Source organism: Drosophila subpulchrella, chromosome X, assembly GCF_014743375.2.
Source record: "Drosophila subpulchrella strain 33 F10 #4 breed RU33 chromosome X, RU_Dsub_v1.1 Primary Assembly, whole genome shotgun sequence".
In the NCBI taxonomy this organism is placed as follows: Eukaryota; Metazoa; Arthropoda; class Insecta; order Diptera; family Drosophilidae; genus Drosophila; species Drosophila subpulchrella.
Window position 1 is genome coordinate 20,279,041 of NC_050613.1, and position 257,503 is coordinate 20,536,543.

Consider the following 257,503-nt stretch of genomic DNA (forward strand, 5'->3'; position numbering starts at 1 on the left):
TTATCGCTTTATATGCCCTTCATATTTGATTAATTGGACTTGATTCAGGGTTTTCTTGCCTCTAAATGACAATATACATACATACATATAGTGTTACATTTAAAAACAAGGAAGAACGCTATAGTCGAGTACCTCGACTATCAGATACCCGTTACTCAGCTTAAGGGAAATGGAGATATGCAAGCAGCAAAGCGAGATTTAAATACGCCACCTACCGGCGGTAGACAGATTTAAGCGTTCTGGGCGTTAGAGTGGGCATGGCAAATTTGTTTTTGGATCAATCGATAGGTATTGACGAGATCAATACATTTCAGTTAAAATTTTTCATCTAGCATAACAATTGTGAGCGCCACAGGTTTGGGCGGTTTGTGGGCGTTATAGTGGGCGTGGCATATTCGCGTGACAAAATTGCGCTGCGTACAAAGCTACAGAATCTAAATCTGAGATCCCGATTCTCTATCTTTGATAGTTTCCGAGATATCCACGTTCATACTTACGATTTTTTGAAGTTTGTGGGCGGTTTGTGGGCGTTAAAGTGGGCGTGGCAAACTTTTTTTTGGGTCAATCGATAGGTATAGATAAGAACAACACATTTCAGTTAAAATTTTTACTCTAGCATCAAAACTGTAGGAGCCACAGTTTTGGGCGGTTTGTGGGCGTTAGAGTGGGCGTGGCACTCTACTGAAACAAACTTGCGCTGCGTAAGAAGCTCAGGAATCTGCACGCCAAATCTCAATAGCCTAGCTCTCATAGTTTCCGAGATCTCAGCGTTCATCCGGACAGACAGACGGACAGACGGACAGACGGACAGACGGACATGGCTAGATCGACTCGGCTAGTGATCCTGATTAAGAATATATATACTTTATGGGGTCGGAAACGCTTCCTTTTGCCTGTTACATACTTTCCGACGAATCTAGTATACCCTTTTACTCTACGAGTAACGGGTATAAAAATGTAATATTCCAAAATAATATATAAATTGTAATACTTTTAAAAGCTTTTACAAACCAAATTGTATTGACTTGGCTAAAAGCTTTTCTGCAATGCCTCTCAAACTGTCGGCAGCTGTTGTCTTTGAAAGTGGCTAACAGAGTAGTGTACTCACCACTCGACTGTGGTGTATTCGAGAAATGAAAAATTATGTCGTTGTGGTTTTCACACCGTTAATAACGGATAACCTTTTAATGTATGCTTATACATATAGAATATATAGAATATAGAATTTCAGATTGATGATTATATTTGTTTCGGGTTTTGTTCCAATTTCAATGAACACATTGCCATCCCTTATCGCCACCTTTTGACTTACCAAATTATATTTATAAGCTTGAAAAGCACACATGCCCAAATATTAACTGAATGTTGTACTCGGAAAAATAGATGGTAATAAAGTCCCAAATTTGTCATATGTTTGGGGAATGGCTATTTCTGTTGTGGATTATGAGGGCTAAGAGTTTTCATTAAAACAATTTGGGTATTTGGGATTTTTGTGTTTAGATATATCTTACTTTTTAAACTTGTTACTGTACTTTTAGTTAGAAGATTTAGTTACAGGAATTGAAAATACAATGGACGTTTTATGGATTCGTTTTTTGTTGGTTTTCTACCTCTTCTCCAAGTGTAGCCAGTTCATTGCCATCATCATTTGGCGTAATTAACATATTTTCTGTGTGTATTTTTGGACCCTACTCTTATCAGCGAACGGAAGCTGTGGCAATTTACGGGGCCGTCACTATTTAAATATTTTACATTAGACTACATATACGGTAGGAAGGGCGAAAAGGAGGTGAAAGGGGGCCTGGGCCCTAGGGAATGACCCAATTGTTTTGGGGGAGGGGGTTCTGAAAAATAGCAACATGTCCATTGGTCCAACATATGGGGCGTCGGCATCCAAGTCCGGCAATTCATCCACACGCATGCGTCGTTTTCGGATGTCATTTGGGTCAGGCGCCAATGGGAAGCCGTCTTTTTGGGGATGGCGGTGGGGGGGGGGGGGGGGATGTGGGCTGAAGGTCATGGGTTGCGGCAGGTGTAGCCCATGACCTATGACCAGTTGACAACTGACTTAACCGCAAAAGACGCCAAGCTCTAAAACCCCATTACAGACCCCATTTCCTTGTAAACTTGCATCGTTTTGAATATTTAAATAAGGCAGGATATAGGTTTTTTGTATTTATTGAAATATATAGGGAATCGAAAGGTTAAGAGTTCAATGTTTTATCCTATCCTAGCTTCTATAACTACAAGATCGAGCATTAAATGGGCTTTGATCAAAAAAGAAAGCTAATTAAAATCATATTTTGAACAGATTTCCTTGTAAACTTGCATCGTTTTGAATATCTAAATAAGGCAGGATATAGTTTTTTTTGTATTTATTTAAATAAATATATGGTATCGAAAAAATTAGAGTTCAACCTTAACTTGTTCTCAATGTTTTATTCCATACAGCTTCTATAAACATAAGAATGTAGCATTAAATGGGCTTTGATCTAAAGAAAACTAATTAAAATCATATTTTGAACAGACGAAAATGTGTTAACTAAATAAAGCATTCAAATCACGACCAAAATAACATCATGACCAATAAACGTTTTAGAATTGTGCTTGCAAACGAAAAGTGAACTTGCAGACGAGATGATTTTATACCGATGACCGAATTTTGACGATGATGATTGTTGCACCTGCTTTTTGCCCATTGTTGGTGTTAGTGTTTAGTTTCTGCATTCCGAAGAAATCATAAAGCACAAATATTCTGGGATCCAGAAAGAAAAACGCTATAAAAGCGGAATTTCCATAGTGTTTTCCATTCTATTTGGAGTTCTCTCACGCATTATATGATCGTTTCGTATATTTAGCATCCCTATTTTGGGTGTTTTTGATTGATTAAATTTTTCCTAAGATTGGAATATTATTATTTTTGTAAGTTAAAAAACAGGCGCTTAATTTTTTAGAGTGTCGATTGCCAAGAACATTTAGGAAAAAGTGAGAAGTGAGCGCTGTTTTTCGTGGGAGTGAGAGGGATAATTTGCAAACCGGCTGCCCCAACAACAACAAAAGGTGACAAGAGAGCAAGGAGCAACGGTTTTCACTTGTTTATCGGTTGACCCAGAGAAAGAGAGAGAGAGGGGCGCAGGGGCGGGTGTTGATTAAACTTTTTGGGGGTCTTACCTTTTTAGGCAATACAATTAACCTCGTGACTGTCTCTCTCTGTTTTTACTTTTCCAGCAAAACATTTTACAGTAATTTGCTGGCCCCCCCTTTGTTCAAGTCCTGACGCCCTAGTAAGAAGTAGAAAGGATAAGGAGGAGGAGGAGGATAAGACACCCACGCATGTGAGCGGTGAGGGCGGCGAGAGAGGGAGAAAGAAAGCGCAGAGCGGCGAGGAAAACGAGGAGAGCGGTGCATCCAATCGACGCAACAGGCTTGCATCGGCCATTAAGCGCCGTTATAACAATAACCAGAGCACGCAAAACGCTTCGGCTGCCGTCTCGTTTTTATACCCATTACTTGTAGAGTAAGAGGGTATGCTCGACTTGTCGGAAAGTATGTAACAGGTAGAACGAAGGGTTTCCGACCCTATATAGTATATATACTTTAGATCAGGATCACTAGCTGAGTCCGTCCGTATGAACGCTGATATCTCGGAAAGTATAGAGATAGTTTCTAAAACCCGTCTAATTATCAAAATATATTTACATGCCAAAAATTATTGAAACCGGAATATTCATTAAAAGGTTATTATCAAAAAATAATTAGTATTTTGCAATTCCATCGAGATTGCACAACATAGTTGGCGTTGTAGGCTAGGTGGCGCTATTGGCTAAATGTGTTAGCGAAAAAAGCGAAAATCTCTCCAAATCTCGCACTCAATTAGGCTTAGCAAAGGGTATAAACTAGTCGAGTCCATCGACTGTAGCGGTTTCTCTTGTTTTCGATTTCGGCCTTCGTGCGTCTTCGGGGCGACGCCGACGCCGGCAGAGCAGAGGCAGCGATGGGAATCGCGACAACGGTTCTTAGACATTAGGTTGCGCGCCATCGTTCCAGGCGGTCGCACATTCACGGTGCGCTGTCGCTTTGCTTTATGTGTGACTCTGACTCTCTTTTTGGAGCGTTGATTTTTTTTTTTTGAGTGCCCCCACATCCACTAAGTGCCGAAATTTTAAGAAATCCTTCAGAAATTATCCTGGTGATATCGGTTCAAGGATAACAGTAACACCTTTCCTTTGCTCCTTTCCTTCTTTTTGCAACTGTGATCCGAAAAGGAACCGCTATTTTTCGAAAAAAAAAAACAGTGATACGCGCGTGTGAAACAGAATTAACGGGAAAGAAGAGTGGCACTCCGAAGAGAAGGGGGAAAACGAACATCAGCTAGGAGTGAAAACGAAGATCTAACGGGGATCTTCCAGCCTTTTCGGAGGAACTTCTGAGACTGGAAGGTTTCGGGTTTTTTTTTTCGAGCTTTTCGTTTTACCAAAGTCAACACTTTTTGCTGATATCGGGAAACGTGTCCCGTTTCTGTGCTCTCCGATGTGTTTACCCTTTCTTAAGCGCACCGAGAAAAAATCCTCCCTAAGAATACCAAAAAAAAAAACAAGCCAAGAGAAAATATCCTTTAAGAAGAATCTAAATCAGAATGATTTATTTTAAAATCATTTAATCACTGCACAATGTCAAATTAATAACATATTTCGGGGGGCTTTTTTCTCTGTGCAGTGCCATAGCCGTAACAACAACCTGCCAGCCGTTTAAAACCATACTCAAATACGAACCGAAACTGCCTTCACACACAAGTACCTATACCAAAACCCAAATAGCTGCCAAAAGAAACCAAAAAATACAAGAGACGTCGTAGCATCCGTTCCCCGGAAGAAAGAAGATGGGATCGCCGGGATCCCAAGCGCCCGCGATCGCGACCTCGGTCGGAGCCGGAATCAGAAACGGGCGGAGAGGTCACACGGGGTCGCTGCTCCTGCGCCTCCTTGTTGTGGTCTTCGTCCTCAACGCCTGCCACGTACCGCTGACAAATGCCAAGGTGAGTTTCCCTGGGGGTATTACGACTACGATATCTGATATGTGCGATATCGGGGAACTCGTAGCGTCCGCTGTCGCCCGCTTTGCATTGATTAAGGCGGTTTCGGAGGTCTTGGAACCTTGGTCCGGGGCTATAAAACGGATACTAAAACTATTAAAGACAAAAGTTCAAACTCTGCATACCGATAGCTAATTGAAATTTCCCAAAAATCAATAGCCCTTTGTGTGCTATATAATTTAATTTACAAGCTTTTGTTTTATGAGTTGGTAAATGTAGGAATTTATACATTTGAATCTTTAAAAAAGCTAATTAAATACTTCACTAAGGTTTATACCGCTTCCAAATAATCTAGCAATAATATTATCTCAAAGACCATTTCACTTACCATCAACCGTTCCGTTTCCATTTTGGGATCTCTAGACCAACGATCGCTTATATTTCAGATGACACAACTCGGGGCCCTTCGACGAACTTGAACTATTTTACATGACACACATATTATTTTCCCAATGGAAAGACGAAAAACAAAACGAGCTTTGCGATTAGCATAAAAATTAATTGATGCCCTGAGGGTATTTTAAGTGGATTTGAAAATAGTTTCCCCCTTGGCATCTAAAAAGTTAGGAAGTGCTTGGAATTCGAAACTTGAACGCTCTGTTAAGGACCGGATTTCGAGTTGACCAGAGGCCAAAAAAATAAATTCATCTTGGGCATTGAGCCCAGGTCATCGTCGGGGGTTATCACTGTCTCAAAAAGACAGACGCTGAATTCATTTCTTTTTTTTTCTTCCAAAATCGAAACGACTTCAGCTGCGGCTTTTGAATGATGCGATTGTGTACGGTCCTCTTTGCCAATTATTATGAGAAGTCGATTGTTCCAGTTCTAAATTCTATCTATATGCAGTCGGTGTGTGTGTGTGTGTGTGGGTGCCTTTCCACCATAATGAGCGGCGATGATAGGGCGTTATCAGCGCGTGTTAATGACATGTTGCCCACAGACGTTGTCTTGCAATGAAATAATTTCCTAAATTAACATTTCAAATCACCCAATGTATGTATATGTATAAGAAGGTCCGATTTTCTATGGGTTTAAGTACCTGCTGTGGACAGTTTTGGTGCTCTACTTCATTTTGTCGACTGTTGTTTTGATTCGATTTGTTTTGCTGCAGCGCTCACAGCGCTTTTTTATCACATCGGAAGTTGCGTAAATGAGGCCAAATTCGAACATATGTATTTTCATTGTACACAATGTAGCCAGTTCGGGGCTTATCGGTGGGACCCACACTTTCAAGAAGGAACCACTGCGAAACGGTCTGTAAACGAGGTCACTGCTGCCCTGCAACTCGATAACTCCATCCTCCAAACTCCGCTTTCGCCCATCCGGCGTATGCGTATTGCCGGTCATCGGAAATCGCGCATACGATCAGGTGGCCCGGCAACTTAAGGTGCCAGATATCGGTTATCTTGGTTTTTATCCGTTCAAGACTGATGGCTGTGCTTGGTTGAGCTATTGGTACTTCCTGAAAGACTATAAATACTTTTTATCAATAATATTCTCACTATTTTAGCGTCGTTGGCATTCCATATATTATGTCATTATGGTTTCTCTCAACTCAAAATGTTAAATATAATTAACTATCATAAAAAAATTCGCAACATTTAAGCAAATTGTAATCATTTAGTAATTAAATAAGTGTTGCTTAATTTGCACTTTAGAATTTTAAGTTTTCCCCTGCCTTAGGGTATATGTAGGAAGATAAATTTTAAAACAAAATGCAGTGAAATATGTGCAACCCGGCAATTATCTACGGAATTACTTTATTTAAGAGCTGAAATGTGAAACTTTTTCCATATGGTTTTTCTGCTGTTTGAACTGATCTTCGCCTGGCAACCGAATTGAGTTGTTTACATCGACAGATGGAGATACTTGCATATACAGAGGGATCCCCATTCGATGGCCCTTTCCCGGCCTTACAAGGTTATGCCCTTTTCTCCCCAATCATCTTTTGGCTTATATCGCTCATCATGCCCCCGAGTTGCATTCAGATATGTGTTCCCCGATATCTGTCAAACAAACTGTCAAAATATTTGCATCATCAACAACAACTGCAGAGCAAACAAGAAGGAAAATTAAAGCACCCAAGCCCCGACAAAAACGGCAGGCGGCAACCAAACGGATGAGAAAAATATTCATTTCGCATCTTTTTTTTCGACTTGGCCGTATCGTTTTTGGTTTCTTTTTCAGCTTTTGGGATTATGTTTTTTTTTTGTTTCTTTGTTTTTCTTTGGGTTTCTGTGTAAAGATGCGTCCGTTGGCACATTCCCTTCGGTTCGTTCTCCTTGTTTTGTGTTTTTTCTTGCTGTTTTCGTGTCTTCACGGTTTCTGCCTCGATTGTTTGTTTGTGCAACATATGGACACAAGATGTTGGACCCTCGATCACACATGTAACCGGCTGCCTATATATCAGCCATTCTGGCTTTATTGGATCACTGAGAAAATGGCCTTAAAGGAGGGGATCTTAAACTTATTATACATATGGATAATATCACATTAATACGATATTTTGCATTATTGTAATATCATGTCATGTCATATCATATCATATCATAACATATCACATCATATCACATCATATCATATCATATCATATCATATCAAATCAATATTAACTACTGAAAAGCGGAAAGATCAACAGAAAGAAATCTGAAAACCCCAAATTCGGAAATATTTTCAAGATGCGTTGCCCCAAAAGTCTAGTATATTACATAGATCTTCCTCTCAGCCATTTCTCCCTGTGTACCTGTGTACATTCGCATACCGATCACATGCAATTTTCAGTGGAAGCGTCATGCGAGCATTTGTTTAAATATCACACTGAGGCTGCCTAACGCACACCCCCCGCTTTTCCACCCACTTGAGCTCAAGTTCAGCCATTGACCAAGGGGCGGGGACTCGATAGGGGGCGGGGCCGCGGAGCAGGGACAACTGGCACACTTAAAACTGTTTATATGTACATACGAGATGTGCGAAGTGCGAGTCAAGTGTCTGGTGTCTCGTTTTTTAACTTCCTATTTCTAGTTTTTTTTTAGTACTATTCATATACATTCATATATGTATATATCTATGTATAATGCTGATTGGCGATATCGCCGAGTGTTAACTTTGTCAAATTGGCTTCCATTACCATTAGTCATTAGGGCATCCGAATCTGACCTGGTCGGGATTCTCAGATTCTCAGATACTCAGATTCCCAGACTCGGCGGTTCGGTTCTGCGGATCCGGAATCTATTTTCCCTGGCTGACGTATGCATTTTTGTAAGGAAAAAAAAACTAAAACTAGGGGAATCGGGGAATCAATTGGGGAGATGTTGGCTATGAGGCAAGCATTTATAAATAGATGGCGACAAGATACCAGAGACGAAAGTTTCTAACTCGAGGCGGGGCAGGAAAGTTGGGAGTTGGGAGTAGGCAAGTCGTACAATACCCTGTAACGCAATTCGCAATTGTCCTTTAAAAAAGGAGTTTCCTCTTTGTTTTATCTGATACTTTAAAACTTTCTTATATACCTATCCCATCTATAGATCTATCTTAAATATTTAAAAGCAAATTTTATTAGAGGTTCTCATTATGAGCAATCTAACATTATCTGATAATAGAAATAGATTTTGTTACCCCCACATATTTAGCAATGATGCATAGCAATGAATCCAATCTACTGATAAATACTTGAAAATCGAAACCCCTTCGACCCCTTTTGCTTCTAACACCTGATACTCGTGTTCTTTGACGTTCATTTGAAATATTTGCTCGTCAAACTTATGGGTAAAAATTGAGGTGAACAGTGATCCATTCAACTATTTGCCGCATAGACTAAACATTGAAAAATAACTCCAAAGTGTAGGGTAAACTAATTTCTCAGCCTGACTTTTCATTTCTCACTTCGTAGCCCCAACCAACTTTTGTAATTTAATATTTGCATGGCGCGTCTGTGGGGGCAAAAATATACTATATATGTATATATAGAGTCTGTCCCCGGCATATGAACAATTATTGTTTGAATATTGCATTGCGTAAATGTTGAAAATAGAAAAAAGCAGCAAGAAAATAAAAAACATATAAAAAAAATACATCACCCAACACCCATTAAAAGCATTTTTGGGATGGGGAAATTTCTAAACTGTCGCAATTTGCCTTCTAAGTTTTGCAATATGCAGGAGCCAGTGTGGGTGAACTATATATATATTTATATATCCATTGTGTCATCATCCCAATCTTACTGAACAAAAGCCATACAGAAAGTAAAGCAACATTTTATGCGCAAATGACGCCATTAAAATGTGTTTGAAAATTGCATTTAAATTTTTTTCTCTTATTTATGCGAAAAGTGATAATAAAGCTTAGGAAATTGTCTGCCAAGAAACAAAGATGATGATCCCATCGCAAAACTTAGTATGCAAGGCAATCGGCTTTTTTGGGTAGGTCTCATTCCAAATTCACGGCATCGCAGGGCCCATCGATAGAGGTGATTTAAGCTCTAGAGGTTCGGTTCTAAGATCGTTTGACTTTGATTTAGATTGCCCATCAAAATAGATAGTTATACAAATAGGGAAAAGGATGCAAATGATTTTCATTACATTGTTTGAAAGTGATTATAGCATACCGATCACGTTGAAATGCATTACCATTCCAAGAATTGTATGCGTTGTTAAATTGAGTTTCTTAAATTTTTTGTTCACTTTATCATAGAAATCTAATAAAAGCATCCGTAAAATATTAGTATCATGTTGATGTACCTCTTTTAAATCGTTAAAGCCGACTAACAAAAATATCTTGCCACCTAAAAGCCTCTGATTGATAAACAGAAATAGATATAAATTTCTAAAGAATATACAAAACGGGTTTAAACTCCAGGGGCAAATTAATGAGTGAAATTTATTTGAATTCGTAGTCGAACGATGGATTTAAATTTGGGCTTAGTCAGCGGAAATGCTTGAGGCGATTTTTCAATTGACGGAATTGACTGCCAATTACAGATCGATCGAGATGGCAGCTTCTTTGCGTCCTAATCGTTAATCATAATCAGAGCGACGGAAATTGGGATGGGCTGTGAAAAAAAATGTTAAAAAATGAAAAAAAATTATGACTATGCGGGTGACATCAGCTTCTGTTCGGCAATCGTCTCCATTAATCTTAAACGCTTTTTTATTTCGGGGGAAATTAAAAAATGCCTGCACAGCATCGCCGCAGATCGCGATCGAGATATACATATATCCATGTGGCGTCTCCCCAATTTCGATGCCAATGGAGTTGCATCATCATGATTCGGAGCATGACGGAGTCGGGGAAAAAATTAAGAGAAATAAAAAGGAGGCACCCATTTCAATGGAAATCCACATCATTTCAATTTGTTTTAATTGCTGCCAAAGACTAAATGGTGAAATAAATTCAACAATCAATTCCAAATCGCCTCCAGTGGCTTTCAAACTGCCCCAAAGTTCGAGCCAATTAATTAGTAAACAAAGCATAAAAGCAGCAATCAAACAAGCCAAAAAAATGATGCATAATTATGCAAATTTAGTTAATTTGCCATTGCCTTACGCGACTTGCATATATTTATGCTTTAATAAGCTCGCCAAACACTTTGATTTTCAACTCGATACGATTCGATTAAATTTGGGATCCATTTGAATCTGAATCTCTGGCATTTTGGATACGTTTGTCATGGCCTTTCGGCAGCTATCAAACAATATTTGAGCTTGATTTTATTTATATATACAAAGACAAATTACAAATTTTTAACCAACATTTCTGGAAGCAAACAAAAAAAATTAAATAACAGAGATAAGCAATTAAATTAATAACAAATTTGACATAAATAAATAAAGAACTACACAAGCCTTAATTATTCAGTCGAGGACAGCAATTAAATAAAGCACATTAAAGATATATAAAAATTAAAGATTGAAGCAGACAATGATAAAAGAGTTCGAGTATATGTTAATTAACCATTAGTTTCTAATGACTTAACGTAATAAAATGTAAGTAAATTATAGATTTCGTTACTGAAAAACGGAACAAGTTTCCGATTTCACGGATTATTACAATACAAATATGTACAATGCAATGAATCGCTCGTTTTAAGCACTATAACCATTTAAAGTGGGGATTCATCAAAAAGGAACTCTTTAGCTCCATAAATTAAGTAAACATTACAGCACCAAAGAGTTAATTAAATCGATATTTTCGATAGTATCGATTTTCGATATCAAGTTGCTCTGCTATTTGATCAAAATATCGTTAGGAACTTAAGTGTGTTCGCACTTCGAGGTGAGAACTACTATATCACATAAAATATTTATATATTTTCGGCGTGTCAGCTACTTTATTGATATTTCATCGGAGAACAAAGGCGCAGAGGTTTCAGCTAATAGCCGCCAAAAGAGGCGAATGGAGCAGTCAATTAAAGAAAAATGTTCCCCATACAAAGTCGCCTATGTAAGCCACGGGTATATCTGGAAGAAACCCCAGACCCGCCAGATAAGATATAGAGTCCACATACATAGGTGGCATAGTTTTCGATGCTCATGTTGTTGCCAAGTTGATAAGGTGTCAACTGACTGATAGTGAGACCAGGTTACGGGATCGGATCGGGAACGGAGTACATACATATATGCCTTGTATATATTGTGCCTGTCAAACTGCCGGCACTCGTGTGCTGATGAATCTTAATTTAATGCATATGCGGCTGACATTTGCATGACCAAAATCGTGTGAGATCGTCACTATAACCAAAACAGGTTTTTCGTTTATTTTTTTTCGTCGACTTTGCCCGCAGAAGCTGCCACAGTTTATGATTATTTTATTTGTGGCCAGAACTAGTTGCCTTATCAACGCCATTAGCAAGACCTTTTTTGGTTTTTATTTTTTTTTATTTTGAGCCCAATATTGAAAACTGAGGACTGACTAAGCCCACAAAAATGTTCGGAGCAGGGTGTGGGCAATGTGTATTTGTGTACATATTTCCCTACGAGCCCATCAGATTCCATAACCATCCGATTCAGTTTTCTGTTTGCCAGCAAAACGGTGTCCAATGCAGAAAATGTTTCTTTTTTTTTTGCCCAGATCAGCGCTTTCATTAGCGCAAGTTCATTAGCTTCTGTGGAGCGTGTTGGATAGCTAGGTAATCAGCTGATATTCCCAGACTACCCAAATCGGATTTCATTTCAGCAATGTGCGCCAAGCTGAAAAGTAGGCGAAAGTTCTAGGGAATTTGGGGAGCTGATAATAAGGGATCGTAACTCGAGTTTCTTGTGAATGAATGGTATCACTGGTAAATAGACACATGTGTATATTAAGTGTTGAGGTGGGAAAAAGAATTCATTTACTCAGAAATGTAAGAAATGTAAGAATTGAAGATTTAATAAAATCACATGATATAGGCTTTATAAAGCCAGTCAAGAATCGCAGAAAAAACGGATGTTTAAGAAATGATTTCATATGTAATCCGCATTTTCCATGACTGTTACATATTCTCTAGCTTAAATAAAATGTTTCCACTTATTGAGAAATATCATAACCTTTTAAATGACTAATTGTATGACAAATCTGGATGTGGATTAGCTGCATTTATATATTTTTTCTTTGCAAAACGGAAACGAGTTTGCCGATCATCACCCAGCATCATTATCGCGATTATCCGCTATTATTGATTTATGCATTAATAATTCAATTAACAAACCCCTCTTCTCTGTTCATTTTTCAGGTATGTGACGATTTCAACGAATATGCAAACCGAAATCTATTTGCATTCGATTCGGTTCGATTTAAATCGAGATTTTAAAGCAAAAGAGGCAAACAGACTGCTTGACGCTGGGGAGCCGCCCCTATATCACCCATATCCCCCTGATCCAGCGATTTCTGGCGATCACTAAATGAGACCCATTAGCTGTCAAAAGACAAATATTTGTCGCTGTCACCGGGCCAACAACAACGCTGACTCTTGACCAAAAGCCAAACTTGATTTATTTCCTGTTTCTGTGTGTGTGTTGCTGTTGCTCTTGTTGAAATGAAACGTGCCGCCAAAAAATAGAAGAAAAAAACATAGAAATAGCCCAACAAAAAACAAAAAAACCGAGTATAAACTTCAGACGGCAACGATTTCTATTTTTTTTTCGGCCTGAAATAGTAAAAAAGCAGCAACAGCCACTTGACCTTGTAGCTCCAAGTTGACATCCCGCAGACATTGGTCACAATTTTTAGGGAACAAGTTGGGCAGATAGATAAGAAGGAAAGATAGAAAGATAGATGTGCTATTAAATTGAAAGATAACTTAAGATAGAAGGTGGATAGAAATATATATGTAGGTACCAAGGCAAAACTGAAAAAAATTGAAAGATAACTTAAGATAGAAGGTGGATAGAAATATATATGTAGGCACCAAGGCAAAACTAAATCAAATCAAACTATAGATATATAAAATCTATACAACTAAAAAACTTTAAAGCTCATTACGCTTATAAATTGAAAATAATTTTCCCAGTGTATATGGTAATGCTGCCATCTAACCCCATGTTACACTTAATCCGAAATGCTTAAGTTAACTACCTCATTACACCCGAACATTTTCTCAGAAATTTCCATAAAAAGCATACATATATGTGTATGTTTTTTGCTATAACTTGTTGCTTTTTAGGACTAGCAAATGGTTTTTCTCTGGGTCATAGAACTTGCCAAATGGCTAATGTTAATGGTCTAGGATGGTATATTATGCGAGTGGCCTTCCAGGTGACAGGGCTGTCGAGTGAAAAAGCCTCGCACTTTGGACCTCCATCGGCAGTTTGACAGCCATTGATGCATTGACAGCTGGAGAGGAGACTTTGTAGGCAGACTGAAACTGAGACTGAGCCCGAGGCTGTTTTTTACCAGACCCAGTTATGCAGTTATGATGGATAGAAGATGTCTTTTGGGGGGGCTATGCCCATGTAGGTGCAGCTTACGCTAATGCAGTTCAAGTGTTGGAATCATAGAAGAAATAACTTTTCTGTTTTGCTGACGGTGCCGCGGAAAATGTGCAGCAATGCGAGTCGAGTCCACACACACACAGTCACCCCTCTCGAAATAGAGTCCCTTCATAGCCCCTCCAAGAAAAGAAGAAATCAACAAGCCGCAAGTCAAGAGGTTGTCCCCTCTCAAGACCCCTATTCCCCCTGTCTTTGAATACTATATCATCTTGTGTGTGACAATGAGAAGGAGGCCTATAGCTAACAACAACGGCACTGTTCAAAATCGACGGGTGTTAGAAAAAGGTATTCTAGTTATAAAGTTCTTTAGAAGAAATATATCTCAGGACTCTACTGGAACTTCGGTTTAATGTTATATGATATGATATAATACGAGTATTCATATATAATTGTTGAAATATCTCTATTGATTTGAATTTCTTTTTATAGAAAATAATTTTAACTCCTTTATTATAAAGTTAACAATGTTTTGCATAGCCAAAAAAATAATGAAATATTTTCCTTTTATTGATGGTAAATTAATTTTTTTAGAAAATAATTTACTCTTTTGGAACATAACAGTTTAGAACGTTTTTATTTACCCAGTTTATGATTTTGTACCTGTTGCCATGCGTTTTCGTATAGTAGTGACACTATTTTCTCTCAGTGTAAAATCTTAGCAGATTTTCAGGCAGTAAAAGTAACAGAGTCTGTAATTACGTTTACTTGTTGTCTGCTGTTGCACTCTTTATTTTGTATTTTTCCCTTTCGCATTGTAATACCTTTAATAAGCAGGATGACGTTGCACTTGACAACAACTGCAGCATCCAGGAGCAAGGGAGATGGCCATACGGTGCGAGAGGGACAGCGTGAGGGAGAGGGCACGAGGTTGCAGGAGGTTACCTTTGTTGCAGCTGGCGGGCTTTTGTTTTCTGGGTGCCGCACTTGAGGTCACCTCCATCTAGTCTACCCACATAATGCCAGCCCATTCTCATCTTCCAATATTATATTCTCTCTGGGTTTTTTTGTTTTTTAGGTTAGTTTGGTTAGCACCGCCAAAACAACAACAACAACAGCAGTCAAGAGTTTACGCACTGCGACATTATGGTGAAACTTTAAATCTTAGTTTGGGAGGATTTATTCTACTTAGTTTTGGGAATAGAAGTAGTAGACGTTTCGTTATAAAGTCAATTTCTATCATTAGTACTTCAATAATAATAAGATAATAATAATTTTTATAAGATTTTGAGATATTCACTTCCTATTTCTTTACTTTTATTTATATAGCAACCAGACCTATATCAAGTCATAAATTATCCACTAAGTATGTACTCCTCATAAGCTCTCAACTCTTTTTAGAGGCAAGTAATGCATTAAAGTCACTCTTATCTGATCCACATTAGTGTCATTATGATCCCCCAAATGCAGAGTGAAGCTCTTGACTTCCCAGTACCCCTGTTTTTGGTCATCGGGAGCATATAGGCCTATCGTTTGGGGATCGGATTGGATCGGGAAACGTGCTTTGCATATTGGCCGCGCCCACTTGGTGCGCCAAACACGTCGCAATTGCTGAGCCCAGACAAAAAGCTTTAGAAAAAATTGAAATAAAAAAGAAAAAGATACAAAAAACCCGGCAGACAGTCCTCAAACTTCGATTCGAATGGCCTAAGCCGGATAATTTATGCCGCTTCCAAGACAGTTCCTATGCTCATTCCACGACGCCTTTTGCATACGGCGAAAATCAAGAATAAATAAAAAATAAATACAGCCATGGGTAAAATAAAAAACCAGAGCCTGAAGAGGCAGGACAATTGGTACAAAATTGGTCAGCAATAATAATGTTTTTGGGGCCCATTTGATTGATACCTCGCCTAGGTTGTTCGGTTATTTCGGCTTTTTTACGATTAGCGAGCGATGAGGTAATATCTGGGTAAGGCGATAAGCCCGATCCGAGGTCGGTGTCGTCAGCGGGGAACGATAGGTCCGCCGGTACGATACGATTACGATAAGTTAACCGCCGGCTACGTCAATATTTAATTTATAGATATTGTACCGGCTTCACCGGCCAAATTCGCAGCCAAATTCTTTTTAGCTTTTCTCCACAGCTCTTTTTGCTACACAGAGAAAAATTGGTAATCAGATCATTTTTATCTACAAGAATTATACTTTAAGTTTTACCGTTCGTTGAACGATATTAAATAACCGAAATGATATGAATAAGTTTATATTGAGTGCTGAACTTTTCAAGTGTTTATCACTACCATATTATTTGTGTGATTTGGTGTCAAAAAAGTTGGAGATCTATGGCTTTGATACAGTTTTAGATTAATCTTCTTATAATAAACCCAATTTTAAATTAGTTGTGAGTCGAGGATTTTTGATTTCTGATCGAAGTCTCGTTTCTCAAAACATACTTATTTGAGTCATCATAAATATGTTTGCCTAAGTATTTATGGTACACGTGCCAACGACTCTGCCCATAAGGAAGTTAGGAACACGAAATTGAAATGGAAATATAATAAAATAAAAAGTGATGTGGCTATTAAACAATCTGCGGACTACGAACTACGGACTGTGCGTAGTGCCCACCGCCTCCATATATCTGTACATACTCACTCAGGTAATTAAGTTTAGAGTTGAGGCACAAAAAGCATTTAGCTAAAAAAGCTGAAAACCCAAACAAAACTAAGAGAAAATCAAGTTGAAAAACCGGCAAAAAGCGACTGAACTGTAAAGCACTACCCGAGTCGCAATTACGTTGTACACTGAGAAAAAATAGGACGATACTTATCAATATTATTTTAGGAAATGTAATGGATTTTGGCATGTTTTGTTTTTGATCTATCAAAATGATAGTCTTGACTTTAAAAACGAATATAATACACTTTTTCTAGGTATGTTATAAGAATCAAATACCATAGATATATTATAAATGATATCTATAAATGATATAAGTCTTGACTTAAAAACGAATATAATATATTTTTTCTAGGTATGTTATAAGAATCAAATACCATAGATATATTATAAATAGTGTTAAACTACATGCATAATATAATAACTATAAATATAGTCTTGACATTTGGTGTCTGCTGCTATTGATATGCAAAGTAATCAGATTTTAGTGCTGTGCAACTGCAGCGCCGTCGCCGTCGTGCTGACCTACAACGAGGCGCCTTCGTCACCAATGCCGCCCCTTTGTCGTTCGTTACTCGCCTGTCGTCTCACGGCGTCTGTGCGTGCCTAATGAGTTGCTGTAATGCAAAACCAAAAATTTTCATACGACCGTCTGCCCATTGTGAGTGGCTGTAACATATAGCCTGGCCCACATAGGCACAGATCGCCGGGCACAGTGGGCCCTTAGACTAGGGGAAAATTCAAAGGAAAGGAAAAGTCTTCTGTGGACTTTTTTGCATAGAAGTGATATTCATATCCTATCTACATATATACAAATTTTTTTTTTTCTACAAATTATTTTTGTATTATTGTTAAAAGTAAACAGAAAGAGAACTTGATGTTCTCAATATCAGAACAAAATGGTGAGTAGAGAAAAGTTAAATTGAGTTTATTTAACAACTTTTTAATAAACATAAACAATGTAAATGCCGCCAGATCAACTTGATTTAAGTATACTGAAAATATTTTCATTCCAAAAAATGTCGTTCTACTTTTAAGAACATTATCAACTCAGATGAGAACGTCAGAATTCTCACTTTGTAAATCAAGACAAAATAACCAGATAAGGCTAATTTGGTTGAGCTGCAAAATCCAATTGTAAGGAATAGTTTTGTTTATTTATCTAGGTAAAATGTAAATTCGTCACTGACCAATCTCCACTGTGGCAAGTGTCTGGCTTAGGTAGCCGCGGAGTGTCTAAAACAAATTGCACGCAATTAAACACGCTCCATGTCGACTGAATCTTGCCCCACTCGGTGGTGCAGAATACGCTGGTGGTGCAGCATTCTTATGGATGACGTACACAGAAAGAAAACTGATATAATATAATGATGTAGTAGTCTGATAATTGCTTGAACGAATACAGATGCTCTATGCATTGTAAAGAGTTTTTGCTGTCTGATGCATATATATATATGTTTTTTGATTTATCATTAACCCATTAGAAGTATATCGAACTGCGTTTTTATCTGTGTAATGCATCATGCAGCGTCACCCGCCGGCGGCTCTGCCATTTGCGATTTGCATCGCCCACCGAGATACATAAATATATATATATGTATATAAAATATGTGTATATATTTGCATGTGGAAAGGAAGGAGGAGGCTGTACCTATTTGGCTGTCTTAAGCGCCCCAAAAGTCGCTCCACTCGCTTGCAGTTCTTTTTTAGCTCTCCATTTTTATGACTGTGTAATTTCGATGTTAACATCTTGATGGCCGAACTTTGATTAATGGCCCCTGGGGTCTTCGTCTTCGGATTTCGGATTTCGGGGACCGATGATAATGATTGGTGCACTCTGCAAACTGCAAACTGCAAACTGCACACTGCAAACTGCACTTTGCGCCACTGGCTATCTGATTTATGCGGCAAATATTTAAGCGGATAGTCATATCATTTTTGCTCCCTGAGCCTATGACATCATCCAATTGGGAGTCCAACTTTGTGCGGTCTACTCGTTTTTATAATTTTAGTTTTTTGCACTTATGACTGGCTCTACGGGGTACTTTTTTAATTTTGTGGGTGTTTTCACGGGACAAAAGTCACATCTGAACTTACACTTACTATTTGGGGATTACCTATATCTAAAAAATGGTAATATTTCGACTTAAAAGTAAATGTTTATAATTGTAAAATTAGTTAAATGAAAATTTCAGTAGAAAATGATTAAGTTATGCCACTTTAAAGTCAAATGTGAATCAGTCAAGTGCAGGGTTTGGGTCACCTATATTTAAAAAATGTTAATATATCGACTTAAAAGTAAACGTTTATAATTGTAAAAGTAATTTAAAGAAAATTTGAGTAGAAAATAATTAAGTTATGCCTCTTTAAAGTCAAATTTAAATCAGTCAAGTGCAGGGTTTGGGTCACCTTTTTGGATATCATCAAAATCGGTGAGAAATATACCAAATACTGAACCTTTTAAGTACAACAGTAATTTAAGAGAATCGAACTGCAAACCTTGGTTATCTTTTTCCAACTCCTATGAAGGAGATTTGAAAAAATACCAACGAATTCTCAGTAGGGGATATCACCGAGTCGATTAAGGCGTTTAACCATACAAACTTTTTGTTCGACTGACTGCTGGGTTGGATGCAAATGACACAGTTTCGCGACTTGGTCGCCTGGAGTTTGCATAAATCTCGCTGATCGCTGATGGGTATTAGTATTATCGCAAAATGTGGCCCATGGGCAAGTACGGGGTGACCTCACTCTTACAACAGACGGATGGACGGACGTCAGTCGTGCGGTCACCTTTTGCTATTTGGGGTCCGCAGACAGACGATAAGCTACCAAGAATAATGGTCACCTCCTTGAGCTGCCTTCGTGATGAATAACCAATATTGGTTGGGCCGACTTGCAGCTATCTGCTCAAACTAATCTTCAGTCATATACATATAGGTATATATTTGTATAATATACATTATCAAGAATCCTATTTTTTGAGCTACCGTGAATAATTATCACAGATAAATATTATGCTAACATATACATTTTATTTTTACACTTTTAATATACCTCGCTTAAGCTAGTTTGTAATACAAATGATGAATAATCAATATTGGTTGGGCTATCTGCTCAAACTAATCTTCAGTCATATACATATACGTAATATAATATAAATTATCTAGAATCCTATTTCTTGAGCTACCGTGTATAATTATCACAGGTACATATTTATATTTACACTTTTAATATGCCTCGCTTTAGCTAGTTTGTAACTCAAATTAATGATAGCTGCCTAGCATTTTTGTAAAAACTATCCAATAATTCAATTTTTCTTACTGATTTAAGACCCTGCTACCTTAAGCACCTGTTGCACTCATCGGTTTTCCTCCCACGTTAACTCTTCGTAAATTATGAAAATAAATCTTTCTAGCCGTGATAATTATAGTAATCCAATGGATAGTGACATTTAAATGCCAGCAAATGATGATAAATGACGACATGCGCGAATTCAAGTGTGCTGCAATCTTGATTTTGGCGAATTTGAAATCTTTCTTTCGGTTTACAGGGGCAGGGGAATCCCCCGATTTTAGTGTTCCTTGCTGTTGCTGTGGTTACAAGGTCGCCTCGCCAGCTTTTCCCGGTTTTCCGGCATGGAATGGAGGCGGAGGGGTCCGTGTGCCAAGGGGTTAAAAGGTCAGATTGCAAATTGCGGTAGTTGGAAGGGGGTGAGAAGGGGGGGAAGGGCTGTGTGCGCGGGGGCAGTCAGTTAAAACTTGCAAAAGTTTAGATAAATTAAAACTGAATACACACGTGGCCACAGAAATGTTTCTGCCGACACAAAACTTTAACTGATACTCTCTCAGTCTGTCTGTTGTCTGTTGTCCCGATGTTTTTGTTGTCGGTCAAATGGAAATTGTAGCAGAAGCACTCCAACAACGGCAACAGGAAGCCAAAATGTTTTCCCGGTGAAAATTTTGGATTGGAAAATGGTGCCGGTGGCAGTCGGTAGTCGCTATTCGGTAGTCGCTAGTCCCTCTGAACTTGCCTTTTCTAATTGAGCTCGGGTTTCAGACAAAAACAAAAAAAAGAAACGCCATGATGCACAGCAGCTCGAACTCTCTGGCCAAAAAGGGTTAATTATGGCAGCACTTCTTGGCCTAGGCCCCATTAACCTGCTAAAGATCCCAAATGCACTTGGGGAAAACATATTTTAATAAGAAGATAAGGAACAGCAAGGAGAATATTAAGAGTCTATAGTTCTTAGGTGTTACAACTATTTAATATTTTAATAAGAAAGAGCTAGGAAAGTAGTATGAATATGTAGTTCTGAAGTGTTATTTATTATTATCATTATTATTATAATAAAAATAAAATATTTTAATAAGAAAGATCAAGGAAAGTAGTATAAATATGTAGTTCTTAAGTGTTATTTTTGTTTTGTTTAACAATTGATTATTATTATTTATATATGCAGCTTTAACTTTTTGTTGAGCCTTATACTACCTTACATTTTTCTCACCTCACTCATTTGATTTGATTTTAAAATGATTTGAATTTTTTCCAGTGTCGCTTTGACCAATTTATTGCCATTAATTAATATTCATTCAATAAAACGCAATCAATAATCAGAAGTTGAGGTGCCTTTTTACTACTTGTGGAATATTGAATATCGCTGTAGCCGAGTGTTTTGTGTTATCAGCCAATGTCTGACTATAAATAAAGGCTAGCTAAAATGTGTGTAATAAAACGCACTGAGCAGTCGTCGGTTCACAACAACAAATTGATTCAGCAGCCTGAACAGCTGAAGAACAAATTGCGTAAATGCTTTTTATAGAAGTTCAAGTCATTGAAATTCGAATTCACTTCCTCGAACGCCGAATGCGACCGATCCACAAACAGCACACGCATTTTAATAAAATACATACATATGTGTACGGGGCAATTCGCCTGCTGCTTTCATAATCAGCTTGTACAAAATAAAAAAAAAAGAAGAAAAAGAAAAATATCAAGGCACCCGGCAAATTGAGGCCATTGGGACTCTAAACTAAACGATAACCAGCCAAAGAGGAATTCTTTTTTTTTTTTGATGAATATGCAGGCCTGCCAATAAAGCAATTCAATTTCATTTAAACAAATAACCAACAATCAGAGGGCAATACAACAAATTGTTTTAAGCTATTTTCGGGTCATGAAAAAAAAAAGGAACAGTCAAAAATAAATGACGAACATGTGTAAACAAATTGGAAACACAAAATGTGTTAAATATCTCAACATATTTATCAGATCAGCTTTTTGTACAGAAGAAAGCCAGCACAAATTGATGGGGCTGTCAAAATAAAATGGATATAATGAAAATATAACCCTGACTCTTACGCAATTTTCGCCTCTATCTGAAGTCATCACTACAAATATGGGGGTTTGAGGGCACACACACACGAACACACGTGGTCCCATAAAATCTGATACCAAACCCCTTCCAAAGGGGTTATTACTCAGCTTCAGATTATTACAAAATATGCGCGAATGGCCAAAACAAGAGGGCAATAAAAGCATTGGAATAAAAAATACAAAACAAAGTGTAAAGAGCCGCGAAAGTGCCGAGAACATGGCTCATAAAAGTTGGCAAACGATCGTAAGAGCAATCAAAATGTGCACAAAAACCAGCGAATACTTTTGGACCGTGATTCAGGAAATATCCAGGAAAATAAAAAATCATAATATACTATATAAACTAAGAATTTACATCTAAACAAGCATCCGTGCATTAAATGAAAATTAATTTCTAGTGATAGCAATTAATGCCTGTAATATTGGCAAGAAATTGTTTGGTACTCATTACATTTTTTATTACATTTTTTTTCTCACCAAATTTGTAACTTAATTAGACACATTAATTACGCGCAATTGTTGGAGGGCCAAAAAAGTCTCGGTTCAGGTAGATGGGTAATGCAAATTGATGGACTGCTCCGCATACCGCCCTCCAATTTTTTTTTTGCCTTCTCTTGCCTTTGCTAATGCAGACAAATGACAGCCAAAGGCACCTGAAAGTGGCAGGATGAGGACAGGGACATCCGCAGGAGCATCCGCATCATTGTCACGTAGCTTCTAAGTGCCACAAATTACGCACGCAAATTGGCTTTGTTGTGTCAGCGGTTGGGTGGGTGGTTTTTGGGTGGTTGGGTGTCTTTGGGGGCGGGCTGCAGCATCGATAGTTTCCCTGCAATCGACCCCATCAACAGGGAGAAATAATTAACACCTTGCAAAGGAGTTTCTTAAGTCCTAAATGATTCCCTGCAGCAGTGTTCTTTTGAGATTCATTTTAGAAAAACTTTCAATACCAACATTTTATAAAGATATCCAAATATTTATATGTTTTATCTGTGTTAAACTCAATGGGGAGATAAAAACTATAAAACCCATGCTTTTAGAACTCTTAAAAAATGTTAAAATGCTAATATGAAAACTACACAGAGAAAATTCTGACGTTCTCATCTGAGTTTAAAATGTTCTTGAGAACATTGATACTAAAATGTACTTATTTAAGAACGAATGTTCTCAATTCAAGAACAATATACTTGAACAATTCTCTCTGTGTAAAATTAAAAATATATTTAAAGTTTTTAATGAATCATAAATATAATTCCTTGATAAGAAATTTTAGGAGCAGGAGAAGAAATATTTTTTTAATTCTTTAAACTCATAAAAAATGGAAATATTTATTAAACTGATTTATTTATGATTTTTTAAGTAACTTTCTAAATTAAGTTTATAGATAAAGATATATTTTAATTGTATAAATTTATGTTTTTGTGATTTCAGAACTCTTAAAATATATTAAAATGCTAATATTTAAACAAAAATTAAAAGTATAATTCCTAGATTAGAAATTTGAGGAGTAGAAAACTATAAAAAAATATTTTTTAAATTCTTTAAACTCATGAAAAATGGAAGTATTATAAACTTATTTATTAATGATTTATAAAGTAACTTTCTAAATTAAGTTAATAGATGAAGATACATTTTATAAACACTATACATTTTTTCAATTAAATTCGAATAATATGACTTCGATTAATTTTTTTTTCTGTGTGTATGCAGCCCTGAAGAAAGAACAAATTTTCGACCATTAAACGGGGCTTAGGACCAGCAACAACAAAGTAACTGCACTTCCTGAGATATATATATACATTCTGTGGGCCGAAAGCAGGGGGCGGGGGGAGTGGCTCAAGCTGGCTGACAACTTAATATGAGGCACGAACCAAGTCAACCAAGCCAAGCTGGCCAAGAAGCCTCAAGTATCAAGCCTCAAGCCTCATGTCACAAAAAAAAAATAAAAGAAAGGAGGGGAAGATAGTGGTGCGGGGGGTGAAAAGCTGGCGAAATGCTGCCGACAACTTAAAGGCGTTAATGGTCGTTTGTTTTATGAGAAATTGCCAAAACGTGAGTGGCATCCTGAATTTTTCCTGGGGAGAGGAATCACACAGAGACATCAAAGCGCCCAGGATCAACAGTCGCCAAGCGTGCTCCTCTATATTTTTTATATTTTTCTGTGTTTTTCTGGCGTTTTTTCTTCTTTTTTTTTTTTGCCTTAGGACGTGACAACCTTGGAGTGGCTTCAACATTTAAATGAGTTTGTGCAACATAATAACAAAAAGAAAAAAGGGAAAACAAAACATAAATATTAGCGTCAACAACATTGTCAGGCTGCGCTGAACTTTGACTTGCTTTTTGCCACAAATCACAGCTCAAGCAGGTGTCAGTGTAACCGCTTTGTTGACTGTGGTTTCTGATACCCTGGAAAGGGTATGATGGGCACTTGGAGGGGGATATGGATATTTTTCTATAAAAAAAGAATTCATTTTAATGTGAATACTATAGGGGGATTTATTTTCCTTACAACAATCTGAATAAATTGCCCTTGAATGGGTATAATGAAAACTGAAACACGGAAGCAATCTATTATTATGTACATTCCTTAAGGATACTTTTGTATCCCTACAATCTGTGCTATAAAAAAATCAAATATTTTAAAACAAGAAGCTGTATAAAAATCTAAAAAAAATAACCTCTACAATTAATAAATATTTTAAAATAAAGAGCTTATTGGCTTAAGATCTCAGTAAACATTTTAAATCCAAAGCTAAAAGACCCCACAATATATCCTCTCATTTCCATGTCCCTTGCTCTTAACCCATTGTTGTGTGGAATTTAATTTCCTCCCCATTGTAAGTGCATCCCACACGAATCTCTGGATGAGCAGGTGGTCCAGGGTTCGAGATCTGTGCCCCGGGTAAATAATAATAATGGAAATAAAAACAACAGGTCAGTTCACAGTGGCAATCAACAACGGGGCAGCTGAATTGAATTATTTGTTTATGTCAGCGAAATGAAAGGTTTCCATGGGAGAATTAAGCAGAAAGAGTAAGTGAGTGAAGGCAGGAATGTTTGCCTTGCAGCTTTCCTTTTGATTCACTTTTACTATATTTTTGTTTATAAACTGAGAAAAAGATATATGGTTGGAACTTTACCATTAATATTTTAAAAACCATTAAAACATACGTATTACAAATCATCGAAACTCAAAAGGATCTAATTTTCCAGCGAAAATCCAGTGTTTAGAAAAATCTTTATTTGATGTAAACGAAATTGCGAATCATCAGGATGATAACCATATATGATGATCATCGCCCGAGTTCTATTGACGCCCACAGAGAAGAAAAACGATAAAGAAATGGGGGAAAAACTAATTAAATCAAAGCAATTGCTCAAAACGTACAGTTTAATTAAGCACATGAGACATAAGAGTGCAGCGCTAAATATTTCCTGCTGAGCGGGTTCTCGGCATTGCAAATCCAAATCGGAATCTAAGTCTTCAGTATATGTATATATAGAAATGTGGGTCCCCCAACCGTATAACCGTATAACCCGGTAACCGGGCATTTTCTTACCCAGGTCGCTCCCAGCGGAATTTCTGGCTGAATCTCGGAATGATGATTGACGGCCATCATGTCGCGTAATCTTCTCTAGGCGGAGGATTATGGCGTCAATTGCTTTGCACTTGCTCCACAGACCCAGATTCTTAAGCTTGATGTCACTCGATGCACTTTCTACCTCTTCCTTTAAATTTACAATTTTTGTTTTATTTCTGTTTTCCGTGTATTTTGGAGGCGAGGAATAGGAATTTGTCTGGCAATTACCTTGACGCTAGTTTTTAATCAAATTTTCACATGTTTCAACCCTCAATTTCCTTTCCATTTCCCGCTTTCCACACCGTCTCGCTTTTCAGTGATAATTGTGGCCAAAACACAAAGTTGGCCACATGTGTGCTTGGTAGACAGTGTCTGTTTCAGACTAATTCTTGATACCCTTTGTGGCAGGGATGTACGTAGTAACTATGGATAACAAAAATCAGAACTTTAATTTTTATGATTTTTGTATTTATTGTAATGCTTTTTGTTTTAGTAAAATATTTTAGGATGTCATACTATTATGACTATTAGAGTATATATATATATAGGATATCATATGGATACTGAATATTATATAGATGTATTTAAGATCCCAAACTACCATTATTATTTCTGCCCGAAATAATATAATTAAATGTTTTAATGAAATAATCTCTAATTTTTGACTCCCTGCAAATAAATACAATTTATGTAAAGCCATTTAGATCTTATAACCTTCTGTATATGCATCCCGAATTCCATTTTGTAATCATCAGAACTTTAATTTTTATGATCTTTGTATTTATTGTAATGCTTAATGTTTTAGTAGAATATTTTAGGATGTCTTACTATTATGACTATTTGATTATATTATCATATAATATTATATAGATACTGGATATTACATAGATATATTTAGTGCAATATTATAAGATGCCAAACTACCATTATTATTTCTGGCCGGAATTGGATATATGGATACAGGATATTGCATTGATATATTTAATGTAATATTATAAGATGCCATAGTACCATTATTATTTCTGGCCGGAATTTGTAAAATTAAATGTTTTAATGAAATAATCTCTAATTTTTGACTACCTGCAAATTAATACAATTTAGTTCCTATAACCTTCTGGAAATGCATCCCGAATTCCATTTTTTTTTCGCCTGCGTCCTAACCTACGTTGAATTTGCTCTTTTTGTATTTTGTACCTTTGTGTGTTGGTTTTATTTTTGTGGTCTATTGTGGCCTGCGAGCTGAGAGTTTTTGGGCCTGCCACGCCCCCTGGACAGCCGCCCACCGTCTGGCGTGCCTTTTGGCCACAAATTGTGCGCAGTCAGTCAGTCAGTCAGTTAGTCAATAACTTTTTCTTTCGGTTTTCTGTCCTGTCCCTGTCCCTTCCCCCCCCCCCCCCCCCCCCCCCAAAAAAAAAAAAGAAATGTATATACGATCGATTTAACGAGAATTGGCCGGCTGTCTGCTGCGATTTTTGAACATGATGAAAATAAATTGCAAGCACACATATGTGCGCCAAATTTATGACTGGCCCAAAAGGGGGGAGTGGCCCAGGCCCAGTCTCAATGTGTAATTTGTCTTGCAGGAAATGAGCCCGGCCAGAAATAAAAATCCAAAAAATCAAAAAATCTAAAAGAATGCCTTGTCCATTTGAGGGTTCAATGCACGCATACTGATTTTATTGGGCGTGGGTGGTGAAAATCGCGACCTTCCGCCCCGAACTGACCCACTTGATGTAGAAAACCCCCCCAAAAACAAACACATGAGCAACAAGTTGAGACAATTGACAGTAGCCAGGCATTCTGTCTGCTTATTTTCCCCCATTTTCTTCGCCTTTCCCCGGCTCTGTTCCCCCCACTTTTCACTTGCATAAATCTAGATACAGATGCAGTTGCAGATGCAGATGCATTTCGCAATGCAATGGGTTCAAGGACACTGCGTTGTCATCTAATTGGGCGGCCACATAAATTTAAACATTTCTCATTGTTTCCACGCCAGCGTATTTATTTATTTTCACCGCTAGCCGTTCGCACGTTGCGTATGCGTAATAATTCATTTCGACACTCATTTCAGATTGCAAATGGCATTTACAGTGGTGGCCGGATAGATAGCATTAAACTCTCTTAAAATACTTAATTTAAGAAGACTCAATTCCAACCCTTATTGAATAAAAGCGAAGATTCTTAGTTAAATAGATCACTGATCCTAATTACTGGATTCTAATATATCAAAGCTAAGAATTAAAATGATAATTTATATTACAAATAATAATAAATATTAAATATTTGAAGTTTACCGAATTGTAATTAATTCCTTTCCTTGGGACTCCACTGTGCATTTAATACGTTGTGGGCGGCACAGTTTGGAAGCCACTGCAGTGATCAGGCCATGCTGTTTTTTGCATTAGCGAACAGCTCGAGTAATCACAATAAACGCTAGGAAAGGAATCTGTGTCAAGCATGCCGACTGTCCGTCCGCCGGAATCGAGGCTACAAACGGTCAGCAGATGGCACCTCATCAGAAAATAGGAAAGGAATTGGTTATAGATCGGTTAAAAATGATGAAACCCCTTGAAAAATGGCCAGGGATTGCATGGGATTTGATAGAGCAATGTTTTAATTTGTTAGTTTAGAAATGGTACCTTGTTATTCTTTAATTTATGGCTCTTAAATACTTTATAGCTTGGTTTTTTCCTATTATAGTAACAATTTAAAGCAGAAACATTTACTCAATCCACATTTAATGTTAATTATTAGAGCTAATCGATTGGAGGTACTCTTTAACGTGATATCGATAGCTTAGACCTGATTTCGACAGCATTATTATGTGCAACACACACCGAGCAAGCACAAACTTGCCGAAAAACATGGGACAACTTCAAAGTCGTGGCACGTGACTATGCAGCCTCATAAGACAGCCGTTCAGCCGAAACCACACAAAACAAACCCACTTTCCACCCATCCACCCTCGATAAAGAAAATCAGACACGGCGTAGACAAGACGCAGACAACGCTTAAAACTCAAAGCAACTTATCAAACCAAAACAATCCGGCGGAATTCGTCACTGAAGTTTGTTCAACTTTGATTTTAAACATTTTTGAAGTTTAAATATTGTTAAGTATTGGTCAAAAGTTTACAGTAATTAAAGATTAATATCTATTTTAAATACTTTCTTAATTCGATTTGTTCTAAAACGTTTTCCAGTTTTTAGTGTGCTAACAAATTTAAGATCCATATGTTCTTACCTTTCTTCCCACCTCCAATTGCTATCTGCCATTCCTGTGTTTTCCATTATCTTTTTAGTTTATCAAAGTATTTCGATAAGAGGATAGAAGGTTCCCGGGGCAATGCACATTTGGCCCACATACCATTCATTACACTAACAGAAAGATATAAATGATGAAAATATTTGTCATATTGAAGTAAAACTTATTATATCTAATATGTAAACATGGTGGGTCCTAACATTTTAAATAAATCTATGTAATATATATGTAGATATATTATAACAAGTAGTTGAAGTCAAACTATAGTTAGACCCGGTGGTAAACATAGTTTTGAAAAATCTTTATATAGTTGGTTTTGGTTTTTTCAGTGATACATTATTTTCTTTTGTGCATGGGAAACGTGGGAAGAGCGGAGCAGAAGAAAAGCTTTCCTTGGGCAAAAAGAGAGCATAGAACATCAATTTTGTGACCAGATATGATCGTTTGGAAGTTGAGGGGTCGTCAAAAGAGGGCGGTGGCCAAGTGAAAAGGGGCGGGGCACTATTTTGTGTGTGTGTGTGGCACATGTTGAACATGCGGGGCAAGTGCTTTTAATCAGCCAAAGGCAACAATCAATATGACGTAGCACGCGTCTTTCCCTAACACTTCCACTCCAAAGAAAAGAATAGGTTGGGAAACTATAAAAAAAAAATGCTGGGCACGGGGTAAACCGAAAATAGTGCCAGAACCTATTACCGAAGGAAAAATGAAATGAAATTGACACTTGAAATCAATGCTCAATTAAAAAGTCGACCGAAATAGATCTGAAGTGGGTAAAAAACAGGGGCGAGGGGAATTGAAAAGGGAAATGACAAAAAAGGAACATAACTTCTGAAATTCTTTATGGACTTACTGAAATTTAAGAGCTTATATGATACTATACATTAAACCAAATGTTCTTGTTTTAAGCCTTCGAAAAATATAATTTAGATAACAGAACTCCGAAAGATAAGGTACATTTTCTGAGCTCCAAATTATGTTAAAGCTAACAGAAATGTTATTTTCTGCCATTGTGGGGAGAATCTAGCCAAGACACAGTGCTTGTCAAACTGCAGCTCTGCACCTTGCTACTTAGCAAAGACAACAACCGCTTGTAAAAGTTTTTCTGCCTTAAAAAGGAAACTATATATAAAGTGCAATACTTAATAATTTTACAACTCTTGTGGTTCTTGCTTCGATAGATTTATTAATATGGATTATTTCTATCGTTTTAGCAAATTAAAAATATCGACGATGATGGGGACTTTGTACTGGCAGACGGACACTCGCTGCCGGACAGTAACGAGTTCGATGATGACGATGACGAAGACATCTTTCAGACCCATAAGCTTATTCATGCCCCAGAGGAGGAGGAGAAGGACTCGTCCTGGCTTAGCCAGAAGATCCATCGCGTCCGCCGGTCCATAAATCGTTTCTTCGGCGCCGACGACCAGCAGGAGAAGGAACGTGAGTTGCAGCTGCAACGGCGACGTAATCGCGAGGCCCGGCAGAAGGAGCTTCGCCGCCAACAGAAGGCGATTCAGAACCAAGAGAAGCAGCTGCGAATGGAGCGCCAGCTGGAGAAGCAACGCCTGGCCAAACGGGCCAACCACGTCGTCTTCAATCGCCTTACCGATCCTCGCAAGCGGGCATCCGACCTTTACGACGAGAACGAGGCATCCGGCTACCACGAGGAGGAACCCACTATCTGTAAGTCAACTTTTTTAACGTAAAGTCACACTTCATGGAATGGCAGAACTCCTCACAAAAATAATCACAACGCGAATTCTTCAGGATACTCTGTAATCTAATATTACATTAACGTTATAAGCAGAACTTCTCACAAAAATAATCACAACGCGAATTCTTCAGGATACTCAATAATTTAATATTACATTAACGTTATAAGCAGAACTCCTCACAAAAATAATCACAACGTGAATTCTTCAGGATACTCTGTAATTTAATATTACATTTACGTTATAAGCGCCTAAGAACTAATGTGAACTGAACCTTAAATTCTTTTCAAAATAAATGGACTGGCAGAACTCCTCATAAAAATAATCACAACGCGAGTTCTTCAGGATACTCAATAATTCAATATTACATTTACGTTATAGGCGCCTAAGAACTAATCTGAACTGAACCTTAAACACTATTCAAATATCCCAATTATTTGAATACATTTTAAAATATATAAATATATATAATAAATAAATTTGTTATGTTTTCTAATTGTTCTTATATTTATTCTCTTAGATCGAACCTACTTTGTCGTTAGTGAACCATATTCCAGCAATTTGAAGGATCCGGAAAGCATTGAGTTCCAAAACCTGCAAAAACTTATCGACGACAATCTGCGCACTTTCTTCCATAGCAAATACGAAGGTAATGATGATGAGGAGCAGGAAATTCACAGCATTCTAGAGCGAGTCGAGTGAGTCAAACAACATATTATATTACTATAAAAAAAACCCCTTGTTCATAACAATTTCTAATAATACTTATCCCCCCTTAGACCCACACAGGACCGTTTTAAATACCGCGTCCAAGTTAGGGTAGAGCTGCCCAGTTCTATCAACGACTTTGGAATTAAGTTGGAGCAGCAATTGAATAATTTCGAGCGGATTGGCGAATTGGGCGCCAGCACTGGTGGCGTCTTTTCCTTCACCGAATCGAATGGTAAGTTCTTAAGGATCCATTTCCCATAAGCTTATCTCTCTCTCTTTTCCTGCAATATGCTTGGGTGTGAGATGCCGCTTGTAGAAACCTTTGACTTCCTTTTTCCCGCATATGGGATGCAAACTAGTTATCATAAATTCAACAACAAAATTGCAGTTTTAAAATCACCCATAAAGCTTTCTAGAAGTATGCAACCAAAAAAGACCGTCTCCATATTTCTCACATTTTATACAAACTTTCGTTTGCATCTATATTCGTTAATTCAAATCACGGATATCAACATTTTTTCTTTACCCAAAAAACCCCTAAAACAACCCCGGAAAATAAACACCCAGAAGATAATATTGCCAGTAGGCGTTTCAAGTTGGTAAGACCGAGAACGAGTTTGGGTGTGGATCGTGATGCAAATCCAAGACCAGGACTCTCAGGTTTGTCCACCGATCCGCGACAAGCCGGAAGTTTCGAGATTGCCCTTCTGTGATTAACCTGGCAATTTTCAAACCGAAATAAAAAAAAAAAACTAGTAAACAGCGCTAACATAACCTATGGGTCTGCTCTGGTTTTTATTATCTCATTATTTTTGTTGAGAGGGACTAAAAACCGAATACATTTTGATATTTTAAGCCAGTTTGCTCATATTTTGTAGAGCTCTAGTCCTATTGTAGCTATCAAAATCTTGAAAATAAGAGTATTTTGAGGGTATTTAAACAAAAAAATGAACTAGTTCTTTTCAAAGCGAGATAAGATGCAAAACCAAATGAAATCCGGAGTGGACCTTTATGTGTGCTTAAGAAGGTGACCTGTGTGTACGTGACATTGTGACCCCTTGACCTCTGTGAATGTCTCTCTCATCATCGAATCTGTGCCGCTTTCATTGCCATCCGCTCCACTCTGTCTTCATTCCTGTGAACTCTGTCTCCAAATTCTGTCTCTACGTCCTTTGGGAAATTGCCCAGAACTTCAATGTCCCTATCACTAATCCACTTTTTGACCTCACAGATTTCTCTGTGGAAGACACCATTGTGGCATTGCCCACGGATGAGGTGGAGGGCTCCGGCAGCGAAGACTCCGGAAGCTGTCGTGGAGATGCCACCTTCAAGTGTCGCTTGAGCGGAAAAACCATTTGCGATGAAATGCGATGCGATGGAACGAGCCAGTGTCCCGATGGCGAGGACGAGGAAGGCTGCGGTAAATGTCCTAGGAGTTCCATTAATAGATCATCCCCAGAGATCTCCACCTTATCATCGATCGTTCTAAATCGTTTAATCCCCCCCACATCTCTGTACTAAAACAACTCAGACGAGGGGGTCTCATCTTATGGCTCAACATTTCTTCTGATCGCTAAATAGAGCTGCAAAACAATCGATAAATCTAGAATTCAAGATCTCAAGAATTCGCGCGCTCAAATACAAATAAACATATAGAACTTATATGTTCGTAATTTTGATATTCCCTCTTTCTAAAGCAAAAGTCATTCGATTCGATAATGTTTTTGCAGCTCTATATTTTTTTCCCGACATATTCATCAATTTCGAGAGTACCCGGCCAAATCGTTTGTTCATTTCCATTTTATTTGGCTTTTTCTATTGCTTTGATTTTAATTTTGATTTGTTTTTTTGTATTTCCTTTTTAATTTCGCGTCCCTTAGCTTGCAATGAACTCGAGTTCAAATGCGATAACAGGTGTCTGCCGCTCACAAAACGCTGCGATAGAAATATCGATTGTCAGGATCAGACGGACGAGGCTGGCTGTCCTCGTGAACAGGAGCCTGAACCGGAACCGGAACCAGAACCAGAACCAGAGCCTGAACCAGAACCAGAGCCTGAACCAGAGCCTGAACCGAACTACGAACGAAGACCTGAATACGCACCTGAACCTCAACCTGATCTCGAACCTGAACCCGAAACTGAACCAGAACCAGATCAAAAACCAGGTAAGTTTTTTGATTCTTTTGCTTCATTTCATTTACGTTTTTTATAATTGATTTTATGTTCTGGCTAAAAATGGTTTGTTTCATTTTAAGCGTCTGCAACAGTACAATAAAATGTATTGGAATTGGTTGGGATTTAACGGTTTTCAGAAAACCCTTTTCCCTGGCTACAACCCTCACATAAATACAATATTTCTGAATATGTCCTTATGCATCTGCAAAAACCTTTGATGGTTTTATTATCACACTACTATAGACGTTTCCTTGCAAGAGTTCGAAGGTCCGATGAAGGTGTGCTCTCGCTTTGGGGCCTTATTTTTCTTGAAGTCCCTTTGCTCGATTGCATTTCCCCATTTTCGGTGATCTCATTGCTTTAGTGTCTGCGTTCTGTGATCGTTCAGTGGTCCGCTCATTCAAAACTATGCTCTTTGTAATGGCCAAATAAATTCCGCATATTAATTGGCCCGATAAACGAATATTTCCACTGAGTGCCACACATGCCATTCTGTTCATTTTGTTCTATGCGGTATCTTTTGTATTTTATTTATGGCCATTTGCTCGTTGTTCTGCTCTTTCGACTTGAATTAAGTTTTCCCTCGCAGGCGGTCAATTGGGTTAAATATTTGATTTTCTAATGGATTTCCAATGCAGTGGAATTCATTGGTCCCCGATGAGGCAGCGTCTTTTGGCACATAATCGAATGCTATCCATATATTCATTCTGGTTAAATTATAGAAATTTCCACCAGGCAGATTTCGCATTACTGTTCGATATTTCACTTCCAATTGGGGAAGGGAATTCAGAAATTATATGGAAATCCACCCGATCTTTGCAGAGTTATGCATTTTCGGCATGCCATTCATGAATTTTTCAATTTATTGGGATTGCATTTTGTGCAAGATTTACTTATAGCTTCAGAAAACAAAGTTTTTTGTGATATATTTCCAAAAAACCTTCTTTAAAATTGTTGTAAAAAACAAAAAGGTAATTAAAAATTGTTTTAAAAAAACCTTTGGCATGCTTCATGCTTTCCAAATGAATTCCATGCTGCTTTCTCAGCTTCGGACTGCCGAAATGTATTCAAATTTCGCACAATCGTGTCCTCCCATTGACCCTGAACACTTTACATCAACACTTGCCACCCCGCAATCTGTTTATTATTTTTATTTTTCTGCTTTCTCCTCAACCAACCTCATGCTGTGCAAATTGCAGTGAGAAAGGAAGCGAATACAAAAAGCATAAATGTAAATGGCAGCGGAGACAAAAAGACGAAGCAAGCGTGTTCTACCAAAAAGTGAAATTACAAACCCATCTTCCCACCCACATCCACATCCACAGAAACCGCAGTTCTAGCAAACCAAAAACCAGATTACAATATCCATGAAATATGCCACAAAAGTCGGGGAGCGCAACGAGAGAAAAAATATGTTATATAGATGGTGATTTGGGGTCCAACAGTCAGTGAGTGTGTGTGTGTGCCCATAGAGAGTGTGGCTGGTTTGTTTTTTTTTTTGCTGTGCAATGTGTCGACAGCTAACAGCAAAAACAATTTGCAACAGATTAAAATTACCCCTAAGCGTATTATAAACTTAAATAATCCTCTTGCAGTGCAAGAACAACAGGAACCACCCCGAAATCCTGAATCCTGACTCCTGACTCCTTATATCCAGCTCGCAGCTCCCCAGCTCGCTTTTACTACTTTGGGGGCGTGTTAAGTGCTGTCAACGAGATTAAATGCAATGCCAGAGGTCGCCACCCACCAAACACCAAACACCAAAAAACACACACGCACCAAGCATGAAAAAAAAGTTGTGTCCTTGGAAATTTAATGAATTTTCAACACTCCACTCCAGGGCATTCGAAAATAAAAACAGAAAAGCAGCTGAGAAAGTGGGTTAAAATGGGGATGCGCTGGAATTAGTTGGGATAGTATTTATAAAGGCTTTTGACATACATAATACTGTCTTTATGATAAATAATAATACCAAATTGTTATAGTAAATCAAGAGTAAAATATTCTTTATATTTATTTATTTATTTTTTTATAAAAATTGAAAGTGCAATTTTTTTTTTTAGAACTTATAAACCCACACAGAGAAAATTCTGACGTTCTCATCTGAGTTGAAAATGTTTTTAAAAAGAGAACGACATTTTTTAACTTTAACATGCTTCTATTTTGCTCAAATCAAGTTTAATTGGCGGTATTTACATTGTATATCTCAACAAATAAACTATTAGTTCAGTTTTTAGTGTATACTTATCAAAAAGTTGTTAAGTAAACTCAATTTAACTTTTCTGTTCTCACCATTTCGCTCTAATATTGAGAACACTGATACCAAAATGTACTTACACGGTTTTTAAGAACGAATGTTCTCAATTCAAGAACAATGTATTTAAATATTTCTCTCTGTGCAGTTAAGGTCAGTGCTTGGTGTTTATTGACAGCCCTTTCAATTGTTTTTCTACTGATAAACAAATATATTTTTTTAAATGAGCTCGAGTTCAAATTCTTGGCCATCGGCCAACAGAGACCTTGAGTCGGATTCTTCAGCTCGGTTCCATGTTTGCCATTTGGGTTAATGAAGGCAATATTCGTGGATTTCAATGCAGCTATTTGTTTTTTCTACACTCCTCGCAATTTTATGCTTTTTTTGTTGTCATTTGTTGCTGGTATTGCACTCGTTGTTGTCATTCTGAAATTCGAAACTTCCGTGGCTTTTGGGATGGTTTCGAAAGTGCGTCAATGGAAGCTGTGCACAGCTTGCACTTGAAGCTTGAATTGTATTTTCTATTTTGTATTTTGGTATTTTGTGCGGCCCTGCTTTTATCATTATGCAATGTAGTTGGGAAATGTAATTACAACACCCCCCTTTGTAATTTGGTATTCAAAGTTGAATTTATGAGCCATATGTGCATAAACATATATATATTTTTTGTGCGCTTTTGCGGCTGCATTGGGTTTTTGTTGATTAAATTTGGCAAAGACAACTTGCACTTTTCCCTCCCCTCATTTTTATTTTTTGTTTTGTTTTTTATTTTTGCGCGCAAGTCAATTAGCGGCTTCAGTTTGCCTGAACTGTGTTAAATGGCTGCAGATTTCAATGTGCTCACCCAGCAACCACACAAATTCAAAACAAAAAAAAATCGAAAAAAGCTCAGCAAAACAAAAAACAATACACAAATGGACAAGGAAAGTGGGCAACATCTAGGTGGCCACACATATGCAAATTGAATTTGCCAGCCAACGCTTTTCTTTTCTCGCCAAGCGCCAAAAAGGGCGAAAATTAAGCCAAGAAAGAAGTACACAAACCAGTAAATGCAAAACAAAAGAAGGGGAAGACAAAATATAGAATGGTGCATATGGGAAATGTGAAAGGAGACCCAAAGACACCCTTTTAGAAAATATGGAGAATAATTGTATCACTAGTTTTACAGGAATTCATAGTTTTAGATTGGTAGGTATTTAAATCATATGCAAAATATAGAATGATGCATATAGGAAATGAAAAAGGAGACTGAAAGATACCCTTTACAAAATATGGAGAATTCTTGTAGGACGTATTTCAGTCATATACATAAAATTAGAATGGTACATATAGAAAATGGTAAAGGAGACCCAAAGATACCCTTTACAAAATATGGAGAGTACTTGAATTACTAGTTCTAAAAGAATTTATCATTTAGTTTGAAAAGTATTTCATTCATATACAAAAAAATATAGAATGGTGCATATAGGAAATGGGAAAGAATATGGAGAATATGGAGAACAAATTGTATTACTAGTTTTATAAGAATTTATAGTCTTAGCTTGGTAGGTAGGCATTTCAAATCATATATACATATAGCATGAACATGACTCTTTGCTTTTTGTAATTCTAAGCTTTTCGAAAGGCATGTTTATTGTTGACAACTTTTGACATCTGTCCTAAATCATGTTCTATGGGCCATATATTATTCGTTCACTATGCAAATGCTGCGGGGTCAGTTAGCCATGTGTCAGTCACATTTTACATAATATATGAAATTCTGCAATATTTAGTTCTTACTTTAAAAAAATGTTCATAAAGAATTTTTCCTTTTTAAGAATATAAAGATTTTTCCTAGCCAATTTTACTACAATTTGCAACGACCCTTTGGCCTTAGAGACCTGGGAAAAATCTGTTGAAATCATAAAAAAGCATAACAGCAAACAATGCCAACACCTGCCACGCCCTCCGACCTTCGCCCACCGCCCACCGCCCCTCGGGGGAGTTGTGCATGTCTGATGAGCTTCGCTTGGGTGTGTGCCAGTGTGTGTGGGTCTGTTGTTTACACGTCTTTTATTCTTATTTTTCAATTGACCTCAGTAAAATATACCTTTTTATATAAATATGAACAAGATATAACATTTATTTCATTTATACTTCATTCGCTCAAAAAAGTTCCATGGCGCAAAGTTAGGCACCCCAATTGTTGTGAGTTATTTAATTACAGATAAGAAATTAGCGCCCCATTTAAGTATTTATGGGTCTTGCAATATTATTTCTATCGAAACATTTTTATTCGAAACTAAGGCATGCGTATAAACGAAAAGTGTGTTGCAAAGAAAAAGTGAAGAGCTTGGCGCGTCGGTGTTGCTTCCTATAGCTGCTGCTTCTTTTGTTTAATAGGCAATATAAAATGCTAAAAATAGTATATACAAAAAAAGGATACAATATTTATTAAAAAGAAAAGGTTAAAAGTTGGCATGCCAAAAATTCAGTTTAATTTGAGACTTTGGCGCAAGCGCAGCATATTGTAGTTTTTCAATTTGTCAGCCAACCTGGCAACATGTTGCAAACACTGGGTTGGCTTTTAAAGTTGATTAATATTTATTTAAGTGTAATAAATATTGAAGTTATATTTTTTTGATATATTTGCTCAGTTTTTCCGCCAGCAACTTAAGCCTTTGGAAACACTTTGAAACCACCTGGTTGGCAGTTTGTACTTAACTAATTCAGTTGAAAGTATATTCTAATAAAAGTAAAGAATTTTGGATTCAGTTAAAAGTATTTTCTAATAATAGAAAAGAATTTTGGTATTGTTTTTTTGTTTATTATTCCTGGCGTTCTAAGAATGGGATCCCAAAACTGCACTTCTATAATCCATAACTTGAGTTAAAGGCTTACAATTTTAAAGTGTGATACCTCTATGAGTTTTTGGTTGAATTCTCTAATATTCCACATTTAAATATGTCTTTTTACAGGGTGTCCAAATTTTGACCCATTTTCATGTTCTATTTTTCCATAATTTCAATGACTTTTTTAATGGGAACCCAAAACTGTACTTATAAGTTTTATAACTTGGGTAATTGGATCCCGATTTAGAAGTGCGATACCTCTATGAGTTTGTGGTTGAATTTTCGAATGATCTACATTAAAATATTATCTTTAAGGGAGAGTCAAAATTTTAACCTGTTTTCATGTTACATTTTTCCGTATTTCTAATGGGTTTCAGTATGGGACCCCAAAACTGCACTTATAGATTCCATAACTTGAGTTATTGGATCCCGATTTGGAAGTGGGATGCCTCTTTGAGTTTGTGGTTAAATTCTCTAATAGTCTTCGTTCAAATATGTATATTTAAAAATAGTGCAAATTTTAGCCCATTTTCATGTTAGATTTATTCGTATATCCAATGGTTTTCAAAATGGGAACCCAAAACTGAACTTTTAGATTCCATAACTTTAGTTATTGGATTTTGATTTTGAGGTGGTAGACTTCTGTGAGTTTGTATTTGTATTCTCTAATGTTCTACGTTAAAATATATTCTTTTAAACAGGGGTCTAAATTCTATCCCACTTTCGTGTTCGATTTTATCATAATTTTAATAATTTTGATTATTTTTTGTAGCTAATTAGGTATGATTTTCTATTTTGGTTGCCATTCCGACAAAGTCTTGTTTGTTTTTATCCATCCGCCAGCAGCAACATGTTGCAGCCAGAACCTTTGGCAACTTCTGCCATCATCTGGTTGGCTGTTCGCTCGGCTTTTCCCACGTCGTCGCTTTTCTTTTAGCTTTTCCGCACTCGGGCCTGGCATTCGTGTTTTGTGTGCGCCACGAGCGATTCCGCTACGCCTGCTCAACGAACGCTTGCGAGGCTTCTGAGTTTTTGGATTCAGTATTCAGATTCAGTTCAACGTGAAGCGTTTGCGTGTGCGATACGTTGGCGCGACTTTGGCTCCAGCTCATTAGTACCACAATATCCTTACTTCTCGGATTCCCACACAAATCGTCACCAGTTATAATACAAGAAAAGTGTAAACCCAATTTTTTTGTTGCCATTTTTTTTTAACAATTGTGTTGGATACTTTTAAAAGAACATCAAAGCAAAATAATACCAGCCTTTTGGTGTGCAAAATCCTCTGCAATTTTTGTTCTGTGTGCGTGATCTCAGCTCGTGCGAATCTATCTCTTCCCAGTGACTCCTCCGTGTTGATTTTGGACTTACTTTTCACGGCATTTGTAGATAAAATTCTAAGCAAGTTTAAAAGATTGCTCTATGGAATGTAGTTTATCCCCTAAATTTCTGTAAATTCTTATAGATTTTCTACTTTCAAAGGTTTCTTTGTGGTAATATTTTAAGTTCTATGAAACAAGCAGTCAAGTGTTAAGAACGGAAAGTCATTTATTCTTTTTGATGCATTGTGGTTTTAACTTGGTTACTCTTTTTTTTAGGTATTTGATTTTGAAGTCTTTAATTTTAAGTTTTTTATATGTGTTACTTTTAATTGGTCAAACAAGTAGATTAGGCATTTTTAGTGGTCTTCAAAGTTGATAATTTTTTTAAAACGTTACATGTAGTGGGTTAGAAAGTTTTACAAAATATAAAAAGATAAGAACAATTTGGTAATTATGCCTTTATTGTTAAAAATTAAATGCTTTCATCTTTTTCTTCTGGTTCAATAAGCCCTATACGTATTCTTCTAAACTTCATATATTTTGAGAGCTGCTTTCAAGAGTAAAATGCCAAACAAGATCAGTTGAAGTCGAGCGATAAACTCATCCAAACAATGTTTGCTCAGCTCACCCATTGCGAATGGATAAAACCAAATATTTGCCATCGGTTATTAATTTAGCTGGCTGACATGTTGTGGTGCCCCAATGTTATTGTTGCTCTTGCGGTTGCATTTTGAGGTGATTGCTATTAATGCCATTAATGTTGTGATTGTTGTTGTGATTTCACATTGCACATTGCCTGTTGCCAGGTCGTAAATCTCAATCAAAGAAGTTTAGAGGAGCCAACGGGAGAGATTGGGCATATAAATCTCGTTCGGCGGAGGCAAAAAACAAACAGGCGAGGTAAAAATGTTAAATATCTCTGACACTGATTGCTCACTTGATATAGCAACACGCCCTCGAAACACCTCGGCACTACGAAAGGCCCCGAAAATAGCTGGGTTAAATCGGAAAAATCGGGGGAAAGGCGCTGACAAATTTCCCGACGGAGGCTGACAAAAATAACCTGCCAAATATGGATGAACCAAAGCTATTTTCGGCATACGCTCTGATTTTCCTTCTGGAATCTGCATTCTGCGGCTCTTCAGTTCTTCAGTTATTTTTACTTCATTGGCTGTCAGAAAAAAATGCAATTTGCTTGGCTCGGCACAATATTATTGCTAATTCCAATGTTATAATGTCAGGATCGGCGGGATCGTCTTGCGGAGTTTGTGGGAAAACAAGTGTGCAAACTTTCTGCAATTTCAGCACTTTTTCCCTTGCCAATTTGGCCAATATTTGTTGTTAGAGAGAAGTATTTTTGTTGATTCAAATAATTGTATTCAAGGAAGGGGATTTTTCAGAATTTATCATCTAAACTTTGAAGTTTCAAGGAATTTGAATGGTATACTTTATACCCATGGCGCTTTGAGAATTTAATATAATATCATTGAAAGAAATTAGATTACGGTGTTTTGTGAAATGTATTTCCATGAATTAAGGATTTAAGCTTTAAAGATCATAAGAAATTTTCACGATCAGCCGATTTAGAATGTTGTTTAAACCAACCTAAAGCTTATAGAATTATGATCAGTAATATGTGTCATACTGTAGAGGCTTGCATATCCCCAAATAAACTTCCTTTTTATCCGTTGAATAACCATAACGCTTTTTCGCATTGAATGCACTTGCCACTTGGCGTTCTTAAACGGACATTAGATAAAGCATGATATGCATCATTAATTTTAATGACGGTTAATATGAAGGCATTGTGGGTGTTGGTCGGTGGTTGGTGGGAGTTTGGCTAAAAACTTGGCCGCAATTTGAGTTTCTAATGACTCCGAAAACTCATCATTAACAACCAAACGCGGATCCTGGCTGCCGGACCCGTGGGTTTTTGGGATGAATGCATCTTCGGTGAATGGGATCTCTGCCGGGGCATCTCCATCTCATTAACGAAAAGCCTTTATTGTGTGTGTTTTGTGGTGTTGGCGGCGCTGCAATCCACCAATTTATTATGCGTAACATGTTGGGTAACTCGAAACTTGGCCAAAAAGCTGCTGGCTGGAGGCTGCATACTGAGCACTGAATACTGAATACTGACGACTGAAGACTAAAGACCACTTACCGTTTGGACAAACTACAAACTAAAAGCATTCCTTTAATGCTCGGTTAATTGAAACATACTCTCTGGGCCCGGCGGCAAACAACTTTTTTGTTTGCGATATAATAATTGAAAAATGCAGGCATCTTGCCAAAACCGCATAAACAACAAAGCTTTTAGGCGCGTATCTCACAGATACGTTTATCTGCCCCTCAAAAAAAAAAAAAAAGGAAAAGAAAGAAAAGGAAAAGGAAAAAAATTAAATAATCCAGAAAAATAAACTAAAACTGAAACTGAAACGAAAACCTTTCACAATCGACAATCGCCACTCGACTTTGCACTCAGTTGTCCGTTGTCCGCCAGTTTGCTCTATATTATCCCTCAGATTCATATGTGGCACACACATAAACATCTCAAGTTCAAGTTCATTAGGGAAACAAAAAAAAAATGCCAGCAATTTGTTGTAATTTATGCGCAAAATTTTCATTTTTTTTTTTGTTTTTTGCCTGCCCATTTTGCGAAAATTTGCACAGCGGGACGGAAAAGAAACCGCTGATTCTTCGGGAAGTGGATTATATAGTGGGCCATACGAAATGGGTATTAATTGGTCACGTTTTGGATATGTTTGCTCGGTAATAATTCACGATAAATGCAGTGAGTCAGATCCAAATCGATATGTACTTTGGTATTATGCTCATTGGAATGTTTGCTCTCCAAAGTGGGATTACGTAATTCATGGAGAATCGTGTTTGAAAGATCATGAAACATGTGGCTAAGGCGATTGGAATAATTTTGAAGATTTGTAAAAACGATACAAAACCAAGGCTAATATTTAGCATTAAACATGAGAACATAAGAAATGCATTTCCCTAGATCCCTGTAATATATTTAATTTGCACATAAGAGTTGAGGAAAATCAGAAGCAATATTTACCATTACAATATAAATATATATATTTTCCAGCAAGCTGATAAAGGTTTTTTTTATTTTATTGTCATTTCTGCTTCAATTTTCATTTGACACCCCTGCAAAGGACGCACACACAAAAAGAAATGGGAATCTTCTTTATAATATGGAAATATACATATATATTTGAGAATGTTGTACAGATATGAAGGCCGAACAATTGAATGCTGATGAAGCCTGCTCCTGGCGGGGGGCCCTTCATCCTTGAAAAGGGATTCTCTGGCGTTGCGTTATTTAAAATTAAGCAAACACTTAATGGCACTAGGTTCGCACTTGCTCTTTTGGACTTTACACAGGGAAAATTAATGAGTGAAATGATATTATAATTAAAATATTAAAATATTTATTAATTCTGGGAAAGTAGATGGCTTTGTAATCATAAAACGAACCACATGGGTTGAGTTATATTTCCTCTATAGATTTGTTGTTATATATGATATAATCATATGTTTTTTTCTGAGTGTAGCCCAGCCACTTCTCGACTTTTGGCCGCATAGACAAAGACGGAAGTCCGGAGTGGACTTCACTAGTGGGAGGAGGTGGAAGTGTGTGGGTCACCATCGAGTGGGTGGCAGTGTGTGTCGGTCACCCGTGGGCGGGTTGTTTTGGGTCCTTCATTGCTTTCATTTGTAACGGAAATGTTTGTTAAAGTATCCTTCTTTTTGTTGCTGTTGTTGTTGTTGTTAATGCGTTCAGTTTGCCAGCGGAAGTGTCGCCGCTCGCCGGGTGCAGTCACCACGCCCACCCCTTTGCCCCTTGGCCCCTTTGTCTGCCTCTTTCTGACCTCTGAACCTCTGAACCCCCCTGCTGTGATTTTTATGCGCCAGAACAGAAGCAGAAATTTTCGCACAATTCAAAAGAGCTGCTCGAGATGAAAAAAAAATGAAGAGAATACCAGGCTTGAGGCTTGAGGAGCCCAGATTGAGCTGGAAATTACTCTTCTTCCAACGATGTTTTTTTTTTTAGTTTTTCACCCTAGCTCGCGCTTCCGCATCCGCATCCGCATCCGAATTTCGCATCCGCGATGGGACGGCGCCTGAGGGCAGCTTTTTGGCTGCTGGCGGTCCTGATCGTCATTGAAAAGCCCCAAAAAAGCTATGCCCGCGGCACCTATGTCGCCTACGGTGGTAAGTTCCAAAAACCAAGGGAATTCAAATTTATTAAAAAAATTATAATTGGTTTTAAGTCCTTACAATATATATATTTATAAATGTTGTACACTTTATGACACCATAGAATCATAACCAGTTTACGGTTGCCAGAACCATTTTTCAAGATATGAAAATAGAATAATGATCTCTCCCTCAAATTACTGATAATTTCCTTGATAAAAAAGGTATTCTGATGGATTAAAAACGTTAAAAGGATTATAAGATTTATTAAAAAAATAATAATTGGTTTTAAATCCTTAAAAAAATATCTTTATCTATAATTGTTTACACTTTATAACACCATAGAACCATAACCATATTACGGTTTCCAGAACCATTTTTCAAGATATGGTATTAGAATAATGCTCTCTGCCTTAAATTACTGATAATTTCCTTGATAACGAAGGTATTCTGAAGGTTTAAAAACGTTTAAGGGATGTTAAGGGCTTAATAAAATTAATTAAACGTTTAAATTGATTCAAACTGCCCCTGCTGGTGGGCCTGGGATATAGATATATATATATGGATATATATGGATATGCCCTGGCACTCAATGGCAATTCATTTCAATCGGCCCCATCCCCTTTTAATTGCCCCTCAAGTGACAACAATTGCCGGCTTGATATCGAATTGAGGAATTGAGGAATGCAGCTGCATTTGCAGTTGGCGATGATGCAGAGATTGGAACTGCCAGTTCATTCGGATGAGTTGGGTTGAGTTGAGTTGAGTTGAGTTGATTTGAGTTGGGTTGCATTGCATTGCGTTGAACAAATCTAGGCTAATTGTTTGTCGCTGCTGTAATAATGATGCCAGCGACCAATTAATTTGCACAAACATCTTAATTTAGGCAGCCGCGAAGAGAGAGCGCACTCGACTCAACTGGCAACACTTGATAAGTTAAGTTGCCTGGTGGTCTAAGAATAGAATAATTATCTTGATAAGCCCCGATGAGCTGACAAAGAATTTACCCCTTGCGATAGGCGCCAGTGCGATCATCCATGAGCAGAAAATGGGGCAAGAGATGAGATGGAGAAATGCCAGGATGAAAGTGAAATTTATGGGGAGATCGCCAATTGATTAGAACATATTTTTTTGGTATCTGAAAAACACAGCTAAATTTATTTATCAAGATGTTTTTATTTAGTTTGCCCAAGCAAAAAAAGATAAGATCAAAAGTGAGCTTGCTGTCTTTTAAAAACGATGATTCAATGATTTTTTAATAATATTTACGCAACTGCTTACACTTTACAAGGCTCATTACTCACTATATTATTCATGCGATAAGGAAAATAAACTATTTTATTTAGAGGAATGCCCGCTTATCAATGATTTTATAGTCTTGACTAACTGGCACTGCATTATTTATTGAAAATAATTTGTGGTACCTACATATATGTATTTGTTTTTAAGGGTTTTCTTAAATAGTTTTATTCTTCTTCCAAGTTTATTGTAAGAAACTGTTAAAAATGGCCAAGATAATAAACTTGCAGGCTTTTTTGTGAGAGCAAAAAAAACCTGATGGATGCTTTTTTTTAGTGGCTTAACCCTTGGTAACAAAAGTAGCCACCTTTCATTGCCATTGTCTGGTATTTCAGTGCCTTGGGGCCCTTTTGTGAGATCGCTAACTGTTTTCTAGGCCTTTGGTCACGGTCAGTGGGAGAAAGATTTGAGATTTGAGGCTTGAGAGACAATCAGAATGGTCACCGGATACTCCAGGAACCAGTCGTCGGTCGTAAGAGAGAAATTAAAAACGGTTAACTGCATCTGCAGCCATTGCATTTACAACAATGTCATCCTTGACTTCATTAACCGTAACCCGATCGCATTGAAGTAAAAACCTCAGGGGGAGCAGCAAACAAACAGCCAACCAACAAACACAAACAAACAAACAAACAAATAAACAAGCAAGCAAACCAGCAAACCAGCAAACCAACAAACAAACAAACGAAGCCAAGCCCTCAAGATAATGCGAAACTATTATTTTGCACTACTGAAAAGCACTCTGAAGTCATCGCCACTTGGGCATCGCGTCTGACTCAGGTCCAGATTAAGATTCAGATACAGATTCAGATCTTGTTTGCACACACTACTATATCCGACTAGCTGCAAGAAAATTCTCCGACCGACCCACTAAGATGTAATCAAGAATGTATATTTTCTGAGTCATTTGATAGGTATTCGGATATATCAGGAAATTACAACACTTACTTGAACTACTGATAAATAAATGTGTATCATTCTGCTAGTATATACTAAATATTTGTATTTGCCTGGGAACATATGTTTAATCACTTTTTCAAGTCTTAAAAATCAAATAAAAATACTACAACTACAAATTAATAATAAAATATATAAATCTTATAAATAACTTAAGACAGCTTGTTTTAACACTTTTTCAAGTCCTTAAAACTAAATAAACCATAAAATATATATATCTTATGCTCATCGAAACACATAAAATAGTTTTAGATTTGGCTACTACTTTTTTACAGAATATAAATATTTGAACATTTTGCAAGCCTCTAAAAAGTTAAATAATTAAATAATAATTTATAAAATATACTTATCATAAGCTTATCAAAATATAAAATATAGCTCACTTAAAAAGTATTATTTTCCATTCAGGGCAGAGTATTCAGGTTTCGCTTTTCGGTTTTTTCCTTGGGGTCCTGAAATCAACTTTTCAATTCGGGACTCTTATTTACTTCGCTGCTTGCAATTGCTAGAAGAATGAATTGAAAGATGTTTATTTTTAGTACAATGTGCCACACACACTGGCTGCTGCTTAACCCCCGTTTGGCCCCCCTTCCCCTCTTAACCCTCTGCTGCCCGAGCTTCCATTTGAAGCAAGTTTTCTTTTCTGGTTGCCTGCTCTTTGAGCGCTTCCTGAAAGCCCGAGAAAATGAAATGAGATCTGCAGAGGCTCTTGAATAAATAAATGGAAAAGGAGTGGGGCGAGGGGGGGGGGGATATATATATGTGGATAACTGAAGAATAGGAAGGCGTCGAGCTGAATGCTCATGCGCTGATGTAAGCGCCTTTTTCGAGAACAATTAGAAAACGCTTCCACTTGCAGTTGCACTATCCAGTGTTTGTTCTCTTTTGATTCTACTTCACTTTTCAGGGTTAACTTAACGCTTGTTTACCGTTTGGCCAGAATTGTTTGCCATTGGATTAAAGTTTTTCTTGCTGGCATGCTGAGATTTTCCTCTTTTGTTGTGTGTGTGTGTGTGGAAAACCCTTCACTGATTCTGTGTGCTGACTTGTATGTAATTTGATGCTTATGCCATTAACAAAAATGTCAAAACGTCTAAATGCCATTGGGCATATGACTATATACACCAGCTTTTCACAGTTTTTCCAACCCCCCCCCCCCCCCCCCCCCTCCCCCGCCTTCGGATTTTCCAGGCACGTAATTTGCTTGTTGAAGGCGCGTGCGAAATGTCAAGAGAACCTAGAGAAAACTCGCCTTGCAGATTATACGAAAAGAAAAGTTTTTCGCAATGAGATTTGATATTTGCGCCTGGACCGGATAGAAAAAAAAAAAACCAAAAAAATAACAAAACTGAACTGAAAACTCGAGACGGAATCGAAATGGGATCTGAATCTGGATTGGTAAGGGGAAAATGGGAAATGGCCAGACATTGTTGCGTATGCGGAAAAGAGGAAAATCTGTTTAGCTGATTAAATACGTGACTTAATTCCAAGTATCTTTAAGATACTTGATTTATACAAATTTATGCAGTGGCAGCGCAATTAAAATTAACATTTGATTGGCCCGATTGACGGACGAGTGACGATTGCAAGTCAACTTGGCCTCGCTCGCCATTCAGATATATCAAATATCCCCCAAGATGTTGATTCGGAGCATTATCTCCCGTGCACACATATATATGTATCTACATATATGTATCTACATATTTGCACAGAAAAAAGTCAGTTTCGTTAAACTTACTACGCCTGTGGGGGGTCCCCTTTATATCAAATTATTATAAAGGCATGCAAGTGCAATATTGGTTTACGCAGGAGCCAGCATACGCATTTCATTAAATAATTGGCAAAACGGCTTGGGGTAATCCAAAACCCAAATAAAATAATTGCTGGCGAAATATTAAATTGATGGTGATTTAAAGAGGCCTTAATTAAATTTATTTAGAGATATTCTTTGCAAGCAATGTGTCTGCCTCAAATGTGTCTTGAGAATTCGATAACAAAATGAGTTAATTGCTGGAGAACTATTAAAGTAAAAATTCTATTACAGAGGTAAACTATTTTTTTGTTCTGCCCTTCTTCTCGCAGTGTATTGCACCTAATGCATGCCATTAATTGCATTAACTGCATCTCAGTTCGAAACTGTCTTAACTGAAGTGTTTGGCACGTGCACTGCACAAATGTAGCTTATTTATTAATTTGTTTTACCAGCATCGCTTGTCAGCGATTTAGATTGTTTTCTTTTCTTGCCATTTTTTTTCTTAATTTATTTATGTAGTTTTTTTTGTCCAGCACTATGCAAATGACAGAAATGCTGACAGACTTGCATGACAACTGGAACAACGAACAACGAACAACCAACAACCGACAACGGGACAGCAAAAGTGAATTTACGAGCGCACTGCAGATGCGGTCAGATACCGCATAATGCATCCAGCAGATACATTCTGCGATTTCCCAGTGATAGGCCCTCGGATTTAGATTCCGATTCCGTCCATCGAAAAGGGAAACTGCGGCGGCACTTGAATTGCGAAAAAGGAAATCAATTTGCAAACTGAATTCAGGCGGGGAAGTGCAAGATTCGTATATGGCTTAAAGATAAGTTTAGGCAGTAGGAAATATTTGAAAAAGGTATAGAGCGTCAGGATATAATATATATAATATATATTATAGGACATATGTATGCAACATAATGACATGTCTTAAAAAAGGTAACCCCATTTAAATTCCTGTGACTCAATAATCATATATACATTATTCATGAGTTCGATCACACCTGCGCCTAATTAGCTCAGCTGATATTCAAGGCAAATTGCTGGGTATTTGAGCTGTCGATAATCTACTCAAATTGCGGCTGCACCCACTTGACTCCAAGATGCAGAATTTATGAAGGGAGAGGGGGGATGGCGCTTTGAGGTGGATTTTACTGGGTTACTGGGCATGACCGCCTGCGTTTGCGTTTTATGATATTTTATCAGCAATGCTTTTGCATTTCGCATCTAGAAAAACAGCAAAGAAAAAAGTATAATGGCCTAGAGCACTTCGTTATCTAAATGACGTAAAGAATTTTAATCGAGCATCCAAAACGATAAACGATGTCGGCAAAACGTCAGCGAAAAAGCAAAAAAAAAAAGATATTGAGTGGTGGAAAAGAGGGGAGGAAGTGCCGATCACACACTCCCGATAGCTAGTGTACTGAAAAAAAAATATCACTCAGTCGGGCTAAATATTTTTGCAGCACCTAATAACTACACACAGAAAATTCTATCGCTCTCATCTGAGTCGAAAATGTTCTTGAATATAGAACGACATTTTTAAATTGAAAATGTTTTTATTTTGCTCGAATCAAGTTGAATTGGCGGTATTTGCATAGTATATCTCAACAAATAAACTAGTCAGTAGTGTAAACTTATCAAAAAGTTGTTAAATAAACTTAATTTAACTTTTCTCTTCTTGAGAACGAATGTTCTCAATTCAAGAACAATGTTCTTGGATATTTATCTTTGTGTATGTATTGAAAACCTATTTAGCTGTTTTAAATTTATAAAGTACAAAATTAAACTACATTTTAAGGGTTTTCAAAACATTCAATTTAAACGTCTTTGAATTATTTTTAGATTTTCTGTTTTTCTTTCAGTGTAAGAGTGCAGGCACGAAAACATACGTAAATGCATTCGAACAATTTGTAATTGCTATTACAGGCAGCTTGACATCATCGGCCGACAGCTGATGCTATAAGAAAGACGACGATGATGATGAAGATTAGAAAGAGAACGAAAACTAGCATATGAAAGAGATAGACAGAAAAGTGTAGAAGGAAATAGAGACACACAAAGCGCCGCCGCATCGCAAGAAATCTGAATGAATAGCATACAAAAATGTTGCACCATTAATATTCCGCTGGGGCATCCGAAAGGGGAGTATTCTATATAGATCGTATCCGATGTATTCCAGTTCTTTTATGGGCAAGCTTTACGAATCGAAGTCGGGAATTGAAAGTGCATTCCAATCGAGTGATAGGCTAGGAATTTGAATATGCCACGAGCTTATTCATTAGCCATTCATTGAGTGAATCATTTAAGAGTCGAAGATGTAGAGGGTTAATAGCTAAAAATAGCAAAAAGAACAGGCCATAAATGTGTGGAAGTCTAGTAAATATAAGATTAATGAGTGAGCAATGCGCTTAATCAAAGGCAATTAAAGGAATGAGCTCAAAGTCAAAAAGCGACTTTGAACCATATTTGCACATGGTCTTTGGAGGCTTTCGAGGAAAATATGATATGCATTTGATAAGCGAGAACAAATATATACATATATATCTAAGACCTTAGGGTTTTGAGTCATTAAAGACTCTATAATTTCTTTGTTTCTTAATTATTTTTTTTCCAAAGCATATCCCTGCAATAAAACAACTTCATTGCAGAAATCATATTTCTCCTTTCTTATTTATTAACTTTTACCATTTATAAATCCAGTTAAAGGCTCTATCCATTCCCCTTAATATCTTTCAATTAAAAGTGATGCAGGATTTTCGATTGCCATATCTTGAAATGTGACTTTAAAGTCAACCTCATCATTTTGGGAAAACAACACAATCTATCTGGGTGAATCGACAAATCTCTAACTTCGTGACTCCCTTCCATTTGCGTCATTTGTTCCTCCTTGGCCATCGATCAGCCGCATTTTCCGAATTTTCCAGCCGCCGCCGCCGCTGCATTTGCATATTCCATATTGGACTGCATTTGGCAATGAACTTCATGATACAGCGGGGTGTTTTCGGGGGAATTAAGGGGACTTTTGAAGGGGGAGGTCCTGGAACCGAAACGGAAACCGAAACTGAAGCGTGTCCTGGCTCAATCATAGAAACTGTTTCCGCTGGCCGCGGCCAACAAATATTTGGCCACAAAATGGTTATTATGGTTATGTCTGCCCGCCCGCAATGATTAATGACAATCGCTGGATTGAACGTGTCTCTCCAATTTCCCTACTTATGGCCTGCTACTTGCTGCTATATATATAAATATGTACATATATGTGTATCTCTACGGATATCCACATCCGCATCCATATACATTTTTGACGTCTCTCTGGCCGATAGCATTTAATTGCTCAGCGATATATCATAAGATAGCGGCCACTCGCGTCCCCTCTCAAGACTTGAAAATTAAATAAATAAATTGTATAAAATATTTACATATCCACTGGCTGCTGCATACATATGTGCATATATCTTATATATATTTACATTGCATTTTATGTCACTGTTTCACGAATGCAGTCCAAAGTCAGCTCATAAACCAAAAAGACAGAAAACAAAAGCAAAAAAAAAGGTAGTGAGAGGCCAGCCAAATCACGCATACGACATGCTGTGCAAACAAATGGACAGCAGGCGACCATGTGCTCTGTTGTTATTTTCTAGACAGTTGCGGTGCAAATAATGGCAAATAGAAGGGGTTTCCGGGTGCTTGGATTTGAATAGGGTTTGTTTGGGGGGGGTCTAAATATATATATTTGGTTAAAATTTAATACATAATTGGGCAATAAGCCCGATGAAAAGGAAAAAGCTTTAGCAGAATCTTTAAAATGAGTGTTTGATGAAGGCAATTACTTCAGTTTACTTTAACCAAAATCCAAGATAATTCAATACATTTATTGCTCGAACATGAAATCATATTTCCCATGCAGTTTTGCCTGTAGAAGGCAAAAAAGCTTTAATTAAAGAATTATTCAAATTACATTTGGAGTTTTATTTTTAGGAAACGACTTGAACAAATATTTTTCTTGAATAGTTTTAAAGGCTATTCGGTTTACCGCAACTGTGTGGCATTTTGGCTAATTTCCCATTCGAACGTCATTAATTGCTGCCCGTTGACTTTTGTTGGTTCTGTTGCCACCGACGTTTTGTGGCTCCTGTTGCGGTTTTCCCGCCCCGCTTTCCCCATCAATTTTTCCGCGGCAAAAGTATTTAAAAACTTCCAAAACCAAATGCAAAGGGTGGTAAAAGTTGCGATTCGTTTTTGGATTTGTCTTCCACTCTCTCAGGTTGGATTTCTTGGCTATCCTGCTGCTCCGGCTCCTTCTCGGGGGAAAGCTCTTGGTTGGGAAAACTCCTCCTGGCCAGAGAACTCCTCCTTCGGTTTTCGGTTTCCGTTTGCTGTTCGCCGCCTTCCGTTTCCCTTTGTCACTGGTGCCTGGCACGCGCTGACACTTTTACTTTGTCCACGGACCACTGAGGGCGGCAACCAGCAACTGGCAACCAGCAACTGGCAACCAGCAACCAGCAACTTGCGACAGGCAAACCGGCAACCGGCAACCTGCAACTACAGCCCAACGGAAACAACTCTGTTCGCGTTGATCAGGCACTATCCTGTTGTCATCTGGAATCCAGTTTGACATAATCCCTCAATCAAACAGAAGAACAGAACATTTGATTATTCGCTAATATATATTTTCAAAAAAAAACATTTGCTTATTTATGTAGTTTTATAAAATGTATATTCTTAGTTTTAATCAAGTTGAATATCTTCTGGTACAAAAGATAAGTAGTCATATTACTCTTATATTGTTTCCTCATACCAAAAAGGTACAATTCAAATATCCTGTTGTCATCTGGAATCCAGTTTGACATAATCCCCCAATCAAACAGAAGAACAGAACATTTGCTTCTCAATATTCGCTGGATTATTCGCTAATATATATTTTCTAAAAAAAACATTTGCTTATTTATGTAGTTTTATAAAATGTATATTCTTAGTTTTAATCAAGTTGAATATCTTCTGGTACAAAACTTAAGTAGTCATATTCCTCTTATACTGTTTCCTCAAACAAAAAAGCTATAATTCAAATATCTTTGCATAATCCCTCAATCGAACAGAACATTTACTTATTAATATTCGGGGGATTATTCCTTAAATATATATTTTCTAAAAAAACATTTGCTTATTTATGTATTTGTATAAAATATAAATTCCTATTTTAAATCAAGTTTAATATCTTCTGGTATAAGAAAGCTACAATTCAAATATCTTTGCATACTTTTGGGCTCTTTGAAACGATAATATCAATGATATGATATTTAATCCTATAATAATTTATTTATTTTGGAAAGGCCTCTTTTTTTAGTTACCACGAAGTTTGGCTCTTTAATATAAACTCTATTTAGAGCTGCGATTGTGTGCGACTGTGGCCGCAAATGATAAATTTATTTAATTTGCCATAAATTGGCGGAGTAACTAAGACGACGCACGCAATGACAACGCAACCCCTGGGTTCAGAATTCCGAACCCTTAACCCCTGGTTACCCCTCGTCCTTTTGAGGAGAGTATGTCTTACAGCAAAAGTTTATGCAAAACAAGCCACAAAAATTAACGTTTGTCACATTGCGCATGGAATGCGACAAATCAGTGGCAAAACTTTAACCCGCAGACAGGTTTTTTTTTTTTTTTTTGTGTGCAGGAGGAGGAGGGGGCGTGGCAGGCACACATGCCAACGTCAAACAATCTCATCGATTTAGCAGGGAGTATCAAAAATAAAAAGTAACGAAGAGTTTTGGGCCAACAAGTTGTTGTCGCCGCTTCGTTTTTTTTTTTTTGGATCGTTGTTTTTGTTTTTGAGCTTATTTATGCGACATTTTCATTGTGTGTTTACGGTTCCGAAATGAATAAGTGAAATGTGGAATAGATTGAAGAAGCGCCGAAGTGATGGGGTGGTGGGTGGTGGTGGGTTAAATGGGGTGGAAAATGGGTACTACGAGGTGGGCGATGGTAAAAAAAAAAAAACCGCGGCTTGCGCTTCTGCAAACAGAGTCACATGCAAAGGCGCACTTAAAACTGCAGACGCCACATAATTGTCGCCCCCTGCAGCAGCTGCTGCATAAAAAACCCCCCTGCTACCCCCTTTTGCAACCTTTAACCACCGCCCCTTTATCATCTCTTTTGAGACACACAGATTAAAGGGAAATCGCTTCCAAATTGGTAAAAAATTAATTTTGTTGTAGGTTTTTTATAGCCTGTTTTCTAAGGTTCAATTCACCATCTGCTAAAAAAATATGATATCTTGCCTAATGTTAAATCTCAGAAAACCAAAATATGTATAATAACCAAGCCAAGGAATCAAGGGATGTTTGGTAACAAATATTTTTTTTATTATGATTCCGCTAGACGTATTTATACATTCCTTATAAGTTAAATTGCTTTAAAAAATATTTCATAACACTAACATATTTTTTGAAGGGATTGAGACAGAAAAAAAAACAGTTTAAGCGTAGTATAACATATAATTACTAATAAATGTTGATAATATTTAACAAATATTTATAGATTTTCGTACAAACAATATTTCTCCCAGTGCATTGCCGACAACTGTCACTGGTTTTTGACACGGATTCCCTCTCTTTCTTTGCGGCGCATCGCGAGTTAAGCAAACTGCAACCAAAAACTAAACGCTCGGGGGCAACCTTTGCGACCTCCGAAACCCCTGAACCCCTGACCCCCTAACCCTTAACCCTTAACCAACCCCACCTCCCCTTCTTCCCGCCGCCCAACTAATGACTCATTAAATAACCCGCTGCACCAAGGGGTTAAGGCGCTGCAGGAATGGGAATGTGTGCATATTCATGAGCTTCGTGTTAAGCTGCCATTTTGACGTCAACTGTTGGCAGTGTTTACATAGCCGAAAAAGCCGAGCGAAGAACAGTGAGTGCACACACGGGTTTGAGTATGTGAATATGAATATGAATATCAAGCCATCAATCAGTGTGTGTCCCTGTGTCTCTGTGTCATTCGAGTGCGTCGCTCTGCAGCCACTTGACATGCATTCGGGCATTCGAGAATTCGAGCATTCGAGCATCCTAGGATCGGGCCAACTCTGCCCAAAATAACTAAATGAATATGATCATGAATGATGGCCCAAGCGGCATTTGAGTGTTTTGAGTGATGGAGATTGATTTAACCGCAGCTACTTAGGCCGAATGAATCGTGGCGAGCACTGAAGCATACATTCTGGCTGTGATTATGCAAATCATTCGGATTAGATAGATCCTTGAAAAAAATGCAAAAAAGCTGGGGATACCTAAATATTTACAAATCATATATCCTTATAGTACTAAAACGAAGGCCATAGATGTGATAATTCTTTGATAGGAAGGATAGGATAGGAAGGATAGGAGGAAACTAAGGAAATACACTTGTTCTTTCGAATCTATTTTTTTTTTAGTTTTGTTACTATAGCTTAATTTCCGATTGGGAAAACCATAATTAAACGAACCGACAAGGTTGTCTGGGCCATTTCCCATATTCCGCTGCCCCCAACCTGCATTTATGCTAGCCAATTAATAATATGAGACATCACGCATACGCCACATATGCCAGATTTGCATCAGGACATGGCCCCCTCTTCCTGTTTAACCCCTTTCCTCCCTCGGTTAATTCCCATACCCATGGCTCCCGGCAACGGAAATCGATTAGTCATAGCCATAAAACCGAAATGGATGTTTATCGCTGATAGTTTTTTGGGGACCGTAATTAAGAGGTTTTCCGATTGGGTGGCGGGTGAGTTGCAAGGTTAAGGTAATAACACTTTTGCATGCCAGACGATTCACCAATTTCGGTAGATGTTTACTCGCCTTACTCACTTTTTTTTCGATTTTGTTCCCTGGTTTAAACTAGACTATAATGCTGGCATTTTCATTTTTTTTTTGGCGCCCCCTCCAAAGCACTTTGGCTGACTTTGTTGATAAAAGCGAGTTAATGATTCGATGGAACGCTAAGCGCTAACGAGCAATAATCAAATCAAAAATACTTTTTACAAATTGCTGTTAAACAGCTTTTCCTCTCGCGCTGGAAACTCATCTGAATTTTTATACAATTTTCGAAGCAACATGATGGCAACCTTTTTTAGCACCCATATTACAGGGGGGGGCGTTGGGGCGACTTTTCTGGCTCCAGAAAAGCAAACCAGACCACAACACACACCTCTTAACTTGTTTGTTTGCGGCTTTTGGCCTGTTGGCGCTCTTTTGCGTTTTCCATGCGCCCGCGCGTATCAATTATCGACTCGAATTTAGCCCTCCTTTTGGATGACTCGTCTTCCCAGCTTTTCCGTACCGCATTCACCGCCTTTTTTTTTTTTGTTTGCTCGGCAATTTGCACACCAGCAGCGGAAATAACAGCACTTCTTACACATTTTAATGACAAAATACCTTCACAGAGAAAATTCTAACGTTCTCATCTGAGATGAAAATGTTCTTAAAAAGAGAACGACATTTTTAAATTGCTTGAATCTCAACAAATAAACTATTAGTCCAGCCAGTAGTGTATACTTATCAAAAAGTTGTTAAATAAACTCAATTAAACTTTACTCTTCTCACCATTTCGTTCTAATATTGAGAACATTGATACCAAAATGTACTTACACGGTTTTTAAGAACGAATGTTCTCAATTCAAGAACAATGTTCTTGGATATTTCTCTCTGTGTTCACATTAGAAAGTTTTTAAGGTCATATTCGAGGCTGAACCATATTATACCGCCATAGTTATTTAACAATAATTTAAATAATTATAATAAATGAATAACAGCAATTTTAGGATTCTACATCCTGTGGGAAAAAAAGTTACTTACCCTTTTTAGCACTATTTTTTCTGCCGCAATCGTATGTGTGTTGCATACTTTCTGGCGGCGCTTTAAGTTCAAGTGCAAGTCAGCGGCGGAAAAAGGGAAAAAACCGTCTGCTATCCCATCCAAACTGATCCCATTTCAAGGAAAACAGGGGAAACAGAAAATAACACAAAGCTTCGATGGGGTGGAGAAATTCCATTTGACACTCAGCGAAGAAGACACAATGCAACAATGGAGGTGAAGATGAAGCCAAAGGAGCTGCGAAATAGTGCAATCCGGGAATGCGGAGAAAAGTACCAGTCATTAGGGATAAATTTATGGGCATTGGGAATAGTAAAAGCCGTAATTGATATAACCAATATTTATGAAAGTCAAATGGGGACTTAATCAAAAATGTATCAAGTTAAGATACAAGGGCAGATGTTCTATTATTTGTGATAATGTAAAACTTTACTTTTCTTCATCAGTAGCAGTTTGTAAAGGAATAGCTTAAATAATATTAGAATAATAAAATTGAAAACTGCAAATAAGAAATCCAAATAATAGGAAAAAAGTGAAAGCCGGAAATCCCCAGCTGGACGATAAACCCAACCCCCCTTGATTTTCACCTTTATCAAGAAAATGCAGGAAGGAAAAACTTGTTTTCCGACTTGCGGATTATAATTTGTTGTTTGTGCGGGGCCGTCAAAAGGATTAGGATCACACGTCTGGCCAAATAATTGGAGCCCAACAACCTTTGGCAGCCGAAATCCTTTATGTGCCCTTCTGCCCATCTGTTTTTCTCACTTTTCCCCCCACTATTTGAATCTTTAATGTCAATAAGCGGCAGTTGAAAAATAAAAACAAGCAGAGGCCAAGAAACAAAAATCATATTTGCCTCCGTTTGCAAATTGACTTGAGGCGCCTTCGCCTTCGCCTTTCCTTTTTTTTTTTTTGTTTTCGCCTGTCTGTCTGCCAGTCCACAATGAAATTGTCAAATTGTTGCCCGGAATTTTCCTCGCCTTCGTGTTGAAAATTGCCGAAAGGAAAACTTTGGCGATTTGTGTGCGGCCCAAAAGTTGCTTAAGTTTTCGCCACTGCAGTTCCACATTAAATGCCACATTGGCGATGACAAATCGTTGACTTACGGCGGCCAATGGCCCTAGACCACAGAAAAAAAACATATTAATTTTTATTGTTTATATAGATTTTAGCAATATCATAAAAAATATACAGCTAAGTTGCAAAGGGTAAAAATATGGGATTATTAAGATTAAGGTCTAGAGTTTAAATCTGCGCATACTGTGAAACATCAAGAGAAATCTGCGCTAATTGTTTGCTCCCGAATTGGCTTTTACTTTAAGCCGCTCTGATTACGACACCCACTCCCCCTAATGTTCACTTAACTTTTCTTTACTTTTAATTAGCCCCTGCTCGCGGCTCTTCTGTTTTTTACCCCAGCCTCTCTCTCTCTTTGTTATCTATATCCCTCTGCGCGATTTTCCCGGCTGTTTGTAATCAAATCCGCGTTGTGTCACTTTGTATGGGAGCTACATAAAGAAAAAAATTATCCAAAAATATTTCTGAAATTGCTTAAGAGTCTTGAGTTGCTGTTGCTCCTGTATGAAATATTAAGCGTAGTCCGGCGGAAAAAAGGGTTCAAAAGGCCAACAAACATGCACAGGAAACTGTGGCTAACGAGGGAAGGGGATTTCAGAGTCCTGTCACACAACAAACACCTAACAAACTTTTGCTTTCAAGTTGACGAGAGAACTGGCTCCATGGGTCGGCGGAAATCCTTGTTAAACTGCATCCGGTTGTCATCTAATTGCAGGCTGTCAAATCCATCTGACATTCCTAAATATTAAATTCACCCCTTCTTTTTTTTTGTGTGTATTTGCAGAATGCCTGACCACCGAGTTCAGATGCAACAATGGGGACTGCATTGATGCCAGGAAGCGTTGCAATCACATTGCGGACTGTAGCGAAGGCGAGGACGAGAACGAGGAGTGCCGTAAGTGATACATACATGTATATATAGGGCTTTGATCACCATTATCTGGTAGAGAACACAGTGCTAATCAATCTAAGGGTGTACCTATAAGACACCCCTTAACTATGATTAAACTAGGCGATTATAGCATCTAAGATGTAGGTTAAGCCGGTAATGCGAAATCCCTTAATTACCGAAACAGTACTATTAACATGACCCCTTTCTCTTGTTTAATCCTAGTATTATAAATCTAAGCTTATAGTATCTAAAATATGGACTCTTAGTTTCAGTGGTCCTTCAAAATCTGTCGGTTAGTTATACAGCAAAACTAACCCGACAACGCTTTCTTTGCCGTAACTCCTAGTTTGCTAATCAGTACTGTTTAAATTACCTAAGCTTATAATATCTAAGACGGTATATACATCTTTCTTCGACATCCGTCGGTTAGCCAACAGCACTACTAACCGCATCTCTTTTCTCTCGTTTAACCCCCAAAACACGCTAACCGCTACCACTAACCCACACTACTAACAGCCGCCGCCTGCAGCGGAATGGAGTATCAATGTCGCGACGGCACGCGCTGCATCAGTGTGAGTCAGCAGTGCGACGGTCATTCCGATTGCAGCGACGCCGACGACGAGGAGCATTGCGAAGGAAGTGAGTAATCACCCATCTGTATCCATCTAACCACATCCGCCCTACTACCTAAACATATCTTTGTCTACGCAGCGTTGCTAAAATTGAACACCAAAGTATCCAATTAAGTTTCCGAAATTTTTACAAAATATAATTGATTCTTAGTTTTAAATGTTTGCGCAACACTGCATAGGCAAAGCACAGTTTCTCCCTACCATCTCTCCATTTCTTCATCACTTTGTATATCCATTCGAATTTCCCTTAAATGCTGCTGTGGTACAGTTGTGCCCAAGCTACGATACACATGCCCCAAGGGCAAATTTACCTGCCGGGACTTGAGCTGCATATCGATTGTCCATCGCTGCGATGGCCGGGCCGATTGTCCGAACGATCGATCGGATGAAGAGGGCTGTCGTAGGTGTCCGATATTGGATTAATTATCCCCGATAGTGATCAATTCTGTCTCTTTTCCTTCCTGCTTCTCGAATGGGAACGCAGCCTGTCTGTACGACAAGTGGCAGTGTGACGATGGCACCTGCATAGCCAAGGAGCTGCTCTGCAATGGCAACATCGATTGTCCCGAGGACATTTCCGATGAGCGCTACTGCGAGGGTGAGTAAAAATACGAAGCGTTGCTCTTGGCCATTGAGAGTGGTAAGTCTATTCCTTTCCCTGTCACTTCATCTCAAATCCCGCCTGAATCATCTCACCTCACCGAAACAATCACAAACACTCGGCAGAAAACTAACAAACGCATGCTTTCGGTATCGATAAATATCGGTCGTCGTCGGCAGGTGGTTTCGATGACGGGGAATGTCGGCCCAACGATTTCCGTTGCGGAACCGGTGAGTGCATTCCGATGCGTCAGGTGTGCGATAATATCTACGATTGCAACGATTATTCCGATGAGGCCAAATGCGGTAAGCGTTTCATGTTATCGAGGAGTTTGTTTTCTTCTCTGCTATGCTTTATCGTCGCTTCTTGGGTAACTAAAATCGATAATTGGTGTTGGTCTCTTTCTCTCCCTCCCTCTACCTCTCTATCTCTGTCTTAGTCCCTTTTTATCAGCTGTCCTGTGTGTGCTGTTTTTGCTGATATCGCTTTTATCGCTTTTTGTGCGATAGCCACCTATCGAAGTTTGTGTGTCAATCGATATCTGTTTGATTTTGATTTTAACTTGAAATATTTTATTTTTCTTTTTCCCCTCCAATCCGAAAAAAAAAATGTGTATTGAACCCCCTGGTTTTGGTTATCGAATGCCCACAAATTAATCGATTAACCGCACGTCAACCTTTTTTGGAATCAACCTGCAACACCGATGATCTACGAATTGGCCCAACGATAATATTAAAAATTAAATGCATGTGCTAATGAAACCCCCCCTTAACCCCAAAAAAAAACCCGTGGTCTGTATGCGGTTGTCTCATGTGTCGTCTATCGTAAATCGTAAATCGTATATCGTAAAACCCACAATCAACCAACCAATAATTGGACGATAACAGCCGAGGAGGAGGATAGTGTGGGCATACCCATTGGCCACCAGCCGCAGAGGCCCAGGCCCAACGACTGGCTGAACGGAATGGATGCGATCGAGTACGAGGTTTATCAGCCAAGTAATGTCTATGGGACGGCCAATTCCAAGAATCCCTGTGCCAGCAATCAATTCCGCTGCACCACCTCAAATGTGTGCATACCGTTGCATTTGCGGTGCGATAACTTCTATCACTGCAACGATATGAGCGATGAGATGGGCTGCGAGCAATACGAACGACGCAGCACCACCCGACGCCCTTTGACCTCGGCCAGGCCCCACTTCACGACCGAGGGGCCAGGGCAGCTGGAGCGTCGCAACACCACTGGAACCACAGGCGGCACCTCCAGAGCGACCGAATCACTCCACTGGCACTGGCCAGCAGTAACGAGAACGACACCCGCAGCCAGAACCACCGAGACCACCACCACTAACCCAATAACAACAGCAGGCGTAGCGAGTAGGTGTCCTTGAGAATCGGTGATAAGCGTAGCATACTTAAGTGGTTAAAGAATAACCTGGTTATCGACAATAGAGGATCGTGTGCAGCACAATATGAGTGGTAAAACGAACATTCCTGGGAAAAGAGGGACAATGAAAGACAGTTAACTTTTTTTTCCCGGGATATTTTCGTTTTCCCAGCAATTTTGCTACACTGATACCCCGAGCATGAATGGTATAATAACTGGTATAGGGTAATTGGTAACATTACCTTAAATATCTAAGTCGCGATGATGGTTTAGGCAGCGTAAAGTTAAGTAAAAGTGCATGCCACATTTGAAACATTGAAACCTACTTTAGTCCGCCGCACAAAAACACCCACACACACCAGTACAATTTAGTTAGTTAAGCATTTCATTTATAAGCTCTTTTAATTGAATTCATGCAGCTCATACATGTACATACATATACATATTGCTCACTCACTCTTGCTCTCTTTCTTTCCGTTCTCGTTATGGCTTGTTTTACTATCATTGCGATTATACATATGCCCTATTGTGTCACCCATCATCAACACCCACAACAAAAAAAAAAAAAAAAAAAAAAAAATGTAATGCCACACATATAGGCAACCCACCCCAGTCATGCCTCGAAAACATCGAATTCGCGTGCCACAATCGCGATTGCATTCCGATTGAGAGCGTCTGCGATGGCATCCCCGACTGCGGACGCGATGAAGACGAGGACGACGCTCTTTGCAAGTGCACCGCCGACAAGGTGAGCCACCCAACCATCCACCACCATCCACCCACCACCTCCCAGATTGACCCACACATCCTCATTCCCATAACCAACTGAAATATATTCAGAGTGCTTGTTAGGTAGAACCAAATGGCCTTATTTCATTAGGGGACTTATCCTAAAAAGCCAACCGTTCAAGCAGATATCTGTGTCCGTGATTTCAGACTATATTCTATTAATTTAAAGATTAACTGAATATGTATTTAGTAAATAATCATATCTTTCGGAAAAAGCTGATTTAAATCTTTGTAATCTTATTTTACGAGACCATATATCATAAAAGTTCTAGTAACAAGCACTATGAAGATATAATCTCAAACTCCCACATTCCCCATCTACACACATCTGTTAGAAATGGGAAAGTATCGATATCTTATCGATATGCGTTCCCATTTCTAACATCTGTACACAAAAACACGCACACTTTCATGTTTTCTTCAGTTCAAATGCCAACGCGGCGGAGGCTGCGTTCCAAAAACCCAGGTGTGCGATGGCAAACCTCAATGCCGCGACCGCAGCGACGAGAGTGCCTGCCGTAAGTAGCATCTCTAGCATTTTTTATATCTCAGGGTTCGTAAAAAGTAACTATTACTTTCAAATACATATTTTACATTCCCATTTTGGTGAATGCTTACGAACCCTGCCATCACCCCTCTTTCCATTATCGATTATCTGTCCCTCTCCATCTTTCTAACAAGCTTTTTGGTTAAATTCACCCTTGTAATTATAGCTCTAGATAAAGTTTGCGTTCGATGCTAACTTAGATAAGTAAGCAGCTCCTTGCGAATTGGCTTTACATTTAACTGCTTTTGCCACGCCCACCGAATTTGCCCACCTTCCACGTTTCGATTTTTGTTGCTAACTGTACTTTCTGTTTTGTTCTCTCTTCGCCCCAAAAACGAAACGAATATCCCGTGTACAAATCTTTCCCGTATTTTTGACACCCCGAAACGTAATACTCTGCTATCCCCGCTATCACACAACATACATCGCCCGCCCCTGAAAAACTACGATCTTCAGATCTTCATGGAAGATCAAATAAGACCCGTTTGGGGGTCCAGTGCCTGGAGAACCAGTATCAATGTGGCGATGGGAGCTGCATCTCCGGCTACAAACGATGCAACGGCATCAGTGATTGTGACGATGCCGCCGACGAATATGACTGCAACTACAACTACGGTAGCCCTTCCCATCCATCTACTCATCATTCATATCACTCGGCAGTTGTTTTTAAAGTTGCGGACTACTAAAGAGGTTTCTTAACAAGTGTTAATGGCAGGATCACAATCTTAAAGGCAATTTAAAAGGGGTATAGAAAAAAATTAATTATAATAAATGCAAATTTGGAAGTAATCATTGATATTACAAATTATACACCTTAAAGAAGCGTATAGAAAAACCATATGAATTGCTTTTAAGAAACACCCCTTCATTCGCATTTCTTAATAGCCTAAGAGAGTCATGCTGCAATTTTAATCTCAACTGCATCTTTCCGTCTGACTCTACGAATCTATCGATCGACCTGTCTGCGGAACCCGCAAATCAACATAACATTTATCTTTTATCTTTCCAACTTTTCATACACCTTAAACACACACTCACATAAAACACAAAAACAGACAACTATCCGGATCCACTGAATGAATGTGATATCCTTGAGTTTGAATGTGACCAAGGTCAGTGCTTACCGCTAGAGAAGAAATGCGATGGCTATGCAGACTGTGAAGACTTGAGCGACGAAGTCGAGTGCCAGTCGTATACAGGTAAAGACCCCCAGAATCGGGGCTAACCTAATGGCTCCAGGTGCTACTTCCACTAAACCTAACCTAATCCTAACGAACCAACCCAGCCACCCATTCGATATCATACAACCCTCATCCACATTCACAATCCACATTCGCTCCTCATCATTCGCAGAGAATTGTCTAATATCTGAGTTCGAATGCGATGGCTACTGCCTGCCCCGCGATCAGTTATGCAATGGAATTATCAATTGCCAAGATGGCAGCGACGAGCGCAACTGTACCTTCTGCCGGGAAGATGCCTACCTGTAAGACCTAACCACCAAAGCTCCCCATTCGTCATAACTATCTATTTGGTATCCCAGGTTTTACGATTCAAGTACAAGAAAAACATTTCATTTTGTTAATTTATCAGTTGTTTAAGCTTGCAGAAATATCGAAATTTTCGATTGTGCTTTAATGGTAATTGATAGTTAAAGTATATATATTTTTTTTTTTCAATTTGATAAACCGTTTTTATATAGTGAAAATCAAGTCGAAAGAAGTTAAGCATAATTTGCTTTTACTTAGAATTTAAAAAAAAAATGCACATTTGATTTTATTTCAGAAATAGTATAGACACAAGTAATTTTGCAAAGCAAAAAATAAAATAGTATCGTCAGGGATATTTACCTCTAATCGATAGTATACATCCAATCCATCCATATCCTATCCGTTTTACTCCTTTCATATCATAATCATTTCTCTACTCTTCCATGTTATGGCTCTACTCCAACACTACTCTACACAACACATAAACCAAATCATCCACCATATACAACATCACTCCCGCGACCATCGCTAACCGATTTATATCGTCCATCGTCCATCGATCATCGTCTAACGTCATCAGTTGCATCACTGGAGAGTGTGTAGCCGTAAATCAGAGATGCAACGGCATCGTCGATTGCGTCGACGGCAGCGACGAGCGTCACTGCGGTAAGAAGTCAAAGAAACTGGGCCTCCGAAACCACTGAAACTGATCAAAAACCTAGTCCAATATATCTTACTCCACCCTAGAATTTAGTTATAGTTCCCTGCTTTGCTTTTGGGTCGCTTGATTTGGTCTTAGAATGTAATCGATTGGCTTCGACTCGAAAAAAATCCAACTTGGTCCTTCGAAAATTTGTTCTCATGGTGATATTATCTTTCTGAATTCAAGGAAGGATATATTGTCCACCTAATAAACTAGCCTGCAACGGCACATGCGTCACTCGGAGAATAAAGTGTGATGGCAAACGAGATTGCCTAGATGGCTACGACGAGATGTATTGTCCGGGTAACGAATCCATCCGATAAATTGTATTTCTTCCGGTCTTCTTTTCTCTGACTGCACTTCTTCAATACTTTTGAAGCTCAAACCCTCTACCTAAATACATTTCCAAGTTTTTATTACCCCTTTTTTTAGATTTGAGCTACTGATACTCTCATTCTTTTCTCACTTTTTGAAGATCTCTTTAAAAGTGCATTTGTCCTTAAACTTAAGATGTCACTGATTGTGATAAAACTTTCTTAAATCTGAAACCAATCTATTGCTATTTCTACAACTTAAATGCTTTCTTCCTAATACTCTGCCTCTTCATCATTTCAACGTCATATGTTCTACCAACCCTGTAACCCAGCATTCGTTTATCGTTTGTCTTGTTTTGTCGTTCCATCTTTTCGCTAACCCAAATACACCAACATCACCGCCAAACAACATCCACGCCACATATACAGTACTCAACACCACAGAGACCAACTACCATTATCCCACACAAAAACCGAGTCCTAGACCAAAATCCTGCCGACCCCATCAGTGGCAGTGTGCGAATTTCGAGTGCATCGACAATAGATTGCAGTGCAATGATTTTAAGGATTGCTCGGATGGATCCGATGAGGACCTCAGCATTTGCTTCGGCACGGGTAATCGAGTCAAGTCTTGCAATCTCCTAAGGATACACATAAAAACAACATAGATATACCTGAGGTTAATTTGATCTTAATAAGATCTTGATTAATAACCAATATTGCCATTATCACACTATCACGCCAATTATCCATTAGCTAAAAAAAATAAGATCAAGTTGACCCCACTTTAGAGGCATTATACATTAATTCCTAGTTTCGTAAGACTCTCCGACCGGAAACAGGTTTGTACGTGGCTATAGAATTAGGAGCTATCTAAACTAAGACATAAACATAATCATCCCGCTTTCTTGTCTCTCTTTCTTGCTGCGCCATTTACACATCCATAAAACCACACACAATGCACTTTGCATGATGTTACCGATGCCATATAAACATATAGCCACTACTCGACTAAAACCCAGCGACTGCAGTACGGATCAGTTCTTCTGCGATGAGTCATGCTATAATCGCTCTGTTCGATGCAATGGTCACATGGATTGCTCTGATGGCAGTGATGAGGCGGGCTGTTCCTTGCAATCACTGCCATGTCCACAGCACCAGTGTCCCAGTGGCAGGTGTTATTCGGAATCTGAGCGATGCGATCGCCACAGGCACTGCGAGGATGGCTCCGATGAGGCCAACTGTAAGTCTCCGTCTCCATCGCTTCATCTCCGATAAACATCTCCCCCCCCCCCTCCCCACTCCATGATATAGAGATTTGGTATTCGGTATTACGGATCAGTGATCATAAATTGGTATTGGGATTAGATCAATGAAGATCTTCAACATTTGGTTGGGTGTCGCGACTAATTGTCTCTTTAAGGAGCAATTGAAGTCTATAAATCTTTGTTTTTAAGCACTTAATCTTTGTATCTGTATCCGTAAGCACAGCGCTTTTTTTAAGCAGCACCAATATCAGTAAATATGAACATCGTATTTATGTTTTGAAAACAAAATCAAACTTCAAATTAATATTCAATTTTAACAACCTACTGAAGATCTATTTTTAAATATCGTATTTACATACTGCACATTCAAAAAAATTTCTTTAAATTTCAAAAGTGAAGTGTCATGTTTGTATGTGTATTTTCTTTGTAATATCGAACTCTGAGTTTTAATACAACCTTTTTTTTGTTAAATGTAAATGTTCTCATTGGATATTGAGTATTTTTCGAAATATCGTGTTTCTAATTTTCATGATTAAAAAACTCATGATTTTAATACAATAAACCTATTTGATAATTACAAGGGTATAGTCCAACATCGTATTGCATCCAATATAAATATCGTATGTGCTTTTTCAGTTGCTAATCTCTTTCTTTTATCCGTCTCTCACTCCAATTCTCTTTCTCTCACGCTTTCTCCACTCTGCTTTTGATCGTGTGAATATATATTTTTGATTTTGCGTGTATTCAACTTCACTTGAACTGGTCTGCACCACCAAAACCAAAACCATAACCACACCAAACCACCAAATATCGTATACAGGTACTGCCATCCTGTGCAAGGATAACGAGTTTCTCTGCTTCGATCGACAGTTTTGCATAAATGCAACGCAGCACTGTGATGGCTTCTACGACTGTCGTGACTTTTCCGATGAACAGAACTGCATTGGTTAATAAAACAGCAATCGATTTGATTTAATTTTGGTTTCTTGAAATTGTTTGCCCTAGCTGTAGTTGACCTATTATTATAGAAACGTTCATTAAAGTAAATATACCAACTTTAAAGTCATGATTATTTTTAAGAACAATTGTTATATCAATAGCTAATCCAAAATAAGGTAACATTTGCTATTTTGTTTTTTGATTCCTTATTGTGGATGTTAGATGTTCAACATTGATATGAATATTGGTTTATTGTATTTATTCGGTCTATAAGTTTGCTTTAAGTCGGCCTGCATGCTTCAAACATTATATGCACTGTTTTTGATACTTTTTGTAATCTTTTAAAACGAAATTGACTTTACCCTTTCAGCAGTTGTAGCGAAGTTTAGCCCAGTTATTTGTAGAACTGTTTTTGACCTGTATTTTCACCTTATTCCACAGGCTGTTACGGGGATCAATTCCGCTGCAATAATGGTGATTGTGTTTCTGGATCGGCTCATTGCGATGGAAAAGTCGATTGTAGCGATCAGTCCGATGAACTCGACTGTGGAGGAGACGTGCAATGCCTGGCCAACCAATTCCGCTGCAAGAGTGGCCAATGTGTGAGTGCCACAGCCCGCTGCAACAGACGGACCGAATGCCACGATAGTTCCGATGAGGAGAATTGCGGTAAGTAAGAGGGCATTAGGTGACCGCCAAACACCAAACTCCACCACGATCATTAAACCCATCATCGCTCGAACACTGCATCATTCGCTCGCTTATACATATATGCCATAAGGTCTTCATCATGTTGAGGTCAACCAAGGAACCACTGGAAGTACCACCACCACCATCTCGACTAGCTCCACTGCCATGACGCCACTGAGAATCATCTGCCCGCCCACCTCATTTAAATGCGAAAATGGACCCTGCATTGCGCTGGGTCTTAAATGCAATGGTCAAGCGGATTGTCCATATGATAGTAGCGATGAGGCGGATTGTGGCCAAATCAGCAATGATATTGATCGTAAGTGGGCGACCCACCGAACCACCGAGATGCCACACAACCAAAGATAATAAATAACTGTCTGACTTCCCAAATAGAAGCTACTAACTGCGTTTGAGGGCTAAGGCTACCACACATCTATCTATCTATCGACCTACTTATACCCCTGCCTCACCCATAGACACACCATATTTTACATGAGACTAACTCTAAATTTCTTTCCATCCTCCTCGAAAACAGCCAATGAACCTAACAGTCCTGGACGTGGATCGTACCAATTTAAACTTAGAACCTATCCCGCCAGCCAGACCATCAAGGAGAGTAAGTATCCTAAAGGTCAATTGCGAGAACCTTATTGTTTCCTAAATCTAAAATATGACAAATCTGTTATATGTTCCGTGAGCAATTCTTTAATCGTAACTCTCGTTGTTTTGGACAACCCTAATTGCTGTTCTTTGTTCTCGTTAATGCTTAACCCAACCCAATTCTATAAACCAAAATAAAATATATAAAAACCGCAGGATATATTAGGGAGGGTAAGTTGGCCTAACTACAATCACTTTATGCATATACGTAGTAGACAATATTTCGACCAGCACTTGGAACCCAGCACTACCAGCACCACGAAATTGCACGAACAAATTTGGCCAGGAGTGGAGTTGTACATTGAGTCGAAATTTATCAATCACCGAATCCCTAGAGAACCCCCGTATAGCTATAGCATTGGTTATTATAATATTATTTTTATTTGAGTGTCATAAGAGTGAGGTTTACTGTATGGATAGCTCGTTAGAACAACGTACATATTTTGAAACAAACTAAGATATGATTGAACTAGGATTGTGAACATAAATATTTCCAAAGACTCAACTTTTCTATTTTACTTATATTTTTTGTTTAATATGCGATCCTTACTATTAAGGAATCTTTAATATTGTTTGCATTTCTTAGGCTTGATTAATGTACGTTGATAAATTCAAACAAGAATGTCATATGCGTAAATCCCATTTAGATCGAATTATGAGTATCGTAGCGTATTGCATTTAGCCACCTGCAATCCCGTCACCTTTCTTTGCTCGTCCGCAGATTTCCATTACTGTTGGAACCCTTATTAATTAACCTTTGTATCACAGGTCGCGAGGTCATCTTCCGTTGCCGTGACGAAGGTCCCACCCGCGCGTCGGTCAAGTGGTCCCGACCCGGCGGTCGACCTCTGCCCCCCGGTTTCGTCGATCGCAATGGCCGCCTGGAGATCCCCAACATTCGGGTAGGTTTCTTCTTAAACTAATTACCCCCAGATTGTATCGCCTAATATATAATTATTATATATCAACAGTTGGAGGATGCTGGACCCTACGTTTGCGAGGCTGTTGGATATGCCAACTATCTTCCCGGCCAGCACGTCACCGTGAACCTTAATGTCGAGCGCTGTGAGTATGAGTCAGAGTTTAAGTGAGTCCAAAGTTTGGGGTTTCTGAGGGTTAAAGATATTTTAAATTCTGTGCAAGCAGCCTGGGGCGAACACAAGTATGAGGAGCTGCGGTCGAATCGTATACGATATGGAACTGTTCCACACATCGATCTCGAGTTCTTCGGACTAGGTAGGGCAGAAGTTTCGGGTTCCCAAGGGGGTTACCAACACTTACAAATCTTACAGTCATTGTTAGGTTTTATTATAACCTAAAAGTGTTGGTAACTTCGTAAACTTCGTAAATAGAATTTAGCAAACTTTTTTAATAACTTTATAATCTCCATTTTGCCGCTTGGCTCTATTATTGGTAAGCTGGTTAGCCCTTCAATCTTTCCAGACCCCCCCACTAATAAATCATTATTTTTCTCCACAGCGAACGATCTCGAATCCCGACCGGACTCAGCCTGCACAGAATACCAGGCGACCTGCATGAACGGAGAGTGTATTGATAAGTCGGGCATCTGCGATGGCCATCCGGATTGCTCGGATGGCTCCGATGAGCACAGCTGCAGTTTGGGTCTTAGGTGCCAGCCCAACCAGTTTATGTGCTCCAATTCCAAGTGTGTGGATCGCACGTGGCGCTGCGATGGCGAGAATGACTGCGGGGATAATTCAGATGAGACCTCCTGCGATCCGGAGCCAAGTGATGCTCCATGCCGATATGACGAGTTCCAGTGCCGCAGTGGTCATTGCATCCCCAAGAGCTTCCAGTGCGACGGCACGAACGATTGTACAGACGGTACTGATGAAATTGGATGCTGTAAGTACCCAAATCATAAGTGTAGCTAGAGTTTTCCATAGCTCATTCGCCAATTGGTACATTATTGTGGATATTAATAATCTAAAAGCTCAACTTCGTTTTCAAAGAAGAATCCAAGTTTTTCTCCTCTTTCGTGGATGCCCCAACAATCTTTACTTCAATCTTATGTTACTTAAGCTCTTCAAGCATTGCTTACCAATTGGTCCTTCATGGCGGATATTGGTAATCTACACGTTTCCTCTCATTGTTAAAGGGGATCATCCAATTTTTTTTTTTTTTTTTTTTTTTTTTTTTTATATAAAGCTAACTTACATTGTAAAACTATGAGCTAACTTATATTTATAGCGCTAACAACTAGGGCCTTCGGCTCGTCTGGGAATAGTTGGTTATACGCTCGATTCATTCTTGTTTTATCCTCAAACTTTTAATCTTTGGTGAACTATGTATCAACCCATGAGTCATCTGCTAACTGCTATAACTGGTATTATCTTATTCACAGCGGAGCCCTCTCCAATGAAGCTGTCACCGCCTGCGGTTGTCGTGATGGAGTACGAGGTGCTCGAGTTAACCTGCGTGGGCACCGGAGTCCCAACGCCGACGATCGTATGGCGTCTGAACTGGGGCCATGTGCCCGACAAGTGCGAATCGAAGAGCTACGGTGGAACTGGATCCCTCCGATGCCCGAACATGAGGCCACAAGACAGTGGAGCCTACTCATGCGAGTTTATCAATACACTCGGCACCTTCTATCCGAAAACGAACTCCATTGTCACCGTGACCCCGGTGCGAACGGATGTCTGTGAAGCTGGATTCTTCAATATGCTGGCCCGCAAGTCGGAAGAGTGCGTCAAGTGCTTCTGCTTTGGAGTGTCCACCGCTTGCGACAGTGCCAATTTATTCACCTACGCCATCCAACCACCCATTCTATCAAAACGCGTTGTCAATGTGGAGCTCAGTCCACTACGCCAGATTGTGATCAACGAGGCAAGTCCAGGTCAGGATCTGCTGACCCTGCACCATGGCGTTCAGTTCAGGGCATCGAATGTTCACTCTTCGGGCCGGGAGACGCCCTACTTGGCCCTGCCCTCAGATTATATGGGCAACCAGTTGAAGTCCTATGGTGGTAATCTGGTCTACGAGGTTAGCTACATGGGCAATGGAAGACCAGTCAGTGGTCCCGATGTGATAATAACCGGCAATCGATACACTCTAACTCATCGCGTTCGCACTCAGCCGGGTCAGAAGAACAAAGTGAAAATCGCCTTCCTGCCGGGTGGATGGCAGAAGCCCGATGGTCGCAAGGCTACGCGAGAGGAGATCATGATGATACTGGCCAATGTGGACAATATTCTGATTCGACTGGTCTACCTGGATACCACCGCACGCGAAGTGGATGTGGTAAATATCGCCTTGGATTCGGCAGGAAGTTCCGATACGGGATTGGGTAGTGCATCGCTTGTAGAGAAGTGCACGTGTCCGCCTGGCTATATGGGTGATTCGTGCGAGTCCTGTGCCTCCGGCTATGTAAGGCAGGCCAGAGGACCTTGGCTGGGACACTGTGTGCCGTTTACCCCGGAACCCTGTCCGTCCGGAACGTACGGAAATCCCCGACTTGGTGTGCCCTGTAAGGAGTGTCCTTGTCCCCTAACCGGCAGCAATAACTTTGCCAATGACTGCAAGCAGAGTCCCGATGGCGATGTGGTTTGCCGATGCAATGAGGGTTACTCGGGTAGAAGGTGCGAGCACTGCGCCAGTGGCTACCAGGGTAACCCCCTGGTTCCGGGAGGAATTTGCCGCAAGATACCCGACACCTCGTGCAACGTGGACGGCACCTACAACATCCATAGCGATGGCACCTGCCAGTGCAAGGATAGCGTGATTGGCGATCAGTGTGACACCTGCGCACCGAAGAGTTTCCATCTCAATTCGTTCACTTACACCGGCTGCATTGAGTGCTTCTGCAGTGGAGTGGGTTTGGATTGCGGTAGCAGCACGTGGTATCGCAACCAGGTTACAAGCACATTTGGACGATCGCGCGTAAACCATGGATTTGCTTTGGTCACCGACTATATGCGTAATACCCCGGAGACCGTACCGGTGTCCATGTCCCCACAGACCAATGCGTTGAGCTTCGTGGGATCCGCCGAGCAGGCTGGCAATACGCTCTACTGGAGTCTGCCAGCCGCCTTCCTGGGCAACAAGCTAACCTCTTACGGAGGCAAGTTGAGCTACACCTTGAGCTACAGTCCCCTGCCCAGTGGCATAATGTCTAGGAACAGTGCCCCGGATGTGGTGATCAAGAGCGGCGAGGATCTGCGGTTGATCCATTATAGGAAGTCTCAGGTTAGCCCCAGTGTGGCCAACACCTATTCGGTGGAGATCAAGGAGAGCGCATGGCAGCGTGGCGATGAAGTGATTGCCAACCGTGAGCACGTCCTAATGGCCCTGAGCAATATTACGGCCATCTACATCAAGGCCACGTACACCACTAGCACAAAGGAGGCCTCGCTGCGGCAGGTGACTTTGGATACGGCCACGGCCACGACTCTTGAGACTGCCCGTGCAGTGGAAGTGGAGCAGTGCCGCTGTCCCGAGGGCTACTTGGGTCTCTCCTGCGAGCAGTGTGCCCCTGGCTTCACCCGCGATCCGGAGGGCGGAATCTATCTAGGACTCTGCAGGCCCTGCGAGTGCAATGGACACTCGAAGTATTGCAACAGCGAAACCGGCGAATGCGAAGTAAGTATCCGGCTCGAGGGACCAATATTTTAACGCTTACTAACCATATTTCCATTTTGATTTCCAGAGCTGTTCTGACAACACTGAAGGCCCCAACTGTGAGCGATGCGCCGCCGGCTTTGTGGGTGATGCCACCCGTGGGACTTCGTACGACTGCCAATATGAAGAAGGATACCCTAGGCCGCCTTTGGTACCGGGCAATCAAACGGCCGCCTGCGCTGCCATTTGCCAGCCGGAGGGAACCTACGCATGTCGCGGCAGCGAATGCCAGTGCAAGAGAAATGTGTATGGGGATCGATGTGATCAATGCCGCCCCGGAACCTATGGACTGTCCGCCCAAAATCCGGAGGGCTGCAAGGAGTGCTACTGCTCCGGACTGACCACCCAGTGCCGCTCAGCGTCTCTGTACCGCCAGCTGATACCCGTTGACTTTATTCTTACGCCACCGTTGATTACTAACGATTACGGTGAAATCGTGGATACGCTGAACCTTATTCCCGACATATCCAACAACATATTTACCTACGCGCACGAATCATATACTCCCAAGTACTGGAGTCTTAGAGGTAGTGTGCTGGGCAACCAGCTCCTCTCGTACGGCGGACGCCTGGAGTACCGTCTAATAGTTGAGTCTTTTGGCCACGACCATCGTGGTCAGGATGTGGTGCTGATTGGCAACGGACTTAAGCTGATCTGGTCGAGACCCGACGCGCATCTCAATCAAGAGGACTACCATGTGCGACTGCATGAAGATGAGCAATGGACGACCCAAGAGCGTGGATCAGCTCGAGCGGCTACCCGGTCCGATTTCATGACTGTCCTGTCGAATCTAGAGCACATACTGATCTTGGCCACACCCAAGATACCCACGGAAAGAACCTCGATAAGCAATGTAATCCTGGAGAGTGCGGTAACCACAAGGACGCCGGGAGCTACGCATGCCTCCGATATCGAGTTGTGCCAGTGTCCACCCGGATATACGGGCAATTCCTGTGAGTCCTGCGCTCCACTCTACTACCTTGATAACAATGGAGCCTGCAGCCCGTGTCCTTGCGAGGCTTCCAACACGGAGTCCTGCGGTTTGGTCAGTGGCGGCTTCGTCGAGTGTCGATGCAGACCACGCTGGAGGGGTGATCGCTGTAGGGAAATCGGTGAGTGAAGAATATAAACGATCGGAAACCGCCAAACCACATTCGTCCTTTCACCACTCTCCCTATTCTTTATTGCTGGCCTTCTAGCCCAACTTCTGCATATCGAACTACATGAAATACTCACAAGATAATGTGCTCGTATTTTAAGCAATCTCCCATGTCCAAATTCGAGTTCCAGGTTATACCGTATTTGTGTAGATATACTAGCAGAAGAAAGCCTCTCCTGTCCTTTAGTCTATATGAGCATTATGTACCCACTTAGATTTCGTTATTCGATATAAAAACTTGGTTACAAGTAGTCCTGTCCGTTTAAGGTCCCAGATCTATGGACATTCAAGAACTAGAGCAGAACCTTTTGGTAAAATTTAAAAGTTATATATGTTAGTGTATCTATTCGATTATTTTTTAAAACATCAATTCCTTCGACCTTCGGTTAACATCGAAATCTGAGGAGTGGGTACAACGCGATCGGAGAAACCGATTATTAAGATCTTACCTGTTTGATTTACTTTCTCCTTTCTCTTGGACTTTGTTTTTGTCATTCCACCTTCGTCATCAACTTTAAACCCGATCGAAATCCGAAAAAAAAACCAACATTAAAAATTGCAATCACCAAAACCAACAAACATCCCATCCATCCACATTCTAGACACATCGCCCATTATCGAAGAACCGCCCCAGATATGTGATTTAAGCAGGGGATTCTGTTGCAGCGGCTTTCAGTTCGATATCGCACCGAACGAGACAATTTCGTTCAATGACACACTGCAGATATATAAGGGCAACAGAATCATAGGAAATATGACCAAGCTGCGCTACGGCTGTCCATCGCGAGGTTCGCTCCAAACTCTCCGATCCACCGAACTGAACCACTGAAAACCACTTAGCCGCCTACAAAACACCACAACTGTTGCTTTCCTAATACTTGATCCTCTATATCTGACACCAGCACACCCAAAACTCCATTCTACACCCTATATATATATATATAGTATTTTCCCAGCTTAGATATGTGTAAAGATCTGTAGATCTGTGTGTGTAGAGCGAACCTAACTCGTATATCTGTGACCTAAACCCTAAAAGTAGACCAAGTGGGAAGATTCCCAGACTCTTGTAATTGGGTTAGCTCCTGTATTATCTCCACCTCTATTTCTCCGACTCTGTGTCTGATCTTTCGGTTATCTAAAAACCACTTAGCTAGTCTATGTGTCTTAGTACTTGTCTTACCCCAAAGTAGTTTTTGTTCTCTGTGTACAGTTGCCGAGCTAGTGCCTCTGATCCTCCGAACCCCCTTTGACAAGCAAATCAATAACTCTCTTGTCCCTCTGTCTCTGTGTGTACTATATATTATGTGTGTCATAGCTGCCAGTCTATAACGTCAGTGACCGCAAAGCCAATCAATATTGGCCCAGAAACGCGTTCAAGTAGTCCATGAATTTACCATACATAATCATAGCCACTAACCCAAGGTTAGAAACTGACTCTTGAATCCCATAGTGCGCTTCACAACTTTGGGACACAGATTGGGCAAATCCAATTTAGTCTTGACTAACAAGTACCTGTGTCGTTCATGATCACATATCACTTAATGATTTATTTTAAAAATAAATCCAATCCAATGCAAGAATGGATTTCACTATTTGATTCTACGATGTATAAAGATGGATCTCTTAAAAGTAGTACATAGATTACTTAATACAAAAGTTAGCACTAACATCTTTAAATAAACTTTAAAAGTTCTGAAACGCACTATCTTAATGTTTGTTAACCAATCTGTCGCCTAACCCTCGGAACTGTAGGTCAACTGGAGTAGTCCCGTATTCGGGATGGAGACTCCAAAACAAAACACTAAACCCTTATTACGATCTATTGACTTCGTGGACCAAATAGGAGTCATTAAATCGCAACCACCTGTCACTAACACACTCTTAAGGCCTCTTTATAAGATCCCAGTTCTCATGTGAGTTTTTTTTTTTAATTAACCAGAACGTAAACAAACTTTTAACATGTAGTGTTAGAATATATATACAATTCTATATATCTATATTCCATATAAAAAACTCAGATGAGAACTCGCTTCGATTAGAGAGGGCTTTACTCACACCGCAAGGAACTCAATTTGTGGGAACTGCCAAGGGTGTTAAAGTATTTGTCTAATCAATATTTCCCGCCACCCTAGAAACTAACGAACCAACTCAAGGACCTGATAACAGTACCGACGATAACGTGCGCAGCCAGATCATCGTGTCGATTGAAAAGCCGGAGATTTCCATTGTGCCCGTTGGTGGATCGCTGAGCCTTAGCTGTAGCGGTCGAACGCGCTGGAGCAATGTGAGTTCCCAGGGATCTAATTTTATCAAATAAGAGATTAATTACTGACAGTACTGTATCATAAATCTCTTAAGACATCTACATTTTAAGATATTTCTCATAAATATATCGTATGTAATTTATCGAATTTTTGCTGTGATTATAAACACCTTTAATTTATTGTCGCGCAGAGCCCAGTCTTTGTGAACTGGTACAAGGAGAACAGTCGCATGCCCGTGAGCTTCGATCTGGAAGGCGGTGAACTGCGTCTGTACAACCTGCAGATCAGCGATTCTGGAATCTACATCTGCCAGGCCAAGAACAACGAAACCGGACGCATCTTCACGGACAACGTCGTCATCACCGTTACCCGTGAGTACTGGGTGTCCATACCTAAATATACTAATAGCTAATCATATTCGTTATCTCATAAAAATTGCGGCATTTATCAAAGGATATGCCGAGAAAATGTTGGCACGATACGGTACTTAAAATTCCCAAAAAAAAATATATTTACAAATGGTTTTCAAGCTATAAAAGAGGTAGTTCGAAATTGAAAAGAGGTTCAAGTTTTCATCTTAATAACTACTGTTTGGCATCGTTATATATGATTTCTAGCCTCAATAAATTTCTGTGGTACCTGCAATAAGAACCCCATGAATATATGAAACCTATGTTGACGTACTGCATCTTTCTCTTTTGCCCACAATTCATCCTATAGCCAAGGACCAACGCTCAGCGGCGGAGATTGTGGATTTGCCCAGCCAGGTGACCTTCGAAGAATACACCAGAGATGAGATCATCTGCGAGGTGCGGGGTAACCCACCACCAACTGTCACCTGGACTCGGGTTGATGGCATTGAGGCCCAAAGTACACGAACATACGGCAATCGCCTGGTCTTCGATTCGCCCAGGAAATCGGATGAGGGTCGCTATCGCTGCCAGGCAACCAATGACCAGAATCGGGATGAGAAGTACGTGATCGTTTATGTGGAGAGTAATCCTCCCCAGCCGCCGCCGCCGCAGGATCGTTTGTATATCACACCGGAGATGTATAATGGCCTGGCCGGTGAAACCTTCCAATTGCAATGCCAATTCACAAGTGCAGCATCACTGCGCTACGATTGGTCTCACGATGGTCGCTCCCTATCCTCGTCGCCCTCGCGAAATGTCCAGGTCCGTGGCAATGTCCTGGAGGTCCGTGATTCCACTGTCCGCGACTCCGGCGTCTACACCTGTGTGGCCTTTGACCTTCGCACCCGTCGCAACTTCACCGAGAGCGCACATGTTTACATCGAGCCGGCAGGCGAGCCACCAATCCTTGGGTGAGTCCAAAAAGAGATAACATTATTAATCCGTACAGATTACAGATGTGCGAAAGGAGAATATATAAGAATCAAAGCTTAATGATCTCAGAGTTTAATATGTGATGCCTATCTTCATATCATCCACAGCGACAAGCCGCAAATCCTGAGCTTAGAGCAGAATATCGTGGTGGTGCAGGGCGAGGATTATAGCATCACCTGCGAGGCCAGTGGATCGCCATATCCCTCCATCAAATGGGCTAAGGTTCACGACAATCTGGCCGACAATGTCCACATCAGTGGCAATGTGCTGACTATCTATGGAGCCCGACTTGAGAATCGTGGTGTCTACTCCTGCATCGCCGAAAACACTCACGGAAGCGATCAGTCCAGCACAAGCATCGACATTGAACGTAAGTTATCAGGGATCCGGTATTTGAAAAATACTATTGTGACCAGTTACTACCCTAAGCTAATATCAGCTGCGGTTAAAGATACGTGCATTCTAATCTAAGTTCCATAGCTACAAGTTCTCGAGGACTGGAGTTGGATCTTATTAAATACAATCTTTAACCGCAACTTATCTAAAATCTTCCCCCACCCCAAGAAAGGTCCAAGCTAACAATGCCTTTGCTCTATTTCGTATTGTTGTCTCTCTTCCCTCACAAACACTGATTATCTCGCCCCCCTCCCCCCAAACCCGAATATTATTTTTGAAAACACTCGAACCCCTTAATCTAAATTAAAACCTTAACTTTGCCATGCAAGTGCACAAGAGTGGAGTTGGTAATAAGACAGGTCCGCACAGTCTGATCCTAATACTAATTGGTGCCACCACTGTGGTTTACTTGTTTGCAGCCCGGGAGCGGCCGAGCATAAAGATTGATTCGCCCCAGCAACCGGTTTTGGTTGGCTCCCAGGCGTCCCTCTACTGTGCCGTTGATGGCATTCCCGAACCGACCGTCGAGTGGGTTCGTGCTGATGGCCAACTCCTATCGCCGCGGCACAAGATCGAGGGACCCGGCTACGTTGTGTAAGTCCTAGATACCGCAATGCCCTATTTCTAGCTATATCTATATAAATATTCATTCCCCCCCCCGCAGGATCGACGACATTCAGATCGCCGATAGCGGCGCCTACGAGTGTCGGGCGAGTAACGTTGCTGGCCAGGAGACCGGCACGGCCACCATTAGCGTCCATGAGGCCACCATCGTCCAGATACAGCCCGATACCCAGAGCATCCGGCTTACCGTGGGCGACGAGCTGTCCCTGACCTGCGTTGGCAGTGGTGTCCCCACTCCTTCGGTCCAATGGAGTTATCCGGAGCAGGATCGTTTCCCAGTTGAACCTCTCGAATTTGGTCAACGTGCCGCAGGCAATTCTGCCGACGTTAAAATATACCGGGTGACGAAGGAAGATGAGGGCATCTACACTTGCCAAGGAAGTAACTCGGCCGGTGACGATCAACGCTACATTCGCGTGGAGATTCAAGAAAGACGAGGTGACATTGGAGGAGGTGAGTCTATAGTCCTTTCGAATTTAAGTAACCGGAGGTTGTATCAATAAGTCCCCAATCGACAAAATTTACCCCACGGTTTTCATATCACTTGTAAGCCAAATTTGACGCTGGCTTAAATTTCGACTAGCTGACTGGATATCTTTAAAAAGAAACTCCTGACAACCTACAGAAAAAGTGGTCTTTAGCTCGAGAAAATTTTTTGAATTTATATTAATAGAATTCATATTTTATTAATAGAAATTTAAGTCAGTGTCATACCGCCATTACATACATAGACACTTTTACAAGAGATATTAGGAAATTCTTAAGCACCAAAGCATAGTTATCTTGATAAAAAAGTCCGTAAGTTCAAGACTTTATTTTAAGGCTGCTTTCCAATTAACCTCCTCTGTAGACGAAGATCCCGATGTAGATGGTGATCGCCGATTTCCCGGACACCCCAACCGCCCCATAATCCAAGAGCCTGCAAACGATCGCCTTGGCGCCAGCGTGGGCGATAATGTGACCCTGAGGTGTGATATCGAGAACGTGGATGCACAGTGGGAACGCGTCGATGGCGCACCCCTGCCCTCCAATGCCTACACCATTAGAAATTCTCTGGTAATTGTGTACGTGGAGCCGCACAATCTGGGCCAGTACCGCTGCAATGGAATCGATCGCGATGGCAATGTGGTGGCCCATGTGGTGAGGGAGCTGACCCTCCTGCCCCTGCCCAGGATCACATTCTATCCGAAAATCCCTCTGACCCTGGATCCGGGCCAGAATTTGGATGTCTACTGTCAGGTGGAGAACGCGCATCCGGATAACGTGCGTTGGACCACCGACAACAATCGACCACTGTCCAGGTTGGAATATCTATATTTAGATATTAAAAAGTAGAAAGTCTTGTGACCCCTTTACCATCTTTTTGATCTCCAGTTCCGTTCGCATCGAAGGCAACGTCCTCCGCTTCACTTCCATCACTCAGGCGGCTGCCGGTGATTATCGCTGCACTGCCAACAACGAATATGGCACTCGATCGGAGAGTGCAAGGGTTACGGTGAAGAAGCCCGGTGTATTCCATCCGGTTGCCCCGGTGCCAGGTTCCCAGGTGCAACAGCGCCGCGTGGGCGAGACCATTCAGTTGCGCTGCAGCTTGACAAACCAGTACGGCGGGGACCACCGTGGCAACATCCAGGTGAGTGGAGAGCTTACGATACATCTTGTCTAGAGATACATTTGTCAAATGAGACTGCTATTATGAAGAATACCTTCACTGAACCCGTTGAGAGCTATTATTTTCTATATATCGGCGGGCATCGAATATATCTCTGCCGTCACACAAACGGTGTACAACAGCGGTCGGAACAAACACAGCAAAATGGGATTATATTGCTTTCCCACTGCTGAATTTTACCAAAAGATTGTTCAGATACCTCACCTTCAGTGATTGGTAACCAATGCGATTTTTGTTGCAGTTCAACTGGTACCGTGAGGACAACCTCGCATTGCCCCACAACGTCCGTCCCGACACCCAGGTTCTGGAGCTGACCAAGTTGCAGCCCGAGGATGAGGGCCGCTACATCTGCAACTCGTACGATGTGGACAGAAGGCAGCCACTGCCCCCCGTCTCCATCGACTTGCAAGTACTAAGTGAGTAATCGCCACGCGATAGGTTCTCTGAGGTCCCGGGACCTCGTGCTCCGACTCCGGCTCAGAGGTGGAGTCGGATCCGGAAGTCCTGTCCCATCTCTCCCCCGCAAAAAAAAAAATAAACACATAAAGTAGCCCCCATCAAAACGAAAAGGACCCTCTTCAAAAGGGGTTTACTCAAAAAAAAAAAAATAAAACATTTGAACAAAATCTTTGCTAGGCCAGCCCGAAAATCAAACGAAATAAGTAAGATATCTTGCAAAAAAGATAAATAATACTTAAATCTATAAGAAAAGGAATCATTTTCCAGGATTAGGTTTTGTTAAGCAGGTTTGATCGTTCGCTGATTTTACTAATTCCCCACTCAATTTAAATATATATATATATATATGTATGAATACGCCTATATATAAACACATCAATGTACTCGTATCTGTTAACCTAAACTTAAAAAACCGACAAAAGAAAAACAAACGACAAAATCGAAAACAGTTAAAACACCCTGTAAATACGCAAACGGAAATTGTCAGTCCCCCAACACCCAAAAACAAGCAATATTTCCATGTATATATGTCTAGCACTGTAGGCAGGGGTACCAGGGTCCTACGAACACACTCTGTATATAACAAATGAGCAAGTGAAGATATCGAAATCATTGCAAAAACTTTGGTGGTGGAGTCACAAACGAAAAAGACAACTGCCAATCATGTAATAATATAAAGTACACACAGTTTCATTGCATGCAAAACAAAAACCGAAATCAAAATTGATTTTTTTTACCAATTGAAATTGTAGCAATCTAAGATCTGGAAAAACGAATTGAACACCACACGCACACTTTTATATATATATATACGAACATTCTACCAACTTGATAAATCTTAAGCTTACCAAAATGGCTGCCAAAACATTTCTAATACGATACATTTAAGTAAACCCCACTAAAAGTGAGAAATAAAACATAATATTAACATTAAAAACTTGCACAGCGAAATGTGTGAAGCAAATTGTAACATATTCTTTTTATTTATTTTCCAAGCCCTTGCAGAGGCCAAGTTTCAAGATTTATTTTTTTTTTCAAATTTTCTATCCGAGCTTAAAAACAAGAAGTGCCTCGACTATCAGATACCCGTAACTCAGCTAAATCGATAGGTAATACATCGTAAATCGAGAGTAATACATTTCAGTTAAAATGTTTTCTATCTTTCCGTCTATTTGTTACATACTTTCCGACGAATCTAGTATACCCTTTTACTCTACGAGTAAAGGGTATCAAAACGTCTTAAAAATAATAATCTTAAAAAGAGTATTTCAAACTTTAAATACAAATTCATCGTAAATTTTGTAAAAATGAAAATAAATTGGCATTAAAACATATAAATCTGCAAGGGTATTCAGAGCTTCGGTTGACCGATTCTGGTCATCTTTTGTTGCGTTTTTTAACATAGAAACCCTATTCTGGTTACGGCTCCTCTTTCCTCATTGATACTGACCCTCGGTGTTTGTCAATTCTAGTCCCACTTAAAGTTTTGTTATTTTTAGTTAACATTCATTAAACGGTTATTGTTTGTCAACTGTTTGTTTGTGTTTTTGTGTATTAACAAGTGTAAGTGGCAAAAAAAACAAAAAGGCACTGCACCAAATCTGCCATTTTCACCTCTTTGTTCCTGAGTTCCTGCAACATCACTGAACTTGCACCCCGAGCACACTGAAAAAAAAAAATACAAAGGAAACCAGCACAAAATAAATTGTAAATAATAAACTTAACTTTTTTTGAATCAGATAAAATCAGTCAAACCGTCAGATGCAGAAGAATCAGCTTAATGAATTTGTTGAAGCCGTAGGTTTTATAGTTCCACCTACTTTTTTAATGCAAATGGAACACATTAATTAATTTCATATTTATTTCTTTCTCTCTCACGCTTTTCTCTCTCTCTCCCACTTTCTTACATGTGCGCTTGTTGAAATATTTTAAATTACCCCTTGATTTGGCTTGACCTAAACTGTTTATTTGGTATATGCTATATGATATGATATGATATGGTACACTGTGTGCGCTTTTGCTGATCCTATGTCGAAAAAAACACACACAAAACACAAACAAATTTAATGGTATGGCATGCAACTGCAACTGCAATCAATCAATCAATCGAACGACGAAACTACGACTGCCCAGGAACTACTACCCAGTATCCTATCAATCGGTTCAAGGGCGGTGTCTCCCCAAAAGAAACGCCCTGCATGGTTCTGTATATTTGTGCAGGTGTGTTACAGCCACCGCCGCCTAACCAATTCTAATAGCAGCGATCCTCCATTATATGATATCTATATTATTTGTATTTTATTTACATTCTTTTAATTTGTTTGACCTTTTTTTTTTCGTTTATTTTGCATTTGTTTTGTATTATTAATCTAATGATCTTTAAATCTGTATTATGAACTGCCTAACCCTAGAGCTAAATAAGTTTTATAAAAAAAAAAGAAACAAAAATAATAACAAAAAACTGTAAAAAGTTGCTTTACTGAAAAACCCTCCCAACCCGCCACGCCCACTAATGCACAAAGCCCCACATTAGACCCTCGATTTTCTATTCGATAAGTAGAGCACCATGTTAACCTTTCTAGCATGCGTGGATCCCCAATAATCAATATCATTACTTGTGTAAAGGGCAGGATACCTTAGTTTAAGTGGTTTTTATAGGGTTTAGGGCCTACTACTACTAACCAAGGGCTTTAGTGCTGCGGAGGCTGTATATTTTTGCTAATTTTTTTACTTTGCGCCTTTCCACCAAAAAAATTCAAATATTGCGAAAATAATACTGAATATACCGAAAACGAAAACGAAACGAACACACAAAATTGCAAATAAAAAACGCCGCAGACTTCAAGAGCAGCAAATTCTCGCCGTCGAAGCCCCTGAACTCTGGACCAGCCACGATTCGTACTCCAACTATTTCGTACACCTGCCAACCCAACGACTTCAAGTGCGTTTCGCATCCGCACACTTGCATCAGGTCCAACATGGTGTGCGATGGGATTTACGACTGTACGGATCACTCTGATGAATTCAACTGTATCGCCGGCAAGGGGAGCGGAAAATCGGGATCCAACTCGGGATCGGGAAACTTTAAGCGCTGGAAGAAGGACCAAAAGCTGCGAAGGAGGAGTCTGGTGAAGGCCATCAAGGATCGGAAGCTGAGGAAGCGCAGCTCCGGTTGGTCCCAAAGTTTTCTCTCTTCACTTTCACCACAGAAGCTTTCCCTCACTCTCTGCCCTGGTATCGCTATATATAATACTCAACTGTACTTATTTGTATCCAATAGTGTCCTTCCTCCTCCTACTTTCCTATTTCCCAGTTTTATCCTCTATCCCTTCCAATCTCTATATACCTATATTATCCACTATCCCTACGCCTCTTTCTGTCCAATTCTTCCGTATTGCTTGTGGGTGCACAAAATCGTAGAGTTGATGCGATTGCAAATGGCACTGAAATGAAGGCAACCGAATTTCGAAAGCCGACCGGCGATAACCGACCAACTGCACCAAATAAAATCAATCGAGAAGTAAAAAAAAGGAGAAACGTCGCACAAGCACCTTAAGGGCTTAGAATAACATATAACGATAAACGATAGCCAAACGATCGATATTTTTACAGCGTTCAGCGGGTTGGCAATTTAACAGGTTTTAACCTTGGATGTATGAATTGCATGCGGCAGGCTACCATGTAACTAACTTTATAACCGTACATAGACTTACGAAATTTATGTAAATAATACAAAACACTCAGCAACACACATACACACACGCGCACATCACACGATAAACGTTAGTTAAGTAATCGAAATTTTGTACAATGTATCTTTAACTGTATCTATATACCCCTGTATGTATATTTGTGACTCAAAAAACCGAAATAAGACATCTGTGATTTTAGTGGTAACCCAAGTCCAAATTAGATCTGTAGAATTCGACATTTGAGATGAGAAACCAAAAATGAAAACCAGAACGAAACCAATCTAAACGATCCCATTCGTAACCCCACATGTATTCGTATATTTGTGTGATTCGATTCGTAGAAGTATTGAGTAAAAGTAGCTCCATAAAAAGTAGTCCACCTCACCAATCCACAAAGTCCCCTCTCTGTCGCCTCTCTATATGTAAATCGTATCGTATCTATGTATTGTCTAACTAGGAAACGAAATTCCAAATCGAAACAACTAAAAATCCCAGTGCGATACGAATCGAACGATAAGCCTATCGACCAATAATCGGTATACAAAAAATAAATAAATAAAATTGATGTGTCGATATAGAGTTAATACCACCGATTAACAATTACAACTTATCGATCGATAACTATCGCCTTATTTCTGTTTGAAACGCCTCTTTTGACCTGTAATTTTGCTAACCGTTTTCTCTCTCTCTTTGTGTATTTTTTACTATCTTATTCCCATTTCCATGACTCACACACAAACACAAACACACCACCCACACATACATACATATAATTACACACATAAACACACACGCACCCATGCACTTGTGAATTGTCGCTGAATTGTGATCGTTCCGCCGACCATCCTTGTCGTCCTTGTCGACCTGTCGCCCCCTTTCAATGTGTGTGTGTGTTTGATCGGATGTCCTGTTGGCGGTTGGGCGGTATCAGTGGCGACCCCGCCCCCCATCTACCTGCCGCCAGTGCCAACAGCGCCCCCACGTTCACCTGGAGGGATCCGCGAACCCCAATTGACCCTGAGCGAACAATCCTCGAACCTGCCAGCCGGTGAGGGCACCACCATCGAGTGCTACTCCTCCGATGATTCCTATCCAAACGTCTCGTGGGAACGGGCCGATGGAGCTCCGTTCAGCGATAATGTCCGGGTGAGTACGGTTGAAAATATTCCATAATAATAATTAACCCATCCTCCACTATACGTTAAGACCATTCATTGCCTTAACATCTTATAGCGGTTCCTTTAATTCCACTATGTCCAGTAGTTATTCACCTTGTTCTTCAACCTCTATCCCTGTTTGGTACTGAGCGCAGTGAATCAACGTTCTACAATATTTAAAAAACTCATATAGGATCTCAGATTATTATTATAATAGAACAGTTTTTTTTTTAATCTTAAAACTATAATATTTTGCATATTCTACTGAATCCCTGCAGCAAGTGGGCAACAATCTGGTGATTAGCAATGTGGCTTCAACTGATGCCGGCAACTATGTGTGCAAGTGCACGACGAAGATCGAGGGAGATCTGTACACCACCAGCTACCAACTTGAGGTCGAGGACCAGCCCCATGAACTGAAGAGCTCCAAGATAGTCTACGCCAAGGTGGGCGGAAATGCCGACTTGCAGTGCGGAGCGGATGAGGGTCGACAGGCCAGCTACCGATGGTCCCGCCAATATGGACAACTCCAAGCGGGACGCAGTCTACACAATGTAAGTTCCAGAAAGTTAGCTCTAAGACTTATAATGACGAACCATTTTTGGAGGAAAATCACTGGTACCTCCTTGTATTAGAGAAAATGTGCTCTTTCAAAAACTGATTGATCCTAATTCCCATTTCTGGAATTCCAGGAGAAGCTCTCGCTGGACCGCGTGCAGGCGAACGACGCCGGAACTTATGTTTGTACGGCCCAGTACAGCGATGGCGAGACGGCTGACTTCCCCAACATTTTGGTTGTGACGGGGGCGATTCCGCAGTTCCGGCAGGAGCCGCGCAGCTACATGAGCTTTCCCACGCTCTCGAACTCCTCGTTTAAGTTCAACTTCGAGCTGACCTTCCGTCCGGAGAATGGCGACGGACTGCTGCTCTTCAACGGACAAACCCGCGGCAGTGGTGACTATATCGCATTATCGCTAAAGGATCGCTATGCGGAGTTCCGATTCGATTTCGGTGGTAAACCGTTGCTGGTGCGAGCGGAGGAGCCACTGGCGCTTAATGAGTGGCACACGGTTCGCGTGAGTCGCTTCAAGAGGGACGGATACATTCAAGTGGATGAACAGCATCCTGTGGCGTTCCCCACCTCCCATCACCAGCAGATACCCCAACTGGAACTGATCGAGGACCTGTACATTGGCGGAGTGCCCAACTGGGAATTCCTGCCCGCCGAGGCCATTGGCCAGCAGTCGGGCTTCGTGGGCTGCATCAGTCGATTGACCCTGCAAGGACGCACCGTGGAGCTGATCCGAGAGGCCAAGTTCAAGGAGGGCATCACCGATTGCCGGCCCTGCGCCCAAGGACCGTGCCAGAACAAGGGCGTCTGCCTGGAGAGCCAGACGGAGCAGGCCTACACCTGTGTTTGCCAGCCGGGATGGACTGGCCCGAATTGTGCCATCGAGGGCAACCAGTGCACACCTGGAGTCTGCGGCGCCGGACGCTGTGAGAATACGGAAAACGACATAGAGTGCCTGTGCCCCCTCAACCGAGCCGGCGATCGGTGCCAGTACAATGAGATTTTGAATGAGCACAGCCTCAAGTTCAAGGACAACAGCTTTGCGGCCTACGGGTTAGTAGTCATACCTCAATTTTTATTAATCCCCTTATCAATATATATATTTCCCTGCTTACCGTAGAACTCCCAAGGTCACCAAAGTAAACATCACTCTGTCTGTGCGCCCATCAAGTTTGGAGGACTCATTGATTTTGTACACGGCCGAGTCTACTTTGCCCAGCGGCGATTATCTGGCTCTGGTACTCCGCGGTGGCCACGTGGAGCTGCTGATCAACACGGCCGCCCGTTTGGATCCCGTGGTGGTGCGATCGGCTGACCCCTTGCCCCTGAACCGCTGGACAAGAATCGAGATAAGACGTCGCCTGGGCGAGGGCATCCTGCGGGTGGGCGATGGACCAGAACAAAAGGCCAAGGCCCCTGGATCAGATCGCATTCTGTCCCTCAAAACGCCCCTTTATGTGGGTGGCATCGATCGATCGACGGTCAAGATCAACAGGGATGTGAACATCACCAAGGGCTTCGACGGCTGCATCTCCAAGCTGTACAACTTCCAAAAGGCCGTTAATCTGTTGGCGGACATCAAGGATGCGGCGAATATCCAGAATTGTGAGGAGACGAATGAAATAGGCGAAGAAGTGGATGGCGTTGACAATGAGCCACCAGTTCCGCCTCCATCCCCAGAGGTTCAAGAGAGTGAACGGCAGGAGTTGGCTCCCTGCGCCAGCGATCCCTGTGAAAATGGGGGAAGCTGCAGTGAGCAGGAGAACCTGGCCATATGCTCTTGTCCCTTCGGCTTCAGTGGCAAACACTGCCAGAATCGTGAGTTAAACCGCAAGAAGTAAGCAATCCCATACTCATCTTTGTTTACTTACAGACCTCCAGCTGGGCTTCAATGCCTCGTTCCGCGGCGATGGATACGTGGAGCTGAATCGCAGCCACTTCCAACCCGCCCTGGAGCAATCGTACACCTCGATAGGCATCGTCTTCACCACCAACAAGCCGAACGGACTGCTGTTCTGGTGGGGCCAGGAGGCCGGAGTGGAGTTCACCGGACAGGACTTTATCGCTGCCGCCGTTGTCGATGGCTATGTGGAGTACTCCATGCGACTCGATGGCGAGGAGGCGGTGATCCGGAACAGCGATATCCGCGTGGACAACGGCGAGCGGCACATTGTGATCGCCAAGCGGGATGAGAACACCGCCATGCTGGAGGTCGACCAAATTGTGGACACGGGTGACACCCGACCCACCCTCAAGAAGGCAATGAAGCTGCCAGGCAATGTGTTTGTCGGTGAGTGTCCTGAATCCCTAATCCTTGGGTAATGAACTCAATTTTTATACTGTTTAACCCACTCTCTTTTCCAGGTGGCGCTCCGAATGTCGCGAGTTTCACGGGTTTCCGCTACAAGGACAATCTCAATGGCTGCATAGTGGTCGTCGAGGGCGAAACCGTGGGCCAAATTAACCTTAGTTCAGCTGCCATCAATGGAGTGAATGCCAACGTGTGTCCGGCGTAAGTAATCTCCAGCTCTTCTAAAATAAAATCCCTAGCCTTGGTAACGTGTTGATCATCCTGCCTGCATGCCTGCAATTAGTCACTGGAGTCCTTCTAGCCTCGTTTACCAGGAGATCGGTAATGATGTAGAAATGGATAACCACGTGGTTGGCAGGGATCTGAGTTTCTTCGACGAGCTGGATCAACCACCACCGGTACATATATTCTATCCGCGTCCCAAGATCAATGAGTTCGCCACCAACAAGGCCCATCAAGTGGCACTTTCGCTATCGCTTGGACTTTCGATAGTCCTTTTGAGTTGCCGCCTATCGGTGATATCCCTGTGTCTGTTGCCCGCCCCTAGCTAAACTTTATTAATCAGGGTCGTAACGGAAATGATATCGAATCAGATGGGGGAATCGTTATTCGCCGGCAGTTGACTATTGGCAACTGTACCCATTACTTAAACATGAAAGGAATCTTCTTCCATTTTTGTTAGCCCAATAGAAAGGGGACTTTGACACTTAAGCCCATGTCCTGTAAAAGGTATTATACCTGAAATGGCGTTATTATATTTGAGCAAGTCAAGTTTGAGAATTTCCGGATAAAAATTGATCCACCTAACTACATTCTAAAATATAAGAAATTCGAATCAATATTATTTCAAACTTCAACAAAGTCAATGTAGAAAATTTTTTTCCTGAATATCATCTGTTTACAGGACATATATAATTACTAGGACAATGTTCTAAGCCGATGTATATTTTTTTTTAATAAAAAAAGTATTTTCCATTTAAAAATATAAAATCTAGTTAGTGTCATAGCTACATAATCCAAATCGATTAAGAAATAGTCAAAAATATTTGGGAGTGTTACCATTGAAATTATCGTGCCATATCATTGCAGAATATCATGTTATATTATACAAAGTATGGTTAGAACCGCAGTCAGATAAACGAACATAGATAACCGACTAGTATTAAGCGATCCTAAAGGATACTAAGAATGTAAGCGTGTTTTTTTTTCATAGTCAATTAGTTAGCACCGAATTGAACATATGCAGAATACACATATGTATATGGTAATGTTACAGATCTTATTTAGTATTAGCCACTTCTAGCTGGATTGTTCCCGTTTCGAAGCTCAGGAAATACAATTCCAAAGCTATATGCTGAACACACCTGGGCACTATTTATCAATGGGTAGATTACTCTGGCATAGATAGATAGTCGAACATTGATATACATATGCTACAGGAAGATCCCTCGAAACAGATATATGTGCAATCTATCCTGCGATACTAAATCTAGTCGAAACTGATCCTGCTTCGTGACCATAGCTATAAAAACTGAAAAATATTACTATATTAATACGAATCTTTGTGTTTCTGTTCCATAAAGAACCCCCATAAGTTATATATAAATAGCGATTTTTTAAAAGCATTTATTCTAACCTGATCTCAATTAATCTAAAAAAGACGACTTGAGCCGCAGAACAATATTATTTATTATAGCTGAATATTATCCAAGATTAATATCTAGACGTTCCGATAAAGAAACGCACAGTTGCTCTCTTATTCTTACGTATATACATATATAAATGTTTAAAGTCAGATATACATAAATAATATATTTACATGCATATTATAGGATCAGTAAATATTGATATCGAATGTATGGAGAAATCAAAGTTCTTCGCGTTGAGGCAAAGTCTGAAAATGCAGTTTAGCGAAGCTTTTAACAAACTTTTACACGACTCTGGAAACACAAATGTAATAGATTTTACAGTTCGGGCAAAAAATATGTTTATACTTTTTTTATTATACTCATTTTGATTACTTCTGTTATGATTTATAATTTTTTTCTTAATTTATTTTTAATTTCCTTTACTTGTTTATTGTTTACACCAGTAACGACGAACCCCTGGGAGGAACCGAACCGCCAGTCGTCTGAGGAAACATCCAGCAACCGAAATTAGCTTTTTAATTAAAAATTAACAAATTAAACAAAAAGAAAAACAATTTTTATATATACAACATACGCATAAGCCCCAAGCAAAACAAAAAAAATTGAATATTATATGACGAACAGATAATATTAAAACAAAAAAAGAGATAAACGATCACTTCTACCACATGCTACATTGCTTCTTCGATCCTTAAGTCTAGGTTAAAGATTGTAGCAAGAAAAAAAGCGATTATCACAAACATTTATTTACCAAAACGCCATGCGAGAAGTGAAACGAAACAGAAACAATAATGCAATTAATGCAGATAATACAGATAAAGCCTAGAACCCTAAGAACTAACTAACTAACTAACTCGAACAACAACAACGCATACTAGCCAACTGCAACCACAACAACCACAATAGTGAAGGCATTTTAATTATAATTTTAGTCTCTAGCTATAACTATGACTACGACTCTTTTTTTTGTGAGCCCAGTGTAAAATGTTGGAAATCGGAAATTGGCCCTACACACACACACACACAAGTTATTAATTAAATACCAATTGATACCATATAATGATAAATGAAATACTATGAATGCAACTATTGTGAACGAACGAAAACCGTTAAGTGGATAAAAAGCAAAAGCAGAAGATATATTAAAATGAAATCAACAACACTTTGGAAGGCTTTTAATTGTGGGAGGAACGTGTGGGTGATCCAATCATAATATTACATTCCATAAACTTTATAAGTCAAGGAATTTCCAGGAAACAGGTATTTATATTTACAAACCAAAATCAATCACCGCAGCTTTAAGGTTTATTTGCAAGTAAATGAAGGATAGGGTAACTGAAAATTAAAAGAACTCAAGCAAAGTTAGGGATGACTTAAGAACTACTAATACTTATTCATTGGCTTATCAGGCGAAACAGATTAGATCTGCCATTTAAATATGTTTCTATATTTAATATATTGTATATATGTACATACAAACGGAAAGTAACATCCAGGGACCGAAAACAACAAGACTTATATTATTTATAATCTTTAAATAACTATAATTTATTGACTTTTTCAGTAAAGTAACAGTTAAATGAGACTTTCATCAATAGTTATTTTCTAGGTTTATGTATTAACTGTTATTACTAGACATTTATTTTTCCGATCAGAGAACAACTGTGTTTTCTGATTTTTATAGAAAAGTAGAAGACTTATAAAAAAAAGGTGATGAAAAACGATTTCAATATGATTTTTAAAATAAAAGTTATACCAGTTAAGGTGCTTATAATAATTATGATATATGATGTGATATGATATATTATGATACATACATATATATGATATGATATATATGATGATATTATGATATATATATGTATAACAGTCAGATCTCAAAATGGGAGTGCAAAATAACGGTGGGTGGTAGGATGGAGAGGTTAAGGAGCAGCCCTGGATGAGAAGCCCTTTACGAAGCCCCTCGCGCAGCTTCCAGGGCTCTCTCCGCCCCTCTCTTCGCTCTTCGGCTGCGCACCTCTGCTCTCCTCTCCTCTCCTCGGCTCTCCTCTCCGGTGGTCTCGTCTCGTCGCTCAGCTGAGCAGCCGAGTCCATTCCCATACCCATTCCCATTCCCATGTTCACTTCACTTCCAATCGCGCCGCCGAGCAAGAAAGACGTGTGTGCTGTGTGCGGAGAACGAGTGCCGGGCCGTCGGACAAGAAATACCCAGCGAAATATCAGAACCCTTGGCGCCCGCGTCGTGCTAACTAACTACCTTATTATTTTCCCTTTTTTTTGGCTGTTTCATCTACCCTGTGAGTCAACGTAAGGTGTACAAAGATTTAAAAAAAAAGAAAACCTCTAGTGCAAGAGTCTTGAGCATTCCCAAATCAGAGAGCCAGCGAGAAAAGTGCGTGTGCCAAGTTTGTTTTTATTTTTAAAACAGCAACCGGCTAAAAAGTCAGCGGCGTCGCGTAGAAAACACCTAATAACTATAAATTATGCTCCCTACCGGTGGAACATCAATAATTTTCGAATGTTTGTCAAAAGGCGGGGAAATTCGGCCAGTAGTGATCCCCAGATACAATATCGTATATCGCGCATTCGGCGGATGTGACTAAGAGCCACGAAATTCAATTTAACCCGATCCAATCGCCGTGTTCTCGTGTGTCTCTTTGGAAAGGCTTTGAAAATGCCATAAAATCTTAATAGGTCTATTTAATTTGGGTTGCCTTTCCTCTCGGCTCGCATTGTTCTTATACTATTTGTTTTTTTTTTGGTTCGATGGGAAAAATCGCAAGAATGCCGCTTCAAGTGATCAAAATCTCTAATCAAAATATTTACCGTTCGTTTAGCGTGCGACAAGAAGAGAGCAAATTGAGGATTTACCTGCCCTTCGAAATTGCTGAAAAGCCAACAGGTGAGTTTTTTTAAAACGGTAAAAAGCCAGTAGTGGCTCGAAAGTAGTTCATCTGGTCAGTACAGTCCGTAAAAGTCGGTAAATCAGACAAAATCAGGCAAAATCACCCCCTCCACCTCCCCCCCTCCCAGAAAAACCACTGCCATATCGATCGATTCCAGTTGACAAGTTTTTCGCGATGGCCATGTGGACATGTCCTTTTTTGGCCAACAGGCGATGGCCAATGGCCAATTGCCAATTGCCGTTACTTTTATGTGTCAGCGGGCCCCCAACAAAAATAACAACAACAACAAGTGTTGCACATCAAATTCAGCGCGTACTCAAACCAGAAAAGTGGGGAACCAAACCATCCTTCATCCCCCTTTTAGCTCGTTGGTAACTTTAATGAACTGTCTATGTGCTAAGCACCAGAATAGAACCCGAAGTTGGGGAGAGGATGAGCAACAGGAGGGAGAGGTTGCCCAACTACAGTGGGGCCTCGATAGCTCAGACTCAGGCAACTGGGAAATAATAGAACGCGTACACAGAGGGAAGTATTTAAGTAAATTGTTCTTGAATTGAGAACATTTGTTCTTAAAAACCGTGTAAGTACATTTTGATATCATTGTTCTCAATACTAGAACGAAATGGCGATTATTTAAGAACTTTTTGATAAAATATAAATACCGCCAATTCAACTTGATTCGAGCAAAATGAAAACATTTTTAAACTCAAAAATGTCGCTCTATTTTTAAGAACATTTTCAACTCAAATGAGAACGTCAGAATTTTCTCTGTGTACTATATTATACTTAAGGAGACATCTTATTCTAACCTTTTTTTAAACCAAAATTTGAATTCAGTAAGGAGACGGATGTAAAATACAAGACGCGATTACGCGATTTTCTTCTTAGCCAAATCCACCTGTAGTTTGAGCACGCACGTTTTTGTTGCCATTGGCAAGAGGTGAGAGAGCGGAATGCAACAGGCAGCTGGTCGCAGAACAAGATCATCTGGGAGAAAAAAGAGATACAGAGATATATCCAGAGAACCGGACTTAACCCATGGCCAAAACCAATACCGAAACCCAAACGCAAACCGAGAGCATTCCCATTTTCCTGCCTGTTCCCGCTAACAATAAATCAAAGGGCAGGGGGAAAAGCCCAACAATAAAAATCAAGGCAAGTGTCGTCGTCTCATTCTGCAGGCCAAAAAGGGGAAGGGAATGGGAATGGATGTGGAATGGGAAGGGGAATGGGAAGGCGAATGGGAATGGTCAGAGAGCCTTTGTCTCGTTGTTGATGGGATTTCATTATTACTTTCGATTGTGGCCCATTGAGACACAGTTCCTTCGCTCCGCCTGGTTCCTCATCGAAAATGCAGACAAACAAAAAGGTCTCTGCGTCTAAACAAAAATAAACACACCGAGCAGCAGCATCATCATCATCATCACCATCACCATCGCCGTCATCGTTCCCATTCCCATTCCGAATCCCAAACCCAAACCCAATCTTATACCTTCCACCTCGTCATCTTGCTGGGCTCCTTTGCTGCAACTCTAATCGCATAAGCAGATAGACCACGTGAATTAAGGATGAGGGGAGCAAAAAGACAGGGCCACACTGAAAGAAGGTAGAAAATAAATAAAGCGATAAATAGAAAATAAATTTCAAAAAAATTGCTTTTCAAGTGGCCCAGCATCGGGACCCCCGCCCTTCGAAACCGAAATCGGAGGTCTATTCGATGTGGGGTCCATGCTAACTGACGACTCTGACGTGCTACCTATCCGAAACTTGACCAGAACAAGTCCTTTTCACTGGGGAATCGATCTATAATGAGTCCATTTGAAATGGTTTAGCATAAAACGAGATAATTGGGTTGGACGGTAACAAAGGCTACACGTTGGCCATACCAATCAATTGGCCCACCCATGGTTAGAACATAGAGAAAGGAATGATCTTATACTACTCGTAATATTATGAATACGTTTATATTCATTTTATAATGCGTATATGCAATCCCAAAGATCTGAACCATCATTTTCCCATTCTTTGTGCTCAAATTTCATGGCCAAAACGATCGCGATCGATTCTCGCACTCCATTAGTACTGATCCACTGATCTAGTTTCCAGCCAGCCCACATTCTACCATATCTCACAGTCATAATGAGGAAAACAGAATGCTCCGAGTGCATTCGCCATCAAAATTAGACATTGACACCTTTTCCCCTTGGGATTTTGATTTTCATTTTGATTTCGATTCCAAACGGATTTTTGGTTCCGTAAAAACGGCGCATAAAAATTATTTCACGCCACGCCGAAATGGGCCCCCAAGAAATTATGATTAATGTTGAAAACATAAATTGGATTTGATTTCTGTTTGTTTGCCGCTTTCGTGCAACTTTGTCTCGCATTTATCTCGCTCTTTTTTCGGTGTTTTGTGTGTCTTTTTCGGGGTTATATCTTGGTCTCGGTTGGTCTTCATGGATGTGTTTTTTTTTTCTTTTGATTTTCATTTTTGTATTTTTTGCTAGGTAGCCGCCGCCTGTTCATTAGCACAGACTAATCATTGGAGCACAAGAGGCTGCCGTGGGGCAGGAGAAAAAATATCGGGGAAAAGGTGGCAATCAACGTGAATGAATGAATGGTTGAACCCATCGTCTCGACTTTGAATCTTGTGAATGAGCCTGAAACGCGGAGACGGCATGAATGGGAGGTTTCTTGTTCGGAGTATGGGTTATGTTTCTCCTCGCCTTTTTTTTCTGATCTTCGCTCTCCCCCAGCGGAAGTGTAATTGCAGGCTGAATTGGCCCGGATTCCGATTCGGATTGGGAATGGGAATGGGTATGGTAGTCATCTTGGCCCATCTTAGCCCTTTTTTCAAGCGGCGCCTTTGCGTCACCGTGTAAATTAGCTCCGACAAAAAAGACAAATGATGGGCAAAGAAGAATCGGGGGCTAGAAAACGGAAGCGCATTACAAGCTGCCAACGTAATGTGATCACATATGTTCTTCTAAGTGCTGCCACGCCCACAGGACCCGAAATTCTGGGTTTAATGGAAGTGAGGCGATCTGAGGCACGTAGATCTGTAGCTTATCGCAGAGACAATAAAACAACTTTTGGATTGATACTTGGATATGGAGAAACAAGAAAAAAATGTATATCTTAAATCTTAAATGTATATCAAACAAACCTCAATTGGTAAAATATATCATTATAGATATGGCTAAGTATACATATAACAAAAAAAATATATAACAAATTATTACTATTTAATAGTAAAACAGCTATAAAAAAGTAATGTTTGTACATTAATGTTGTTAGCTTAACTATACTATTAGTCAAATTGACAATTTCATGAGTAGCTCCCATTTACCAATTAGGTTAATCCGATGGATTGTTTTGTGTGTACAACGATTACCGCGATGTTCCCCAAACAGCATCGAATGACTTTATAGAGAGTAATATCATCAGCAATCCAGAACTAACCGCAGTAGTTGGAACAGAAACGGAGACAAAGACAGTAGTGCATAAATAAATGTTCCCCCGTTTCCTAACCGTAGCACTCCTTATCAGCGGGGACATCGGCGGTCCGTGACGATGACAACGGCAACTTTGGAGCGGCGACACTCCAAATCACCGGCAGACAGAGAGAGAGAGAGAGAGAGAGAGAGAGATGGACTGCCGACGAGAAGAAAGACTGAGATGGCAAACAGAGACAGACAGGAAGTGGGCTATTTGCACTCCAATCCCAAAACAAGTCATAATTTTCGACAATAGGCCGCAGACGACAACACTACGGTTACGTGGAATTCGGCTACCTCCGCCCTTTCCTCCTTTATCTCTCCTATATCTCCGCCCTCGGGAGTTTTGATAAAGTGGCTCGTCGGCGGGACGAAAGACATTTAATAAGCGACAATTTAGCGCTGAAGTCTGACATTGACACAGGTAGGGAATCGCAGTAACAATGCCCAGGTAGCCTCCTCCTCCATCTTCGTGTTTCTTCTGCCTCTGTCGTGCTCAGTGGTTCAGGAACTCCGGCAAGTGTTCACCGAAAAAAACAACAAGAAAACGTGGAGGGATGTGCGGATGTTGATATCTTCAGCGGAGATCGGCTAGAATGGGTCGCCTGGTCTATAAAACCAATTTTAAACGCTTCAATTCGCATCACAAGAGTGCTGACAAAGAAAATCTAGGAATATCGAATCACGAAGTATTGGAAATCAAGTGTGGAATATTTCCTGAAACTAGTGGGACGATTTCGGAATTAAAGTACTTACTTTAAAGTTGATTAATGCCAAAACATGTTTTAGACCATGATATTTTACAAATACCCGAGGCAAAGGGAATATATGTATATGAATATATTGTGAATGCATTGTTGAATATTACCTGAAACTGATATAACGATTTCGAAACTTAAAGTAAATACTTTAAAGATGATTAGATCGATAACATGCTGTAGACCATTCACACAGAAGAGTTACAAATATCCGAGGAAATATATTACAAGTTTAAATATAGTTGCTCTGCTGATCGTAGAAATTTAGATAGCTTTTTATAAGACCCTCAGATAGGAATCCGATGGCTCACCATCACATGATTTTCATCGACCCCATTGGAAAACTTTCGGTTAATCAATGAACCAACATAAAACCAAAACTGTTTGATGGATTAGAGTACAGCTTTCCCCTTTTATCCCGCACACACCTGTTTCCAGCAGTTTTTAATTAGAGCCTTCCCAAGAAGGGAATCTCGGGATCCGAGGGGTTTTGGGGTCTTGGGATGGGAGACCTGGGGCCACGATGATGTATTAATTTTCCACAAGCCCTGTGAAAACATTGAATAATCGAACTGCTTTGATTTCCGACTAACTAACCATCAAAGCACTTGGTTCCTCAGGGCCAGGGGCGGGGAACCAAAGGGTGCCTGGCTCAGCACGTAGCTGTCAGCGTTAGATGGGGGAAAAAAGGGGGCGATCGCCAGCTGTGTGAATGGGGTTCGGTTCAGAACATTTGTGAACTCAATTAAAATAGCAGACGATCGGTATTTCTACGGCCAAAACCCATCCCCCCTTTATTTTCTCTCTATCTCGGAAGATCCATGCAAATGCTGAAAACCGAGATTCCAATGCCTATTCGAACTTTGCACGTCTCAAAGCCCCCTCTATGTGGTAATTAAACCTGCGTGGAAACAGGAAAAAACGAAACGAAATAAACACATACCAGAGTGAGCAGTAACATGAAGAGTAGGAGACCGCGAATGAATAGACAGACATTCCTCGGCCACCGTGGGGCAATTAGAAAATGAGTTCGAAGCCAAGGCAGCGAACGCGAATGTTCCATTCCGAGATCCAAGATCCAAGATCCAAGCTTCGAGCTCCATTCGTAGGCCAACTCGAGTCATAGATCAGCGTTCATGATAAGCCAGATCTGGAAATAAGTTAAGGCTCTCGAGACGCCATATGCGGACTGTGGAGTACCTATGAGGGCGATTCTGATCCACCAGAACTCTGAGGTCTTTAAGGTCATTCTGGCACTATAAAGCCTTACTTAAATAAAACTCTTTTTGGAAACCATCGATTTTCACCAAAAAGGATCAATAATGTAAGGATTATAATGATATTGTAGTGATGTGGTATACTTAACCTGAAAAGTACAATCTTTATGTGTGTCCTACGTTTTTCTAAGAAAACTATAAAGTTGACCTTGTTGAAAAATTAGTTAATTGGAGTTGAAAAGAGACCTCGGATAAGTCACATTTCATAAAAAGGTTTTACTAATGGTTTTACTAAACACTTAAATGAAGTACTTATGCTAGCCCCCAAGACCTTTTCGTACTTCCATTAATGGTTTTAAGTTGAAAGTACATAGGTATGACATACCCTTCAGCTGATCAAATAAACAGGGTATCAAATTTGCTGCTGCGTGAGTAGAAAGCAAGCTTTATGGGGATGGAGAAGAGGGAGATAGTTCCCAGCTTGGTATTTTCTTGTCTTTCTCTCGGTTTTCTTTCATTTGATTTTTTGAAAGTCTTGCACCGGTTTAGAGAAGTGATTAGCAAAAGAGCGAATATAGGTATGTTGGCTAAAATCTGTAACAGTAACTCTGTAACGGTACCGATCCACATTTAACTCGAGAGCTTAACCCTTTTGCAACCGTTTTCAAAAGCAGAAGTTCAAACATCGATCATTGTGGAGCCCCGAGCAAATGATGTTGTTCGCCTCATGCCTAGTGTTTTTAGTTTTTTATTTCCCCACTTTCCTTAATTGGAGGATCAATTTGCTCACTCAATCGAAACATAGTGGGTTGAGTGGGTGGTGTGGGGGAGTGAGCTAATTTGGCATCTGCAATGTGCAGTGAACCGTGAACCCTGAACTACGTTCCACTGCCAGCTGCTTCTACACCACAAATTTTCCTCAACTCTCGCACGTTCATTCATGGAAATCGGTAAAAATGGTAGCAGAGTTTTTGAAAGAGGTTTAAACGGATTTCATTCATAAACAGACACCGCACAAAGTTCAAAACCCAGGAAAGGGAGATGGGTAAATGGGTAGCATCGCCCACGTAAGAAAAAGAACAGGGGGTGTGGTCTTGAAATAGCTACCTGGCAACAGGAGATACGAGAGAGAGCGGAAAGTGGGAAAGAGAGGTTGCATTCTTAACTGCTTTATTACAAACAATATAATACAGTGAAAATTGACTAGAGAATCCGAGTTACAATCAGTTTGAGATCACAGAAACAGTAGTCAAAAGTATGAAGGGTCGCATCCCAAACCGAAACTTCTATCACATTAGCCCAGTTTGTATTGAGCTCCTTGGTGTGTAGAAGAGTTCCGTTTATCCAAGTTCAACCGTAGTCAAAGAGAAGAAAGGTAGGCGTTCTGGCCGAGATGAAAAGGGGCTCCAAACAGTGGCTGCTGCATCCGTATTTGCATAAGGGCCTGACAGAGGGAAGGGTAAAGATACACATATATATATATAGGTATATACATAGATGGAGAGCCGACCCACGGTCACGTTTGTCATTTTTTGTTCCCCCTGTCTCGAATTTTTGTAGTTTGTCCCTGGTCTTCGGTTCACCTTGAAGCGCATACCAAAGATGAGGAGGAAGACAAAGACACGGGTCCAGAGACCCAGGGCAACCTTTTCATCGATTGTGTCTCTGTCTCTGTTTCAGTTTCAATCCCCACCGTCTTCTTTCTTCCCGTTTTATTTCGCTGGAAATCCGAACTGCATTCCAAGGCATCGCTTACCGCGATCATTGGGCATCAGAGAAGTCTCCAAAACCCGTACTACCCCCGCACTCCCTTCCTCCGCTAATTGTTTCCGACTTTTGACTAGACCCCACTTCTTCTACCGGCTTTTTCTTCAGCTTCGACGCTTCCAAAGAGCAGGAATATTTGTTCAAAGGGGGACTTGCGGATAGATTCCTTCAGGCAAAGTAAAGAACCATTTCCGGACCGAAAAATCCGACCAATTATAAGCAGTTCCAAACCACCCACTTTAAAAGAAACCCTTTTGTTGCCAATAATCGTTTCAATGCATTCCCAAGTATGTATACTTTTTTGAACCTATTGACAATCGAAATTTCTACCATGTATACCGAAAATTATAACTTCTGGGTATAATGTCTTTGAACAAATATGTACACAATAGTTGTATAAAATCATATTAGTAAACACATACTTGTTTGGGTGCCATAAAGCAATATGGTATAATACCAAATAAATAACAAAACGGAAATAAAAAGTAGCAGCAACGTAGGAACTAAGGACCCCATTGTATTATCCCCAAATATAATATCGCACTCAAGATCCCTGAGGCGAGTCAACCAGTTAAAGCCGGCTGGGTTTAGCCCCCACCCGAAAAATCCAGAACATTCAATGAACCCCGAAAAATGGGAATTTCGCCTTGTACTTTAAATTTCTAATTCTTTTCGAATGCTTAGTTATTTTTTGTTGTTTGGCCTCTCGTTGTTACGTGATAAAAACTTTGTTGTCCATTGATTCCGGGGGTCTGATAAGAAATCCCCTGGACCCCGAAGTTTATATTGGGGGGGCCTAAAAACACACACGTCCGTCCGTTCGAGTAAATAAGCGAAACAAATAAAAACAAAAGTTAAATTGGGTTTATTGCATTTCATGTGAAAAGCAAACCGAAAAGAAGAAGCTGAAAATGAAACCGAAAACGATCCACACAATTTACCCACTCTTCGTGCCCCAAAGTCTTTCCTCTTTTTCGGAATCGTTCATCAAATCAAATGCGCTCAACAATGTTCAATCATTCAATCAAGCAGCTAGGCCACAAAATTGGGCCAACCCATCCATTGGGCCCCGAAAAGCCCCTTCTATGACACTAGTACCCCTTTTACGCACCGCTAAGCTGCGTCTGTTTTAATTAAATGCCAAAATGCCAATTAATTAAAAGCCCATAACGGTAGGAAGCCCACTGAAAATTAACCCCTTTCAGCACCCGACCGACGCCACTGCTGGTTGATCTAAATTACAAATTTGTCGTACCCGAAAATAGATAATATGATCTAATAAAACTGAAAGAGCAGTCGCACAGCAATAAAAAAGAGCGACACAAAGGCGGAGCCGCCTCAGGTGAGAGGGGGGGTGAAGGGCGGGAAAGGGGGGCATGGGTTGGGGGTCTTTCAATAGGGGCCTTAGGAGGGGAGTTACGAAGAAAAAGCATTTTAAAAAACCAAAAAAAAACTCAAATGTATCACAAGCTGATGTAGATTCTACATTGTAGAATTGAAATTCTTTTGCTCTCTCCCCACCGATTTCGTAACTCTTCTCTTCATCCGTTTTGCTTTGTTCTCTTTCTTCTTCCTTTCCCACTTTCTGCTCATGTTTATTTCTGTCTGCCACGCCCCATTGCGCCTACGTGTCTGAATTTCTGCATCAATTGCATTTTTCATGGGAAACCAACTTGAGACAGAAAGGAAATCTTCACTTCTTTATGCCATTGCAGTTCGGTCTTTAAGAACCATCCTATACCATCTCATACGGTCTTAAAGCCGCAAGAGTTCTGAAAGCCTTGGTTTAGTTTTTTCACTTATATTACGTTTAGAATACCTATTGGGACTTAATGAATATTTGTTTGTTAAAGATCCAACTGAATAATAAATAATTGCTTAACCATAGGTATTTCTTTACGCCTCTAAAGACATTGACTTCTTTCTGAATCATTTTAAAAATAGTTATCCGTTAAATTAAATGAAAAAATACCATTATTATTATTAAAATTGTCTTTCCAAATTCCCAATTACCCATCAACCCCAGTAATTTAATGTAATATCTTTTGCTTTGTGGTTATTATTGTGACAGATTGCGGCAAAAACAACACATAACGAACAACGACGCGTGCTTAATTGCATAATTAATCTGCATCTCTCCCTTGTTGATTACACGTTTTGTTTATTTTTGGCCAGACCAATTGAGTTGTGATCTCTGGGTTTATTTTGCCAACATCAATTTTCGACTGGCCATCGATGACGAAATTCGCGTCGGAGAATCTTGGATTTCAGTCGCCAATATATTTCGCTACGTCTGTCTCCCCCGAAGGGAAAAGTGTGCAAAAACCCGAGACTCGCAAAATTTATGGTATGGAATTGTAAGTCGACACCGCTGCACGTTCCTTTTTTCCAAGTGAGTGAGTGGGCAGATTCAGACTTATCCTTCAGTTTCGATGGGTAGGAAATCGGGTAAATGGTATGCGGGACCACCAAGGAATATTCATAGTTGAATAATGAGCTAAAGATTTTTTGAATTACACATTTAGTACTCTTTTCAAACAAAGTGCATACTTTCTTTCTCTAGAAAAAAGAAGTAAAGTTTAATCATAATTATCTTTACGTTAAATAGTTTTTAAAAGTTTATAGCGCTCGGCAGGGTTCCATTTACCGGGCATAGAAAATAGCTCTGCTCAACCTCTGCCGACACACGTACAGCGTATAAAAGCAGTCGTCACATGTCACATTTGAAATGGTTTCTAAATAATACTATCGAAAGTAGGGTATCTGCTAGTCGCTAGGCCCCCAGAACACTTGACTGGCTTCTTTCCTTTTGACTTTTTCGAATCGCGTGCCCAAACCCCAAAAATGCCAATCCCATTTATTTCAATATTGCTCGTATCAAATTTTATGCGTGATGTTTATTTCTTCAAATTTTTGGTAATTTTATTCTCGATTTTCGTTGTTGTTCCCTTGTTCTTTTGACACCGACTATTTATGCATAATTAAAATTAATGAACATATTAGGGGACTTCAAGAAGAGTGGGACGATGGGGGCGCCGAGGGGGAAGACCAACAATGGAAAAAGGTGACCATTGTTTAGCCCGCAGGTAATCGAAGAAGTTGGCGCGCGTTTTGAATTACCTGAAACAAAAAGAAGAACAAAGCTAAAAAAAAACAGGCGAATATTGTGACGCAAATTAAGGCATCCAAAAGCGAAAAAAAGCGAGGCAATCCCAAGTCGAGCCCACAAAAACTTTACCAAATTGTTGTATTTGCTATATATTTCAAGAAAATGAAAAGCTAAAAATAAGTTAGTAATTTATATTTACGTTGTAAATATTGGATGACATTTTCCCCATCACCCTTTTTAATAATTTCAATTAAAAAGCCCTCAGCAATTGCAATTCTCCCACTCCGAAACCCCAAATCCAATTTGCTCGGGCCACCGAGGAAAACCCGAGAGGAAAATTGAAAAGGCAGCCAAATGTGGGCCAATTTGGATGCCACCCGGCTAGTGGCAAAATGAAAATGGAAAACGAATAGGAAAAGCGGCGACTTTTGTGGCCGCCTGCCAACCGAGCAAGAGAAAAACGAAAAACAACGCCAGAATATGATCAAAAATTACCATGAGAGTGTAGAGAGGGAAGCACAAGGTGTGCGATGCCATTTTTTTTTTAAAGACTTTTTTATATTTTTGTTTTTGTCTGCCTGGGCGTTTTTGTCGTGCGAAAAAAAAGAGATAATAATTTTTTATACGCTTGCCCCACATGCGAGAGTCTTGCATTTCCTGTTCGCTGCCAAATTAGTTGATATTTTCCCGTTGATGAATTTCATATTAATTTGCGCAATTTGCCAGAGTTTGTGTGGGCAGAAAAGCTTAAGAGACTCATTAGTCGAGGGAAACGGGGGGCGGGCATGCTGGAAAAGCCGTGGAAATGCTGGGAAATCTAACCTCTTCCCATTAGGGCGCCAACATCTAACTCAATTTCCGATGAAAAGCGGTTCGAAAAGCGATCGCCAAAGCTTAAAAAGTATAAAACTGGCAAATTACACTGACAGAAATATCATGTAACACATGTTTTAGTCGACGAAACAATAGAAACTTCTTAATTCTAAAATTCACTTTAAGGGCTCTTTAGTTTTTATTATTTCCCCAAATTACCTTACTATCATATCAACTCTTTTTTTATTTTTAAGGTTTAAAAGCTTTTATTGATGGTTTTTCTGCCACTGCAGTTGGAAAAAGGGGGCTAGTAAAAGGGAGACCATATCGTTTGGTAACTTCAGAGGCCGGCATTTTGGCCTAGCTGTAGGGCGAGATGGAAATAGAGATGGAAAGGCCCAAAAACAAAAATATCTTAATGACGGGGCAGGAATTTCCCGAGGGGCGTGGGACAGCTGACGAATGTTTATGATAAATGGCTCGACAAGCTTGTTAGGTGGAAAACCAGAAGACTGGAAGACCAGAAGACCAGAAGACCGGAGACCCGAAGAATTCCCCCCAAATGCAGACAGCAGAATTGCGCAAAGGCCAAGAAACGAAACGCAAATTGAAATTCCAAGATCAGAATCGAGGCAAACCAGAAAGGAGACAACAAATTATGGCAACGCACCACCAGGAAAACAAAAGCAAAGAGACGGCGCAAAAATTTAATGCAATGAAAATCAAATAAATTGCAATGAAAAAGCCAGGCCCAGTAAAAAAAAAAACAAACAAAAACAACAATGACAAAGATAGCAATCACTAAACATGGTGGGCCATAAAAAAAACAACGAGGGCAGCCCAAGACAAGTATTTGAAAAATTTATAATAGGCATGCAAATGAGGGAGACGGCGGGACTTTTGGGGGGCAATCGAAAATGGATAAGACTTGCCATGAGCCAAAAAAGCAGGAAAGGAAAATAAGGAATGCTATGCCGATCGCAGAAAGCAAGACAGAGCGAGAGAGATAGAAAGAGATGGAGAGAGAGAGATCGCAAATTGAACGATATTCAAAACTGGACTCGAGCCACCCATCCAAAGCATCGAAAACCGCAATTCCCCCATCCAAATCCCGAAACCCAGACTTCCCCCTCAAATCAGGCAACGCATAAATTTCGAAGCATGCTCTGCAAGCATGCTCTGGAGCATAATACCCTGGTTTCAACAAGGATACTTGCAAGTCAGACTAAAACCAAAGTGCAAATATTTTATAAAACGAGATATAAAATATAAAATCTATCCAAATCCCAAAACCCAGACTTCCCCCTCAAATCAGGCAGCGCATAAACTTCGAAGCATGCTCTGCAAGCATTCTCTGGAGCATAATACCCCGTTTAAATAGGGATACGAGCAAGTCAGACTGAAAGAAATGTGCAAATATTTTAATAAACCACATATATAAAGGTAGAAAATATAATGAATTGATAAGATGGGATAGAATCTATAAGGATTTATATGGGGAAATGCAAAAGTGCATTATTTCCAGGGTACTAGAGTCTTCGATGCCCAAATGCACCCCTCTTCCTTGCTGACTGTCGTTTCTTATTTTTATATGAGTCTCTTTTTTCTGCATTTTGCATTTGGCAGAATGGCGCGTACTGCTGTGAAATGTGAATGTGAATGTGGACGTAAATTTAAATGGGAATGTGGATGTCGATGGCTTTCACCCGTGGAATGCGAGCAGCGGGAAAATTGGCTCAAATGTCGTTTGCTGCAGGGCGGCTAATAATAATAAGAAGAAATGTGAAAATGGAAAAGGGAAAAGGCAACACAGGCAGCCGGAGAAATTGCACATTAATTATGGCAAAAGTAAGAGGCAGCAGCAGCAGCAGTTGGACATCTGTGAGATTCTCGAGACGCCGGTGTCAAGTTAAAAGGCATTGCTGTCACTTATTTTCCGCTGCAGTTGCACCCATTTCTAATTTGCTCGGTCAGCCGACAAACAAAGACAAGAGTGAGTCATTAGCAGCAGCAGCAGCAGCAGCGACATCAGCAACATGTTGCTGCCGCGCTAAACTGCTGCCAATTCTGCACAAACGCCGATGCGAAATATAATATTCGCAGCTGACATCGAAAATCTGAGGAACCTAAGAAACAGATCGAAGATTCTATATAAACGAAGATCACAATTGAAATTATGCAGAATTTAGAAGGTCTGACTTCATGTAACTAGACCAATGAAAGCCGGTATTTAAAGTGGAATCTGTTTAAAAGTTTTCAAATATCTTATCCATGGCTCCGCACTAAAATGTTACCCATTTTAATTTGATTAAATATGACATTGACTTATAGAATTTATTTGTTATATCTGCTTTTGAAACTGGCTTGTGCAAATAATCAAATTTAACAGCCTTTATTAAGTCGTCATTTTAAATATTGAGCTATAAAGTTATTAATTTAAAAGCAGTCTATAGAGAATTCACTTAAGTTGGCGCACATAAAATTTCAAAATTTATTTATAACGTCTCAAACTTGATTCTATTTGCTGCCATTATCGCCTCATGATGACTGACAACCGTCATAAAAGTTATGAAATTATTCATGATGAAATCGGGGGATAGGATCGCCACCTGAAGACCTGCCGAAATTACCCCAATGGATCTGCAAATGGCATTCCAAGTTTATTTCTCTGTTTTGTGTCTGTTTTCATCGTTAATTTCTCACTTGGCTTTTAGAAAATTGGAAAATATTTATGAAAAATGACAACTGTCACTCACCAATACACACAAAAGTCGCTTTTTGGGGTGGCGCTCGTTTTATTTTTATTGTTCTCTTTCACATTTTTGTGCTGTTAACTTTTTGTTTTTTTGGGCCCTGTTCGACTTGGCGACTTTTCAAAAATTCTAGAAAAATTATAGCCCAACAACTGTGTGTGTGGGTGGGTGGGCGAAGTTCCAGGGAAATGTGAGAGAATCGCATAAATTAATTAAAAGTATTGGATGGAAATCGAAAGACTTCACCTCCTCTCGTTCTCCTTTCGTTATTATTTATGTGCTTTTTGGCATAATTTTTAGCCACTCGCTTGGAAATGTTGTATTTTCCGGATATTTATGACATTTGTTCATTTTGGAATTCTTGTGTTCTCGGTCGTAGTCTTAGTTTTATGTCTTTTTAAATGGACAGGCAAACACTAAAGGGGAGTTTTTGGCTTAGCCCCAGGTACGAGGGGTATTCCGAAGTGAGAATTAGTTTAATGGTGTGCGATTTTGATGATTCGACGGTTTTTTCAAATAGTCCCAACTTCCTTTACCCCGTGAACTATGGAATCTGTTAATATTAACTACAGATAGTTACCTTTTCTTTATCCTAATCGGGTTAATGAGATCTGTAGTCTTCAATTCTTTTAAGACATAGGTACGAAAGTGTATCTAAAGTAAAATTTTTATTTCTTTAAAAATATATAATCCAAAGAGTTTGAGTAACCCCAATGCTTCTAGTGTTATTCACACGCACGTGTTAGGTTTTCTTTTTACCCATCCACTCTCCCAGTTTTGTGTTTTATTTATAGGCTTCGCATTTATTTGCTGTCGCCGAGCTTTTTGTGCCACTTTAGGCCTCAATTATTTTGAAATTCATAAAAAGTGTCGTCTATTTTCAATATTTATGTATACCCATAACGTTTTGATTCGTTTTCTGCCTTATTTACAGTTGACAGCGGCAAAATGCAGCTCTAAAGCAGCAGATCTGACTGGAAAAAGACGGCGATACAGCAGAAGAAAGAGACGGAGGGATTAACGAGTGACAAAAAGTACAAAAGGTAACTAAACTGCTAATCTTAATCCTGACCGCGGCGCCCACGCAACTCGAGAGAAGAATACAAAATATGATTGCATCCCCTTTTGTGGTCCCCGATTCCCAAACTTCAGTTGGTGGGCGTGCAGCTTCGATTCCGCACCCATATGGCCATAACCCTGACTCCAGTTTTGAACTGAAAAGTGACTTTTGGTTCTGGCTCCTAGCCCATACAAATCGTTTTTGGGGCCCACGCACTCTCGTGAAAATATATTGGGCCAATCAGGCGGAAGGGGGTGGTGAGGTTGAGGTCCCCTCATCCCATAATCCCATCCTATCCTATTCGATCTCATCCCATTCGAACTCATACCATTCTATGCCATCTTGAACCATTTCATTTCGTTCCAAGCCAGAATGGCAAAAGAAACAGGTGGGGCAAACCCATCCAGCTTCTTCATCATTGGGATCATTATGATCTCGAAGATCATCATGAGGATGATCATCCTTCTTTGAGTCGCAGTAGAAAATCCTGTTGGCTGTCGGTGGAATGCAGATTTCGAACTCGTTTACATGCGAGTTTCTTCACCTTCTGCGCCACCGCCCTGGCGCTTAACCTGCCCTCCAAAAAGACCATGCACTGAGAGAAAATGGTTTCTAAAAGAATTCACATATGATAATAATTCAGGGTAATGTATTAGTCTTGACATTTTTTTGCAAATGAAAGTTCTGCCCTTGAAGTTCTTTGTTCTATGTCATATTCTTTAAGGCCCCACGTTGGGCGCCACTTGTTGGTCTCAGAGGACGACTTTAAGGCCCCACTTTGGGCGCCACAGCGCTCCTGTTGTCTCCCTCTCTCTTTGCTGGATATTTCTGTGTGTGTGTGTGTGTGGTGTAGCTTAGCTTGGCATCTTGTTTTTGGGCTCCGGTTCCGGTCGCGTTCAAAAGAAGATTTCAGCTGCTGCTTCTCCTCTCCGGCTGGCAAAACAGGTTCCATTGCTGAAGAATTTTCGCCGATATCTTCTGCCTGTGTGTGTATGTGTGTGTGCGTACAGTGAAGACCCTCCGCAGTGGAACACTGAAGCCCACTGAAGGGAATGACCATGACAAAAACCGGGTAATGGGGAGACTTTAAATTGTATTAGTGTCATGACATGTGATTTTAATAAGACTTAATAATAATATGACCGTCTTTCCCTTCAGCAAAATATAGTTTAAAATTCACCCAAGATAATTCAACGTATATTATTTCTTAAGCCCACCATCGTGACTCTTAAGGGTGACGCTGCAAAAACTACTGTTCCAATAAGTAGACCATAATTTTCTCTCGCGGAATTTAATAACCCCAGATGGGTCTGCCTTAATCATCTGCCACTGTGATTGGTGATTGGGGGTCTTGTAGTTCGTGATTTTTCTATTGCTCCTTTTCTGCCAGCAACTGTTGCCGATGATCGCAATGATGATGATGAACTGGCTCTCAGGTTTTATTGAACCCGGTGTAGCAGCAACCACAAGACACAAAACACAAAACAACGACAACTTGTAGCAGGTGTTAGTGTTTTACAAGCTGTTAACTGCCGCTGCTAATGGCCAAACGCAGTAAGGGATCAGGGGGATCGGGATTGGGATACGTATTCGTATTTGTCTTGGGGAAAGGGGTAACTCTTATGACAACAGCAATTCATATAGATAAATTTTAACCACCATTGTAGATGTTGCTTCGTTACGCCTCGCACTTATTTAATGAACTAACACACAGTCTATGGCCTGAGATCTAAGACCCAGACCCAGACCCAAGACCTAAAACCCGAGACCCGAGACCTTCTCCAGATCTGAAGACCCCTCCCGTCTTCCGCTATTCAATTCAATTGTCTCAAACACTGGGCGCCACGCCCAGGCCATCGCTGAATGGCTTTTCTAACAGTTTTATGCTAATTTTTGACAGGCAAACAGACAGCCACTAAGATAGTACACAACAAAAAACAAATACACCATTTGAATTCATAAATTTCTCATATTACAAAGCTGAACAAAGAGGCAAAAGACTTAATCAAGATCGCTGATTCTACAGCTGTGGACTTATATGACTCTATCTAGTACTTCTGAATCTATGTTAAAAACAAAATAGAGGCCAACTCTATCTTAAAATGCTTGTCATTTAATATAAGTATGGCAAAATCATTTTAGCTCATTAGTTGAGGGGATAAACTTGGACTTTCTAATAGGTAGTGATAACCATAAATCATTTTCTGTAGGGCAAGATCATGTGCCTATTCCCGTTTGCTCAGTGTATCGCTGGTGATGGTTTTTTTCTGACCAAGATGACGTCGCTCAACATATTTATTTACCATTAATTTTTTAATTTGGCAGCCCGCTTTGATTAATAACCCTTCTTAGTCGCGCCTTGTGATGTCCGTGAATAGATCGCCAAATGAGTCAACAAAAGGAGACTGTCGTTGTCCGTGGCTAATCAAATTAACTTCTGGCCCGAAAACAAAGAGCCAATTAATTGTGCTGCCAACAGACTGTGGAGTCTCTCGATTAGCTTAACAAAATAAGGGAATATTAATAATATTTTTAAGAAATATTAATATTATTATTAAACTTAAAAAGTAATAGCCAGAAGGGGATAATAGAAAATGCATTTGGACAATCCCATTTCGAAAGAGATTTCCAAAATATCCTTTGATATTTCTTATCCTCATATCCACTGACGATTATCAATGAAGCTGCATCGTAAATTCTCGAAATTCCATGACTCGTGATTAACCTAGTAAATCATGAATGAAATCAAATTTTTTTAAATGCTGAAATAATAAAGTTAGAAAAACTCGATTAAGGACATGCAAAAGAATATTTCTCTCCCATAATAATAATCCGATAACAAAAATGTAAAGCTTGTGACAAAAACTCCTAAAATCAAACTAAAATGCGTCTTTACCTCTGAGACTATTTAAATCGTGCACAGGAAAAAAACATATCTTTAATAATATGAAATTTAAATAAATTCTTGCATTCTTAAAACAATATGTACATAATATCAGAATGATATAAACTTAAACTACTTACTCACATAATTTTTTTTTCCAATTTCGATATTCTCAAAAATATATCTTTGACATGTTATTATAAGCATTTTTCTTTCTTGTATCTTGTATATCTTGTTGATATGTTACCAAATCAAGTTGCTCACCATATGATACACATTTTTTTATCAGTGTGGGCTAATGGCAGCGCATCTGTCCCAGACTTCTTCGTTCTGCTGGTTTATTGACTCTTTTTCCACTTTTTTTATGGATTCTTGCAGCCCAAGCTCCCCATTCATTTCCTCTGCTTCAGTTTTCAGTCGTTGTGGGGTTTTTGTTTTGTTTTTCAGTCTGTGTTGCCTGGGCCCAGGAATGCGCATTAATTTTCAACACACGCAACCAGCAACAGCAACAAGTGGATGCGGATGCGGATTGCTGAAGGGGCAGGCACAGAAACAGAAACCTGCGTCAATTTCGCGCTTTACTTTTGTTGTCAGATGTTTTAAATCAGCGACGAGCTGGTTTTTTTTTCGACTCCGTGTTGCTGTTGCATTTGCGCTTCGATTGCCCGTGTGTAGGCAGTCCGGTTTGCAGTTTGCTCCTTGGGTTAACAAGTGGCCACCACCAGCAGCAACATCTGCAACAGCAACAGCAACAGCAACATCGGCAGCTGCACGCGCCTTCGGACCAATAATGACTATCAAATGGGAGCCGCTTTGCGATTTATGTGCGTCAGGAGTTTCGCTGCAGTGACTGATGCACTTGCAAAAAATTCGATATGATTTTCCACATTTCATAATTAATTTTTTCATGTTTTTAAATTAGTCTTATTTAAGCGAATTTCGCTGTGCGTAATTAACTTAGTTTCGAGTGGTTACCTTTATACATGGATATTATGATTTGGGCAGCCCTTATATTTTACACCCATATACTCCATAACTGAGATGTTATTTTTTTATCTGTATGAGATCGAGGATTCGAGGTGCAGGAAAAGGAGGAGGAGGAGTAACCGCGGGGCAGGACCGAGGTGGATCCCTAACGACTGGGCGGCCGTTTTCCTGGAATTCCGCGCGCGCTTTTGTGTTGTGGCATCGTTTAAATTTCAAATCGAGAGCCCCCAAACTGTCGCAGGCCAGACGTTCGTCCAACCCGTTCTGGATCCCCATCCTCCCTGCGCTACCCTGCCCTGCCCTGCCCTGCCCCCTCTTCAAAAAAACAGGGCAGGGCAGCTCATAATAATGACACGCCATTAACAATCTGGGATCGGGACGACGAGTCCTTGGGTCCGCGGAGATGGAGATGGAGCTGGAGCTCCAGTTTAAATGGCACATTGCCTGGCCCGACTGCTTCCGTTGCCACGCCCCCTTTTTGTGGCAGTTGGCGAGGTAGCTGCCCCATCAGAAGGAGCAGGTTGAATGGTACAGTAGGGCCCAAGACACTGTCGCATTCCTCGCATGTCAAATGGTCAGAGATCTCTTAAGAACCGAGCTGGGGATGGGGTAATAGAGTCATCTTGCTGAGTTACGATGTACCGGAAATAACTTGGGCACCACCATGCCATATTGAAACATATATGTCACTGTGGGACGGCAGTTCACGTAGTGACAGAGCGCATCTATATATACACGAAGAAATTTAAATCGTAACGAGTGAAAGGTATCGCAAAATCTAATAGGATTTACATTTACCAGTTTAGAACAACTAACGCTGACTGAGCAGCGTTTCCTAACTCTATTTTAAGGTCCTGGGAACATTTAAATGGTTTTAAAAAGCTCGGTATAAGAAACTTTGGCTTAAAGAATTTTGGAAAAACCCGCTAGCTTAGCGAGAAAACAGCTAAAAATAGCTTCATTTTGTATGAGACAATGAGACAATGAGTCACTTAATGAATCGATTCTATGATCCGATTCAATGATTCAATTCTTTGATTCGATTCAATAATTCGATTCAATGATTCGATTCTGTGATTTTTCTCATTCGGCACACTGCATTACAGCATTCCTGTGGAGGCAATAAGCTGTACGTATTTTATAAAGTGTGCCCAATGAGAAAAATTTAGAATGTAGTTTGATTTAGTAGATCGAATAATACATTTTCGTCATAAAAGTTGATATCAGAACCTGTGTGTGTTGAAGGTGCGATCGTCACTAGTTTTTTTACCTTGTTAAGAGGTGTTTTTGTTTGATATTATAAACACCAATATTACAATCCCAACTTTCCCACAACGGTTCTTTCCCCTTCACAGACCTACTTCATAGATGGCTGGAATCAGGCTAGTTGTGGTCCTCCTACTGACCATCAGTTTACACACCATCCTCGCCAGCGACAATGGTTCCTCTTCAGGAGCCAACTTGGGCGTTCTGTTCGAGCGAGCTCCCGAATCGGCGGTGGCTCCCAAGGGAGACGAGGTGGTCTTCGAGTGCGAACTGAATCTGAAACCGGATCGCCTGGAGTGGCGGTTTAGACGCAGTGGGTTCACCGAGCCCGAACCCTATCGGTATCTCAGCCCCTCGGCCGGATACAATGTGACCAGCGGCAATGAGGGTCTGGCCTGGAGACTCCGAATCTATGTGAGTGCCCAAACGGCGGGCGACTACCAGTGCGTGGCTTGGTATGGTCCCGGTGCCCTAGCCTCCACGCCCGCCCGCCTGGCCCTGGTCTCGATTGCTCTGGATGGAGGTCAGGCGCCCGTGGGCTCCAGGGGTTCCATCCGCTGGAGTGTGGCGCCCAAGAATTGCCTGCTCATTCGTTGTGGCAGCGTTATATCCAATCCCCCGGCCATCTGGAGCTTCTACAGGAATGGCAAAAAGCTTCCCCAGTCGGAGTTGCTTCCTGGAGCCGCGGGGGCATTGGTTTTGGACACGGTCACAGCCAAGGATGCGGGTAACTACTCGTGCGTTGCCACAAATTCCATAACAGGTGATGAGCTGAGACTGCCGCAAACAATTGAGCTGAGGGTAGACTACACGGATAGAACCCCACCGTACTTTCTGCAACGCCCACCCACCGAGTACTCAGCTCGTCCCGGTGAAACAGTGGTGCTGGAGTGTCCCGGCGTTGGGTCCCCCAGGCCCAGAGTCATCTGGAGTAGTCCCAATGTGGTGGGGATCAACAATAATAGGAGCAAAATCCTGCCCTACGGTCTGCAGATCACCGATCTAAAGCCCGAGGATCAGGGATCCTACATCTGCATGCTGGACAATGGAATTGCACCACCCATCGATCACACCATCAAATTGAGTGTCCTGCAACGTCCCACGATTTTGAGTGGACCTGCTGCCACTCTGACGAACGAGAGTAGTCCGCTGGTTTTGGTTTGCTCCGCCGCGGGGAATCCCCAACCGGATATTTACTGGCTCATAAACGGGGAAGATGCCACCAAAGATCCAGAGGCCATGGTGGATAACCGAAGTCTACGGCTTCTGCACGTTCAAAAGCGCCACGCCGGCGTGGTTCAGTGCTTCGCAAAGAACATTTTGGGAGAGGTAAGTTTTGGAGTGGAGGGCTTACAGAGCTGTCAGGTCTGACCAAACTATCGCAATCCCTTACAGACCAGCAAGGGCAACATCCTGCGCGTGAATCCCCTGGAAATCACTGGCGAGGATGAAGAACCACTAGGCGGAGTTCCAATGTGGCCAGTTCACGAATCGAACGGTGGCATGGGATCCTCGTCGACACCATCTGGTGGTTCCAAAAACAAGGGCGGCAGACGGAAGTACAAAGGTGAGTGGAAATAAAAATTAATTCGAAAATTTGTTAAAAATATTGGAACAATTAGAATTTCATGTTTGCGGACCAGTTATACAAGCTATTTTTCACATTTTAGTACCTTTTTTTATACACTTTATTCATACTTTCAAGTCAATACGTTTTCTAGTCTCTTAACTCTATAATCCCTCTTAAAAAAATTAACTTTTCTATGTTTTCATCGTGGATAAACTGGCCACGCCCACTATATTTTGCTGTGTGTTTTGTGTGTATGTATAATTGATTGATTGCGATTTACAATTAGTGATGGCTTAGTCGGTAATTCTGGCCAGCGGTGGACTAAAGTCGCACCAGTGTCCCCCGCCCCGCGACAACTATAAAAAAAACCTAAACAAAAAAATTGTATGTGTGGAAAGTGAGAAAGTGGAAGTTGGGAAGTGGAATTCGGGATTGGGGATTCGTGATTCAGGAAAGGTGTTGATGGTAGTTTTACGCTTAAAAATATGAAACTAAAAGCCCCCAGGGGTGAAGCGATCCAAGAAGGCATCCGTGTCCTCGTCTTCCTCGTCGGCATCGCTGATGTCCTCCAGATCTCATGAGTTGGAGCTCTTGCGCAGCTGTTCCTCCTCCTTCTGCAGGATGCGTATCTTCATCCTGAGCTCTTCGACTCGCAGTCGATGCACCTCCTTCATGTACTTGAGTTCATCCTGCGCCTTATTGAGCTCAATGCGCTTGGCCTCCGTGGACAGCTGCTGCTCCTTGCAGCGCAGCTCCGCCTCGCGGATCTTAAAGTAGTTCATCCGCTCCTCGAAGCTGTCCGCTGCGGCAGTGGGCGAACTGTTGACTCCGTTGCCTCCTCCTCCTCCCAGGCTCGTATTGTTGATACTCACGGAGGTGGCTGTTGATGTATTCACTGCCGCCGAGTTCCCAGAAGCCGATGATGCGGTGGCCACGGGCACTGGAACTGCCGTGGGCACCGTCGTCGCTGCCGTCACCGTGGGCAGGGCGCTGAAGGTGAACGTGGGTGTGGCAGCCGTTAGTTGCATCTTAACTGCCGCCGCCGCCGCTGCTGCCTGTTGTTGCTGCTGGACGGCAACGGCCGCCTGTTGCTGTTGCTGCTGCTGTTGGTGCACTTGGACGGCGGCGGCCAGCTGCTGATGTTGAGCGGCCGCCAGCTGCTGCTGGGCGAGCTGTTGAGCCTGCGCCTGAGCTTGAGCCTGTGCCTGCGCCTGAGCTTGGGCTTGAGCCTGGGCCTGCGCTTGAGCCTGCTGTTGCTGCTGAGCCTGGTACTGGGCCAAAGTGATCTGCTGCGGCTTGATCTCGCTAATGATCTGCTGGTTGTAGCCGCCGGCGGTGATGGTGGCCATCGGGTGCTGCTGCGGCGCGGCGGGTATGGTGTGGATCTGGGTGGCTAGACAAAGAAGAGGGTTTTAGTTGGAAGGGCTATCAAACGTTGGTTTCCTATCTCACCAGTACCCTCTGCTGGATGCTTGATCTGCAGTATGATCTCCTCGCGGGGCCGCGTTGTCTTAAAGTGCAGCAGGTCGTTCAGGGTCAGTTTCTCAGCACTGATCTGATCCACATTGATCTGGTGGGTGTTGATCATGGTGGCATTGGCAGCCGCCGCCGCCGCCACAGCCACCGCGTTCACCTGTTGCATTTTCTGCATCTCGGCGGCAGCCGATTGCACTTGAGCCTGCGCCTGAGCCTGGGCTTGGGCTTGGGCCTCCTGCTGCTGTTGCTGCTGCTCCATGGGATCCTCGTCGATCTCGCTTACATCGTTGCCATCCATCTCGATCTCGTCGAAGGTGTCCGCCTGGGGATTGTGCTCGGAGGCATCGGGACTGATCTGGTACTCCGGCTCCACCTTCACGCCGTCGTGCTGCTGGTGCAGCTGCTGCTGTTGTTGCTGCTGTTGCGGCACCGCCGATGCGACGGACACGGATACGGAGCTAATCTTGGCGCTGCCAGAGTTTAGATTGGAGGAGCTGCCGTCCCTGTACGGATACTGTTTGCGAAGTCTGGGAAGGGAGAGGGGAGATCATTAGTCGGGGGGTTTTGATTTGGATTGAATGGGGGATAGGGTGTGGAATGAAATGTTCTGGGCAAGATCCGAGTGTCTCATCTACACCATGTCGCACCTGGAGTTGAGCCAGAACTTCTGGATCTGTTTGATGTTCCGCATGGCGCTCACATGCGGATGCGAGTTGAAGTCCTTGACGATCTTGTCCCACGTTTCTCGGACGGAGTACTTGTTCCGCTGCTTCTTTCGGTGCTTGATGTCGATGACCTCCTCGTGCAGGTGGAACAGGGTGTACAGCACCTCCTTCTCCTCGGCGGTGAAGCGCGGGGTGAGTGGCAGTTGGTTCTTGGCGGACGCACTGCCGCCGTTGGTGACCACCACGGTCCCACTTCCGGCAGAGCTTTGGCCTGCATTTCCGCCGCCGCCACCGCCATCGGAACCAGCCCCGCCCCCTCCGCCTGCACCGCCCCCTTCGCCCTGCGCCGACATTTGAGTTTGTTTTGAGTTTTTCACTTGAGTCCCTGCTTCTTCTTCCTCACCCTCTTCGCGCTATACACTTATACACACACAGCCACTAGCACACGCACACACACAGACGCACCAAAGCGCGCGCCCGTGCGTTAGTGTGCGTCAGTGTGAGTCGAGTCTTTTTTCTTAGTCGCCGTTTTGCTTTCCCCCGCACACGACATACGGCCCCCAATTCTATATTGCACTTTATTCGCTAAGATGGTGGTAAAATATTTGCACTTAATAAATATTAATAAATAAACGCAAAGCGCCGCTCAATAAATAAATCAACACGCACACATTTTCACTCGAAATCAATGTGACCGCGGAGCCATCGAGCACCAATACCATGCTGCTCTAAGCAATATACTTTAAATACCAGTTTTTCATAAACGGTCATACTGAAATGACAGGAGTATGTCTTTGCTGACGACAGCGGATGCAACCTCCGGTTACTGCACAGACATCCTCCTGACATAGCGGAGACACAAGTGGTTTATTTTATTAATACCATTTTCATTTTATTTAAATGTAGCACATTTTTTCACGATGCCCCTAAAAATATGGTGTATTTTTAGTAAATCTTTTATAAAAAATACGCATAGAAAAAATAGAAAAGAGTAGCAACATAAGATTTATTTTAAAACTGTTAGCCGAATGCTACAAAATGGTATTATTATTATTATAAAAATATAAATATTCGCCAAATGCTTGTCTAAAATAATAAGGACTTCAAAATGTATATATTTTTTAAAATTACAGCCAGCATGGTTCCCCCATCGCGACCCAATGTCACTCGTTTGTCGGACGAATCCGTAATGCTGCGCTGGAGTGTGCCCCAAAACTCGGGACTGCAGATTACCTTCTTCAAGGTGCAATATCGCCGATTAGGTGACGGGAAGAATCGGCGGGAGAACTGGCAGACGACGAGCGACAATATACCGTACGGAAACAACTACGGATCCGGATCGGGATCGGGAAATAACCACTGGCGACAGCGGAACAGGGACCGGGAGTACGAGATGGGCAATCCGCCCAAGAACTTCACCTCTTCAGTGACGGGACTGACCGCGGGGAAGTACTATCGCTTCCGGATCGTGGCGGTTTATTCGAACAATGACAACAAGGAGGGCAACACTTCCCTCAAGTTCTTCCTGCAAAACGGAACGGCCAAGTCGAATCTACCAGTTCCCGAACTTCGCGAGGTGGAGACCCTTAGCGAATCCACCGTAGTGCTCCATTGGTCGCTGGTTTCCTTGAGCCAAAGTGAGGATATCGATGGTTATTATGCCTACTATAGACCAGCGGATTCGGCTGGGGAATATCTGAAGGCCACGGTGGATGGTGGAAGGAGCAGAAGCTTCAAAATAGATCTCCTTCGTCCCGGCACCGCCTATGAGTTCAAATTGCAGTCCTTCAACTCGGATGCAGCCTCTGAATTCAGTGCTATAAAACAAGCCAGGACCAAAAGTGAGTAATTAAAATATTACTCCCTTTTTACTAAACCTAATTTACACTTTACTTTTTTTTAGACCCCAATGATCATACTGCGTCCACTTCATCCACCCCAGTGCCTGGCAATAAGACAGCGGATCAGCAGCAGAGCTCCATGTATCCTGTGATTGCAGGAGCTGCTGGCGGAGGACTTTTGCTCCTTATCGCTTCCTTGGTGGCCTGCATGTGTCTTAAGAGGCGGGAGAACAGCCAACCGGAGGGTAAGTTATACATAGTACCAGATGGTAATCATTATATTGAAGTTATTCCCCTCCACAGATGAGAACAAACCGCAATTGGAGCACATCCAAGCGGACTTTGTGACCTCCGCCGTTCTAGGAGTGGGTGGACACCACAAGAGTGGCGATGTGAGGCGTCTCAACGGGGTGATTCCCCGAATGAACATCACGCCCAATCCACTGGCCCAGGAAACGGGCTCCGATAAGGTAAGCCATGCACTTCCGGGACCTAAAACGAGCCCTCTTTTCACACAGCTTCATCCAAAACTTTTCGCTGGTTGGTTGGTCAAAATTCAAAATCAAATTCAAATTTCAAACTGAAATTATTATCACCCCTCCGAATGTGGTATCTCTGTCTCGCTTGCCCTTCTCTCTCGCTGTCTCTGTCTCTTTCGCTTGGTTATTCTGCCAAATCTGAAATCTCTGGTAGAGATTCAATACGATCCGTTCCGATCCGCCCGCCAATGCTCGCGTCCAATGTTCCAGAACCGCAACGTGATGGAGCTGCGTTTCCTGCCGCCGCTGGCGAACGGAAATGGAAATGGACCCGGAAACGGAAATGGTAATGGCAACTGCATTGCCAGGGATCTGGCCCTGGAGCAGCCGAATGCAGAGGAGCAGCTCGATGAGGACGGCGAGGAGGACACGGGATTGCCGGCAGTTGCCTCCTCCTCCTGCGAAACTTTGGAGGCTTGCGACGAGGCAGTCAAGCTGAATCTCCACCAGAAACTCGACAAGGAGCCGCAGGATACGCAGAATCTGGAGGCGCCCAGCAAGCCGCTGCCCCCGCTGCCCAAGAAACCCACCAACCATGCTGGCCAAGTAAGCCGCCTGCCGTCGAGGTCGAAAATAATGGCACACGGAGATTATTAAATACTATTTGAACCATAATTAAACTTTATATGGTGATTTTAGTTCAAGTGCCGTATGCTATTATTTCGCCTCTTCCGTGAACCAGGAAAAGCCAACCCCCAGCCGAGATTGTTTTGTCCACATTGTCATTCTCATTCACTCAAGAAACAGCGACCCACTCATCTTATGCAACCCAATGATAAATGTCTCTTTGAACGCTTCACAGACCAACTCTGGCCTGCATCAGAATGGCCTGCATCATGCCCAGCCGTATCATCCGCCCGGAACTCCCACCCTGTTGCACAAGCGGATGGATTACCACCACCAACAGGCGCCGCCAGTGCCGCCGCACTCCGCCTATTACCAACAGGCACCCACCCACCAGCCCTCGCCGATGATGGAGCGCAGCGTGAGGGGTCACCAGCAGCCTGGAGGAGGAGGAGGCTACCATCACGAGGAGGGCACTCCCACGCCAACGAGGATACCCTCTTTGAGGCGACAGCGACGCACCTCGGGCAGCCAGCAGCAGCAGCCGGTGCACAATAGCCACAGCAATCTCAATCTGAATCTGAGCCACCACAATAACAACAACAACAACCTGCCGCCACACCACCAGCACCTGCACCACCACCCCGGTCATCCGGGTGGCCTGGTGGGCATACCCATCGTGCCAGGCAGTCCACGGGTCCAGAGATCCCCGATGCCCAGCAGGGCGATGATCAAGAGGACGCGACTGGGCAGCCACACGGACAACATCTCCTCGGGCAGTCTGAACAGTATTGAGGTGTGATGGCTGGATGGTTGTTAGGTGGCTTCCAGGAGGAGGAGCAGCCGCAGGAGCTCTAGAACCAAGCGAAAACACAGTTCCCCCATAAAAACTACAGACAGCTTCAACTAGGTTTAAGGAGCCCATACTCGACGTGTATTATTATGCTTATTCATAGAACAGGCCGGCAGAGCAAAATCACTCGAATAATAGTTGTTAAGTTTTCCAAATCATTTTTGATACATAAAAGTAGTTTTTGAGCTAGAACCAAAAATTTTAATTTCGCTTTAAAGGAACATTTCAATACTTTGAAATTGAAAGACCAATTTTTTGAAACAAAAATATTTAAAGCTTAGTCGTTCAACGCTAAACCTAAATATGTTTCATTATATTGAATAATCAAAAATAAAAAAACATTAATTTGATTCGAATGAAGCTGATAATTATAAATATTATACTCTTTTTTGTTACTGCCGGCCAGATAGTCAGTAGAATTATTAATTTTGATTTTTTTTTACTGATTGACTAAGTATATAGTTTTGCGCACCCCCCCAGGAAGCAAAATAACAAATTGACTAAGCCCTGTAGTATAGTGTTATTTATTTATTACCGTGTAAGCGTCAACGACTCGAATTGATTAGTTCAATTAGGTTAAGCACTCTAACTAGGCAAACCACTCGTGTAAGGCAAACCAACTATTTAGCGTTAATGTAATACATTTCGAAATGTGACTAATCACCCGACTTCGTATCGTGAGGACACCACCCACAAAAACCGAAAAGAAAAGAATCCTAAACTATTTTTAAGTATATAGACAGCTGAGTTTAAAACGTATATATGCGAATTTTGAAATTAAAAAAATGTAAATCCTGAAATATGTGTTTTTTATAATGGTAACTCAGTTTTGGAACTTGAATGTTGAAGGTGTTTTTATTTAATTTTGAAAATACCGCTTTCATCTGGCAACTCTAGTGTAGCGAAGACACCCACCGCAGTTAGCAAGTACACACACCACACTTCCCGTGCTTATCGATACCGATAACAAAAACAGCTGACTGTCACATTAGAAGTGAATTGGATTTTGGCTTATTTATTATTTTTAAACATTAATGAGTAAAATTGTTTAAAATAACCAACTAGACAGCTGCCAAACACGCTCCACTGCTCCAAGGAAAGGCTGCAAACACGTACAAGCTGAACCAAACACCACAAACATGAATTTCCTGCGGCAAACTTTGGGCATTACGAAACAGTTAACTTCGCATGGTAAGTGGAAACTAAACAACTTAAAAGCTGAACTATGGCTATGTTTTAGAGGTTTTTGTGAGGATGAGACCTGACTTAGAAGGTCCAGCCCTTCCGAATCCATGACTGGGCGGAATTTGCAACCCTTGCCCTTCGTAATATGGAAAATCAAACAAACCGGGAGTGCCTAAAAGTGTTTGTTTTCCCCCGCTTCTCACACATATTCACAGATCCCAACTGCAACTCTTTATGCAGAGCGCGTGGCGGCCTCACTTTTCGCCTGCGAATGTTTTCACTGCCCGTTTCACATGCACAAATCCGAATTCCACAACTCCCCCGCTTTTAATTGCAAAAATAATTGAAAACCTGTCACCCCGGCAAAAAGAACGTAAAGCGCAAGAACAATGGACATGTTGGACCGCAAAAAAAGGTCGCAGGTCGCAGGACAAACGGTCTCCAGGATTTGTTTGTCCGGCAATCCTGCATATGGAAATTATTACCTGCCGCTTGTGTGTGTGGCATTTGGCATATTTATAATTGAAAACGTTGGATCCTGCCCCTTTGTTTCGGGCCAAAAAGGCTTGACAGGATTGGGAATCGCCGGGAATGCGCGTCATTTGGCTGCAATTATTGTCGCCAGTCGCCGACTCTCGATTTTCACAGCGATTAGCCGTGTGACAAAGAAACCATAGCCCAGAACCAGCGGGCATTGTCAATCACTGACCAACTGTCCATGGATATGACCCTTTTGTCCGCATTCTGGGATCGCATCGGGTACAGTCGTGCCTTAGATCGGTTTGGTATTTTAACTGATCACTTCTGCATTCAATTGAGTCCATCATATCCTACCATCCTGGCATTTTCTATGATAGTTGAGAAGTATGTACACTTTTACGATCTAAACTTAGCCCTTCCCCCATTGATTGGGCACAGAAAGCCTGTTCAATGCATGATTTAGAGTGAAATGGGTAATGAATTATACGTAATTTGCTAGCATATCTTCCAAAAATGTCTGATAAATGTAATATATAAGACCTTATGCATTTTGTCAAGGTTTCTGGTACACCCTTGAATAGGTTTCTTATATTTTGCGGAACACTTATAACTTTCTCTGACTTTTGCAGCCATCCAGAGCAGCTTTGAGACCGCCATGCGTGGAATGGCCTCGCTGCAGCAGATGCACCGCAGTGGGCCGCACATAAAGACGCGACCGCCACGCCAGCCACTCGACGGCAAGCCCTTCGCCAAGGGCGTCGTCCTGAAGACGCTGATCAAGAAACCCAAGAAGCCCAACTCGGCCAACCGCAAGTGCGTTTTGGTGCGCCTCTCCACCGGCAAGGAAATGGTGGCCTACATCCCCGGCATCGGGCACAATCTACAGGAGCACAACATCGTCCTGTGCCGCGTAGGCCGTCTGCAGGATGTGCCCGGCGTGAAGCTGAAGGCTGTGCGCGGAGTCTACGACTTGGCGCACGTCATTAAGAAGAGCCAATAGTTGTTCATACATATAAACATCTCCTATATCACATTGTCCAAATGCATTACTCTACAATCAAGAAACGGCTGCCTCGTTGTGATTATTGTTTGCTTTTTACGGAAAATTATGCAGCTCAACCGGATTAAAAAGTAAGTAGCGACAAGTGAACAGGAACAGGATCTCCTGTTGTACTTCAATCCTCCGGTTGGCTGCATCCTCGTAATCTTAAGTCAACAGGGCTTCGCGTCATCTTTACCTAAGAATACCTAAGGTCCTCGGGGGATAAAGGTTTTAAACGGCATTTTACGCTTTGGCTGGCAAATCCTTTTGCCCGAATCCTGTTTGCTTTTTAACGGAATTGCCAAATTTTCTGCCAAATAATCGTTAGCTGAAATGGGCATCTGTCCAGTCCGCCCACTCTTCACAGTTGAGCATTTCAATAGAAAATCCAAGTAGTAGTTGGTTCTTCTTGGGTACCCTGCTGGGTGACTGCCGAAAATTAGCCACGAAAATTGATTCTTTCAAAGTGCATGGGCAGAGGAAGATACCTCTCAGAGGTGTTAAAATGTAATTAAAACATATCGAATGACAAGTTAAAGCCAGGGAAAGCTTACCCGCTTAAAATGTTAGGCAATACGCTTAAAATTGTTTGCCATGTTATTTGTCATCTATAAAGATTCTTATAATAATAATTGTTCATCATTATATAATACTATCTTATGGCTAAAACTATAAGTTAATAGAATGTTTTTTAATAGAGCCACATCAGCAGATATGATTTGATTAGTTAATTTCGTTTTTTGTACTTCAGTTTGTTTATTTTGGATGAGAGGTTTCTGTTGTATTTCTATTGTACAATTTTGTTGTATTTTATCGAATTTAGTATTATTATTATGTGACTATTAATTTCTGAACGATTTGATAAACAGATTAAAATCATATACTATACTACGTCTTTAAAATTCATGATAATTTTTTCCACAAATAATATCTGAGGTTATAATTCAGTTCAAACGATTTTTATTATTCTGCTTAATAACACAGGATAACAAAATTTATTTCTTAAAAGATGCAGGCCTGTGAACATTAAATTATGTTAATATAGATTTATGTATATAAGCATATCTGCATGTATAGGTTTTGATCCTAACGTGTGCTACTTCTGAAATCGCTATTTGAAAAAAATAACAATACTTAATCTTTTGGTTAAAAATATCTTCGATAGTTTGCACTCAATTTTATTGATATGCGTGCCAAAAAATGGCTTAGATGACCTTCTACAGACATGCATTTAAGGTCTCATGATATCTTAGGTCTTTCACAACTTATGGACATTTAAGTAAACTGTTCAATTCTGTTCACAAAACCGACAAAAATAGTTGAACTTTACAGACCTTCTGAATGCTATAATTATAACAAACTCGTAGTTATTAGGTTATAAAAAAACTATCGATAGAGTTCCTATAGATAGAGCTATTCTTCGCAAATTGTACAATTTTTCGCTTTAATTTAAAAGAATCTTTTTCTCACCGGCATAATCTCTGTGTTTGATGGAACCTTTGTTACATTGGCTAGCCCACAATGTCGGTCCCAATCAAAGTCAACGGAAGAGTGTCCTGCGCAGGACACCGTTAACCGTTAACCCATCCACATACAAACGTAGAATCGCAGAATCAGTTAAGCAAATACCCTGAAAGATCCTTTTTATGTGAGCCGACATCGAGGCTGTCGCCATGTAGATGTCCTTTTTTCGACATACTTGGATGGATGACATTTGGGTGACCACAGCAATCCTGCTTCCTCTGTCCGCCAGACATTGTGTCAACAGAATGCCAGAAGGGCAGGAGACCAGGACCATGGGTGTACCGTTAGTCCCGACCGTATATCCTTAGTCGTGCTGCCTGATTGAGCCATTATGACAGCAGGTCCTTTGTCCCCGGATCGCTTCGTCTTCGCTTTTTTCTGCTGAGTCAAGTTGTCCAACATTTTTGGGACTCGCCTTTGTTTGCCAGCGTGCATAATTTTTATCAATAAAAACGTCATTGTCCAGTGTCCAGAAAAACAACATATACGAGTCCTGCTTCCGTTGAATCTCCGTTGAATATTAGCTGCTTTTTCTTCAGTCCTCATTGTCCTTCGTGTTAACTGTAAAATTTGGCATATGAAAAATGACTCCTCGCCTCACGGATTACTTACTACTGGCCAATCATCGAGGCGTTCACACGTCTGTGGCTTGGCCAAAATGAATTGGCAAAACATCTGAGAAAAACGACATTTAAAAGTTTTTATCTCAAACGAATTGTCCGTCTCGAATCGCAAATGCTTAAGAATAATAATTGAGTTGTATTAAAAATGGGCTGACGTTTCTCAACCTTAGAATTATTTTTAGTTTCAACATTCCATAAGATCCGAATTCTCTAAAATTCTAAGTTCAAATTTTTTTAATTAATCGAGCGTCAAAATTGTAACCCATTTTCATGTTCGAGTTTTCCGTATTATCAATGCGTTTTTGAATGGGAACCCAAAACTGTACTTATAAATTTCATAGCTTGGGTAATTGGATCCCGACTTAGAAGTGGGATACCTCTATGAGTTTGTGGTTGCATTTTCTAATGATCTACATTAAAATATTACCTTTAAAAGAGGATCAAAATTTTATCCTGTTTTCATGCTACTTTTTTCCGTATTTCCAATGGGATTCAGTATTGGAGCCCAAAACTGCACTTCTACATTTCATAACTTGAGTTATTGGATCCCGATTTTGAAGTGTGATACCTCTATGAGTTTGTGTTTGAATTTTCTAACGATCTACATTAAAATATTACCCTTAAAGGAGAGTCAACATTTTAGCCTGTTTTCATGTTACTTTTTTCCTTATTTCTAATGGGTTTCAGTATGGGACCCCAAATCTGCATTTCCAGATTCCATAACTTGAGTTGTTGGATCCCGATTTTGAAGTGGGATGCCTCTATGAGTTTGTGGTTGAATTTTCTAATGATTTACATTAAAACATTACTTTTAATGGAGGGTCAAAAATGTAGCCTGTTTTCATGTTACTTTTTTCCGTTTTTCGAATGCGTTTTAGTATAGGAATATTTGTTTTAAGAGAGGGTCAAAGTCTTAGCCTGTTTTCTTGTTACATTTTTCCGTATTTCCTATGGTTTTCAGAATGACGACCCGAAACTGCACTTCTATAATCCATAACTTGAGTTATAGGCTTACGATTTTGAAGTGTGATTTTTTTTACGGGGGCTGAAAATTTTAACTCATTTTCATGTCCTATTTTCCGAATTTCCAATGGCTTTCAAAATGGGAGCCAAAATCTGCACTTCTTGATTCTGGAGTCGTGGAATACCTCTTGCACGTTATACTATCCATAATGTAAGGGTTTCTCTCATGAGTGTTGAATGATTACTTTTCTGGTCAGCTTTGTGGCCAGAGGCTTTAATTGTTCCTGCATCCCTTCTTTAACTTTATCATTGACATGGTGATGGGACGTGCAGGCCCATATCCAATCGATGCTGTCACTTCCCTCGCTTACTTTCACTCTTTGCTGCAAAAACTAAATGAAGAAGGAGTTTGGAAAGGGTGGCAGAGTCACTACAGTTTGACTAGACGAATTGCCAAATATTTTATTTAATCATGGACACGTGTTTCTCGGCTTTCGGGGGTTGGGTGGCAAGGGGTTGATGGTCGCCACCCCTAAGAGATGACTCCCAGGCGTTCAACCCTTGTGCAACCCTTGCGTTATGTGAGTCTCGTAACCCAGGATCAAAATGGCGCTGCTAAATGGCTGAATCCTTGCCAAATCGAAGTGAAGTTTCCAATTCGCGATACCAATGGTTTCAGCCAAGTTCCATTTTCCCCGGGGATCGCTGATCCATAAGCTGATCTTCTCCGGATCATATAATGAACAAAAAAACTAGGTACCTAATTGGCATCTTGTTGTCTTCGTCTTTATTCCCTTTCTTTGGCAACAATCGAAATGTCAAGTGTGAGCCAAATAATGATGCATAACCCTTGGCCAGACTATTCCTAGATGTTGCAACCGAGATTATCCTTAAGAAACATCATCATTTTCCTGTAATCGATTGCAGAAAAAAGGCGAAAACAGAGTATATCTTCCTAAAGAAGATCAAAAAATCACAAAACACGGTGGAAAAAAGCAGGAGAAGCAGCAACAAACGACGGGCGGGCCAAACCACACAAAGGACGATCGTCCTTCTCGCTCTCCTGCGAACCAGGAATGTGTGTCCCTAGCCTTTGGCCACGTGCAGAGCACACTCCAATCACAGGCGAGAAAAGGGACACACTTTCGATGCCAGGTGAGAGGGCCAAACCAAAGTGTCAATCAGGATTCGCGATCCCCTCGTGATGATCGTCCTCTATTCCTTTGTATATTCAACCCCAAGGCGATCGCAAATCGCATCTGATTCGCCAGGATCGCAGTGCTCAACTCTTTTCGATCTGTGTTGACATTTTGCCAGAGATCGTGGCGATCAGAATGTGTTTACTCATGGCCCTAATCCCTTCCCTTTTGGGGCGTCACGATCGATTGGCAATCCTTTTTAGCCAGCGCATGATCAGCGCGTGGCGGCTTGGATCGGATCGGATCGTCAGTTCTGATAATTTATTTAATATTTAGAAAACACCAATCGGAGTCTGCAAAAGAACAAAATATAGGTTTGCCCTTTTTCGATTTTAAAAGTAATGAAATCTGTGTTGAGAAACGGCTCACTAAATTTTGATATGTCCTCGCCAAATGTAATAAGTGGCTTATCTGAAGTTTTTTACAGATCGATTGACTTATAAATGAAAATATGTATTCAGAAAATCGGCAGAAAAGAATCTTGTATCTATAAGCTGAACTATCTGAACTATCAGCAGGTAATATCTATAATATCTAACTATATCTATATAATATCATCTGCCATTTATTTATAAATAAATGTATATCTCATGTTCATGCAGTCATTGAAGTAATAACTATACAACAATTGATTCGGTGGTTACTACAGTACAGTACTTACTATAAATTAATATGTTTACAAATTAATTTATGGCTTGTTTTTAGTTTTCGGAACTTTTATGATGTTGAAAAGCAATAGCTATGCTTTTCACTATTCAAGTAATACAAAGGCATTTGGGTGTCGGAGATAGAAACTCATAAGCGTAGCTAGACTTAGTCTTCCCATGGGTTCGAAAGTCAACGCGGCTAGTCCAGCAGACTACTTTGGACTTCTGGGGATCAGGGGAATGGGATCACCGGAGGCACTGCTAGCTTTAGTGGGCATGACCAGTGGCTTTCTGGGATCTACCTAGGACTGGGCCTACCGCTCGATGGCCTAGTTTTCCGTTCCCATTCCCATTCCCCGCTCAAGTGATTTGGCAATTGACCTAACAATTGGGCTAAGCGCGGGAGGGAATGTGGAAATCTGGGGATCTAGCCATCTAATCTTACGGATTTACGTGAAACTTTTGCAATCGAACTGGCCCCTGGCGGGCTCGAGCATTATTTGGCAATATACGAGCAGGCGGAGGCGGAGTGGCCTAATCTGGTGGACTGTGAACTGATCCCGATCCGCGATCCGCTGTCCGCTGTCCGCGATCTCCTCGTTCGCTCGTAATCTGAGATTAAATTAAAATGTCGCAGGAAGGCAGGGGAGGTGGGCCTGTTCGGGACGCAGACTCACCTCTGTTTTGCGCTAAATCCCCGAGATCCAGAGGCCTAATCCTTTCGCTCGGCCGACTACCTGGCCACTGATCCCATGGCCCGAAAACCATGCAACAGTCGCGCTACACACGAATTAACCTGATTAAAATTGTATTTTTCCCAAATTTATGGGATTAAGTTCCGTTCAAGTTCCTTTAACTCGTTTAAGCTACCGGATTTAGTTCAAGTGCTCGCCTGGATCTCCCCGGGCGATCTCAGGCCTCTCAAACCTCCGTGAGCCTCCGTGAGCCGATTTTTATTGGGCTGGCTTAATTAGCACAATTGTTTACAAATTTACCTTTCGTCATGCTGCAAAGGGATCGGGCCAGGATACTCCTGAGATCGGTGTGTGAAATCCATGGCCCGCACACGCCCACAGCTCAGAGTTCTGGGCCGAGAGTCTTGCGTTCTGCAATTCAGAGCAGATCAGCTATGTGTGAACCGAGCGGATTGCGATTCCATTTAAAAATTTGTCTAATCCAGAGCGAGGACCCTGATCCATGGCTGTGCAATCAGTTCCACCTCATCGTCCCATTTCACAATCAATTAGCTTGTGCAATTCAGAAGGGAAACCGTTTAAACCAAGTTTATTAGATTATTAAACTTTTAACATTTTACAATTTTAAAGGCCATAAAAAAATGTACATCAGTTTCTTAAGAATGGTCATGTGTTTATTTTTGTATATATAAATTAATTCCCTTTCTTGATTATTTTAATTCATCTGAAAACTACACCTTTTTATAGCGTCTAGTAAACTTACAAGTATATGAACAGGGAAAACTAATATTTTTTAATATACAGTAGGATCTTGTAGCCAAAGGCACCCGACTTTAGCATTCTCTCTGATTTCTTAACTAGAAAATTATTGTTTTTTGAATCGAGACATAGTGACCTCAGAGAATGTGAGGCTATTTTAAGTAACTCCGACTTCACTTCCGTTGGGCAGCTGTAAAGGCTTAAGAGGTTCTGGTCCTCCATTGGCGCCTGTGGAAGGATCCTGCGGTTCCTCATCGAATATACATATATCTGTTGTGGTCATGGCCGTGGTGTGTGCGTTCCCTAGAAGTCGACACAAATTCTGTGCTTAGGCAAATAAAAACAAATATTTATGTGTAAAAACAAACCCCAGACGTAGGCCCAAGGTCCTGTTGGCCGTAGAAAAACAAATCGTTTGTATGCCCTGTAGACTGTGGACCAAGCGAAAACACGTGCCCACTTATTATATTTTCGTTGCTTTCCATCCAGGGGCTGGGAAGTCGAACTAACTGTGGCTCTGGCCATTGATGCTGGAATAACAAAACGCAAGTCAAGCCATCGAATGAATTTCGAATCGCGTTTCCCCCGACATAAAGTTGCAATATGTTGTGTATTAGAGCCGCAGCAATTGCGATCCCTGCGAGCCAATCCCAGTCCCATTTCAGATCCCGAACTCCGATCCCATTCAGTCTACTCCCCCTCGAGATTAATGAGAATGTGCGGCGTGTGTTTACTCTGCTATTTTCCAAAGTCCCGAATACTGAATCGAGAATCCGGAAACCAGAATCCAAAGTCGAATCCTTTCACTGGACATGGGCATGAGCCACATGTGTTCGTTTTCCAGCTGCTGACCACACTGGACACTGAACATCGAGCATTGAACACCGAACAGTAAACCTGAGCTCGGAAAAAAGACCACTGAACACGCTCATTAGGCAGCCTTCCACTTAAGCATGAGTTGGCTGTTTTTGCATCTTCGATCAATTAACCAACAAAGGGAGGCGAACTGTCGCTTGGCTCGTGTGGCTCTCTAAACAGTCGATTTCTGTGGCACTTACTAGTATTTCCTTTGGGATGTGGCCGAAGGCAAGCTGAATAGAGGTTGTTTTCAAAGTTAAAAGCAGATCGACTAAAATCTATGTTAGAACTTCATGTATCCTGAATACTACTGCACCTTTTTGATTAGGCTGCGCCTGATATACTCAAAAGAAACTGAAGTAACTCGAATTCTGCTACAGCCATCTTTGTAATATTTAGTACTAGGCTTTGATTCCGTCTGATTGACAACATATAACAAAAATGTTAAAAAATATTAAAAATATTTAAAAAACCTTCATAGTTACCTCAAGTAACTCGGCTTGTGTAAGAATCAAAAATATGAAACTTCGTCTACAATACATCAACCAAACAAGAAGGCATCATACCAAATTACAACCAATAATCTCTCAACAATTAGCTAAAATTTAACAAATTCGAACTAATAGCTTCACTTAGAGCATATCCCAAAATCGAATACAGGCTGCGTGGCAGGAGGCTGTTGAGGAACTTTCTTCCAACAGTTCCTTTGAATCGTTTCAGTTAACAATTAGTGAAGGAAAGTCGTGTGGCTCGTGTACCGAAACAATTCCTCAGTCAGCGGTCCTTAGTCCTTAGTCCTCAGTTCTGTGAGCTCTCCTAATTATGCGTCGAAAAATTGAGCGCCTCAAATTACTCGTACAATCCGAACAAGAACGCAACATGAGCCATGGTAATGGAAATGCAAATGCCATTTAAGTTAATTAATCACGGCAACTTGTGGCAAATTGTATGCAGGGGTATCGGTATCCAAGGATCGACCGGAACCGAAGATCATTAGGATTTGAGAGTTTAGAGTTTAGAGTTTAGAACGGCGGAGCTAAGATGGCGTGGCATATGTGAGTGTTCCTCTTTTGTGTCCGGCGATTTGTTGGAAAACCCTGGCTAATGGTCTCCGCTGACAGGCGAGACAATAAACGCGATATATATTATTTATATATATGTATAAGGTCTGGTAGAGAAAAGGATTTCGAAACTCTGGGGTCAGTTCCCAGGGCGCAGAACTCTTTCCACGCTCCGATGATCTCTATTTGGCAAACAGACCTTGATAATGACAAAAAGATAATCGGCGAAGGGTAAGACAGGAAGTGATCTGCTTTCTTCGCATCGCTTCCACTTGTCTGGCCACAAATTCGAGGTTGCCCGACCAGATACAGATAATCTTATAATATTGCTTCGATGTGGATGAGGAATGTTCTCGAGTTTCCCCCGTCTATTGACAAAACAGTTTCAGTATCAATGACAAAGATTTTCGCCGTGGAGTGGGGCAGGTGGTCACCGAATCGATTTAGGCAGAAGTTGGGGCTTGGCCAGTGTTACAACCTAATTTCGAGCCAGGAACTAATTCCACAGACTCCCAATAAATGTGTCAACGCGCTAAATTGATGGGGTGCCACTGCTACCCAGTCCCCAAAACTCCAATCTCACCCCAAACTCCAGTTATCCACCCTGCAGAGACCCAAAAAAAAAAAAAAAAACAAGGAAGGGTTGAGACAACAATTGTAGGAAATTGCCAAAAGTGACCAAAGCGGCGGTCAGCATTGCGGCTGACCCGCAAAAATCCCAGGGAGCAACCACTTGTAATCAACCCAACGCCATGGCCATCCGGTTTTGTTATCATTAAGCAACCGCCCGGGAAAGTCAGAAGGGAAGAGGGCTTTCTCCCAAACAGAGCCGACCGAAACAGAACCCTTTCATTTGCGATAATGAAAATGCCCCCGATGCTGTCTGTCTGTCGCCTGCTATTTATTTATTAAATGCAAGAGACTCCCTCGCCTCCGGATGGACACAATGGACAGTGGACAATGGACTGGGTCAGCTGGCACAGCTGTCACATTTTCCCTAAGCCCGGGATCTCTGGATCCGTCACCCACTCTCTCTCCATCTCCATCTCCATCTCTAACTCCATCACCCCACCTCTCTATATGTGGTCTTATATCTCCTGGCTTTAATGAAGTTGCCGGGGATTCATTGCCCAGAGAACCCGTTTCCCATCAGGCGGACAAAATGAAGTCGCTGCGGTGGTGGTTTTTCGAAATCCCCTCCAGCTGTGGTTTCTGCCTCTGATTGGTTCGCTCTACTTTATTGTGAGACCCGCAGTTTGGGAGATTCTTCGATTTCGTTATAGGACCACGATTATGAACGCCAAAATGGCGCAATCTCTGGCAATGGCAATGGAGGATGTAACGCAATATGGCGATGGAATTGAGATTTTGATTGAATTCTGACTTCTATAACTCGAAAACAGAACCTTAAAACAAGATCTACATGCTGAAACTTCTAGTAAGAAACGTTTTAATCTTAAGTTTGGTCATAATAAACGCTAGAACAGTTTAAACTAGAGCTAGCTACCATAGTATAAACTATCTTTTGGAACATTTTAAAAGGTAGATAAACTGAGATATAAAGAATGTTTAAATATTTACCCTATATAGTTCGGTTTATCGCAGCAGTTAGACATATATTTTGAACAACATTTTATGACCTTAACAAGAATAAAATAACATGATATGAATTTACATTCTTAAAGCAGTTAAGATGCAGTATTCAGTTACTAAATCATTTTATCTACTTCTGCCTAAAGTTGCCAAAGATTGCATAGTTTCGACCTTGGCTTAGATAAATCTCTTTGTTGCGCTTGACTCAACAGTTAGTCAAGTCATCTAGAATCCATTGCCGGCTTAAAAGTGGAGATCCTGCAGGATCTGAACGCTTGTTTTCGGAGGATTACGCGGTTCGGACCACGCAATATTATGCGAGATTAACTTGAGGCAGCCCGATAGTCAGGATTAGTTTGGAAGGTCCATAGGGAACCATACCTGGTCACCTGTCGGATCACCCTCCTGCCCACCGAGCTTCCAATAATATTTGTGTTTTCCTTCCGGGAACCAAAAAAGAAAAAAAAATGCATCTTTGAAGGTGAAAATTTAAATTATGAAATGATATGCTAGTCCATAATTTTGCCAGAACTCGGGGACAATGGCACATTTTGCCACCTACAAAACTCCGAACACAAAAGGCTTAAACCGCTTTAAAGACCGTTTAATCTCATGGATTTCAGTCGTTTTTAGTTTCATGTGAAAAAACTCGAGGCAAAAGGCAAAATGTGGCCCTCGAGAAGGGAATAGAACAGAACAGAACAGATCAAAACAGAACGGAACTGGGATATTCGGATACTGGGATACAATGGGCGTGGCTGAGACGAAGACTTTACAGGGTTAAATGCTCATATTACGAGTTGGCCAGGAGTCACTCTATGAAAGAGTTATGCGGAATGAGGCTTAGGACCGTTCCGTTCAGTTCCGTTCCAGGATTTCCCGTTCTTCGTCCGATTTCGATTGTATCTGGGCAGCATCCGTTATCCGTTCGGGTTCGTCAGGGAGATCGTGTTGGATGGATATGCTTTATATGCTGATGGGAGTTAAGAGATGGTGCGAACTGACAATTGACACAATTACCAGGACGGCCAAATCCGCAAACCGCTGCAATGCCATTTTGACAGCAATTGTCCTGGCCAACAATATGATCTCGGGATCCGGGATTTGGAAGCTGGAATCTGGAATCTGAAGAGGTGGGGGCCCAACAGTAGCTATTCTAACGGGGTTTCGTAGGCGGCTTTGGCCAAAAATCAAACAATGAGACAAAAAGGAGTGCAGCAGAAAGGACACTCCCGCAAAAAGGTGTGAAAATTTCAAGGGCCCCTTGATAGATAGATAGATTGAGTGGGTTCGAAACCGTTCGAAAGAGTTCGGGGGATCGTAACTCTTTTTATGAGGGCTCTACGCCCCGGCACTTTGATTAACTCCAGAATAACCCTTAACGGTGCCCGTCCTCTGACAATGGAAGATGTGGCAGCTAATCAACAGTAAAATGCATAAAATTAAGTGAGCAATGAAAGGGGATTATTGGAAATGGAAAATGGGGAGGGGGAAGGAGTATAAGGGCCTCTGAGTTATTAGAAATGTTTCACATTTTCCGCACATAACTGTACCCCAAGCGGTTCTCACACAAATAGATACCGAATACGGTTCCGAGTTGTGGAACAAAGGCCTAAACGTTGACAGTTCATCAAAACGAATGATGCATGCAAAATGAATATTCCATCAGTGGTGAATACCCTGCAATCGTGGCCCATAGCGGTACGGATATGCACTGCACAAAACTCCTACATTTGTGAAGTAAATTAAAATTTAAAAAAATAATTGCACTTAATTTTAGAACATTTTGAGATCGTAGTTCGTAAAAAAATACATTTACTAACTGATATTTTAAAGTCGCCATTAACTCAGAAATTCAAAATTTGAGGTAAAACATATTTCTGGGCTTAGAAAAAAGTATCTGAAAAAAAGAGAAAACTGTCAAATATATTTCTAGCAGTGTAACTAGCGATCTCCCACACTGAAATCATCCGTGAAATGTGGCTTTCTTTGGACAGTTTTCTTTTGCTTGTCCCGTGTGAGTGCTGGTATTTTCCCAACCCGAGCATTTTCGAATGGCGATGGGCGTAGACACGGACACACCCCTCGATCGCCTCGATCCCCTGTATCCTAGACATCTTCCTGGACTCCTGACAACGGGACAAGAGGACAACAAGAGTCACAATGATGGCGTAAGGAAGTAGCAAGTTAGTTTTGCCCATTTAAATAGCACTCGGCCGTTGAGGCCTTTGTGTGGCGATTTGACGACTATTATATGGCACTATTGTTGTGTGGGGTCTCCGGTCCCCGGTCTCCCCATCGATCGATTGATCGATCACCCTAATCTTAAGTCAGAACCTTGAACCCATCGCGCCCACGCACACAACATACTTGCATTTCAACACCGAGTATTTAAAGTTCAATATTTGCATATATTTAAAGTTCATTGAGTTGGTTTTATTTGGCCTGGGCAAACTTTAGATAGTAATACGATAGACTGGTTGTCGCCTCATTTTCGAAGATGCGGTTCGGCAGATAAGGGGATTTGTAACCTCTAAAAGACTCTCGGGCAAATGTCATTTGGGTAATCAAAACCGCACTAATTGGCATAGAGTAATGCAATACTGCCTTGGATTCTGGGTTCCTATATTCCGGACTTGAGATCTGCTCGAGATCTTTTCGGTTGGCTGGTCGGGAATGAATGGAGGACTCCGTTTGGAGCGGCTCGACGTCTTTCAATTAAATAGAGATGCCATAATTGAGCAGCCTTTTGCTGGACGTGGAATTAGGAGCCATAGGATAACAATTAGCCAAAGGATTTGACGACGGAAGCTACGGCCATTGTGGGTTCCCTTTGAGTACTTAACTTGTGTCTTTTTTTTAGTCGGGGGTTCGTTCGTTTTTGCCGTGCTGTGCACTTCCGTTTGCGGAAGTGGCCAAGGTAAATCCTCAGAGCAATACCTGTTCCCATTATCCTTTGCAAGTGTGCACTTTGCATATGCCGAGGAAAACAAACAAGTGATCCTGGGTCCTCGATCTCCGGTCCTCGATCCTGGTTAGTCTTTTTCGCTTAGCCCAAACACTCGGCAGCGGGAAGAGAGGGTCCTTTGTCCTCGCCCGAGGAGCACGTGTAATCCCCGTTCACTTCCTCGCCGGCCGACTACTTACTTCCTCATTAGCATCGCAGGATATAGGGATATAGACGGGCCCAAGTGCCTTTCCTTATGGGCTTAGGCGGCCATCGTGGCCGAAAATCAACTGAATGACGGCCAAACTAATCATGCATTTGAAAGTAATCTTATTTCATCAATTGTGATGAAAGAAGGGTCCTCGAAGAAGGAGTGGTTTTAAGGGAAGTTGAATGAATGTAGGCAACTTGTTTGAACATAGCATTATACTATGAAAAGTGATATATCATAAACATATACTATTTCTGATCGAAATAAGCCTTTTCTTGGTATAAATTAGTATTCATATATATTTTAATCTGAATAAAATATTTTTAAGGATCTATCGTACCATTTCCAAGAAACAAAATGGCCCTCCTAATATTCGATAAGTTTCTTCTAACTTTCGTTTACGACATAGGGTCGTTTGAAATTATGGATTCCAATGTGAGACTGTTAACCCATTAGGACAAAGGACCGCGAAAGGAGTTAACGGCGATTCCCCGAATCCGAGTCCAAATCCACGTCCAAACCACCACTCCTCACCCTTTTTCTGGCCGGGTCATATAAGGCAAAACCCCTTTCAGTCAATTAGTCGCTGATTTTCTTTGTGTCACCTAGCAGCGAACCAATATAAAAATCGCACCCACAATGAACCGGGAAGAGAACCCTTTTTTAAGGGACCACCGATGTCCGAAACTAGAGTTTATGGCATTTTAAAAAACGGCAGCGGTCTCCCGGGATCCTAGATCTGAAATTCAGATTCGGAATGAGGCCTTTTCGCACGAAGCGTCCATTATGCAATAAAACTCCCGGTGTTTTTTAAGCAACAGCCCATACTTACCGTACTTAGTGGGCGGGCAACCCGTTCGGGAATCAGGTAGATGATTCCGTAAAAAACGCGCCCAAGGTCGCCACTCAAAGGATTGCACAAATATTGCATCTTTGGTTCGGAGCTCATTATGACAAGGCAACAGCAGTCCCGATATATGAATATATGGTTTTATGGCCCTCCGTTTTTTAAGTTTTTTTCGTTTCGCTGAATCTGGTTTTTACAGCGAATTTGGCCAACTCTTTGGCTTCGACTCCGGCCGCGACTTTTTATGGCATCTGTTCAGGATCGGTTGAGTTGGGTCCGGCTATATGTTTTATATACGGCCAGCAGAATCTGTTTTCGAGTCCAGGGACCTCAGGTAGCGGATCGACTCAATGACGGGGACGAGGACGAGACCGAGTTTTAGTTTAATCCACCATTTTTACGGTTGGATTAGCGCACGGATTAGCGGATAAGTTCGCGGTTTTTTACTGATTACTGGATCGATCCCTCTTTTTATTTGCAATCTCCGACTGAATGGAGAGTTGTAAAAAGTGAATGAATGAAATTTTGAAAAGGCGTAAGTGGAAATCGAATGAGATTGACAGAATGAATCTAAGGTAGGATTTATTGGTGACATTTGATCGTATGACTTATGCTTACCACTGGTACTTCATCTCGGAGTTTGTTAATATTTAGGGTCTTCATGGTTAGAACTTCTAACTGGACCATTCTAAATCAGTAAATATTTCAAATTAAATTCGAATTTTCAGACCAAATATATATTTCAATAGAGTTTCTGTGATACCTCACAAATTTCATTTGAATAGAAAGTTAATCTTGGAATCTCAAAGAACCGATAATAGTAAGTATCCTGTAGATTTCTTATTCATAGATGATATAGCCAACATTTCGCCGTAAGCCACTTCCGTTGGCCATCGAGACGACCGTTAGGACAAACAGTTAAGCAAAGTTAAACAAGTCGTTGAGGATCCCACGCCGCAGCGGAAGCCAAAGGGATAAAGGATAATGCATCGAGGATGTTTAAGGAGAAGGACAAACACGAACACGAAACAGTCAACATCACGGACACTTGTCGCAATGATCCAGGATTCTGGATTCTCGATCCTCGATCGTCGAGGTGGCGGCGTCATGAATCAAATGGCCAGACTGGCGAGTGTCCTTGTCGAGATTCCAGGAACCCGATTCTCCTCTGGCGAAATGAGGAAAGGATGCGAATTACGCCAGCCGAAAAGGGCTGAGAAACTGCAGGAACGCCAGAACTCGACCTAATTTCCATAATTTGTCACGCACAATCCACCGAATTCGCCATCGCGCAGATACATGGATGGATGGGCTGGTCAGGAAAAGGATTTCGGGACAAAAGCGCAAAACAAAACGGATTTAGCATTCGCAACCCTTGAACATTGTGCATCCATCATCAACAAACCGTATTCTGTCTCTTTTTCCTCAGCCAGATGCCTCTCTTTCTGGTCAGAAATGTATGATTTGGCCCTAATTAATATAGGCCTTAATATGAGAAATGTTCTAGAAACTTAGCCGTATGATTTACTTATACAATTCACTTATTAGCAGAAAGTGATGGTATTTATATCCCTCATTAATAAAAATAAATGTTGTCTTATTTTTGATTGTCAGTCTATTAATTTTTAGAGAACAAAGTTTTTTTGGTTGGGAAAGACTCTTGGGTTTTAAAATTCTGTAACTCTATATACAATTTTAATACAACATTTTATTTAAATTGCAGATGCGTATAACCACATCTACAATTCCAGAAATCACAATCAGTTATAGACTCATTTCCGCAATCGGTTACCCATAACACAAAATTTCCAGTTTAAGAATCCTGACATTTAATATGGATGCAATGTAAGTACTAATATTTATAGACCAGTTCTATGAAAACGAAAAGTAAATCACTTCAGAGGTTCAGAGGTGGTACGAATTTCCCCGCTTTTTTCCTCATTGAACGTCATTATAACCCCCGAGAAAAAACCATATCCTTTCGCGGGAACCGATAATATAAAAAAAAGTTCGAAAACTCTTTTTATTTTTTGTTAAATTACGCTAAATGGCGAAGTAACAATAGCACAAAGACCTAAGATTTTGGCGAAAAATGCGAAAACCAAAGGAGGAAAGGGCAGTCGCCGCACCCTCGTAAAACCCTTTCGAAGGCGGTGCGACAGAGAGGGCAACAGAAGAGAGTGGGACGGCGAGAAATCAGAATCACCCCTTTGCCCTTTGAACCGCCTACCTGCTTCGTACCGCTTCGGCTGGCCGCTCGTGTCCGCCATTTCCAGCTGAATGAAGGCGTCGGCGCAGCCTCCGGGTTTTTGGGTATAAATTCAGGGGGTTCCGACGAGAGGAAATCAGTTTGCGTTCGACATCGTCAGCGTGAAGATACAGCAAGAGCAGCAAAAGCAAAGCCAGATCATCGGTCTACATAGCCATCTCATAGCCACCGCTCAGTTGGATTAACCCCAGAAAAGGAAACAGAACCGCATATACCAAGCACCATGCTTATGCACGAGAAACTCATGGCCGGGCAGTTCTTCGATCTCAAGACCGGTAAGTTAGCCACGCCCCCTGGATGCTCTTCGATCTGTAGACTAACGAATCCCCACTCTCTCTCAATCTCTTCAGATCGCAAGCCCCTGATGCATCACCACCAGTATCAGCACCACCAGACGCACCACCAGCAGCAGTCGCTGCACCACTTGCCGCACAGCCAATTGCCGGTCCAGGGATCCCTGGGTCTGCCCAAAATGGATCTGTATGCGGCCTATGCCTACCAGCAGCAGTTGCTGGGCGCTGCCCTCAGCCAGCAGCAACAGCAGCAGCAGCAGCAGCAGCAACACCAGCAACTGCAGCAACAGCAGCAGCAGCAGCAACATCAGCAACAGGCTTCCTCTGCGGAGGTCCTGGATCTTTCCCGTCGCTGCGACAGCGTGGAGACGCCCAGGAAGACTCCCTCGCCCTACCAGACCAGCTATAGCTATGGCAGCGGTTCCCCTTCGGCCTCGCCCACCAGCAATCTGCTGTATGCCGCCCAAATGCAGCAGCAACATCAGCAACAACAGCAGCAGCAACAGCAACTGGCCTCTTTGTACCCCGCTTTCTACTACAGCAACATCAAGCAGGAGCAGGCCACGCCCACGGCTGCCCCGCCCAAGGTCACGCCCACCGCTAGCCTCCTCCAGACCTTTGCTGCCGCTTCTGCTGCAGCCGCCGCCGCTGCTGCTGCCTCCTCCTCCACCTCGTCGACCAACTCACCCAGACCAGCCAGCAATGCCAGCACCATGCAGATAGATGTCCTGGAGAATCCCCAATCGCCGGCTGTTGAGGCCACCACGCCCACCACCTCTGCCCCCAGCGGCAGTGGGGATGCGGGCAAGAATACTCGCCCCTTCAAGGCCTTTCCCCGTGATCCCCTGGTCATTGCTGCCAACTTCGCGGCCACCGATGTCCTGCTGGACAATCCGCGAGTGGAGCGCTACACCGAGTACCGCAAGAGGGTGCTCGAGCAGATTCGCAGCTCCAACGGAGGATCTCGCACTGTGACCAACCCCAAGATGCGCAGGACCAACTCGAGGAGCGGATCCGTGAACGAGGGCAGTTCTTCGAACAACAACAGCGAGAGCGAGGATCGCGCTGCGGCTGAGGAGTCCAGCGATTGCGATTCCCAGGCGGGCAACTTTGAGGGCAAGTCCTCGGCCAGCAACTCCAGCACTCTGGCCAACACCACCGGGGTGAACTCGGGCCTCAGCTCGGGCAGCCAGGTGAAGGATGCTGCCTACTATGAGCGGCGTCGCAAGAACAATGCCGCCGCCAAGAAGTCCCGCGATCGTCGCCGCATCAAGGAGGATGAGATCGCCATCAGGGCCGCCTATCTGGAGCGCCAGAACATCGAGCTGTTGTGCCAGATCGACGCCCTCAAGGCCCAGCTGGCCGCCTTCACGTCCGCCAAAGTGGCCACCGCCTAAAAGTCCATTCCTCTCTTGATGCGTTGAACGCGAAGATCCGAATCGTACCGTGCACACACACACATACTACATCCTGTTTTTTGGGTCAGCTTATCTGTGAATAGTTTAGGGGGCTCAACTTTCCTTTTTTTTGCCACACTCGCATTTAAGTACTTTAAGTCCTTGCAGTATACGTTATATTTGTAAAATGTATTAGCCGATAAGTGCATCTCGCAATCTAACCAGTTAACTAATCACTCGAATCTATAGTTGTAGCGGTCCCATCTTAGTATTACTATCTAGCTATTAAGTGAATTTTTTTCATAACCCTAAGAAATAAATATTAAAATAAATTATGCAAAAATAATTTGTGTTCGTTTCAATAACTCTTTTTTATGGCAAGCGAATTTTTATATATTTTATTTATATTTTTAGCATATTTGTACCATTTCCCATTACTTTCTGCCATGAAATGCGGAGATAACCTATTTTCCATTGCCTACATTTGGGCGCTGCAGGAACTTGAAATGAATACATTTTCTTGACAAAATTAATCTGCACACCAGGCAAACATAATCCGCAGCAAGTGGCTGCTGGGCCTTAACATATTCTAACTGGAAGAGAACCGTTAGTTTAGTGTAAGCCGACTAGAGATGAGCTTTTGCTTGGTCGTCAGCAAAAGGCCTTGCATATTTGGAAAAGTCTCACCTCTAGTTTCACTCTAAAAACTAATCGTTGGCCACCTACGCATTTTCCTGTTCGCCTGGTGCTTGAAATTGAAAAATCGCCAGTTTACTTTATTAAATTCACAAAATTTGTAACATCTTTTCAGTCAAAGTGCTGGGCTACAGATCTCAGACACCAGGCGAACAGAAAACTTAGCAAGTGACAGCTGGTTGCCAAAAGTAAACTCAAACAGCTGTTTATTTTCAAGATGGCGGCCCTTTACATATTTCCCCTCCCCCTTTTGACCAATAGGAAACGATCTCCATGGGAAAGAACCGTTAGATGCGAGCAAAACGCAGACCAGAGATGAGCAACCATGGCCGTTTCACGAGCTTGTCACGATCTTGTCACTTTCTTGTCACGATATGCCCGAAGTAACAGTTAAGTCCCATGTATTTGCTTAGGCCGAGTCAAAAGGAAGAAATCACTTGGGCATCTCTAAGTAAGCTTGGAATTAGCTAATCAGCTGATCGTTTTACACCTACTAAACATTTATGTTCGCCTGGTGTCTGAAATTAAGAAATCAGGCAATTTGACTATTTTCTCGACGAAAATTGATAAAAAAATATATTTTCCTAAAATTGATAGGGATTGTTAGCATATTTAGCAAGCTGCTCAAAAACAGTCGGTCTTTTAGCTGTACGCCTTGATTTGGCTGAACTACGATGGAAAACCCGAAAAAAATTATCGCATTTTTGACCAAAATCTGAATCTCGTATTTTTGACAACAATTTGAACCCTTTTTTTCGCCATAAATTTGCAGTTTTTTGGCTGCCAAAACAAAAATAAATGTCAGAATGAGGAATGTCATATCTCGTTGAGCTCGTTGTTTAATTTCCAATCGATTGGCATTCAAACGTGAAAATTTTCAATTTTTTCAATTTTCGCAAAAATAAGTGATGTAACCCCTTACAAAAAATGCAAAAATTGATAAAAAAATAAATTTTCCAAAAATTGATGGGGATCGTTAGCATATTTAGCAAGCTGCTCAAAACAGTCGATCTTTTTGCTGTACGCCTTGATTTGGCTGAACTACGTGGAAAAACCGAAAAAAACTCGCATTTTTGACAAAAATCTGAATCTCGTATTTTTGACAACAATTTGAACCCTTTTTTTCGCCATAAATTTGCAGTTTTTTGGCTGCCAAAACAAAAATAAATGTCAGAATGAGGAATGTCATACCTCGTTGAGCTCGTTGTTTAATTTCCAATCGATTGGCATTCAAACCTGAAAATTTTCAATTTTTTCAATTTTCGCAAAAATAAGTGATGTAACCCCTTACAAAAAATGCGAAAATTGATAAAAAAAATAAATTTTCGAAAAATTGATGGGGATCGTTAGCATATTTAGCAAGCTGCTCAAAACAGTCGATCTTTTAGCTGTACGCCTTGATTTGGCTGAACTACGATGGAAAAACCGAAAAAAAAACTGTTAAGTCCCATGTATTTGCTTGGGCCGTGCCTAAAGGAAGCAATCACGATGCCATCTCCAAATAAGCTTAATTAAAACTAATCAGCTGATCGTTTTTACACCTCCTAAACGTTTATGTTCGCCTGGTGCCGGAATAAGAAATCTAGAAAACAGACAATTTGCTCGATGAGCAGATGAGAGACTTTGTATTTTAATTTCTATTAAATGAAATTTACATTTTATTTTTATTTTTAATTAATAATACATTTTTTTTACAAATTCAGAGGGGCTAACCTGTTTTACAAATTTTCTCCAGGTGTATTTATCGCTAATGGTCGGCCTAAAAACCACTGTCAAATAAATTGTTTCTTATTAAAATTTTGCATATTTTTGGGTCCGCAATAATGTAGAGTAGGTGACAGACATTTTCAGCGACATCTTGCGTTGACATACAGAACCTGAGCCCTCTACAGTGATTTTACGGAACATGCTTGCTGTTTACATAGATGGTAAGGAACTTCGATGCCTATAGCGCATCGATAACCTAGAATTAGGTAAGGAGCCTTGCTGGTGTAAGCACAGACTCGAACCGATAAGAACTTATCTATTATTTAAATATTATTCGTTACAAGGCTTAGATGTACAAGTTTAAGTTTTCATGCTTTTAAGAATTAGATGGTTTAATGTTGAAAATTTAAGTACTGTAAAAAGATAAAAAAAAGCTTAATCTCTACATATGAGAGGCAATACCACTAAGTTATTTTAAGCACATACTTTATATAAAATACACATAAAGAACATTTTAAATTTGAGCATATATTGGGTTGAAAAGATGATCTGTGGCTCTCAATTTAAAGATATGAGTAAAGGACCGTAAAATATAAAAACCTATGGGTCTGCAGGCAATCTGTAGAACAGAAACCCTTCCAACTCTTTTCGGCATGCGAAATCGATGGCAGATATAAGATATACCCGCTCATCGATTATGGCAGGCCGAGTCCATTAATAATAAAAATTATGGGGCGTTTACAAGAGGTTGTCATGACAGTCGGCTGACATTTATGCAACTTTATGAGAAGGAGGACAACGGGCGAAAGGGAAAGCCACCCTGCCGGCGAGGGCCAACTGACAAGTCTATCAATTTTTCACACACTCCTCAAGAAGTTCGCAAAAGGGGCGGGGATGGGAGGCATTTTCCGAGTGATTAGAGGACCTCCTGTCCTCACTCAAGGGTTAAAAGCAATGCATGCAAAATGTTGTCGGCTTCATTGCACAATTTTCCCTGCGTTTTGTTCGGTGCATATCGAATGCAATAATTTTTGACAATTTGCGAAATTTAAACGTCATGAATGGCAGAGTGTCTTAAATAACATTACCCTTGCCGACTTTGCTCTTTTCTACTGGCCAAGTTTGCATCTGTCTTTTGGGAAAAATGGAAGAAAGTTTTGACATTGGCTCCTCGTCCTTGATGTCCTTGTTTCATATGCAATAGATATGGGTGGTATCTGTTTTAAGTTCGGGCAGCAAAAAGTTGTTTTTCTGGTGTTTTTGGATTTTTAATTGAGATTTTGTGCCCCGTCATCCGCTGACAGCTCAATCGGGACAATGTCCTGTGACGTGAGGTATGTCCTTCCCCAGGACGAATGCCGAAAATCCGAAATTCTCATAAATATGTAGTGTCATGCTTGGCCAGCCGCAACAACATCCTTGAGATTTACATGACAAGTCAAGAGATGGGACATTTCCTTTTTTTTAAGGAAGAATCTGCCGGAATGAGGATCGTAGTCCTGCAGGCCGACAGATGTCAATCAAACGAAATTAACACATCGTCATTGAAGTAGGTCGTTGGTCTGGTTTTCTTGGGCCTTCCATTCCCATTGCCATTTCTATTTCCATTTTCATTTCAATTTCTAGATTCCTCCCATTTTTGGGCTAAGTCGCATTAGGCGCCTAATGTTTTGCTTTCGATTTTTGCGATTTTCGCTTTTCGCGATTATTGCGGTTGATTGCATTTTACAGGCATTTTTACTGCCCCGAGGCCGCGAAGGCCCCTAATGAGATTACATAATATCATTAATCAGCCGGGTGAAATCGAAATCGGAATCGCAGAATGGAATGCCGCGGCATATGACATGTGCCACCTTCTTCTGATCTGAAGAGAGGGAGGATACATGTACAAAACAGCATGTACATCCCTTCGATTCCGGGGACACGCGCTGTAATTATGTAATTACCGATATGGAATATACAGAGTGCCGATACCGATAGAGATGCCCCGAAACACCGAAGCACTGACCATCGCATATCGCACTAATTGCATTAAATTGTCCAACACGAACCGATCAGCCAGATGACGCTCCATGCCGTACTCCGTATCATCCCACACCTTTCGACCCTTCCAAACGAACCGAACTGATGTCCTTTTTATTGGTATTTGCTTATCGCTTCATGCAAGTTGATCCTACTATTTTGATAGACCCAAAACGAGTGCACTTTAATAGGCCATGCGACGTTTTGTGCCATCGCATTGTAATTTCTTAATTTCGAGCACGTATCCAGGGGGTGGTAGTATTCGGTTTTGGGTATGTTTCGCATCAATGTTTACTTAGTTTTATAGAGCTGTTACCCGTGTTTTTAGGCCTTTTAATGCCGGCTTTGTTCGATGGACAGCCTCAATCAATAAAAGCATGATTTGCATGTACTCGATAGTGAAGAGCACCATTGAAACCAAGGCAGCTAACTGTACCAATAGTGTTTCCTGTAACGAAACAAATACAAATATTAAATATTGTAAGCGTGTCTGATATATGTAAATAAAATTTTAAGAAACAGTGGTAAAAACATTTAAAATTAAATCGTAATGTTAAGAAAACCCAACAAACTATTGTCCCTGAAGTTAATGAAAACAGATAACAAGGATCTTAAAGTCCGAATATGATTTGTCCAAGTTCCTTTTACATGTTTACCAAATGAAATCGCATAAATGCAAAAGATCTACATTACACATATCATATGAATGTGGTTTACATAAAATCAATATGTTATGTAAAACCAACTGAGAACCAAGAAAGTCCCATAAGAGGGTTCGTAAAATAAAGAGCATGTTTAGCGAGCTATGACCCTGAGAAATGAGGACTTAAGTTGACCGCAATCATTTCGACTACGATAACTCCCCCACAAAAGCCAAGGAGTCGTATCACCCCGGAAGAGTCCAGTCTTCAGGATCCTGACTGAACAGTAGTGCAGTAATTGTCGGAAGTGCAACTACTTAGAGGCTGACTTTGGACTCTGCGCTTGAGTGACCCGCTCTTCCTTTCGTACCTTAGGATATCTTGAGGTAGTCTTTAAGTTAATTGCTGCATTTAGGAACCCCGAGCGATGTGGCACTGGCGATAAGAAAGGGCTATGGGGCAAGGGAAGGGGTAGGGGAATGGGATCGGGATCGGGAACCCGTAGGTCCAGCAGATGCCAGAGGATCTTAACACATCCTGCAGTTCCTTAAGCGACTTAGTCCCGATTTGCTTTGTGCGCTCGGGTTATGTAAGCCTGCTTAGGATGGTCAAAACTGCAACTCCAACTCCTTGGCAACCCCTAACCCTTTGTGCTTATAATTGAACTGTCTTTGTATCCTCGCACGGGACTGGGTGTCAAAATATTTCCTCCACTTTGGACCTATGCTAATGCCGGGACAGCAAAACACGGATTTTCATGTCCGTAAAATATGATTGCGCCTAATCCCTTTGTCAAGGCGATGACAAATAAATATTTCGACGATGTCATGTCAAAATATCATCGAAAGGATTCACCCTGTGAATCACGGTCACGGATTTTCATTTTTCATTTCTCGGGTATTTCTGAATTTTTTATGCAAATTTCCCTGGGTTTGCTGGGTTTCCTTGGGGGGTAACTGAGTTACGGACGCAAAGTCCATTAAGGTGTTACATGGGCAACAATCTTTGCCGAGTAATTACAGGCTTGTTAGCTATGGTTGCAACAACATTGCTTGTTCCTGGGGGTGCGACGTTTCTTTCTCTTTAGACATCTTGGGTTACGTGGGAAATGTTTCCTTTTTTTATGAATTCATTTTTTTTTTTGTCTTGTGTTCCTTCCCTCGCAGAACATCACTTACACTTCGGATCTGGCAGATTGGGATCGCGATCAGGGGGATTGTCAAAATGGCAAGCAGATTTCCATATCGACGAGCTGCAGGGCTAATTACATGCGAAGGATTCTGACTTTCCCCTGCTGCCTGTTATTGCATAATTTGTATTTAATAAACTTTGAATGGTCATAACTAAATGGAGTTATGGATGAATCAAAGGAAACTTGAGGTATGCGAAGCAAGTCTTTGAACAATTGATTTTTTTTAGACATTTCATTTAGGGTATTATACTAAAATCAATATATTGTGTGTATCTGGGAAAAATTCATCATAGTGAGGATTATATTAGAAGATATGCGTATACCAAAAAGTCCCTAAAGTTACAAACTATAACATCACATCGGCACTTTGGAGTCCTGCTCTAAATTGATTCACATTTAGGGAAAGCCTTTCAAGAGCTCCTCCTGAAGAGTCCCGATAGTCGTGCCAGTCGGCTCCAGGTAAAAGGATAATAGGCGATAAGTCCGGTAGCCACGAAGGACGCTGGACCACGGCAATCCAAGGCAGCTGCAATCCACAACCACCGCCACTCGGCGCACCACGTAGAGCCGCCCAAGACAGTTGCTCTAATTTAGAGACGTTTTGGGTAATTTTTGCGCAAGAATATGGAAGGGGAATTGAAATTGAAATTGGCTCATCTCGGTCCTTGATCCTTTGTTGAGGTCCGGCTGCCGGACATTCGGCACTTTCACGCTTCTTAGTTCTGAGCCCTGAATCCTTGCAGCCTGTGGAACGTGACAAGGACGAGTCCGAGTCTCAGTTCGAGTCGGAGTCCGAGTCCGAGCACCGGGATGCAATCAAACAAAGCCAAAGGCCAATAAATCTGCTACGCATCGGCAGCGCATCAAAAAACTGACAGGCCGCCTTTGTCTTCGTCGAGAGCTCGTGAGGCGAACAAAGGACGCGCCAATTCGAACTGGGCCGATCGGAAGCGGAGCAGGACACCATAGCCATGATCCTGAGGATCGTACGATCGTAACCCCCCGCTGGATCGTAAAACCGGAGGCGCCAATTGTGGTTCCTATGCAAAATAGGCGCCGGCCGATCGGAACACACCAAAGGATTCGGGAACAGCGGGGCGGAAGGAGCCCATTAAATTGTTAGATATTTGGTAAAGCTGGCTTTACATAATAAATAATCAAAGTAAATTAAATGAAAAAGGAATTGCCAGTGTAATCTGGCCAAGAAGGACTTCACTGACTATTTTATGCAGCTGACAATCTAAACCAAAAAACCTCAAAGCCTTTGGTCAGATTTCTAATAAAATATTTTTCGAAAAATTCTCACTTGTTCAAACAGGTTTAAATTTTGCAAAAAATGTTCAAATTGTTTGCATTGTTAATGCTAATATAAGAATTTTTCCTGGTTGTCCATGAACCCTTTTGCTTTGATTAATATAGTTAGGTGTACATATACATTTTTGTCTGATGTACTACAAAATAGTTGTGCAATTCCAAGAAGCAATGTGACACAAAAAAAACAATTGTGCAAAATCTGGCCATATGTTTGACCAATACCCTATTAAATCTTTTGTATGCCTCATATGTGGGTCAACCACTGGTCATCGATGATCATCGACGGTCATCGCCTCCACCTCCAGGGTCCGCCCATTTTTTATGCGTGGCAAGGACATCTTTATTTGCCATATTCGGACTTTCTTTCCTCTTATCTTGTATGGGTATGTTCCCTAGTTGCGCATCTTTTTTTAAGTGGGCTGTTGAAACGCAGAATGCCTTCCCATCTCGCAGGACACACCCAGCAATTAGGAAAAAAAGGATGGGCCCGATCGGCACTTTCTATTTTTCTCGAGTGTGCAGAAAACTGTCGCACATAAATTTTAATTAACTTTGTTTTTAATTGTTGCAAATTTACGTTCAAGGGGGCTGGGAGATCTACTTCTTGAATTTGCTCCTGCGAGTCCTTGCCGATTTTCGCTGTGGGCAAATGACAAACGAACAAACCGAAAAGGGATCGCCAGTCGGTTCGGGTCCTTTTTTTTTTTTTCTTGTCGGATCCCTGTGCAATATGTGCTCTAAATTATTTGCAATAATTTCAGCCACGGCCCTCTGATTTGTTGCCCACTTCCCAATCGTATCCTTTCCTCCAGCGACCCTTTGTTGTAATTTACTTTTTGCTCCTTGGATGCTGCAGACATCTCCCGTTGCGTATCTGTATCTGTGCATCAGGATCTCTGTATCTGTTTCTGTATCTGTATCTGTGTCTGTAGCTGCTCTTCATTATGGGATCTATTGTCTTGCGATGTCTGCCTCAGACGCATCCTTTGGGTGTCCTTTCGTGTGTTCCAGTTTGCGCTGTCTCTCTCCTTTATTTTTTCAGGGTCACAATTCGAGTCTGAGTCGTCGTCCTTATAGAGTGCATCCCATCCCATCCCAATCCAAGTCCCCCACCCCAAAATGGCCAGGATTCGTTTGCGAAATTGTCTCGTATTTGACAGTTGACAGTTGGTCGACTTTTGAGCTGAAAGTTATGAGCATAAACATGATATTTGCCAGGGGCCCGATATTGCTGTTGCTATTGCTATCGCCATTTGGCCATTTATCCTTTATATTTTCCTGCCAGTCACTTTATTCCCCTGCCCTAATCCAAAAATGCCAGCGTATAAAGTTATGAAATCAATTAATCATTTTAGTTCATTTATGGTTTAATGGTTTCACTTTTTTGTGGGTTCCGCTTAGAATCGGCATCGTAAAAATCCCCCCAGCCTCCTTTTTTGCAATGCGTTAATGAAGTCGCGAACCTGGCACTTTCCCTATTTTTATTTTCATTTTCATTTTCATTACCATTTCTATTTGAACTTCCCCCTTTCGCAAACACTTTCCCCTGCATTATGCAAAACGCAAACAAAGCCGCGCGACAAACATTTGATACACTTTGGGCACTTTTGAATACCATTTTAGGCGGCGGCGCGCAGCAAATCAAATATCGATAAATTTCGCAAACAATGCGAGCACGGGCGCATTAATCACAGGCAGCAACAATAAAATAAAGCAGCCCTATCTGTAAAATCCAGCCCAAGTGCCCGATCTGCATGCGAGCATGCCTATATGCAAAGGCGATCGAAAGGGAGGGAAAAGGAGTCGAGGAAATCAGAGATGATCTTTTGGCCAATCGAATTTTAAAGGGTTAAAAAAACTATAACTAAAAAATCAATCAAAATGTAAAATTTGACTTATCTCTTGAATATACCATTTTTATTATTTATCTTATTTATTTTTTAACCAATTCTCGAAAAATGACAAAACTAAAAAAAATTCAGGTTAGAATGCCAATAGATTGGAAATTAAACAACGAGTTCAACGAGGTATGACATTCCTCATTCGGACATATATTTTTATTATGGCGGCCAAAAAACGGAATATTTATGGCAAAAAAAAGGGTTAAAATTGTTGTCAAAAATTCGAGATTCAGATTTTAGTCAAAAATGCGAAATTTTTTTTTCAGTTTTTCCACCGTAGTTCAGCCAAATTAAGGCCTATAGCTAAAAGAAAGACTGTTTTGAGCAGCTTGCTAAATATGCTAACGATCCTCATCACTTTTAGGAAAATAGATTTTTGGACCAATTTTCGCCTTTTTTGCAGGGGTTACATCACTTATTTTGCGAAAATTGGCAAAAATTAAAAATTTTTAGGTTTGAATGCCAATCGATTGGAAATTAAACAACGAGATATGACATTCCTCATTCTGACTACTATTTTTATTATGGCGGCCAAAAAACGAAATGTTTATGGCAAAAAAAGGTTTAAAATTGTTGTCAAAAATACGAGATTCTGATTTTAGTCAAAAATGCGACATTTTTTTCAGTTTTTCCACCGTAGTTCAGCCAAATTAAGGCGTACAGCTAAAAGTCCGACTGTTTTGAGAAGCTTGCTTAATATGCTAACGATTCTCATCACTTTTAGGAAAATTGATTTCTTGACCAATTTTTGCATTTTTTGTAGGGGTTACATCACTTATTTTGCGAAAATTGGCAAAAATTAAAAAATTTTAGGTTTGAATGCCAATCGATTGGCAATTAAACAACGAGCTCAACGAGGTATGACATTCCTCATTCGGACTTTTATTTTTATTATGGCATCCAAAAAACGGAATTTTTATGGCGAAAAAGATTTTAGATTTTCGTCAAAAATACGAGATTCAGATTTTTGTCAAAAATGCGACATTTTTTTTCGGTTTTTCCGTCGTAGTTCACCCACATCAAAGCATACAGCTAACAGACCTTAATTTCCTTGTTGGTTTTTATTAATTCCCTAACCCTTTGGACCCTAGCTAGTAAAAGGGCGATGACGCATCTCTAGCGGGATTCGCAAAGTTTATGCGCCAAAGTGGCGAGCCTTTAGCCACAGGCCATCGAGCATGCAAATCCCTATCCAGCTCTGCAGTTCGAAGTCTCGGGACCTCGGGATCTCAGGACCCCGAAGGAGTGAGAGTGAAAGTCAAGTGCCTCTTGGCGACGCGCTCTCCCCTAAACACGCGTGCGAGCGAGCGAGAGGGCCGCAGGGCGAGGGAAAGGGACGGATGATCCGGTCGAGGCGGAGTGGTAAAAAATGTATGGGCAATTTGCATATAGCCATCGGGACTGGATCGTGACTTCGGGCAGTCCTTTAGCCAGGGTCCTTGGGCTCTCGTTAATTAAGCGTAAAATCGTCGCACACGAAATGCTGAAAACTCAAATTGAATTTGAGTGGTTTTCGTGTAGTTCTTTATCCATTTGTTGTTTTTACTTCCTTTTTGTTCTCATAAACCGCAGAAAATGCGAGGATTATGGTAATTTTCTCCGAGAATTACATAAAAGAGAAGACAAATCGGGATACGCCTTGTTTAGCAGGATGCTCGTTAAATCATATTAATCAACATGCCGATATCCTTTCTATTGCTCTGGAAACTCTCTCAAAACCCCATTTAATCTCATTGTACGGCTATGTAAACAGCGATAACTCAAAGCCAAAAAAAAGAATCGAAGGATTCCGGGACATAACGAGGGCAAATCGAAAGAAAAAGAGGTAAAAAGTAAGCAAAAGGAGCGCATTTCGCTAAGTAAACGCAGGAAAAAGAGTTGAAAAATTCGACATATTGGTGGATGGAACGAGGCAATCAATTAACTATCCGGCACCCTTTTTTTTTGTCCCGCTCGAGGACAAAAGCCGATCGGAAGATAGTCACAAAGAAAACCTACAAAACCAAACAACTTTCACCGCAAAAACAAAAAAAAAGGGAAAGGATAACGTGCGAAATATACGATCTCCGTTAGCGGAAATCTTTCAGCGATCGAAAGATCGCAAATAAAGAGATTAGTAGGGGACCAGCACCCATTCAACGAGAGTAAAATGCCCAAAACGAGATCAAGTCCCCAGATAACCAAGCAAGCCACGTTGGTCACGGACACTTTGAGTGATCCAAGTCCAGAAATTGACGAGCTCGGATCACTTGAACCTCACTTAGGACCTCTGGTCGATGATCACTTGAAGATCACTCAGGGATCTCGATGATCACTTCATCTACAGCTGGTCAAGGACCACATATGTGGGCAGTTATCTTTGATCTTGTCATCAGAAATATATCCGCTTATTGGTTCCATATTTCATATTCATATTCTTGCACTGCGGCTATATTTTTTAAGTCTAGATCACTAAAGTAAATGATGGGAACCTTTTGTTTTAATATAAACGTGGATGGAAATTTGAGAAGGTTAACAAGTTAAAGTTAAGGTTCTTTTATGATTGTAGAAAATAAGAATTAAAAAAAGTGGAATGTTTAGTTTAATCTATTTAAAGTAGTCCCCCCAGGACCCTTAAAATAAACCTAAAAACTTGATAATGTGATAATGAACATAGTTTGTAGGGACTTCCCCTGCTGGGTGAACAACTGACGCTTTGCACAGGACTTTTCCCAGAGTTTGTAACGTTTTTCTAATGCTACCTTCCGGAAGTGGCGAACATTTTCAATTAAAAAACCGCCGAATATATAAATTGCATTTGTTGCCGCTAAAGAGCCGCAATTAATACTGATACTACATCAACGACAAGTGGCTAGAATGACTGAAATGACGAGGAGCTGTCGGCCAGGAAGTTGGACTTTGGCATGGGCTAATTAGCCTGGCCAACCTGGGCTTCCTTCCGCCTTTTCCTCTGTTTTCTGTTTTTCAGCCTGTTGCTGCTGAAAATGTCCATTCAAATGAGGGGGGAGAAAAGGAAGCGGACTTCCTTGAGGGGAATGAAAGCAAATTTAATAACCAACCGCTGGCCGATAGTCATCTAGATGTCATTTTCGTGTGGTGGTGCTGTGGATGAGTGGATTGGATTGGGGTAGGGAACTCCCGCGGAGGACTATCAAAACTGTGGGAAAAGATTAATCTAAGCATAGTTCAAAATCCCCTAAACAATATCAAAACGATTAACAGAAAGTATAATCTTAATATAACAATATTATATATAGGATGAATTGGTTTTAAGGATTTTATGGTTCCAGAATATAACTAAATTTACTAAACTATTATTTCTTTAAGATATGTTGATGATATTCCCTAGCTTACTCCTTCAGTTTCTCGGGGTCTGGAAATACTTTCTAGCCCCGAGATATCTCCCGGCTAAAGATGTCCCTTGGCCAGAGAGATAAAGAGAGCAAGAGAGAGAGATCCAGCCAGAGAGCGAGTGTCCTTCTGCCCGCCGGGGTGCCTCTTGCGCAACAACCCCTAACCCCGTAACCCCTAGATCCATTAACCCCTGAGCGCCGAGCGGGTATAAAACACGGCCCGCTGCCCGTACCGCTTCAGTTTGTCAGCGAGAGCGGTCGAGAGCAGAAGACCTAGCAGAGTCTAGAGATATACCCATCTTTTTTTTTGTGCCCCAGAAAACGAATCATCCCAATCATATATATTCAAAATGTTGAAGTGGACGGCATCGGCACAGCGCCTGAACGAGATTCCCGTGCAGCAGGATCAGCATCAGGATGCGAGTGAGACGACCCAGAGGAGGCGACTCCAGAGGAGGCAGCGCCGTCAGCGGAGGGCAACCATAGCCAACAAGGAGAATGTGCCCGATACAGTGGGCTACACCTCCACGCCAGTGCCCATTTCGCGGCGACTCAATAGTCCCCTGGTTCTGGCCCCCCTCTCCGATATACGCAACGTCACCCCGGAGGCGGTGGCCAGGAGTCAGGCGGCACCACAACGGGTGCAGAGTGTGCGATATGCCACCACCTTGCCACGCTTCGCCGAGGATTACTCGCCCAATGGTCTGCCAAGTGGCCAGCACTTGGCGCTGAGGGGTCTGGCTGCCCTGGATCCTTTTGTGGGTCAACCGCGCTACATTGTGGGATCGGGAGCAGCGGGTGTCAGCCAGCTGAGGCAGCGCAAGCTGGATGATGACTTTGTGGCCACCTTGGAGGTGCCGGAGGTACCGGAGGTCCGAGTACCGAAACCCTCCAGCAAATTGAACCCACGCCCCAGCACTCCGCAGCCAGCTTCCACGCAAATGGGCGATCAGACTTTGGATCGCCTCATCGATGCCATTCTGGACTCCGCCTGCAAGGCAGATGTTAGCAGCAAGAAGAAGCCCCGGCGATCTACCTTCAATCTGCGCAGGCGCACCTTGGTGAAACAGCAAATGGAGTCGAATTGCCCACAGGAGGTGCTGTCGCCATCCTATGCACCTGGCGATGATCCAGCTGCAGACCTGAGCTTCGGCCTGGTGCCCCTGCCCATGCAGAATCTGATGGCCACTCCCGAGCCGGCCTCTCCATTGGCCAAAATTCCACACAACATGCTCATCCAACTGGCCACTCCGGCGCCCTGCGACAACACTTTTTGCCTGGAGACCCCAGTGAAGACTTTGAAAAGGGGCCGCAAGGAGATCATCGCCAAGGAGTCGCCCATTAAGCGCTACAAGGTCGACGAGCGCAATTACTTCGAGGTGGGATTGGCCCTGCCCTCGTCTATATATGTCTAAAAGAAGGTCCTTCGAATGAGATCCTTAAGAAAACCACAAAGAAAGAGGGGAGAAGAGAGCGAGCAACGCTGACAAACGGGGGGAAAACGCTTAACTATGACGCTTATCTAGTTCCTAAGTCCTTAACTAAACTACAACCAACTACTGTACATAATTTCTGTTAGTCTAAGTTTATCAATATTTATTTCAATTATTTATATAACTTTTTTTCGGATGCTGCTGTTATGTAGTTTTTGTATACACAACCTTTTTTTTCATTATTTAATTCTAAACAAATATTTATTACTATTTTAAGTTAACTATATAACTATTTTTTTCCAAAATAAATGCAGTAAAATCAAAAGCTGTAAAGTTTTCATTTTTAAGGGAATGGCGAAGTGTGCTTTATACTTGGGGATTTTTTTGGCGTATAATGTATACATCATTTAAGACCGCTTGCTAATATGATTTAATGTTTAAAATGTTTGAATGTGTTTCTATCCACCTATACTTTCAATGAATTTCCAATGAATTAGTTAATAAACTGCCAAAATATTTTAATGGCAGATATCTAAAGCCATTGAGCATAAAGATCTAGGTAAACGGCATGCTTTTTGGGAAACCCTGTAGAAAACTTTAGGGAAGCTTAAACTAAACACAAAACTCATTTTTCCAACGAACTTATTGAAACTATTGATTGCATTTGAATATATTGTCGAATATTCCAGCACTTTTTTGAATGACGTCTAAATATTTTTGTTTTTTAACAAAATATCTAGGATTATCATCAAGAATATGAAACATCTGCGGTCACCTTCGTCATCTACGTAATACCCAAGCTCGTGCCGATGTCATTTTGACCTGCTTATAGCATATATTTACACAGTTGCTTGACCAAGCGATTTGCTTTGCTTTTCCAGGCGACCAAAACAAACAACGGCGATACAGGTTGGGAATTGAGAATTATTGAATACCTGACAGGTACAATGGCACGCCCTAGGATCCAGGATCACAAAAGGGAGGAGGAGGATTCAGAGTCAGAGTCAGGATACAGATACATTTACAGGCAACAGCTGGCCAATTCTCTTGTTTCCAGGGTTATGGGAGGAAAAACAGAGGATGGTATAGAGGCTGGAATAGGACCTCAGGACCTCAGTCCACATCCTCATCTGTGGTGCTCAAGTGGCTATTTTCACATAAAATCTGTCTGGTTATTGCAGTACATTCTATAGGGACTTTATCCCTAATATAACTACGAAACTTCAAATTATATGAAAACTTTGGTTTCATCCCCCGTTTTCCGCTATTGTCTGTCTGCTTTAGAGCTTAAAGTAATCCAACCAAAAATCATTTTGCACACATTAAAATTCTATTAGTAACGAACAAAATATAAGCTTTTAATAGGCTTGCAAAAAAGTTAGGAACCTTATGCGGTAATATACACGTATTATAGTAAACGCACAGAATAATTGGGGGTAAGATAAAGCTTAAACTTTGTTAAGGAATGAAGAAATCTTTAGAGCTTGTGTAGTTGTGTATATGTTTTGATTCTTAAGCAGAAATTATGAAATACTAGACTTAATATTTGTTTTGTATTTATTTCCCCGTAACATCTAGCTATTTTTGGTAATACATCTCGCCCATACATCATCTCTGATCCTCGGGCACATGATACTCGTTAACACTTTGACGCCCTCGCACACTCTTTTGGCACTGTAATTCGATTTGAGTGCGGTATAGGTATGGGTATTCCTACATCTATCCCTACACCTTTTCCTTGGTAGCACAGGAACATGGAACTTAGGAACCGACTGTTGCGGAAGGAACCCGCTTAATCCCCCGATCCTGCAACCTGTCATCGCATCGCACATTTCTGTGGGCTTGTCCCTAATTTGTAGGCCATTTAGCCTGCGATGCTATAGATAATTGAATTATTTTTATTGTTCACATTGGGCTGGCTGGCTGTTTCAGTTTTTGGGCAACCGGTTATATGCCCTGCTGGGTACACTTGCTACGTTCTTCGATCCCCGTTCTCCGCTGGCCAGCTGTGCTCACCCGCATCGTTAGACCAATTTCCTAATGTCGCCGTCTTGGGTCACACCCCCTTTTCTTTCTGATCTATCCCTAACACTAACCCCTTACCTAACTGTTTATCCCCAAAACTTGGCTTAAAGACCCAACGAATTTACATTTCTTGGCTCGTTTCCGTCTTCACCTCTGTTCCCAACTTCCTCTGCGTTGCGTGTCACTTGGTTAATCGATAAAAATTTAATTAATTGCTTGTAAAAGTGATAAAAAAAAACAAATGCTCATCGAAGGGTGCCAACGATTGTAGAGTGTGGATAGGACGGATGGGCATCAGTTATGGGGGCTTCTGTTCTTGAAGAGGGCGTGGAAACACTGGTCACAGCTGACAGGGCACCGGAAAAAGGGTTATACTCGTGATACGACGTTCGATTATATTGCCAAAGAAATTAGTTAGGGTCGACAAGTAGGTAAAGTACTAGAACCAAGCCCCACCTTGAAAATTAAATGATTTCATTTCTTATAAATAAATAAGCAACTAAGAAAATAGTAATAGATACAGATTTTTTCTTTTGATTACACTTATTTTAATTCTAAGTTAAGAACTTCTATTAAAGAGCTTAAATGTTCACTATCCCCAGATAAAAAAAAAACATCTTATTGCAATCTGGTCATACGTTTTAATTATCTAAGAATAGCTTTATCTCTTCTAATAAATAAATAAGCAACTAAGAAATTAGTAAAAAGTCCAGATTCTATCTTTTGATTACACTTATTTTAATTCTAAGTTAAGAACTTCTATCAAAGAGCTTAAATGTCCACTATCCCCTGATAAAAAAAAACATCTTATTGCAATCTTGTCATACGTTTTTAATTATCTAGGGATAGCTATATCTCTTTCCCACTTTCAAAGGTATAAGCACAATAATAAAACCCGATTTCTGGCGGCCTCAGCTTCTCCTCCTTACATTTTTTTCCACTCCTTCATTATGCAGTTAGTTAATCAACAGCTGGCCGCAGAAAAAAGGAAGTGCTGCGGCTGAAAAGGATTCAGAGTTCGGTATTCAGGATTCCGAATTCAGAGACTTGGGCTCTCGGGGGCAGGAACAGATTTCGCCAGATGCCGATGCATTCGCGGATTTTCGTACTCGTTTTGTTGTTGATTGACACACAAGACGCTGCCAGCGCCGCGGGCGAAATGGATGATTTGATTTCAAGGAACCTTTTCTGCTTTTCTGCCTTTCGGCGCCCCTAACCCCCTAACGCCCCTGCCAAACCCTCAACCTCGAAGTCAGAATGCCACCGAAATTTTCGCACTGGCCCCGGGGCAAGAAACTTTCTTTTGCGAAGGGCAAGCTGCAAGGATTCTCCCCCCCCCCCCAAAAAAAAACGAAATAAACCAAAACCCACAGAAGGAGAAAAACCAGAACCCCCGCTAAAAAGCTGGTAAGCCGGCTTAGAAATCCATCTACCATCCTGGTACATCCTGGCAGGATACTCCAGGACACTCCCGTTCCGCGGTGCCGACGATGAGGATGCCCAAACTGTCAGTGAGTGTGTTCCAATAATTGCCAAATATTATGCAAACAATAGGCATCCAAATTGAAATCCCCGCTCGCCGCGTGTGGCATATATTTAATATTTAAATCCCGGCCAGGGTGGTTGCTGCATAATTATAGTTCATTTTCCAGCGCGAGCTGCTGCAATCTGTTAATGATAAACAAATTTTCCACTGCAATCCGTACAGCGGCGACGACAAAAAAAAAAAATGAAACAGAAATTGAAGCGAAAGGGTTGCAACATTTTGATGCCGCTGGCGATTACAAAAAAAAAAGAAATACGGAGAATCGGAACGGCGGGGAAATGAATTTTTGCAAGTCTGCTAATTAGCTCAGCGATCGAAATCGCATCGGATCGGGTGAAGTGGGCAATTCGCAAAGTGTGAAAGTCAAAAGTCCGATGCACGGAGAGAAATTCGTCTGCTTTCTGGTTGTTGATTAAAAACTTAAGCAGTACCAAAAAATACTGAACTTGAAAAAGATTGCTGATGAAATCAGACCTATTATTTCGGATCTACACTACATAAACATCCAGTTTTAATGGGCTTGGGTGAACAAGCTTCACCTTTGTAAAGAGGTTTATGATATGTGTGATTTTGGGTCACAAAACCCGATATTCAGCTAATAATAACAGCTTGGCTAAATAGACATGAATCATGAAATGCCATTAGGCGCATAAATAACTATCATACAGCATTCCCAATTTTCTATACCTTTTTTTAGCTTTTACACATTCTTGAATCATTAAAATATCATGAATGATACCAACATCCCTTTTCAAAAGTTAAAAAAAGTAGTATATAGCTAATTAATCTAACATGAAGTCATAAAGTACCATTTTTTGATTTCTCTTAAGCTTTAAGCAAGAGAAACGAAATTAGAACGAACACATTACCATATCTATCCTCGATTTACATAGACCATTAAGCAGTTCCCAACTTTTGGGTTTTTTTTTGGCCGTGTAATGATGAGTGGGCAGAATGAGCGATCGGCGGATGACGGCGCAGTTCCGGCGGATCGGAATCGGAGTGACAGTTGGCCGTATGCTATATGCCATATGCCATGTGCGATATCTGGATGCATACTTTTCAGTGTGCAGTGTCGCAGTGTGTTGTGTGTGCCACGTGCCCCGTCTGTTGCCGCAGGTCAAAAGGCACAACACACACAACTCATGCAAATTTGCAGGCGTCTACTAATGATGATGCAACTGAAAGCTTTCTGGCCACCACCCCATGTAAAATGGCATATGGAATATGGAATAATGGTTACACTGCATCTGCGATGTTGCAATGTTGCAACAATGTCGCTGGTGGCACGCTGCACGTTGCACGCTCCACGCGCGAAAGGGGGTGACTTACTTCAACGGGGCGACCAAACAATAAAAATGAAAATAAAATAAAAAATGGGAATGCGAACGAAACGCTTCCGGGCGATTACACGCGTGCCGTCGTCGTCCCTCTTCTATTTGGGTGAAAATTTACATTTTTTCCAGTGGCTGTTGCTGCCGCTTGCTGGCTTATGAAAAACAAATATGAGCGAGTTGTACGAGTCGAGTGGAGGGAAATTCGGGAAAGTCGGGCCCGTGTGTTTGTTGTTTCATGAGCAGTGAAGTGGACAAAGAGCCAGGGAGCTTAAACGTTTTGTAAATCGCTGACATTTGCCTGTCAGTTTGTCAAAAAGAAATGTACTTCCAGAAAAAAAAGGGGAGGGGGCGTGGCCGGGCGACACATTTTTTAACGGTCCTTCGTCCTTTCGTCCTGCATTCGTTGCCATCCCGCAACTGGTCCTGATTGACATGATTCGCACTTGACTTGCTGCGCAGGCGCGCATTAAGTGAGCAAAAGCAGAAAGCAGGGAAAAAGCAGAGCAAAAGCAGCGGCAAAAGCAAAAGCAAAAGCAGGAAGCATCAAGTGGGGTGAAAGAGCGACCGGAATCGGAATTGGAATCTCGAAACCGGGTCCTGCCAACTGGATCATCATTCCTCCGAGTCGCGCTAATCGCCTAATGAAGCCAAAGCACTTTTATTTATTTATTCATTTTTTTCGCTTTACTCGTTCGCTATCGCTTTGGGTGCTCGTCTGCACAGTGGGCAGAGAATTACAAAATTCAGAATCAATTTGGGCATGATAATTGCTTAAAAGATTATTTGAATATTTTAAGAAAGCTTTAAAATCATTAAACAAAATCCTAGAATCAATTTGGGCTTAATAATTGCTTTAAAGATTATTTGAAATTTTTAAGAAAGCTTTGGAATCATTAAAAAAAAATTGTATGGTTTCAGTACACCTACATTTTAAAGAATTATTTAGCTTCACCATGTTAAGGGTCGTTCTAGTCCGTATGTTAAGGTCAAAGTAGGTTTTAAGCTCTACATTTGCATTTGTTATCCAGATTTATAACCTACTTTAAGTTACACATGAGGACGGAGAATAAGACCTTATAAAAAAAACTTCGGTGAAATAGTAATTAAGCATAACTGATTATTTAAATATATAGGTGGGACCTAACGAAATGATATACACATTTTTAAAACGCAATGAAACATATATTTTTTTTTTTTTACATACTAACATGTAGTTCTCTGTAATGTTATGTGGCACTTCCTGGTCAATTTTGGCCCACGGTCCAGACCACTTGAGTCCGCTTCTGTCTCGCTCTAACCCCTGGCTCTGCCATTCTCCCTCTCACTCTGCCGCATTCAGCGAAAGCAACTTTCGGCGTTAAGCTGCACAGTGGGATGGGGTGGCGATATGGCGAGTGAGAGGGGTGGGTAATGCAGATTTCTATCGGATGGACAAACAAAAACCGCAGTGGGTGCCGAGTGGTGCCGAACCGGAGTGCACCACCACCACCACCAGGAGCACCCCGTAAAAGTGGGTTTGCTGGCATTCGAATGCGCACGCCGTGCAACGTCATTGGCAAAACAAAGGCCGCCGTCGTTTATGTTAATTTATGTGCTATTAAAAGCGGCGCGGGCACTTAACTCGTCATAGCCCCGGGCCTAATTCCGCCGTATATACGATATATATATCCCTATTATTGGACGCACGTGACCCAACCGGACGCCGCAGGATCGGCCACCAAATAATCGCGGCCAGATGGAAACTAAGTCAGAAAAAGCTGTCAACGACTAGTTTTGCCATTTAACTTGCCCACTGACATGTGCCTCTGAGTTAGAGGGAGTCAATCCAAAATATCGGTGGGTTTTCATAAATGAGATTATTCGAGAATGTATTTAGTAATGAAAAGTATGCTACTAAAGTATGCATTAAATTGAATATTGAAATTTGAGGACAATGGGGATACTTCTGATACTGATACAGTGGTAAGCTATAAACTTGTTATAATGAGCAAGAATTGGTATGGTAAGTAGTTATATAGCAGATATTATAATGCGTTTGAAAACGAAATAATTAAAGTTTACTATCAATGAATGAAAATAAATAGTTATATTGTAGACATTATACAAATTTAGGGTGTTACTGTCCACATTACAAAAAAAATACTATATAGATAGGACTAAAGATAACGGAAGTATTATTACCCAACACATCATATGTATGTTTTTGATTTTAAAAAATGTTTCATAAAAAAGTAAATATTTCACATCAGGAGTCCTGATTCAGGACTGACAATTTAGTTCGTACCCCCGCAACTTCAAAAATCCAACGATATCCATTCGTTAGCCGTTAATGAGGAGCCGGGATTGAGTTAGCCACCATGACAAATTAAACTGCGCTCGCCTAATGAGCTGCCAAGGATTTTCCTCGGGAAAGCGGCGAACAGCGCTGATGATGAAAACTGATGAAAAGCCGCACACAAAAGGGCGCAACAAAAACGATTTTTCTTACATTGGAAATTAAAAAAAAAAAAGAAACAAAGGCAGTACACAAAATGTGTCGAAAAACACACAAAAAACGAGAGATATATTTTTGGGTGTGTGAATCGACCGCACAAACCCCTTGCTAAACTTGCTTTTGTGGAGGGTTTGTTTTTCCTTTCTTCTCGCTAGACAAACAAAGCATTTTTCCCATTTTTGGGTGCATTTTTTGTGGATTCGCACAAAGAAAGCGAAAAGTGCAAATGAAGCGTTGATAAAACGCTCAAGTCACGTATGTATGTTTTTTTTTTGTTTTTTTGGCAAGACGGCGCCCGAGTTGAGGAGAAATTCGATCATAGATCATTCCATCCTAGAACCATAACCCATCGGATTCGAAGAAAGAGGAGAAAGCAGCTGTGGGCTCCGATCATTTGCTAATTGCTGTCAAAAGTTCTCAAGCCATGTAAGAAATGTGCGATGCGAATTTATTTATAGGAATTTAATGAGGGTTTTTGTGGGGAAATCAGACACAATGAAAAATGTAAGGAAAACTAAGGTTTTTCCATTTTACTTTGGATTTATCTTACCTAATTTAATCATACACTCGCGTTGCATTACAATCTAAACTTTTTAAATGTCCCTAATCGCAAATATAATATACTAGCTTAGAGATCCACATTTTTAATCTATACCTATGTTATGTATTTCAAAAAGAATGATAGTGGTAATACTATGATTTGGAGAAATATTAATTTATATTTGGTCATAACTTAGTAATGAATGGTCCGATTTGAATAATTTTTGGAATGTGGATGGGTATTAATAATAAGAACAAGCTCTCATTTACATATTTTTGGAAGCCCAAGAATCTGTGTGCCAAATCCCAATATCCTAGCTCCTATAGTTTCCGAGATCTCAGCGTTCATACGGACAGACGGACATGGCTTGATCGACTCGGCTGTGATCCTGATCAAGAATATATATATTTTATGGGGTCTACCTGTTACATACTTTCCGTCGAATCTAGTATACCCTTATACTCTACGAGTAACGGGCATAATTAGAGCTACAAACAAATTGCGTTGGATTATTGGCTAACAATCGATTAATTGGCTATTATTTGCTGTTTTGGTCAGCAGCCTCCAATTTTTCGCCCTGATCCCGAGATCCATAGATCATCTTCGCCGGACAGCAGCTGCTGGTGCCATTGATTATATAGAGCGTTCGCTGTACAGGCCTAATTGCATTGAGTGGACAGTCAACGCCCAACTTTTGGGTTTTTGGATTTTACCCGCTATCGGTGCTAATCTAAAACGTTTTCCCCTGTAATTTTTTTTTGTCGGTGCGAGTGTGTGGGCATTCAACAAAACAAACGCTGACCACGTGTCCTTGGCCAAATGGATGGGGGAGGAGGGGAGGGGAGTGGGCTTGTGGGGGGAGGGGTGGTTTAAGGACATGCTGGCAGAGTGACCGCAACAATGGTCGCGTTTAATTACAGTTATTGTCGCACCCTTCGCCTCGCATTTGCATTTCCATTTCTACATGTATGGGTACTTCCACCTTCGGCACATGGTGCATATGTACACTGAAGAAAAATTTAGAATACTATAAAGATTTTGCATTCTTGCAGTTAAAGCTAAGTCATACTTTACAAATTTAAGCTCCAAAATTGCTAAATATGTATATATTAAAGAGTGGCTATTTATAAAAAATAATATTACAAAATATTCAACTGTGTATACAAATTTTAAATTACGTTAACTTTAAGTACATAACATTTTATAAGTTTACTATTTATACTCATACTGTTAACTATTTTACACACCCTTTTTAGCTGTACAAAAACCAACTAAAAAATATTTTTTTTTAGTGTACTGGACAGTGGGCCGCATGCGTAATTAGCATAGCAGTTGAGCTCCTAAAAAGTTACAGCCGCGACAATTGCGCATTCTTTGGAAAGTTGAGGACGTGTAACCGTTTTCCTTTTAATTTCTCGACGCTCAGCCAGGAATGAAATTTATGTAAATTAAATTAAAACCCAAGGATAAAGTTCAGACCAACAAGCGGAACGACATATGGCCAAAAACGCCAAGCAATTGTGGATGAGCTGGAGGCGCATAAATTTCAAGCAGCGTCGCCTGTCAGCGCCCACATCTGAGCAATTCTAGAATTCTACAGCTCCATGGAACAGCACCCTGCTTTTGTTATACCTATGCACATATAACTTGAACCCTTTTGGTAACCAACTGGGCGACACTTAAGATAAAGATCGGGCGAGCGACCAACTGACACGCCCCTCGGAGGACGGCAACTTTGACAGCCAATTGCTACCAATCCATGATCCTTGTAATTCGATTCGAGCTTCAGTGATCATCTAGTTAAGATCTTTCATTCTTACTTGAAGATCTAGAAGCTAAAAGATGAGTTTATTGATACTCACATAGAGATCTCGTTTTGAATGCTTCAGGGAAAAAACAATGAAGTTCAGAGTAATCTTTAAAAGATATTGTATGTAATGTGTTTCATTTTGAACCCTTTTTTAGTTTATATCGTTTTAAAGTTCATATTGAAGTATAAGTTTTTTAAAAAATAAATATACATAATAAAGGAAAACATTTGAAAGGTGTTGAAAAACCCCTTTGACAATTTTCTTTTACAATTCTAAGACCTTATAGATATTTGGTTTTCGAAACCAGACATTTCCTGCGTGCTTTGTTAAGTGTTTACGATGTTCTGGTATTTTAAAATACAATTTTTCAAACAAATTGCGGGCTGTCCTGTAATATATATCTCAGATAAAGATTAGTTGCACAACAATTGGACAGGCTTCTGTAATCGCCTTTGACTGGACTCCTAAAAGGTTTATATCTTTCGGAACAGATCATCATTAAGAGACTGGCATGCGACTGGCGTCTTTAAGAAACCACAACAAATTACAGTGATCGTAAAACCCTGTCTTCATTCACAGAGCGAAAGAAATTCCGGGTCCTTATCGCCGATCTCTGAGATCTTTGAGAACATCTATCCAGCAGTGCGGAAGGTTAGCACCTACAACCAACCGTGTGAAACCCTTTTTCGTCATGAATAACTAATACAACTAGGTCATAAAACTTTGGCATCGCATCATCGCATCTGATCGACATTTATGGCGCATATATTTCGCCTCACTTTCTACTTTCTCCCTGCTCTCTCGCCTCTCATCTCGTCCCATGTCATCATATTTCCCTGCGATTCCTGGCCAGGCCAATTAAGTGCATCGAATCGGACCCGGGATTCGTCACAGAGTGACATGGATTGCGAAAATTTAAATACGGAATACGGATGGTGAAATAGTAAAATAGTAAAATAGTGACAGGGGACCGGGGTGGCTGACTGCCCCTGAGTGTCATCAAAACAATGTTTGCCAGCTAGTTTATGAGCTGCGCCTCATTTCCCAGCCAATTTTGCATTTTACCTTTCCCGTTTCGCAATGCACTTTCCCCTGCCTTTTCCCCTCACATTTTCCCTCTACCTTTTTTTCAATTTCACATTAATTTCTCTTCAATGCCCCCAACCCCGATTTGCGATCGCATAGCGCTAAGAATCCTATGCAAAAACATTGACCGCAGCGAAATGTCCACAAAAAAGTGGGAAAAGTGTCGTAAAAAGTGAGACAAGAGTGTTTGCCCAACGTTTTTGGTGGGTTTTCATCGGGGTTTCGTCGGGGGGTCATAAAAAAACTATAGGAAAAACCAACAAACCCATTTCCCTGGTCAAGCGCAACGACAGGGGGTCGTCGTCCAGATACTTTTGGGGTGTCTGAGGAATGGGATTACGCATTACTGATCTTTGGCTGATCTCCAGCTGAATTTATTCGGCGACCAGCGGGATGTCCTTCTTGGGTGAATGAAATGTGATTAGTGTCCTTTCAGTGGCGGTTTTATTCGTGATCTTGGATGGGTTTCAAGATTCAATATTGGAGATCTTGGGCTATGTAAACTACCTATGGGGTCTCGTAGGTCTACGCTCTGACAAATATTAAATTTCTTATTTATTATGGTCAATCTATAAGAGCTTTGTTGAAGTAATCATATTGGGTGTTCTTATAAATGTTTGGCAAAAGCAAACCTATTAAGAATTTGATCTGAAGTTGTCTTTTATATCTTTCTGATTCATCTATTTTTTTTATACTTATTTAAGCTTTAATTTTTAATACTACATAAAATAAATAAGTAAACAGCATACTGTATTTGGTTGTGTTGTATCAGTTATTGTAAAAAGTTATCCTTGAAAAAATTTTATGGACTGTTTTTCGCTTAAATTAACCGAGTCTGCAGACCATTCATAACTCATGGCCTGGTTATGAAAATCGCCATTAAGACCATAATTTTGCACGTTGATTTTCCACTGTCCAGCGACAAAGAACAAAGACTTCGAAGGTCCTTGCAAGATGGAAAATTTCATGGCTAATTGGCAGCGTGTCCATTGGTCAGCAGCTGCCAGGAAAAAAACCTTTTCGAGGACCACACCGATCTGCTTTAGATTCTGACTTTGATTGAAGACGATCGGCAGAAGTGATCGAACCCTGACTGATTTGCATTCTCACGATTTGTTTGATCGCAGGACGGGGAATAATGCCCCCTACAAATGAAGTAATTTCATGTAAATTACGAGACAAGCGCCCAGTTTGCCGATCTCTAAACGAGCCATAAAAAATCGACAAGAAAAGATCCCGAAAAAAAAACACACATAGAAAACTGTATGGAAATGTAGGAAAAAATTACCCATAAGAAATCTCATTAATCTCTGAGGTATTTACCTTATATTGAACTGGGTTCCTTGGGGTGGGGTCTTTGAGGTCTAGCTAAGGGATATGCAAACGCCGCGAGGGTCGCAGCCGAAGAAGTCCAGAACAATGATCGGATCTAATAAATTTCTCTTTGATTCCCTATTAAAATCTGTTTGTTCTTGTGGTCAGCTCGGCGAAAAATTCACGCAACGCTGGGTTTTGTGAGGGAAGGGTATTTTGAGAACCAACCAATCCTGGCTTATGACAGTTTTCGGCCAGTTTATGAGGACTTCATTAAAAACGATTTAAGATCGACGCGGAATCGCCGTGGGAAATGCGCCAATTCGCAGAAGTTTATGGGTATAGTTCGTCCGATGACATATAGTAGTAGAAGCAATAATAGTTACACATATGGATGTACAGTACGCGCCGGGAAAAGATTAATGATGCAACTGCTCGGAACTGTCAGTGAAAGGTGTTAGTGGCAAGCTGCAGGAGGAGAACAGGACAACCGCATTCACGGTGTGCTCAATTTACTAACAAACTTGTCACGCAATGCCACACTGCCCAGGTCATTAATCATTCCAATCAATCCGTCAGGGAGTTGCTACGATTGTGTGGTATATGGTGTGGCATGCCATATAGATCTACCTATCTATAGATCTGCATGGGAGTGGGCTCTGCGAATGTGGTGCGGTTTCCACTGCGGTGTGGGTTGTCATCCTGCCTTGACCAGGACCTCGGCTGACATTCTAATTAGTGCTCGTTGACAGTTCGCCCCGGAAACGGACACAGATCACTCTGTGGAAGCACTCCATTTGAGCGATTCGGACTCAGATCAGGGGGTTCAAGTCGAGGTGCTTAAGTGAGCCATTAAAACCGGCTCGTAGGCGGCAGATCGATCGATGGATCCATAATTGATTGATCGTTTGCGATGGGCATTCATTAGACCAGTTGTCAAAGGTGTGGGTTCATCTGCAATAGCAGATTGTTGGCCGATTCTGTCAGATCTTTAACCTCAATGCCAAGAATGAGTAGTTGCCTATAATCCTTTTGCTTTCTAACAGCTAATGGTGAAAATTCTAAGCTAACGGATTTTGAAATAAGTATATATGGGAATAAAGTTCAATCTATACGAACTGTAATATAAACTGCTTATGCTTTAACAAACTGACAGTCTGAAATGCGTATTATAAAGGTAAATTTATATATTAAATCAAAATGTATATGCTTTGAGATATTTAATAGTTTGTCATGACACTATTAAATAAATCCACAGGATTTTCTCCAATGAGTTAGGCGAAATTAAAGATCATCAATCGGGTTTTCACATAAACTTCAAATGAGAAATTGGGTTTAATAACCAATTAGAAGAAGGCAGTTATTCAATAGTGCTTATTCTTATGGCAATTTGTTTAGGATATACATTTTTAAGAAACCCTTATTTTTTTTTTGGTTTTAAGGACAGACATTTTCAAATAAATTTCGGCTTTAGTTTTTTTCTGGCTGGGCCCCACGGCGATCGTCTGAGGGCAGCGGTAAATGCCGAAATGTAGATCCTGTCGAGGACCGCAGGCTGCATCCGCATCGGATGAAATGCGCTTGCGAAGAAAATCAGAGCCTGGGGCCTCGTAAATCAGGCTGCCAAATGTCATTCGGCGACTTGACATGCTGCATAACAAGTTTCTTAGATTTTTTTCTTAGCTCGGGTTTTTGGCCAAAAAAAGTGAGCTGCATTATTTCGAATCTCGGCGGCGGCTTCGTTCGGATCTTTTTTTAGCTGCCTGTCAAATTACTTGAGGGCGCCGCAATGTCTGAGAATTATTTGTGGGTACGAGGACGAAAAGGATGCAACTGCAGACACAAGACACGAGGGCCCAAGGATTTGCAGTGCAGACAACTCTTTTTTTCTCTCATTTTTCGGGTGGATAAACCCTTTTTACCCCGCCGATTCGTAGAACCCTGTGGGAAATGCAAATTTGGCGGTGGAAAAAACCAAAAAAAAACTGAAATTTGTTAGGGAATAAGAGTGGAAAAAAGCGCTGCACTAATTTGATTTTTTACGAAATGCAGCGGTCTTGAGAAGGGTGCTGTTGCTGCACACCCCCAGAGTTTTTTTATTCTCCTGGCAACAGCAGGACCTCGAAGGACCTCGAAGGAGCAGTGGCTGTCATTTTTTGGTCATTTATCAAATTTCAAGCAAAAGCAGATCAGCGTGTGTTTCTGTTTCTGTATTTCTATCTGTGTATTCTGTGTGAAGTGAATATCAAAACAATACAAGGACATCGGTGTCGTTTGCTTGCTCTCTTTGCGGAAAAGTCCTTTTTCGGGGCGCGTCTTGTCGGCCTGTCAATCAAAAGTCCTCTTCGATTTTTCCCAGATCCCTTCTCTATCTCTCTCCCTCTCTCTTCACCTCATATAAATTCTCCTGTATAAATCTGTTCCGACTTTCCCACATTTGCATTTGGCATGCAAATTTCGCGCAAATCCCCGAAATCCACAATATTTATCGCTTACATGTCGAAAATCAAGTTTCGCACAAATTAGGCAAATTTTGGGCCACCCATATATGTCAAGGGGTTTAGGGTTTAAGGTTTCGGTTTGTGTCAACCCAAAAAGGCTAATGCCTAATGCATTCGCAATTAGTTTGCCAAACCCTCGACTCTATCGGGATTCAAATTGAATTTATAATCGATTTAGATCATTTTTTTGCAAATGGCAAATCCACCCCGTTTCGTCATGGACGTAACCCTTCCATCAACCAAAACGATGTCTGTTGTTGTTGCTAATTTCGATTCTAATGAAGCGCGAATTACGAAAACATGGAAATCGTATCAATTACAGGGACAAAGATCAGCCTCAAAATCAGATCTGCCCTCGAGAATCTCAGCCAGCGGCCATGAAAAGCGCAAACATGATAAAGTTTTTTTTTCGGGGGGTTAGGGGAAAGTCCTTTAGAGGGTAGTCCTGCATATCAATAGATCAACTAAATGTGTTCTGAATTAGATGGCAAAATACGCCTAAGAACAAGTAAATGTTTACCTTCTAAAGTTTAAAATATAATAGAAAGATATTTAAACCAATCAATCAAAATAACCAAGAACCTTGAACCCATCAAGGCTTCCAGAACCTCATTAAATATTCCTATAGCCAACCTTCAAGGAGTCAAGAACTTTCAATCAATAGTCAGCTGAGAAACTATCTGTCGCTACAATGACATAACAGATCCACAGCTGTCCTGTGACTTTTGACTGAAGGACTTGAAGGACTCGAGCAGTCTCAGCGGGACTGGGCAACCGTATTCTCAAGTACTCTTTGGCAGAAGAAGTTTCGGGGCAACTCGGTTTTCCACGAAAACCCGACCAACCAAACTCCCCCGCCATCCAATCCTCAAGGAATACGCAATGAGAATTGCATTGCCATTATGATCATATTGAATTCTCTTTCTGGGTTCGAAAAGTTGATGGGATCCGGAGCTCGTAAAATGCCAAGATCGACAGCGGACGTCACATAAACATGACCAACCGGCTGCTAATATAGGGCACGAGTCCTGCAGTCCTATAAGGATGCCAGGATCCGGGCATCTGGGCAAATATTTACCGAAGCTTCGGCTCGTAAATTGCCGCCTACACACAATGGAATTTCGGAATTTTTTTTTTGGGACCAAGTACAAATCAAAGTGAAAGTAATGACCGATATCCCTGGACAGAGACATTAGGCTACTGTTTTTGTAGTCCCGAAGATTTTGGCTTCTGCTCCTGCCGTTTCCCCTCAGCAATTGTTCCACATTTTGGACAACACACGAGACAAATCTGGGCTAAGACACCTTGCGACGTCGCCGTGTGGGTTTCCTTTCTTCTCCCATTTCCCACTTTTTTTTTACAGTTCCTCGCCAGCTGCCCGTAGACCAGATCATTGTTCAGGATATATATAGGTATATATGTGGTACATATCATATATGTGTATGGGCAGAGGCGGAGGCAAAAAGCAAAGTCTGGCCAAGCACAAAGGATCCTTTCGACCGGGATTTACCTGCTTAGCAGAGCGACTCTATTCTTTCACCGGAAGAGCGGAGAGATTAGAGAGCCAGGAGCGAGGTTCAACAGGAGGTTTTCCTGGCCTTCAAGAGAGTGCTCTTACTTTCCACCCAGCGCCCCCTGTTGGACGGTGGCTGAAACACAGATCAGCTGAGGTCCTGAGAACCTTAGATATGGATGGAACTTCTTTTAGAGTTTTCCCTCTTATTTGCTTTTTACTACCTCTGGCTGTCATATTTATTAAAGTATATATGATATCAGTAATCCATAAATTTTGATATATCTTATCCTAAATGCTTATCTTATATTTCTTTCAAATTTAGATAATAAATCACCATCTAAATCACTATCTTTCAGCACCCTCTAAATATACTTTACAACTTTCCCACCAAATACCCACTTGACTCCTTAACTTGCTTCATCCATTTCTCCCCCAAATATGTGATCATATAGCTATTGATATAAGCAATGATAACTTCTTATTTTACTTATCTAATCTATAGTATTATGCTGAGTCCCATTTTTCCCACAGCTGAGATTCCGTTAGTCTGCCCACAAAATCAGAGCGAAAGAGAACCACGTTGGCTATCGGTATTCTCTTCGTAGAGCTCTCTGGTGGTTGGTTTTCCACTTCGTTTAACTTCGTGAGGCCTTCGTTTTGCCTCGGACTTCGGCTGAACCTTTGGAGAAGCGTGCGCCTGCGCCGATCATCATTTCCGATTCTGACCTCGTGCAAAGCGGACACGTGAACTGTGAACTAGGAAATTACAAACAAAAAAGTTATATTCTCTTGGCTTAAAGAAGACATATTTGGCTTATTTTTTTTTCGTGTACAAAATCTTTTAAAATTGTGTATTCCTTCGACTTGTAAAGCTCACTTTTCCCAACACAAATCAGTTTAAATCCCATTGAACTGTAGTTTAAATCGAGTTGCAGTTGTCCAGGCGACCTAGTCGCAAGCAGATCAAGTTACCAGGTAAGTCCACACCCTGTAAGTCATACAATCCGAGCCTAGGAAGTGATCGATCCGTACATTTAGATCGATCGATCGATAGATCGCTTGATAAGCTCGGTTTCCGAAACGGCGGCACACCTGGAGGGGAAAATCAATTGCGATCGCACCCATGAGGTAGTCGTGTTTGTCTTTGCTCTAGCTCTAATTTTAATTTGGCCAAAGAAAAGGGAGGGATGGGACGTATGTACATAAGTCCCTAACCCCTAGAGACAGAGATTGAGATCCAGATCGAGATGTCGGGGCCCACAAGTAAAAAAGGGGTGGTGCGTCCTCTACTACATTTAATTTGTTGCTGTGTTTTTTTTCCCTCAACTTATTTTTTTCCTTTCTACCACCCCGAGCTAATCCACCGGGCACAAGTCACACACACACACACACACACCCAGAGGATCCTTCAAAGGATCTTGGGCTGGAAAGAAAATATTTTTTTTGCTCGCCTTTACCGGCTGCCTTTCCTTGTGCAATTTCGCCCGGCTTTTCATCTTTTTCTGGGGCTGGGGTGACGTTTATGGATTACATGAAAACCCATTTTCCATCTCACTCTCTCTCTCTCTGTGCGAGACAATGGCCAGGATCTAGGATCTCTGGGACGATCCATTGAGGCCCCTTTCGGCTTTGGCTTTGCCGATTGCCGCATTTCTGCAAAATGGCATCATTATGCTGGGGCGTAATTGTTGCACGCACACTCAGGCATAGACACAGCTAAAAAGGATCGCATCCTTAAAGGACTCCTTGCCCAAAAGAACCCGCTCAATTTTATGGTTGGCAACCGCAGCGCAGAAATCTGTTAGGGAAATTAGCATAAGTTTAATTTCAATTTAAATGCAAACCTGAATTTCGCAAGGACGGCGGCGAGTGAAGAACTCGAACTCGAACTCGTTTGCCGCAAAAACAATTTGCAAATTTCCGGCTTTGTCCTGCACTTTGTTTGCCCGCTCAGTTCGCCTCATTCATTTGTTGCCGTTGTTTTTCTGCCTCGAAATTGTCTGGAAGAGTTCCCAAAATCCAAAAACCAAAGGACAGCGAAAAGAATGGGATAAAAACGAAACCAGATCGGAACCCGTCGCTCTGATCCCCTTGTTTGGCAGCCAGCTGCCAAGGACCAAGGACCAAGGCTCGAGGGCCAAGGACCGAGGACCTAACCGAACAGACCCGATTCGCCAACAAGATCCAGAAGAATCTATTCTATATAGCTTGGTAACATAAAAAAATGATAAGAAAAATGTTACTATATAGGATGAAACATGCCAAAAAAGTGATATAATTTTTTAAATATTTCCTCGTGTAAAGATTTATATGTAATTTTCCTCTTAAACTAATTTTGTTTACTCTTTTTGAATAGTTCACAAAAACTGCATATCAATTTTAAACAAATAAAAAAAATATAATATCCCATAAATTTAAATATTGAATTAAAAACATTTTCTGTATTAAAGTAATAACCCATTACTTTATAATAACCCATTATTATTATTAATACATTAGCTGAAATTCAGAGTTCAAGCAATTCTAGAAGATTAAGATAAGCCTTTTCCCAAAAACGCTTTTCACCTTAAACAAAGAAGTGATTTTTGAACCAATCCAAGGATTCCTATATTAATCAGGAACTATTCCCCATACTTTTGTGTTTTTTCCAGTAGGGACATGCCAACCATGACACGGATGCATCGCCACTCGAGTTCCAGTGCCGTGGTGGAGGAGTCGCGTGGGCGGCGGCGCGGAGTGGGCGTGCCGGGGGCGGGGGATGCCAACAAGGAGAACTTCGGGGTGCACTTCATGAGCAGTCCCTTTGGCAATGCCAGCCTGATTGCCCTCCAGGATTTGAGCAATGTGCACGGGAAGAGTCCGCAGCGCAGGAGTTTCAGTGAAGGCAGTGGTCCCCGGCAGGCGACGCCACAATTGGCGGCTCTGCGATGTTTGCCACGGAGCACCACCACCACCACAACCACTGGTGGTGGTGTACTGGGCGCAGTGGCTCTGGAGGATTCCCAGCTATCCTCATCTCGAATGGGTGACACCACATTGGATCGCATGCTGGACGCCATTATAGAATCGGCCCGTAAGGAGGTGAGGTGTACGAAGCCACTGGGAGTCACCAGTACGAGTACCAACACTACTAGTACCACTAACGCCACCATTCTGGCGGATAACCACCAGTCTGGCGAGTGGAGCGAGACCAGTGTCCATGAAATGGAGGTGCGCACACCCACCCACTTGAAAAGGCAGCGGGTGGTGCGGCGCAAGAACCCACACAAGACCCACACCCACACCCAAAACCAAAACACCACCCAAACGCAGAGCCACCAAAACAAAATAAAGGACCAACTGCATCTGATACCAAGCACCAAACGCTGTCTGAGCTTCTCATCCAGTTCCGCTTCAAGTGATTTGGATGACGATGAGCAGCAGGTGGCCAAACGGAGTTCGCTGGCCTCCAACTCCACCTCCTCGGCCACGCCCCCCGCCCACAGCAACACCACCAGCCGTAACAGTAGCAACAGTGGTGCCGATTTGGAAAACAGCCAGCGGGGCAGCATCGATGTGAGCATTGCATACGATGCCAGGGAGCAGCAACTCAATGTACATGGTTAGTTCCGAAAGACCTCAAAATTGTTTAAAACCTGCTAAGTTAACTCTGTTGATTTCAAGTCACTTTAAAAGCTATATCTATTCCTGACCTAAGTACTTTAAATGTTTCAAGTTTAAAATATCATACGATTTCTGTGTTATCCACACTGAGAGAATAATTCAAGTACATTGTTCTTGAATTGAGAACTTTCGTTCTTAAAAACCGTGTAAGTACATTTTGGTATCAATGTTCTCAATACTAGAACGAAATGGTGATAAGAGAAAAGTTAAATTGAGCTTATTTATCAACTTTTTGATAAGTATAAACTACTGACAAATGTCGTTCTATTTTTGAGAACATTTTTAACTCAAATGAAAACGACCGTCTAAGTAATAAAAATTCCTACAATTTTTTAGTACTTTGTTAATCCCTAATAACTTATAATCCCTTAAAAAAAATTAGATCAGCAGTGATAGAGATTTCTAGAAAAAATCTTAAAAGTTTTGTTAAATAGATGGAGATGGAATTTTAATAACCCTTTACCCAAATCTATTATAGAGAGTGAATTTAATTTTGTTTACTTATATTTGTCGGCTATCAAAGTGAGAAACCCAATAGCCAAGGGCAAACTGAATGCCATGCAGAGGCAACTCAATTTCGTTAAATAGGATTATCAGGGGAGCCGTCTGCCAGGGCTTTCGAATCCCCCGAATCCCCCCAGCAAACTCAAGAGATTCATTACCCAGCTCACCTGTTTTAATTGCACCTGCCTTCGCCGTCTTTCTCCATTGCAGTGATTCGTTGTCGGGACTTGCAGCGTTCCCATGGCAGTGGAAATGGCAGCATTAATGCCTACGTCAAGGTGGCTCTGTCCGGACTTGGAGCTGCAGCTGGAGCTGGAGGAGCTAACCAGCCTCCCGGTGGCTCCGGAGGAAGCATGAGTTCCGGCTATCAACGCACCGCCGTCCATCGGCACTCGTGTCGTCCGTATTTCGATCAGCGGTTCAGCTTCCAGATTTCCAGTGGCGAGGAGACCATTGGTCAGCATCTTCAGCTGGCCGTGTGGCATAGGGATCGCCATTTAAAGTGAGTACGAGTACGGTCGAAAGCCAAGAAAGTAACCCCTGAAATTGAAGAGTACACTTAAGAAAATCAACCAAGAATTTGGGCTATCTTAGGGTTAAATCTATCTAGAACAGGATTGCAAGACTATCAAGAGAAACCTCTTCTTGGGGTTTTAGCATACGTTGGATAAAAAAAAAACAACATCCAATTCGCTTCTGAATTCCTAAATCAAAATTTTTTACTAAAATGCTAGGGTACCATTCAATGTATCATGAAAACCTAATTATCCTATCCTACTCTATCCATGAAATATATATATTTAATACAATCCAGTTAACAGCACGGATTGCTATAAAATATGACCAGATTGACCCCCAAGTAATATCCTTTTTAGCGCGTGCCATCATCGCTGTAAGTCATTCACCCCTAAACGATTATCGGGGGAAGTTCTGGAAGAGAAAAGATTTGGGGGGGTGTCTACTGGGGGGGGGGGGGGTGGTCTCCTCCACAGACAGGCAAAAGACCAAGTCTGGTTAATTGCGGCGCTCTTCCTGGCCTCGTTGCACCTCCAGGGCCTTTCGCATTCCTAGTGCATATCCTGCACATAAACAAGCCCCCCCCCAATTTCCATGGACTTTCCAGCTAGCCGATTTTCCAGCGCGGGCGCATTGGAGACCTTCCCGGGCTGACCTGCGCTGCTCCATGTGTATTTTCCTGGTGGTTTTCCCAGCTCAGTTCCCGTTACTCAGTCCGAGTGGCAAGCTCGCGTGAAAAGCGACGAAAAACGGCGAACGGCAAAACGGCTGGCAACGCTCGCAAAGGCAGGAAATCGAGGCAAAGTAAGCCTACAAAGTACATATCCTTGCGTGCCCCCGAAAATTAATGGTTTAAATATCACATTTTGTTTGCAATTTTTTTTTAAGTGCCTTGAAATTCAGTGTTTAATTCGAAAAACCCAAGAAAGTATGCAACGAAAACTTATATAACTGTGTGTGTGTGTGTGTGTATGTGAAGCATGGAAAGTGTAGCATAATTTCGGGCATGCTGCTAAACAAATTGCGAACAGGAAGTGGAAGTCCTGCGTGCCTGCGTGTGTGTGTTTGAGTGTGTGCGTGTTTTGGAGTATCTATGTGTGGGCTTTTCGCAGCACGCTTCAAAGTTAATTAAAATTCAAGGACATTCAGGAGTGGAGTACTTGAAAAATAATAATAAAACTGGTCAAGTGCTAAGTTTCATGCCAAATCGATGCGAGTGGTTAAGGCGATTATGCAATAATCACCAGCTCACACACAGACACACACGCACACCCCTGCCCAATATCCTTTTCCTGTTTTTTTTTAAACATTTTATTTTTCGCTGTCAGCAGCTAATTGAAGTGGCCAACTAACTAAATGTACACCCGGGAACCATACACACATATCACCTATTTACCCACCCACCCCTTTTTCTGCACGCACCTGCCTTTATTTGTTGGCCATGCATAATTTACCATCCACCTGAGTTGTGAAAATAGTCTAGGCCAAAAAGGAACGTTTTAAGTCAATTTACAAAACGTCGGGGCGGCTGAATAATTTATGGCCAGCTTTTCGGCACAAAGTGTAGGTGGTGGTATTCCTATGGCCCGACATTTTTAATGCACCTCCCATCTGATTGCAATCGCCCCAAAAAAAGAAAAACGAAAATAAAAACAAAAAAATATACAAAACCCCCGGACTTTGCAAGGAAAATCAATAAAAGTGACCCAAATACGCGCGCCAACTTCAGCTAAAGTGGCCAGTGGAAGAAGCAGCAGACAGAGAGCCTCAAGCCACTGTCATACCACCCACTGACATGCCACATCCCGCCGCACCACCCACTGACATACCACCCACCGAACCACCCAACCACCGAACCACCCAGCAAATTGGCCGGGCCAAGCGCATTTCCGGGCCACTTGTACGTACTTTGTGGCATGTGGAAATGTGGAATCTGGCAGCAGCTTAGGGCCGCTAATTGATTTATGTCACGTACGACGAGGAAAACTAGTTTTCAACGGGCTATTCTTTGGTGGGTGGGTTTCCACGGATTGGATTGGATCAGCTGCAGGCGAGCCACCTTCACTCACTTATAAATAGACAATGTCCGTCAGACGTTGCAACGTGACGCAAACTGACCGAAATCGTTATTGCTGCTAGGTATTATCCAAAAGCAATTTCAAAGGGGCCAAGGATTTCGTCGGACATTTATATTTAATGGACATATTAGTTTTATCAGTTTGCTTGGTTCTTTAACTCAACGATTTGAGCCAATCATTGGCCATGAAATATTCAGGCGATATGGTCGAAACCTTGAAATGTTCTGCGGAAGGTCGTTAAAAGTTTTGTGAAATATCCTTATTTCGATTTAGGTTTTAAGTTTTCTCAGATATGTTCCCTGCTAAATGGTTTTTCCCTTTTTTCTCTTGCAGACGCAGCGAATTCCTGGGCTGCAGCACTTTTCCACTGAATGAGCTAGTGCATCCGGAGTCGGGCATCATCACGGCAGGATCCTACAAGCTGCAGGCACAGGCATGTCCTCCGCCTAACAACCGCCAGAGTCAACGAAAAAGAGCCAACGCAGGCCAGGATCGCAAGCAGGAAGCGGAAAAGGATCAGGAGCAGGATCAACCGGAGGATCATTCGCCCGCAGGAATGGCAGCCGCCGCCACAGTCACGCCCCAAAAACCAATTGCCACAGGATCCGGATCGGTATCTGGATCCGCAGCAGTCATGCCATTGAACGACGAGGTGATCAGCATTAGCATCGATAGCATGGGCAAGGAGGATCTGTTGCTGCCCCAGCAGCCCCAACAGCCGATGAAGCTGAGCAAGAAGGCCCTCCATCAGCGGGATGCGGACGAGAATCTCTTTCTAAGATTCCTGGAACTCGATCCACCAGCGGATGGCAATGCGAATAGTACAACCCAGGCACAAACGACGGGTCAATCGTCGGTTCAATCGACATCCTCGAAGGCCAACGAGAGTAATGCCAATCATCTGAATAATGGGACATCCGGTGGTGGTAGGAGACAGTCCACCATGCCAAATAATGGTGGAGCAGGCGGTGCAGGTGGAGCTGGAGGAGGAGGAGGAGCTCCCCGCCAGCAGCCAGGACGAACGCCATTCACCATGACGAAAAGACTCACACGCACCGAGGAGCGGGGCTTTGGTTTCTCCATCGTTTGGACCCATCCGCCGCGCGTGGAGAAGATCGAGGCGGGATTGTCGGCCGACCGATGCGGCATTCTGCCCGGAGACTATGTGATCTTTGTGGACAAGCACAATGTGGTCACGATGCCCGAGGCTGATGTTCTGAATTTGATACGATCGCAGGGTTCGGCCTTGACGTTGGAGATATTCAGAAGGTCAGGCGCGGGCGCCACAACAATCACGACGGCAGATTTGGGCCAAAACAATACCAGCATGAGCAGTCGGCTGGGCGTGGCAGTGGGTTTGGGCGTGGGCCTGGGTGTGGGTGTGGGTGGCCTGGGTAGCGAGGAGCACACCCTGGCCACCACCACCACCGGAACGACAACCGTGATGAGTCTGCAGAGGACCGCCAGCACGAGGATCCAGCCGGTGGGCAATAGCCTGAGTCGACCGGCCACCGCCTGCTCCGGAACCACTTCATCCATCGAGGCGGCCAAGAGGAGGCTCCACCTGCCGCAAGTCACCTTCAGCAAGGAGGTAGGCAAAGGTGTCTTCGTCTAGGGATCACTTTTGCAATTCACCTCATTATTTTTTTTGCATTTTTTCGTGTCTTTTTGTGTACATAATTATTTGTTAAGTTTAAGTGTCTAAGTTATCGCCATGCTGGTTATCTAATTACTATTATCTAAATATTTATCCATTTTTTTTGCCTAGCCGAGGCCTCTAATTTGTTTGAGAGTCCCTAAGAACCCTTGCGAAATCCCCACAACGCTTGACAATAAATTTTTTTTCGCTCCCACATTATAAGTTTTGATTTTTTATTGGTTTTACACAAAGATCATTTTAGGAAACCCCTAGTTACCTGCCTGGGAATACATATTATTGGTCCTACAATTTTCTTTGATCCTTAGATTAAAGAATGGGTTTGCTACAAGATTGCAACGTTTTTATTTAATAAATACACTGATAAACTCAACTGAAAATGCTTAAAATAAATAGGAATAATATCTATTATTTTTGAAATCATTCATTATATCTTTATTTAAATATTTTGAACTAAATAATGCAATTTAATATGTTTTGTAATAAATAATATGTTTTTGTTTAGAAATATATTAAATACGACATTGTTAATTAAATTTGCAGATATTTACTATTTCCTTTTCTATCATTGTATCAAACGGCTAAAAAATACTATTTCCGTTTCTATGATTGTATCAAACGGCTAAAAAATATCTTGTTTAACAAATACATTTTCCTCCCATTCTTTTTTAAAATTCTGTTTACTGTTTATCATGGAAATATCAGAGAAACTTGTAGCATTCCATTAATTAGAAACCCTCTAACCCCTTTCCGTGCCCCCAGTCGATTGTGCCCATTACGGACAACCGTAGGCGCTTCCTGCTTCAGCTGATCAGTCGGGAGCAGAACTTCACGGCTGCCCTGCACTTCGGAGTGGATCGATTCGTTCAGCCGCTGGTGGAGCGAAAGGATTTGATCTCGCCGAACGATCATCGCACCTTGTTCCAGAACATCGACGAGCTGCTGAGGATCGCCGAGGACATCCTGGAGCAGTTGTGCAGCAGCGAGCAGCAGGATCAGGAACCGCACATGAACTTCGCCTCCCGGGTCTACCTATCGAAGACCACGGCAATTTGTGCGGCATACAAGAAGTACTGCAATGGCATCAAACGGGCGGATTGTGTGCTGGTCAATAAGTCGCGACAAACGGGCTCCGAGTTTATAGCCTTCATCACGGAACCGGCGGTGCCGCGCAAGAGACCCGATCTCACCATGTTCATCCATCGACCACTGCAGCACTTTCGCGAGATCCTTAAGCTGATGCAGTTGCTCGCCGGGAATTGTCATGTGGACACGGAGGAGCACAAGAACTTTAGCACGGTCATCAACGAGCTGCAGGCTGCCTACAGAGAGATCACAGTTAGCAGTGGCCTAATGGAGCCACTGGGCGAGGGTCGTCCCCTGTTGACCCTCCAGGATCTGGAGTCCCGTATGGTCTTCACCAAATGCAAGCCCTTCACGCTGGCCGTCCAGGGTCGCCAGTGGATCTTTGGTGGCGATCTGTCGCGGGTTGAGGGTCGCTCGGTAAAACCCTATTGGACCCTGCTCTTCAGCGATATCATTGTGTTTGCCAAGGTCAGCCGAGATCGAGTCCTGTTCATCACGGAGGAGCCCATTCCCATCGCCAATGTGGTGGACTCTTGTTTCCACATGCGCAAGAAAAGTGAGTGGGAGTGCTGTTGTTCTTTTTGACTTGATATGTAATATATTATTTATCGCATTTAGCCACCGAGTTCCGTCTCACTGTGGATCCTAATGGTCGTCTGGCGGAGAGTCCCACGGGCTATTGTGCCCCCGATCTCACCCGCACTCCAAAACGAGGAGCCCGCCGCAAGAGTCTTATATTGAGAGCACCCTCTTTGGAACTAAAGGCCGTCTGGCAGAATCTTCTCCAGCGGCAGATGTAAGTCATCTCCTAAAAGGGTTCACACCGCCCATAGAAAAATTAGTTTCTAACTTAAAGGGTTTCGGCAATTTACGATGAAGTTCAGGACAATAAAGCCTTGCAAATTACGCTAGAGATAACCGCGAATTCTTCAGAAGTAGATGATACATTTTACAATCACTAATATTCTTTATAAAAATTTTACGGCGGTGTAACCTTTTAAGAAGCCCAAAACCCGAAACAAAAGAAACCACTAATGCTCTTTCCATGCCCTCAGATTTCTAGTGAATGCCGCTCTGGGCTCCACACCACTGTCCAGTCCCTTGGACTCGCCGGATGTGCTCAACACCCTGGTGCCGCTGAGCGACATTGGACTGACCACCGCCTCGATGGGTTCGATGAAGCTGCCCTCGCTGGACAGCATACACCTGAAGCAGCAGCAGAAACAGCAGGTGCGTCTCTTTCGCAGCAAGCGCCTGGACAGCGGTGATTCCTACGAGAATCTGCAGAGGCTGGCCAGTGCTGTCCGGCACCACTGTGCCAGCACCACCACGAGCAGCGCCACCCAGACGCAGTCGCATCCGCAGCCGCCACTTTGCACCACCTCGCTGCCCTCGCGCACCACCTCGCCCGCCCGAAACCACACCCATTATCAGCATCACCATCAAAGCTACCAAAACCACCTGTCGGGTCAAGGTCATGTGGGCGGCAGTAGTGGTTCGGTGCCCAATGGAGTGGGTTTGGGTGGGTCGTCGTGCCTGACCAGCAGCAGCGCCAGCTTGATCCAAACCCAATCGCAAGTTCACACCCAGACCCTCAATCATTCGCAGACCCACTCGCAGACCCAAACCTCAGTTCTGTCCCTCTCGAGTTGCAAATGCCTAACGGCCATTCCGGAGGTCACTAGTGAACCACCACCACCCATCAACCTGAACCCGAATCCGCATCCCTCCCAGAAACTCTTGGAGTTCAGCCTGAGTTCAGTGGGCCGTTCCTTTATCGATGAGTCCGGCGGAGTGGTTGGTGGTCATGGTCAGGTGTCCCTGACGACGCCAGAGACCCCAACACCCAATATTTCACCCACAACCTCGCAGCCCTGCAACTCGGATGCCTTCTCCAATGATTTTGTGGCAACCTCCACAAGTCGGCAAGCGGGTGGGGGAGGGAGAGGGTCAAATATACCTCTAGCCGAATTCGGAGGCTCTTGGGATCTCCTCGAGCTCGACCTTCAGCTGCACGAGGTCAATCTGGATCCCTGCTATGACACGGATGTGGAGGAGTGCATCTTCCTGGGCGACGAGGAGGACAGGGAGGGCATCGAGGGCCAGGGACACGACGAGGACAGTGACGAGGACGATAGCGTGGTGGTGGACGATCCCTTTGGCATGCTACCCACTAGACCAACGCCGCCGGACTCGCTGGACCTGTGATTTGACTTCTGGCTACAGTCAGACCCCGTTAACAGCCCCTTGCCGCACAATCTTTGAATATTGACGAGCTTACTCAACAACTATGTTACCACTGATCTACCCAACAAAAACAACAAGCCTCTTCTCTATATCTCTTTACTATCTATGAATATCCAGCTCAATCGCCGTTTTGCTCTGCTTTTGCCTCAGCTTTTGGCCAAGTTTCCCATACTCACAACAATCACAACTTTTTCAGTGTAGTGGCAGCCTCTCTTTGGAAGATTGGGGATTGACTTTGCCAGGATATCAGAATCGAGTACCGAGTAGTGCGATTAAAACGAGTGAAATCGAAATGGTAAAAGAGATAAAAGAATGTATCACCTGGATATAGGAAGTTCTAGAAATGTCGGGAAGGTTCCAGATATCTCTAGACCCTTTTCAAGTTGAAACCACATGCTTGGATAAATCGATGGATTTCCCATAGATCTAGGCATGCTCTACAAAATTATTTCATAGAGATTTTTGTGGCACTCCCGATAATTTCTGCTGCTCATAGAATACTCTTCAGGTAGGAACAGCTCCAATTCAGTATTCATGGACATGGTCGAAGCTTTTTAGATCCAGGTGATAAGCATATGTGCTTAATTGACTCTAATTGCGAGTGAGAAGTGACAATTATCCGTGGAAAATTGTACATAGACATATAACCATCGCTCCCTAGGTGTACGTATCTCTGTTGTGTATTGTATATACTCGCGTATTGACATCCATACCATATATATCCCATTGAGTAACCCTCCCCGTATATGGTATTCGATCCATCCAAGTCGATTTTGAATCGAGTGTAAATAGCAATAAACCGATGGACGCGAGCAGAGATTAATATTCAATGCCGATTGTATGTGTGTAACGCTAGTTCTTAGCTCTTTTTAGTAATATACTTATATGCGTATACATAGTATACACACCATAGATATACATAGCCATACTTATATGTATATATATATAAATATAGGTATTTAGCTAGTCAATTATACACAACACAGATGCAAAATCTGGGACACGTTTTACAAGAGTTTTTAGCTTATAGATATATATATACATATATATATCCTACAATATGCATATATGTGCAAATACCTAATCACTCTATTCGTATTAACCATTCGAAATGAACTTTTTTGCCAATCCAACGAGAAAAAAACCAAAGAAACAAGACCTAATTGAAATTATACTAATGTTAATAATGCTTCCATTTTGTAGCCAAATTGAAAACCTATTGATTACTGTTATTGCTGTTGTTATCCTACATTAGCCTAGTCCTAGTTTCTCCTCGGATCGGATCCTCTTCGTATGATAAGTTGACCCATTAGCCAAATTTCCTCTAGTCTCGCTCGAATAATGGAATTACCCAATTTAGTTGAACTCGATTGGCCAGAACAAATTGAAATTGAAACAAATCAAAATCTGAATCAAAATCCAAATCGCAAAATCCAAGTTGTATATACATAGTACTTTCCTATATACAAACATCCGCATAAATATTTATCTAGTATCAGTATGTGTATCCTCACAGCTCTAGTGAAACTTTGCTCAGTCGAAGGACTTTTGGCTGGATGGCAACCATATTTGCTACTTTCATGTATCTGATTGATTAATCGATGTCAATTATCTATGACAAGCACTTTGTTGCCTTTGAAAATCTATCTTCAAGCTAACCACATACATATATTTATGAATAAGCATATAGCTCAGCACTCAATTGCCTTTGCACAGTGGGACAAAATTCACTGAATGGGAAGTAGTTTGTTTGAATATAGTTTTTAGATATTTTCTATCGAAATTTTTAACTTAATTTCATTTATTCTTTATGTTTTTGATTAGTTTTGATAAGCAATCTAATAATATCATATTAACAATACCAAGTGTAGTATTTAGATTTCGTAGTTCTTGCTTTCCAAATATTAAGCATACATCTATAAAGTTTTTGAACCCTTTGGCAATTTGGTCCCACAGTGCGGATTTAGTTTGGTGCAAACACACCATCCAGCCAGGAGTTTACACTTAGCATACACACCCACACACTAACTAAAGCACACCCACACAGAGACACTCGCACACAGACATCTATTGCAAAGTTTAAGTGATTGTTGAATATCAAGCATACGCCGCGTTATCTTTTGCGGTCTGGTTTTTGTGTGTGCCTTGAGCAGTAAACAACAAATTTCTATACACCCTATATATACATATATATATATATACCAGATACGTATATACATACTTACTATTTATATTCACATTCATATTCTGTAAACCTCATGTACGTCTAGAAGTTTTCGATTTATGGTTTTTCGACATTTTACATGACACGAGAGGATCGAGAATCGACCATCGATGTATCGAGCCGTTTGAGATTGAGATTGCGAAGAGAAACGATGAATTCAAATAATAATAAAAACCAAATGATTCTTTGACTAAAAACGCTTGTGATGTTCTTTTTATTTCACTTCCAAAAAAAAAAAAAAAACAGAGGAAAAGAAACAGTAAAATTCAAACAAGTAGAAATCCACCGAGCACTCACTGAATTACCATACAGCTCCGCATAAACAAATCCTGGTCAATCATGCGATCCGCAGAAAAACAAAAAAACTTCTCAAAACCATGGAAAAAAAAATGAGAAAAACAATCAAAAACCAAAATTGATAAATTAAAAATTGTGATGGACTCAATTTTAGTTTTAAGTTCGAATTGCTTCTTCCTATTCTTAAAACTTATTTCAACTTCCATTGCTTATTAGTTGTTTGTTGTGTGACTGTACCCGCTCCCGTTTACCGTTGTCTTGTGTTATATATATATTTCTGTATATATATATATATATATATTGTAAAAACGTTAAGTCCTTAAAGTCCCTTTTAAAACGAATTCCATTGTTAGCCAAGAGCAAGCGTTTTTAATCAAAGATGGACTCAGATTATTGTTTCCGTTCCGTTTCACCGCTTCGCAAAAATAAAAAAAAATAGTTCTCTCAGATAAAGAAAAAAAAGCCAAAAAGCAAAGCAAAAGCAAACACAAAGCAAGGCCCGAGCAAAGCAAAAGCAAAAAGCAAATGAGCCCATCACAAATTTTAATTTGCCAAACGATAGGCGGGTGGCAGTGGGTGGTGCTGGTGGTGTGGTGGTTAGAGCTCAAGGTCAAGGTCAAGGCATGGTCCAGGTAACGTATTATTCACATTATCGGATTTTTCCAGCAGCGCAGCAACAACTCGCACGGCCATGCCCATCCCGCCGGGGGATTAGCCACCGACAGATCTGCAGATCGATCCCATGGCCATAGCCATGGTGTCCATGGTGGTCATGTGGAGCAGATCGAACTGCTGATCGACGAGAAGTGCCGCATCCTAAACAAGACGGGCACTCCCAAGTCGAGCGCCCTGCACCTGGCCAACTGGATGAAGGGCCAGCTGGACAAGCAACAGCAACAGGCCCGTCTGGCGGCCATCGCAAGGTCGCAGGAGAATGTAAGCGCCGAGGATGAGCAGTTGATCTTCAATAGCGACAGCGAGCAGGATGAACGGATCACCTACTGGACGCGCCAGCAGCTGGAGAAGCGCACCAAGGAGCTGAATTTGGCCAAAGAAAATGGCGGTCTATCGGCGAAGCCCAATTTCGGGGGCAAGCGATTGAGCGGCGTCGAAGAGCTCAGCATGAGCGCCGCCTCGGATATATACTCCACCTCGGAGGCGGAGGGCGTAATCAGTGTGATCAGTCAGTCGCACAGCACCACATCGGACAGCCAGGTGAGATATATAGCCCCCCACCAAAAAGTATGCTATGAAATTGTAAGCAATATCAGTTGTGGTCATGGTCCTTCGAGCCGGATTACAGCTTACTTTTAGACACCTTAACAAGACATAATCTATATATATAGTGATACTATAGATGTAAAACCCTTGGCCCCACCTAGTTAAAATCCCTGCCTGCTGTCTCGTAGCCTTTCTTGCTAACCCTGCTCTTTTTTCCCCAACTTTTCCCGTATGCTAGATTACCGTACGCTCGAGTCCCATTGTGCTGGACAAGCTGGCCGTTTGCCGTCATTGCCACAAGAATTGCCAGCAGAGCGGACCGGGCGGAGTCCGCCCTGGCGGCGGTGGAGGCGTAGGCGGTGTCCAAAACTCCAGTTCCACGCCTGTTCTGCTCTGCAATTCGCTGAAGGTGCAGCACAGCCAATCCTCACCGAATCGTTGTTGCAAACTCAGCAATGGCATTGCGGGCCTGGCCACGGATTTGGCTAACCCCAAGATGAGCAATCGAACTGGGACGGGAACAGGAACCGGCACCGGTAGCGTGACCAGCATGTCCAGCAGCACCATCACGGGGGAGTTATCCTCCAAAGTGGTGGCCAGTAGCAGTCGCCGGGAGACCGGTGACACCGAGAGCGATGTGGCCCAATTGATAACCGATGAAATATCCCAATCGCAATCAGAGGCAACGGATGACAGCGTCGCAGCGATGCCCAACAGTAGTAGCAGTGCCGGCGAAGGAATCTCAATCCCAACTCCAAGCTCCAAGCTACGTCATCTAGATCCACCAGTCACCACAGCATCATCCTTGCCCAATGGTCACTGCTCAGCCGGCGGTGGTTCACCAAAACCACTGCCACCACCACGTCGCACCCGCATCGTGGCCCAAATGTGCCAGGAACCACTTAGGCCAAAGGCCAACCAGCAGGTCAAGGCCATTGTGACCATTACAGAGACGGCTAGGATTATGCGGAGCAGTCCAACGAAAGGATCAGGATCGGGCTCCGGCTCGGTGGGTGGTTCCCCAGCGAAATATGCCGCCTGCCATTGCCGCTGCACTCCGGAGGACTTCACTCATGCCCAACTCTCGCCGGATAAGATGGAGCATCAGACGTGCAAACTACTTGAATCCCCGAAACAAACGGCCACCACTGTGCAGCAGAAGCAGGAGGACGAGCAGTTGTCCCTGATGCTCATTGGCCTGGCTCAATTTGCTCCAGCTGCCAAACTGTGCGGTCAGGAGAGGATCAAGGAGCTCAAGGAGGATATTAACAGTACGCCGACGATAGCTGTGGTCCCACCCACTCCCGATTCGGTGCTTACAAAGACTAGCACTCATGTCTGGGACAACAGTGGTTGCTCCTCGAATGGCGGGGGAACTTCAACCACCAGCACCGCCACCACGACTACAAAACAACCCCGGCAGGCCATCATTGAGAATATCCCAGAGGATTCGTGTGACGAATCACCTTTGGACGAGGAACCACCCTATCGACCCATGAGTAGTGCCCTTCGGCGATTCGGAACCATGTCCAGCCTAGAGAAGCTGCCCTCCGATGACCGAATGGATGAAGCCGATGAGCTGGACGATGATATGGAACCCTTTACACCAAATGGCCATGATCGTAATAGTCCCCAAATCGAAGAAGAAGATGACGAAGATGCGAATTCCGACCGAGCCTTGGTGCAAAACGATTTGGGGGCCTCGAGTTCATCGGGTGGCGTTGTGGTCAACGGCGAAGTCCTGGCCAGTGGAGCGTGGACAAATCGGGCGGGAGCCTTTGTCTCCGACAAGATGTCCTTTTTCGAGGAGTCGCGTGCCTTCATAGACAAGTATTTGGGCCGCTGGAATGCCGGCGATGCTCAACAACAACAGCAGGGAACAGCCTCGGAGACGGATGAGCAAATGGATGAGTGCACCTCGGGAGCCACAAGTGGTGAGGAGGTTTGGGGCACGCCCACCAGTGGCGGGGATAACGATGATCAGGACATGCAGCTGATCAATTCGGAGAACACGCATTCGGTGAGTTCCAAAGCTATACCCAACCACTTTAAAAGATTCAATATCATTATCCAAATACCATTTAGTCGCCCACCAAGTCGAGCACCTCTTTAAATGACGACGATGACACGGAACTGATGATGGACGAACTGCTCATGGCGCCTCCGATGACGGCCAGCACTATTCGAGGATTGCTGCCACGGTATGTAGGGTTTGGGATGAGTTCCGTATCAATTCGGCACTCCGAGACCCAAAGACACCAAACAAAGCCAAAACGAAACCCACCGATAATCACACACAGCTGGTAGAGAAATCCTAGGCAGCCGATCTCTAACTGTAAAACACCATAACGAGTATCTCGATATATAACTACCATACCTAGTATAGCTTAGTCTAGTGCCTCCATTGATCCTACTGTTAATAAGATACGAATTTTCTTTTTTTCGTGTACTCCTTTGGAAACTTTCTTTCGTAGCTTTTACAGGTGTTTATCCTTTCGTTTCCATTCGTTTCACCACACACACAAACGTATGTCACCCGATCCTAAATTCGATTCGAATCAGTGTCATATATTGTATTTCTATCTGTAACCACTATTTATCTTTATAACTAGTATTGCTCAATCATTTGCGGGCTAGTCCTAGATCTAGTCATAGTCATAGTCAGGTCGATTATAAAGGCGAGGGTCATATCTTTGTAGCTTACCCCCCTATATTTACATATATGTATCTTACAATGTACTTTATATAACATCAATCGAAATTGATATATCATTTATGCCATCGACACATAATCAATCAACACATCGATCAACTATTGCTAAATTCCAATTGAAATTCGTTTGCATACGACATACACACGTATTATCGAAATCGTAAATCGTATCCGTATCCGTATATCGACGTAGACGTCGGCTTGAGCCCCTTTTTGAGGAGGAGACGGAGAGCGACGAAGAGAAGACGCAGCAGGACAACGATGACGTCAAAAAGGTGGGTCGTTATTACAGCAAATCCCAAACACACGCCCCAAATCAGAAAAAAGAGCCCCGGTTCCAAATTGAAATGCAACCGTGTTCAGTGCTCGCGTTTCGTTCCAATTCCGCATTCCGCTGCATGGCAAACTACAGTGTACAGGGGGCAACTGTACCCAAGCACCTCGAACAAAAGAGAGAGGGAGAAGGAGAGATTATCTCCCATCTGCAATAAATCTATACATATTATTCACCTGCATGTAGCCCTAGTCACTCAACTATACTTTGTATTGACCTTGGTCTCTTTTTTTCTATTTTGTCTGTACTTTCATAAACCATCGACTGCAACTTGCTCATCTTCATCTTCATATCCATCGATCAACCATCTTCACCATCATCAATCAATAAATCACGCTAACATGTTTTGACTTTGTATGTAAACTGTACTCTTTTTGCCTGTCTGATCATTGTGCTCGTAAATCGTTGTTGCTAAATACAAATACTTGAACTTGCCTAGAAGGTCGTAGTGAAATTAGTGAAGCTTTAGCCCATCCTGCAATACTGCGAGCTCATCAACATCACACGTCCGGACAGGATTGACCACCCACCACCACCGAAATAACCCCACCGATCTGATCTAGCTATCGAAATTCCGAACTGTAAACGAACGAACCAACCACCTCCTCATCCACATCCACATCAAACGGCGCCAACCGCTAGCAGGAATCTCTATCCCAACCAGAATTGATTAGTTGAATTCTATTCCCAACAATTGGTAGGGGGAAGCAACGACCAATGGCCACTACCTAGAGGATTCGGCTGGAAGTTCAAGCGACAGCGAGGCGGTGCCATCAGTCCCACCACCAGTTCCTCGGCCAGCGGTGCCGGATCGGGAGGAGGATCCATCGGCGGAGGACATGGACCAGGACCTGGAGGAGGATCAGTCGGCGGAGGACAAGGACCAGGAGGATACGCACTCCAGCGTGGAGCGACTGCATCCGAATCTGGCCACGAATGCGATGGGGCCGCGTCCCTTGCTCACCACCCGTCTGCTGCCCACCACGGCCATCGATCCTCAGCCACCGGCAGCGGTGGTGGTGGCCTCATCCTGCGAGTATCTGCTCGATCAGCGCCCCTCGAGCGGATCAGGACGCGATCCCGCCGGCGGGATCAGCTGCAGCAACACCACCAGCACCACCACAACCACGACGCCATTCACTCGGCCGACGCATCCGTCTCCGGCGAAGCCAGCAGTGACGCCGATCGGGATGATGACGAAGACGATGACGACGACGGTGATGACGATGACGACGACGACGACGCCGAGTCGAGCTCCCTCATCGATTACTACAATAACCAGCAGCGCGAGCGGCACTACGAACTCCGGCGGCAGAGCCAGCGGCAGGCCTCCGAGATTTGTGCCGCCGCCACCGCCACCGCGTCGCTTGCTCCTCACGCAGACCGATCTAAGCGCTGCCCAGGCCAAAACGGTGAGCTACCAGTTCGAATAGAGAATCAATCCCCAATTTTTAGAAAAAAATTGCTTTAAAATCGCAGTTCGATTAGTCTACTTATGGGCTTTAGAAGTACAAATTGGGGTCACCTTTCGGAAAAACTTTGCTTTAAAATCGCAGTTCGATTAGTCTACTTATGGGCTTTAGAAGTACAAATTGGGGTCACCTTTCGGAAAAAGTCGATAGCTTGGTAATTTGCCTTGTCTTAAGGTAATGGTTTCCCCATGCTTAAGAAAGAGCTAAAATGGCCTTTTGCTTAAGTGATTTTCAGGAGTTTGGATGGAGATATAGTCTAGTTATGGGCTAAAGACGTGCAAATTTGGGTCACCTTTCGGCAAATCACCGAAAACTTAGAAACTACTTAAACTTAAACTAGACAGCCTAAAAACAAGCAACCCACCTCAAATTTTCAAAATTTTGTAAAAAAGGATATAAGATATGTTGGGGTTTCTAAATGTGCAGTTTGGGGTCACCTTTTCAGCCAGTCAGCAGAAACTATGTTAATTAAACGAAGTTATATAATGTCATTTCTTGTATTCATCTTCTTAGGAGCCACAACGAAAAAAATCTGGCGCTACTGCTGACAATGGCTCCTCGGCGGTTGCCGGCGGCGCCGCCAGCGGTTCGGACCCAATCGCTACCGGGTCAAGGACAATGCCATCAACGCCGAGTACCAGCAGCTCGGCGGCAGCGCCAGCGTTGGGGGTGGGGCCAAAACGACCGTCGTCAACGATAATCGAGACCTGCCTGCTGGGGGCACCCAGGCCCGCCTCAGCCACTTCATCAGCAACAGTCTCGATCTCGAGGATGGCAAAGCCGATCCGCCAGAGTCCCACCCACCACAGCAACTACAACAGCCCACAGCCGAGGGGGCAGAGCAGCCCAGCTGCAGTGGCACAGCCAGCTGCACCACCAGACGCACCACCCGCTGCCCCAGTGCCCCACGCTGGATGCGGCCTAAGCCCAAGGCTGGAAATGCGGCTGGCCCTCAACCACGACATCCTCGGGGACGAGGACTTGATCTGCTACGAGCCTGGTCCAGATCTAACAACTATTCTGGGGTAAGTGCGTCCTCAAGTTGAAAAAAAAAGCATCGCAAGCAGGCTAACTCAATGTTTAAAGTTCACTGATAAAAATAAGATGTGACATTATTTTTGTTTTGGTGAAATTCCATATCAGTTTAGTATGTATACTTAAGTATACGAAAATCTTAAACCCAAGACTATGATGGTCAAAATACGACTGTTTTAACTTTCGAATTGCCTTTCTAACTCTTACTTACAGCAATCTCTCTCTTTCTTGATTCAAGAGTTAAATTGCAATTTTCATTATCAAGTTAACATAATTCATCGATAATCATAGATAATCAATAATTCATCGATGATCAATTCAATCGATAAATACCAAATTGATGTCTATGCTTTATTTTATCGCTATCTGATCAAGTCCTTGCTAAATCCTTTCGTTATAAAAATAGAACTAACTAAATAAAATCCCCTTTGCAGGCACGACCTCTCCACATTTCATCGTCTGACGGGTCGCGATTTATTGAGTCGTTCAGCCACGAACAGGGTGCAGCCAAGAGAGGCTGTCATATCGTACTCTCAACAACGCAACTCAAAGATGGACACGCCGACGGTGAACCGCCGGCCCCGCCCCCTCTCAGCGGGCGCCTTGGGCGGCTCCATCAGCAACAACAATCACAGTCGCAGCAGCAGCAGCCACGGCAGCAGTCCGCTCGCCGGTGGTTTAACCCGTGCAGGCGTCGAGCCAATGGGTCAGCTGGTGGTTCAAGCAGGTGGTGGATTTGCTGGTCGAGTCGCCGGAGGGAACGTAAACGTCGGCGACAACAACACCGCCTCCAGCTCCAACAGAGGCGGGAGCAAATTAGGCGATCTGGAAATCTTAGCGAGACGCGAGAAGATATACTCCATGTCTCAATCGAGGAGTGGCTGTCGAGTCAGGGAGACGACCACATCCACGTCCACGATGAGCACGACCACTCTGGTGGCCATGGCTACGGAGATGCGTTCGGGGATGGATTCGAGTTCGGAGAAACGCGGCTCTTCTTGGCCCAAACGAGCAGCTGCAGCAGCCTCTCTGACGAGGACGAGGAGTACTACTTCGATGGACGGAGCGGGAGCCATCAGTACCACAACCACAACAACAATGACTGAGGAGGCATTCCTCGAGACCGAAGTGGGCAGATCAAAGCGATTGTGAGTATTCCAGAAATATCTATTAATCATTATATGACCATCCTTTATCATTGATCTGTTCAATAAATCTTTAACCCTTTCGCAGAATAAACTTTATAAAGCGTCGCAACTCCGAGATAACCGCCAGTAGCACAAGCAGCACCCCCAACTTCTCCGACGGCGCCTTTGGCGAGCAGCCCCATCCGAGCCACAGCCAGAGCAGTATTCTTCTCCAGAAGCTGCCGCCGGGTCAGCCGCAGGCCCAGGATTCAGTCGAGATGGCCCAGATGTCGCCGCGCAAGGATAACGTATGTTTACAATGATCACTCGAAAACTGAATCGATAATTATCGATTATTATGTGATTTCAGGACAAGCCATCACTGAACCGCCGCCTGTGGAAGCAGATCACCAAACGCCGACGCACCAATTCCGTGTCCCAAATAGTCGCAGGCTAGGGATTCATCACCACCACCCGATCCACTTGTCCCCTCTGTTACTGTTACTAACTGTGTTCTGTGGGTAGTTTTAGCTAAGCATCTGAAGAACCTAGACTAGCGATTACCGATGAGCAATGATCGATGAGCGATGATTGATAACCATTTGCACGGGGCAGCCCGTCGATAGGCAGTGATCAACTGCAACCATATCACGGTGATCTTTGCGGGCTGTCCCAACCGAAAGAACTGGCAAAATGCAAAACCAAACACTTTGTAGTATGTTAAGATTTTTGATACGACTTTGTAGCTAGCGAATCCCCCGGATCGGAACGATACCGGGTAGCTCTAGGCGTCCAATTGCGTCCAAAAACGATAAAGCGATTAAAGATTAAAACGATAAAAATCGATTCTCCTGCCAGCAGAGCCAAGGAACCGAGTCCCAGCCAAATAAGATTTAGACAACGAATGGCAGTCAGTTGGTAATACTGGGCACACACACACTCACTCCAAAATAGACATTATAGACATTTTAGACATTAAAAACATAACACATAACACTTGCAGTCCAGCCAAATGAATTAGGATCTAGTGGAGTTCGTACACTGACTATTTTTTAGAGATCATGATTATGTCTTATAGCTTAGCAGTTTCGGGCTTTTGTTGCGGGATTGAGACAGTGAAATGGCCTTACGTATCCAATGAACTATTGTGTGGGTAGCTTAACGTAGTAGTCTTTATACACATAACATTTACAGCCTCAGCAGTTCGTAGTAGTCATAGTCAGTCGTTAGTTGTCGGTCGTAATACAATTTTTAGTACTTGAATTCCACGTTTTTCTCAACTATTTACAAACGGAACTTTTGCATCAGTTGAATCTTATATATATGCATATAGTATATATATATTAAGAAACTTGGTAGTTCATTTCACATTGAAATTGATATTGGAATTGGAATCGGAATCGAGTAAACGAATAGCACGAAAATTGTTGAATGCAGCCCTGAGCTGTGAAAATGCTAACAAATTATACGAATTAATAACTAACGATCGAGTACATTTATCAGCTTTAATAGAAAATCTAATATATATACATGGATCTAAATAGTTCTAGTTATAGTTATATAATTGACATAAACGAATTACTTTTGAATAGTGAGTACGCGATCGATTTATTAGGCATTTATCACTCAGATTCACTCGATGCATTCATTGATCCAGCACCGATTACACAACGTGAGATATTCAGTAAATTACTTTGTAATTCAGATACACACAACGGATTTTATGTATATGGCTACCGAAGTATACATAACATCTGTGGTATACATTGATTTTTTTGGTCGAACTTTGTATTTTACCAGAGTAGTAGAGTGCAAAAATGAATTTCTCTTGAAATTCGATAAGAAATTCAATTATTTAAAGAACAAATTCCAAAGACAAGCATCTAAATAAATTCAATATACAATAAATCAAAATGGAATGCATCATTATTGTGTTTTTCTACGGTCCCTGGGAGCCATAACATATTTATATTTGTATATTTCTAGCGTACGAAGGCAAAGCTTCCAACGTGATCAACAGCTGAAATGTAACTAAGAACCTTGTGTTGGAACTGCTGGAGCTTTGAATACCCTTACTTTTTTTTGATAAATATTGCTTTGATGATGTGACAATGTAACGGTTTATTAGTAGTTTTTCATTTTTAATTTTCAATGATATCTTGGGAATTTCATATTACAATTTCTCTTTAAATCAAAAAAGACAGTTTGTGTACAAAATATAATAGGATAATATTTAGCAAGTCTTCAACTATAGTAACAAATAAATTCTCTTCTTAAATGGTAATATTAAATATTTATTTATATATTTAGCACTTCCCTAACTATGTTTTCAATATGTATTTAAAATATTATCAATACATCATACATTTTATTTATTTGTATACCACTCTTTTTAGATCTTTTATAGCCTGATTGGTTTTTTTTAAATTCAGAATTACAGGAGTACGAGTACCCAATATAGGGAGGGTGCTCTTACAAAAAATGTTGGTCAAATTAATTGTAATTCCCGTGGACCTGGGTTGGGCCGTTCGCCCCGTGTGCGTGCGCCCGGTTAATGCACATTCCCAAGATCGGGGGTTCGGGGCCTCAGGAGATCGGGAGGTGGGTTTCGGTTTTCGGGAGGGTGGATCGGTGGATGGGTGGTGCTCATGCTCCAGCTCCAGCACCAGCTCAGCTCTCCCGCTCTTCGTCGTCAGCTGGCGACCGCTGGCGACCGCTGGCGACCGCTGCTACCGAGCAACTGCAGCTGAGCCTCAGTCGATTTTCAGCTGAGCGGTTCAGTCGAGAAACGAGTTTCATGCCGAACGGTCGCTCACGCTGCGTCATTTTCTCGCGGACGAAGAAAACTGGGGGAAGAATTCGCCAGGTTTTGTTTATTTACATACGTTACATGGCTTTTTAATTGGCTACGCGGCGAGTGTGTTCGAGTGTGTGCAAAATAATTTGCTTTTTATTTTTTTTACACTTTTTTTTCACTTGAAAGTGCCTACCAAAAGAAAAAAAAAAATTAACCAAAAAAATATATATAAAAATAAGAAAGAAAGATAGAAAAGAGAGTGTGTGAGAGTGTGTTAACCTGGGTACAGGCATTATGGACCGATGCATGTGAACTGACAGGAAATAGAGCGCTATTAAGCCAACAACAGCACATCACATCACTTCACATCAAAAGGCAGTTAGAACCATGGAAAGACCGGGCCCAAACAGATTTGCTAATTGAGGTCGGCTGTCTAGGTAAGTTGTCAGTTTCTACGGGTTTCCGTTTTGCAGCAGCTCTGAAAAATTCACTTACGAGCAGTGCAACACCAACAGGAATAATACCACCAACTAACTACGATCTCCGATTGGCAGATAAAGCTCCAAAACGGTAAATTATGCCGGTGTGCTGGGGGCAAAAAACTCTCCTGGGCTGCAAAAATTCACACGTTGCACAGTGGGGCAAAGGATATTGGAACGGAATGTTATTTGACCGATTCATAGGAATATATAAAAGTCTGTCCGTTCGGAAAAACTATTGATATAATCTTTAAATATAACGACATAAACGTTTATCTTAAGCCCCTTCATTTTTTAAAAACACAACTATTCAACAACTATAAATAGGACCACATTTGTCCGCCCAAGGGAGAGTTTACTATTTTCTATGTGCACTTTCTTTTGTTCTATTTAAAAAGTTCACACGTTCAATGCTAAATTTCCTGTACGTGATTTTTCTAATTTTCAAATTAGATATATATTTGATCGACTAACAGACACTGATAGTTGACTGCTAACAATTGATCCATTTGTATTTAGCATGCATAAAATATTTTCTTATATAGAATATTACGTTAATAATATTTTCTAGCCATATTTTTATTTAGAAAAATATTTGGTTTTAGTAAGATGTACCCCTTTTTGGTTTTACCTGAGTTTGATTTTTCATGGAGGCTGGGAAATAGCCCCATCTTGAACTGTTGTTGCCCCAGGGTGCCCAGCAAAAAGCGGAAAATCAAAATGACAGATAGTTGGACTTCGTCAGAAGAAAAAGCCACTGAGTCAGCAGTGAAAGCAGCGGATCGGTTTGGAGTGGATTGGTTCGAAAGCTCGGTCTGCTCTTCACTTCCTCGTCGCTAAGCTTTGGAGATCCGAAGATCTGAAGACCTGGGGGTTGAGAACCAGGGAACCAGAATACAACACCATCGGAATCGGAATCGGAGGCCTGGCTTTGATAATATAATTTTCCAAACGGGCAGGCGGCCACATAACTGAGCGGCAATCAATGGTTTATGGCCATAATGATGCTGGCGCGATCGGCGATGAAAACCACAGCGGAAACGGCATTATCGCGGCTTTCAACTATCGATCAAAAAAGCAGGCAGCTATGTAAGGTCGAAGCACGGCGGCTAAATGCATATTAAGTAATTTCCAGCAAGTGAGAAATGCGAAAAAAGGAGATAAAACGTAAATAGATACTTGTATGGCTCTATTTAGCGCATGTTTCCTTTTGAAAAACATTCGCAGCATGTTTTTAAATTTTTTTTTTTTGGTTCCGCTAAGGCAAATGGCAAGTGCAAAAATTTGTTGCGAAAATTGATTAACATCAAACTGGTTGGCGATGGAGATGGATACGTTTAAAGCACCCTCCGCTATTTTCCCCTGTCCATAAACCTGCAAATTTATGAAATTGCTGGTCAAAAGTTTTTAATTGAATCTCACATAAAACGTACAAAAAAGTACCATAAAAAAAGTAAAAATGTGAAAAAGTCAAATAAAAGCAACGCAAACAAAAAGGCGGCGACAAAGACAACAAACGGTGGTGATGATGATTGGGACATGAAGCTCGGAACTGCCGAGGTTTTTTTTTGTTGTATTTTTTTATATTTAAAATTTTTAATTTCAATGTACACACACATATCGCGTTTATTATTTGGCAACTTTTGCCCAAGACTTTTCACTGAGAAACCGAGATCGGCGATCAACTGATAAACTGGTTTCGCATTTTATTGAATTTTATACAACATTTGCATCGCTTCAGCCGCCGAACAATAAACAATTTCAGTGAGAAAACAAAAAGATGGTTGCTCGTCGAGTTTGTCCAAGGTATTTGACCCACCAGTAGAATTGTTCTCATTTTGATTTAAATTCCGATTCTCACCGACGCGCAATTTGCTAGGGAAGTTCGGGATCTGTGGTATAGGGGGTACTACCGACAACCCCTCCTGAAAAAAGTGTCAGCGCAGCAGCTGCCTGGCAAGAAGCTTTAATCCCCGGAAAGATTTTAAAAAGCGAACAAAAGACAAACAAACAACGTCTTGGGTTACCATTCACTCAAGGAATCTGCGACTTATTTCCTTTCCGATTCAGATCACTCTCTTTCATATCCCCCCTCCCCAGAAAAAGCCCCCCGTTGGGCGCCATTACTTTATCTCACTTTTTGAACCTGTCACTCTGCCGCGCGCTCCTCTCACTTTCGTTCGATTTTGGGCAGTTGGGCATTTGGGCATTTGGGCGACCCGTGTGATGAAGGGCCTTTCTAAATCTTTAATGGCCAATCGCTGTCGATGATCCCCTTTTACATTTGATACTGGGAATTCTGTGTAATACGCTGTGTACACAAAACTGCTACAAGCTGTGGAACAAATGCGGGAAAGATAATAGGGCTAAAAGTTTATTACGTTATCTCTTTAGTATTGTGGTAAAAACTATAAGAAATTTTTGTAGAATATATTATTTGTATAAACCATTTCCTTGGTCAATGAACAGTTAAAAATAAATTATTTTTATTGTCCAATAGATTAGTACCAAAAATAACTAAATCCGTACTCCTCGATGTTATTTTATTATAAAGTTAAAATGTAATGACTGTTTGTAAACGAATAGTTAAAAATAGAAACATATCATGACTTTTATGCTAAATGTACCACAATCCGTTGCATTTTATAAGTTCTTAAGTTTGGCACCACCATAATTCCCACCTCATCTGTTAGCTTCTGGTACGACGTTTGCTTAAAGACTTCCTCTATGATCTATAGCTATCATGTAATGCCTCTGTCAGGGGGTACTTGAACTTCCATTCTCCGTTCTCGATTCTCCATTCTTCATTCCTAGACTGACGCTCCGCTGGCGAAGCTCGACGAACAATAGAGTTCTTGTTGCTGCTGGATTTCTACTACTACTATAACTATTCCATATCCCGCTCCCTGTGCATTGTCTATATAATCCATGGGGCACAAAGCCCATACATAGTAATTAGAATCATGCACGAGCATACCTTTGGCTGTATCTGTATCTGTTAGCTATGTTTTTTTTGTATCTGGGGGTTTGGATTTGGTTTGGTATGGTTTGTATGCGGTGTTCAGAGTTCGCTGACTGTGACTTTAACCGTTGGCGTCTGCGCCTCAGTCGTTAATTTAGGCTCCGGTAATTATGAGCGACAGAAGCGGACCATTTCCCATTTGCCCCAAAGCAAATCGACTCGAAGAATTTCATTCGGGATTGGAGTCGGAAGATAGGAGATATGGGGATAGTCAACTTGGCTGCTCTATGGCTATTAATCACTGGAGTTGGTCAGTTGAAAATTCAATTTCGTGGCCACAAAAGTCGACAAATTAACGTCTTTTTAATTGCTCGTGCTGTTGATCTTGCTTGTGCTTTTGCTTTTGCCACGACAAAACATTCAACAAACAACAACAACAACAACAGTAACAATGGCCAATTGTCATGTGAAGTCGTTGAACTCAAGAGCCCCCAACAACCAGAGTTTATTTGCCCCCCTACCAGTCTGTCCAAGCCCTATGGGTTTTTTCTTTTTTTTTGTGGTTTATCCATGTTTGTGTTAAGAGCCGGGGACATCACAGTTATACAATAGATCAGCTGCTGGTCCATCATTTTACCTCTACCCTAAATTGTGAAACAAAAGCTGCAGTTTGCCTTTGGTAAAACAGAAAACCAAAATAAATGTACAACAAAATAAAGAGCAGCATTTGACTGGGCATGACCTTGACAAGGGCAGCCGCTCGGCAAACGTGTTTGCTCTCTAAGCAAACCGGTATGCTCCCATCATCCCCTCCGAACCTTCCCACTGATATTTTAGACTTTGGTGACGCTTCAAAGATTTTTCCAACGCAAAAATTGTCACCCAAATAAAAAAAAACACGAGCACACAAGCAGAATTCTCTAACCACGTGCCAAAGGGGAGAATCCGAGCGTTAGCAAAAAGCATGCTGCCAGCAAAGCAAACTGGCAACAGAGCATCCAAGCAAATCTTACGTTCTCATCTGAGTTGAAAATGTACTTAAAAATAGAACGAATATTTTAAAGTTGAAAATGTTTTCATTGTGCTTGAATCAAGTTTAATTGGCGTTTTTTACATTGTATATCTCAACAACTAAACTATAAGTTTTTGATACCAAAATGGTTTTCAAGAACGAATGTTCTCAATTCAAGAACAATAAACTTGATTATTTATCTCTGTGTAAGTAAAGTAAAAAGTAAAATACAAATTAGGCGCAAACTTGCGTAGATAAAGAACAATTTGTGACAAATAAACAAGAAATAAATTAGATTACATTACGGATCTCAACTAAGTATAGCTTTAAATAGTTCACAGCTCTCCAGCAATATATCAAATTGCCCGCATAAATGGAACTGATTACTCAATAGCACTAGACCCAAGGAGTTAAGTGCTATTTCTGTGGCCACAGCTGTGGGCACATATGCTTGTCTAACATTGCAGTTTATTTCTTGCCGCTTCTCGTCTTTTTTTTTCTTTTCAATTGCAATTCGAGTCAATTGTGCCGAGTACGAAAGCGTGAAAAACTCGATGGATTCAACCAGTAATAATGGGAGTTGACCGGCCACTGACCACTGGATTGTATTGGTTTTTATTGGATCCATTGGACGCACGTAGTGTTTGAAAAAACAAAACAATGTTGAAATTAGCCCAAAATGGGGCTTTTTATTTGAACTTGAAATGAGTGGTGGTAATATGTCTTACAGGTCGGAGGCCTCCAAATCACCGAACCATGGTTTCTTTCGCCAGGCGGGCTTGCATAATTTCTTTTTTACATTTTGCCTTTGTTTACTTTGATTTGTGTTATTACTTAATTGCTTTGAACCTGAAAACTGCTGACGAAAATAAAACAAAAAAGCCTAATTTATAGCGCGTCTTTATGCAAATCTTTGAAGGCATTTACATATGATTTTGTGGAAATTCTGGTTTAGCTGAGACTGCAAAACACGCGCTATCCACCAAAAAATTAGACAAAAAAGCGTCCAGCTCCAGTTGACTTCATTGTCACCAAAAAAAAAAAAAACAAATTAATAAAAGCGTGTTGACATTGAAAATGGTCAAAAAGAAAAAGGGGCAAAAAAAAAAGAAAAGAAAGAAAGAGGAGAAGCCGGAGAGTTGAAATGGGATCGCATTGGGGCAAGTGGGTCAGCATGAAATCCACGAATGTTGGGCAAGGGCCGCAGACACCCGAGAAGACTGAGAAGAAGACTGCGGAGAAGACTGCGGAGAAGACCGCGGGGCGTCAGAAGACGAGGGCGAAGAAAGACCAGCGGGCGGGCAGACGTGCGTGAAATACGCCCCAAATGCACAAAACAGATTTAGCCATATATTGTATAATCCTAGCAAATATATTGCTACGTGATCTGGCTTCGATATACGATATTTGTATATGCTATTTGATCAAGCGATGAATTTTAAAAACTTAGGTAATATCCAAAAATAAAAGGTTCTATATTTGCCTTGCTGTCAAGATCTTACACATGGAATACTAATTAAAATGGTTAAATAACTTGAAATTATTTTAATGGAATTCAGCAACCTTTAATATAATACCTTATAAAAATACGTTACTGAGTTCAAAGATTTATGGACTTTAGGTATGAAACTTATATATATTTTTTATAATTTACCAGACCTCAACCACAAAATACCTATTACCAGCTATTCCCCCAAGAAATCCTCCCACAATCGAGTGCACATTTCGCCATCGGAGCATTCGCACATAATACAGATAGCAGACAGCCCCGATTGATTGAAGTCCCATTGGGCTTTAGCTATTGTCCAATGTTCGATTTCGATGCCTGAGGACGTGCCTCACATGAGCGAGAGACGCTCCCAAAACACACATTTCGATCATTGTATAATCTCGGAGACGGGGACTCCAAGACTTGGACACTCGGCGATATCTTGAGCCGGGAGCTACGTGACATGACTGAGGCATCGGCATCGGCGGGTCTAATCTTTTATATAAGTGCCTGCTGGAATTCCATTAGCTGAACTCCGAAAAATAGCGAAAAAAACGAACCAGAGCTCAAATCAAGCGGCGCTTGCGTGTTGCAAGTGTTGCAAGTTGCAAGTGCTTCCTGCTCGGAGGAGGCATGCAACACGCATCCAGTCGGGAGCGCAGTGTTCAGTGATCGGGGGGCCTTGGCCAACTTGTTTGGCCAGTATGCGAATCTAGAGAGAGAGACTGGTTGTCGATATTGTACACTGACTAAAAAAAGGATTCCATTTTATTAAATAAAATCAAACATACAAATATGTTTGATGATTCCTATGAGTAAATAATTGCCATACCCAGAAAATATATATACTCGTGAATGAAGCGTTTCTCACCCTCTAAAGTATATATATTCTTGATCTGAATCTATGTCCTTCTCATTGTTTTTCTGTGCGTCCGTATCTCGGAAACTATAAAAGCTAGAACGTTGGGATTTGGCAGGCAGATTCTTGAGGTTCTGATTGTCGAAATCTGACCATCTTTTAAATCATCTTTTAGTTACAAGCAAATAAATATATAAATAAAATAATATTTTAAAAAATCTTAAAAGTATTTCAATGAAAAACGTATCTGTCTCCCTCAAGAATTCTTTCAATGGGTATAATTATTTTTCTCTGTGTACTCCTTTTTTGGGGCAGAAAGTAAAACCCGCCACTTGCCACAGCTGTTTTTGGCCAGGTCTCTGGTTTTTTTTCGGCCAGGTCCGAAAGTCTGAGTGCCTTGGGTGCAGGTGACATACTTTTCTCAGCGGCCTGTCCTAAAATAATTTTACTTTTTCTTAGCCAACTTAGCCAACTGGTTGGCTAACTACTTTCTCTGCCCTGATGGTGGATTTCTTGGCTGGTTTCTTGCCTGGATTTCTTGGTGGCTAGTGGGTTTTTCTTGGTGAATTTCTTAGCTGGTTTTCTATGGGGTCCATTTCAAGGTCAGCGACAGTCGTCGTGCCCGTAGTTTCCCACCAACGAAAAGCTGTGACTTGCATTCGCAATGAATCTTAATGCCAGCCAGATGATGGCCATTATCCGCGAACCGATCCGCGATGCAAATATATGGCTGACAGTTTTCGAGTCTCGAAACGAAACGAATCAAATCGAATCCGTTTCCAAGTCCGGGCAATGACATTCGTCTGGGTTTGTTCCCCCTTGGCTGTTATATTTTTTTAACCAGATATATTATATTTTGTATCGCTTTATGTGTGTACTTTGGCTTTTTGTTTAGCGGAATCAGAGTCCGAATCGCAACTGCATTCCAGGCGGTGTGAGCTCATCCATTTCTCGGCTTCTGGAGCGGATCACTAGGGTAATCGGATCCGTACCTCCACCACTGAAATCTATCCGAACGGGGTTACCAGGTGCATACGACTCGGAACTGGGCATGCATTAAAGCGGAAAGAAAGATCGAATACTTGCCCCAAAAAAGGGATTGCACCCTAAACCTGATTGATTTGGTTTGAAGCGAGTTGTTTTTAGGGGGTTTTTAGACACTAACAAGGTAGTTAAAAAATCTCTTCCAACAAAATACCAAACAAAATTCATATCTAAGTGGACAGAAACCCTTTTACATTCAATTAAACGATTTAAAACCAATCAAATACAGGGCTTTCAAAAAATATGTTTCCTGTAATCTAAGCCAATTACTCTAAAACGGACAGGTTTGTTGGTTAGTTCATATGAACTTGGATCGCATTCAAAATGAGTCAACTTATAGCCCATGAAGTGAAGTTTTGTTTAAGAGTGCCTCCTATAAACACAATATTTCTTATATTTGAAAAAAGTATAATGGATAGCTAATGATTTTGGGAAAGATTAAAAAAACTAGCTTACCTTACAGTAGAACCTATATGCAGATTTAAGATAGTTCCGTTTTGCGACACGTTCTATTATCTTCGCATTTTTCTCTCATATTTGGCCAGGCCATGTCCATGTTCACCCACTAATTGGTGGTGCGGCGGTGGCACCTGGCCACCTAGTTACCCATTCAGCTGTCCAATTTCATTGATAAACATTTGCCCATTTGCCCCACCCTCCCACACACACGGACACACAAAGAGAGAATATCTTGAGCCAAGGTGAGCCACATTTGTTCGATTCGGTTTCGATTGGTTCAATGCACCCCACCCAGTGGTGCAGTGGTGCACTCGGTGGTGCAGACAGACAGTCCACTTCATTCGGCGCCTGTCCACCAATAAAACCAATCCATGATCAATCGGTGCAAATGGCCAAAACGAAGTTAGTCGCATTTTTGCCCCTGTTTGCTGGCAAACCGATGCAGATATACTTGCACTTACGGATATACAGATACAGATACAGCTACAGATACGAATTCGAAATAGAGATTCAAGATACAGATACGTGGATGGAAATGGGGATGGCATGGGCGGCAATTGTTCAGTTCAAGTGGCAACCGGTTGGATGCGACGCGCAATTAAAAAGAGCGACCAACCAAGGCAATCTAGCCACAGTGAAACCCCCTTATGAAGAATTAATGAACAACAATGCTATTTCAAAGCTTGTGGATTAAAGAAATCCTCTTAAGATATTGCAATATCAACTAACATTTTTGAAAGTTAAGAAAAGGTAAAAATATTCTGCGGAACTATATAAATTTTTCCGTACATTAGTCAAAGGGTTATTCAATCACTAAAGGTTCAACTGTAAAACTAACTATAATAAGGTGAGGCGAGCTCATCTCTGTGTGGGACTAAATTGGAATGTTTCGCTTTAGATTGTCGACGGGACTGGAGACCTTAGAATGGAGATGGCAGATTTCAGATTGCAGATGGGATTGGGCCGCGCACTTGTCGACGATTTCCTGCCATTAGTTTGGCTGCATGTCAAGGTTGTTTCGCAAAGCAAGCCCAGCAGCAAAATACTACGAGTATATACGAGTAGCATCCGATGGATGCAATTGTATCTGGCTGGCACAATGCAATTAAGGCAGTGCGTTAAACGTCTTTCAAATGAAATGCAAGCCAGTTATTACCCAAGTAAGAAAGCCGCTTTAAACAGAGAGAGAAAGAGTGAAGCAAAAGTTGCTAGTTGCAAGTGGCTAGTAGCAAGTAGCAAGTTGCTCGTACAGCAGTTGTTGCCATTGCAGCTGCATTTCATTTCGCTTCACTTTCTTCCAGGCAGCCGTTTTCCAGCTCGTTTGGCCAGTGGGCGGGGTTGGGGATTTTGAAAAACCGGCATCTCCGTTTGCAATGTGGAAAATGCACTCTAACAAATTATTATGAGCAGCACTTGGCTTGTGTTGCTGTTGTGCATGCTGCTGCTGCTGCTGCTGCTGTTGCTGTTGTGGTTGCAACACTCAAACACCCAAAAAATAATCATAAAAAAACCCGATCTTGACAGGTTGGTTGGCTATGCACCGTTGCCGTTTATTGGGCGGTATTTCCAGCGCTCCGAAGTTCCGAAAAACCTCCATAAAAACACTTGCAGGTGGTCAGTCTTAGACCCACAAAAAGGTACCCATTTGATGGAGGATTTAAATGGGCGTAAAAACGCAGTAATTGAATACTATTTGTTTAGATAGAGAGAGACAAACACTTACATAAGAAAAGTCGATTGTGTAAAAGAGATAATCTCTTAGAACAGATATGTTCCTAGTAACTACTACTTATTATTATAATCACGCCTATAACACCATAGACCTTAACTAAAGTCCACTTGAACTAAAGTCGAGGGAAATCTTGGCACACAGCTGTGTGCAGGCAAAAGTTCAAAGCTATAAATATTTCATAGATTAAACTAGATGGACGAAATGTGTGACGGCGGAGCTGCGATAATGGTGGTTATACTATATGTAATACAAGATGGTTCAACATGTGTGTAAGTGGATATCTCCCTGTCGCACTCCACTTTGTGAATATGAACATATGAACATGTGTGTACGCAAATGTCTGTCGCAGATTGAGCCACATTGAATTGTCCGGACGGCTGACTGCACTTGCAAACGCAATTGCGAGCGTAATTGAATCAGCTGCTCCGATCGCGGATCGCGGATCTCGAATCGAAATCATCGCAAACGCATGCAACTGTCAGTTTGGTTAAAACTCTCAAAAGATCGAGTGGATCGTGGGGATACAGTCTGCAGTACTGCAGTTGACCCCATTCTGCAAAATAATGACTGACGTCAGAGTTGAAGTGCAAGTCGATGCACAGGAAGAAAAATGGTATGATATGATATGATATGATATATGATATTATATAATATGATATGATATAATATGATGTTATATATATAAAAAATCGTATAATGGTTATCATTAAATTTTGATAAGTTATTTACATTTTCTAAAATTTCAGTTGTATATCCTGTTAACATACGACCAACGTTTTGAGATACTTCTATTATACCCAACAACATTTACATATATTCGACCTAGGAATATAAAATTTTTACCTTTTCCCCTGTGTAGGATACCCATAAAGCTAGTAGGGCGCTGACAGTTGCCTCTGGCATTGATTGAAGTCTAATTAAAGCGAGACATGCAAAAAAAAAAAAAGTAAAAGAAAAACTGAATAAAAGGGCCACGGCTAACGGGGCTTGTTGTGGCCCCGGTATGTAGATCAACTCTTTTCTTACCTATGCCATGCATTTTTTGCACTCTTTTCCCTCCCGGAAAACAGAAATCAGAAAACAGAAAACAGTGAAAAGGAGGGTTACTTTTTCCTAGGCGTGCCGCAAAATATTTATGAAAGATTTGCCTCGAAGAAATCTTTCGAACCAAACCGAACCGAACTGAACTGAACCTCCAGCAGCCAATGATCATAACTATTATTACGCTGATCATATGGTTTCCATTGTCAAATTTGCCATCGCAAAACTTGTTTACGGCTTGCTCTCTGTGTTCTTCTTGCCGCTTTTCGGAATGAGTTTGTGCCACTTTTCGCAACAACTACGAAAAAAAATGAGGCAAAACAAAAAGAGAAAAAAAAAACAGCACAAGAATTCCCTCAAATCGGGGTCACCAAGTACCACAGAGAGGAGGTCTTTGTCTGCTGGCTGGAGAAATGCCTCAATGATATGTGGCTGCTATTGCTATTGCTACACATATCGAGATCCATAAAGTACACGACTGATAGCAACGCCCCCGTCTGCGAAGAAACCTTCGCGGCGACCGAAGACACGACGACTGTGTTAAGGTTGAGGTTATCACAGACCCCAAAACGTGCCCGAGCAACTACAAGTAAATAGAGAGATATAATAGCTACAAGTACAAGTACACGGCGAGTGCCAGATGGTATAGTGTTTTTGCTTAGTTAGTTTGATTGTTTGGGTGTTCCGATGTTCCAATGTTTCGATGGCGCCCTCGAAAATGCTTTGGTTGGTCATATCAGGCGTACAAAAAAAAAGTAAACTAAGCCGGACCAAATTTATTGGAATTCTTTGCGTACATACATTATTGAGGTGTCGCGATAATTCACAACCTAACCACTAATATGCGAGTCGAACAGGCCTTAAGTGATCAAGATACGGTTGGGCAGGCAAGGAAGCCATGCTAGATGGATGCGATAGCAGGTGGGGCCTTACTAATCGCTAGAATCCTAAGTAACCCCTTGAGCGGGTTTTTACTACCCAAACAATTCGTTGGAATTTGTTTGTAACTGAAATATTTTTATGTTTTTAAAAGTATTTGTAGGCAAGAGCCAATTCAGACTAATGATAAGGTTATGATAAGCTTGTAATGAGTTTTTAAGGGCCTAAACTATATCATATGCAATTCCGTTTCAGCCTTATACACTTTAATATAAAAATCCCTGAAGGTTACATGGTATTTCCGAAATTCTTGCCACCCTCTTACGTTTAATTTTGATTTTTCTCTGATGTTCGAGTTTGATATAATGTGTTGCACATAATTAGAAGTCGGATCGAAGAAGGTGGCACACACCCTATAGCTGGTCTCTTGGAAAGTCCATTTATGGTGGTTGAGCTATGATGTCATCAGAGTAGTAGTGTGCGTGTGCGTTTAGGTGAGGCTTCCTTCCTACAATTATGTTTTTTTTTTTTAATTTCTTGACGATGGGCCGAAAATGGTCACGCATTTAGACGTCGCCACTCCTGCGAGTGAAAAGCGTTGGCGGTCTTTTTCTGTTTATTTTATTTTAAGCGCAAGGAGCGCCAATATACCACTTAAAAACTAAAAGAAGGTGGTGGGGAACCCACGCCGAATAGTTAACTGCGATTGAAGGTCGTCAATCAGAACGCGAGACTTGCGCAATTCTGCCGGCGCTGCAGTCGGCGCAGCTCATCATCATCTGACTTATGCAACGCACTTAGCTGGAAGTTTTAGTTCAGTTGGCCCAAGTGCGGCGACAAGTGAAGATACAGATATACCGAGCAACAGATACCAGATACCTAAGTGAAATACGAGTACAGTCGAACTTAAGTTCCCAGAACCACCGGTTTTCTCGGAAATTCGTGTTCCGGCTTTCCCTACCAAACATTTTGTTCTAATTTATTGTTTCCAAAGCGTTAAAGATATCGAAATATTATTGGTTTAGATTGTTAAAACTATTTTTAGGCAGTTACAAAAACCTTTATATTCAGCCAATGTTGTGAATTACCTAATATCCTTGAAGAGAATAAAATATTGCTTAAAGTATAGCATGAGCAAAGGAATTTTGAATCTCTCAACATTCAAAAATGAATATCCAATTGGAAAACCTTGCAAAATGAATTTCCACTTGGAAACTGCAGGAATGAACTACCAAAAATGAATCTCCAATTGGAAAACTGAAATTGGCGCTTTTCGTATTTCCTTTCACTTTACGTTGTTGTTGTTGCTGTTTTAGCTGCTATCATTTGATAAGATAAAGCAGCAGCTCCAATTGGGAGAGCCAGGTGCTGAGAGAGCGACTCTCTTTTCTTTCGCCTGTGGCTCTATTATTAGAGAGTTACCGTTGCTTTATTATTGCCACTATTATTGTGGTTAGTGTGGTGTGTGAGAGTGTGTTTGTGTCGGTGTTTAGTGTTCTGTTCGTGTGCGTGTGCGTGAATGCTTTTGTGTTCTATGCATAATTTGCGCGTTTTTTGTTTTCAGTTTTGTTAACGTCGTCGACGGCGCCGCCTCGCAAAAGTTGCTCCTCTCTTCGCCTAGAAAGAGAGAGAAAGCCAAGCCAAAAAAAAAAAAAAAACACCGCTAGCCGCAGTTAGTACGCAATTTTTTGTTGTTTTTCAAGTTTACCTTAATAGCTAAGTTCTAGTGTGCGTGTATTAATTATTTATTTCTGCTTATGACAACGTACAATTTGTCGAACAACACAAACACTGCATTTAATTGCGGCAAAGTGACGAGCAAAAGAAAGCCACGAATAGAATTCGAAACGTGAAGTGCAAGGAGTGATTCGTCACGTAGATCGGGATCCTAACCCACAATATACAGAATACAGATGTGTTACTAACAATAGTAGCGAAAATGAACTTCCAACTAGGACGGTTAAAAATTAACTTTCAGAAAATGAACTTCCAATTGGGAATGTAAAGTGCAAGGAGTGATTCGTCACGAAGATCGGGATCCTAACCCACAATGTTCAGAATGTGTTTAATGAAATTGTAGTGGAAATTAACTTCCAACTAGGACCGTTTAAAAATGAACTTTTAGAAGTGAACTTCCAATTGGGAATGTAAAGCTTGTACAAGAATAGCACAGTCCTAGAAAATTACACATACATTGCTTCGAACGAATGTTTTTTTTTATAAATATAAGAATTGAACCACTTCTATTGGCTTGAGCACAGGTGTACCCGTTTGCCTCATACAAAACAGTAGTTACCCATGCAGTTGTTATCTGTGTAAAATTAACGGAAAACTTACCATTAGCCAAGCGTCGGGCGATTTGTTTTCAATTAGCCAAGGAAGTTGGGTTTCAGTCGGCGGGAAAAACCGCAAGAATCTCGCTTAAAAAGCGGAAAATAGTCGGCATATCGATTTTAACCAACTCACTTCTTTACAATTCCGTCTGCCTCATTCATATTTAAAGCAATTCGAACCTGTTGCCTTTTATAGACTCGCAATCCATTACCAATTCCTTCTTTGCCATCTTCTTTGGGATATATTATGCCATCTATTCTTAATATTTTATTATCTTTATGTTTTTTTGTTGATTGATTATTTTACTTTGCTTCCCTAATTTCTTTGCTTTTTAGGCTTAAGAAAATCAAAAAAAAAATTTTTTCTTGTATTAGGTAATTGTTATATCCAAAAGATATGCATTCTTATGTAAATACCTACATATATTCCTTAACGACTCTATAAATGAGTACAACCAACCTCAATTTCTCCCTTATAACATGCATATCTAACGTTTAAATGGGCCTCTATGGTTTCTAAAAAAGCTACCCACGTCACTTAAAGACATTGGAAGGTGCAAAGTACCATTGGATCCCCCAATCGAATGTGGAACGTGCAGGTGACATCTTCTGAGCCATTAGAGCAATGGCAGCGGTACGTGATAACTGGTATTCATATGGGGGTATATACTACTCATACTACCTATATATGTATGGTATATACCGGAGAACCCGAGGATCGGACGTTGCAGAGTGAAACGGCCTAATCAAGTGGCTCAAATTGCCGCACAAATTGAAATAGATAATGGCCCGCAAGTGACAGCGGCGACATAACGACAACGACTACGACTTAGCATACTCGGGATTAGTCATGCGTATCATTCGCCTGATAACTCACAACAGTCCAAACAAAAAAAAACAGATAAAGTTGTCGCAAAACAGGCAAAACAGTGACTCGAGAAAGTCATTTCACAGGTGTTTCGGCCAGCTATATCGACTTACCAGTCCAAAGAAAATTAGCATAGCCGTCTAGTTGGATGGGTGATGATTATATATATATATTATAGAGAAACAATGATGAGCACCAATAAAAAAATTCCCTCACGTCGTTGGTTATCCACCATATGATATCATCGCCTAACTTCGGAACAAACTCAAGTCGATTCCACTGAATGCAATGCCGAACTTCAATGTCAGTGTCATCCATTGAACAGCGAAAACGATTCGCAGTCAAAACATCTCTATATTTAAGCCCGTGATGGAGCGATCCACCGACATTTCCCTGTATAATGCAATAATCACATACGAAGCCACAAACCTGGGCCATTAATCACCTTCTATTTGCACTTCTGATTTACCTTATTTAAACATGGATCGGTACTTGGGCCCCCAAATAATAATAATGCCTTCATTTCTTTAGGCCCTTGGGTAACGGTAGAAAGTTGCCAATTTTAAGTGTACACATAACGGTAATACTTCTGCAAATGGCCGAAGACATTAACCGTGAAATTAGCATTCGATTATGGAAGTCTTTGTCTCTGCCTAGGTTATTTAACCCCCTGATGTAGAACCATAAAGATCCAAATAGGGGGAGCTTTTATGGGTTCTATTTAGAACCTAAACCAAGGATCTCTGATTGGGTCTTAAAGCATTCGGAGTCATAAAGATCTTGATAGTTATAATCCAAACTTTTGCAATAAAAGCTTACTGTTTAAGATAAGTGGTAATCTAAAGATGATAAAATCCGGTTGGAACGTATGTTTATATTACATTTGCCCTTATTTCTTTTCCAGAGTTCTACATTTAGAACGATAAATCCACTTAAAACCCTTTCCTTGAGATTCCCATTTTCAATACCAAAGATATAGCTAACTCGTGGGGCCTCAATGTTGCTGATCGATCAAGTTCACACAACGATAAGTGATCTGAGTTCGCCGAGTTTTAAAGACCTTGTTTCGAAACAAAACGATTTGATAAAAGTCGGGAAATGGGAATCGCCTCGAATCGTTCGTACTTCACGTTATTTGGTATATGGTATATCACTTGTTGTTTGTCTGCTAACTGTAAACTGGGCTACTCGTGTGAGAAGTGGAAATCGATAGAGGGTTACTTAACCATCTCCAATCCAAAACACACGGACCCAACGTGCCAAAGTAAACAGTTCAATTACGTCTGATTGTTCAGCTGCAGTTAGCAGTTGGCAGTTGGCTCTGATTCATCGCTATTCAAATGCTATATATTTAGATAATCGAGAGCTTATATATGGCCATAAATTTAAGCGCCTTTATAAACTTATTTCCAGTTAGAGACGCATATATATCCCAGCCATATAATGCCGATAGGCAAAGTGTAAAGTTCACATACCATCCGAGAGCAATTTAATTTTTTATTTCAATTAGCCAGTTCACAAAGGCCCCCAAAACACTTAACGCTATTAGCCAAGCTCATTATTTTTGGCAACACCACCAAAACCACACAGCCATGTTTATGGAACGTGATGATTTAAGGCGAAAAACCAAAGTAAAAAAAAAACATTTTTCATCGCCGTCTCATGATAGCCGAGGAATTTTTACTTACTCATGTTTATTTTCAAGGGGAACTTTAGTGACTGACTATAAAAGCCTTTGGGCCAAAGAAAAAAAACAGAAACAACGACGTATTGATAACCCAAAACAGGTTAGAAGAGCTGGCCAAACGACTGGGGAAATACCCATTGGATAGACATAAGGGATCAATGAAAGCATTATATGCCTGTTTAAGTGAATGATTAACTGGGGAATAATACGACTTGTATCGGCGAGAAATGGGACACTCAATTGAAGTACAATTGCCAGAAACAAAAGGCAGTTTTTTATGTCTGGCCAGCTTAAAAATCCCCAAGAGGTATCGATTCTTTTTGGCGAATCGAATGACGACTCCATGTTGAGTTTTATATCTAATTAGGCTGGCTAATAGTTGGGCTAATTAGTCGGGGCTGCTCATTAAAAAGTAAACACAAATCGATTAACCACAGGCAATCACGAATGTACACAGTACGGTTCATTGCCATAATTCCATTGGTTTAGCGATTTTATGCGAATATGCTGACTCATATTAAAAGATTAATAAAGATCGTAAGTTTAAGCTAAAAATAAATTCGAAAGCCCTAAAGTAGTAAATATAAAACAATTACAGTGGTCGGCATAAGTATTTTGACAAAATAAAAGTTAAGTATACTCATAACTTGAATTTACTTCTTGTAAACTATAGGCATCAATGGAAAGGTAATTTCAATGCCGTTTGAATGATACAATACATTTCTTTACCCATTCAGTACTTATTGAAAAGGACGAATTTGTGTAAATCAACTTTGAAATTTAAAAAAAAAACTTTTTTCCTCGTCTTGAAAACTTAAATTTTTTGATGCAAAAAGTTTCTTCAAACAAAAATAATAGTAACTGCAAAAAGAATTTTTCAAATATCATTTTGCTTATATTTTTTATGATTTTTTGAAAGTGACAATGTCGGAAAAAATTTGTATGAAAAAGACAAAAATATGGCTCAAATGCCTGTTTTTAAGCATTTTCAAAAATTCATAAAAAATATAAGCAAAATGATATTTGAAAAATTCTTTTTGCAGTTACTATTATTTTTGTTTGAAGAAACTTTTTGCATCAAAAAATTTAAGTTTTCAAGACGAGGAAAAAAGTTTTTTTTTTAAATTTCAAAGTTGATTTACACAAATTCGTCCTTTTCAATAAGTACTGAATGGGTAAAGAAATGTATTGTATCATTCAAACGGCATTGAAATTACCTTTCCATTGATGCCTATAGTTTACAAGAAGTAAATTCAAGTTATGAGTATACTTAACTTTTATTTTGTCAAAATACTTATGCCGACCACTGTATATAGTGTGTGTATAATATACACTGTATATAAATACTAACGATCAAATCAAGTGAGTTTAAATCTGAATTTAATTATCGTCATTTAGTGCAAATAAATCTGTTTTATTTGTCGTTCAAAAGGTTATTTACTGAAATGATTCCCCAATTAAGGGAAACTATTCACTTCCTGTGGGAATTAATGCCGATTGACCTTACAGACTCGTAATGTGCTGTATGCCTAATAAAATGGTATACTAGTATTTGTACTAATCGAAGAAACAGGAAAAAAAATAGTCATTTTGGTAGATCAAATATTTTTTGTCAACTATAAAAAAAGTAAAAACTTTGCTGTGTGTTATTATTCATGTTTTTTATCATGTTTTTTAACTTATCATCAGAAACTTTTGAATATCATAATGTTCTTAAGGTTTTTTGTTCGGTGCATAAACAATAGAACAAGTTGGTGCCGCAACAATTGCCCGTAATTTGCATGGTCTTGCACCCACACCATTGCACCACCAAACTATGTCATTAGAATTTACTACTGAGTAAACAGCGGCACGCCCCCCTTGCCACCCTCTTTTTTTCTATGTGTAGAAGTTGCCTTCGCGATTTGCATTGTGTGCAAATGTAACGCACGCGACAAAAAACGCCCGCAAGTCGCGCACTTCTCATTGCCGCCGACGATTTCGATTTTCTTGGGCTTATCGCTAGCTATTTTCCCAGTCTTTGTGTGTAGGTGTAAGCCATTAAACAACTTGGCCGACAATTAAGCACTAAGCCAGGTGAAAAAAGCAAATAGGAACAGGGGGACAAAAAAAATTAATTGATAAAGCACACACATACAAAGTACATACGTAAAATGTAAATACATCAAGTCGACTCTGAAACATACTTTAGAAATCGAAATTTGCCATATATTGCGTTGGTCAGCTAACATACTTAACTTTATTTCCTTGGGGGGAAGGGTATTATGGATGTGTCCCCAACTGGAAGAAACGAGTATGTGTTTTGGTGGCGTTGATAAAAAAAATAAAGAGTCCAAAGGAATGCCTGCCCAGCACCTCCGTCATCCCCTCTATCATCCTTATCGGCCAGAAAACCGATAAGACTGAGCGTCTTTTGTAATCGGACCGCTTTTAACGCTTTTCAACTCGCTTTCTTGCCCTTTTCCATTTTCAGATTTCGCAGCGCACAAATCGCACGCCATTTTCTAGCATGCTCTAGGAATATTACGAAACCCGATCGAAATTTTAAGGAAAACGTAGAACTGCACAAGTTGAGACACGTTTGAAACGGAAGCGGAAACGGAAAAAGGAAATTGGTGAAGGTGGAAGAAGCAGAGAACGAGTGAGAGAGAGAGAGAGAGGGAAACATTTCAGAAGCCACGCCCACAACATGAGCAGCATGAAGGGCGGCTTCTCCACACTGAATCGCTGGTTTGGCCGAAAAAAGGGTAAGCTATCAATAAACCAAAATTTAAAGTACAACTTTTACAATAAATCTTAACAAGCTCTACCTAAATGAACCTACCTTTCTAATAAGTCCCTAATTAATTCTATGCTTCATCTACTTTAACGTTTATGATCAACAAACTTTATTTCCCACAATCATTACTGCAATAAACCCTTCCTAAATTATCATTTGTAGTGCCAATGGAGATTGGAATAGTAAATATAATAGATGGAAAATATAATAAAACATATTTCTGACACTCATTGTTATACATATAGTTTTTAAAACCCTGTTTTAGGGATCATATCCTAAGTATAAATCTGCTGTGCTATAGTACCCATTTCCTAAGTTATTAAAAATCAAGAAACCTTCCTATTCCACCAAATAAAAATCCTCTTTAATGTTTTTCTATACTCTAGACAAATCCGGCACTGGCAGCTCCTCCATGGGCAAGTTGTCCAAGTCGTCAACACATCTGCACCATTTGTCCACCGATACGGACTTGAACGAGACTAGTCAGCTGGAGTACAACCGAATAACCCCAGTGCCCGCGGCCACCAGCAATGCGCCCTTCGAACAGACATTCCGCATCACCGTCCTGCTGCCCAAGGATCAGCTTTTCGTGGCCCGATTGGGAGCCAGGGTTCCTCTGAGCAAGCTCCTTTCGCTCGTCTGCGATAACAAGCAACTGGATGCGGATAAGTACGAGTTCCGGAGTCCAGGTAGGGGGATCTGTCAGCTTCACAAAGATGGAAGAGGCTTTCACTTTCTATAAGGATTGGAATTGTCTTGTATAAATACCAACTGTTAGCTCAAAAGATCGTAATGTTGTATTTTATCAGTGAGATGTTTGGGGATGCTGTATTAAAAGATAGAAACTCATTAAATTCTCAAAATAAAGAGAGCTCAAGAGAGCTTCAAGTGCTATTTTGACCTTGGGTTTCTATAGGCAAACTGAAATGAATGCTACCAATTCCAAATTGATATACAAAATCTAGGAAAGTGAAGCCTATTTCCACCAAAAGTAATACTTCTATTAACCCAATAATTTCTCCCCCCTTTTTTCAGTTGATGCTAGTCAGGTGTACAGTTGCGAATCGACGATCGGAGCCGTGGGTCTTTCGGAGATTAGACTTTGCCACAAGTCGGAGTCCTACGACAACTTCAATCCGGATGTGATGCACAAATTCCAGCGCACCGGAGCCGCTCGAGATTCGTTGAGCAGCAGCTCGGACTTCAGTAGCAGCCGGCACTCAAAGGTTACGGCCAAGACGCCGAGTCCCTACAGTTCGAGCAACTCCCTGAACTCGATGGACTCCACGGGCATGAACTACACCCGTACCCCGGTGGTGGTGCCACCGGCAAAGGTATTGGCACCACCGCCGCGCAAAAAGCGAACGGCTCCCAGGCCACCGAGCCAGGTTTGCATACCGGAGCAATCGGTACCGGATATTCCGGCAGCTAGCTTGAAAAGCGAACCTGCCTATGCGGTGATTGTTAAGCGTCCCCAGCTCTGCATGTCCACGCCAAATCTCTCTGGTCCCATTCCGGAGTTGGACTGCAATGGCAATAGCTCAAAGTCACCGGATGACGACTCCTCGGATGGTCACTATGCCACGCTGGATCTGAAGCCACCGGTTGCTGGTGGTCCGGAACCAACGCCCCGGAAACGTTTGCTGCAGATCAAGAAGAAAACCGCACCGGCTCCTCCGCCGGACTTCCAAAGTGGTGGTGATAATATATCGCTGGCTTCACTACCCGAGCCGGTGACACCTACCCCGAATATCCCGCAACCAGCTCCAAGAATTACCACACCATTGCCCATTGCTCCGGCTGTGAGTCCTCCATTGCCCTTGGTGAATGGAAATGCCAATGGATCACCCAATGGAAATGTGTCCAAAGTCCTTCTGAATAGAACCCCCACCCCAGAGCCCCGATCTTTGGGTAGTGCCCACGACGATGATGACAACGATGCGGCATCCAAGCAAGCGGATTCGGGTATTGGAGAGCCAGCACCATCTCCCTCGGCCTCGCCAGAACCAGAACCAGAGGTGGAGGCGGAGAAATCGCAGCAGGAATCGAGTTCCGAGGACGACGAGGCCATCAAGGTGTACAATTTCAAGCTTTGCCAGACCACCAAAATGGCTGAACCATTGGCCACCAGTTTGGCGGAATTGGCAGTGCTGACAGCCCAAGGAGAAGACGATGAGGATGAGGTGATGCACTTGGAACAGAAGGTGACGCTGACCAGCGGAAATATGGCCACGCCCAGTAGCGAGACCTCGCTCACCTCGTGGAACTACTCGGTTCCCATATCGCCACCGCCCGACTTCTCCGATCCGAAGATGCAGAAAAGCAGTGCGGTTCCGGTTGCGGTTCCGGTGAGCCCTGGTTCGCCGCTGGACGAGATCGTCGATGAACTGGCGACCATAATCAATCAACAGCGTCTGGACACGCTGATAAAGAAGCAGCCCGATCCTCGGCTGGCGGAGATTGAGGCGGCCAAACCGAATCGTTTGGCCAATTTCAGCATAGCTACGGCCAAAACTACAACTAGGATTGGACGAGCCGACTCCTTTCAGGCAGGAGGATCTGGCGCAGAGGCGGAGGTAACCTCACCCGGAGGAACTCTGGGTCTTCGCAGCACCTCCCATGTCTCCCTAAACAAACTAGAGCAGAATGGCCTGGGCCAGAGACGCTCCTCCAGTGAGTTGAGCATCGGTGAATCGCCTTCATTGCAGAGCCTGGAGGTTATCAAGACTATCCTGAACTCGAGAAAGAACAGCCTGGCCGAAAGTAGAGGCAGTGCATCATCGCCCGTTACAGAGCAACCAAAGATCTTCAATCTGGCCAAAGAAGAGTCATCAGTGGATGGAGTAAGCGCTCCAAAGCAGTCACCCACTCCAATCCAGAAACCGTCTCCGACTCCTACAGTTGAGAAACCATCATCTCCTGTTCTCAAAGTTGTTCAGGAATCTCATCCGATCCTGAAGCAATCACCTACTCCAATTCAAAAGCAGCTGCCTTCTCCAGTTGAGAAGTCATCGTTACCTCCTGTTGTAAAATCAGTACAGGAGCCGGTGACTCCTTTGGTTCCGAAGGAGCAGACAGTGCAGAAACAATCCCCTCCAGTGGCCAAGAAGGAGGGACCTGTTCCAGCTCCAAAGCCATCTCCCTCGGCTGTTAAAAAGGTTCCAGAGCCTGTTCAAAAACTGCTGGTCTCGCCAACTGTTCAAGCGGTCCAAGAGAAGGAAGTCCCAATGCCGGAGAGCTCCCAGGGCACCATTACACCTCAGAACTCCCCAGCCACACCAGTCACACCAGTCAGTCCTGTCAACTTGAGAAATCCGAACAATAGCACCATGGTAGTCCAACCAAGTCAGCAGATTGAATCCGCTCCGAGCTCCAAGCCCCTGCCACCCACATATCGCTATTCGGGGCCACCCAGCATTAATTTCGCCACCTGGAGCGAACGGCCCAAGTCCACTGTGGCCATTAAGAACGAGGGGGACTACATCTTTGGCGGGGCAGGAAAGTCCCAAGCGGTGACCTCGCCGCCTGCCAAGCTCACCATTGAAGTGGCTTCACCCATTTTGAGAATGGGCATTCCCCAGAGACGGGAATACCACGTTCCCATTACGGTTAAGCCACTTAAAGATGCGAGTCAGGAGAACCATCAAGAGGAAAAGGCCGTCGTCCAGGAAGTGGAAGATCACCAGGTCGATGAGGAAACCTTTTCGGTTCAAGTTAAGCTCAAGCCGCAGCCAAAACCAGCGGAGAAATCACTGGTTCACAACCAACACCCAAATCCCATCCAGAGCCAATCCTCTACATTGCCGCGTCCAGCCAAAAGCAATAGATTCACTCTACCCGCCAGCCAAAACAGCAGCCAGGTGGTCTCCAACTTGGCCAGCAACTCCCTGCCACGCCCCGTTTCCAGTTTGGAGAGGAACCGGCCAGTGGAAGCCAATCCGGCACCGGCTCCCTTTGGTCAGAATACCCTACGCCGCACGGGATTCAAGGAGCGTATGTTGGCCAGGGAGCAGCAGGAGCAGGAGCAGGCCTTGAGGATCAGGGTGTCCGTAAATGGATTTGGAAACACTTCTGCTCCAGCTGCCACGCCCACATCCCTGCCAGAAAGGAAGCCAGAACCGCCGGCAAAGAATGTGAATGTGGTTTTGAAGTCCACCAAAGTGGAGCTGAAGCTCCAGGAGCCGGAGCCCAGGCCGATGAGCCTACAGGTCAAGCTGAAGCCCACATCCCAGCCAGCGGCCACGCCCTCACCGCCACCACCACCACCCCCGACACAAATGCTTCCGGCTCTAAAGCCCGTGAAATCCAATGGTGGACGCAGCAGTGGTCCCACATCGCCGGATCCTCGTTCGCAGCTTTTGGACGCGATAAGGAATTTCAAACGCGAGGAGCTCAACCGATCCTGAGTTTTCGAAAATATAAACACTAGATAAATAATATCAGGCACAAAATCACAAAAGCAGCGCACAAGTTATATATTTTTTAAACCGTTAACAGTAAATTTTGTGTTGAGTTTGTAAATAATTCCGAAAAAAAAAACGCCAAGATTTAGTAGAACTTTTTTTCACCCCATCCCCGCGCTTTTAAAGCGCCTAATACCCCAAATTTTTTTTAACTAATCTTAGTTTTTTGTTATGAACTATGTAGATTTTTAATAATTTGTTTTAGTCATTAGGTCACAAGAGAACCCAAAAAAAAAAAAGAAAATACAACAACAAGATAAAGAGATAAAAGAAAAGCGAAAAATCTATATATTTACATGTATGTTATTATGCCTATATAATATTTCGTATGTCATAGTGAAATATAGTAACCAATTTTCTAACCAATGGGACTGGTCTACTTAGTCGTGTCAAATAAAACATAAATCAAATGGTAGCGAAACAAAAAGAAACAACCCCAAAAACAGAGAGTTAATAATGCTAATAAATTATTTTAAAGCAACAGCAGTTAATGCATTTAGCGCTGATGTATATACTTATATATGGCATTGTATTAAACTGAATAAAATAAAATACAGACATTAAAAAAAAGTCTGTTTATACTTTTGCATTTGGCGGCTGAAAAGGTAATGCGGCACTTATTGTATGACCAACCATCTTTACACTAATTCTATAAATATTTGCTAAACAATAACTCTTTATGTTTGCAACTTTGAAATCAGTCACTTCAGGCCTGATAAGATAAAACATTTTTTGATATAGCAATTAACACAAGTTCATATTAAGCATTTTTCTTTCAACCAATTAAGTCATTAATTTTTTTATGTATTAGAAAAACATAATTTAATTATTTGCCATTTTTACATAAACAACGTAGATTCCTTTTACGATTTTAAGGACTTCTTATTGTGGGTTTTTAAGGCAGCTAAAGAACGATTTTTGCTATTAAAAAATGTATATTGAAAATAGCTGTAGTCTGAATTTCTTTCTTTTATGAAAAAACTGTTCATAGTTAAATGAGTACTTTTATTTTTAACCTCTTGACATAACACTTACCTCTTAACATTGGCGTTTGAATTTCCCGCTCTTAACAGCAGCGTGCTCTGTTAAGCCGTAACATCGATAGTTGTGCTGTAAGCGCACCATATGATTTCCTCTGCGATATGGCAACGCTGTTAGCCGAATAGAAAATTGTATAATTTAGTTTGTTGTTTTTCCTTGATTTCTATGAATTAAATATATTGAGAAAAGGCAAATACCTGCGAATAATGGCGCTGAACATCGTGAAGACCTTGAGGCCGATGGCCCGCCCACTGGCAACGACCCTGGGCGGCCTGCAGCGGCAGGAGTTGATTCACACGACGCCGGCGTGCTGCGAAATCCGGAAATTGGCCCGGTTACGAGTGGTGGACAACAGCGATTTGGGCAAGAAGGCGATGGCCGAGGGACGGCCGCCCAGGTGCATCCATGTGTACAACAAGCGCGGCGTGGGCCTCATCGGCGACAAGGTCCTGGTGGCCATCAAGGGGCAGATGAAGAAGGGCATACTGGTGGGCCTCAAGCAGAACCAGAAGCCCAAACAGCCCAAATTCGACAGCAACAACCTGGTCCTCATCGACGACAATGGCAGTCCGTTGGGCACCCGGATACACGTGCCCATTCCCACCATCCTGCGCACCATCCTCAAGGAGAAGACCCTGGCCAAGGGTGCCGACTACACTAAGGTTCTGGCCATCGCCAGTAGATATGTTTAAGTCACGTTGGATCCCCGGGATCCCGCCTTCCTGTTGCTAAATGAATAAAATGTATCCAACCGAATCAGTACGTCTTGTTTTTTCCTACAATGTTCCTTAAAACTTCTTAAATAATCTATAGTCCCTCTTTTCCAATAGTATAAATCATTTGAAACCTGCACTTTCTGTTCATTCTGCTTCATTGAGTTATAATCTTAATCGTATCATAATTAAAACTGAATACTTAAATAGCACTTCAGAGAAAACTTATGAGAAAGAGAGTAAAAGTTCCTTCCTTAAATAATAAATACCTTCCAATTTCTATGATATTAAATTATTTTGAAATAAAACGATGCCTTTTAAACGTGGACATTCTGTCCTTCCTGTTCCTAAAAATAAATTAAACTAAACAATACTTTAAAGATCCTATTTTAAACCAATAAACATAACAACTAAAGAGTTAGTCTTAAATAACCAATATAGACACCTAAATGTATACCTGCATTTATTTTCTAATTGTATAATGAAAGGCTTTATTTTGATACCTTTTAATTCGCCACATCCATCAGCTTCTTCACTCCACTCCAACTCCAGAGACAACATCGTCATTCTTTTTTGTAGTATAAGTATAATGTGTATATTGTAATTACGATCAGCTAGTTTAGTTTAGTTTAGTTTCAGTAGTTTTGCCTAACGTATATAAGTTATGATGCAGTTATGTACACATGGGCGTTGCAGTTTAGTTTACAGTTTTGTAGTCGTTTTGTGGTAACAGAAATGCACCTTGTCAGTTCCAAGGAAAGCAGCAATTTTCGCTCCTTGGGTCGGCAGCCAACCACCACCCATCTCTTTCACTTTGGTGGGCAGCCAAAGTCGTCCCCTTCGCGAATCGCTTATGTACAGAGGGACAAAAACCGAAAATACATATGTATAGAAATAGGATCACTTTGATCACGCAAGGGTTTAAGTACAGGTACAGGCGGCTTTCTAAATATTCCCAGCACTGCCGAAGAACTGAAAGTTGTTAAAGTTCACCGGCGTCTTTGGGCTGAGCAGATACAGAAACTCATCGTTCTGCAGCTGCGATTGTGTCAAGTTCGGTTCACTGGCACTGCGATGGATTTTGGGCAAGGTGCGCAGCATATTCTCCAACATATTGAGCAGAGGCCTAAAGAGCGGTCGGTCCTTGGGCGTATACTTGATGCAATCCTCGGCCAAGCGCTTCAATGCCTGCGGTGCATCCGAACGCACTTGACTCATGTCCGGGCGTAAGAGTCCACGTCCAACCATAAAAAGGATCTGATCCTTGTTGTTAATATGACCGTAGGGCAGGCACTCTGCCAGCAGTTCGTACATCACGATCCCAAAGGCGTAAACGTCCGATTGAAAGGAGTAGGGATTCAGTTCCTGCATGCGAATGACCTCCGGAGCCATCCATAAAATACTGCCCGTAGGCTGGTTGGCCTGTTTCTCACCAGACCATCGAGTTTTCGCCGTTGCCAGTCCGAAATCTCCAATCTTCACCGAAAGATCCTCGTGCAAAAAGATATTGTTCGACTTGAGGTCTCTGGTAGGTGTAAAATATAGGTTATTATCAAGATGGGGAACTCATTAATTTAGCACAACCCACCTGTGTATGATGTTCTTGGCATGCAGGTAATCCATGCCCTGGGCAACCTGGCGACCAATATCGATGAGCGTGTTTAATTTAAACTTGGTTTCGCTGACATGGACGTGCTTGTAGAGACTACTGCCCTCGCACCATTGCGTCACAATCGCCAAAGATGGCTTGGACACACAGCCCATGAAGAGCAGTATGTTGCAGTGGCGCGTCTTCTTTAGCATGGCCACCTCGTTCTTGAAGGCCTGCAACTGGGCGGGACTCGGGGTCTTCACGTTTAGCGTCTTTACGGCCACGGGTCCGTGCCAGTGGGCGCGGTAAACGGTTCCAAAGGATCCCGATCCAATTCGAGGTCCAATTAAAATCTCCTCCGCCTGGATATTCTGCGAGTGAAATTATTATGAAGCTAATGACAACAGGTAGCAGTGGTAAACCTATCTTACCCAGTTCTCCTCGGAGTTCTTGCCGTCCCTTGAAAGCAGATTCTTGTTACTCTCATCGGCGGATCTTGCCCTGGGGCGATTATGCTTTAGTGTGCTGGTGGGCGATGCCTGCGTGGAGTTCGAGTGATCCGTGCAGGGATACTGTAAAAAAATCCACAACACATGCAAGACCATCAGATAAATCGTAAGCGACATAGAATCACCGAACTCACCGGCAATGGAGGCCTGGCCTGCATGATCAAACTGCGCTGTACCTCGCTAGTTATCGATCGAATGTTGTTGATGCACACATTTGGAGCGGAATTGGATCGATCATCCTGGCTGATCCTGGGCGGACGACCGTGTCGATGGTTTCCAGAGGACGATGACGGTGGCTTGGAGCTGCTGCTGCTGCCGCTGCTGCTGCATCGGCGACTGCGACTTCGGGTGCCCATGGTGATCCGAACAGCAGTGCCTCTGCCCGGAAAACCGACGCCAGTTTCCGGATTCTCTGCTAGGAGTAGCTGATAGTAGCTATCCATGGGGAAGGGCTGGCACAGCATGGGCACTCTGTTGGCGCACCGCTGATGGAATCGGAAATTGCACTGGCTACAGTAGAAACCGGTGAACAAAAGCCTCCGACAGCCCTCGCAAAACACAAGCGAGAAGAAGGTCTTCCGTATGATTTGATGCTTGATGTGTGTCCTAATGGGAAACTTGTCCAGAAGCCTCACAAATATCTCCTCCACGTGCAGAGTGCCAATATCCGTATTCCAGGGTATGATATGTCTACCGGCGTGAGTTGTGCTCACTTCGCACATATCCGGCGTTAACTGCCGGAGTTTCAGGGCCTTCATGAGGGCATCACATAGTCGAACTCCCGAAATGACCTCCACTGAAGTGCGCTGTTGATTGGGTAGGTGGGCTCTCAAAAGGATCTTCGGCTGGCGGGTCAAAGTGCCACACTGGCTGCCCGGCTGGGAGCCCATGCTGTCCGTAAGATCATTGCCATGATGGACTCGAGCCAGTTGCCGCTGTTGCTGCAGGATTTGGGTTTGATTTTGATAGTGCGGCTGCTCCTTATAACGCTCAACCAAGGAGACGTCCTCCTGCTGGTCCTGGGAGTTCATTCGCTCCATGATCTCTTGCTCCTTGGCCTCCAGTTCATGGAGCTTGGAGGTCAACTCCTGATATTCTGTGTGGAGAAGAGATTATGTGTATTGTATTAATGCTTATATATATATATATAACAACATATGTATGTGGTTCCTGGGTATTCTGTGTGTGATTTCCCGGGATCCAAGAGGACTTACCCATTAAGTACATGGCCGGTGGCTCCTGCAGATTGGCAAACTTGGCGTTCAGGGCATCGATATTCTCCCGGGTCACATTCCTAATCAACTGGACATTGTGGAGCTCCTCGGCCAGTGGATCATATAGATCACTGTCGCCTTCGGTGGAGGATTCGCTGGACATGATGTTGCTTTGCGGCTATATCCTATGTGATATATACGCTATACGCTATATCCTATGGCCTGTGACCATGACCCCGAAAATGAAGAAGCCTTGACTTCTTGAAGGAAAAACTCCTGCGCTTGCGTTTTAGTGGAGTTCTAATGGGTGAGCCACCCACATCCACTTCTGTGGGCGGGGGGCAGCATTGCGTCCTTGACTTTTTCGACGGTCGACTTTTCCGGCTTGCAATGTTTTAACAAAATGCTCGTTTTTCACTGATTTTTTGGGCTTGTGTTTCCTTTCCAACCTTTTTTCCAGTGCTCCCACACACTTGCAGGTGCACATATGTGTATGCACGCACACAAAACGCACCTTGTATATATATGGATTTGTATGTATAATGAAGGTCAGTGTGTGCAAAAGCAGCTGAACTTGAGGATTTTCCAAAGGATTTTCAGGGCTGTCAATTTTCCGATAACATCCCGTCCAGCCGGCTCCTCCGATTTCCGATGGCTGCCCGACTATCGCCAATGGTATCGCAGCTTTAATTTCACTTTCAATTTAGGCACACAACTTTTGGATCCAGTTACCATGTTTTAATGCAGGCGCATATTTTCGCAAACATAATACGCCAACTTTTAAGCCAATAACAATTTAGGGTTGTACTTTTTTATAAAGCAAATCAAAGTCATGAACTTCTGATCCGCAACAGTAAACAGTGTTATTTGCAAAATTTACTTAATTAAAACCCGAATGTGCTAGCGATGGACCACGGACTGATAGCCGTGACTTCTTCGCCGCGATTGATAACCAAAACAGAGGCCAAAAAGTTATCGTTATCGTTCAAGTCGATACTTTCTTGGTTCGTCGTTGGCCTGACAGGTGGCGTAGGCAATTTAAACGGTGCAGTACCAACAAACCGACAACAGGGGGCGCCTTGCGGAGCGAAATTTAAAATTATTTGAAACAAATAATTATAATAATTATGTATGTACATATGTAAACAAAAGTTGACTATTAAAAATAACAAAACAAATTAAAATTCCGTGAGTTAGTATATAACAAGAGACTAACATTTTATTAACCTACATAAGCTTGTCTACAATATGCATTAATATCATCCAAGTTGTTTAACAATATAACTTTTTTAACTAAAATGAAAAGTTCTTTATATGTATAAATTGAAATTCATAACTCTTAAGATACGGTCAGCTTATTTGTGAACATTTTACTCGAAATAAATTATTTCTCTGCTTCTGAAATCGAAAATGAGCAACCCTTGGAATTTCTATCTTTTTATTTAATCATTTCTATAGCATTTCTGTAACTTTGAAAACCCTTTCCTAACTTAACAAAATTGTATGTGTATTATTTAAACCGAACCTTTGTTATTTTTTATAAAACAAAAAAAAAACTATAAGAAACGTAAAGCATACAAAAAGCTAATAAACATGGTAAGTATATTGGAGTGGCGTTGCATATTTCTTGTGGCGAATACCTGCGCACCTGCCAATGTAACACTTATACTTATAATGGTACTTTCGCATCTCGGTTTCACCTTCAGTCTTCGGTTCAGGACCAAATCGCAAACAATCCACCGGCGGTCGGACATCAAGTTCCCGCCCCCAGGAGGAGGTTCACCCAGCCACTTCCAATAGTGGGAATGTTCGAAGGAACGCAAAATGTCAACGACCCGAGGTACGTTGTACCCTGGAATGCGCGCACCGTAAGAGAGGTTCGAGGTGGGTCTTAAATAATACCCTTTAAAGGGCAGCACCAATGGTATACATACATGAGATATTCGTACACTTTCCTTAAAAGATTTTTGTAGCAATATACAATATATAATATAATGTTTAGAGCAAAATATGTGAAAATCTTCTATTCTACCAATTTACAATCTTTGATAAAATAGTTTATTTGATCTTCAATTAGGTATGTCTAGCGATCAAATTAATGTATCGTAAAAGTGTAAATGTATATAAATCGGCTCATTCATTATAAAGTTATTAAAGATTTAGCAAATAAAGTGTGCCTTCTCGGGAACAGCCGATTTGCTGCATGCATATCTCCATCCCCCTCCCTCTACCTTTAACTGAGTAACGGGTATCTATTAGTCGAGGCCGTCGACTAATAGAGTTCTTTCTTGTTTCTTATGTACTTAGAATTTCTATGAACAAATATTTATTGAAAGTGTTTAATCGAGTTTCTAACACATGAGTTTGTTTTTGGTAAAATTGTGCTAGTTAACTTACATTTTAATAGAGATTTAGATTTAAATGCCAATCGATTCGAAATTGAATTACGAGCTCAACGAGGGATCACATTCCATATTCTGATCTCATTTCGCAATTTGTCGACCAAAATACAGATTTTTTTTGCTCAAAAATAGGGAGTATTATTTTTTTTACGAAAAATACCTTTTTTTAAACCGTTTTTATGTGGTAATTTAGTCAAATTGGGGCGCACAACAAAAAGACCGACTGTTATGAGCAGCTAATAACCAAGGCTATCGATCCCTAACACTTTTTGGGAAATTTATTTTTTTATCAATTTTTGCATTTTTTGTTGGGGTTGTATCATCTTTTTTTCGAAAAATTTTCAAAAATTAAAGTTTTTAGATTTAAATGTCAATCGATTTAAAATTTAATTACGAGCCCAACGAGGTATCACATTCTATATTCTGACCTCATTTTGCAAATTTGTCGACCAAAATACTGATTTTTTTGCTCAAAAATAGGGAGAATTATTTTTTTTTACGAAAAATACCTTTTTTTTAAACCGTTTTTATGTTTTAATTTAGTCAAATTGGGGCGCACAACAAAAAGACCGACTGTTATTAGCAGCTAATAACCAAGGCAATCGATCCCTACCACTTTTTGGGAAATTTATTTTTTGATCAATTTTTGCATTTTTTGTAAGGGGTTGTATCATCTTTTTTTTCGAAAAATTTTCAAAAATTAAAGTTTTTAGATTTAAATGTCAATCGATTCAAAATTTAATTACGAGCTCAACGAGGTATCACATTCTATATTCTGACCTCATTTTGCAATTTGTCGACCAAAATACTGAATTTCTTGCTCAGAAATGGGGAAAATTATTTTTTTACGAAAAATACCTTTTTTTAAACCGTTTTTATGTCGTAATTTAGTCAAATCGGGGCGCAGAGCAAAAAGACCGACTGTTATGAGCAGCTAACAACCAACGCCAATCGATTCAAAATTTAATTACGAGCTCAACGAGGTATCACATTCCATTTATATAAATTGTAACATATCTTGGAATATTGTTCTTGGTTTGTTATGTTTGTTCAAAGTTGGCATTGATTTTAAGGTCTACCATTTTTCACATATCACATTTCAGTTGACCCAAGTCGAATGAGAAGTACACAGCTCGCTTTAAATTTTAAATACTCAAGTTTTTGTGTTCCCATTTTATCAGTAGAATAAAGCGTCAAAATCAACAACATGCCTTGTAAGGCTTATACAAAATTTTTAAATTTTTTTTAAATTTTCTTGATCACAAAACATTTTGTTTTTCCACCTAGATATTAGTGAGGAAGTGACAAGATTCTTGGAGCGGCGTTTGCGTGATGAGGTGGTAAATAGGACCCGTTTAGCCGCTGAGCGTTTGGGAAGAGAGGCGGCGTGTCCTTCGCGAAGGAGCCCCCACACAATGCCGCGTTCTGGAGCCGAAGAGCAAGAGACTCAACCGTTTCTATTTCTGGCCTTGGAGGCCCTCGCAAAGGAGCAGAAAAGACTGGAAGGCCTGCGGGATGCGTCTAAGGAGGGAACTCCGGAATCGGGAGCCGATATTAAAGTCAGTCCATCGGATTTTGTGGCCGAATACTTGGCCCAGAACATGAGCACCGCGGACTTTCACAACGGAAATAAGCCACGCTATGGCCCCTCAGCCAGAAATGGGATTTTGCAGCGCCGCCCAAGAAGGAACACTTAATACGGCATATTTGTCTGGCCCCCATATGATATAATACCCGTAAGAATCGTGTTGCATACTCTCCAGAAATTGGTACTTTGGAATTCCCTCTTGGAACGATATCGACCCCAAGCCGTTTGATTTAAACTGTAATCAACATGAAATCTAAGTAAATCCAAAATTATAACTACCATATTTTGTACCAAAATCAGCTACATGTGTATGGGATTAATCATCATTAGGTTAGGATCTCTGATCCCTGATAAGAATGTCAAAAGATAAGTACATTTAGAAAGTAATCAAGATTTCAGTGGGTTGTAAAAGTCAGCCCCTAATGATTTCCCATAACGATTGTTAAATAGCGGCCACGTGGGAAATCAAACAGATTGCAAGATTGAAAGATTGGAACCAGGTCACTCTGTGTGATACCCTTGTGCTCCTTCTTTCCCCGTGAAGCGCCAAGATTCCATAGAATTTTTAAAATACTGCTTTAATCTCTAATCGAAAGCAAATCAGCTATAATTGTTATTGCGACTATTTGTAAAATTGTTTACAATCTGAATTCGCATAATTATATAAAATATGCATGGCAAACAGTGCGTTTCGAAATGACAAGATCGTGGGAGTAGATAGCAACCAAGAATTGTTTTTTATTTATTAACTATGAATCGTACTGTCCACCAGAATTGATGTCAATATACATATATGTGTGTACCAATGGATTGTTTTCAATTATATGTATGTATATATGTGCACGTTTTGCTTTTTGGTCAATGATTAATTGATGAAAATGATAGAAATGCGGTTAATGATTTATTTTGAAATCACACTCCTAATCGCACGAGTACTTATTCATAATACTTGCGTGTAAATATTATATATATACGTAGGACACACGATTATATGTATATGAATGTAATGTGTAGAGTAAGTCTGGCATATAGTGAACTCGATTCTGTTTACAAGTTGGGACCACGCGCCGTTTAAGTGATTCGCTGGCTTCTGTTTCATGGGAAATGGAAATTGAAAAGCTCGGGGTGAAAGTTCATCGGGACACACACCATTTTTTGGTGGGTGCAACGTCCCTCGGTTTATCGGGTTATTCGGGGTCTTTGGGGTATTTAGGAGGGGCTCTCAAGGTCACCAGCCGGCCAGACGGATGGCAGACATTGCCCCAACTCCCTATTTCCGATACCCGATTCCCAACCCCCGCAGATTACGAATACGAAGACGGTTACGGAGTCGGAGTCGGTGTCGGTGAGTCCGGGAAAACAGATTAGAGATGGGTTTTGTGGGTCAGTGGTTCCTATTTCATTGACGGTTGAACTAAAATCAAATCAACCTTGAAATGCCGAGTAAACAAACAGTTTCTGCTTATAGTAATAGTATTGAATTGAATTCATTCTTCGAACTCATAGTAAATGATTCTTAGGTACTGTTTGTTTTTTTGTAATTACAATTATTGGAAAAATAAAATATACAAATATTTTGATTTTTTATTAATATAAAGTGTTTTTTGTTGAGGCTTTAAGTTCAATGCACTAACTAATGGGGTAATTTCCCTAAAAGTCCACAGTTTCACTTAGAGCGTTATATTTAGAAATTGGTTCCATGGATTAATTTAAAGAACTCAGTTCATTTGAAGTCCCAAGTTGATTGTCCAATTTTTGATGTTCACTGAGTTCAAGGTCTTTTGTTTTTTCTCGGGTTGAGTTCCATTTCAGCACTCGTTGGCGTTTTGTGGGCCAGACGTTGACCTTGAGGACTTTTAACCGATTGCAGTTCATTGGCAGCTGTGAAACAGCACCCACCGCCCACAAAAGTGAAGGCAAAAAAAAAAGAAAAATACCCAAAAAAAAGTGTGTCTATGCCCGCTGGTGGCTGCTTCTCTCGATTGTTGCTCTTTGCTCTTCATTTCCACCACTCAACCACCCATCCACCCACACTCAAACACCTCCAATTTCTGTTGTTTTTTGTTTTTTTTGGGGTCGTTGGCGACAGTTTATTGACATCGGGCGATAATTTCGTGAGCTGTTTTTTTCACAACGCCTCGTGAGGAACAAATACAAGAATCTTGAATATTTAAATGAGAATTGAAATGGACCACAAATATGCATAGGTGTGTTCACAGATTATAAAGAGGATATTTAGAACGTGTTCATAAATATCACATTCCCGCCTTAAGACTTATAGATCTTTTGATGGTAATAAAGAAATCATTTTTAATGATTTTCTAATTCTTTGAAATTTAAAAAGGAAAATATAGCTATCATGTTGTTTGCCATTATTTTGAAACTAGTAATAAATTTTCGGAATAAAATGTTTATATTATATTAAGGAAATAGTTTTTGAAGCACTTGTGATAAGAGAAAAAGTTTGATAGCCTAACCATAAAATAATGAAATTGGGCAGAATCAAAACTTATGCCAGAAAATTTGTTTAGTTTTATAGAATATACGATGTTAAGGAATTTCCATTACGAGCTAGTTCGATGGAACTTGCAACTTAATTGCAAAGTTCAATTCGCTAGAATGGGAATTTGATTTGTTATTGTTTTTGTTGTTGCTGTTGTTGTTGTTTCTGTTGCTTATACATTACGATTGCAGACTGTTGTCGCCGATGTCTAGGCTTTTGGTATCAACAACAAACCTCCTCCACGCTTCTGGGTCAATAATCTGCGTCTGAGCTACAGCTTCGTGCTCTGAGCTATAGATATAGATTCGCGATGTCTTGTTGTTGGCGCCCGATTGCCGCAAATGTCAATCAATGAAGATCCAATTTTAGCACAAGTAAACAATATTCGCTCGATCGCCCCCTGGCAACCCCTCCCCCCTTCTGTAGTGGGAGGGAGATCTGTGGCGCCTCCCACTCGCCGCTTATCTCAACCTTTGGCTAGAGGAAAAAAACCGAGAGCCCGCTCTTGCTTTCCCAGCATTTGTAAATCGATCTATCGAAAATATCGATTACCTGTCTTTAACCCTTTACTAATTTGTTATCGATAAATTAAAGCACAATGAATGCTTACCAGAGGCTAGTTACCTTGATATTTAACAAAAGGATTTTGCAATCTTTAAAACGATCTTACAAAGTTGTCGAATAGTTTTAGTTAGCACTTTGGGTTTCCCCTAATTCATAATCTTTAACATCTCAGAGCACAATATATTATTATACAAATATTATTCACCCATCGGTTATCGATCCGATCCTACTTGATTCGTTGACCCTGACGTGGCATGCCTCCCGTGTGGATCTTCCCACCTTGGACTCTGCCCCGCATTGCGTATTGCTCATGGCGCTGAGATCGGATCCCGAGCCAATCCCTCCAATCCAATTCATCCATCCAACGACGGGCCGCCCATTTTCAATCGCCGCCTTCGTTAGTCTCTCCCAAAACAACAGATGGTATACCTACACGCAGAGAAAATAGCAACTCAAAGCAGGATTATCTCAAATCAGGTTTGCCATGATATGATTTGGTAAGTATTAACTGTTATACCCAGCTATTCTATAAAATTCGTATGTACCCTAGAAAAACTGAAGGATTAACAATCGATTGATACAAGAAAGGAACATAATCGATATACTTAAATAAATCTACTTAAGACTAAGAATCAACCTACAACGAAATCCACTTAAATAGGACTAATTACTTAATAAAAAATTTGGATACTGGGATAATATTTTTCTGAGTATATACAAGCCTTCGCTTATCGCGCCCGATGACTTGGCACGTAGGGCCCCATTCTTCTCTCCCCATTCTTCTCACCCTCTCTTTCTCGATCTCTCTCTCTCTATGTTGTTTTCCTCAGCGGAGAGCCAAGATTAATGCTAAAAATAGGGATATTTTATTTTGAATCGAAACTAGATCACGACAAATTCACGTTGCCGTTGTTTACGGTTTTTTCACTGACTGACGGAACGGACGGACGGACGGCGTAACGCCCCACCCCCCATTGATTAACGCCCACCGACCGACCCGTACCACCCCCTTTTGGGCTGCCCCATTGGCTTCCGTTCTTGTTCTTCAACGGCTGCAGTCGAAGTCGCAGTTCCAGCAACAAAAACATCAACAACCTTATCGCCGAAACATTATCTATAAGCCAAGCCAAGCCCAAGACCCCGTGTATATAGGGTATATCTGGTCGTATATAGGGTATTTTCAGAGTTTCCATGAACAGATCCCAAATGGTTCAAGTCATTTATTTATTTATTCAATTGATTGGTAATCGCATTTATCCCAGTTATCCCTCAATTTCAACCTGTCATTTTACAAATACAAACGATTTAAGCATTATTATTATAACCAATTGAACACTTACAGTTCAGTTAACAATAATCAATTGTGGCTGGTGAAATTGGTGCCAAAGGGGTTACGGAAATACCATGGCACACATGTGTGTATGAACAAAAATAAATATATATAAGCCCACCATAATAATATAGTTTAGAGTCATCTAAACGGCTGAACTTTGACGCTTTGACGAAGCGTTACCGTTAATAAGGAAAATGAAAATCAACAAGTGCATGTATAGAGCGTGGATTGGATGCTGCTTTTCCACTGATGGATTCACTCTATTTATTGTTGTTGTGCTTTTTTGTTGCTGTGTGCATTTGTCACTCACACACACACACATATACGCACATCCACACATGCGATGTTCGTGTGTACTTTGTTCAAAGGCGATCTTATTAATATGATTATTCCATTGTATGGTTATACAGTCCGACTTTCCTAACCCAAACTATCTTTCGAAAATACATTTTAATTTAAAAACGAAGTTTTCTAGTACCTTTACTAAAACTATAGTTTTGGGTTCCAATTCTCTGACGGAATGATTAAGGGCAGAAATATGTAGAATATACTTATTGTATAATGTGAATTTCCGATATGACTCACTGCCGGATAACTAAATTATGCGATAAAGAAATTGTTTATTTTCGCAAACTAAGCGTTATGTCAAAAACACCATTTTGAAATTGGAATGTAGAACGGAAACCAGGCTTAGTAATGGTGATATTTGGAATTTTGAATTGTTTAGTGGACATTTTCCATACATATAATAAGATAATACCACTTTGAATTAGGATATAATGTGAAAAATCAATTTAAATGTGTCACTACAAGTGACATGTCCTCGAAACCCCCGACCAACTTGACCCATAAAAGTTCTGCGTAATACAAGTTTATAATTGGAGTTATGTTACCAATTTAAAGCTCCTGGGGACCCCTATACAACTTGACCCATAAATGTTCAGCGTATAGACGTTGGCCTGTATTAACGCTCTCTCAAACACCCACACACCCGCAAACACTCGGCCCCACGGTGACCCAAAGTTGATTGAATGTGTCATGGCCGGCAAATTGTTTAATTTTAAGCATTTGTTTGCGTTTACTGTGTTTTTTTTTTTATTCTTTTTTTCCCCCAAGACACTGGACTTTGCTTCCAGCGGCTGCCGTCTCGCTCGCACTTCCACCTGCAGTCCACGTGCTTCGCATTCGCTGCATCTCCCCATCTCGCTCACTCGCGCGTAAAGTGAGGCTTCGTTTTGCGCTGGCGTCGCGGCAACGGTTCTTTTCCAATTTGGCTGTGAAACAACGAAGAACGTTCTTCCGAGCAAACGAAGAATTCGCCAAGAGTGCAATTAAAAAGCGTGGAAGGCGGAAGAAAGGCGTTGCGAAGAACGTTCTTCCGAGCGGGCGAGCGAGAAGAGTTCGCAAAAGAGTGCAGTTAAAAGTGTGAAGAAGCCGTCAGCAGGGTTATGAGAAGAACGTTCTTTCGAGCGGATTCGCTAAAAGTGCAATTGAAAAAAAAGGGTGGAAAGTGAAAGAAAGTGTCGAGCGAGATAGAGATAAGCAAACCTTCTAATAATAGAACCCCATTTATGGGATGGTCTAAAAATAAACAACCACAAACACCAGCAAACAATTAGAGAGAAAGAGCGAGTTAAACAGCTGTTTTGGATTCTACGCTCCCACACAGAAAGAGATAGAGATAAGGACGAACAGAGCGCGGTTGAGTGTGAGTATAAGAGCCTAGTGGGAGAGAAAGAGAGAGGAAGATCGCGGGAGATAGGAATATACGAGATACTCCCAAGAAAACGAAAACGCCAGCTTTACGTTTCAGCATCGAAGCGTCCAGCTTCCAAAAGCGTTTCCAATTCCAAGCCAGTCGCAACGTCAGCGGAATACCGCTACAATTCGCATTTTCAGCCGCCTGCTCTCTCACTCACTCACTCACTCACTCACTCGCTCCTCCTTCTCCTGCGGTCCAAGACATCTACCCGCACTCCTCTGTTCCTGCCACAATACGTCACGCGATGCAACAACAACTTGCGGGCGCAGCAGCAGCAGAAAACGCAGCAGCAGCAGCCGCAACAGCAGTCGAAAACGCAGCAGCCGCAACAGCAGTTAACCACTTGTTCGATTGCCCGCACTCCCAAAGCCAATCGATAGCAAAAGGACTCTAATCGATCTTCATTCGCCAAGCTCACGGATATTTATCGTTTCGTTCTTATTTTTTTTTGCACGTACAAAAACCCCTTCGAAAATCCCCAAAAAAAAACCTTCAAACTCAAAACTAAACCCACCAAAAACAAAAAGAAAAAGGATAATTACCCCTTAAGTTTAGTCGTTTTGTTTTGTTTTTTCGTCAATTAATTGTGATTTTGAAACTGTGTGATCGCAAAAAGAAATCTGCAAATTAGCTAAAAAGAAAGTTCCTTAAGCAAGTGATAATCCGATAGAAACTCTGAGGACAGAAAAAGAAAAGGGAGCACCCTGATATATACATATATCTATAAACACCCACAATATAAACGCTATATAACCAACGTATATTCAACAACACATATATTACAAAAACCTCGATCGAAGACTACAAAGGAAACCCAAAATCACCGTCAAAACCCGGATAGAACAGCATGCAAATGTAAGTATTATTGTATATTATTTCCTCAACACCATAGATTTGGTCAAGTTCTTGAAAAATGTGGCCCAAAAAAAAGTTCAAATTTTAACCCCAACATAGATTAATGTATGATCCCAAGTAATGTTACAAACTTAAAAGTAAGTTCATCATTCATTGGTTATCAGACTTGTTTTTCAATTAAGTAAGCCAGAGACTTTTAAAGAAAAACAATATATGTTTTATTCATTGTTTTGTACTCATTGTACAAGACCTTTTATAAAAACAAAGCCACAGACTAAAATGTGCGCTGGGAAAATTAAAGTCTCTTCAAGGAGGTGGAAAAGTTAAATATAACATCCCCCTTGAACTATCCTATCACAACTAAAACGACAGCCTCAACCTCTTATCAAGATCGAAGCAAAACTTGAGCCAAGATCGGTTCTTTCCAAGGAAAACAAAATAAACTAACTAACCGAAATCCGAAATCAGCCAAGTGGTGTACGAGATCTATATATAGAATAGATCCCATGTATATCGCTGTGAAAACGAAAGCGACAGAAGTGGAAAAACATTGAACCACATACTATATATAGAGAGTGTGTGGTTGGAAACCGAGTTTCCAAAGGAGAGGAGGAGAATCGTAAAGGCAAACAATAACAATAACAAAAACATGAGCCACATGGGGCATATGCCCCCACCATAGGCCCCTAGCACTACCCACTACCCACTCACTCTGACTTTCTGATTGTGTATAAAAAGAACAGAACTCATGTTCCAAATGATAAGTGGGGAGCCAGGCGAGTCAGGCAAATCGGTGGGTTATTTTTAAACACTGAAGTTTATGTAAATATATTTCCTGGCCAGCCCAGCCCAGACACAAACAATAACAGAATCAGAATCCGAATCGAATGGAAAATACAATAATATTTGAGCGCTGATAAGGGAGCCCAACCAAGAGATCCCAGACGCGTGTGCAAAGCGGAAGAGAAGGGGGGGTTACTAAATGGGAGTTATCTCTCCAATTCCGAAGAATTGTGTCCTTATTGCAGTACAAATGATGGTAATATATCGAAACAGATACTTAAATCTCCACAGTTCAGAAGATTTGCTAGAAAGGTCCTATTAGGCAGATCATAATGATCTTTATCACTCAAGTTTAACTTACAATTCTAGATGTAAAAAATTTTAGAATATTATCAATCTAATTCTTAAATGGTCCTATAAGATACACTAAACAATCCAAATATTTTACAGATGATTCCCGAAGTGCCGACGTCCAGAATCCTGCTAGTCCTGGCCACTTTAGTCGCCGTGATGGCGCTGATCAGCAGTTGGGTGCCCCAAGTGGCGGGTAGTCCCATTGCCCCAGCGGAATGGGGCAAAGAACAGAGGCGTAAGATGTGCTCCACCGAACTGAGTGATTTGATACAGGAGATATGCTCATCCCAGGGAACGGTGGCCCACGGCGATGGGAAACGCAGGAAGCGAGATGTGCAGAATGTTGCCGATCAATGTTGCAAGCAGGGTGGATGCACCTTCTGGGAGCTCATGCAGTTCTGCAAGGGATAATTTTTGTCCCACATAGGTGTTAACTAATCCACTGCACTCCACTTTACACCATCCCACTTACATCATTCGTAATCCTTAAGATAAAAGCAGCAAACAGCAGTCTCCCTTAGAGTACACTAAGTATATATATTACTAATTTAAACCATACACTAACTCAATTCTGTACAATAAACGAAATTCAAATGAGTCAGACGTCATCATAAATGGGGTATACAAGAAAAAAAGGGTCCAATAAATATAGTCAGTAAGTCAAAAATCAAAAATGTGCCAAAAGGCCCTAACACTTGAAAATACCGCTTGTTAATGTAAAATTAGGCCCACTTCAGTTCCCTCCTTGATCCACTTGCTAATTAGATTCACAACTATCAAATAACGCCTTGAAGTACCTTTCAAATTTTATTATTTCAATTTCCGCTACCGAATCCAGAACCAATTTTGGGAAACTTTCCGAGAAGAACTCATGCAATCACCCCTCGAACTTGGGCACACCCCCTTTCATTAGACTCGTCTATTGTTTGGCGTTATAAACCCACAAAGCGAAATCTATTCAAAGTGACACTCGACAAGATGGTCATGGGTTTGAGTTAGGATTTTAGGTTTTGGGTTTTAGGGCTCGAGTTTTTTAGGTCATACAATATGCGCACCCATATACACCCTTCGAACGGCCATTGGCCACCCCATTTAAATTGAATGCCGGGCGTAAAACTTTTGAAAAGGACACTCGCAAGCTGGACACTCCGAATATGGGGGTCAATTGATGATGATGAGATGACTGCAAATTAGATTACAAACGCTGACGATGATGATTTTAATGATGGTGCAAATCAGCCACACATGGGAGTACGAGTATCCCTTAACCCCGTTTCAACCGATTTACAAGCTTTAAATCTCTATGGAAACGGGAAGTGCCCTCAGATTTACTTTGTTCATGCCCATGCTTTTGAAAAAAAGACAAATCGAATATTTAGCACTTGATTGGGATGAATTCAAATGAAGTAAAGACACCCTTTAGATTTTTTATCAGTTAATTGAATCCTTTAAAATCAAGTAATCAAGCCAAAAAAAACCCATTTAAGAAATAGAAAAACGAATAAATTACTTGGCCTAATACAAAAAATATATAAACGTTTATTAATCTGGAAATTCCAATTAATTTTAGATTACTAGCGGCTCCACAAATTTATGTTACAAATCTGTCTTCTGTTTACCGTAGTGAATTTAGAAATTCTCGTAGCATATAACTGGGATGATTTTGTGCACATAACCGGCTTCGAAACTGGTCGGTTAATCAAAGTGTACGAATCCCAATTATAAAATTCGCTATTACGTCAACAATTTTGATTTCAATTTTGATTTTCAATTCTTCATTATGTCATTCAACGTTTGATGTAGAACCTTCGGTAGTACAAGGCTCGGCTTATAAATCCATTTTGAGGCCGCGCCGACATTTTGTTTTCGATTTTTGGAATCGATGGATCGCCCAGCTGAAGATCACGTATGCCATTCAAACCAACGTTTTGATCATCGCACTTGATTTTCTCGGATGTTGGGACTTCATTGGCTTCGGACGGGATTTTTTTGGACGACATAATGGGTAAATGTTTCTTGGCGGTCTGTGAAGGAAATTACAATTTATTTTCAAATTTTTTCAAAACCGTTTAAAAATGTGTTTCGCGAATGCGCGACGCAGGTTCCGATTTAAAGTAAAAGAAACGCGAATTTTGAACGTTGCTTATCATCGCAAACTCGAATATATCACGAATATATCCCGAAGCAACTCACCTCAATCCAGGACAGGGACCATCTGGTTTTAGCTATGGAGGGAATATTCAAGCGCAGGACTCTCCCCATATCACGGAGTTGACCCATCCACTGACTCACTTTAGCCTTGGCCATAATACAATGATTTTATATAATGTGATAAAACTGAAAAACAAAAAAGGTTTAAAAAGTTTAAAAATGTTGGGGGAAAATAAAAATGTTTTTCTTACTACAAGTATATGTGTTCTGGTTGCGAAGATAAATGTAACTGAGCTAGAAAGGTCTGGGGCTAGGCAACTGGACTTTGACAGATGCAAAAGTTGAGTCCATGGACTACTTGTTTTTAGAAATTTAAAAATTCCAAACCTACATATTTTAGGTTGCTTTGATTAAGCAATTGAATGGTAAAGGAAAATGGGAATTTGAACCAAATACATTTGGGAGTGAAATGAATACTTCAGGCCTTGTTTAAAATGCTTAATATCTTAAGAATGTGCTTTTATCAAAGTGGTACTATTGGGAATGATATGTGATATTTTTGAAAATCATTACTGATACTTGGTAGCAAATTGAAACGCAGTACAAAATTCTTTACCCAGTGGACACTCAACGGACACGTGTAGTGGAAAATGTGGGTGAGAGGTGGATGACAACGTCTGGAAAACGAAAGGGCCGGAAGTGGAGGTGGAGGTGGAGAGGCACAAGGAGGATAAACGACACCAGACAAACTTCGCCGGCTTTAGGTTTGATGTTCCGGGTTCACCATACCATGCCATTCCATACCAGGCCAAACCAAACCAAACCAAACCATCCCCATGCCCACTGCTCGACATTGATGGAGCGAAGCCATGGAACATTAGCTAAATCTTACAGAAAATTTCGCACTGCAGGGGGAAAACGGAGGGCGCAGGGTCCAGGGGTCTCAACCTCCCAAAAAACCCACTCCATCTCCATCCGCCCCTTCACGGGGTTGCAAAGGAAAACATAGCTCAAAGGGTCGGCATACAGAGAAAAAACTGTTGTATAACATAAGCTGCTATAAATATTCTTAGGTCCGTATTCTCGTCCGCAGGTTAAACTAAATATAATAATAATAATATGATATAATATATATAATATAATAATAATAAGCTACCAGCTTAATTTTTGTAACAATATTACAAAGTCCTTAAACAAATGTTCAGTTTAGATTAAATATAACAATAATGATCCATAATGATCCTTACTCTGCTGATTTTCTTGGAATCCATTGACATGGGTCACACCGATATTACCTCTTTAAATGAAATATTATTATGTATTATTTCTGATACATTTTCTCTCTCTGCAGAGATGCGATGGTCGGAGATGGGTAGTGTCAACAGAAGTCGTATAGGGACACGTTCAACCCCAGAAGGGAACGCCGAACGAAAAGTACAGGAAAATCCCAGTCATCCAGGCAAGAGTTGCGAACTTTGCTTTGGCCCAACGATGGTCCTGTTCAGTTTAGTATTATTTTTTTTTCCTTACCAGACTGCCTTCCTATTTCAAAAAGCCTAAGGAATGTAATGAACCAAAAAAGGAAATTCATCTGGGAGCTTAATGTACCAAAATATTAAACTAAAAGGTAGACAATAGAAATTGGTTGAATATACAATGAGTTCAGCTGTCTAAAAAAACATATGGATAAATAGAAGGTACGCATTAAAGCAAATGAAAATGGTTTAGCTATAACTAACAACAAACTTATAATTCAATTATAAACCAAAACGTATTTATTTATCAATTTAAGTGGCACAACTTTTTTAATGACATCGTATGGAAGTTTCTATTTGTCGCGGGACATAAAGTTCCAGGGAATGCAGACGATGCCATCGGTGGGCACCGACCAATAGTTGGTTATGTGTAGACTAAGACCTCGGCAGGACTTGACGCCACTTTGGAGTAAATGCCGCAGGGCCTGGACCATTTTGTCTGGGGTCACGGAATCGTCCTTGCTGAGTCGCTGCAGACCGAGTTCCTCCTGGCATTGCCGCCACAATTGCCGCTCCACCTGGATGTCCCGGCGATAGCGACTGAATCGGCCACTAGCCACATCCAAATTGCGGCAGATGAACTCCACAAGTTGGGGACCCGAACAGGAGGCGGGTGCCAGGAAAAGACCAGTTTGACTGACCTTCGGTGCATCACTGTCCGGCACAATGGCCAATTGATGATCCTGCAGCGATGCCGGCAGCTCTTGGACACTCTCCTCCAGCTTCAAATGCTCGCTGACCGCCCGGATGACCCGCTTCAAGCTGCCCGCATAGGCACGGGCCTCACATCCCGGCTCCGGAACCTTACGCCTCTCAATCCGTATCCCAAGCAGTACGGCGGACAGGGCTTTCTCGTACAATGGAACCAACTTCAGTTGCTCCTCGTGCAAACGCATCTCGGCAAGAAAAGCCAGCCAACCCAAGGGGGAATCACCGGAGAAGAGCATCACATCACCCTCCAAACTAATTCCAGTGTACGGGGCAAAGACCACATATCGATTTCGCAGTGCTCCCAGCTGACTGGTGACTTTACGATCCTCCGACAACTCTTGAAGATTCCGAAGGCAATGGTAATAGCGCTCCATGTTGCAGCCACAATCGTAACGGGTTCCACGAATGCCCAGCAATTGGACCAGTAAACTCTCTAGAGCCTCGATTTTGGTGCGAAGAGAGGTGACCTCAAAGGTCTGGAAACGGGCCAGGGCCTGACGCATCCAGGTGTCCAGGGAGTGCTCCCCTTGGGTATCCTTAAAGAGGCTGTCCTTCAGGGCGCTAAAGTTTTTTTGAACTGCCGCCGGCGCCTGGGGCGGTCTTACTTTCTCCCTGACCGGCTTTAATTCTTCCTTCCTCAGCACTTTTTCCAACTCTTTTTCCATCTCATGTTCTTGTCGCTAAAAATGAGAAAGGATAGACAGGGATATTAGGAAAAACCAATTTATACAAGGTATAGAGAGATAGTCCCAAAAATGACTAGCATTTTAAAACAACTCATAAATGTGGCTAAAAGTATGCAACAAAATATTGTAAAAATTTTCCTTGCATACTGTTGGACAGTTATAAGTGGTTTCAAATATGGTATGCTGATCAAGATTATCATTAAGATATTTTAATATTAGGTCAAGGATTTCAAAATCTTTCAAAAACGTGGTTAAAAGTATGCAACAAAATATTTTTATACTTTTTTTACTTGCATACTTTTGGACAGTTACAAGTGGTTTTAATTATGGTATTTTGATAAAGATTGTCATAAAGACATTTTAATATTAAGTCAGGATTTTAAAATCATAAACGTGGCTTAGGGTATGCAACAAAATATGTTTATAATTTTTATTTCTTGCACACTTTTGGACACATTATCATTAAGACATTTTAATATTAAATCTAGGATTTTAAAATCACTCATAAACGTGGCTAAAAGTATGCAACAAAATATGCTTATACTTTTTTCCTTGCATACTTTTGGACAGTTATAAGTGGTTTCAAATATCTTTTCAGTAAGTTGCTTTTTAGTTTGAACTTACCTGCCCAACCTGGTTATGTTCCTTCTCCTTGGGCAGCAGTTTACAGGACCTCAGGATATTCCTTATCACCGCCCTGGGGTCCAGCAGACTCCGGTCCACCTGCACTCTAACCAAACGGCTTACCACCTGCCCACCGGTCTCATCCGAACTGGAGGGCATGTAGAACTCCAGCTGACCATCGGGCGGAAGACAACTGCCCGGTGACGTTCCAGTCAGGGACTCCAAATGGGAGCTGAGCAGCCGCAATGACTCCTCGTTAACCCGCTTCTCTGCCGGACTGTGAGCCAGGCGATCCGTCTGAATGGCCTGGTAAAAAGGACGTAGAGCTGTGACCAAATCCGTGCTCAGTAGTCGTCGACAACAGTCGACAATCCTCCGGCGACCCAAGAAGCGCAGTGTGGCCATCTTTAGTGCTGCCAGATCGTTTGAATTTTGAAAATTACAAAAATTGTGATATTCCCAGTTGATACTGACAAATTTTGCAATGATTCCCGACTGCCATCAAAATGAAAAACAATCAATTCGATCAAATAATCCTAGTATTACCACATTTAACATTTAAAGCGATTACAAGTTTGAGAAATCAGCAAACAATTCATTCAAATTTTACAGCTAGTAAATAAGTTTGGCAAAATAAACACAAATGTTACACCTTTGTTGTAATACCAATTGACGTGGCTTTTTAATAAAACATGAATTGTAGTTGCCCTACGGTTAGCCATGTGTAAACAAAAGCGAGAAAAGGAATATTGAGGCAATCCCAGAGGCCGCATAAAATAATCCCTCCTCCTGCAGAAGCAAATAAAACTTTAGCACACAAAACACGCACATAAAAAAAACGTCGCACGTTAACCCTTTAAAGCCGGTACTTGTTAAGTCTAGAGATATGTTTTTTTCCCTCGTACATTCCTTTTGTCATGCATTATGCTATGTGGCCAAAAGGGATAAATATGGGCATTTCTGAAGCCCTGGCAAAACAAAAATTATGCAAGTCAGAAACAGCAAAGACCATCTGCTAAGCTAAGGCATGTCAATTTATTTTTAAAAAGGTCTTTAAAGGTGGTCTATCGGTCTGCAGTTTAAAGCAGTGGTCGAAAGTTGGTGAAAATTTGACGACAATGTGATGAAATGTTAATGACACAACCCAGAATTTGTAGATAACATGTCTTTTAAAAGTTGGTGAAGATTCACTGATGAATATGAATGCATGATTCATCAGCAACATCGACGTCCGATGAATTTCTTATGACTGCTACTGCAGGCAGACCTTCGGCAGAGCGGCGGCAGAGAAAATTTGTGGCCCTCGGGCTTCCCGCTCTGCTGGCGACCACTGGTTCAAATTTCTTTCAAAGTGTAAATCTGATCAATAAAACAATTATAAATCAAACAAAGATGGTAACCTGCAATCGTGGGTTAATAATCAACGTCTACATAAAGATAAAAACGTGTTTGTAAACTAAAGATGTTAATTATTTAAACTCTTTGCGAGAGCGAAGAGAAAGGCCAATGCAATTTCCCATTACTATTGAGCAAAAGTAAGACCAGAAAAAACCGCATGTGAAAATAAGTAAAAGAGTTTCACACATTCGTAAATTTTGTTACACGTCGTTTAGCTCATTCTACTCGCATCGACGACGAGAAAACCACACCAGTACGGTGTGTTTTATTCATTTGTGAAATACAATTACACATGGGTAGGCCGAGACTCGTAGACACGTCCAACCTAGTGGTTCTGCTCCCAAATAGGACCTGTCGTTGTGTCGTTTGCGACAATATATTGGCCGGATTGCAAAGGAGCAATATCAAGCGGCACTACGATCGGCTCCATCCCGACATAGTCCTCCAGCGACCGCCACAACCCCTACAAGAACCGAAGTCTTCGAGGCCCCAAAGCGAGAACTTAAGTAAGTCCTCAATGCAAACATTAAAAATACCAGGATAAACATACAATACATAACAAGTTACTTAATTGCATAATGTTAAATTGATATTGGAAAATGTAACTCTTCAAAAAAAGAGGGGCTAGAGAAATCACTCCAGCGCTAAGTAGTGAAACTCACCCCATTCAGCGTTCTTCGATTTCTGTGGCACCCCCAATAATATGAATATCAACTTTATTAGGTTTTGTAAAGTATATTTTTATAAAAATACACAAATGATTATAATATAGGTAATCAAAAATGTACGAGGCTTTAAAAAACCTTGTCAGCAGGGTTCTTTTACACTTAAATAATATCTGCAACTCTTTTGAGCTGCAGTAAAACTCATATTCACAAAAGATTATTCAAAAAAGTATATATTGTATTTTATCACCAATGACTTTTAGTCTTTTTTAATTCCTAAAAACGCATAAACATAATTTGTACAGACATTTTAAGTTCCAGTAGAAATCCGTTAAAGAAAATCAATTAAAAAAACTAATTTTCAGTTACAACTTGCCTATTGGCGTTTACAGTCTTACTTCTAATACGCAAGCTTGTAGGTTTTATAAAAATTGTACAAACTGAAAGTATTTTACATGTTGTGAAAAAATATTTTCTTCAATAATTGTTGGACTTTTTTTTTATAAGACGTAAGTGACATCAACATTAAATACTAGATAAAGACAGCTCAAAATTGTAATAACTTTGTAGACATGTTTGACTGTAGCTAAAACGACCAACAGACCGCCACTCAAAGCGCAAATAACAAGGGTAAAATATTGCATCTCCGGCAGCTGCGAACACGCACTGGGCCCCTCTCTTTCTCGCATTATACATCCCTCTCTTTCCATCGCACTAAGCCCGTCTCTTTCTACCATCACACTGCAGTTGAAAATTACATTTTGCATGTGTTTTTCAGTTTCTTTCTGTTTGTGTTTTTCCCCATTTTGTTTGCTGCCCCGTTTCCATCGCTTGCTTTTTCACACATGCCACTTATTAACCTCAGAGTGGCGATGAGTACAGAAAATATTTATTTAAAATATAAAAATGTGCCACTACTTGTTATTCATTATTCAGACCGACCCACCCATCTCGGTCTTTCACTTGATCTATTCAAATTCGATTTTGGAAATTCTGGTTAAATTCTCTATTTATTTGCATTTATAGGGATTGGTAACTCCGTCCTATCAGTGGTTCAAGCTACAGATAAAAAACATCATGGTTAATTTGATAATTCATAGGATAATTGATATATTCATATATGTATACAGACAGAATTATTCAAGTACATTGTTCTTGAATTGAGAACATTCGTTCTTAAAAACCGTCTATATACATTTTGGTATCAATGTTCTCGATATTAGAACGAAATGGTGAGAAGAAAAAAGTTAAATTGAGTTTATTCAACAACTTTTTAATAAGTATACACTACTGAATGGACTAATGTTTTATTTGTTGAGATATACAATGTAAGTACCCCCAATTCAACTTGATTCGAGCAAAATTAAAATATTTTCGACTTCAAAAATTTTATTTTATTTTTAAGAACACTTTCAACTCAGATGAGAACGTCAGAATTTTCTCTGTGTATATACAAAATAATAATTTAACCATAACGTAATGTAAACTTGATATTGAAAATTCAGTTGCTACGTTTTCTTCGAAAATAAAAAGCATTGGTATCATACAAAGTTGATCCGAAATTTTTTAAGGTCAATCCTGATATCTAATAACGGTTTAAAAGCGAAACTTTATAAGAACCAGACAGCCTTTACAATACGGGTAGATTTCCCTTTTTCAGATACCAAAATGGGACGTCCCCAGATGGTAGACACCGGCAAGTTGTGCGAGGTGCTATCCGATGGAAAGAGGTGCCGCTGCAAGCTTTGCGAGAAAGTGTTAACCCATCGGCCGGGAAATGTGAGGCGCCTCTATAGTATTTACCACCCTCACATCATCGTCCAACTGGCGCCCAAACATTGGGTCATCGCCGAGGACAAGCTCATTCCCAATCGCCAACGGCTGAACAATCCGGTAAGTAGTATTATGCATGTACATACATACGTATTTCACGGTTTATTAGCACTAATCGAAACAAAAGCGAGTCACACATGGGGTCTGAAAACTAGAAATGAGAGAGCAACACTAACATTTTAAATAATACATTTACTGTATCCAAATAAAGGCTTCTGTTATAGTACCAATTAAAATGGATTGAGTGGAATATATTGTAGTATCTTTCTGGATTGTTTTTATATCCAAAACAATCCAACTAGGTGATATATTCTTCGTATATGCGCACCTCTGATCTAAAAATTTAAAGGTTTATGTAGCTGGTAATGTCTTAACAACATCTTAAGAGTGAGCAGATATCATGATGTTCCGAGTTATAAACGGCTCAACAAGGGATGACCCTCAGGTGTTGAACCACATCCGAAACGTAACGAATAAAGATACAATATCAACAGGGCCGTCGGTAAAACCGAAACCAAAGACAGACCGAAACCGTTTTAAACCGGTTCAGTTCAGCATAACGTTGTGTGCCGTGTGAAACCGCTTTCTGTGGTGGTTCGTGTTCGTGTTCCGCTCTCTGAACCGCTCCTCTCAGAGCTGAACCGCTCTCTGCCTCTCTGGTTCACAGAACGGTTTCTTAAATTTTTTTTTGCAGTCTGGTCAGGCGAATTCAATTTAGTCAACGAACGTCACTCAAGTACGTCGCATCGCAAATCAAAAATAAAACTGAAAAAATGTCAAAAAGGTACCCGAATCCGGTGTCGAAGTACTTTATATATTACGAAAAGACTCGGAAGAGCACCTGCAAGGCATGCAACTTCGATATGGCCGGTCGTCACTCCGAGAATCTGATGAGGCACCTCAAACGCAAGCATAAGGATGTCTACAATTCTGTGGTGGCCGAAAAGCAGGCCATCCTGGTCCGTCGCCAGCAGCAGGCAAAAAAGGGTGAAGTAGACCCTAAAGACCACGTTCTGGCCTCAATGTTCCACTTTCCATCGGAACCCAAAAAAATTCTCATCACCAAGGTATACACATCTCTTTGACAAAGCTTAGAAGGGTATTTAATTTGGATAACCACAAATAAGCACAGAGAAAATTGTAGTAGTTTATACTTATAAGTTGTTAAATAAACTCAATATAACTTTTCTCTTTTCACCATTTCGTTCTAATATTGAGAACGAATGTTCTCAATTCAAGAACAATGTGATTGAATAATTCTCTCTGGGTACTGGTTCACATTCCTCATATGATAAAACATAATATTTTATATTATTTTTAAGATAACTATCGAAAACCAAACTCAAAATATAGTACTTACTCTATCTTTCAGGATGCCTCTCAGCTGCCGACCAATAGTAGCATGGAAACCACAGATATGGTGGATGATGAAGGGACCGGCGATGGAGATAATGAGGACAACGCATCCGGCAGTCAATTCGACGGGATCTTTATTGGGAAATCGGAGCTGCCCGATGAGGTTAATCAATTGGACAACTCTGGGGACGTCGAACTGGAGACAGTGGCTGCATCTATAGCCAAACCTTTGACCTCATTGAAGGCGACTACCGCCCACCACAGTTTGCCCACCAGTTCCACTTCTACTCCTGCTCCTGCTCCTGCTCGTGCATCCTCATCGAACTGCCCATTGGATGGTGATGATGCCTTCTACCTTCAATATCTGGGCAACAAATTGAGCAAATATTCGTCCCGCACAAAGAACACAGTCCAGTTCCAGATCAATCGCATCCTGTACAAGGCCGATATGGGACACTATGAGGAATCAAGCCTGCCCTGCGATTCCGACTCCTTTTAGGAGCTCACTTGGCGAATGTGTTATTAAGTCCAAAAACTAAGTATGTTACTTTTTGCATAGCAATCAAATAAATCATTATCCCACGAGTTGTAAAACACCTAAAAGGATAACGATTAAGGGATGGCTAAGATTAGCTTTGATTGGTCTTTGGTAACAAGTAATTGTTTTAATAATCATAACTCCAATCGGCTAATGTTACATTACTGAGATGAAGAGGGCTCATGAAATGTTGTTATATAAGCAAACTACTTTAATATTTTAAAGTGTTCTTAAAAACGGTCGTATGAATTTGAATAACTTCTTATTGCTGTTCCAATATTATTTAGTTTTCTCTATCTTTTTCCCTGACCCGTATAAGTATATCATTGGACTCGTAATTCCACGGGGGGTATTTATTACCTGCCAAAACAAAAAGCATTAAAATGTCCACAAATCAGGTCACTTACCCCCTTGAGTTTCCTACCTAACAACATGGAGAACATTCGGGCAAATCAGATCGTTGGCCTCTCGTTTAATTTTTTTTTTTGTTTACTGGATAAGAAGTCGGGGGGGGGCTTTGGGGCAAGTTCAGTACCCGCACAGGGTCAACATCTTTGGAATCCCTCGTTGGGAGGGTAAAAAGTGCGTAGAGCTGGGATTTTCGTTTTCCACTCTTGTGGAAAGTTTCCTTTTTTTTCGAGTCTCATTTTCCCCGAGAGCAGATATATATGTATATATTTATGTTTGGGTTTTTGTGCTCTTTAAAGCGACAGAAAGAGCAGCAAAAACTCTTCGCTGTGTGTGGGTCTGTTTGTATCTGTATCTGTGTATCTGTGTGTGCCGGCTGACCGGCTTTGTTTGTATCTCTATCTCTCTTCCTGCAGAAACTTGCAAACGAAACCTGCAACGTCTGTTCCCAACGAAGTCCCTCCTTTTGCCACAGTCCCTTTATCCGTCTGTGTCATACAGTCTGTTCATATAGGGGCGCCCTCTGGTACTTGTAATCCTCCCCAACTCCACCTCTCTCGATTGTACATATATCGCTTCAACCCCCGTCCACCGACCACCGACCTCATGGCAATTCGATTTATGTGTAGGCTATGCGTTCCGCGTCCTTTTGGCTTGTTATTAAAGGTTCATTACTAAATACCAACGAACTTTTGTAACGCGATGAACCATCTGCCGCAAGTACTGGAAAAGAATTGATTGAAAAAGAACAAACCTGAGATTGTAGTATTAATTTTTAAATTCCATTAAGACAGTGCACATTAACTACCTTTCAACTAAAATGCTAGATTATCTCTGGCCAGAAAACAATTAATTTCTATTAAATATTAACCTTCTCAAGCAGTCCTCTATTAAAAAGCAAAAGGAAGCCCCGAAAGTTGTAAGGAAAGTTTGTGTTATGGGGATGAAATTGTGTGAAGTTTGGTCGCTAAACTCTAATGCCACTCAATTATGTTTAAGTTACTTAAGATTTGAGTTAAGCGAAGTGTGAGACAAAGAAAGTTTTGCTGCCTTAAGGAAAAAAGAATCACCTTAAAGGTAAGAGAGATGAAAAGCGGATGAACTCTGCATTTTCCTTAAACCTACACATTGTTTATTCGCTTTTCCAGTTGTTTGTTTTCTTCTCTAAAACCCACTTTCTTAAATCATTTAAGTTAAATGTGAAAAAAGTAAGGATGCCTTGATTAGCTTAGGGAATTCCGTTCAGGAATTAATTACATTTCAAGCAGATATTTTTCAAATTGAAATGTGTGTGCCACATGTGGGCGTGTCACTGATAAGGCGTTCGTTTTCAGTACCCCCGGGGAAAAGTTGAGGTTTCATCGGATGAATGATGATGCCTATGCCTGTATGGCTATAAGATAAGAAAATGGCAAAAGAAATCCAAGCCTAAAGGGACCAAAGAGGCGGTATGGTCAACCATATTGTGTATGGAACGTGGAAATGGAAAACAATAAAGCCATATTGTCCACCACCTCCATTTCTGGTTCCTCACTTCAAAGTAGTAAATTTCTATATTTTATAGCACTTTGGCTTGCTAGCATCTCTATTTTTTGATAAATACCCACATTAGTTAGAAGTAAGAACCCCATAAATAATATTAACAACAAGTTGATCGATTCCAGGACAAAGTTTTCCCAAAGAGTCAACCGAATAGGCAAAAAAACGCCCACAGAAAATAATTAGAGGACTCTTGCCATTGTAACCTTACGACCCCAACTGTTTACCCAGAGCTCCAAACCCTTTTGTTCTTTCACCCCAACCAGCAAAATATAGAGTGAGCAACCAAACAGCCCCGCCAAAATGTCAAATACCGAATACCAAATCGACATCCCTATCCACATCCTCCAGAGATGTGGGATGTGGAATGTGGGATGTGCTCCTCCAACCGCCAGACGGATAAGTAAACAAATTCAGCTTTATCTTCAATGGGAAACAAGGAAAACAGAGTTCTCCCGTTGAGGTTCGCCTTTGATATTTAACAATCTTTGAACAGCTGAAAGATGAGAACAAAAACACCAACCTCGCAATAGATACACACATATGCCGCACACACACAGAGGTATGAGTACACACAGATATAAAAATATATATATATGTATGTGATGTTTGCAGACAAAGGCCAACAACAAGTTGCCATGGGAGTTGCCACCAAAATCTTTCGTTCGCACTCAAGGCAGCATAAACAAAAACAACAGCAACATCAAGAAGCGCAACAAGAAGCCAAGGAATAGCTATAAAACCAACAACAGTAACGGGTGTATCTTGGTACCAGATGAAGTACAGTGAGTACTGCCCCAGATGGTTGCAAACACCAATAAAAAATTATACAAAATTATACTCATTTTTGTTGGAGTTCTATATCAATTTGGTATTGATATCCGAAGAGAGAAGAAATTCCATTTTCAATACCCACTTAACATTACATTGTATATATTATATAATGTTGTATAATATTATATACAATGTCATATAATATGTTTTTTTAATATTAAATTGATCTCTACACTTTTTTTTACAAAAAATACAACCTATATGGGTTATTTGGATTATATTGACCAACTTTAAAAGTAGTGACGTGTACTTTAATGTTGCTTTGGCAACTATTTAATAGTAAGACTACCATAAAATGGTAAGTTGTGTGTATTTTGTTGTTGGGAGAGTAACTATTTTGTTGGTCAAATTTATGGGTTGGAAGCATTTTACTGTTATATTAATAAATTATACTTAAAACTGTTTTTGGGCGTGTCGTAAATAGGATACAAATGAACTTCTCCAAACCTTCAGCTATATAAATATAAAGTTATAAGTTCCCCTATAAGCAATCTTCACTGTACTTCAGCCCAAAGAAGATAACGTTTAACCAGAACACCAGCAGAATGAAAGTAAAGAGCAAGTAAAAGGAGCAACAGGGAGAAAAAGAAATATAAGTGAAACAGTAACATCCTGAAGGAGGAGAGCTCACATATGCGACATGGCTAATCCCAATAATCTTTTAGTTTTCACGAAGATAACAAGATATAACATTTCGCCATTTCTCTTGTCTTTGCCCCCCCTTTATCGCCCTGATTGATTCCATGAAATGGGGGGAGGGGGGTTTGCTTCGGAGTTATGCAAACTAGGCACAAAACCCTAAAACATATGTATGGGGGGATGGGATGGTATAGGGATGGTATACCATGACAGACTGCCTGACATTTCTCCCGCTGCTTCCATGTAATTCGCTTTACTTTTTTCCCTTTTCGGCTGTTTCCCAATTTTTTTCTATTCTTTTTTTTTTTTTTGTAAATAAAATAGATGAAAATCAATTTGACGTGTCTTGAATTCTGTTTTAGGTTAAAGGAACTCGTTTTACAAAAGATAAAAAAGGCGAGCACAAGAGCAGGGAAAAGGGAAGAAAGAGGAACGAGGGGGACACGAATGGAAATAAACTCGAATTGTGTACACGCAAAGCAAAAAGGGGGAGGAATGCACAGGAAAAAAGTTTTTTCTTAGTTTTGAGAATGTTTTGATATCTATGGGTACCTATTTTCCAAGTCAGAGTTATATTCCCAGGTTGATAATACAAAACAGACATATAAGTTATACTTTTTATCAGCTGTTGGCAGCGTACTATTTAGTGGGCTCTGCCCAGCCTCTGCCGGGACACGTACAGCGTACAATATGCTTTATATATCTAAAAATGTTGTAACTAAAACTCCTAATTTTTTCCCGTGTAGACGTGCAGAAGAGCGATACAATTGTGAAGTGTGGAGAGCTGAAAAAAAAACAAGGAACGTTAGGGAAACCTACATAATTCTTGTAAAACAAACATACGAAAGTACAACAAAACGCCACAGAATGTGGAATACCAGATGAACTTATCGAATTTGTCGCTCCCATCATCATTTAAGGGTGGCAATAATTACATCAATCTTTTTACCATTTCAATTTGAAAACAAATCGAGCCACTCGAACTTAACAACAACAACAACACAAGACGACCCCCCAGGGAAAAAACCAAAAAAAGAATAATGAAAAGAAAATCAAAGAAAAGAAAATAAAAGAAAAGCCAACTAAAGCGAACGGAACGAGGAAAGAAATGAGGCGAGAACTGCAGGAAGGTCCCGTGGAAGTGGAATAAATACACTCATTTAAGATGGATTTGTCGGATTGAATTTGGGTCTACAAACAATGACAGATGCATTCGGAATCTAGAACATAAAATTTGCATACGCTTGTCCCCAAATCTAGGGTAATTAATATACCTCAATACCCTTAACCTATTCCCAAGCGGAAGTTACTCAGAATAATGCACATTCGGAATAAGGTATCCATGAATTGCCCAATCCAATTAAGGTCTTGAGGAAACTAGACCTGGAATAATCCTAAAAAATTAGTAATAGAAATAAAACAACTCTTACGACATCATAAAACTGAAAGGAGTATAAATTCGTTTCCTAAAATATTACAATATTGATGTTTTCAAAAAGAACTTAAACAGCTCTGAATAATACAATGTACAAGCATACCACAAAATAGCAACCACTGAACCGGATTGTATTACAGCTTTGAAGGGACGCTTTGAATGCATGCTGTTTTATACAGCAAATGTCCAAGGGTGTTCTAAAAACCTCTAGAGACTTCAAAACAATAGCAAAGGGCTCATAAGTAGGCTTTAAAATTCGTTATTTGGACAGTATAATGAAAAGATTTAGGTATAACATGTCTGGAATTAGAAGGGTTTAATCCTTAATTTTAGACACTACAATTAGGAATACTGAGGGGGCTTTTGAGGAAATATCAGGGATGTCTAGTTAACAGATCGATAAGGTGATTTTTCTGAAAACATATCTGATAAAACGATTAATACTCAATTATCCCTTTAAATCATCGGGTTAATTAACCGAACTCAATCATCCACATAAACTGCATTCATTTGCACCCATTTATACACATCCTAATCGCATTTCCGGGATCGATTCAAAATCGGTTATCGATGACACAAACGGATGCCTAATCGAATCAATTTGCCGCCTAACCCATATTCCCATATTCAGCCATCAGGCATTCCGAACAACAGGCATCTAGCATACCAACTCAACTCATTTCATTTCATCTCCTCTCATCTCATCTCATCTCCTAACCAAAGGGAGTTTTCCTGTTTTTCCTCCACTTTCCCAATGGCACACACGTATACACGAACACGAATATACCTAGATATATGCGAGTTTTCTGACGACAATGCCCCTCGAAGGTAATAGAAACGACGCGACGGGAGACGTCAACAGAAACGCTGACGTCCACCGCCACCGCCTGTCAGTCAAAATGGGAAAATCCGGGAAAAAGAGGGTGGGAAAAGCATCAGGGAGATGTCCTCATGCAGTCACAAACAACAGCCACCGAAACCTCATCATAATCATCATCATCATCATCATCGTCGCCCTGAAAAAATACAAAATACAACAAGTCCTGGAAATAACATTGGGCATTACGTATTGCGGAAAGAAGCTGTTCGCTATTTGAACACCTGGACCTTTGGAGATTACCATATATAAGACCCAAGAGCCAAGACAAATACAATTTGCCGAGTGACTTCCGAGTTTAGCCACGTGTCCAAAGTTTATTTTACACTTATGTCAACCACACCCAAAAAAAAAACCAAAAGTATACACTTAATAAGCGTTGTGTTAAAAGTATACTAAAGTTAGTATAAAAATGTAAGTATTAACTCAACACTAATTAGTTTCAACTGTATACTTTGTAGTGTAAGTGCTCTACCAAAGAGTATAAAGCGTAAACCTGTAGTGTTATTTTTAAACTAGTCATAAAATAGTTTTTAATGGTGTGAAACTAGGACAATAGAGAATCTTCGAACATATATTTTGGTGTAAAGCCAGGACAATAGCGAGTATACGAACACAGAAAATGCTACCGGAGTTGGCGTTGCTTGACGCGTTAATTATTATTGCCTTCCGGACGATCTCGGACGACGCAGCGCTCGTCATTGCAGGCCAAGTTCCCCTATGTGAACTGGTGCGGGAGCCACAGAACCAAGACCGAGGTGAAGAGGAGTGCCAGGATGCAGAGCGTCGACAACTGGCAGGCAGCCTGGGACAACTCCAGCAAAGGACGCTGGACGCTGGGCGCAAGGGTAAATAGGAAGCACGGCCAGGTAGATTTCTACCGCACGCAGGCGCTGAGTGAACATGGTTGCTTCCGAAGCTTCCTTAAGCGCTTCGGACACGACACGGCGAACGGTTGTCCAGAGTGCGGCAGTGCGATTGTTGAGGACGATCAGCATGTCCTATTTTAATGTCGCCGCTTTGGGTCTGATCGCCAAAAGCTGATGAAGACCACCGGGGCAAGAGTTCGGCAATGTTGTTGGCGATGGTAAGTACATTTTTTTAAGTAATGATATTTTTATTTAAGAACTAAATTCTTTTACATCTTAGGCCCAAGATACTGTATATTGTTTATGGCCTTGCACGCTGTTATAAAACCAACGTACCGGTACACTGTTACTCAAGCGGACCAGAAGTTCTGTCGAAAGGCGACCATCGAAGACAGACGTCACCGAAATCAATGTCATTCAAAACATAATTGAAAAATTGAACAGAAAAAGTGTCGAGTCAAACTCCCCCATTCAACCATTTATAATTGTTGTGGGCGTGGACATTTTCAATTTGGTTGAATTCTATGTTAGCTTTGGAAAGTCCTTTTATAAGTTTAACTCTTTCATTATTGCACTAGATATATGTTTTAAAATTTATCAAGTATTTGGTCTAAAGTACCCAAATGAATCCCATAAAGTTTGGTCTTTT

At 41.3% G+C, this 257,503-nt stretch overlaps 16 protein-coding genes across 61 annotated transcripts; 12 read left to right on the forward strand and 4 right to left on the reverse strand.

Moving 5' to 3' along the window:
• The first annotated feature begins 4,025 nt into the window (after window positions 1-4,025).
• LOC119558330 (basement membrane-specific heparan sulfate proteoglycan core protein) lies at window positions 4,026-92,101 on the forward strand. 36 transcript variants are annotated; one of them, XM_037871787.1, is made up of 47 exons: window positions 4,026-4,064; window positions 4,717-5,035; window positions 30,107-30,581; window positions 31,131-31,308; window positions 31,390-31,553; window positions 32,553-32,741; window positions 33,202-33,486; window positions 58,869-58,979; window positions 59,493-59,615; window positions 59,877-60,008; window positions 60,093-60,206; window positions 60,389-60,520; window positions 61,097-61,585; window positions 62,195-62,343; window positions 62,809-62,902; window positions 63,388-63,546; window positions 63,987-64,130; window positions 64,285-64,417; window positions 65,002-65,087; window positions 65,311-65,427; window positions 65,883-66,053; window positions 66,439-66,681; window positions 67,527-67,652; window positions 68,087-68,314; window positions 68,427-68,654; window positions 68,874-68,954; window positions 69,767-69,900; window positions 69,970-70,063; window positions 70,478-70,864; window positions 71,364-73,600; window positions 73,668-74,751; window positions 76,931-77,082; window positions 77,253-77,433; window positions 77,783-78,386; window positions 78,516-78,778; window positions 79,224-79,398; window positions 79,469-79,881; window positions 80,279-80,729; window positions 80,803-81,061; window positions 81,342-81,516; window positions 86,183-86,397; window positions 86,687-86,962; window positions 87,101-88,032; window positions 88,100-88,797; window positions 88,853-89,269; window positions 89,344-89,491; window positions 91,383-92,101. In XM_037871787.1, exons 2-47 carry the CDS (start codon window positions 4,880-4,882, stop codon window positions 91,423-91,425), a joined length of 13,845 nt encoding a protein of 4,614 aa, XP_037727715.1. In that variant the 5' UTR covers window positions 4,026-4,064; window positions 4,717-4,879; the 3' UTR covers window positions 91,426-92,101. The 36 variants fall into 36 exon arrangements, with proteins under 36 accessions (XP_037727715.1, XP_037727678.1, XP_037727686.1 ...); XM_037871750.1 differs by lacking the exons at window positions 59,877-60,008; window positions 60,093-60,206; window positions 64,285-64,417; ... (1 more) ...; window positions 65,311-65,427; window positions 65,883-66,053 and adding exons at window positions 69,155-69,169; window positions 75,401-75,586; window positions 83,693-83,779; window positions 84,398-84,730 and having other exon boundaries at window positions 60,389-60,514; XM_037871751.1 differs by lacking the exons at window positions 4,026-4,064; window positions 59,877-60,008; window positions 60,093-60,206; ... (2 more) ...; window positions 65,311-65,427; window positions 65,883-66,053 and adding exons at window positions 4,070-4,086; window positions 69,155-69,169; window positions 75,401-75,586; window positions 83,693-83,779; window positions 84,398-84,730 and having other exon boundaries at window positions 60,389-60,514.
• Window positions 92,102-93,085: 984 nt separating this feature from the next.
• Window positions 93,086-122,255, forward strand: LOC119556445 (interference hedgehog). Of its 4 annotated transcripts, XM_037868683.1 has the most exons (10): window positions 93,086-93,236; window positions 93,777-93,841; window positions 108,694-108,802; window positions 114,046-115,285; window positions 115,352-115,523; window positions 118,801-119,508; window positions 119,571-119,753; window positions 119,812-119,978; window positions 120,258-120,593; window positions 120,850-122,255. In XM_037868683.1, exons 4-10 carry the CDS (start codon window positions 114,059-114,061, stop codon window positions 121,411-121,413), a joined length of 3,357 nt encoding a protein of 1,118 aa, XP_037724611.1. In that variant the 5' UTR covers window positions 93,086-93,236; window positions 93,777-93,841; window positions 108,694-108,802; window positions 114,046-114,058; the 3' UTR covers window positions 121,414-122,255. The 4 variants fall into 4 exon arrangements, with proteins under 4 accessions (XP_037724611.1, XP_037724610.1, XP_037724607.1 ...); XM_037868682.1 differs by lacking the exon at window positions 120,258-120,593 and having other exon boundaries at window positions 93,086-93,331; XM_037868679.1 differs by lacking the exon at window positions 120,258-120,593.
• On the reverse strand, window positions 115,685-118,363 carry LOC119556446 (regulatory protein zeste). Of its 2 annotated transcripts, none has more exons than XM_037868685.1 (3): window positions 117,650-118,363; window positions 116,985-117,529; window positions 115,685-116,919 (listed from the first exon to the last, which is right to left on the reverse strand). In XM_037868685.1, exons 1-3 carry the CDS (start codon window positions 118,018-118,020, stop codon window positions 116,102-116,104), a joined length of 1,734 nt encoding a protein of 577 aa, XP_037724613.1. In that variant the 5' UTR covers window positions 118,021-118,363; the 3' UTR covers window positions 115,685-116,101. The 2 variants fall into 2 exon arrangements, with proteins under 2 accessions (XP_037724613.1, XP_037724612.1); XM_037868684.1 differs by having other exon boundaries at window positions 115,688-116,919; window positions 116,979-117,529; window positions 117,650-118,362.
• A 185-nt stretch (window positions 122,256-122,440) lies between the features above and the next one.
• Window positions 122,441-124,198, forward strand: LOC119557367 (40S ribosomal protein S12, mitochondrial). Its single transcript, XM_037870109.1, has 2 exons — window positions 122,441-122,655; window positions 123,759-124,198. Exons 1-2 carry the CDS (start codon window positions 122,604-122,606, stop codon window positions 124,127-124,129), a joined length of 423 nt encoding a protein of 140 aa, XP_037726037.1. The 5' UTR covers window positions 122,441-122,603; the 3' UTR covers window positions 124,130-124,198.
• A 49-nt stretch (window positions 124,199-124,247) lies between these two features.
• On the forward strand, window positions 124,248-142,361 carry LOC119557366 (protein giant). Of its 2 annotated transcripts, XM_037870107.1 has the most exons (4): window positions 124,248-124,260; window positions 139,822-139,943; window positions 140,000-140,642; window positions 140,718-142,361. In XM_037870107.1, exons 3-4 carry the CDS (start codon window positions 140,591-140,593, stop codon window positions 142,055-142,057), a joined length of 1,392 nt encoding a protein of 463 aa, XP_037726035.1. In that variant the 5' UTR covers window positions 124,248-124,260; window positions 139,822-139,943; window positions 140,000-140,590; the 3' UTR covers window positions 142,058-142,361. The 2 variants fall into 2 exon arrangements, with proteins under 2 accessions (XP_037726035.1, XP_037726036.1); XM_037870108.1 differs by lacking the exon at window positions 124,248-124,260 and having other exon boundaries at window positions 139,867-139,943; window positions 140,171-140,642.
• A 12,872-nt stretch (window positions 142,362-155,233) lies between these two features.
• Window positions 155,234-156,298, forward strand: LOC119556365. Its single transcript, XM_037868531.1, has one exon. It carries the CDS (start codon window positions 155,234-155,236, stop codon window positions 156,296-156,298), a length of 1,065 nt encoding a protein of 354 aa, XP_037724459.1.
• Window positions 156,299-175,145: 18,847 nt separating this feature from the next.
• On the forward strand, window positions 175,146-186,659 carry LOC119556364. 2 transcript variants are annotated; one of them, XM_037868529.1, is made up of 5 exons: window positions 179,120-179,220; window positions 179,582-180,839; window positions 181,668-182,547; window positions 182,610-182,787; window positions 183,047-186,659. In XM_037868529.1, the coding sequence occupies exons 1-5, from the start codon at window positions 179,135-179,137 to the stop codon at window positions 184,197-184,199; spliced, it is 3,555 nt and encodes a 1,184-aa protein (XP_037724457.1). In that variant the 5' UTR covers window positions 179,120-179,134; the 3' UTR covers window positions 184,200-186,659. The 2 variants fall into 2 exon arrangements, with proteins under 2 accessions (XP_037724458.1, XP_037724457.1); XM_037868530.1 differs by lacking the exons at window positions 179,120-179,220; window positions 181,668-182,547; window positions 182,610-182,787; window positions 183,047-186,659 and adding exons at window positions 175,146-176,088; window positions 176,865-177,156 and having other exon boundaries at window positions 179,582-180,863.
• Window positions 186,660-187,382: 723 nt separating this feature from the next.
• LOC119555919 (flocculation protein FLO11-like) lies at window positions 187,383-196,575 on the forward strand. Its single transcript, XM_037867616.1, has 12 exons — window positions 187,383-187,391; window positions 187,426-187,715; window positions 187,814-187,974; window positions 188,661-190,000; window positions 190,066-190,181; window positions 190,455-190,463; window positions 190,887-190,968; window positions 191,729-192,439; window positions 193,013-193,524; window positions 193,969-194,682; window positions 194,768-194,969; window positions 195,032-196,575. The coding sequence occupies exons 1-12, from the start codon at window positions 187,383-187,385 to the stop codon at window positions 195,116-195,118; spliced, it is 4,233 nt and encodes a 1,410-aa protein (XP_037723544.1). The 3' UTR covers window positions 195,119-196,575.
• Window positions 196,576-197,454: 879 nt separating this feature from the next.
• LOC119556363 (nascent polypeptide-associated complex subunit alpha, muscle-specific form) lies at window positions 197,455-222,133 on the forward strand. Of its 3 annotated transcripts, none has more exons than XM_037868525.1 (4): window positions 197,455-197,895; window positions 216,776-217,049; window positions 217,468-217,770; window positions 218,117-222,133. In XM_037868525.1, the coding sequence occupies exons 2-4, from the start codon at window positions 216,992-216,994 to the stop codon at window positions 221,485-221,487; spliced, it is 3,732 nt and encodes a 1,243-aa protein (XP_037724453.1). In that variant the 5' UTR covers window positions 197,455-197,895; window positions 216,776-216,991; the 3' UTR covers window positions 221,488-222,133. The 3 variants fall into 3 exon arrangements, with proteins under 3 accessions (XP_037724453.1, XP_037724454.1, XP_037724456.1); XM_037868526.1 differs by lacking the exon at window positions 197,455-197,895 and adding an exon at window positions 210,982-211,086; XM_037868528.1 differs by lacking the exon at window positions 197,455-197,895 and adding an exon at window positions 216,454-216,595.
• A 545-nt stretch (window positions 222,134-222,678) lies between these two features.
• Window positions 222,679-223,341, forward strand: LOC119556366 (39S ribosomal protein L14, mitochondrial). The gene has a single exon (XM_037868532.1). It carries the CDS (start codon window positions 222,792-222,794, stop codon window positions 223,275-223,277), a length of 486 nt encoding a protein of 161 aa, XP_037724460.1. The 5' UTR covers window positions 222,679-222,791; the 3' UTR covers window positions 223,278-223,341.
• A 451-nt stretch (window positions 223,342-223,792) lies between these two features.
• On the reverse strand, window positions 223,793-227,538 carry LOC119557119 (raf homolog serine/threonine-protein kinase Raf). Its single transcript, XM_037869700.1, has 5 exons — window positions 226,613-227,538; window positions 225,533-226,494; window positions 225,321-225,461; window positions 224,887-225,260; window positions 223,793-224,823 (listed from the first exon to the last, which is right to left on the reverse strand). The coding sequence occupies exons 1-5, from the start codon at window positions 226,773-226,775 to the stop codon at window positions 224,244-224,246; spliced, it is 2,220 nt and encodes a 739-aa protein (XP_037725628.1). The 5' UTR covers window positions 226,776-227,538; the 3' UTR covers window positions 223,793-224,243.
• A 188-nt stretch (window positions 227,539-227,726) lies between these two features.
• Window positions 227,727-230,896, forward strand: LOC119557120. 3 transcript variants are annotated; one of them, XM_037869702.1, is made up of 4 exons: window positions 227,727-227,741; window positions 228,071-228,208; window positions 228,319-228,452; window positions 230,302-230,896. In XM_037869702.1, the coding sequence occupies exons 3-4, from the start codon at window positions 228,437-228,439 to the stop codon at window positions 230,709-230,711; spliced, it is 426 nt and encodes a 141-aa protein (XP_037725630.1). In that variant the 5' UTR covers window positions 227,727-227,741; window positions 228,071-228,208; window positions 228,319-228,436; the 3' UTR covers window positions 230,712-230,896. The 3 variants fall into 3 exon arrangements, with proteins under 3 accessions (XP_037725630.1, XP_037725629.1, XP_037725631.1); XM_037869701.1 differs by lacking the exon at window positions 227,727-227,741 and having other exon boundaries at window positions 228,319-228,496; XM_037869703.1 differs by lacking the exons at window positions 227,727-227,741; window positions 228,071-228,208; window positions 228,319-228,452 and adding an exon at window positions 230,090-230,228 and having other exon boundaries at window positions 230,302-230,894.
• A 5,380-nt stretch (window positions 230,897-236,276) lies between these two features.
• On the forward strand, window positions 236,277-239,353 carry LOC119557614 (probable insulin-like peptide 6). Its single transcript, XM_037870421.1, has 2 exons — window positions 236,277-237,619; window positions 238,853-239,353. Exon 2 carries the CDS (start codon window positions 238,853-238,855, stop codon window positions 239,165-239,167), a length of 315 nt encoding a protein of 104 aa, XP_037726349.1. The 5' UTR covers window positions 236,277-237,619; the 3' UTR covers window positions 239,168-239,353.
• Window positions 239,354-240,262: 909 nt separating this feature from the next.
• Window positions 240,263-241,237, reverse strand: LOC119557613. Its single transcript, XM_037870420.1, has 3 exons — window positions 241,159-241,237; window positions 240,950-241,093; window positions 240,263-240,780 (listed from the first exon to the last, which is right to left on the reverse strand). Exons 2-3 carry the CDS (start codon window positions 241,061-241,063, stop codon window positions 240,544-240,546), a joined length of 351 nt encoding a protein of 116 aa, XP_037726348.1. The 5' UTR covers window positions 241,064-241,093; window positions 241,159-241,237; the 3' UTR covers window positions 240,263-240,543.
• Window positions 241,238-242,703: 1,466 nt separating this feature from the next.
• LOC119557926 (T-cell activation inhibitor, mitochondrial) lies at window positions 242,704-244,952 on the reverse strand. The gene is made up of 2 exons (XM_037870934.1): window positions 244,464-244,952; window positions 242,704-243,833 (listed from the first exon to the last, which is right to left on the reverse strand). Exons 1-2 carry the CDS (start codon window positions 244,866-244,868, stop codon window positions 242,736-242,738), a joined length of 1,503 nt encoding a protein of 500 aa, XP_037726862.1. The 5' UTR covers window positions 244,869-244,952; the 3' UTR covers window positions 242,704-242,735.
• A 4,139-nt stretch (window positions 244,953-249,091) lies between these two features.
• On the forward strand, window positions 249,092-250,305 carry LOC119557927. The gene is made up of 2 exons (XM_037870936.1): window positions 249,092-249,426; window positions 249,732-250,305. Exons 1-2 carry the CDS (start codon window positions 249,133-249,135, stop codon window positions 250,212-250,214), a joined length of 777 nt encoding a protein of 258 aa, XP_037726864.1. The 5' UTR covers window positions 249,092-249,132; the 3' UTR covers window positions 250,215-250,305.
• The last annotated feature ends 7,198 nt before the right edge of the window (window positions 250,306-257,503 follow it).

Excerpts from the sequence above, each read along its gene's own strand:
- LOC119558330 (XM_037871787.1), top strand. The coding sequence starts at position 4,880 with ATGGGATCGCCGGGATCCCAAGCGCCCGCGATCGCGACCTCGGTCGGA. Across the intron at positions 64,418-65,001 it reads TGCCGGGAAGATGCCTACCT|TTGCATCACTGGAGAGTGTG; the intron begins GTAAGACCTAAC and ends TAACGTCATCAG. Across the intron at positions 86,963-87,100 it reads CGGGACGCAGTCTACACAAT|GAGAAGCTCTCGCTGGACCG; the intron begins GTAAGTTCCAGA and ends CTGGAATTCCAG.
- LOC119556445 (XM_037868683.1), top strand. The coding sequence starts at position 114,059 with ATGGCTGGAATCAGGCTAGTTGTGGTCCTCCTACTGACCATCAGTTTA. Across the intron at positions 119,979-120,257 it reads AGGAAACGGGCTCCGATAAG|AACCGCAACGTGATGGAGCT; the intron begins GTAAGCCATGCA and ends CCAATGTTCCAG. Across the intron at positions 120,594-120,849 it reads CCACCAACCATGCTGGCCAA|ACCAACTCTGGCCTGCATCA; the intron begins GTAAGCCGCCTG and ends AACGCTTCACAG.
- LOC119556446 (XM_037868684.1), bottom strand. The coding sequence starts at position 118,020 with ATGTCGGCGCAGGGCGAAGGGGGCGGTGCAGGCGGAGGGGGCGGGGCT. Across the intron at positions 117,530-117,649 it reads AAGTTCTGGCTCAACTCCAG|ACTTCGCAAACAGTATCCGT; the intron begins GTGCGACATGGT and ends CTCCCTTCCCAG. Across the intron at positions 116,920-116,978 it reads GCATCCAGCAGAGGGTACTG|CCACCCAGATCCACACCATA; the intron begins GTGAGATAGGAA and ends TTCTTTGTCTAG.
- LOC119557367 (XM_037870109.1), top strand. The coding sequence starts at position 122,604 with ATGAATTTCCTGCGGCAAACTTTGGGCATTACGAAACAGTTAACTTCG. Across the intron at positions 122,656-123,758 it reads GAAACAGTTAACTTCGCATG|CCATCCAGAGCAGCTTTGAG; the intron begins GTAAGTGGAAAC and ends TGACTTTTGCAG.
- LOC119557366 (XM_037870107.1), top strand. The coding sequence starts at position 140,591 with ATGCTTATGCACGAGAAACTCATGGCCGGGCAGTTCTTCGATCTCAAG. Across the intron at positions 140,643-140,717 it reads GTTCTTCGATCTCAAGACCG|ATCGCAAGCCCCTGATGCAT; the intron begins GTAAGTTAGCCA and ends CAATCTCTTCAG.
- LOC119556365 (XM_037868531.1), top strand. The coding sequence starts at position 155,234 with ATGTTGAAGTGGACGGCATCGGCACAGCGCCTGAACGAGATTCCCGTG.
- LOC119556364 (XM_037868529.1), top strand. The coding sequence starts at position 179,135 with ATGTCACGTACGACGAGGAAAACTAGTTTTCAACGGGCTATTCTTTGG. Across the intron at positions 180,840-181,667 it reads AAGTCACCTTCAGCAAGGAG|TCGATTGTGCCCATTACGGA; the intron begins GTAGGCAAAGGT and ends CCGTGCCCCCAG. Across the intron at positions 182,548-182,609 it reads TTTCCACATGCGCAAGAAAA|CCACCGAGTTCCGTCTCACT; the intron begins GTGAGTGGGAGT and ends TATCGCATTTAG.
- LOC119555919 (XM_037867616.1), top strand. Across the intron at positions 187,975-188,660 it reads GCACCACATCGGACAGCCAG|AGGCAACGGATGACAGCGTC; the intron begins GTGAGATATATA and ends AATCGCAATCAG. Across the intron at positions 193,525-193,968 it reads GATCTAACAACTATTCTGGG|GCACGACCTCTCCACATTTC; the intron begins GTAAGTGCGTCC and ends TCCCCTTTGCAG.
- LOC119556363 (XM_037868525.1), top strand. The coding sequence starts at position 216,992 with ATGAGCAGCATGAAGGGCGGCTTCTCCACACTGAATCGCTGGTTTGGC. Across the intron at positions 217,050-217,467 it reads CTGGTTTGGCCGAAAAAAGG|ACAAATCCGGCACTGGCAGC; the intron begins GTAAGCTATCAA and ends TCTATACTCTAG. Across the intron at positions 217,771-218,116 it reads GTACGAGTTCCGGAGTCCAG|TTGATGCTAGTCAGGTGTAC; the intron begins GTAGGGGGATCT and ends CCCTTTTTTCAG.
- LOC119556366 (XM_037868532.1), top strand. The coding sequence starts at position 222,792 with ATGGCGCTGAACATCGTGAAGACCTTGAGGCCGATGGCCCGCCCACTG.
- LOC119557119 (XM_037869700.1), bottom strand. The coding sequence starts at position 226,775 with ATGTCCAGCGAATCCTCCACCGAAGGCGACAGTGATCTATATGATCCA. Across the intron at positions 225,261-225,320 it reads AGAACTCCGAGGAGAACTGG|AATATCCAGGCGGAGGAGAT; the intron begins GTAAGATAGGTT and ends TTTCACTCGCAG. Across the intron at positions 224,824-224,886 it reads GCCAAGAACATCATACACAG|AGACCTCAAGTCGAACAATA; the intron begins GTGGGTTGTGCT and ends TACACCTACCAG.
- LOC119557120 (XM_037869701.1), top strand. Across the intron at positions 228,497-230,301 it reads CACCGTAAGAGAGGTTCGAG|ATATTAGTGAGGAAGTGACA; the intron begins GTGGGTCTTAAA and ends TTTTCCACCTAG.
- LOC119557614 (XM_037870421.1), top strand. The coding sequence starts at position 238,853 with ATGATTCCCGAAGTGCCGACGTCCAGAATCCTGCTAGTCCTGGCCACT.
- LOC119557613 (XM_037870420.1), bottom strand. The coding sequence starts at position 241,063 with ATGGCCAAGGCTAAAGTGAGTCAGTGGATGGGTCAACTCCGTGATATG. Across the intron at positions 240,781-240,949 it reads GGTCCCTGTCCTGGATTGAG|ACCGCCAAGAAACATTTACC; the intron begins GTGAGTTGCTTC and ends TTTCCTTCACAG.
- LOC119557926 (XM_037870934.1), bottom strand. The coding sequence starts at position 244,868 with ATGGCCACACTGCGCTTCTTGGGTCGCCGGAGGATTGTCGACTGTTGT. Across the intron at positions 243,834-244,463 it reads AACATAACCAGGTTGGGCAG|CGACAAGAACATGAGATGGA; the intron begins GTAAGTTCAAAC and ends TCTCATTTTTAG.
- LOC119557927 (XM_037870936.1), top strand. The coding sequence starts at position 249,133 with ATGTCAAAAAGGTACCCGAATCCGGTGTCGAAGTACTTTATATATTAC. Across the intron at positions 249,427-249,731 it reads AAAAAATTCTCATCACCAAG|GATGCCTCTCAGCTGCCGAC; the intron begins GTATACACATCT and ends TCTATCTTTCAG.